Source organism: Crocodylus siamensis, chromosome 3 (assembly GCF_052110815.1).
Source record: "Crocodylus siamensis isolate JL-2025a chromosome 3, ASM5211081v1, whole genome shotgun sequence".
In the NCBI taxonomy this organism is placed as follows: Eukaryota; Metazoa; Chordata; order Crocodylia; family Crocodylidae; genus Crocodylus; species Crocodylus siamensis.
The window spans coordinates 20,420,851-20,670,846 of record NC_143397.1 but is presented as its reverse complement, the minus strand read 5'-3'; the positions used below and the strand labels follow the sequence as shown (position 1 = coordinate 20,670,846).

At 43.9% G+C, this 249,996-nt stretch overlaps 5 protein-coding genes across 19 annotated transcripts; 1 reads left to right on the top strand and 4 right to left on the bottom strand.

Annotated features, from left to right (window-relative positions):
• Nucleotides 1–6,145: 6,145 nt before the first annotated feature.
• Nucleotides 6,146–12,778, top strand: RAX (retina and anterior neural fold homeobox). Its single transcript, XM_090037889.1, has 3 exons — nucleotides 6,146–7,950; nucleotides 8,074–8,318; nucleotides 9,070–12,778. Exons 1-3 carry the CDS (start codon nucleotides 7,686–7,688, stop codon nucleotides 9,514–9,516), a joined length of 957 nt encoding a protein of 318 aa, XP_089894015.1. The 5' UTR covers nucleotides 6,146–7,685; the 3' UTR covers nucleotides 9,517–12,778.
• An 8,477-nt stretch (nucleotides 12,779–21,255) lies between these two features.
• On the bottom strand, nucleotides 21,256–32,134 carry GRP (gastrin releasing peptide). Its single transcript, XM_090037888.1, has 3 exons — nucleotides 31,833–32,134; nucleotides 28,994–29,244; nucleotides 21,256–24,677 (listed from the first exon to the last, which is right to left on the bottom strand). Exons 1-3 carry the CDS (start codon nucleotides 32,062–32,064, stop codon nucleotides 24,624–24,626), a joined length of 537 nt encoding a protein of 178 aa, XP_089894014.1. The 5' UTR covers nucleotides 32,065–32,134; the 3' UTR covers nucleotides 21,256–24,623.
• Nucleotides 32,135–50,749: 18,615 nt separating this feature from the next.
• Nucleotides 50,750–63,837, bottom strand: SEC11C (SEC11 homolog C, signal peptidase complex subunit). The gene is made up of 6 exons (XM_090037887.1): nucleotides 63,692–63,837; nucleotides 60,254–60,363; nucleotides 55,896–56,045; nucleotides 53,254–53,373; nucleotides 51,453–51,510; nucleotides 50,750–50,936 (listed from the first exon to the last, which is right to left on the bottom strand). The coding sequence occupies exons 1-6, from the start codon at nucleotides 63,731–63,733 to the stop codon at nucleotides 50,883–50,885; spliced, it is 534 nt and encodes a 177-aa protein (XP_089894013.1). The 5' UTR covers nucleotides 63,734–63,837; the 3' UTR covers nucleotides 50,750–50,882.
• Nucleotides 63,838–107,683: 43,846 nt separating this feature from the next.
• Nucleotides 107,684–157,817, bottom strand: LOC149868048 (O-acyltransferase like protein-like). The gene is made up of 17 exons (XM_090037885.1): nucleotides 157,740–157,817; nucleotides 155,336–155,598; nucleotides 153,516–153,655; nucleotides 150,971–151,049; nucleotides 147,754–147,892; nucleotides 147,425–147,663; nucleotides 144,784–144,963; nucleotides 143,528–143,630; nucleotides 141,366–141,467; nucleotides 139,237–139,402; nucleotides 136,512–136,591; nucleotides 124,650–124,763; nucleotides 118,148–118,277; nucleotides 115,922–116,108; nucleotides 110,382–110,524; nucleotides 109,727–109,869; nucleotides 107,684–108,214 (listed from the first exon to the last, which is right to left on the bottom strand). Exons 2-16 carry the CDS (start codon nucleotides 155,484–155,486, stop codon nucleotides 109,738–109,740), a joined length of 2,085 nt encoding a protein of 694 aa, XP_089894011.1. The 5' UTR covers nucleotides 155,487–155,598; nucleotides 157,740–157,817; the 3' UTR covers nucleotides 107,684–108,214; nucleotides 109,727–109,737.
• Nucleotides 157,818–161,051: 3,234 nt separating this feature from the next.
• On the bottom strand, nucleotides 161,052–249,533 carry ZNF532 (zinc finger protein 532). Of its 15 annotated transcripts, none has more exons than XM_090037878.1 (11): nucleotides 249,396–249,533; nucleotides 247,318–247,426; nucleotides 211,726–214,085; nucleotides 210,061–210,153; nucleotides 204,894–205,075; nucleotides 201,197–201,373; nucleotides 188,185–188,347; nucleotides 181,873–182,151; nucleotides 169,888–170,000; nucleotides 166,454–166,601; nucleotides 161,052–163,338 (listed from the first exon to the last, which is right to left on the bottom strand). In XM_090037878.1, exons 3-11 carry the CDS (start codon nucleotides 214,063–214,065, stop codon nucleotides 162,844–162,846), a joined length of 3,990 nt encoding a protein of 1,329 aa, XP_089894004.1. In that variant the 5' UTR covers nucleotides 214,066–214,085; nucleotides 247,318–247,426; nucleotides 249,396–249,533; the 3' UTR covers nucleotides 161,052–162,843. The 15 variants fall into 15 exon arrangements, 14 of the variants coding, with proteins under 14 accessions (XP_089894004.1, XP_089894007.1, XP_089893999.1 ...); XM_090037881.1 differs by lacking the exon at nucleotides 249,396–249,533 and adding an exon at nucleotides 248,580–248,717; XM_090037873.1 differs by lacking the exons at nucleotides 247,318–247,426; nucleotides 249,396–249,533 and adding exons at nucleotides 247,882–248,037; nucleotides 248,580–248,600.
• Nucleotides 249,534–249,996: the final 463 nt, after the last annotated feature.

Below are 249,996 nucleotides of genomic sequence, written 5' to 3'. Positions count from 1 at the left end.
TGGTTGGTTCTTGCCTTCCTTTGCATTTTTCCCCTCTGTAAGTCTACTAGATTTCTCCAAACTGTTATATTGCCTTACTGATCAAATTATCTTATCTAAAAATGCCCAAGTAAACAGGTCTAAAGCTTTTGACCTTTGAATTAAAATGTGACAGGAACATCTTGAAAATCTTATTGAAAGCATCTGGTGGTTTTAGGGAGCTAATTAAATTCGTCAGCACATATAGGATCAGCATTTTCACGGTTTAAAGGGTCAAAGGAGAAAGTACAATCAAAATCACCAAACAAGTGATTAATGAGATTCCATAAAAATTAAGCGTTGATTGACGGGAATAGCTATGGAATGGATTAATTATAGAAGTCACTATTGAAAAAGACCCTTCCCATTATGTTGTGCCCCATTATTAAATGCATCTATATTTGTTTTGGTTATAAATGTGTGATCCATGCAGTCCTTGCACTTGCTAAGATGAGAGTAGTGTGGCTAGTTATATAAGATAACTTCAAAGCAAGTGGGGGCTGTCACAAAGCTGGGCTGATATTAACAAAAGCAGAGTGAACTGAAACGCCTTTTGAAAGGGATCAGATTATTTTATCGTCCATGTTTAGAGACAAGGCAAAGACTTAAGAGAAAACCACACAGGCAAGAATGTGGAAGTTTGCATTATATCAGACACCTATCTGCATATTATGCATGTAAGTAAGCAGTCTGATTTTCAGTGAAGTCACTGTGATTGGTAGGTGTTCAATACCTCTGAAAACCAGGCTGCAAATCTCAACATTGTCCAGACAGGACTTTCCTGGATGAGGCAGGGTACTCTACATTAAAAACACCTGCTAAGGCTGTGGAGCTTGAATATGAGCACACACCACACTTTACAAGTGAAACAAACCTGAGCTCCTTAGTCTGTCTTATGTTTGCAAACACCTTGAAAACAAGCAGCACCCAGGAGAGAACGAAAGGCAAGGGGATCAAACAGTAAATCCTTCCTGTCATCTGACCAACTAGCTGTCACTAAAAAAAGATTACCCCTGGTCTGGCTTGTTAAAGCACTCTTCTTAGCAGAAATTATCTTCCTGCTTTCCTCTAAGGCTTGTGCAGATCTCAAACAGGAAAGAGGAATTTCTCTGTAACTGGCAGGGTTACTTTTAAAGCACTAGTTAAATAACGACAGACATTATTTGAACCTGAATCTTGCAAATGCTTAACTTCGGATGCTGGTCCCATTAAACTCAATGAGACTCCTTACCATGAATCAAATGAGACATATGTAGAAGTCTTTGTAACACTGGAGTTTCAAGAAAGGGTACCCAATAGTTCAGGTGATATTACTACTAAAAGTGAAACAATTCCGTTAACAATTCTCTTAAATAGCCTTTTCAGCCACCGATCTCAAAGGTGCTTTTTAAGACAGGTTAGTATCCTTATCCCCAGTTTTCAGATTGGAAGACTGTCACCAGGAGGTAAAGTAATTCATCCAAGGTCTCTCAGCATGCCACTGGCAGAGCCAAAAGGAAAATTCATTTAACATGAGCAAAAAGAGCTCAGATACAGCTCGGTTGGCATAAATGAGATGTGTAAACCACCTAGGCTTTTATTCTACTGGTGGCACAAATGGCCAAAAGCCTGGTAAACACCCATAGAGCTAGTCTTGAGGCCACATCATTTAAACACATTTGTGGTCAGTCTACACTAATGCTGCCATGACAGAGCTGTGTAAGTGCTAGAGTAAAGATATGAGAGAAGTGTTAACATAGACCTCTAAGTTCCTGCCATCAAACCTTGGATCTGCAAAAGGCCAAGTTTTACAGAGGTGACCACTTGTGTGTGGGACTCCTTTACTCGCACGGAAACAGGGCCTTTTTCAGAGTATTTTTAAAGCTGAAGTTCCTTCTGCTCAGTGCTGACTTTGAGCTGCTGCCATGCCACTGGTATGATCATATGGATGCAGCAGCAGCATTTTTTTTCTTGTCCCTCCTCACCCCAAGTCAGCACCTGGGGCACCTGCCCTAGTTTCCCTGCCCTAGTTATGCTATTGGCCAGGCTGGACTTCCTAGTCAGCGTGCTGTACATATTGTAAGGCAGGAAAGGTTCTTTGGGTAGATGTGATATCATTTATTAAACCAACTAAGTAGTTGGAAAGAAGTTCTTTGCAAGCTTTTGGGCACAAACACTCTTCTTCAGGCACTGGGAAACTGTACATATTGCAAATGTCAGTCCCTGTCCAATGAACTTTTAGTCTAAAAAGGGAAGTTTTTTATTCTTATTGGCATCTGTTAAATGTGGCAGTTTGCTTAGTGCCATGCAAGATACAAAGAGAGAGTCCATACTTCCAATAATTTATACCCTAATGTATTACCTTTTTAATGGTCTGTGGCATGTTTGCTATTTGTAGACTATTATATTTTAATTGTATTGTATTTTGATACTGTAATGTCAATCATCTGTCTCTTTCCAGGTAGCAGTGGGCATTTTAGAAATGTAGGCTGAAGTTTTCACATTTGTTTAAGGACTTGGGCCCATTTGTTCAAATTACTATTGCATTGATAATTATTATTACTTCTCTTTCTCAGTGGTGTTCCTGTTGCTTCACATTTCATAGAGACTTCCCTTTAAAGAGCTGAACCCTCTTCCCAAGTAGGAATGTATTATTAATATTTTTTAAAGCAGATACCATTCCCACATTGCAGGCATGGAGAAACTGAGATGTTAAATCGAACATTTTCATGAGTAACCACTCATTTTGAATACCTCTGCTGGTGTCTAGGGTGAGATCTGCTGAGATCAGTTTTTGAAGGTGCTGGTACTCTAGGCCCCACAGTCTTCACATGGAAATTTTGGTGCACGGTGCTTATAAAAATCACGTTTAGTTGGGCCCGCAGGAGTGCCCAAAACACCTCACAAGCAGTAGCCACTTTCGAAAGGACTCCCCTTAGTGACTTGCTGGAGATCATGACAAGAAACCCACTCCAGGGCCACTCCAGTGCAGATCTCTGATTTATGCATCTGTTACGTTAATTTTAGTAGTGAATAAATTAGGATCATTCTCAAGCTGTGTTCACTAACCAGGTTCCTTCCCAAGACAGGTTCCCATAACAGGACAGTGTGTGGCTGTATGCAGCTGTGTGTGTGTGTATGTGTGAGTGGGGGGGGGGGTCATGGGGAGAAGCAGCAGATTAACCAGGGTCTGTCACATGGGAGCCGCTGCCACTGAAGGGACTCTACCTGGGATTTGCATTCTTACAGCTAATAGGATCGCGAGAGCTCAGGGCCGTCATCCCATCAAGATAAACGTCTCGGGTGCCCACTTTTAAGCAATCTGAATTCAATTAGGCTAATTGGAAAACAAGTAAAGAAGGATTGCATTAATATAGCTTTGCTGCATGAAACTAGAAAACCCACCCTCTCAGGAGAAACCGGAGAGTGCTTTGGGCTCAGTTCTGTGATTCATGATGTCACACACGTGACTAATTCATCTAAGGGAGAAACGGTGCATCATTCTTTATTCTTTAACATGTATACTGTGGTACCCTCGGCAAGCTTTAGCCTGCTTGGGCCGAACTGTGCCAGGCTCTGAGCAAACAAACAGAAATGACATGCTATATTCATATTGTATTCATGGTTTATGCTACAGCAGGTACTGAAACTTCTCAGCTTTGTTGTTAATTTGGCATGTCTGTTTCAGCTACCTTCCGCTGAAGAAACAGGGGCAACATTGCAAGTGGATGTGAAATTAACAATATTTCAAGAATCAAAAGTTACCTAGAACTGCAAGGACTTAGCAATAAAGCAATGCAAACTAAGATATGTTAAGTTGGCTCTCAAATTGGTTCTTAAGGAGTAGAAATAATATAAACTTAAGGAGGACAAAAAATCAAGTTCATATAGATAGTCTGTTGCAGGAGAAAATACAGAGTATGGAAGTTACAATAGTTCATGTGCTAACGCTGTTTTGTTTCTTTTTCTCTCAGTTTAGACTTTGGTGTCCACCTAAACCAGGGCTTACCCTTTAGGAAGGCATTTCCAATCCACTACTGCATATGCCTATTGGTAAGTATCATACCATTTATACAATTATTTCTGTGTCTTTCTGGTTTAAATCTATTGGAGAAGACAGCATTCATTTGGTCAAGAAAAATACAAGACATGGGAAAGAGGAAGAAGACTCTGTTATTCAGTGTTTTATGGCTCTGATTTTGTCCTGTCACGTAAGGTATAGTTGAGGAGGTTTGCATGTATCTGAGTATGACTGTCAGGGACAAAGGTATTCACTTCTAGTCTGAATTATGTGTACTTGAGGAACTGATATACGAGAACACCAATCTTTACTGATTCTCTGACTTTTTTACTTACTCTTGTTAAGCAGAAGACAGGGCAAAGTTATACCTTATAGACTAGCTAAATCAGAGATGCATAAGCTTTTGAGAGTCCAGGATCACTTCATCAGATGCTGTGAAAGGATGTGCACAAAGCAGTCTTCAACTAGGGAGAGTGATTTGGGAGGGAGAAGAGAGGGGAAAGGAGGACCAGTACTTGGAAAGGCAAACAAGTAGAAAACTCACAGGGACAAAGGGGTCGCTAAGTTTTGTTATTTCCAAAAAGTAATTACAGCAGTAAGGGTCATAACAATAATTTATTTTGCTAATCAGAATAATAGGATACTAACAGGGATGCTCTCCGAGCATGTGGTTGTTTTATAGAATGTAGCTCATGGCTAGGTATCCAGGTGATAGCCGTATTGGTCTACAGGAAAAGGTGATCAGGACTCATGCATATGTATCAATGGTAGAGGTTCAGCCAGCCACCTTTCTTTCTTTTGATGAACTGAACTCTGCAAGCGTCGGTCTCTGCCTGAGGGATAAAGTATGTCAGTGCAGCAACCAGTCTTCCCTTTCTGAACTCTGTCTCTAGGGAAGAAGGGACTCAGACACTTTATGTTATACCTAATGTGTTTAGATACCTTTCCCAAGCAGAGTAAATGAGAAAAGAGTATTTAGGATATTGGCCTAGAACTTGGGAAAACCAGGTTCAAGTTCCTACTCTGCCATAGACTCTTTTTTTTACCTTGGTTGGGTCACTTATTCTTTGTGTGTCTCACTCCCCCAGTTGTAAAATGGCATTATTATTGTTTTTGGCTGTCAGATTGTTGTGGGGATGCGTAGATTAAAGACTGCAAGGGGTTCCAGTACTAATGTAATGGGAGTCAAATAAATATTTAAAATAGATTATGGGATTGCAAAAACGTTGGAGAGGAGAACCTTAGATTTTAGCTAGGTCTAGATTCTCCTGTGTTTTGCTTTTGCTCTCTGTGGCTTGGGAGCCTGGACATGTTGCTTTTCCAAGCCTAGACCACTAATCCAGCCCTGTGAACAACAGAGAAGATATCTCCCACAGTACTGCTCTTCTGATCAGGCAGGAACCCAGAAAGCAGCATGGCAAAAGTCTAACTCAGTGGGTCTCAAAATATTTTTAGACTTAAGGCTCCTTTCAGAAAATGTCAGTTCTTGATAGACTCAAGGCTCCCTTCAGAAAGTGTTAGCTTTTAGTTTTCACTTGATTTTTAACTATAGAAAAATAATAGAGGAAAGACCGCAGCAGGCAAAAATGTTTGTAGAACTACGGATTCTTATTTGAAATCCCTGGGTTTATCTTGTGAATCCTGTTTGCATACCTAGCAGTGCTAACATTGCTTGACACTCCCTGGCACCCCGAAAAGGTCTCAAGGCACTTGAGGGTGCTGCATCACCCTGGTTGAGAATCCTTGGTCTAACCAAATGCCCCTTGTTCCCTCTTCAGAAGCAGAGACTGCAGTTTCATCCTGTAGCTTTCAGCTTGTTGCTTTTCTGCTACATTGTGCAAAACAGGATTCATACATACATGCAGTGTTCTTGGAGGGACAGGCATATTTTGTGCCATAAAAATTCAGCTCCAAATTAGAAGAAATTAGGAACATTGCACAGTCCATTCACCTTCACTAATAGAGTTCTTGGGAAACACACATGTAGATTAAACCATGACAATGGCCCCCCGGCTGATTGCTTTGAGTACTCTCCAGTGCCCTCACAATGGTATTGACTTGCTTTTTATACTGTGCACAAAAGCCACCCTAACCTCTTCTCATTCCTTCTCGGCCTCTTCCCCCCCCTTGCCAGTGTCTACTAGGTCTTTTCTGCTTTCCCCCAATAAACAGTAAATAGAGGATAACATCAAGCTGGAGCTATTAGGGTGAGCTGGGCAGTTCTAAAAGGAATTAACTTTGGTAAACGAGACTATAAGCCCCTTAACAGCGTGTGGGCAAGAGCTTAGGAAAACACAACCAATCTTTGAGAAACTTTACTGATCACTTTAATATTGGGGAAGTTATCAGAAAATTTGCACATGCGGGAAAAGATAAATACTAAGGAAAATTAACAAAGTATATGCATTTTGGTCTTGATTCGGAGACTAAACAGCAACAAATTCTGTTAAGACATTTCTCAAACTGGGGTAGGAAATGAACTTCTCCAGACTATGTGAGGAGAAGAAATGGGAAAGGAAGGAAAAAGTTAAAAATGAATGACAGCTCTAGAACAGCCCCTGCCTTGTTGCAGCCCTTTCTGTGCCAGTGTAGGGACAAAGTGTGCCTTTTGCTTATCCATAAGGTAACGGTACATATCCGTATAACAAACTTAAAGGTGTATCTGACCCCAAACCTTTGCTTCAGGCACTATCCTGCCTCTTCTCAGGAAAGGTCACACCTTGGCCACATAGCTGACATCCACGACTGGTAACTGCTGTTTTCGCTTCAGTCCCAGGAAGCAAAGTCCTGTGAGTCAGTCATCTGGCCAGGGGTGGCCCTGACTTGCATGGGCTTCTTAGTTCACACCGATCATCTGCTAGGCCAGTAAAATCTTTTCTCTGCTGGGAGCTGGATGCCTCTCGTCCCCACTCCTCCGCCTGGTGGGAGGCAGGTTCCAGCCAGGGCGTGCAGAGAGGGGCAGATCCTGCCGGAGGTCCAGCATCCAGCTCTCCCCTGCTTCTTAAAAAAGCCACTGAGGATAAAAGCAATGGACTGTCCTCTCTCAACCTGTCTTCACAGGAAGTCTTTCAGCTGCTCTAGGGAAAGGTGAAAGGCTGCTGAAGAGGAACAAAGCCGTTACATTCCCCGTGGTGGCAGCTGAGGCGCTTTCAGAGGTGGCCGTCCCCTTCCCGGGGTGCTCCCTCCTGGCTCGCGGCTGTTTCTTGCAGGAGCGCGTCACCCTCTGGCATCGGGTGGAGCCCCACCCCGGCCTGGGAGGTCTGTCGGCACCTGCCGGTCCCTGGGCAGCCCCTGCCTGTCCGCGGGCAGCTCCCGGGCCGGCGGCCCCGCAGCTGGAGGAGGAGGCAGCGTCTCCCGTCCCCCGGGCTCCCGCGCCGGCTCCCTGTGCTCCGAGGCCCGCGCCAAGTCCCGCAGGGCGCTGCTCCGAATCGGCTCCGGATTGACGCCGCTCCTGCCCCCTCCCACCCCGCGCTAAGAGGCTTGCGGGCCCGGGGGCGGGGCGGGCGGGGCCGGGCTCCCAGGTGCAGGGGCGGCCCCGCCAGACCCCGCCGCCTGCCCGGGGCCGCGGGCCGCGCTTTAAAGCCGCCGGGCGGCGGCGGGCGCCGATCCGCGGCTGTCGGGGCGGGGAGGGCATGGGGGCGGGCTGCCTCCCGCCCTGAGCGCGCCCATGCACCTGCCCGCCTCCCCGCCCGGCATGGCCGAGGGCGGCTTCCCCCTGGGCAGGAGCCCCGGCGGGGCCCCGTCGCGCCTGCACAGCATCGAGGCCATCCTGGGCTTCGCCAAGGACGACGCGCTGCTCGGCTCCTTCCCGCCCGACGGCGGCGGCCGCAGCCTCAAGGAGCCGGGCCGGCGGCCCTGCGCCCACGGCATGCCCGCGCAGCCCCCGGCGCCGCCGGCCGCCGAGCGCGAGGGCCGGGCGGAGGAGTACCGAGGTGAGCGGGGCGGGCGGCGGGCTGGCCGCGGGGCAGGAGGCGAGGGGCGAAGCCGGGCGCGGCGCGGCGCGGGCAGGGGCAGGGGCAGGGGCGGCGCCCGACGTGTGCCGTGTGCTCCCGCAGAGCCCTTCTGCCCCAAGCGCGCCGAGGAGTGCGCCAGCCCCGAGCTGCCCCCGTGCAGCGGCAGCGACTCCAAGCTGTCGGACGACGAGCAGCAGCCCAAGAAGAAGCACCGGCGCAACCGCACCACCTTCACCACCTACCAGCTGCACGAGCTGGAGCGCGCCTTCGAGAAGTCGCACTACCCCGACGTGTACAGCCGCGAGGAGCTGGCCATGAAGGTCAACCTGCCCGAGGTGCGGGTGCAGGTGAGTCCCGCCGCCCCCGGCTCCTCCTTGTTTTCTTTTGAGCCTTCATTAAAGCCGACTGATCTTTAAGCCCCGGATCCTTCAGATGTTTGAAAAGCTTTACGTTTGCTAGTCATCGGGGGAAAATCTGGGAGCGCTTCCAAGCCGCGCCGGGGACGCGCCGCGCCTCTCGTGCCGTCCGGGAGCGGCGGCGCTGGGCCCGGTGGGCTGCAAGGATGGAGCCGAGCCGGGCCGGGCCGGGATCGGGCCCGGGCTCCCCGCGGGGAAGGCGGGCTGACCACTGCCTGGCCGGGGCGGGCTAAGGCGCCCTTCCCGGCTATTTTCTGCGCCGGATCTGCCCGGCGGAGCGCCCGCCGCACGGGTAGCAAGCCCGAGGGTGCCGGGAGGAGCGAGGCGCCAGGGTGGCACCGCGGGGCAGGCTCTCGAGGGAGCACTGCCGTGGCCGGGCCAGACCCTCGAGGGGACAAACGGGCCTGTGTGCCCCGGCAGAGACGGAGGGGCCCCCTCGCCCTTGCACCTCCAGCTCGGGTGCACGGAGCGGCCCCTGCCGAGCCCGCAGCTGGGGGAAGGAGCCGCTTCCTCGAGGGGCTGCGTGAAAGCAGCGGCCTCCTCGCACTTCTTGCCCGGTGAGAGGCGGTGGACGGGAGCCCCCAGGGCCCGGGCCTGCCATTGCGCAGCTCGCAAGCCCGCTCCCGCAGCATCCCCCCGGCCGGGCTGGCCCGCGCGCACTAACCCGGCGCGGCCCTTGCAGGTCTGGTTCCAGAACCGCCGCGCCAAGTGGAGGCGGCAGGAGAAGCTGGAGGTGACGTCCATGAAGCTGCAGGACTCGCCCATGCTGTCCTTCAGCCGCTCCCCGCCCGCCGCCGCCGGCCTCGGCCCCAGCCTGCCCCTGGAGCCGTGGCTCAGCCCGCCCCTGCCCGCCGGCGCCCCGCTGCAGCCGCTGCCCGGCTTCGTGGCCTCGCCGCCCAGCCTGCCCGGCAGCTACACGCCGCCGCCCTTCCTCGGCTCGCCCGCCGCGGGCCACGGCCTGCAGCCGCTGGGCGCCCTGGGGCCGCCGCCGCCCTACCAGTGCGGGCCCGGCTTCGTGGACAAGTTCCCGCTGGACGAGCCCGACCCGCGCAACAGCAGCATCGCGGCGCTGCGGCTCAAGGCCAAGGAGCACATCCAGTCCATCGGCAAGCCCTGGCAGGCCCTCTGAGCGTGCGGGCGCGAGGGCCCTGCCCGGGGCCGGGGCCGGGGCCGGGGCCGGGCTGAGCCGGGAGACTTCGCTTCCGTGCGGATGGAGCGGGCAGCCCCGCGGGGCCGAGCCCCCTCTCCCGGCCGGCCGGGCGCCAGGGCCAGGCAGGTTGCAGGAGCAGCAGCGGGCCCTGCGCCTAGGGTGCCGCCGGGGGAAGATCAGCTTTAGGAGCGGCTCTGCCTTGAGCGAAGGACTCTGCAGAGACCCCCGAGCAAGGAAGATTACCCCTTCCCCCGTCACTCCTGCCGGCTCAGGGGGTGGGGGCTTACAAAAGGTGGTTAAGAACTTGAAAATGGACAGGATCCTACTGACAGGAGGAGACCGAGCCCTGGACAGTCTGTCTGACACCGGAACAGAGGGTGTCTCGCTGGCTGACAGGAGCCTCGCTTCAAGAATCCCCGTCCCTTTGCTATCTTACACCCTTTGCTATTTGCCTCTCCCCAGTGAGGTCTTCCAGGTTGTTTGCTACTGAAACGCAAACTCCTCAGCCCTGTTTGATTCCTCCAGTTTAGTTTTCAAGCAGGGGAAACATGATGCAATTGTGTGAAATCCAAGTAGCATTGCCCTTCGCCACCATTTTCAGAAGCCCGGTATGTTTTTTTTCTTTCTTCCACCTTCTCTGTTTCTCCCTTCGTAGAATTGTTTCCTTGGGGGACCCCAAAGCCCTTTGAGTCACTGGAGAGACTCTGGCTGACCTGAGCTGGGCTACCTTCTCAGTGCAATTCCCTCCTGTAACTCTTTCAAAGTGGTCCAACACCTAATGTCACCACCGATACTTTGTCTGTAAGAGGGGAGCCTTCCTGCTTGGGTCTCCCTGGAATGTAGCAAGCAGTCTTGTAGGCCGTGTGTGGGAAAGGAAACCAGGCAACTCACCTAGATGCTATATTGCTGGTTCGCTCAGAAACTCCTTTTGTGACCTGACAGATTAATTCCTCAGAGACTGCATTTCACTGTAGTAAAATGGGGTAACTGTTGCTCCTCTACCTCTCAGAGGTGTATTGAGGATTAAGCAGTTGATAACACACTCTGAAGATGTAAAATGCAGTAAGTATTGCTAATATGTAGTTATCTCGTTGAGTGAATATCTAATGTTAGCTTCTCCTCTAGCGCCTGGTGCCGTTTTTAGCCTGGGACAAATACCTCTGAACACACGCACACGGTGATTGTCTACAGGCTGCCACTAACAGATTCCTGAGGATCCTTGGTTGGGAGTTATGGTTTACCTTGATCTACCTAGGAGTTAGAGCTGAAATGAGAGGAGATTTGGGAGGGCGGGCTGAGCTTTACTATCAAGGAAAACACATAGCATTCCTGGAACTACTTGTTACTGCAGTAGATTAAAAAAGGCTGTGACCCTAACAGCTCAGTGACTGTTTTAAACCAGTTTTCCAAGTGCTCCCTTCTTTTGGGTAAAAACCCCTATTTGATTGAGATCAGTGCCTTGCCCTCAGTTTACTAGCCTGAAGTTTCTGCAGTGAAGTAAAAGGAGATAACTAATCTCCAACCTATTTCTTTTTTTCAGTATCAGCAGACAGCAATCTGTAAATCCTTTTATCCCCTCTGGGAATAGGGGAATAATCATTATTTCCCTCTACCGGCACATGGCAGGAAAGTGTTAACTAGATGTCGAACTATATACCATGGGATGAAATCAATCTACCCATGTGCCAGGGAAAAAAGCAAGTGCATCAGAAATCCAAGTTAAAAAGAAACGCTAATGTAACGAACAGGACCAGCACCCTTTCTGGCTCGCTGGGAACAAATACCTAACGTTTAATGTTAAGACGCTGTTTCATTTGGTTTCATAAATCAAAAACCAAGTCTAACATCTCTCTCTCTGTCCCCCCCCCATACGTTTCCTGAGCTTTCTCCAGTCGCAGGCAGGCACTTTTGGGAGTGCTGACATTTTTCAGGGAGCAGCATGACGGCATTGGGAGCTCCAGGCTGCTGGCTGGGTAGAACTGGAGGCTTCGGGCGAGGGAATTGGCTGCAATTAAAATTACACATATGCACCGAGCCCCCTGCCATTGTCCGAACTGTAGAAATTAAAAACACAGCGTTTTTATTTTCCATTATCTCTGTTACCACGTTTAATGGGGCTGAGAACCTTTTAAATAAAACACCCCTTCTTTTTTCTGGGCACAGGGTGCTTTACACACTCTGGAAATTGTGGCAATTAACGTTTCTCATTAGGGGAAGGAGAAGGCCTCACAAGCCCCCTCATTGTGTCCTGGGGACAGTTCAATAAAGACTGGGAGACCTCTTCTTTCAACATTTCCCACTCATTGTGGCCAGACAAAGACTGGCTTCTAATTATATTTTCACAATCTGTGCCTATCTTTAAGGGTCCTGTCAGAAACAAGCATGTCAGCTTTGTTCAGCTTCACTTCAGGGAGCTTTTTAACCTTAGACAGCAGTTTCTAAACATCCCCAACCAACAGGCCTTCTCAACAACGTTTCCCATTTGCAGACTCAAGAGCTTCTTTTGCAGTTAATAATGGGAATCACTGTATTTTGAAAACAGCCCCTTCTCCTTTCTTTCCTCCCACCGGCCTCCTCCTTGTCCTTGTGACCAAACCTGGGATGCATCCTGCTTCGGGGGCATGGAAACAGGCTGAAGGAGTAGCATTCAGAAAGGGTTTGCTTCTCCAGATAGGCTCTGATCACTCTGGTGACTATGGGTTTGCAACGGACCATGCATCCTTCTCCTGATTTCAACAACATGTAGTTACTGCGGAGTCCAAACTTTTCTCTGACTTTAAAGGGCTTTGGATCAGACCCCGACGTGTTCCAGTCCTGGGAGATCAATTGTGCTTGCAATTGTGCTCGTGTAAAACTAGAGCAACTCCACAGCAGTGTAACTTTGGGCAGAATACACCCCCTTGTACTTCAGAAATAATAGAGCTTTGTTGGCTTTCCTAAGCAAACTATTTTGTCCATTCCTAATAAACCCCACAGAATTGAAGGATGCTAGGGAAAGGGACTCATTTTTTTGCAGTTGTACATTTTACAGTTGTACATTTTAAGAACCTGATTCTGCAAGCTCTGATTATTTTGACATGAGCAGATTTCACTTTCAGCACTAAGGGAACATGGATGACAAATGCATGGATCGCAGTAGTGTATGTGGTATCCTGTCCATTAGGGGAAAAGAAACCTTGTCTTGTTTGTAAAGCCCTCATCTAGCATATGTTAAATTCTAACAATAAAGGACAAAACATGACAAAAGTTTTAATAAAAGACTATGACCTCTCCTTCCTGCTATAGCAAGAATGATTCTTGTAATTGTTATCTGGCAGGATTCCAGCTAAGAGCCTCATTCTGAGAATATTTGCATACCTGAATAATTGTTTGCCTCAGGCTTTATATTTAATTGTTGTCCAGCTACTGTTAGGAATATTTTTTGCTAATAATTTATAAGTATGTGGCTGGCATTCCAGTGCTAAACAGCTACTTTTTTTTTATACAATTTTTGAAAACGAATTACATATTTTTTACTACCTCTAATCTGATCCAAAGCTTGTGAAGTCATTGGAAAGCTGCCTATTAGCTTTAATAAGTTTTGGACCAGGAGCTGGAGGTGTGCAGATAGCAGTTCTTAATCATCTATGTTGTCTTCTTTATGCTGTTGCTAGAGCTCTGGACATGAAGGTATGTCCTATGACTTCAGTGGGTTTTGGACTGGGATTACAGATAATGGCTCTGACATTATCTCTCTTTGCTTTTGTTGGGGCTTCTTAATAGTGGTAGAACCCTGGACACTGCTATGTACAAGCATTGTATATTGTGTGTACTTTTTATATATTATTTAGAAAATGGTATTTAGGGTGTTAACAATAAACTAGGCAAATGATGACTGAGAACTACTATCAGCACTTTTTAAGGCCGGATCCAAAACCTACTGAAGTTCAGCCTTCAGCCCAGTTAGTTACAAATGAGGTCCAGAAATTAATGGAAAAAACACAGCTTCTTTTTGTTTTTTTATCATGGACCTTTCTACCAGGGCCTTGTTGTATTAATCTTTATGTGTATCGGTATGATCGTATATTATCTTCATGCATGTGCATACATATGTATGTATAATGTATATAGACCCGTGATTCTCAGCCAGAGTGCTGCAGTGCCCTGGGGTGCCTTGAGACCCTTTCAAAGGAGCTGTGGTGTGCCACATAATATTATTACTATTAAGTACAAAAGCATGATTCACAAGATAAACCCAGAAATGTTAGATAGGCATCCCTAGTATCAAAAGTTCCAATCTCTTGTAGTCTTCCTGAATTCTTTGCAACAAAATAGTATCATAGAATCATAAAAAAATGAGGGTTGGAAGGAACCTCAGGAGGTCACATGTAGTCCAGCCCCCTGCTCAAAGCAGGTCCATCCCCAGCTAGATCATCCCAGCCAAGGATTTGTCTAGCCGGATCTTGAAAACCTGCAAGGATGAAGCTTCCACCACCTCTCTGGGTAACCTGTTCCAGTGTTTTACTACCCTCCCAGTCAGAAAATTCTTCCTAATATCTAACCTCAACTTCCCTTGCTGCAACTTGAGACCATTGCTTCTTATTGTGTTATTTGCCACCGCTAAGAACAGTCTAGCTCAGGGGTGGGCAAAATGCAGCTCACCAGGCCATTCTATCCAGCCCTCAGGGCCCCTAAAAAATTTAGAAAATTAATATTTATCTGCCCCTGGCTGCCTATTATGCGGCCTTCGATGGCTTGCCAAAACTCCGTAAGTGGCCCTCTGCCCAAAATAATTGCCCGCCCTGGTTGAGTTCCATCCTCTTTCAAACCCCGCTTCAAGTAGTTGAAGACTGCTATTAAATCCCCTCTCAGTCTCCCCTAAACTAAATAAGCTCAGTTCCAACAAGCTTTCCTCGTAAGTCATGTCCCGCAGCTCCCTCACTATTTTTGTGGCCTTCCACTGCACTCTCTCCATTTGTCCACATCTTTTCTGTAGTGGGGTGCCCAAAACTGAACACAGTACTCCACAAGTGGCCTCCCAGTGCTGAATAGAGGGGAATAATCACTTCCCTGGACCTGCTGGCAACACTCCACCCAATGCAGCCCAGTATGTTGTTAACCATTTTGGCAACAAGGGCACACTGCTGGCTCATATTGAGCTTATTGTCGTCTGTAACCCCCCCACAGCTGCCCAGAGTTTCTGCAGAGCTGCTTCCCAGCCAGTCAGCCCCCAACCTGTACTAATGCATGGGATTTTTCATCCTAAGCGCAGGACTTCGCACTTGCCCTTGTTGAATCTCATAAGATTCCTTTTGGCCCAGTCATCCACTATGTCTACATCACTCTGAATCCTAGCCCTACCTTTCAGCATATTTACTACTCCCTGCAGCTTGGTATCATCTGCACATTTGCTGAGGGTGCACTCTATGCCATCTTCCAGGTCATTGATCAAGACATTAAACAAAACCAGCCCTAGGACTGACCCCTGGGGCACTCCACTTGATACCAGCTGCCAACTAGCATCAAGCCATTGATTACTACCCTCTGTGCCTGATGCTCCAGCCAGTTTTCTATCCACCTTACAGTCCATTCATCCAGTCCATACTTCTTTAGCTTGCCTACAAAAATGTTGTGGGAGATTGTATCTAAAGCCCTGCTAAAATCAAGGTGTATCACATCCACCAGTCTCCCCACATCCACAGAACCAGTCATTTTATCACAGAAGGCAGTCAGGTTGGTCAGGCATGACTTGCCCTGGTGAATCCATGCCGACTGTTCCTAATCACCTTCTTCTCCAAGTGCCTGGAAATGGATTCCTTGAGGATCTGCTCCATGATTTTTTCAGGATTTGAGGCGAAGCTGACTGATCTGTAGTTCCCTGGATCCTCCTTTTTCCCTTTCTTAAATATGAGCACTATGTTGCCCTTCTCTAATCATCTGGGATCTCTCCCACTTGCCATGAGTTTTCAAAGATGATGGCCAGTGGCTCTGCAATCACATCAGCCAACTCCCCCAGCACCCTCAGGCGCATCCCATTCAGCACCATGGACTTGCACATGTCCAGCTTTTCTAAGTGGTCCCTACCCTGTTCTTTCACCGCTGAGGACTGCTCACCTCCTCCCCAGCCTGTGCTGTCTGGTGCAGTAGTCTGGGAGCTGGTCTTGCCTGTCAAGGCTGAGGTAAAAAAGGCATTGAGCACTTTATCCTTTTCTGCATCCTCTGTCACTAGGTTGCCTCCCCCATTCAGTAAGGGACCCAGACTTTCTCTGATCCTCCTCTTGCTACCATCATACTCGTAGAAACCCTTCTCCTTCCCCCTCGCATCCCTTGCTAGCTGCAGCTCCAATTGTGCTTTGGCCTTCCTGTCTCCATCCTTGCATGCCCAAGCAATGCGCTTATATTCTTTCCTACTTATTATTAAAGTTTCCACTTCTTATAGGCTTCCTTTTTGTGATTTAGTTTACTGAAGAGTTCACTGCTGAGCCAAGCTGGTTTTCTGTCATACTTGCTAGTCTTTCTGTGCATCGGGATGGTTTGTTTCTGCACACGCTCTCCTGAACTACTCTCCCCCTCAGACTGGCTTCCCAGGGGATCCTGTCCATGAGTTCCCTGGGCAAGCTGAAGTCTGCTTTTCTGAAGTCCAGGGTCCTTACTCTGCCAGTCTCCATCCTTGCTTTCCTCAGGATCCTAAATTCAATCATCTCGTGCTGCCCAAGTTGCCATGTACTACAAAATTCCCTGCCAATGCTTCCCTGTTTGTGAGCAGCAGGTCAAAATAACTGCTCTACTATTTTTCTGTAGTCAAAAAATGAATGAAAACTAAGATCTGGTATTTTCTTGTGGTGCCTTGAGTATAACGAGGGGTTCCTTGCTTATTACAAGAGGTTGAGAAGGATGAGGGGTTGAAACCACTGGTATAGATAGTGCAATTATGGCTCTTAAGGAAAACAATCTGTTACTCTATTTCTGAAAATAGTTATATTAAACAGATAATCTGGCAAATATCCTCCAACAGGAAAGAGACTTAAGGCTCTAGATGTGACAGATCTAGCCATGCTGCAGGGTGCAATTTCATCTGAGTTTTGTACTCTTTGTAGTTTTCTGTGTCCATACAGTTCCTCTCAAATTGTTCTGTTCCATTTTAGGAGCCCATTTGTTCAGTTTGTTGTAAATATATTCCCCTCCTTAATTGGGTGCTGAGTCTAATAATCCTGCCTCAGCTTGTTAACTGTACAATAGCAGTCAGAGTTAATGACCCATTAGTGATTAATTCCTTAACCAGCATCTAATTGCTCACTGTAAAACCTTTTCTTAAAACAGGATTAAATCATCTAGATCCTTAACCACTTCTTTACTATAACTTTGCTAAGGCTCTTACCCGGTCCTTCCTGAATTACCTATTTCTTTTTTTTTTTTTTTTTTTACTTAGACCAGTTTAAGGAGACAGTATTTTTAGAGTTTGCTTGGACTTCTTAAGAACACCATGAGTTATGAATGGATAAAAAAGATCTTCAGCAAAAACAGAAAAGCTCCTTTCCAATCCTACTCACTTTCTTGCAAATATTGCAATTTCTGCCCTAAGTACAATGCCTCATTGCAGGCTCTGCAGAGTTCTGGGAAAAGTGGGCTTACAAAGTGGGGCCAGTTGGGACTACACGTATGAGAAAGGGCTACTCAGAAAGGTCTGTGGGCGTCAGCCAGCAGAGCTGTAAATAACTGGTTGGGTTTGCTAAGGAACAGATTCTGAGCATGGAAGAGTGCATCAATATGCTGCTCCAGGAGTGGGGTGGTGGGAACGTGACTCCTCTCTCACTGCTGGAGAAGTAACCTGTACCGCCCTTTCGCTATGCTCAGATTCTTCCTACTTGTCTGCATACTCTACCAGCTCAGTTTTGCTGTTCCTTGCCCACGTCCCTCCCAGTGCTGTTCAGATGCTTTGATGATGAAGACTACCATAGGAAATCAGACAAGATCTCTTCTCTCCTCTTCTCTTCCAATTTCATTGGATATGCAGGGTAAAACATCTTATAATCTTGCTAACAACTGTGAATGTTTCTGGTGGATTTCCCCATAACACCTTTGCTGTTGCAAAGGTCACATTTCTAATACAACCAATCAGTGACTGATTTTTAAGTAAAATGTGTGAATGAAAATGACATAAATGTTATATTAAATTTGCTCAGTTGGCACTCAGCTTGACAGTGTTCTGGAAAAGTGAAGACCTCTAAGTAAAGCTCTTTCTCTGCCATCTATGTCAGATACGGTTAATCTTATACATTTTTTCATCAAGGTGCGAAACAGATGTGGGTAATTGGTAGATTCTTCATCTCTTGAAATCTTTCAGGGTGTCTTTTTTAGTATGCTCTGGCTTATCCAAAAGTTCTGTGTTTCCAAGAGCTGTCACTTGGTAAAATGCTGTGGTCAGTACTGCATGGGAGAAGAGAATAGGTCAGTCATTCTGAACCCGCAGCCCATGGGCCACATGCGGCCCAGTCAACACACTGCTCCTGCCCATGTGGCATCCTGTTGAAACATTTCTTAAATGGACACGCAGGAAGTAAGCTGTGTGGGTGCTGCCCACATAAGACATTGAGAGCTGCAAGTGTGGTCCCCTGTGGCAAATAGGTTGAAAACCACTGTACTAGATGATTATAGTGGTCCCTAGGGGGGGATAAGGTAAGTGAGAAGGAAAGGAAAGGAAAGGAAAGGGAATGAGAGGGTCATGGCAGCAAAGAAAGGAATAAAAAGGGGCAGGTAGGGGGTGAAGCTGAGATGAGACCAGGAGACAAGTTTGGAGCAAACAGCAAGTCAACACCGGGAAGGATCATCAGTAAGAGCTGTAAATAAATAAGTAAATAAAAAGTCCCTTTGTTTGGCTGAAGGTTACTGATTTGGCTGGATGTAGGAAGGGGCGGTTCTCTGAGTGTGCCTGGAAGATTTTTCCCCAAGGGTCCCAATCTGAGAGACGGTAAGAATGGCTTGTAGGAAGCTCTCCTGTCCATACTGATGAGGATCCTGCTCAAGTGCCTTGCCTGAATGCACCGTGGCACAGGGAAAGAGATGGATTTTCACACAGGCAAGACTCAAGCTACCCAGGACTCAGTAGGGTAAGCCTGCCTAGCTTCTGTATCCCACCGCTCATCATGATACCGGAGCACTTCCCAGTTTGTAATGTATGAACCCGCACAGCTCCCCACTGATGTAGGGAAGTGTCATTGTACACAGCAGGGAAACGAGACATGGGGAGATGTGACTTGCCCAAAGTCACACAGGAAGGAGCTCACCCAAGTCCCAGGCTGGTGCCCTAGCCACTGGGCCATCCTTCTTCTCCCTCTTCCTTTGTAACACATCTAATCACATGTATGAATGTAAAAGTTTCCAGCCAGCATTTTCTTGTGCCTCTTTTATTTATTATCATGCTTGAACACTACTCACCTCCTGTCAGATTGTTTCAGTGGATTCCACCCCCACATGGTTCATGGGGTGGTCTCACGCCACAAGTCTGATTCAAGTGCCAGTGGCAATACGTGGGTGTAGCCATGGCTGGGGATTGCAGCATGGAAACTGCTTCATCCTAAATGAGAGCTCCATGGTGATAACCACTAAAGACCCCCCCGTGAATCAGGGCTGCTCCTTCTTTGTTGAGGCCCTGAAGAATGGGGAATGTCACTACTTCCTCTGTCCTTTTGTTTAATAGGAAACCTCTGCCCACCATTGGCCTGACTCGTTCTGCCTGTTCTCATTCAGACCAGCCTTCCCCTCCTTTTCCCATGCAACTGTCACAGTCACCTTTTGGGGGTAGTAGCACAGAGAAGGTCAAACGCTGTATCTTGGGCCAAGCTAAACAACTGGATGGATGAGCACAGAGTTGTTTGGTCCAAGCCCCTGTGCCAACTCTTTCAGTTGGTCTTCCCTGGTTCTGGGGAGCACCGGCACCAAATAAGACAATTTTTTCTGTGAATCATGCTGAAACCCCACCAAGGCCGTGTTGAACAGGAGGAAGGGTTCGTTGGCTGTTTAACAATTCCCAGGTGTGGAGAGGGAAAGAGTTTCTGCAGCCAGTGTTGCACAAGGGAATGGCATGTCTAGCATCACATCTGCCTGCCTTCGACCCCCAATGACCAGCTATTCACAGCTGGGCTGATGGGAGGCAGTCTTCAATACAGTTGTGAAACAAGGGTCAAACACACTTTTTTGGCTTAGTACCTTCACCACTGTACCATCACAGCCTTTGCATTAACTTTGGTGCCAAATGCCTTTGGCCATGTCCTCCACTGACGGAGGCTGGAATTGCTCCAATAGTCAATAGAGCTATACTGGTTTAGACCATCTGGAGGTCTGGTCCGTGACACTTAGGAAGATAAAGCTAACTTTTAGCTGATATTAGTAAATGCATTCTCTGACTCTGGTGCCTATTCCTCCCAATAGGAGTTTTGCTTAAGGAAAAAAAAAAAAACCCAACCCTGCAGACTTTGTTGGGGAGTCCTGTAGACATGCTTTTGGACATGAGTTAGACTTTATCTTGGTTTAACACTGTCCTATGAAGAGATCAGCATAGCACTGCTTCAAAGGAAATTAAAAATGGAATTAGAATTGCATAACTTGTCATACATAAAAGATACTAGTCTGGGTGTTTTACGTATCAGTGACATATTTGCATTGGGATAATAGTTTGTCATCTAGTCCATGTGACCCACCATTTACTTGGCATGAAAAGATACAAATCACACATTTCAACAGCTACTAGTTGTATCATGCCTTAACCACTCTTTAGGGATATTTTTAACACAAATATTTTTTTTTCAGACCTAAAGAATACTGTTTTGTTTAGGCAGATTAGACGCAGATAATCATGCTCACTTGTGTAACCTTTACTTCATATGAGTAAAGTGAGTGGTATGTGACCAGTTAATTATACACTAGTCAGACAGCTAACACTTGTTAACTCTATCTGCAAATCACAGAATGAACATACAGTATAACAATACAAGAGCATAATAACAATTAACAATTAACAATTGTCAATAATACAATGTGATAATCATATTTGTTCTTTAAGGGGTTTTTCCTGAAGTTTTTTTTTCAGAAACATTTGGGCAGAATCTATAGTACTGTAATAGGTATTTTGAAAAGTCTTAAAACAGACTTCAAGTTGGGAAGATTGCCTCCCACAACTCTCTCTGTCAATGGGTAGTGGTAGAGAAGCATGATTTATTTAATGCCCCCACCCCCCCAAAGCCATTGGTAGCTTTAAGGTAGGGAAACAGAGAATCGCTGGATCTTTAGCTAGGATCTCCACATATCAAAATATAACATGTTTTCATTGTGTGTCAAAATCATTCATGTCTCAGTTAGAAAATATATATAACTGACTTGTTATCTTGGGGCACACGTTGATTCACAATTTATAGGTTGGAACTGGGTCTCCTAGCATTTTATAACTGTGGTTCAGTCCCAGCTGTGGTATTCCAGGAGACTCAGTCCTCTTCGTTTTGTCCAGGGGCTTCCATTCATCATCACCGTTATAAACATTTGCTCTTAGAAGTGAACGAGAGAAACACAAAGCCACAAAATCACCCAAATCCTGTTTCAATGATGCATTTTTTGGCAGGGTGCGCCATCTGCTGGAGTCTGGAAGATTTCATCAAAGCTGTTACTATTGCCATGGCTGAATTCCTGTGATAGGAAGATCGTAATGTTGTTATAGCCATGATATAGGTCCAGGGAAAATGAAGAAAGCACGCTTTTTTTGATGATATGATATCTTTTATTGAGCCAGCTTTATAGTTGAGAGAGATATTAGACAAACTTTCAAGCACAAAGTGCCCTTCCGTGTTCTGGGAAGGAAACAGAGCCGAAGCTGCAGACCGGTTAAAACAGCTACTGTTGTCAAACCACATCATAGTAATTACATTGATCGCTTAAAAGTAGCAGTGGGCAATAAACCTGTGGAACAGAAAAGAGTTCTTGGGAGTGCTTACAGACCACGTAAGGAATAGTTGCCATAGATAAACCTAATTATGAAAAAAGAGTATGCTCGTTCAAGGCAAGCGACACATAACCTTCAGATAACAAATAAGTTAAGAGGAGGAGCAGGTAAGTTATAATGAACCACAAAACTATTGTCCATGTTAAGAACATGGTTTCTGATGTCCAGTAAAGTATGAATTTTTAGCCCCAGGATTGTTTTATGAAGGTGCTGAGAAGATTTCCCTTGAGGACAAGGACTGGGAAGACAGAGATAGAGTGCTTTCGCTACAAAATGTGTTTTTCCAGTGGTGATGGGGTATTTCTGTCCTTTGTCATTTTTATGTGGGAGTCCTTTTTGGAGCACAGTGGCTGAACAGTTGTATTTTGTGCATTGGATGGCATATGCCACATTTTGTGATAAGCCCATGTAGAATGCCTGGATTCTGATGGTTTTGTTGTAAAGGATTTTGGTTGTGGTGATAGGGGAGATGTGCTGGCAGATTTTGCTTTTGTTTACAGGCAAGGTCTTGCTCTGATTGGTGTTTGTTGATCAGTACAGAGTTTGCTTCTGATGATGAGCTTGACACAGTTGGGTTGTTATTGGAAAGCCCAATATGGATGTAATATTACTTTCGATTAATGATGCTCTTAAATTATAGGTTTTAATAGTTTAAAGATCTTTTCATAGGTTCCAGCATGGAGTGGTATGTGACAACCAAGGTGAGCAGTTGGTGGATTTTTGAGGTGGATCTGACTAATTCATTCAAAGATACAATCTCTTTCTCTGGTGCAGTGTCATCGTTGGTGGTCATACATAGTCTACTCAGAGCACATGTGGCAGTATCAGAGGGCCTGGCTATCAATTGCAGCTTTCTTGGTATGGTTGAGATAGTTATTACTTTTTTTGAAGCAAGTGTGGGTGGGGAGGTGTACACACTACACAGTTGTTTGTAGGGTGTCATTCTAAATGTGGATGATGCTATCTAGAAAGTTGAAATATTCCAAAGAAAATGTGATGGAATTTCAAATGTTATTGAAATTGTAGTGAAAATCAGTAAGCAAATGTACAGTACATGCTGCTTCTAGTTGAGGAAGGTTCCAGCTCTGTATTCTGGGTATCAAATGGGTTAGATTATACATTTTTCTAAAAACTCATCTTCAAGGTGGCTCAGGAAGAAGTTGGCATATAAGGGTGCCCTTTTTATAAAACATTTGGCTAGCAAATGCTATAGCTGAACAAAGTTCAACATCCAATGAGGTTAATAATACAGGACTGTTTTGAAGATCAGTGGGTACATCTACATATGCGCTTTAATGCTTGTTAGCCTATTTTAATGCACATTACAGCATCACAAAAAAGTGCTCTTTAGCTAATGCACATTAAAATAGGCTAATACACATTTTTCTAGTACCTTACAATGGAGGTACTAAATTTAATGCACATTGCCAAAAGCACGTTAATGAATGTGTAGACATGCCCAGTTACAATTTGTGAAGTCCTTTGAAAATTCTGTGTTTTCAGTGTTACTGAAAACTGTTTATGAGACTGGGATTTATTAATAGCTTTAAATTGGCTTGCGAGTCCCAACAGAAGCTGCATCTGCATCAGAAGCCAGCCTGTAATCAATCAGTTCTTTGAATAAGATGGGGTTTCTGACTGGTTGAAGAAATTAAAACAATCCCAATTACAATTCAGCTTAGTGATGAAGTCTAAGGTGATAATAGGCATTCTACGATACTAGGTCCCTTTCTGCAGTAACCAAACTTCTGTACTCATGCACTTACTGCTTTTGGCCTCTGGACAATTTCTAAGGTTAGGTCCTAAAAATTACATTTCATTTAAGGTGATTGTGAGTGGTTAAAAATCCAAAATCCATTAGAATCCAGCCATGCACTCCTGCCTTGAGCCAGGTTTCAATGGGTGCTTAGCAGAAGAAGATATTTATTTCATTGACACTCTCTCTTTATAAAAGCATAAATAAGTGCTGGGAGAGAGAAGCTGGGGAATAGAAAATGTTGCTGTATTTCTATTTCAGAGAGAGCCTGCTTTTTAGTTACAGTTCATGCTACATGCAAGGTGAAACAATAGGTGTTTCATTTCTGAGAGTGGATGCAATTAAGTCCCCTTTAATGCCTGTCCGTTCTTTAGTATGGCATCATTTCTAGCTTTCACAAGGACTAACTCTGTAGTTATTCACGTTGTTCTGAGTGAGAAGTAGTGAACTGAAGAGTGAGTTTGCTTTGTGTATTTGGACTGATGTGCATTTTGCTGCATATAGAACTATAAGCAATGCAGCACCGTGCCCATCAGCTCACGTGCGTAGCAGACTCGATTAATTGAGTCTGCTCTGATACACTAGATTTCCAGCACTTTGCAGTGAGAAAAAATATGTGTATAAATGCCCATGGAGAAATGTGCTGTACAATGCCCAGCTGAACCCACCTTTGTGTGCGACTTGCCCACTTCCCTTCCATTTTCTGTTCTGAAGTTCCTTTGTGAATGTCACACCAGAGCCATCTCCGCAGGTTTCTCCTGGGCCTCCTTTTCATTGTGTTGGAGTCTTATACATCAGTGTAAGGAAGTCTTGGATGTGGCTCAGTTCAAGCATAATTCTTTATGTAAATGGAAGTAATGAGTCATATTCTGACACGTATCAATCTGCGTAGCATCCTGGGATTCAACGGCACCACACTGATTTACATCAGTTAATGACTGTCCATAACACGGAATGAAGCCCTGTTATTTGGTTGTTACAAAGTACAGTACAGTAACTCCCAGTTTGTAATTTTAATTAAAAGCATAAACTTGGCTTTTTTATTCTTATTTATTGGGAATGTTGAAATGTTATGTAGTTTTGACCTAAAAGATGACCTGAATAGACAGAGAAGTTATATAATTGGAAGACCCTTCCCGGACAGCAAAGCCTTTTAAACAAGAAAATGCAGCTTTGGAGGGAAAAAATAAAAAAGCAAGATTAGTGTTGGACCATACAATACAAGTGTTTGGGTATTTTACACAAAAGAAATCTTGTTTACACAAAGGAAACCTTGTTGTTTATCTGATACAATCAAGCGCTTGTGAAACATAGTCTCTTAAGGAAATTATTCTGTTCCTGTAAGATTGGGAGATCTTCACTTCAGCTTGGAGTGTTTTCCTTCATATTCTTAACTTGAAGCAGATATTCCATCATCTAATAAAAAAAAGAGTTAAATAATATTAGTAGAACAGTCCTGTCCAAAATCACCTGCTGATTCAATAAACTTAGCATATGGCTGTTGTCTGTATCCAAAGAGCAAATAAACTTCTAATAAACTTTTTTAATGGCCACATTTGTCTTGGTTAACTGATTCACTGACAACCAGAGTATTAGACAAATAATAATCCCTAATTATTTTCTCTGTTGTCCCATTTATATAACATCAAAATAATATTAAAAACCAAGTTTATAGAAAGAGTTTAAAGTTTGCTTTAAATTTCACTTGAGCAAAATTTTAGAACAGGCCGAGTGTTGTTTAGATTTCTATAGCCAATCCAAGTTTGTTGCAGTATGAATTCATTGTGTTTGAAGGACAGGAGATTTATCATTGATTTGCTTGAAATTAACTGAGGAAGAAGAACTTAACAATTAAAAAAAAAAAAACCCAGAACAACCTTGGAGGAACCATAAGTAAGGCTGAATTGTTAGGACATGACATTAAAGCTAATAAAAGTGAAGAATGGGCATTGTGGATTTCCTGATCAAAAAGGGACAAATATGTGGAGGAGGCAACAATAGAAACAGAAAAGGATGGTGACAAGGACACAATAGTGGCCATGAGAGATTTCAAGCAACATTGGTAGAAAATAAATAAATTAAGCAGTAGGGGCCTGAATGGGATGAAAGCAATCAGGGTTCATAGATGCTATTCTACAAACAATAGAAGAAACAGTCTGAGTTGTAAATATCTCATACCTGGGTGTCAAACATACAGCTTGCGGACTGAATCTGGCCCATAAAACCATGTTATCCAGCCACTGGGGCTCTCCTACTGAGGCTGGGAATTTGACAGCAGCGTGAGCAGGGCCAGGGCCTGCCACCAAATTTGTGGGTACAGAACCTTCTTGAGGACTCATGTTGAAGGCAGCAGAGTAAGCAATGACTGTCTTAGTTTCTGCAGCTCCCTGAGCTGAAGCTGCTCGCCCTGTTACTGGAGGTGGGTCTGTATCTCTCCTGCATGAGCCCAGGGAAGCTAATTTGAATCCCCACCGTTTTTATAGCATCAAGATAGAACCTAGGTCCTTTGTGCCTTTTAACTGTTTGTATGATGTGATGCTTTGACCACCCTGTGCCAGGCTTTTGGCTAGCAAGTTATTCAGGGTAGAGCCTGAATCTTTATGTTTGGAAAATGCTTACCACACTGTGGGAATCAATAGAAAATACCAGTATCATACCATTTTGTAGGAAAAAAACACTAAAACGATACTTGGTGATATTACTGCATGCCAAAAGTACACTCAGCAATAAGGTCCCATATACAGTTGCTATCTTCTATCCAACAGGAAACATACAGACTGTCTGTGCTGTTAGACTGGGGGCGGGGCTCAGCTATCAATGTGGAGAATTAGGAAACACAAATGTCTTCCCAACACGCCATGTCTTATTTGCATTCGGTAGATGGCAATCTATGGTCATGCACATTCAGAGTTGGACCTTGCAATGCTAACATTTCAATAAGTACATGTACAGTGTTCTGTAATTACAGACTTGTAATATGTTGACCATGGGATGATCACAGAACACATTCCTTCTGTCTGAGCATACAGCCTACAGTTCACCCTTCTTTATTCACATTTCAGGAGCTGAAGCCAGCAGCAAATATTAATCCACCATGACTGGGATTAAGTATCTTGCTTTTCTGAAGAATAGGTGCCTGTTTCAAACTCCAGTGCAGTAAGACTTGGCATTTTGTTCCACTTGTAGGCCCCGTCTTGTAGCCATGGGAGCCAACGGCAAATTTGCCTGAGCATGTCCTTACTGACTCTGGTGGCTATATTACGAAACAGTGTCTTGAAAACATGCCCCATCCTGTGAGCCCCACTCTGTGTATGCCAAATGCTGAAAAAATACACTGGAAGCGTTTACTGGCATGAGCTAAGGGTGCGCCCAGCCCACTCTCAGTCTCCCTCGCAGTTCCCAAGACTGCTCCAATGAGAGCTGCATTATGTTTGTGTTCTTTTTTTGGCAGTTGGCATCCAGCACAAGCAAGCGGGTGGAGGGTTTGTTTTTAACAGTAATGCCCCTAATATGGTTAGAGGTAGTATAGCTGTTCTCCATGACTATCTTCTATCTTGGTTTGGACATCCCACTGATTACTGTGCTATTTGAGCCCCTTCATTAAGCTACACAGTTTACAGCATCACATTCCAATATAGTGTTGGCTATAAAAAATCTGGGTAACTCAAACGGGAAAGTCTACAAACCCAAAGTCTGCCCTCAGAACGGTTTTGAAAAAGTCTGAAAATTACAACTCTTATGCTCCAAGCATCCTTGGCTTTCAAAGTAATATGCCAGTATCCTACTAGCTTCTTGTTCATAATAAGTTATTATTGTTTAATCATATCATAAATGATTGGCACATTTTAAAGGCCTTCTAAAAAGTGAAGCACATTAGACTCTTAGGGCTTCAATAGCCAAAAAAGCAGGTCTCAAAAAAGAAGTGCAGTTTGACTTTGAGCCCCGATCCATTATTTACTGAAGTTAATGGAGAAATTTCTGCTGACTTAAGTAAGTATTGGATCAACCCCTAACTGTTTCTGGCAGTTTCTTTGCACAGTGGCATAGTGAAATGCAGAGCATGAGCTTGCTTCATGGGGGTAAGGTATTCCAGGGCTCAGATAGAAAAATGACCATGTGGAACGGCTCACAGGTGGTGAGGCAAAACAGAGTAGCCTGGCTCCATGGATTTTAATCACATGGAAAAAAACCTTGTCATACAAATATTCAACATTCACTGGAGAATTTGAGGTGCATAAGCCAACAGCTGTCATTAATCCCTGGATAGGTTTTATCTGTGACCACAGAATAATAAGAATAATGTAGGTATAGTTCTTAATCTAGGATAAAAGTACATACATATATATGGATTTTCACTGAGGTAAAATTTAGCTCTTAATAATTGAATATGTATGATTTCATACAAACTACTATTATAAGTAAAGCTATTCTTCATTCTACTCAGCAGAGAGGAAACTGCATATGTTAAAACCGATGCAATATAAATTTTATTGCTAGGCTACATGCTGCAGAACCAAAAATAACATAAGTGAACCAAAATAAGTATTTTATTATTTATATTGTGTTAGTCATAGTTTCTATACTGTTGTATCAGAGTCTTTTTGGTTATGGATATAGAATGAGACATATGGGTGAAATTCATCCCCAGAGTTTCAAGGACTTGAGTCATTGGGTGACATCTTAGTGTCATTCAAGTAAATGATAAACTTTCCAGGGACCTCAGTAACTTAATAAGGGATGGGTGAGCAGGGCACCAGCTTTGGCTGGTGACTGAGGGGGCACAAGATTGAGGGTTGCTACTTGTGGCATAGCTACAATGCTGACCAGAGTGTAAAAAGTGCTCATTGGACCTCAGTGGACCAGAATTTCAGCGTAGTGGTACCAATTTCTTTATGCCATGCTTTCACAAAACGCTTAGAAAATTCACTAGGCGGCAGTAATCGTTGGATGTGGACCACATCATTGCTAAGTTCTCAGTGTTGTTCTAACTAGTCCATGTATTGGAAAGCGAATCCCACTTGGCTCTTCTATGGCACTGATCATCTGTAGATCTCCCAGCATTCAGGAATATGGCCACTATCATTACCCCCATTTTACGGGTGGGAAAACTTAGCGCAGAGAGAAAAAATGACTTGGTCTCCTCAGTGCCAGTCCAGTATTCTAGCCAGAAGACCACAGCAGAGAAAGCCAGTGCCTAACCACGGGCAGACTGGGCAGCAACTGGCAATAGCTAGCTTCATTTATTTACTTTTAAATACAAAGGAGTCAAGCTTTCTGAGCTCACATATGTAACTATGATGGGATTTTATTGTTATTACCTTTTATCCCCATCTTTCCTTGCTACTGTTTGCTACGCTGTTTTTAAATTCCTCTAGAAACTCCTGAGGGCAGAAATCAAGTCTGGGTCTGTGTTTGTATAGTGGTTGACAGTAACTGGGGCATATAGACACTAGGACCATACAACGCAGTAATAACTGAAAGAACACTCACAAAAAAGATGGTGCAAAATTTGAAGTTTGCAAAATGTTTGCTGAGTTCCTTTAAATAACAGACACATTCAGGAGGTTGGCAATTTGCTGACAATTTGTGATCAGGAATAAGAGCTGGATTCATAATGTTCACTGTTCACAGCCATGTACTCCACCAGTTCTACCAACAATCCCAGAGTTTGAAGAGATTAATTTGATTATGTTCAGTAAAGAAAATACTGTACCTGCTTATTTTAAACTTACATTTTTTGGGCTGCTATTGTCATCTGTCTCCCAGGTGTTCTTGGTGTACCATGGAAGCTCTTCTTTTAGGATCTGAGGGTTTCTGTTTTCATTCCCTTCTAACAGCCTTAGCAAGTACTTAAATGTTTCTTCCCATTGAAGGTAATCTTCTAGCTGCTTGGTATTTTCAGGTAATGCTGAAAATGAATTTTTGTTTCCTTCTTCATAAACATAAGGCAAATCTTCAGTGCTCTTTTTCCCCATTAAATGTCCTGTGAAAAACAATCAGAATATTGTGAAATTAACCAAAACTGAATGGATGCGATTGCTCAAAGCCACATTCTGAGTGACAGGTAGGTGATGTCATACTATGCCTAGGGGGGCAACGTGGGATTTTTGTCACAGACGTGCACAAAAAATAACCCATAGTCCTTGGGTTACATGGGTGAAAGAAATTATGATGAGTAGAAGGAGATAAGGTGCTGAGGCTGGAGATAGAAAGAGATGGTTGTGAGCAGGGATAAGTGTGAGGAGCTGAAACAGATCATGACAGTTTTAAATCTTGACTTTAGCATGAAGTGGCTTCCACACCATTTTTGCTTCAAAAAGCTAAATTGAAATAAATTATAAAATTCACTAAGAATAGTAATTTGAATAAAAAAAGCTAAAAGCAATATTCCACATGTTGATGTTCTGAAATGAAATAGGGCTCATGAGCAATCAGCAGGGGGACAAGATGTTTTCTTAAAACAGAAAAAAAGTAGGAATAAAACAAAGAACAACTACAGTCAAAAGAGTAGTGCATGGGCTGGAGGGGAAATATCCTTCAATTGTTTCCTGTCATTGTTTTTCTTAGGACCTGCGTTTCAGACCCCGAGGCTATACTACATCATCCCCTTCACAATACTAGTTTGGGCTGGGTTCTCTTATTAGCCATAGTTCAGCAATGGACTTGCGCTTGCGTTTTTTTAGGTGCTTGAGTTCTGTTGAATTTAACACTTAAGTACATCATCAAGTGCCAGCCTGGGAAAATGCTTAAATGCATTTTAAAGGGTTTAGACTCAAATGTTTAATTGCTTTCCTAAACAGAGAAGATCTTAAGAACATGCTAGTTTAAATGCTTTGCTGAATCAGGATGTTAATGAAATATTAACAGCAATGAAACATTCCAAGATTGTTTCTATTTCACTATTATTCACTATTTCAATAGTGAAATAGTATGCCACTGCATACGCTACACTAAATATACCAGGTTGTTTACCCACTGTTAAAAGAAAGTAAGACAAGTTATTTCTGTGTCAACAAATATTGATCAATCAAACCGTAATCCCCATAATCTACATAAATGACCAGATACAGCTGGTTTGCCAAAAGAGGTAATTTTTTAAACTGAATTCCAAAATTCAGATCATTTTGGCAATCTGGAAGATGAAGAAAGAGAAATTTCAGAACTTAATCTAGTGGCTGCTGCAAGTAGTCCCCACTGCTTTAATCAGCTTGTTAATATGAGCCGTCCAAAAGCAGGAAACTAAAACACCCGATCTAAGGTGGATTCCTTGCTGTGGTGGAGGAAGAGTAGTACTTAATGCATGGTGCAGTAAGCCTTTGAAAACAGATGTATCCTCTGGTTTTTGCACACTAGATAAAATTAGCCCAGTTCTTTCAGCATACATGAAACAAGCAAGCAGCCGTACTTCTTGTTGCATGGGATTTTAAAGACTAGCATAAGCTTTAGAAAACTACTTTTCCTATTTGCCCATGAACTTCAAAGGAAAGGATAAATAACAGAATCATAGAAAAAGAGGACTCGAAGGGACCTCAGGAAGTCATCCAGTCTAACTCTCTGCTCCAAGCAGGACCATCCCACTTAAATCATCTCAACCAAAGCGTTATCTCCCTGCAAACCTCTAAGGATGAACCTTACACAAATTCTCTGGGTAGCCTGTTCCAGCGCTTTACTACCTTCCCAGCAAGAAAGTTTGTCCTAATACCTAACCTCAACTTGCCTTGCAGCGGCTTGAGACCACTGCTGCTGCTTCTGTCACCTGCCATGTGGTTCTGTTATCTGTGTGCAGCTTTTAAAGCCATCATCTAAAACCCAGGACCGATCTCGGGGAGTCTTTTCTGTTTGTTTATTTCATCTTAAAACTAAGCAATAAATGAACCTGGCACCCCTGTGATTGTCTCACTCCAGATCTTTGCATTTTGCTAGCAAGTTTTACACTTCAGCTTTAGAAACAGGCTTCCCAGCCTCCAGGCAGGTGGAGGAGTGGTGCTTTGCCCCTTACACAGGTGAGGAGCGTGCGATGCCAAGCGGTCCTGCCATGTGGCTGCGGTCACAGTGATTCTTGTGATCCGGACAGCCCCGGGGGGAGGTGGTGACACTGGGCCAAGCCAAGGCAATCTCCCCAGAGCCAGACCAGCGAGGGGCGCAGCCTCTGCACCAGACCTTCCTAGACCCTAAATGTTGCAAACCAGGGTGTGAAGAGTGGCTGGGAGAAACCCTGGCAGACCCACTTTGCCCCCCTCTCTGCCACAGGGACACCGGCGACTGGGAGCCGTGGTCCGACCCGCAGCGGCAGCTCCGATGACCCGCTGTTTGGGAGCAGGGGCCCTTTGGCCTCTCGCTCGGGGCTTGTGTGGCCGCTCCGGGGCCGGGGCCGGGGCCGGGGGAGGCTCAGCGGACCGGGCGCGCCGCCCCCACCCCTGCGGCCCCCCCGCTGGGGGTCTCCCCCCGTAGCTTGGGCCCCGCTGGTCCAGGGGCCGCCCGGGGCGCCCAACCCGCGCCCGTCGAGTCCGGCCCGAGGGGACCCGCAGCAGGGGGCGGCGGGCCCGGCCCGGCCCGGCCGAGGACACTTACCCACGGCCCAGTGGCTGCCCCGCGGGTAGATCTTGGCCAGCGGCGCGGAGCCGCCGCCCGACGGCGCGGGAGCCGCGGCGCCGGCCGCCGCCAGCAGCAGCAGCAGCAGGGCGCGGAGCGGCAGCGGCGAGCGGCGCTTGCCGGGCAGCACCCCCTCGCAGCCCCCCATGCCGAGCGGCGCCCGCCTCCGGCTCCGGACGCTGCTGCCGCCGCCGCCACCGCTGCCCCGCATTTATAAGGCGCCGGGACGAGGTGACAGCCGGGTTCAAGCGTCTGACGCCTCCCCTGGAGGTGGCTCCGGCGAGGCGGGGGCTGCTCCGGGGCGGGCCCCCGGGATCCCCCATCCGCCCCCGCAGCCCGACACTCCCCGCCCGCGCCCGCCCTCCCATGCTGCCGCCTCTGGGGGCCCCGTCCAGCCCAGCCCCCGCCCCCCCGAGCCCCGCCCCGCTGCCCGGGCGCCGTCCCCCCCCTCGGCGCGGACAAAGCCCCCGGCCGCCCCCGCAGCCCCCTCCTCACGGCGCTTTGTTCCCGCCGCGGGTTGCCGGGCTCGATAAGCGCTTGGCTTCGCCCCCGTCAGCGCCTTCTTATCACCCTGCCACCCCCGGGGCCGGGGGCGCAGCCGAGGGCTGGGGGCGGCTTTATTGCGGCTGATAATGGCGCAGGCGGCCCTGATTGATGGCCGCGGCCCCGGCAGGCCCGTGTCGTGGCGGCTCGGGGCTCCAGGAGCGTCGAGGGAGCCCCCGGGGCCGCCCGCCCCGTCCTGCGGCCCGGGTCGGCTTCATGTCGGGGCGAGGAAGCCTTCCCGCCCCCCAAGACCCGGCGGGTACCGGCTTGCTGTGGCTCTGGCGGCTGCCAGGCTCTGAGGGGCCAGACAGTCACAGCGGGTGTTAACACCGTCTGCCCCCCACTCCACTTCCCCTGACACCTTGTTTCGCCATGGGCTTTATCCAGCGCCTGGTCCCTCTCTCCCTTCTGAAGGATGGCGGCCCCGCACTTCCCCGCCTCAGTGAACAAGCAAATGCCAAGCAGCCCCTGAGAGAAGCCTGCTTGAGGGCTGCTAGAAACCTGCAAAGCTTTTGCTGATACACCCACGACTAGTTCTAGGGATTTTTCCTGCTTTCTTTCCTGCCAGCCTGAAGAGAGAGCCTCCCGCTTACAACTCTGAGTTTGAACAGGGTCAAAGGTAGATTGGGTTTCTTTTGAGTCCAGATTTCAGCTCCGCTTCTGTCCGCACGTGGCCTGCTGCGTGACTCGTGCCTAGTTACTGTATGAACTTCTCTTATTTTTGTTCTACTTTATTACTGTTCGAAAAGTAGCTCCTCGAGCGTCTGACCAGGATTGAGGTCCCAGTGTATCCGGTACGCACAGAATGAAAGCAAGTCCCCCCCGCCTCCAGAGCTGGCAGCTAAAATGTAAGACAAGACACCAGTGGGTTTTGCAAACAATAGGAAGAAGGGGGAGGATTGGGTAACACCGATAAGCTTATTTGGTTATCAAAGCCTCAGCTAGTGCACAACAGGTACAGCTGATTTATGGTTTTGTGTTGGAGGCCAGGTGCATCAACGGAAGTTTGCCATTAAAATTAATCTCACTCTTATAGAGGAAATTGAAAACTGCTAGAATTATTGGGAGGGGGGGCACACGTACTGCTGAAAAATACAAAATGAAGTCACAGAGTTATACAAAAACTGGAGGAAATAGCCATTTAACCTCACATTTGGCAGCAGTATTTTTCTTGGAAATGAATTGAAAACCAGTTTTTGCCCTGGCCAGCTCACTGTGACACAGAAAGAATGAAGACAGCAACACAGTTTGAACATTCAGGGGCATGGCCTGGTCCAAAGGGTTTTCCTTTGATTTCTTCCTCTGTTATATTTTTGCCGTACCTGGGATTTCTTAGGTGGCATGATTTATGAGTCTATGAAATGGCTACAGTTTACTTGGCTCAGAGGTTCTGCAGGATCTCTCAAACTCTAAGATGCCCAGGACTAGCCACTCTGCTAAAAGTGAACAGATGAACCAATTTCAATACAGCTCGGAGAAGAAAGGCACAGTGAACGAGAATGGAGGAAGGAGTCAGTAAAGGCTGCGATCCAGCAGAGCATTTCAATGAGTACTTAGCTTAAGCGTATGAGTAGGCTAGTCCCAAAGAAGCCAAAGATAACTAACTGAGGTACCTGGACATAGGAATTTGGGGCGTGTCGCAATGATATGCTGCACTCAGTCTTCACATTACCTTGCAGACCAGAAGTAGCATATCCACCTCAGTGTAAAGGCTGTGTGCACATGCTCATTAGCTCTGAAACAGCTTAAACTGTTTTGGTTTTCCCCAGTTACAATGTGCTGTTTCAGACACCTTCCTTTGTCTCAGCTCCCATGCTTTAGTGTCATAAAGATTGCTTTGGAATTGTTCTCTTTCTCCTTGACCCATTGCTTTACCCCATCGACATCTCTCCTGCCCATAGTAACCCAGGCAGGCCATGCTCCCTTTCTGATCTTCATCTCTCTTGACATGCTGTCTCCATTCAGGTGGCAGAATTCCTGTGGTGGCTCCTGGGAATTGTATTTATTTGTCCTACCTTGATTCATTTTAAAATTCATGCTTCTGTTTCTCCTCCTAAATAAGGTATTGGAGAAAGCAGAGTGAGAAAGACAAGGAATGTAACTGAAGCATCAGAAGTCTACCCTTGTGGGTGGCACATATGTTTGGGCGGTGTACGCGTTTTACAAGTTCACTATGCTGCTGGACACGGTTTCTGAGTTATAGATAACTAAGAAAAGGGACGCTTTGTGTCACTATAATTATGCTTAACCTCCCCAAGAACACAGGAGATGCAGTATGAAGTGATGCTAATTTCTCGCAGCAGACATAGTTCTGCATATAACCCCCCCAGACTTTATTAATTTTTCAGCAGCAGCAACACTATAAATTCATATTTGGTTTATTATCCACAGTTGGCCCCAAGTCTCTTTTCTCACAAGAACTATGCAAATACTATACAGACACATAGCTGTCCTCCTATTTAGCATATATACATGCATCAACTAATGCCTTTAAGGTATTCAACTGTACTTCCTTACATTGAATCTCATCTCATTTCCCCTCAGGCAATTTTAATTTTACATTGTTTTATCTACACTTGTTTTGTGATATTATCTTGGTGCCATAGATTTAAGGGGAGTTTAATTTATTTGATCCTTTAGGTCATAAATGAGTAGACTGAATAATTTAGGTTCATAGAGCTGGTCAAAAAAGCTGGTTGATAAAAAGTTTTATTGAGGGTTTTTTTGTTTTTTTTTTAAATGAAAAAATGCCTTTACTACTAAATGGAATTTTTTTGTGTAAAGAATTCAAATGTTTTAAGCTTTGTATTAGCCTCCCCCGCACCCCAACTTTTTCAATTTTTATATGATAAAAATAAAAATCAGCTGGGGGGGAAAGGTCATTGTTTTAGATAATAACACAATTATTTATTTATTTATTTATTTATTTATTTTTACAGAATTCTCTTTTTCATCTTCACTAAAACTTTTCAAAGGCAAATCAGTCATTTTTCAAAAAACTCTCCAGGTTTACCTGTGCTTCTGGCTCTTTCTTCTGGAGTTTGAATATCAGTGTACATCATCCACCAGCAAAGCTTGCGCTGAACACCCATTACTATTTCTAGATATTTTTCCATCTTTCTTTCGTGCTAATCTAAATAGATAGCATCCCGGTTACAAATTTTAGTTTGAAAGTTGTCAAATTGAAATCTGACCCTGGAATTAAATTAAAAATTCCCATACACTGAACTGAAAACACACATTCGTAAAGTTTGAGGTCTTCAAAATTCGAATCAATAAGCAAGCTCAGAGACTCTAAACTGTGTCTGAAAAAAGGTAGACCTCAGGGTCAAAAGAACACAAAAGTGACCTGTGCCCCCTCTCTCCTCGCCATCATGGAGCATATCTCAGCCACAGCTGAGGATTCAGCCATATTTTTCTGTGGTTTTATATCCTGCTAGCGGTCCTACTTTATATGCCTAGAAGAAAAAGAATGCTAGCATAGTTACTGACTATAAATTTGCATTTTCCTGTTAAACTTTACAGAACATAATAATTGGATAATTTGCAGAAATAATGCACAGGAACCCCCACATTCAGGAAAGAACCAAGTATAACAAGTACATATAATTAATTTGTGAGTGAGTCACTATTATTCATTTGAGATAGTGTTTAAAGAAGAAAACCAGTAATGTTTGCATATGAACTTCAGGTAATAGTCCTCTTAATTTTAAGACATTTTTCTTATGTCCATCTACTGGCAAAATAAACCATAATGCAGCTTCAAGACAGGAAAACTTTAATAGCCTATAATTTCAGTAATCACATTATTACTATACTATTATTTAATTTGCTTCCTTTAAATTTCAGGCAAATATGATTGTTTACCCATTAAGGCAGATTTTAGGGAAATAACAAAAATGAAAAATTAAAAATGCTATATGTCTTTCACCATCTTGCTTATAGTCAGAACCTGAAACGTTAGGATATATGAAGAACATCAATGCTGGCTTGAATGCAAAAGCAATGATTATGAGTCATAATCAGTATGGAAAATTTTGTAAGCATCTAAAATGCCAAAGTTTCAGTTTTTAGAATCTGGGGACCCAAAGGTATTTCTTAAATAATCTGCAAATTGATTTTTTTGCTATAACTAAAGAATCGCCAGCCTTTTCAGAAGTGGTGAGAACAGAAGCACAATACGGTTTAGCTGTGGCTGAACAAGATGAAATTATAAATATTTATTTACCAGCATTTGGTCATGTATTTTATGAAGCACTAAATTTAGCTAGTTTAAGTCTAACAAAAGGGATTTCTTATTATACCTCTGCATATGTCATTGCTTATTTAGATGTGCCAGTTTTTTCCCCCACAGTATTTGGGAAGGAAGTGCTTGCCATCTGCAGACTGCAAGTAGGAAATGTTTATTTTCTAAAATGCTCAAGAACCATTATTGGTCTCCAGCCCCTCTGAAGTCAACAGGAGCTGATCAGACCCCTATTACTGCTGAGACAAAGTTAAAGACAAGACGGGACTCATGAACTTAGAAAGTACAGGCAGGTAGGAATCTGATAAGCTACTTTACACACTAATGGTGAAGCTAGACTGTGGACCAAATTGTTCTCCTAGGTACAAACCTCCTGGCACATGGAGAAAGTTCACATCCAGATCCAAGCTTCATGGTTAGCTTGCTTTCATAGAATAGACAAAGTTTGGTCAATGTTTGGAACTAGAGTTGTAAGCTCTTTTGGGCTGGACTCGTGTCTACCTCTGTGCTAAGCAAAATGGTGCACTGACCCTGATTTGTACATTAGGTTCAGTGTTAAACAGAATAAAGGGCCAGATTGTGCCTATGAGGTAGCAGCCCACATTCAGTGTGGTGGAGAATTGCCAGGAGCTCAAGAGGATTTGGCAGTCTCCACACAGAGGCAGACATCTAGAGTTATTTCTCTGTATGCCCAAAACTGAGCATGATGTATTCAGTCAATCACACTCACCTTACAGGATGCCCGAAGTTCTCCATTGTTCAAATGAACCATTTCTCTTCTGGTGATTCAGATATCATGAAGCGTAAAACATATCAATTTGTCTGCATATGTTCATGCGCATTCTGTTTCAAAGACATGATCTATGTGGGAGAGCCATTGGGTATAATGATTTTTCCATGTCTCTTACATTTCAGATTTTGAAGGATACACTACATAGCCATATTTTAAAAGGTCAGTTCAGAAGTAGTTTGTTGCCCTGTTTGTGTTTAACAGTAATATATCACATTCAAATCCCTCCCTTGAAACAGGACCTTCCAGGTCATTCTCAGTGGTAGAATGACCATGTGAGTGCATACAGATATTTCAAAATATTCATCTGCATCGGGATACAGCTTGATAAAAGTAGTGCTCTGGGCTCTGAAATGGCTACCTTTCTGAATCTCCAAGCACAGTTCAGGAGGTTCAGTATTAACTGTGAAGTATGAATTTAGGGTTCAACCATATGAAAAACATTTTCTCTTTTTGTTTCATAATTACATTCAGTACCTTTCTGGTAAGATGACGTTCTTAGGTGCTGGAACATGTCCTCCAGGAGAGCTTCAGACAGAACAGATCAATATGCAAAGTGTTAGTTTCATCAGCTTCTGAAGTGGTAAAACCTGACTTATAGAAGCCATTAGAACATGGAGTTCCTTTTGGCATTGGATTAGGTTTTCCCTACAACAGCTAAGGGCCCTGGGGTGGCAGGAAAGGGTCAGTGATTTTAATGAGTCATCCAGGTAGGTGACTCATCTGGTATTTGTAAATTTGCAGTTAAAACTAAGGCAAAAGTTGTCCAGGAAATACACATACAAATATGTTTGGTTTTCCAAATGCCAACTTTCTTCCACATATAGCTGCTGCTGAGTTCATAAACACCATATGTGTTTGAGAAAATAGAGCTGGGTAGACTGTGTGACAGAAGTTTTGATAGCGATGAGGCAAAAAGTAGGACAAGCGTAGGTGAGGCAGTAAGGGCAGAGGTAGAAAGGAGGTAGAAAACTGGAGGGTTTTCAGGTGGCTCAAACTCAAGTAAGTAGGATTAGAAAACCAAAGAATTTGGGAAAGCATCCAGTCTGATTGCTGTTGGAAGAAACAGCAGCAGTGGAATCAGCATTCATTTACAAGAGTGGTTTTCAAAAGGGAAGTGTCTCTTTCTAGATGTTTCAGTGCTTCCAACAACAAAGCAGTTCCCCAAAACCTTGGTAGATTGTTATCAACAGGTATCCTACACCTGGAGGGTCCAGTTCTGCTCTTGTGTCACTAGGAATTATTCCACTGAAATAAAAAAGGGGGAAAAAAGACTAACTGCAGTAGAAACAAAGGCAAGATGCGAATGGAAGTTATAATTGTGAAGAAATACCCTCCCCCTCTCTCTGCCCCTCACTTGGGTCAGCCCAGGTTACCCCTCTCTTTCCTTGTTTTCTTCTTGGTTCGGGCTGGTCATCAGGTGACCTGGCCCGATAAAATTCCTAGGAGGAAGTGGGAGCGCTCTCTTCCTTTTGGTAGGCATTTTGAAAGCTACAAGCAAATGGTGCCAGGCAATTCTCTCTAAGTAAAAACCTGGAAACCTGCCAGGAGTTAGGAATTATATCTAGGCCAGTCACATCTTAAAAGGACCACTGTGTCCAATCTCTATAAAGACTCGAGTGGCTTACGTTTGCTTGAAGTGTGTTCTGACTTGCTCATTCTACACCCTCTCCCCCAACACCCAATAAATAAACGTGTCGGGTTATAGCTTGTCTTGCTGTGCTACTATGGAGACAGAGAGAGGAGGCCTTTTGCTCCTAGTTTGGCCAGCAGAGTTTGTCTTTTTATTTTCCCTCAGTTCTACCCGATGCTATCTTGGGATGCTTTGGACTAAAAGAAGCACCCAGAAATATTACCGTGGGCAAAGCACCCCAACAGCTCGCAGGGTCTGTGTGCCCTAGGCTGCATAGAGCCCTACCAGAGACCAGTGCTCGGGTGGTGGCAGCATTACCCCAAGCTTCCGGGTGTTCTTCAGGAAGAAGAACAGCTGGCTGTAGGCTCCCCAAGAGAGACTCCCAAAATGAGGTTTTGGGTCTGGCACAGTGAGGTGGGTGGCTCTGCATAGTAGAGCCCCCTACTGTGCATGCCACAATAATGACTACTCCAAGGAATGTTGTAGGGGCTACCAGGCATACACGGAGATCCTGGACACCTGAACGTAGACTGAGCGATCACTATGGTAGTGCCTACACCCTTTAGCCACAAGAGTATAAGTTAGTTTTGAAACTGAGACCTGGGCTTCTAAGGCACTCAGGCACTTTAGAACTTGTTATTCTAGTTATTCCAGCAAACCGTTCTGGCCTGAAGAAAGTCTACTAACTAAAATATATATTATTGCTATATAACTAAAAATATATCTTTGCTCATCTGAAGAGATACTTTCTCTATTATAATGATGGCATCTATCTAATGAAGAAGGCCAGGGTGGCCAACTGCAGCACGTACACCACAAATGGCATGAGCAGTCTGTGTGTGTAGTTTGCAGCAGATCAGGGAGGCAGCAGGGGATTGGAGTGGTATTTGGGGACGGCGTGAAGATTAATTTGTGGGATACCTGCCAAAAGAGTAGGCCCCACTGATGTAGGCTGTAGCCTACGAAAGCTCCTATCTCCCTGAACAAATTAGCTATAAAGGTGCCACACTACCTTGCCACCTGTAGTACCTACAAGACCTAGCGATGGGCAAGAACCCTATTATGCTACGCACTGGAGGAATACAAGGCAGCACGAATTAACAGTATGTCCTGAATGGCACTTAAAAGTCACCAAGACATCTCCATTAGAGTCAGAATCTACACAGTCATCAGCAGGAATCTGGGTTTTCTGTTTGCCATGGAAAAATATGGATTTTTCTCTTTTCAAGGAAAAAAAATCATGGTGTTTCTCTTTTAATGGAGAAAAATGAGGGAAACTATGGGTTTCCCATTGCAGGCTGGCAGAGTTCCAGGCTGCAAGGGGCTACAGGGAGCAGGAGGAGGGAAGTCACAGGCAGGGGGTGCCACTTGCACGTGGCAGCCAGGCAGCATAGTGGAGAGTAGGTCTCCCCAAGTAAGTCTAGGTGTCGGAGGCCTTGCCACTCCACTCTGCCCTCCTGCACTGGGTCCTGCTCACTGGGCTGTGGAGGTGGCTCCAGTTCATGCCAGTTCAGCTAGGCTGCAGTCCCACACCCCACTGTGAGTGCACAAATCTGGGCGGGCATGTATCCCGCCATGACCCCGTGACACATTGTTCAGGCACCCCTCCCATGCCCACTACACACTCCTGCCCTGCCCCACACACTAGGGGACTGGGTCCTGGGGGCATGGGGTAGGGAGTGAGGAGCACCAGCATGGCTGCTGGGAGGGAGAGGTGGGCAGCAGGTCAGGAGTGAGGGGCACTGGCAGGGCTGGGGGATGTGACTTGGGACTGAGAGGCACCAGCATATTAGGGCTACTCAGTGCCCAAAGTCCTAGTAAGAGAAAGGGCCAGGGGGAGCTGTAGGATAAAATCCAAAAATCAAACACCAAACTATAAAGGTATTTAGAATGTATTTTATCATAACGAATGAGGCACTAGCAGGCTTCCAAATTGCTTTAAGATTGTAAATATATCAATATAACACTGTTTTCAACTGATACCTATATATATACACCTATATACACACACACACACACACCTATATATATATATATATATATACACACACACCTATATATACCTATATAGTGGCATTTCATTTTAATCGCAGAAAAATGCAGATTTTGGGAGTTTTAATCAGAGAGCATTGGATTTCTTTTAACAGAGAAAACCAGGATTCCTGGTCATCAGTATGGCCATGAGGATTGCTTGGGGAATGAAACCGCCAGTGGTGAATGGCAGACAGAAGGCATTTTCTTTGTTCCAAGAGGAAGAGGAAAGAAATTATATTAGCTGTTCCTGCTCCAGTCAAATATATTTCCAGTGCACCAGAAAGAGATGCTAAGGCTATTTTACTAAGCCCTACATTTTCATATCTTATAACTTAATCCTTCAAATGATGGATAAGATAAGTGATGAAAGGTGACTGGTTTTTCAAAAACTTGTCTTCCTCTTTTCTTGATGCTTTTTAATTTCATTTTATGGAAGTACCAGCAACAGAAGGATACAAGAGAAGGAAAACACTAAGTCTCCTGGATTTATTGTACATGGCTGTTTTGAGACAGCCAAGATGATTGTTTTCCTTTGCTGTGTGATTGGTGCGACTGCAGGCATGTATGGCCTTATTGCAGTCAGAGGGGCAACGATGAAGTGTCAAGCAGCAAAATGCCACTGACAAATATCACTCACAAACTGTCATGTGATCAGGCCAGGGTCCCAGCATGCCCTACAGTGCAGTCTAGTTTTGTCTACATTTCTGTGGTGAAGCAATCTTAAAATAGACAGGATTCTACATTACCAGTTTTCTGCATTAATTCTTTTATATTTGACTAAATTAAAAACCATGTAATATGGGAAAAGCCCCTGCCTTTCTGTCAAACTCACCTGTCCTTCCAGTGAGCCCTATGCAAGTCAACGTTCACAGCAACAATAGTTTTCTTAGCTCACGTTTGTCTTGGAAGCCACTTTGGCTCCAGCTAAACTACCCACACTTCCATAGTCATGAACGTCAAGATGTGAGACTACCTGGTACCTGTCGAGGTAATAAAGGCTTTGCACACACAGAGACACTCTTTGATTCATCCTGCAGGAGTGTAGCTACAAGCAAGGAGTAGGATTTTCAACTGATTCCAGGATAAAGTTCCTTCCTGTACTTGCAATGTTGTGGCCCCTCTCCAAAAACACCACCTGCTGGCTTTGCTGGAATGGAAGAAGTTGCATTAAACGGAGGGAGTTGGTTTAGTTCAGTTCTCAATGATCATAATGCACAACCATTCACAATTAGTTATTTAAATCAGGAATACCAAAGACACTTGGCACCCTAAGCTAGATCCACACTACAGTGGCAAGATCCAGACCCATCTCCAGTGGCATGATGAATGATAGTGGCGTTAACTGCTGCGGCTCCCTTGCTTGCTGTGTGGCGGAGCGGGGCAGCCCCCACTTGGCTTGCCCCTTTCAGGAGCTCCACAGGCTGGCTGGATAACATGGCTCCTGGACTGTATCGCTGACATCACTCATATAAACTAATACAATTGTATAAACCAATACAAATGTTCATACACTTATTCCAGCAGGGAGGTGTGCTTCTTTCCATTTAGTTTAAACCTGTTTCTAAGTGACAAACAGAAATAAAGCTGATATAAACCCAAACAAGGGATCCCTTTTATTCAATATTTATTACTGGGCAAGCTGCAGGGACTGAGTTGCAATGAAGCTACTGGATTCCTAAAGGCACCGAGCCCCACCACTCACATTAAGTGCAGGGGTTTCTGATTTGCCTGAAGAAATTGCACCCAGATGAAAAGCAGATGGTGCAAGATGCAAGTTGTATTAGTAGGAAGCAGAAAGCACTCTGAGGGAGGAAGCAGATATGACCTCATCCACCAGTATAGTTATTTCTCCTTTGACAGTTAACATCATTCATACTTTCCAAGTGCTCTGGGATTATTGCTACATTCACAGTGCCAGGAACCGCCCCTTACTTGCTTGCGCAAGGCCTGAGAAAATGGGATGCTATTCACAGACCATGAAATCTCCAGGGAGCACACTACAAGTACAAATTCAAGTTTTGGCTGGCCAAGACCGTGGGCACAGCTCAGTAAATGCAGCAAAGCATCTCTCTGGAGATTTTCACTCCAGGGCCTCACTCCTTGATGTCACGTTTCAAGTTGCTAATCACTAAACTTTCCAACTGACCAGGTCCAGACTGTCATGAAAGGAATCCCAAGATCTTCAGTAGACTCTGCCTGTAGTCAGAAAGAGCAATCTGTTTAAGATTGAAGAGGTCCACTCACCTCAACTTGGAGCCACAGGTCCCAGGTATTTTAACCATGCTGTTTGAACTGCAGTGAGAGGAGCATAAAAGTCCTGGCAGACGAGGGCTGTCCAGGTTCTAAAAATGGGCTGACAAGACCTTGGGAGGTGAGTGCCCAGCTGGGTGCTGATTTAGTTACACCTATGCAAACCTTGTTTGAGCATTTAATCCAGAGTCTTATTATTTCATTTTGCCTTGTTTCCTGAAGTGAACTCAAATGGAACATCCCTTCTCCACTTCTCCCCAACTCAAAAAAAACAAAGATATTTGCATCAAGCAAGTAGCTCTGGCAGCAAGATGCCATTTTTGCAAGGCCTGGGTGGCTCATGCTCACCTTGCAAATGGAGCTGGGAGCACAAAGTGCTGGGTAGTGCAGGTAGAGCATCCTGAGTTGCAATTTTTGTCCCATTTTGAGTATTTTGAAATCTTTGCATTCAGTTAACGGCATTGCCTGGCCATTTTCCTCATACATTAAAACGTTGCTCTGTCAGCTCTTCTACCATGTTCTTTGACTTTGCTGTTCCCCCCACCCTTTTTTTTTTTTTTTTTTTTAACAATTTGGAGGACAATTTGACTCACTTCAACAAAAAAACAGACATTGAATTTCTCCCGTGACCATCCCAGGCTCTGACACATCAAAACATGCACTGGACAACCATTTACAGATGCAGCTTGAATGGCAGTTAATTCAAATTACCCCAGGTTGTCCTGGGGGGAGAAAAAGTGTTCTGTTACTTCGTAGGTACTTAAAGTCAGACAATGGGCTTATACATCTGTAGGGATCTGGGATAGTTTCAGTTGTTAGGGGCCAATAGGGACCTTACAGATCATCGGGTCCAGCTCTCCCTGCATGTGGGCAGGAAAGACTGCTGGGATCGGATGACCCCAGCATGATGTGCATCAAGACATTTTTTGAAGATTGCCGGGGTGGATGACTGCACCGTTTCTGGGGGAAGCCTCTCCCAAACCCTCGGCTTGTAAAGTTTTTCCTTATGTCTAGCCTGAAGCGATCTTCAAACAGCTTGTGTCCATTATTTCTTGTCCTCCCCTAAGGGGCCTTGGTGAACAGATGCTCCCCTAAGCCCTGATGTACCCCCTGATATACTTATAGGCTGCAACCATGTCCCTCCTAAGTCTTCTCTTCTCCATGTTGAACAGCCCCAAATCCCTCAGTTTCTCCTCGTATGTCTTGGTCTCTAGGCCTTTAATCACGCATGGCTCTCCTCTGGACTCTCCCAAGCTTCTCCATGTACTTCTTGAAGTGCGGCACCCAGAACAGAGATAAAAGGCTTTGTTCAGGAAGAAACCCAACATCTGTCTTTAGCCTAAGGTGCCACCCTGCCCTGTCTTCTGCCTGACTTCAGCCTAACACTAACGTCTGTTTTTTCCAGACTTCAGTGAGGCTATTACTCCTAACATAAGACGTTTAATATTTGTGATGTAAATATGTGGTAAATGAGATTCATTGCTAGTGGCAGTCAGAAGACCCTGTAACATTCAGCTACAAAGAACTCCCAGGCCACTGTAAATATGACTAACGATGTTCCAAGCAGACATTAAATAATTCCAATGCAGAGTAATTTAGTCACAGCAGGAAGAAAACATTTTAACCAAGTTGCAAGATTATTTTGCCATCAAAGCTGGCTGACAGATTTACCTCCACTACCAAAGGGATGCAAAAAAAACCCAAACAACCCCCCACAAAAAAACAGCAAACCAAACAGATAAGGACTAAGTGTTCCTACACCTTGCTCTGGCTGAAAAAAAGTGTACACGAGACCAAATTTTCTAAGGTAATGTTCAAGGTTTTTGTCAAAAACCCTTTTGTGGATAGTGAAAAACCCACAACCTCCCCGCCACACAATATTCACATCCCTTTGTAGGTCATATTACCAGGATTTGAGAATTTAGGGCTTTATAGGATTATAGAACATAGGTCTGGAAGGGACCTTGGAAGGTCTAGTCCATTTTCCTTCCCTGAAGCAGGATTGACTATACTGTAGTTGTATACTCTGCTTATAACACCTCCTTGGCCCCCAAACTTCATGATGGAAATTCTACAGCTTGTTTCAGTGCTGATCTATCTTTATACTTAGAATGCACTGCCAAGATCTAACCAAAATCTTTCTTACTTCTTGTCCTATTTCCATTGGTCACAGATGACAGTTTATAAAACCTCCCCTTTGTAGTGAACTTTTAGAAGACTTATTGTTCACCTCAGCACTTTCTCTCCAGAAGGAACAAACTCATTTCTTTCCATCTTTCCTTGTAAGACATGCTTTTGAGTCTCTAATAATTTTTGTTGATTTCCTTTAGAAGCCTTGATTGGTCCATATCCTTCTTGCAGTATAGTACTCAAAATTGGATGCTACTCCAGATATGATCTTGCCATGGTTGAGCAAGTTGAAGGATTACACGAGTCTCTTACAATATTTCTGTTAATAATAATACACATATATTACACATACACACACACACAAAGTGGGCATGTCTAAACATGAAACTTCTGCAATGCAATGAACTCTGGTGCATGTTGCACTGGAGTTTATTGCTCCCAGGTGCAGCATTTATACATGCACCCACGACACCCAGCTCAACATGCCGTGCAGAGCAGCCTTGGCTGGTGGGGGACACAGTGGGGGTCAGCCTGCCAGACCAGGGCTGTTCCAACCCTGCTCATCTGGCAGAGGGGCTGGCTGGGACGCAAGGGTGCTCCAGTGTGCATGCGTGTGTGTGTGTGTGTGTGTGCGTGTGTGTGTACACACACACACGCACACACACACACACACACACACACACACACACACACACACACACACACACACACACACACACACACACAGAGGAGCGCCCTTATATATATATAAGAATGGCACCAGCAGACCTTGAATCCTTTTAAAATATCATATTCTAAATACCATCTAGAAACACCACGTACTTTGGTAACATCATGTTTCTGCACGTCAAATGTCTCCAAAACGTTTGATATTCCCTAACAAGTTACTCAGTATTAGCCAATCTGCTGTGTCAATACGAGAATGCACATAAGGATATTAAATAATCTGAACACATTAGCTGATCTTGATGAGTGTACAACATAGGGTATAAAGAGAAACACAATGTTGATTATGATGCAAGTATAACTGACAGGGGTTGCTAAACTGCTTTTATAACAAAAACAGTAAGAAAAATTTTTGTATAACTATACAAGACAATCGGTTATAAATTTCTTAAAGCCAAAAGGTGAGTACTTTCTGGGATATTAAGTGAACTGAATTTTAAGGCAAACTAGAGAGAATCTGTATGCGATTTCTCTTGTTGTCTCTCGTTCCATATTTTCCAGGGGAAGAACGACAAAAATAGAGACTGAAACAACATCAGCTCAAATTGAAATCAATAGAAAGTTTTGTTAGAACTGAAACATTTTGAAAAAAAATTTCACAAAATTGTTTCCATTTTCTCCAAAATGAAAATCCACCTCAGTTGTTTTCCTTCTTAACATATACAACAAGCTCACTCCGTAACATATACCTTTACAGACGCTAAGCTAATGTTTCTTTATTCACGGAACCCAGAATAAAATTGGCCCCTAGATCTAGGCCTAAATTCATATATGGAAAAAGGGACTGGAAGTGCATTTACATTTGAGAAGTGCTATATAGACATATAAAAAAGGTAACCCCACCGTCTCAAAAGAGACAATACGGCCGAGCGTATAGAAGCACAGCAACCTTTTCTTTGACTTTGACAAACAACCTTTTGTAATTACATCCATTCTGAATGTTGCTGCAAAGATCATTTTCCTAGCCTGGCACTATGAATACTCTGTCCATCTCTTTGCATACTCCCCACTGTCTCACTTTTCTCTATCACAACAAATGCAAGCTGCTTTTTTTCATTTTTGCCCTTCAGGACGTATTCCTCATGCTACCTTTCATCTTTCTCTTGCCACGAAGATATCAAATGTTGCCTCATCAGCCCATGAGGCCAGACTTCTTTGGATCTAGGCTGAAACATTAGAGGTTTGCTACAGAGAGAACAGTGGAATATTTCTTCATTGAAACACATGGAGAAGATGGTGGGAGCATCCCAAAGGATGACTCATGAATCCAAAATAACCAAAGACAAGATCAAACAAACAGTCAGGTTTATGAGACTTCTCCTTGACCTCTGGGGTGTGGCCTACACCATCCTTCCCTTTGAGAGCAGACAGCTCATTCAAGCTCACATCTACATTTCTGAAATTCTCTTCCCCTTTACTCCCAAACTTGGTGGTAAGCTCGTTGGGGTAAGAACCAGGTTTTTTTGGTCTGTGTTTGGACAGCACCTACCACCATGGATTCTGGTCTGAGAGCTAGGACACTTACAAGCAAAATCACAAACTTTATCCCTACGTTTGCTGTATTGCAAACAAACATATGTTTAGATAAAGTGGTGGATTTGACTGACAAAATCTTACTTTTTTGGATGAAGTTTGTGGATCTTCAGATACCTGGCTGGAACCAAGTCTGGTAAAATTGTACCTAAATAAAACCTGATTATTTGAAGAGTGCTGGATTTGTGAAGAGAACTTAAAACCAAGCATCCTTTACTGAGAGTCAACTAAATGGACACCTTCAAATTTACCTGAGCCCTTACCAGTCTAGCCTATTTAGCACATAGCTTCCCTACAGAAAACACATCATTCCTCCCAAAGCACAACCAAACAAACATCTCCACAAAACCAGAAATTAACTGTGATGGCATACACATAATTGTAGGGAGACAAAAATAACTTGTAATTATCGCCACTAGGAAAAAAGTGGCATCAAATCTCTCCTAGGTGAGAACAACCCTTCATTATCACCATTAACATTTGATATCAAATCTGTCAAGTCACATATCTGTTACCTTCAAAAGTTATTTAGAGTTTCCCTATCTTTGAAGGCACCCCACAAGGAAGATTGCATTAACTATCTAAATTATTCTGATGTGTTTTTATTATCTTCAAATTCATGTCTGCATTATTGTCATAAAAGGGCTTTTTTGTAATCCCATTTGTTGGGGAAACAGTTTACTAAGCGACAGAGAAAAATAATGCTTCTTGGAAGGATGAAGTGGTAGATTGCCTTTCAGCAATCCTCGTTTCAACAGAAGGGGGGCCATTATTGTATAATAGCAAACTTTCATAGAGGTAAGACATTAAAGTGGAAACAAAACTCCTTGTAAAAAGCTCATGCTGTTCTTTATCAAACTGCAAAAAGGATGCAAGGAAAATCACTTCCAATTTAGCAAAGACAACAATATCAACAACATTAAGAACCAAGGAAAGAAACAAATCCAGAAATTTCATGACAAGGTTAAATTAAAGGAAATTTCAGAATGGCTTTCAGAGTCCATATACCATGATGGGGAGAGAACAGTATAGTCAGGAGGGGAATTTGAAATATATTTCTTGCTGTTCTATTAGTAGTAACATCACTTAAGCACTCCCAGTGCTTTTCATTTAACAATTGTCAAGTATTAAGTAAACTTCACAAGACCTTTGTATTATCATATTTGCCCAAATCTAAAATGACTTGGGATTTAAGACAACCCCCCCAATAAACACTCTATGCATTATTATATTTTTTATAATTCTTCATGTATATTACCTAATCATTGGGGGGGCTGTCTTAAAACTGTCCCCTGCCACTACCACTGCAATAGGAAGCAGTAGAAGAGAGGGCAGGCAACCAAACCCCCATTCCTTGCCCCATTTCCCTTTCCTCCCTGGGCCACTTGCCCACCGTCTACTTGCCCCTAGCCTCTCTCCCCCGGGCCACTTAGCTTTTGAAGCAGCTCTGGTTCTGGCGCAGTCAGTGGCAGCCCAAACCCAGACAGGCATCAGGTCCAGGTCAGGGCTGGAGCTAGAGCAGAAAGTAAGTGTGGGAGGAGAGGGGGGGTAGAGGATGGGTGTGGGCAGGATTCATAATCTTCCTTACACTCTTCACAAGCCACACACTGTGAAGTCTCAACCTGGACTTACCCCACCCTGCAATCTCCTGTGCTCCCCTCACTGCACACCCCCTCCCCCACTAGCATGGGTCACCCTGCCTGGGTCAGGTAGTGGTTTGGCCTTGGCTTCATCCCAGGCCTGAAGCAGAGGCCACAGAAGCTGTCTGCTGTGGGCAGTACTCTAATCCAAGTCAAGGTTACTTCCCCCCGGTGCTAATTGTGGAGGATAAAAACCCTCATCTTAGATCTGAGTACAGATACAGTACCTCATTTTACAGACATGAATAATGAAGATGTTAATAATTTGATTTTCAGAGATATGAATGCTGTGTACTTCTGAAACTCAGACTACACGTTGCAGCCTCGGACAAGAAATTTGAATCAAGTTTACAGCTTAGGACCCAACTCCAAAGGTCCTCCTTCTCAGTCCTTTATTCAAAGCATGGATCACAAACAAGTCACTGGATGCATTTACACAAAAGGTTTACTGTGGGGTTGCCCAATTAGCACCACAGTAGTCTTAGCATCTACACATGTGGCTCTATTAGGCAGCAGGAAACTAACTAACTCTGATATTAGTACTTGTGAACACAAGTACTATCGTACAGTGGCATTTTTTAGTGTGCAATGCATGGGTAGATGCTGACGGGGCTGGCTGGGGCATGAGGGTGCTACAGTGTGGGGACTGCTTACCAGCTAGCCCCACACTGGAGCACCCTTGTGTCCTTGCCAGCCCCTCTGCCAGATGTTGAGCGGGTTGGAGCAGCCCCAGGCCAAGGCTGCTCTGACCCAGCTTAACATGCTGTGGTCCTGGGTGCATGTGTAAATGCTGCACCTGGGAGCAATGAACTCCAGGGCAAAATGAACCAGAGTTTACTGCATCACATTAGTTTCATGTGTAGACACACCCACTGTGAGGTAAGCTAGGGTGTAGACTATATCAACCACAGTCATTTCTGAGTGCATACTCTAATGCCAGAGTGACAGGTACCTTATCAGGTGGTAAATGCAGAATATAGTAGTGTACACAGAGTTGGTTACCACAGGATGTGAACTTGCAACCTGGCTTACCTCACAGAAACTTATTTGCACGATACTTCAGAATACTAGATTACATCTCTTTCATTTCCACAAACCAGAAATCTTAAAGATAATCAGCAGAGAGGTCATACAGTAAAATCTCTCCCCCTTTCAAAGTATCAGAACACAACTATATTAAATCATCATGTTAGGCATTCCTGGTCAAAGCCAATGCTATAAATAAAGTCTGTCATTTGGATAAATTCACCACCATGGCAATGCACTCTGGAAGTAACTGGCTTAACAGTATGCAAGCCAGTCACTTTGCTCACTTAAGAAAATAAAATGGGTAAAATTTAGAATGTAAAATGAGCAAGTAGACAACACATGTACTTCTTAATTTTACAATTTATTTGGGCAGACACAGTTTGCACAGTCTTATAAAGAAACTGGAACATCTGAAATATATTAGTTTTTCCAATATAATTAACTTCAATCTTGGGCAAGACATTTTCTTTCTTCTTTAGGATTCCCGTTTCAGTAATACATATGCTCCCATTACTGCCAAAAGAGCATACTGTGAAGAAAACAAAGAATGATTACACTAGTTCCATGTAAAAGCTCTAAAGGAGGTAACTGCTATGCAGAGAAAAAAATCTCTTTCCAACATTAAGCTTCCTGCACTAGCTGACAATTGTGGTGTTAGGACTACAGAGGGATTGAAAAGACATTTTGTATGACCATATTTATTGTAAACTATGTACAAAAAAGATGTAGTACATGCTGATTTAAGCATAAAAATATATTCATATAGGCGAGCTGATATCATATGCCAAAGGTATGTCTAGGCTGCCCATTACTGTAGTAAACACTGTTTATCTAATATTAATTGCTGCTGAGCAGACTGAAAACACAAGAAGTCTGCAAGAAAATATGCCATATGGCCAGTTTTTCCCATGGCAATCAAAATAGTGGATACAAATTAGCTAACTAGATATTTTATGTATGTGGAGTAATTGCTCCTTTACAGAGTTTAACTTGTCACAGCTTGTATAATTGTATAGTTTGAATATAGAAAATACTGCTTACATACCTTAAATTTGGGATAGTCATTCATTATTATGGTAACCATTCCAACATAAGGCAAAAACCTAATGGACAAAAGATAAACAGACCAATGTAAAATTCTTACAACCGCTGAGTGTCTGAGATGCCTAGATATGGTCTAAAATAAATAGGTTAGAGCAAGCTGTTTCATTGAAACAAAAGCGTTTATGAAGATACTGCAAGACTTAAATTATGCTGATGAGCATGTGTATTTGAAAACGCAGCAATGGGATAGTGGTGGGGGAGAGAGGTAACTCTATAGCTTCTTTCCTCCCATTAGAAAAAGCTTCATCCTGCTGCATGTTACTTAATATTTGGTCAGACAATATCTATATTATATGTACACAAGAATCGCAGTTAAGTACTTGTTATACAGCTATAAAAGTATCATCATTTAACATGGGTGAGTAGTTTAATTTAGTGTAAAAATAACCTTCTAAAAATAATTTTGAGTGCAAAGATAGGAACCCAAAATCCTTACAAATAGAAAAAGAGATGCTTTTGGGTCAGCATGAACATAGCAATAACAGCAATGAATTTCTGGGTGTCTACATAAAGACTGTCAATTCAAGAATAAACGTATAACACAAAAAAGCCTACAAGCCATCAAGAGTGGCTAGATGGCCCAATACAAAAATGTGACTCTTAGGCTGTCAAGGCAGGTCAGGCCTGATGTGAAGCTCATTGAAGATAAAAGGAAACAGCCCGAGGCATCAGAAGATTTTGGGCTATGTCTTTATGCAGCTTTAGAGCTTCAAACTGGAATAGTAAAAATTATTTTGGCACTAAATGCTTGGCTCAGGGTTGTGGATTATTTTAAAAGTGTTCTCTGGCAGTTAGTCTTATGGCAAACAGTCAATACGATCAGACTAAAACAGTGGTGCCCTACCTTTTTCCACAACAGGCCAGACGGGCAGTTTCCATCTGGCTCTGATCAGTGGCCCTGAGCCAGTGCTCAGGTGGGTGCCACAGGGCCCCATCTGGCCACATGGAGGAGAGCAGGGGACATGGGCTGACCCCAATCCTGCTGCCTGGGGGGAAGGAGGCTTGGGAATTTAGTAGTAGGGGAGCAGTATCCTTTAATACCACCACTCTCCCCTGCTGCAAGATTTTCTGACCTGGGGAGCCCTGTGGGCCAGAAGCAATAGCTCTTCAGGCCATATTTGGCCCACAGGCCAAAAGTTGAGTACCCATGGTCTAAAAGATAAATTAATCTTTAGGTGCATTTACACCCTTATGAGAAGAGGATAAAAATAAAACCAAATCTGATTTTTTCCTGTAATTCTACTAAGAGACAGGTAGGGAATGACTTTCCAATTCTAAGAGTTTGAAATTATTTTTTCCACCTTCCCGACCCCATTCAGGACGAAAATAAGTCTCAAAGATTTCATGTAACTAATTTTGACTTAATTTCAGACAGCATTACTCAAACATTTCATTTTGATTTTAAACCAAATTTAAAAATAAAGAATAATTCAAAATATGCAATAATTCCAAGCTGGGAAATAAAACTTTTTATTATAAACAATTGAAAGAAGACACCAACAATTTCTAAAAGTTTCTGAAAAATCTTTTCAAATTGGTAGCTTTATTGAAACTGATTTTTCCCTGCAAAGAGTTTTTGTTTTGAGCTGCCCTTTTCTGACAGGCATAGTTTGAAGTTTTCCAACTAGCTCTAGACTCTATTAGTACTAACTATAACAGAAAATCCTTTCTAGCATATATTTTTGTTTTCCTGGTGCCGGAAAAATATATAAAGGGAAAAAAGATAAAGATATTTTTCTTACCCTCTTGCTCTTCCCACAACATCTTTCTTTTCTAGCCAGTTCTGCCCTTTTTTGTACAGTCCTCTATCATCAACTTCATTATTGTCACCTTTAGTCAGAAATTTGATATTTCCATTCTCTCTGGAAGGCAACAAATGGCAGATTATTACTCAATACAAAATCCTATTAATTGACGTTTGCAAAAGACAACAAAGATGAAAAGTCCTGCCTACATACAAGGTACTTTAAGATTTTATATCAGTCTTTACACCCAGTTCTGCTTGTTCTGCCTGTTTAATAAATATCAAGGCACTCATTTTATGTTTTTTATTGACAGATTTGGTAATTCAATATAGAACTTGTTTTAAATCATTAATAGCTTAAAAGCAAGCACTTAAACACTCAACACTAGATCATATGCTTGCCACCAGCACCAGACACATGTAAATAAATTCCTATTAGGATCAACGGGAGGCATATATGTGCAGGTGTGGAGAACAGAGCTCTGTTACTAGTATTTTAGGATTCCTACTCTACTGCTAAATGCTAGCCTAGCAAGAACCATGAAATACTGGTTTAAAAATGTCTGAGGAAGTAGAAACAATTAGCAAATTATAGGGTATTTTCATTTTGGCACTATGAATTATAGGGTATTTTCATTTTGGCTTACAGACATAACCCCCCCAAAAGTGATACTTTACTTTAAAACTGTGGAGCTGGGTTGAACTAGCATGCTGCCTCTTCCAGTAAAATGTGTTTTTTTCTTTTTCCATGTCTGTCAGCAGCCAAGATTCCCAGAGCAGTATCACAATCATTGCATATGAAGGACTAACTAGATTAATCGGGTTTAAGGTATTTCAAGTTTAGCTACTGTTTCAGCAAAACCAAAGTACCAGAACGGGCCTGATAGCTGAAAATTAACTAATAGATTGGACTGATTCCTATATACTTGTTCAACTCACAGCAGTGAACAGTACTGATACACTATGCTTTTCGGAGGATAGGAACAGTAAGGCTTTTCTTGATTCAATGAACTTCTGGTATCCTTTTAAACTGGAGAAAGGATTACATCTATACCAGACTCGGCACTAAAACTGCACAAGACTGCACCACAAATGAGAAGCCACGTAAAACTCACTGTTCTGCAGTGCAATCACTTCTTTACAGCCAGAATCAGTTATGTGTTATTAATTTTGAGTAAAAAAATTACTAAATCATAATGGTCCATTTAGAGGAAATAATATGAGAAACTCTGGACATGTAAGGGGCTTTCATTAGAGACATGACTTGGATGCAAAACTTTTATGGTATCACAGAAGTTATACTGGTGATTTAACAGGCAGTGCTCTTCAGAAAGTCATAGTTCCTTACAGCTGTTAAAAAGCCCTCAGTTGTCCACACAGGTGCAGGGGTTTGAAGCCCAGTGTCTTGGCTAAATTCTATCCTCTTTCTGTTGCTTCACAATGAAAAAGTAGTCTTTGCTTTGTTCTGAATATTGCACAGCTTACTATGCCGTGTTAAAAAGCTGCCACTTTTCACTCCAGAAAGGGCTGCACTGGCAGCAGGTAAAGCGGTTCCCCACTCAGTCAGGGTGTAAGCTACTTTGAATGAGCATACCAATGGACACAAAATAACTCATTCTACTATATCCACAGTAATACTGCTGTCTGCTTCCATTTGATATTAGTATCAAAAAAGAAATAGAAAAAGGCACTGTTTTATCTGGGGATCGATCTTCCAGGGAGTTTTCTGGAGGACCACAGAGTTTCAAGTACTCACTTAAAATTAAGCATAGCGCAGAAACTTGCCTAACAAAATACTGAAGAATAGATCTTTCAGTTAGAACTATACATTTAATAGCTGGCACTTGCTGAAAGAACAAACAATATCTTCAGTTCACTAAGCTCAGAAAGAGGCAACTGGAACAAATTCTGAAGTCCCAGATTATACCATCACTCTTTAATGGCAAAAAAATTAACACGTATTCTTTTGGAAGGAGTTTTCCATCATGTGCAGCATATGGGTGTCTGTGTTGGATGCATCATTATTCAGTTATTTCTAATAAACATGTCAGATGTTTATGAAAGATAAAACAGATTTTTCACTAGCTCTTTTTGGAAAGAATAAATTGTCTGTGGGACTGTGACTAGTATTACTTCACACAAGGAAAGCAAAAAAGACTTTCTTCATTCATTTTGTGTCAAATCTCCTATTGCTTTTGGAAAGCTCCATTTATCGATGGCCTTGTATTTGACAGAATTCACTGCACAATTCTGAAAACCAGCATCCTTGTACTATCATTTTTGAAAATGTGTGTTGAGTCACTTCTTCCAGTAAAAAAAGGTCCCAAATCCACAACAGTCACTTTGGACTACTGCTCTGGCAGACACATGCTGACTTCAAGGACCAGAGTCTTTGTTACTAGGCTACTCTTTGGGTGTGCACACACAAGGTAAGTGGTGGCAGTTCACCCAGGCAAAGAGGTCTGCTAGTAAAATGACTATGCCAAGACTGGTTGTAAAAATAAAAAAGACAAAGTAATTTCTTTTATGATGCACTATGTCTGCCCATTTTCAGGAGACTGTATCAAATTAGAAGACAAATTAAAATACATAGAAGCGTTATCATATTTAGAAATAATGAGCATGCCAAAGTTTCATTACTTTTCATGAATTTTGATTACTCGGTGAACTATAGGGATATCTCTGCCTTCGACTTTAAAAACAACTATTTCACCAGCTCTGATTGGGTCATCTTGGAAGTTTGTTAAGAATAGTAAGTCTCCCCTGTGAAATGCTGGTTCCATACTGCCACTGCAAACAGAAAGAGAAAAAACAAGATTATACTGCAGTCATAAGGATGAATACAAGAACTCAAAAAGTAATACAAAAACTAGTAACTCTGGACAAATTTATTATTTTAACCAACCTCAAGTTTTGCCCTTTCATTAAACACCTCCTTAGGGAAAAAACCTCTAAAGAACCATGATCACAAAGCTATTTATCAAGAAATCCCGATATAAGTAATGGCCTGTGAAAACCTAATCCTGAGGTTCCAACAAACAAGTTAGAGTAAATAAGTTGCATTACTTGGATGAAACCGCAAAAGAAAATATAATATTTAGAGGTGCACCGATATATCAGTCTGATATTGGATCAGTACTAATATAAAGAAAGTTGGCTGCATCAGAAATCGGCCTGAAATGCCTGATAATTTGGCTGATAAAGGCCCATGCATGCGCACAGCTGCAGTGCAGCACACAGGCAGCGAAGAGCACAGCCTAGCAGCGTGGAGAGCCGTGTGCAACCGGTAAGTCTGTTGTGGTGGAAGGGATGTGGGGGAGGGGAGCAGATCAATGCCCCCTATGGTAAGGGAGGCAGGTACGGGGCAGGGGTAGGTGCTGCCCAGCCGGGGTGAGATGGGGTGTGGGACAGAGCCCTGGCTTGTTAGGGGGGAGAAGAGGGGTGGGGGAGGGAGCAGCTCCCACTGCTGCACCCATCCTAAGAAGGCATGAGGGGGGCATATGCCACCCGCATTTGCGCAGGGCGGCCTCTTCTCCATGGGGAATGGGCTTGGGGCAGGCAGCAGCAGTGCCTGGAGGGGGGCTATGGAGGAGGCTGCAGCCACCCCAAATTTCGCTGTAGCCCCCCCATAACCTGTTGCTAGAACCACCCTGGCCCACCTGGTACAGCCCTGGCCCAGCCCCCATGGAGAAGAGCGCGGCACAGCCTCGGCTCCAGCCTGCAGCTGCAGCCTGCCTGCCCCACCCTGCCCCCTGCAGATCTGGGGGCACACGCCCCATCCCCCCCATGCCCTTCCAGTGCATGCAGTGGCAGGAGCTGTCCTGCTTCCCCCCAAAACGAGCTGTGGCTCCATCCTGTACCCTGCCCCACCCCAGCTGGGCAGCACCAGTGCCTGCCCCCATCATCGCCATAGAGGGACACTGATCTGCAACCTCTCCCCACCCGACCCTGCATTCCCCCACCTCCCCTTCCCACCACAATAGACTTACCAGCTGCATACAGCTGTATCGGAAATCGGTTCAGTATCGGCCAATATGCCTCCTTAAATATCGGCTGTTGGTACTGGCCCCCAAAATCTCTGTTGGTGCACCCCTAATAATCTTATGCACAGAAAAGGGTTAACTCTTGCAGTCAGTCTCTCACTTACATCATGCAGACCTGATTAGCCTAAAATTGTATAGTTCTAGATAGTAACCATCGTAAGGGTTCAGTTCTCTTTTCAAAGCCAGTTGCAGAATTTGACTTAAAAGGCAGCAGCCTGGAAGAGACAGCCTGCAGATCCCATTCCCAGTCTCTTGCACAATCCAACTCCAGTGTCAGTCTAAAATGTACTACAAGAACCTTAATGGCTTCATATGGAAGTGCTTTGAATCACCACATTTTGACTGAAGTGTTACAAGGCAGGAGCCACCCCTGAATATTGTGGGTAAGGGAGCCATCCAACCTGTGGAGCTTCTGGAAAGACCAAGGAAAGAAGGGGTGAAGCCTGCTGCTGAATTCCAGAGTATGGAGCCCTGCTGGGAACGTGTTTCAGCAGTGGCAGCCTGAGCAATGTCAATGTTAACTCCCAATTGCTCTCTGGTGCCAATGCTCACCCTGCCACTGGAGGTGGGCCCTGATCTGGCCCGCTGGAAGCCCTAGTCTACACCGGCCTGGAGGGTCAAACAAGTTTGACTCCCTTGATTTATAGCATAGTTATCTCTTACAAATATCCAGACAAAGAAATCATTCAAGGATTTGCTAAAAGCCAGTACAGAAACTTGGCTGCACCTAAAACCAGACAAATGGACAGACATTTGCTATCAAAAATCCTACTGTTTATTACAACCTATCTTTCTTGACCTAATTTCAACACACTTGGGTTCCAACCCCATAAACACCGATATGCTTGACATAATATGTTAGCTTTGTATGTCTGTAGAGCCCTAATGGGTTTGCAGGATGGAGCATTTATTTGACAAAAGTATAAAATTACCTATAGCCATTACGAGATCTACACCAGGGGTTCCCAACCTTTTTATGCTAAGGACCAGCAAACCACAGACTGGAAGTGGCTGTGGACCAGCATCCTGCAGGCAGGCAGCCAACCCTTTTTTATACTCCGTAAAAAAGGGTTGGCTGCTGGTCTGCTGCATATCAGTCACTTCTAGGCCGCAGTTTGCAGGTCCACGGTCACTCCGGCCTCAGTAGCCAACCGCCTGCAGACCCCAAACCTTTGAGGCCCGGGGGCTGGGAACTCCTGATCTACACCACAGATATTTATAAATACCTCTCCACAGAAGTACTGCAACAGTTGCTGCCAGCTCTAACATCAATACAACAAGATTATAAAAACCAAGACCTTCAAGCAAGAGAAATATTATTTCTATAAAAGCCATTTAGATGATAAGCTGACAATACCAAGTACTTCTAGTTCATCACTCTAAGGTAGAAAAATTATTATAGCAACACAAAGGCTGAGCAAAAGATGTCCATATCCATTGTCATGCCACAAAGGCCCAAAATTTGTGGCTGTGGCAAAGGTGGTAATAGTTTCTGCTGCTTTATTGCAGCTGGCCACTCTCCAGCTGCCCCCTCTCCAGTTGCCCCAGGCAGAGGGTCCAATCCTGTGTGCCCTGGGAATTTCTGTGCAGGACTGGGCTTGTAAAGTCAGGGAAAAACCTGCCTGACTTTCCTCTCTTGCAGAGATACAACCTGGCCAACACTGGGACATCTCTGTATGCAGGGATCCCCGGTTTTTCCTGCTTAGAGATACCCTAGAGATGACCCAGGACATGGGGGAACACATTGCCCACTATCCTGCATGATGGCTGCCCCAATGTGGAACAACAGCTGGTGTACATTTTGCCCCATGGAAGAGGATCTGTAGCTGAACACCTCATCACAGCTGATATACTTTATTTGGTGACAGATGTTTAAACCAGGGGCAAGCAAAATACAGCCTGCAAAAGGATTTTATCTGGCTCGTGGCAGGTCCCTCAGTCCCACCTCGCTCAGGTGCAGGGAGCTGCAAGTGTTGCTGTTGCCGCCAGACTGGGCCCTGAGGCCCAGGCACCCCAGCCTGTCAACCACTGGGAGCACCAGATGGAGTCGTGGGACAGGGCCTCCATGGAGACTGGTCCAGGATCTGTGAGGATAAGGCACGCTCAGACGAGTGGATGAGATGGGGCTGTGGGCAGGCAGGGAGTGGCATCCAGTGCTGGGATCCTGGGGTGGTGACAGCATGGGGCCAGGTCCTGGGGCAGAGCCACAGTCTGCTGCCTGCCTGCCCCTACAATAGGCACCAGTTCCACAGGCCGGGAGTGGATAAAGGCCCTTGCCTTGCACTGTCACCGCCTTGCAATCCCAGCCCCAGCTACCCCTCCCACTTCCTGCCTGCCTGTGGCCCCCACCCACCTACCAGGCTGTGCATGTTTGGCCCACTTGGGTCCTGGGCCAGTCTCCATGGAGACCCTGGGATCGCCAGGCAGTGACAGCATGGGGCCAGGCCCTAGGAGAGAGCCGCTCAGTGAGTTTTGGTGAGCTGTTGATGGCTGGGGGTGAAGGAAGGGGGATTCTGTTTTTACCTCTCTGCTGGTCAACAGCAGGGCTGCCAGGGCCCCTTGGCCAATCAGTGGCAGGAGGCAAAAATGGCATATTTAAAATGACAGTTTTTGCATCCCTGCCAGTCAGAAGCAACCTGCAAGTGGGACCCCTCCACCAATCAGTGGGGGAGCAGGGGAGGGTGGGGGGAGGGACAAGGGCAGGTCAGGAAACCTGCAGGATTCAAGGAGCCACAGTGCACCCCACTTCTGCCATGAATTCAGTAGGGCCCTACTTATATAGGCATCCAAACATGAGTTGGGAGTTATATTTAAGGACCTCAGGAAGTGTTGGCTGGTGTACTTGTTTATCCATGCAATTAGATTTTACTATTAGATAAAAATATCACTTGAAGTATATCAACACCAAAAAGACACAGGTGCTTCCCTGCTAAAAAAAAAGGGACTTATGCATACCTGAGTACAACAACAATGGGGCTTTCACTTCCTGTGACGACGATCAGGCCTTTCCATATCATAAGTGCAGAAGACACAATCATGGCAAAATTTAGAACTTGGTAATATAACTGCAAAGACACAAACAAACAAAATGATCGGGGGAAAAAAAATCCAGTTAACATGGGCTGAGCAAAGAAGCAAGAGTAGAAATGCCTGCTACCAACTGGTTTTCATTGGTGTCATCACCACACCCATACTTTCAGATGAGCAGAGTAAGCCATTCCATTCTGCAAAACTAAACCGCTATTTAGTATATGAAACTTAAATGTTTTAACACACAGTGTAAATGCACAAGGTAATATTCAGTATTTGAAAGCAAATCATAAGCAAAAAATTAATATAAAAGAAAACAATACTGATGTGTGCAGCACTTTGTTAGATGCTCACAAATGGGATATAATTAAATTGGGCCAAATAGGTTAATACGGGAAGCTCTGCACCATTCTTGCGCCACTGAAGCCAATCAAAGTTCTTCTACCATTGACTTCTCCACAGGGTCTAGATTTCACCCAAAGGCAAGATCTTCACCTCTGCTCCAGCCCTTTACACAATATAGGATGTAGGGTAAGCCCTATAACTAGACATGAAGTCTGTCCTCAAAACTAGCTGGGCATGGAAGGTGTACTTTAGCAGAGTACTCCTGCATCTGTGCAGAGAGTTAAACCCAAAGACCTGTGAGGTCCCTTCCAATGCCATGATTCTCAAGGGCCCATATCAGAAAAGATGCAGTAGAGAGCCTAGATTTTAGTATCACAGCCTGGATGCTGCTGTAACTCAGAAACAACCCAGTATGGCTTTACCAGGCTCCAGAACCATGATTTAGCCCAGAAATGGCCAATCTGCAGCACGTGGCCACAAGCAGCATGGACAGCTTGCATGTGACACAGATTGGGGAAAGAGGAGATAGCAGTGGCAGAGGGTGTACAAAGCAGGCAGCAGATAAGAGAGAAAACTGGGCAGGAATCAGAAATCAGAGCAGCAGGGTGTGCAGGGAAAGGGGACTGGAGTAGCACTTTGGAGCGGCTGCAGGGTAATTTGTGGCGAATCTAACGAAAAGGGTTCTCCCCTACTGGCTTAGATGCAATGGTGACCCTACCTCCTCCTGGGCTGCAAGTTCTATGCTCATTCTATAGAGAATCTCAACCAGAGCACCTGAGGCTTCCAAAACTGTACTATGTCCCGCTACAAATGGACTTCACAGTGTAGACTTCACCCAGAGAGCCAGGCTGATACCAGTTGGCTGCTATACCTGCAGGGAGTCTCATATATCCAGAACTATCCTGCAGGATCAGATTCATGCTTCTCCATCTCTCTGCCAATACCCTCCACTTCTAGCCAAGGCTTTACCCTTCTCCTTAGCCAAGAAAAAAAAAAAAGACAAATAGAGAAAGAAAAAAAAAAACTTCGTGTTTCGCAAAGTGCTATCCTGTTCATGATTGACTGCACTTTCCTAACCCTTAGAGGTCCTACGTGTTCCTAAAGCATACGGAGGAGAAAAAAGGCCCCTTGTTGTGAACCTATCAGCAACAGTCACTGTAGTTTCAGTAGCTGGAGAGGAGGGCTGTATGACTCATCTTGTTCTCTCATGTATGCAGTTGACATGTGAAAAATATGTCATAAATAGGCATGATTTGTTTTTGCCAAAAATAGGATCAGGTTTTGTATTTTTGAGAGTCTGAGATGTATTCCCTTTTTTCAGACTTTAAAGGACAATTCTTACTTAAGAAAGTAGAAGTTTACAGAATCATCAAAAATTAGTCTGGGAGGGACCTCAGGAAGTCATTTAATCCAACCCCAAGACAAGGCAAGATCAACCCCCATCTAAAACATCCCTGCTAAGTGTTTGTGTAACCCAGTGTTTCCCAAATCTTGTGGATTTACACGCTACCACAATAAAGTCAGGCACTCTCATACCTTCCTACTTCAATTGCTGCTTCCCTCACTGATGGCAAATTGGCAAGAGCTGAAACAGGAGGGATTGCTTTACGCCCTCTCCCGTGGGGAGTCTGCCCCACAGTTGGGGAACATTGGTCTAACTTGTTCTTGAAAAGTCTTAACAGCAATTCCTTGCCCTCTCTACCTAATCTGTTCTAGAGCTTGTCCACTCTCATAATTAAGAGAGTTCTTCCTAGTACACAAATCACATCTCCCTGTAAATTAAGCACCCCCCCCCTTTTTTTCCTACCTGTCCACTATGACAGGGATCAGCATTCTCTTTAGGAAACCTTTTTCCTGTATGTGAAGATGTACTAAATCCCTCTCCATTTTTTCCATTCTAGACTACGTAATCTCAGCTCTTCCAGCCTTGAAGCATGTATATTCTAAACCCCTTAAAAAAAAATTATGCTTTCCCCTGGCCTCCAATCTGTCCAGGTGCACTGCTCAAAACAGGCCTCACCAGTGCCAAAATGAATTTTTGCAACGCACACACAGATGCCCTTGTTAATACACCCTAGGATGCTACTGGCTGTTTTGCAGCCAGATGATACCAACTCGCATTCTGCTTGCGATCAGCCATAACCCTCAGGTCCATCTGGACAGTCCTGTAGTCTAAGCCAGTCATTCCCTGCTTGTATGGGTGCATTTGTTTACTCTTTCCTAAATAAAATGCTCAGCACCTGCCTTCACAGGATTTTATTTCTTTTCAGACCATTACTCCAAAGCACTTGGCTCATTACAAATAACTTGTCCGCCTTGGCATCTCTGACTGATTTGGAAAACCCCCGGGGAGTCTAAAAGACTAGAAATAAAAGTGCTAAACTGGGAACTAACTTCACCTTTGCTGCCTTCTTCAACAAGCTGTCGTGCAAACGCATCTTTGGACAGTTGTAGCAGAGATCGAGCTTTCTCAGGTCTAGTTTCCAAGTCCCGACTGCTTTTCCCTCTAGACCTGGATAGCTGACAGGTGCTAGGATTTACACTCATGTCTACTTTGCATTTAGGCTTTGGGGCATTTTACGTCTTCGAGGTGAACCAGCTGTCCCCGATTGCCACGAAGGCAGACGTGACAACTCTTCTTTCCCCTGCACCCTGCACTAAATTAAAGCTGCTTTCCATTAAGACGCCAACCTGGCTTCACCTTAACGTCCGCTCCCACCCAGACTAATGCGGGGTCCCGCCGGGCAGTGACACGAGGACGAGCGGGGAAGCATCCAGGCAGAGGTAACTGCCTCACCCCAACGCCCTGGGTTTCAAAGCAAAATAAGCCACAGGGACAAGCACAGCAGGGTTTTTTTTTAATTTTATTTTTTTATTTTTAAGGAAAATGTGTGTCCCGGGTCAAACTAGCTCGATCGGACCCAACCCGTCCCAGACCCACACGCGGCCCCGCTGCCAGCAAGGTCCCCCACCCCAGACTGGGCAGCCTGCGGCTTCAGACACAGGGCCCGCCCCTACCTGGCGCTTATTCATGCGCCGCAGGTCCCCGAAGAGGTCCATGGCCGGGCGGGAACCGGGCTCAGCGCGCAGCGCGCGCCCGCCCAGGCTACGGCCACAGCAGGCCCAGCAACACCGGGGTGCCTCGCTCTCTGGGAATTGTAGTCCGGGCTGGCCCCGCCCTCCAGCCAAGTGGAGGGAGCGGGGGGCGGGGAAAAACTACAGCTCCCAGAATGCCAGCGAAGCAAGGGGGCCTGCTGGGGTGAAGCCCTCTGGGGTGTCCGCGCCCGCCTCCCCTTTGGTGGTCAGTCCCTGGAGCAGCGAGGGATAGGGCTGCTGCAGGCGCCGGGCCCGCTGTGGGGCTGGGCCGACGACGCTCATGGCGTTTCAAAGTGTCGCTGTTCGGAATAGGCAGCCGGTTGGGCAGCTCCGCAGCCAAGACTCTGCGCCGTGGACATAGCTCATTGGCTGGGCGGGAGAAGAGCGGGGAAGGGCTGGGGGCTGTGGGAAGAGCGTGGCTAGGAATTGGGGGCGGGGCTACTGTTAAGAGGGAGGGGATTGGCTGGGTGGTGCTAAGGGGCGGGACTTGCAGGTGGAGGCGCGGTGTCGCCACGTGTAGTATTGATTACGGTATTTATAAGATAATTTCAACCCCTCAGGCATAGTGAAAGTGTTCAGAACGTACCAGACCAGGTTCTCTGGGTGAATCTGGTATCTTTTATTAGACCAACTTAAATGTACCATGTATCCGGGTTGTAGTCGCAGTGGTCTAGAGAAAAAAGCAATCAGGAGTGGTAATAGAGATGATATCTTTTAATAAACCAACAAGATTTTTTGCAATTTTTTGCCAAAATCTTGGTGGTCTAATAAAAGATACCATCTCTAGCACCAGTCCAAAATGTACCATAATTTCTGAAGCAGCAAATTAATGCAGCATATGCCAAACCCATGTTGCAAAAAATTGCGGTCCGTTTCTTGGAGGCCACTAAAATCACAGACACACACTCATTTAGCAGCACAAAAGGTGTATTTGCAAATAGGGTCAGAGCATAGTCAAAAACTCAGATTATTCCGAACCCACCAAGAAATTTTTGCAGGCTGTATTTATCTTTTCCCTCCTAGGCACGTGTGCAGAAACAGGAACTCTTACAGCTCATTTCCGTTTCATACAAACATATATGTGGTTACATCACTACATCCATCGCATGTACATTATAATTAACTACTTAAGTATGCAGGGCGGAGAAGTAAATATGCATCAGCTAATTGTGCATGCTCTGAAAGTTCTATAGGTCACCAAGAGTTTAACCCCCCCTGCTTTCAAGGACACAGTCAGTTGAATTCCAGCTTTTGTAATCTGCATGAGAAAAGCTAGGGGGAGGCTGGGGGAGAGTCTGCGATTTAAGAAAAACTGTGGCAAGGCTGGCCAAGAAAAAAAAAAAAGGCCTTGGCAGTGTTTCTTTCTTATCAAGTGTGAGATGCAAACTGTGCATTTCTAACAATACTCCATTTCTAACACCCAGGCCACTCTTGATGAGTAGTAACCGACTTTTGGGTCTACCACCGGCCCTTTCCTACTACTGCTTGCCTTCCATTGGGCTACCAAATTTCCTGGGCCCCTGTGCATGACCTAAAGCTCCATTACCCTTCAGACTGGTATTGGGAGCACCACCATCCCAGCAAAGTCTCCGCTTCATAGAACAAACACATGCATCACATACATGTCACGCATCCCTCTTGCATCCACAGCTTTGAAATCAGCACAAAAACGGTGCCGGGGGTGGTACAGGCACTTTTGCTCAGTATGCTAGAGGTCAGGGTACTCCTTCAGGAAGGGTGATGGGTTCAATGTCCACCTCATCCTGAAGGGATTTGACAACAAGGCAGGTGAGAACAGAACAGTCATGGGGTCAGAAAGGGGTGGGGGTGGGAGGCAGGACTGTGTACCCTAGTGGTTTCATAGTTTCTAGGGTCGGAAGGGACCTGAGCAGATCATCCAGTCCGACCTCCTGCCATGGCAGGGAAGAGTACTGGGGTCAAACGACCCCAGCAAGGTATTCATCTAACCCCCTCTTAAACACCCCCAGGGTAGGAGCCAGCACCACTTCTCTTGGAAGTTGGTTCCAGATCCTAGCCGCCCTGACCGTGAAGTAGCATCTCCTGATATCTAGCCTAAATCTACCCTCTGCCAGCTTGTGACGGTTATTCCTGGTCACTCCTGGCGGTGCTCGGGGGAACAGGGACTCCCCCAGTGCCTGCTGATCCCCCCTGACTAGTTTATAACAGGCCACAAGATCCCCCCTCAGCCTTCTCTTTTGGAGGCTGAACAGGTTCAGGTCCCGTAGCCTCTCCTCATAGGGCCTGCCCTGCTGTCCCCTAATCATACGAGTGGCCCTCCTCTGGACCCTCTCCATGCTGTCGACATCCCTCTTGAAGTGTGGCGCCCAGAACTGGATGCAATACTCCAGCTGCAGCCTGACCAGTGCTGCATAGAGGGGGGAGGATCACCCCTTTGGACCTGCTCGAGATGCATCTGTGGATGCATGCCAAGGTGCGGGTAGCTTTCCTAACTGCCTCCCCACACTGCCGGCCCATGTTCATCTTGGAGTCAATGATGACCCCCAGATCCTTTTCCGCCTCCGTGCTGACAAGAGGGGAGTTCCCTAACGTGTAGGTATGGTGCCGGTTGTTCCTCTCAAGGTGCATCACCTTGCACTTGTCTGTGTTGAAACCATCCTATTCTCGTCCGCCCACCCTTGTAACCCTGTAACCTGGTTACAGCACTCCTGGAAAGAGAGACAGTTCTGGGTTCCAATCCATGATGTCAGGTTATTTCTTTCTTTTGTGATAGTCTTATAAAATGCATAAACAATGCTGGAGCAGGGGCCTGAATATCGAACTCCACCCTCCTCGCCAACTGCTTTAACAGCTTGGCTACAGAGGCAGGCTCCCTCTTCATGCTCCTTCATTTCTCTTCAGGCTCGTAAGTGGTTCATGGCCCTCAAACTCCAAGATGCACATTTCCATATTGTAATCCATCTGGTCCAGGTAGTATCTGTAATTCACTGGCAGGCCCAATCCTGCCCAGTAAGAAAATATCACTTCCCGGCACCGAAAATCTTCACAAAATACAGCTCATCCTAGGAACACCAGTATGAGTCCATCAGCAGCTACACCGGAGTGACTGCAGATAAGCATCAGACTAGCCGAGATAAAAATCCCCCTCACCCTTCCATCCCTGAGCCTGCTTCCTCCTTTGATGCCCTTTAACTGCTTGGAGAAGAAAATCTTTGTTAAAGTTGATCTACGGCATTACCCATATCTGAAGGGCCAGCATTAAGAATGGTTTGTGGAAGAGATCCAGGTCCTGACAGTTTGTAAGGGCAGTGTAACAAGGAACTGACTCAACAGGCATTTCAAAATGTCTAACTTTTATAGTTACTGAAAGATTATCCTTGGCTTCCTGCCTAGTAATATTTGCTTTTGACAACTGCCTTTTAGAGGATTAAATATGCCCCAGATGGATTTCACACTGATCTCTGCGCTCTCACAGGATTTCAAGCATCTCTCTAGAACCTAGACTGCAGATTACTCTTTCCTAACCACCTCGGAGTACACAGCAGGACAGCTGTGCCAGGTAGCAATTGGGAACAGCCTACCTCTCTCGTCCCTCCCCAAATAGCAGCTTTAATATTCCACTATAGTAATAAGCAAGAGAGACATGGAAGCAGACAAGGAAGATGTAGGAGGACAATGTCAAAGACATCTCTAAGATTTCTGGATTTGGGAAACATTGTTAAGGTCTGAATTAAGAAAAAGGTTCTGGAATGAATGAAGTTTCACTCTTCCAGAGGGACTCATCCTTCAAAAGGTTAACAGGAAGAGAAAAATCAAAATCTCTCTCACTTGCCTTGCAAGAATTGCCTGGGATTTAAGTGAAATAGGCTTCCTAATAATACCCAGGCTTCAAAGGAATTCTTTGCCCTTTTGTGTACAAAACCTATTATTAAATCAGTTTGAAGACATGACACAATAAAGGTTAGAAGAGTGTTTGGGGCAACTTGATCAGGGAAAATAATCAATAGAAGAGAAGCTGACAAATCATGGTGTCTCTGTGTTGAATGTGTTATCAAAACAGCTTGTAGCCTCAACTTGCTTTTCATACATCTTCCAAAACATGTTGAATCAGAAAAAGGAAATCAAGAAAAGATCCAAAGTAAAAAGCTGGCAAACATTTAATAAAAACCTAGGCACCTCTGTTAGATCTGCTCATATCACAACAATCTGACTTGCTCGTGTCATGAAAGGCTTCTTCTGAGTGATTCAGGTTTCTGTGTTTTCACCTATTAGCGTGTAAGCTGCTGCCTTCCGATTCTCATTTTGCAGAAAATCTGTTAAAAGACCCTGTAATTCCTCATCTGTTCTTCTGTTTCCAAAAATCTCTTCATGAGTCAGTTTTCAATGACTACCTAATTGAATGGCTGTTGGACTCGCACAGCAAGATTGATTTAGAGCCCTGGTTGGTTTATAAGCCTGTAAATCCTTTCTGCAGAACTTTTCAGTGCTGGGAAACTGATAATTGCTAAATCCCATTTTTGGATGGAAGCTGTCTCTCAGAAACATTTCCCCATATGCCTGATATTTATATAACTGGAAGAGGAGGGTGACACAACCTTTAACTAAAATAAAACAAAAGAGGCAATCATATTTCCCAGTTACATTTCTCCATTTTAAAGCTGCTGTTTTAAAACTTACATTGGGCCAAATTCTGTTCTCTTTTATACGAGTGTAAATCTAGAATAATTCTAAGCTGCTGATTTACACTGGTATAACAGAGCAACATTTGGGGTAGGGACTCTAGAGCATTTTTACACAAATTAATTGGTGGTTAAAACTCTGTGAAATTCATATTACTATTTGCAAAACGTCTTCCGCCACTCCATCTCTTGGGTTTTAGATTTGTTTTGCAACACTGATATAACAAATTCTTGTGTGCGTTTAATGCAGAAACCCATTAAAAGGGGCATGTTTTTGCTCTGGTATCTAATGTATTACAGCCAGATTCTCTTCCAATAAGACTATTTCTGAGTCTATAATTAAATGCCAATCACTTTGAATTCACATTTAAGTATAAAAATTAGCACATATGAACCATGTCTGTACCACGTCCCTCCTGAATCCAGTACTGCCAAGAGAAAACTGCGCCTCTATTCATTTCTTTGTCATCCAAGTCTAGAAATAAGGCAGGAAGACAGTATGAAGGGATCCAAAGCACTTGTCTCAGTCTTGCTCACAGGCTGTCCCGGGACAGAAAGCCTGAGAACAGCACTGAGGCGCAGGGCCCCTCTGAATAAGCTGCCTCGCTCAGGCAGAACAGGTGTGAATAAATGGTGAGGTTTTATTGTCCTTGGCAGTCCTTGGCTCAGCTTGGCCTTCTGTTTTTCAATGTTGTCAAACACTCGTGTTTTTTCTGCTATTCTGTGATTAGATCTTTATATACAATATGAGATTTTCAACCCGTCTAAGAGTTTTGGATATATATCTTCCATTGAAGTCAACCACTAGCCTAACCTGGCTTTTCAGTGGGTTTAACTGTTTTAAGAAGGGTTGGTACTAGGAAGCATAACTATATAAATACAGGGACTTTTTCACAGCCCCAAACTGCTCCAATAACAGGGGGGAAAGTTATAGATCAGCGACTCTCAACCAAGGTGCCATGGCACCCTGGGATGCCCCGAGATTCTTTGAAGGTAACCACCCAATGCTAGGATTTACAAATGCAATTCACAAGATAAACCCCAAGATTTCAAATAAAAAACACATAGCTGTGCTCTGAGTTTTTTACAACAGAAAAACTGCTCTATTATTTTTTCTGTAGGCAAAAAGGGAGTTAAAACTAAGAGCTGGCACTTTCCAAAGGGTGCTTGCATCTAAAAAGTTTGAGAACCACTGAACAGAGGAAGGCATAGAGAGGATGACCCTCTGCTAGTTGACAGCTAGCTGTGTTTTTCTTGGAGCCCAGAATAAATTAAAGTTTGCTCGACTCAGCAATGGGAAACCCTCTCTGTACAGCTCAGCTGCAGAGTTGAGGTGATACAAAGCAAGGGCACAGTTTTAGACACCATTGTGTGCTCAGTCTGACTTGCAGACTCTTGCTCTGTGCCAGTTTTGCTGAAGTTGAGGAGTTGCAACTAGTCTGACCTCAGTAGTGTGTTCATATGAGAAAGGTTAAAGGTCCTCCCAAAGCTAGCAGCCCATAGGCAGTGACATGGTTAGCATCATCTCCAGCTCTCCAACCCAAATGACCAGCGATTCATTTACAGCTGGTTCAAACATGAGCATGAGGTGTAAGTGGCTGTAACAGCAGGTTGATACTACTGGGTATTATTATTCCTATGTAATCCTTCACAAAGAACTCCGAGCATATAAAGATGTTATTTGTGAAAGATGTGGCTATCCACTCCTGCTTCTTGCTCAGAGATGGGTTAAAAGGAAGAGAAAAATCAAAATCTCTCTCACTTGCCTTGCAAGAATTGCCTGGGAATTTAGTGAGATAGGCTTCAAAGGAATTCTTTGCCCTTTTGTATACAAAATCTATTGTTAATCAGTTTGAAGACCTGATAGGCTGGAGCTTGGTCCAACACAAAAATCTAAGGGAAGAAGCCACAGTAACTTAGAGAGAGGATGCAATAGTATAGCAGCATAAGTAAAGAGAAGCTCCTTGTAGAAATTCCTAAGCAGGCTGAACTACTGGGTAGTGAGCTGGGATGAAAAGTGTGTAGAGAATTTGGAAAAAATTAGGAGTGTAACTTGGAACAGTCAAAGAAGGATTACAATTCAGTTGCTTCATTTCTCCTCATACAAGTGCTGGATCCATCTATATGAAGTACAGAAGTCACACCTAAATATGAAACCAGGTTTGAGGCAGTGTCACTGCCAAATTGTCTGCTTATAATTAGTTTTCCCAAGTAGACTTCAGAAAATATTTCTGATTTCACGTTGTTCTTAGTGAATCAAGGGGATCATGTTAGAAAAGTTTTCCTTCTTCCTTCTTACCAAGATGCTACGACGCTTCCACGCTTTCATCTGTGGCTTTGTTTGTTATTTTACTCACAAGAGGCTCATGGTTTTGGATTACTGAAGGTTACACATTCTGTAGTTATTTGACTTCAATATTTGCAGAGTAGAACTTTCTGAACTCCACAGCTAGCAAATCATTCTTTTTTTTTTTTAATATACCCAACTATATAGCTTCTTCCATTCTGTCTGCCTTGTTACATAGTGGCCTTTGCAAACATCCAAGCATTATTGCTACCTATACATCAAATACTTCAATATTTGGACTCCCAAGTATTTGCTTGCAAGAAAGGTGTTCAAGTTCTATTAGCCAGTAGCTTGCATCTGAACTGAAAAATGTAGGTTAATAGGGAAAGCTATACAAACCCCATTTACAGCCTCACGGCTGCAAGCAAAAGAAAACAACCTTCATAATTGCTGATTTCTCCACTAAGCATCTTTTCAAAAGCATTTCAAACAATTCTGCTTTAATGCTGAAGTCACCAACAGATGATAATATATACAGCACAGTCCAAAGCAACAGGAAATAGCTTGTACCAATAACACATGGTGATTTTCATCCTCCAGTCCCTGGCATGTATGGTTTCAAATGTGAATGCATTTTACACCTGTATGCCAAAAAAAGTTGAGCACTAATGCTTAATCCTTTCACTGTGAGTGGAAGTAAACTGTTCCTGTTATTTTAGAAGAATGGAGCTAAAAGAGGTGAATGCATCTATTTTAGAAGATAAGGTTTTAAGTGTGCAGCATGCAAACTGAAGCACGCATTTACCACGTCTTCTAATCCTTGCTCCTACTGCTATCAGTGGGAGGAACTGGGTGATATTGCAGCAATGTATCATTAATGCAAGATCAGGTCCCTTGTAATTCCTGTCCAGTTCATTGCTTTATGAACTGGGCAGGAACTTTGGCATCACAAGAGAGAGACTGTACTTTTGAAAGAGCTACCTGGATACCATGCAAAGATTTGCTGCAGTAAAAAAGAAAATCCCCACAAATCGCACACCATTAGATATGGCATTATCACCCTTCCCTAGAGCCTATTCGCAAAATGCTCAAACAACTGTAACCCATACTAGAAAACGACCCAGCTCTTAAGGAGATCTTTCCAGAACCACTCATACTACCCTTTAAACAAGCACCAAACCTTGCTAACCTCATCAGAAGCAAGCTCCCTATGACCCAAGCCACACCTAATGGATCCAGACCATGCCAGGACAAGAAATGCAAAACCTGCCAGCACATTTCCACCACTCCCACAATTCCTACACCCTGTAACAGAACCAACACCATTCTTGGATCTTACACCTGCACCTCCAGAAATGTTATATATCTCATCCAGTGCACCAAATGCCCTGATAGAAAATACATAGGAGACACCAATCAACATCTGTGCACCAGAATAAACACACACCAAAAATCCAAAGACAAAAATATCCAATTACCTGTGGGGGCACATTTCTCAGAAGACAATCCCTCTGGCTAGGAATAGACATTACGCATAAACCAGTTGAAGTGATTAGAAACTGGTTTAAACCAGTAACAGACCAGATGGTCAGTGTACATAAACCAGTTTGAAAATGGATGAAACTGGTCTGAGATAAACCTGGTTGAATATAGTATCAGACTTAACCGGTCAAACCGGTTTATGCAATGTCTGTCCCAGACCCCTTCCTGGTTTAAGCTAAATCAGAGTCCCCCAGCGCCCCAGCATGCTCTCTGGACTAGGCGGGGCTTTCTGCTCCAAAACAGAGCTGGCCCCTCCCTCTGTTCCCTGGCTGCAGCTCTGGCAAAGACCGCAGGCACAGCAGCATCTGCCTGGCTTTCTCTTGCTACCCCCTCTCCTCCCTTACCATTCCCTGCTGAAGCAGGGATTTCCCTACTCTGCCTTATACAGGCACCTCTCAGCATTAGCTAGCAGACCACATTCAGGCTAGGGGTGGTGGTGTGGGAGACAGGATAAAGGCAGACAGCACAGTGGCAGCTTTGGTCTCTGGAGCTAATCAACAGGTAGCTGGTAATACCCCTCTGTTCCTTCCTTGGAAACAGCTGTTTAAGTAGAGCTTGACCTAATGAGAAAGGCTTTTGTTTTCTGATGGAATAATAAATGGTCACTGTCTAACTCCCTGCTGGCTCCCTCACTGACCAGCGAGGGTGGGGAACCCCACCCTAATCAGAGCATTCTGCCTGGGCCTGGCCACCCCTGCCCCCCAGCTCAGAACTGTGGAAGGGAAGGGAGGGCTGTTCTAGTGCCCCTCACCCACGGCTTCTAGCCTGAGCCACTGCAGGCATGTGCCAGCATTTCTGGAATGAAAAAGGAATGTCTATCTACCTCCAAATTGGTTTAAGCTTTGCAGGTTAGACTAACCTGCAAAAATTGAATAAATTCAGGCTCAGGCTTTTTGAATGTCTGTCCCTAGTCTCCATCTCCGAGCTCTCATTTCTAATCCTCAAAGGGAACTTACAAAACACCTTTCATAGATGAGCTTACAAACTTCACTTCATATATCTACTGGATACAAAAAATCATGGACTCAGTATAGACATTGGATTTATAACACATTACAACCTGACTGACATCTGATTTACCAGGTCCCTGCCTGACCTTACCATTTATACCCCCCACCTCCTTTTCTACCCTTTGTCTTCCTAATTTCCAGCTATTTACTTTTTCACAGATTGCCTCTTTTCTACCTTGGAGAACTCAACTATAGTGGAGTCTCCCTTACTTATCTATGGCATTATTTCCCTCTCCTTTTCTCCTTCTCCCTTCCTTCTCTACCCTTTGTTTTCCTATTTACTTTCCCACTGACCTCCTGTCACAATTTTAGCTTCTTTCACTCCTTAGAGATCTCAGCACAGCAGAGATTCCCTATGCCTGAAGAAGGGTAGTTGTACCCAAAAGCTTACAAGTGATGTTTTCCAACTACTTAAGTTGGTCTAATAAAAGATATCACATCTACCCAAAGAAGCTTGTCTTGGCATCACAGGATACTTCTATCTGGCTCAGAAGACATAAATGAATACACAGAGAGTCAGTTTTAATAGTTATATGCTGTCAAAACAATTTCACCTACCTCCTAATTTAAAACACGTTCAACTTCTGTCCACCACTACCGTACTACAGTGCATAAAGCTGAATTAAGGACTGGGGAGGATTTACTTGATGATTGTTTGGGATGTAGCCCGGACTCAATTAAGCTGATATCAGATTATGTGCATTGAGGAGTAGGGAAATATTAAGGGGTTTCCTTTTCTGCCTCAGGCTGCAGAGGCAGAGTCTAGTTTGTTCTTTTTAATGTCAGTGACTGGTTTAGATTACTTTCCTTTCTCACTGACTTGACAGCTGTATTTTATCCACATTTCACATGCAGAACATTTGCAGACATCAGGATAACATCTATAGGCAGATCTATGGCCCTAACAGTGGTTCTATAAAAGCATCTACACATTTTGGTTGCCTCTGTTTTTGGGTGCCTACCTGGAAGCGCTTAGAAGTATTATGATTGTTGTGATAATTCCTTTGCCCAGCAGAAGTGGTCTATTAGCATGTCTGCTGATATCTATTGCCCCCAAAAACTCTCCCTCCTGTAAGCAAGTAAAGATTATTATCCAGTCTGAAGCAATGAATGATTGTCTTATTTTATCCCATGAGCTACGAAAGTTCAGCTGCACTAAGCTGAAAAACTGCTTCTTTAAATATGTCCCTCGGGTCAAGCAATGATTTAAATAAATCTGAGTTGAATGTTAGTAGAGGACCCCCAAAACAGCAAGGAGGAGGAAGAAAAAGAAAGGTTGAAGCAAAAACCAACCAAAACAGACTAAATGCTAAATTACAAAAAAAGAAAAAGAAAAGGGAGCTGAGCACCCAGTCCCTCTAGTCCCCAGTTACAGTCCCCATGGAGTCGCTTCCTAGCAAGAATGGCTACGTGACAACTGCATACCCATCCTAGACCTGGTTTTGCAGGCTGTTTCTCTTAGAAGAAGCTAAAGATGCAGTCAGGCTTCTTTGGGCTTTTTCATGCAGTTCTGTTCCTCTACAGGAAATGTACAGAAAGGCCTACTTCTCTCTGTCTCTTTTTTTAAACTTTATGTCTCAGGCAAAATCAGCCAAATCAGTTCTGAATTCTATTGCCCGAGCAGAGCTCAATCATTCAAGTCTGTATGGTGCTACAGGCTATGCCTGCCATACACTCTCAAACCTATGGCAGGCGTCCTACATGCAAGTCCCAGAGTTCAGATGCCCCTAGCCAAAAGGCCAAAGCAGCAAGCTAGAGGGAAAGCCCAAGTGCAATTCTGCATAAATTGTGTAGCTAGGATCCTTGCATTTGGTAGACTGCAAAGGTACTGGTAGACTCTTGCAGGGGTGCATGCTCACAGTGCAGCGAGTAGGTCTCCACCCTTTAACTATACCAAGTAATTCAAGGCCAAGAAGAATGGCATCTCCCCTTCCAAGCAAGTAAAACCACCTGGGCTGAAAACTACCCTCATAGTGGTATCTTCTCTGCCAGGTCCTATTTCTCCAAGGCCAGTGGGATTCAAATGACAGCAGACCATTCCTTCACTCATAGGTGTAAGCCTCTTTTGAACCAGCATTCTACCCAGGGAGCCTTCCTGCTTTCTAGGTTCACTCTCAGGGCTTTTCTAGCTATCTCCTCTTCTTTTTGCTACTTCCAGCTGCCTGTCTTTATACAGATTCCCCTCCTTCTCCAAACAAACTTTCATCTGAACAGCATACACTATCCAGCCTTCTGTGTTTTCATTCAGTTCCTAGCAAAATGCCTCTCTTCCTCAGTTTAGCCTTTGCATACAGCCATGTTCTGCAAAGGAGCCCAATGCACTTCTTTCATTCAGCCTGACAGAAGGATGTCTGTCATGCCCACCAGCTTAAGCAAAATGTTACCCACCCTCATTGCAATATTTCTATTTTGTCAATAAGCTAATTTTTCCTGTAATAATATTTTAATTTCCCTAGGGAGGAAAAAAACAGATACACTTTTCATTATTATCCAGTTTTAATTAGGAAATATTATTCTAAAGTTTTAATTAAAAATACTTTATTTTCATATGTCTTTATCGTGTCTCTATTGCCTGCATCAACTCACAGCCTCGGTGGCTTGCGTATAAATGTGCCTTTTAACTGATCACTGCTTTAAATCAAGACGTATTGCTTGCTGCTTTGGCAAAGCAGATAATCCCTCTAGAATTATGCAGAGACGAGAAAGGCATCTCTGGTTATCTACCACATACTTCATTCAAAACATTGCCTGACATGCAGTGTAATCAGCTCCTTAACTTAATTGCTCTTGGTCTCCACTAATTGTCATTTACATTTGTTTATGTCAGATCCTGCCTTAGCTTGTCCTTTCTGCTAACAGTTCTTGCAGATTGCATCCTTCTCTACACCTTCAGTTTCTCCATCTCGTTTTTAACTTAATACCTCTTAATACAGCATTGATATTCTTTGTATCTCTCTCCTATCAGCCTGAGGAAGACTGAGCTGACGTGCTGAGACAAGTTCACTTGTACAGTTTTGATTGGAAAAAACCCAGACGATTAAAACTTTCTTACCGACCAAGACAAAAACCAACCAAATGAACAAAAAACCCTACTCACCGTCTACTCTGACTGCACTACTTGCAAGGCCATCCAGACTGCTTCCATTTTTACATTATTTTCAAATAAAACCAAATAAATCCCTTACACACTCTTCTGTTTTTTCGTTTCTACAAGAGCCAGGTCCTTAACAGAGCCCAAAATGATTTCTCGTTTAATGTGCCTCCTACAACTGGTGTCAAAGTGAGTAGTAGGACACATGCGAGTAGTAAAACACACACACACACACACACACACACACACACACACACACACACACACACCCTTAGCACGAGCAAAGAAGATTTGCTGTGTCCATAGCAATGGCACTTTCCTTTAGGGGGGCCCTGTCCCTTGGACAATACTGGTTACAATGAATACACAGTCCTAAACAGTAGCGTAACCGAGGAGCAAACGAAAGTCACATGTTAGTTTCAAGGACTATGTCATCTTGTGCCAGGCTGATTATATTTCAGGGGCACCTAGATAAAAATATATTATTATTATTATTATGCTTTCACCTTTGGAGAGGCTCAACATATTTCACAAATACCAAGGAACCCAATGGCAGAGGTAGTTAACTGAAGCTATATCTCCTGGCTTGTTCAGTCCTATGCCTTAACTAAAAAACTATCCATTCTTCTCAGTGGCTCGCATTCTGATATTAACAACAGCAATAATGCTCCTGCATCTACTTCACTGGAATGCAACCTTTGCTTGCAACAGACAGTCTGCACTGGTTGATATAAATACTAGAAAATACCTCTATGGGGCTCTATTTTCAGGCAGCTCCCTGCATCTTATCACCACCCACACACACTCTATCTGATATGGATAACCTCTGGCACCATCGTGGTTCTCAGATCTCAGAATAAGAATATTATATACGGCCACATTTTCCAAAATCAGCTTATTAGCTTCCGAAGTTTTGCACATGAAAATAGCCACTTTCCACACCTGCGAACTGGTTAGTTCATTAGCTACCCAGATTATATGCATGCAAGTTCATGCTTCAATATGCAAAAAACACGCTATTTCCTAAATTCACTGGAATGGGCTCCATGGACTTGACAGTGCCTCTAAGTTTAAAAAAGAATCCATGCCAGGGGCGGGCAATTAGTTCAGGCAGAGGGCCACTTACTGAGTTTTGGCAAGCCATCGAGGGCCACATGACAGGCAGCCAGGGGCAGATGTATATTAAATTTTCTAAATTTTTTAGGGGACCTGCGAGTCAGATAGAATGGCCTGGCGCGCCGCATTTTGCCTACCCTGGTCTATGCGCTCTGCTAAGTTGCGCACACAGAGCGTCAGAGGGAATTCTGCTTCCTACTGAAACCTGTACGTTTTGTTTCACAGCAATTCATCACGTCCCAGAGGATTCAGTTTATGTTCTGCATGTTTAATATTAGAAATTAAAGCAGTTTTCTGGCAACTAAGTGGTCCAGGGTTTTGTGATACCGTAGCATAAGCAGGAGGCCATGCAGTTAAAGTAATTAGTGAGGGAAAGGTGCTGAGAGGGCTTGTCCTGGATAAAGTCTCTGCCTCAGTGCTTACAGAAAGAGCTGGTATATTTTCCACATTTACTAATCGCCATAAGAATGTGACTTTCTGTGAAGTAGCTATTCTTCCTTTCTTTAATCCACTTGCTTCCTTTGGAAGCTCATCTAAAGTTCACTGGAGTTTAGGGAAAACACTCATTGATTTCATCGGGTATTTTACGGGGGGTGATGGGAGGGGGTGGAAATCTTGTGGCTGTATACAAGTTCACCCAGAGGAAAGGTGGGAGGGGGGCAGCAGGAAATAGGAGATGCTGTTTACCAGAGCACCCCTTGGAATAAGCAGGAACAACAGCCACAAGCTGATGGAGAGTAGGTTTAAGCTGGACATTAGAAATAACTTCTTCACAGCAAGGGCTGCCAGAATCTGGAACGGGCTTCCAAGGGAGGTGGTGCTCTCCCCTACCTTGGGGGTCTTCAAGAGGAGGCTGGACAAGCACCTAGCTGGGGTCACATGACCCAAGCACTTTTTCCTGCCTTGGGCAGGGGGTTGGACTCGATGATCTGTTGAGGTCCCTTCTGACTCTAGCCCACTGAAATTTGTCACTATTCTTTGCCTGCTCCATTATGGTATGTGAGCAATGGTTCTCAGTAATGGATCTATTACAGATCCCTTTAAGGTTAAGATGGGGTAAGGCAAGGCTGAGTCATTGCTCAAATACTCTTCTTGATGCTCCTTACAGTGATGCTACACCTGACCACAAACAAGCCACCAGTCAGAGTGGAGCTAAACTCCCAAATGGATGGTAAGCTGTTTAAATCTGAGCTGGCTTTGTGCCAAAACCAAGACCTCCCCAACTTCAAATCATCAAGCTCCGGTACACTGATGATGCCATAGTCTGTGCTCGCTTGGAAGTAGACCTTCAGGCAATTGTCAACATCTTTACCAAGACATAACATAAAATGGGACTGATGCTTAACATTCAGAAGGCTAAGATCCTCCATCAAACAAACTCTTAATGAGCGGTCCCAGGCTTCAGTAATTCAGATTCATGGTGAGACTGGGAAACGTTGAGTATTTTCTGTACCTCTGAAAACCCCTCTCTCAGAAGGCTGACAATTCATGAAGAAATCCAACATAGCCTCAAATATGCCAGTACAGCCTTTGGACGCCTGAAGAAATGGGTGTTAAAATATTGCGATGTCAGATCCAAAACCAAGCTCGTGGTTTATCAAGCAGTCATGATCCCCATCTTACTGTATGGACCCAAGGTGTGGACAGAGTATAGGAGACACTTCAAGTAATTGGAGAAGTACCATCAACGTTGCCCGTGGAAAATCCTTCAGATCCAGTGGGAAGATAGACACACCAATGTCAGTGTCCTCTCACAAGCAAACACCATGAGCATTGAGACAACGATCATCCGACATCAACTTTGCTAGGCTGGCCAAGTCATCTAGATTTGACTCCAGACTCCTGAAACAAATTTTATTCTTCAGCTCAATCAAGGTATATGCTCAAAAGGGCAAAGAAAAGACTTCAAGGATGTCCTCGAGGCCAACTTGAAAAAAATGCAACATTGACATCAAACTCATAGGAGACTATCACCAAGGACTGCCCCAAATGGAGGAAGAGAGTCTGCTGCAAGGGTCTCAGTACCCTGAAACCTCACGACAACAGGAGATGGAGAAGTGGAAGAGGCAGAATCAGTGCGTCACAGACCGAGTCAAGAATCTGAAGCCACCCACCCCACATGGAAACACATGCCTGAGTTGCCACAGAATCTGCCAGCTGAGCCTCGTGAACCATCTTCAGATGCACAGATAAGACAGTTGTGGAAAACAATTGTCTTCAACTGTGAGGGATTAATGAATAAGACTTCCAATTAGTCCCCTTAGGCTACTTATTCCATTGCTATGGGTCTTGTTCATCATCCAGGTAACTTCCTCCCATGGGACTGCTTTTCTTTACATGTCAGTTATAGATCATGGAATAACCTATCAGCAATTTACCTCTTCTTGAGCTACTTCAGCAAATCCAGTTACTAGCTTTATCAACAGCATGGCGGGGGATGTCAAAAAACTTCCACAATTATCTGAGGGAACAGACCACACAATTCCATTATCACCCTCTGACTGACCCTTCATTAAAATTTCTAAGGGAAATAAGGGCTACTCTTTTTACCACTAGGTTAGTTCCAGTGGGCATGAAAGAAGGGGGAGGGGGGGAAAAGGTATTGGCAGTTTCTGGGGTTTTAAGTTCCCTTTCATCCTGATAAGATGTCTTGAACTATTCCAGTGCTCCCAGTGTTGCAATAGTCACCGGTGGCAAGATTTACGATGAAGTGTTAAAGGCTGATGCAGCACAGCTCTTCCTTTAGTGGAACAGGAGAAGGCAAAGAGGAATTTGTAGATACAGGTAAAGCCTAGTGAGAATGTTCTACTGACCTCAGTCAGTTCTGGATCAGGCCCAAAAAACACCTACACAATGAAGGCAGTATTGAAGAATGGAAGTTCAGTAATCAAGTAGTTTGTCCATAGCATGGGCTAGACCCTGCATGCTATGTAAGAGAGAGCTCAAATAGGCATGCAGGCCTCTGGAATAAGGCAAACCTTGCCCCTCCCCCTGCAGACTTATACTGAAGACAGGTATCTTGCTATAGATGGGCAAGATCAGAGTTAAAGGTGGCTAGACATGATAGAATTTGCTCTGCCATCAGATGACTCTATATATTGTTGGCTATTAAAAACAAAATTGTCTTAACCATGTTGGCCTGATAGGCATTTAGGCTGGGATGTGATTTTGTTATTTGCTTAATTCATTTTGAAGAACTTGGGCCAAATTACTTATTGACCTAAAACAAGGTTAAAATAATTTTCCACAGTGACACTTGAAAGTCTTCACTAAAACCCCATTGTGCCAAGGGTTGTAAAAAAAAAAAACAACAAACCCACCCATGAGAAACAATGGTCCCTGTGTGCTAATGCCAACAGAGTTACTCCAGAGAGGACTTTGACCTCTAGTTTTTGGTTTTAGTCTTTTGATGCTGCTTATTCCCCAACTTTTATGCACATATGCAAATCCCCAACCATTACTAGAGTGGATATGGTCTCTCTGCATGACATGGAGGGAAACAGATTGGCCTGATGTAAAATGTCAGCAATACTTCTGGAATTGCTTGATGAAGGACTGTTGCTTTGCATACAAAGAAGGGCATTGTTCATTCCCTAACAGCAATGAGATGGAAATGTGGCGCTATCAAGCAATATTTTGAGAAATTAACTCCTCAATTACAGCTGAATTGCATTTATCTGGAGCTACTCTGCATTTTAACTTTGAGAAAGTGACAGTCACTTAATACAGAAAATATTGTTGCTCTTGGCCTAGAATATTACTCTGCCCTGTAGTGCAATGATAGTGTTAGCCAATGACCAAGCAGATCTCTGCTTATAAATGTAGCACTTCTCTGTCACCATAAAAATATTTGAATCAGTGCATACAAATTACTTGGACTGAAGAACATGAAATAAGCAAACTGGATAAAGCCTTCTGGAAAATCACATTAAGAGAGACATCTCTGGATACAAAGTACAGTTTATTTTTTCCAAATAATCACATTATTACTCAAATTTTCTTTTTGCCCCCCTCCTCCCTCCTTCTAAGTAGGAATCAGAAGGTTGGATAAGGAAGATGAAAAGACAGGAGCAAGGCCCATTATCCATGCCTGGCCTTATCACCTCTCAGAGTTTCCTGGTAAAATTGAAAAGCAAATTAGGGTGTATTTATCAGATTGGTGCTCTCTAGTGGGCTCACCTTCTCCTGGACCTTGCTCTCAGAGGGGCTTACAGTCACTGAGCTTGTCTGTCTTTGCCAGTGTTCAGAGTTATGGACCTGAATCCCAGGCCCAGGAGAAAGAGACACTTAGGTGCTTTCTGCAGCGCCATGGGGCAGAGATGCCCTGCTCTAGGTGTCCTATGGACATAATCCTCCCCCTGCATCCTAGGGAGCTCAGAGAAGGTTTGTGAAAGTCTGCAAGGGAATAAATATGGCTTCCTTTGGGGTGATTTCTTCCTTCAGAGGTGCAAGAAGGACAAAGTCCCTGTGCCCCACGAACACAAGGATTGCTGTTGTGTCACCAGTCCTATGTATAGGGTGAGTCTTTTTGCACCATCTCTTTGCTTCCCTGCTCAGACCCATGTAAGGAATAATTTAGCTTTGAGTAGAGGCATTAGGATTTAGCCTTTAACCAGCATCTCTTACTACGTGGTCAATGATGACACTTCGGGAAGGCTGGGTTATGATTTCCAGTCAATTTTCTATACTCCTCTAGGGTTCTTTCCCACATGGCAGAAGTGTCCCTGCAGAAAAAGGGGCAATATCCCAGAACGGGAGAAGTTTAATAAGTGTTTAACAGCTCTAGAAAAGGGCCTTGAAGAAGGTAGTAAGAGTCCCTGTTCCTCTTCCCATTTTCCTGTAAAGCTTTCTAGTCATTCATTCTGCTGTGGTTGGGCGAAGGAGAGAAGGTTCGGTTCCTCACCTGCCTCCCTCAACCTAGTGCTTTCCAAGGCACAGACACACGAGATTAAAATCCAGAGTAAATCTTGACATTAGTACTTGACTAAATTTATTCTGTAGTAAAGAGTGGGCACACAACCCACGCTGCCAAGCTGTTAGTTGTGCCCATTGCAGACAGGTAGCATGGAGCAGATGGCTCCCCAGGATGCACGTGACCAGCAGAGTGGACTGATGGACCTTACACCACTGCATCGTTATTCATCACTGTCCAGAGGATAACTTCATTGCCATGTGAAGAGACTTACACTTGTTTAGGGCTGCATATTGTATATCTTCTCCCCTTCATCCCAGAGTAAAGTCAGGTTAGTCTGAAGTAAAAAAAGTCTTGGATTTTCACAACCTCAGAATTAACTTACTAACCTGGATGGGAACAGGGCAGCATTTCCACCCCCCTACCCCCCCAGTGGGTCTTACTCTCTGCTAGTGTTTTAGAAGCCTCTAGAGTTCTGTCAGAGCAATGGGCTTGCACTAATTTCTTTTCTACTGGCAAACCAAAATTCAAACAAACAATCTGAAGAATTGGGAACTGCTTGTAAAAGCAGGTAGGGTCTGAAGAAGAGGCAAAGTTCTTTTTAATTTGGGAAGAGTTTTGGGGCACAAAATGCATATACTCCCATTCTCCCAACCCTTCTCCCCTCTTGGTATATTTTCGTGCATGCTAATTCTGTCTCTCTTCATGTGCGGTGAAATTCACCTTTGGGCAGAGGGTCTGTAGAAAGAGCAGGCACCACATTCAGTTTTAGTCAAGTCCATATAGTACAATGCAAGTGGGACTGGAGTGGTGCACAAACCCTCTGCAGAGAGAAATTTCATCCTAATAGCATAATTCGGGCCCATATTCTTTTGCTTGGCTTTACCTCCTGTTTTTTAGGGGATCCAGAAGACAGACTGAGACCTGACCTTAGTTACTATTGGAGAAACAAGAACAACGAAAGGCTGGTTTTTGTATGAAATATGGTGGAAGGCAGTAATATTTGAGGAAATTAAGCTTTTCAAGTTCCTCCTCACTTCCCCTAACCTGTACATAGTGCTTGTATTAGAAACCTAAGAATGTAGGTCGCTTTTGGCATACAATTTGCTTGCCATAATATAATGTTGTTTCTCTTTCTGCTCCATTATCCCCACCATTTCTTGTGGAAGGATAGACAGATAACCTTTTAATAATAATCTGAAATTCAAATAGAGAAAACCTCACTCTTAAGAACTGCCCTAATATTTGAGAAAGGTTTTAAAATAAAGTAGGTTTTTAAGAGATCCAGTACTGGGCCTGGCATCTACATGTGTGCTCTAGGTGTTCTGAGGAAAGTAATATTAACAGAATGAAAAGGTCAGAGTTATATAAAAATCCTTTTTAAACTAAATATGCCTGACATACGAATCCCCCAAAGATACACTGCAGGCCTTTAAGAACTGATAACATTTGGACTTTTTGGCAAGTCAAGTTCTGCATCTGCAAAAGCCCTTAAAAAAAAAAAAGCATCTCAAAGTATAATGCTCATTAGGTGCTGGGCTGATGCTACGCTAAACTATGACTAATTCTACAAAAGTGTCAAACCCAAGTGTCAGAATCTGGCCATTTTGCCACATGAGGAGCGAGTCAGCAAAGAGGGGCTGTTAGCCTGTCCTTACAGAAGTTTCTATAACATTTTGAAGTATCCCGAGGTCTCTCTTATTTTTGCTCTTAAAAATAAAGCCCATCCTTGCTTCACAACTGGCCACCATGACACTACCTCACTTGGAGGTGTACAGTCAGCTGCCAATGCCAGTCCATAGGATAGTCAGCAAAAGGATCACAATAGTGGGCTGGCTTTGAGCTCTGCTGGCTGAAAAAAAACAAAACCAAAAACAAAAAAACCCCACAGTTCAGCAGTCTGTCTAGACTCAGGACATGTCCTCACTGCCTCTGCTCTGCACCCAGGAGCCATACCTTGAAGCATACCCCACTCACACATTCCCACTTCACACGTGCCAGCTCCTAAAGGGAGGCCAGGTAGCCACTTTGAGCTCCCCGAGAGGGACACCAGTGAGTACACCTCAGACCTGAGACTTATCCGTGCACATGTTCAGGACCACTCTAAGGCGACTCCACTGTCTTACTTCTCGGCAGGAGCATACAACTGGAATGTGCTTCCTGACTCTGCTGTTAGGCACGATATGGAGGAGGGTAGACATGTCCTCAGTACCCAGTGGCCAAAGCCCCAAGCTCCCCAGTTGTATTCTTGATCAGACTCCCAGGATGACATTCTCAAAGGACCATAAAAGATTTTTGGTACCCTAATTGCATGAATTTTTCAATAGGATTTGGATATTTTGGCTCCTTTGAAACTACCAGCTTTAGCCTGCAGGTATAATGGTGTTCTGTCAGTGAGGATCCTGACAATGCAGTTTGTTAAGGCATTTTTCTTTTAAAATATTACACCTAAACATCATAAATATATACAGGAACATGAGCATACTGTGCAAGTAGCTTGCAAATGAATAATTAATTGGCTTATAAAATGTATCTTTGCAAACATTACCAAAGCTTCACATTTAACACCCATGTGGTCTTTTTTCAACAATACACTGCTGGGACTAAATTCTGCAAGTAACTGTTTCATAGATTGCAAGGGGCTGGAAGGGACCTCACAAGATCATCGAGTCCAGCCCCCTGCACTAGGCAGGAAAGACAACTAGGGTCAGGCGACCTCAGCAAGGTGACCATCTAGTCTCTTCTTGAAGATTTCCAGGGTAGGTGATTGCACCACCTCTGGAGGCAGCTTATTCCACAGTCTGGACACCCTGCCTGTCAAGAAGTTTTTCATAGAGTTAAGCCTGAAATGGTCTTTCAGGAGTTTGTGGCCATTACTCCTGGGTTTCCCCAAGTGTGCCCTGGTGAACAGTTGTTCATCAAGCCCCTGCTGTACTCCTCTGATGTAGCAGTAAGCTGCTACCAAGTTCAAGTCCCCTTTCAGCCTTCTCTTTTTCAGGCTGAAGAGGCCCAAGTCCCTCAGCTTTTCCTCATATGGCTTGCTTTGCAAGTCTCTGATCATACGGGTGGCTCATCTCTGGACTCTCTCAAGCTTGTCCACATCCTTGTTGAAGCGCAATGACCAGAACTGGATGCAGTAGTCCAGCTGCAGTCTCACCAATAATGAGTAAAGTGGAAGAAACGCCTCCTTGGTTTTGCTCGAGATGCATCGATTGATGCACACCAGTGTACTGTTTGCCCTGCTGGCTACAGTGTCGCATTGGCGGCTCATGTTCATACTATGGTCCATTATTACACCTAGGTCCCTTTCAGTCGTGGTGCTAGTCAGTCTGGTGCTACTGAGCCTGTAAGTAGGTTGGGGATTGGTCATCCCTAGATGGAGAACTTTACACTTCTCCATGTTGAACTTTGTCTGGTTCGGATCTACCCAACTTGCTAGCCCATTTAGGTCCACCTGCATCTGTAGCTTATCTTCAAGTGTGACCACACTCTCTCATAAACTTGGTGTAATTCGTGAACTTGGCTGGCCAGTGAGCTCTTCAACCCCACATCCGAATCATTGATAAAGATGTTGAAAAGCACTGGGCCAAGCATGGACCCCTGTGGCACACCACTGGCCACTTCTCACCAGGACAACACAGATCCATTCATTAGAACTCTCTGGGTCCTAGCCCGCAGCCAGCTTCCACCCACTGAACTGTTGAGCAGTTAAGCCTGCAGTCCTCCAATTTCCTGTAAAAACAGTCATGGGATACCAGGTCAAAGGCCTTTTGGAAGGCTAGGTATATAATGTCAACCTCCTCTCTCTTATCCAGGTGGCAAGATACCCGGTCATATAAGCAGATGAGATTGGTAAGACAAGACCCGCCTGTGATGAAGCCGTGCTGGCTGTCGTTCAGAATCCTACCTTCTGCAAGCGTACCACACAGACTCCTTGATGAATTTTTCCAGAATTTTCCCTGGGATAGAAGTTAGGTTAACTGGCTTATAGTTGCCCGGGTCCTCTCTCCTCCCTTTCTTGATGATGGGCACAACACTGGCCTTCTTCCAGTCTCCAGGGACCTCCCCCAAGTGCCACGAGTTTTGGAAGAGTTTCACCAGAGGTCCTTTGACCAGCACCTTCAGCACTCTTAGATGAAGTTCATCTGGTCCTGCTGATTTATAAGTGTCTAACTGATCACACATCAGCTCAGCATCAAACAGTAGGAAGGCGGTCATTCCCACCATGCCCATTCTGAACCTTACCTAGCATGACCTTCCCCTTGTTTCAGTATTTCACCGAACTAAAGTAGTCGTTCAGGAGTTCGGTTTTCTTCCGAGTGTTGGTAACCAGCTGTCCCGAGTTGTTAAGCAATGGTCCCATGCTTCCATATGGTTTTTTCCTGTTCCCTACATACCTAAAGAAAGACTTTTTATTGCCCTTGAATCCTGGTGCTAGCTTAAATTCAATCGCTGCCTTTGCCTTTCTAATCTTTTCCCTACAAATGCAGGCCACTGTTATATAGTCCTCCTTAGGAACTGTTCCAAGTTTTCATTGTCTATATGCCTCTTTCTTCTTTTTCAAGAGGACCACGATATCCCTATTAAGCCGAGTGGGCTTATCAGCCCCTTCTGGTACCTTTCCTCTGCATGGCAAAGATTTTCTTTTGTGCTTCAAGGATTGTGTCCTTAAGGAATGATCACTTTTCATGCACTCCTTTTACCTTTGGCCCCTAGTCCTGCAGTGCTTCCCCTTCTATTGCTTCGAGCCTGTTGAAATTCACTTTTTTGAAGTCCAAAACTTCAATTCTGGTAGCTGATGCCTGCCTTGTGACAGACAGTAAAAATGATGATCTCGTGGTTGCTGTCACCCAGGCTACTCTCCATGTTCAAGTCACTCAGACTGTCTCCTTTGGCCAAGACCAAGTCTAGGAGAGCATTACTTCTGGTTGGCCTGCGCAGTTCCTGAGCCAAGTAGAGTTCTTCGATACAGGTGAGGAAGCTACACGACCAATCCAACTTAGCCAAGTGTTTCTCCCAAGCAATGTCTGGGTAATTGAAGTTGTCCATGATGACTATGTCCCATGTGCACACGGTCTCTGCCTGTTCTTGAGAGAACTCCAGATCGAGCTCCTCCCCCTGGTTTAGTGGTCCGTAGTATACACCTGCAGTTAGGTCTCTCCCACTGCCCCCTTCTTCCTTCCCCCACCCAGTTTGACCCAGAGGGTTGAGCTGCTCTTCTTTGCAGTTGATGTTTGCCTCCAAGGAGGTGTACTGCTTCCTCACATGGAGCTACACCTCCACCTTTCTTTCCTTCTTGGTTTCTTCTGTGCAGGGTGTAGCCATCTAGGGCTACGTTCCAATCAGTGGTAATGTTTAGGAGGTGCATGGGGGTGCACATGCACGCCCTGAGAGCACTGGTGCACCCTGGCAGCCAGCATTGCTGGGCAGGAAGGCCAGGCAAGAGCACTGGTGCCCCTCCTGAGAATGCCAGCTGGGGAGTGGGGGTGTCAAGAGAAGCAATCCCTGCCATCCCCCCCATGGCCAATCATGCTCACCCAGAAGTGTCAGTAGTGCGCCCAGCAGTGCAAGCGGGATCAGCTGGGGGACTCCCCCCAGTCACTGACTGGTCACTGGTGGGGCAAGTGCCCCCCTGACTCAGGAGGCACCAGTTGCCCATAGTTCCAATCATGTGAAGAGTCCCACCAGGTCTCTGTGATCCCTACTAGATCATAAATGCCCATTGAAGAGTAGGAGGGATAGCTCCTCCTGCTTGTTCCCCATGCTCCTGGCATTAGAGTACAAGCATCTGAGTCCTCCAGTTGAGACCCTCAGTTTCCTGTCACACTGAGGGAGAACAATCCCTCAGCTCTTGCAAGAGTAGTTATTCTAGTGTCCTCAACTTTGGAGCTTTCTTGTGCACCAGTCCCTAGGCGTGATCTAGTCAGTGCTTCCCTGTCCCCCAGCAATCTTAAAGCCCTATGTAGAAGATTGGCCATCCTGGCTGAGAACAGGAACCTCTCTGTGTGAGGTAGATGCTGTCCCTTCCTAGGAGTCCTCTCTCCCTGAACTGTGCGCTGTGGTCAAATAAACCAAAGTCCTCTCAGTAGCACCACAGGCCGGAGTTGTCAGTTTACTTCTTCAGCATGTCCTTCCCTCCTAGGTCCATAGCTTGTAACTGGGAGCACAGATGAAAAGGCTACCTGCACCGCCAACCCCTTGAGCCCAGCTCCCAGAGCCCTGTAGTCACTCATGACCTGGTCCGGATTACTCCTGGCCATGTCATTCATGCCCATGTGGATGAGTAGCATGGGGTAAAAAGTTTCTCTGCATTTCATGCCAGCACAGTTTCCATTATCCACTGTTCAGTCTGAACTACATCCTGAGAAGCGCTGTGTCTCTGCAGTTCTTTCTGATTTCAGATCACCACTAGAATGAAAAAAAATATTCTAAAGATATTAATGCCTTGTTGTTACTAACACCACACTGCTTCTGTTTCATCTTTCATTTTCCTATCCTCTCATTGCCAATTTAAAAATATGCATTAAATTGAATAAGAGTAGCTTAAGAAGTGAGGTTTAGCCAGAGAACCCTAAACCCATATCTAGGAGTTCACCAGGGAATTGGCTGAGGCCGCATCCTCTCGGTGTATGGTTGCCATGGGAGACTTTAACTACACAGACAGACATCTCGTGGGAGGAGCACTCGGCCAAATCCAAGTGGTCGCAAAGCTCTCTCTCATGTGTGGATGACCTCTGATGCAGGAAGTCTATGGGCCAACAAGAGCTAAAGCGCTGCTTTACCTCGTCCTGGCAACCAGGAACAACCTAATGATCAAAGGGAAGCTGGGTGACAGTGACCATCAGCTGATCACCTTCACCATCTGCCGTAAAGCTGGCAAGTCAGTCAACAACACGGAAGTCCTTGGCTTCAGGAAAGCTGACTTTGAGAAGGTAAGGAGCCTTGTCAGAGAGGCCCTAAAAAGGCCACAACCCAATGGAGAGGGGAGTTCAGGACAAGTGGTTGCTCCTCAAGGGTGCAAAGTCCATCCCATCTCAAAGGAAAGGCAGCAAAAGGGCACAGCAGCCACCTTGGCTCTCCAGGGAATTGGAAGACCTCCTGCATCTTAAGGAAGACCTACAAAGGATGGAGGACTGGAACCACCACCAAGGAGAAATATTCTGCTCTGGTCCGGACCTGCAGAGAGCAAGCCAGGAAAGCAAAGGCTGCGATGAAACTCCAGCTAGCTACAAATATCAAGGACAATAAAAAGTCCTTTTTTAAATATGTGGGGAGCCAGAGGAAAAGCAAGGCCAACACTGGACCCCTGCTAAACCAGATGGGGCAACTGATGCCCAGGAAAAAGTGAACTTGCTAAATGGGTACTTTGCATCAGTTTTTCCACCAGTCCCATGGGACACCCCTGCCCATTGTGGGTCAGGAAGGCCCAGGTGAGAGAGATTCCTTGCCCACCGTTGAAGCTGACCTAGTGAAGGAACACCTTGACAGGCTGGATACCTTCAAGTCAGCCGGCCCTGATGGTTTTCACCCAAGGGTAGTCAGGGAGCTGGCGAGTATCATAGCTCAGCCCCTGGCACAGATCTTTGAGAGCTCCTGGTGCTCTGGTGAAGTGCCCAAAGATGGGAAGAGGGCAAAATGTCATGCCTATCTTCAAGAAAGGGAGGAAAGTAGATCTGGCAAACTACAGGCCCATCAACCTGACCTCTATCCTGGGGAAGGTCTTGGAAAAGATTATCAAAGAAGCCATCCTGAACAGACCAGCTGAAGGCAATATCCTGAGGGATACCCAGCATGGGTTTGTTGCGGGTAGGGCTTGCTTGACCAATCTCATTTCCTTTTACAACCAGGTGACCTATCCCTCCCTGGACAAGGGGGAAGAGATTGACGCTGTATATCTTAATTTTAAAAAAGCCTTTGATGTGGTATCCCATAATCACCTGTTGGCTAAACTGGCTAACTGCGGCCTCGACCTCACCACGATCCACTAGCTGGGAAACTGGCTCCGTGGTAGGACCCAGAGGGTGGTGGTCAATGGGAGCCAATCATCTTGGTGCACAGTCACCAGTGGGGTCCCTCAAGCCTCTGTCCTAGGGCCTATACTATTTAACATCTTCATCAATGATGTGGACATTGGAGTCAGAAGCGGACTGGCCAAGTTTGCCGATGGCACCAAACTCTGAGGTAAAGTATCCACATCTGAGGACAGAAGGGTGATCCAGGCGAATCTGAACAGACTCATGAAATGGGCGGACAAGAACCTGATGGTGTTCAGCACTGAAAAATGCAAGGTTCTCCACCTTGGGAGGAAAAACCTGCAGCACGTTTATAGGCTTGGCAGTGCTACGCTGGTCAGCACTACAAATGAAAGGAACTTGGGGATCATCATTGACCACAAGATGAGCATGAGCCTTCAGTGTGATGCTGCGGCTAGTAAAGCAAGCAAAACACTCGACTGCATCCATAGATGCTTCTCAAGCAAATCCCGGGACGACGTTCTCCCCTTGTACTCAGCCTTGGTGAGGCCGCAGCTGGAGTACTGCGTCCAGTTTTGGGCTCCACAATGCAAAAAGGATGTGGAGAAACTTGAGAGGGTGCAGAGGAGAGCCATGCACATGATCAGAGGTCAGGAAAACAGACCTTATGATGAGGTGCTGAGAGCCATGGGTCTCTTCAGCTTGGAAAAGCACAGGCTCAGGGGTGATCTGGTGGCCACCTATAAGTTTATCAGGGGTGACCACCAGGATCTGGGGGAACATCTGTTCACCAGAGCACCCCAAGGGGTGACAAGATCGAACGGTCACAAACTCCACCGTGACCAATTCAGGCTGGACATAAGAAAGAACTTCTTCACTGTCCGAGCCCCCAAGGTTTATAGATTCATAGATGCTAGGGTCGGAAGGGACCTCAATAGATCATCGAGTCCGACCCCCTGCATAAGCAGGAAAGAGTGCTGGGCCTCCATTACCCCAGCTAGATACGCATCCAACCTTCTCTTGAAAACCCCCAGGGTAGGGGAGAGCACCACCTCCCTTGGGAGCCCGTTCCAGACCTTGGCCACTCGAACTGTGAAGAAGTTCCTCCTAATATCCAATCTAAATCTGCTCTCTTCTAGCTTGTGGCCATTATTTCTTGTAACCCCCGGGGGCGCCTTGGCGAATAAATACTCACCAATTCCCTTCTGTGCCCCTCTGACGAACTTATAGGCAGCCACCAGGTCGCCTTTCAACCTTCTCTTGCAGAGGCTGAAAAGGTCCAGTTTCTCTAATCTCTCCTCGTAGGGCTTGGCCTGCAGGCCCTTAACCATACGAGTGGCCCTTCTCTGGACCCTCTCCAGGTTATCCGCATCCTTCTTGAAGTGCGGCGCCCAGAATTGCACGCAGTACTCCAGCTGCGGTCTGACCAGCGCCCGATAGAGGGGAAGTATCACCTCCCCGGACCTATTTGTCATGCATCTGCTGATGCATTGGAACAGACTGCTGCCAAAGGCGGCTTAAGCACCCACTTTGAACACCTTCAAGAGACATTTGGATGCTTATCTTGCTGGGATCCTATGATCCCTGCTGACTTTCTGCCCCTGGGGCAGGGGGCTAGACTTGATGATCCTCTGGGGTCTCTTCCAGCTCAAATGTCTATGAAATCTAGGCATCCTCAGAGTTAAGCAGCTACCTCTGTCCCCCTCCTTCCTTCCTAGATGAAATGAATGCAACAAGAGAAGGATGGTCATGTATTGGAACTGGCTACCTAGAGAAGTCCCAGAATCTCCATCCTGGAAATTTTCAAGAGAGTTGGATAGATGCTTGGCTGGAACAGTTTAGTCGGGGATGCTGTTGCCTTGACCAGGGGTTGGACTAGATGACCTCATTAAGTCCCATTCAGCCCTATTTTCCTATGATTGATGGAGTAGGCTATTTGCTGAGTTTGACCTAACCTGTACTCTATACTGCCACATGCCTTGATGATATTGCCATGCTACAGCACTCTGTAAGCTCCCAGAATACAGATATCTATCAGTCCAGGGCTGACCAATATTCTAAGAGTTAATCAGCAAAATAGCTTCAATCTCCTCCTGAGTCTTTATTTCCCCTCACAGTAAAAAACAGCATAGGTAAGAGTTACTTAAGATCACCTGCCTGCTTTCTTTAACATCCCTGTAAACAGCATATAAGCACATGCTTAATTTTAAGTTTGTTGTCCCATGAAGGTCAAGACTATGCAATGTTGACACCTCATATGCTGTTTATTGTGAAGGGAACCAAAAAGGCACAGCAATGAACCTATATCTTGGAGTGGATATATAATTTCACTAAATTTTAGAACTGAAGTCAGAGTCCAATGTGATTGAAACCCAGATATACACTTCAACTGCCAGATGTTGAATTGATGCCTCTTATTACCAACTGCAGTGTGAGGTTAACTTTAATCCTGAACAAAGATGTAATCATGGTTATTAGAGACCTCCAAATTTTGTTAGAGTGAAAACACGAGACTACGAGTCATTAAAAAAAAAAAAAAAAAAAAAAAAAAAAATCACTGAGCACAAATTGAACATAGTGATTGCCAATTTAGAACTTAATGCAGGAAAATAAGCCAATTATTGCTGTCATCTGTATTCAACAGAGCAACAACAAGAGACAGTCCCAGTGGATCTGCTTAGACCCACAAAATTTCACTATCCAGAGATCTGAGACTCATTCACATTACATCCACCCCCAGCCATTTCCACCGCTTATTTCTAGTTTACCCTGATGCATGGGAGATGGGTAGCATGGTTGAGAGGATCCTCATGCTTCACCTTTATCCTTCAGAAGGCACGGTTACCTTGGCGAGTGCCTACGCTCCAACACAGCGCTCTTCTGCTGAGGTTAAAGACAAGCTTTACAAAGAACTGGCAAGTGTTATTGGCAAGATTCCTAATACTGAGAACTTACCTTATCTTCAGAGGGAGGTCAGTGCCACAGCTGGTGCTGACAGTGACTCCTGGCCAACTTGCCCTGGCTCACATAAAACAGGAAGCATGAATGATAATGGACAAAGGCTGTTGGAGTTCTGCTCTGATCATGAACTTGTTCTTTCACACAAAGGTATCACGGAGACACCCCAGATCCAGCCACTGGCACCAGTTGAACCTCATTATCACTAGGCAGTCCAATTTCAATAACACTCTCCTTACTCCCAGCTGCCATAGTGCGGATTGCAACACTGATCACTCACTCGTGGTCACTAGAATCAAATAGAAACTAAAGAAAATCTTCTGCCCTAAGTATCAGCACTTGCCATGCATTAATATCACCAATACTTTCGATCATCAGAAAAACCTTGCCATTTACTGAGGCTCAGGAGGAGGCTGCTTCAGAGCTGCCTTTGTGCGAGACACAAGAAGTGGGGAAGCTTAAGAAACAACAAGACAAGCAAACAAACAAAATGAAACAAGGTCACTCTTGACTATATTCAGCAAACAGGTCCAAAGAAACCAGGATTGGTTTGAGACATTTATATGAATTGATTTAATTTAAACAGAATCCAACGAACTGCAATGTTACAAATCACACGGCAGAGGCCTCGGATGGAACTGAGAGGGAACTTAGGAAAGCAAGGAGTGCTGTACAACACATTTGAAGATGCTGCCCTCCAGCATATGTACTGTTCCCCTCCCAGCTTGGCGTCATCTGCAGACTTGCTGAGGGTGCACCCTATGCCATCTTCCAGGTCATTGATGAAGACATTGAACAAAACCAGCCCTAGGACTGACCCCTGGGGCACTCCACTTGATACCAGCTGCCAACTACATGTTGAGCCATTGATTACTACCCTGTGAGCCCAATGCTCCAGCCAGTTTTCTATCCATTTTACAGTTCATTCATCCAGCCCATACTTCTTTAGCTTGCCTATGAAAATGCTGTGGGAGACTGTATCTAAAGTCCTGCTAAAATTAAGGTATATCACATTCACTGGTCTCCGTACATCCACAGAGCCAGTCATCTCATCACAGAAGGCAGTCAGGTTGGTCAGGCATGACTTGCCCTTGGTGAATCCATGTTGACGGCTCCTAATCACCTTCTTCTCCTCCAAGTGCTTGGCAAGGGATTCCTTGGGGATCTGCTCCATGATTTTCCAGGGTCTGAGGTGAGGCTGACTGGTCTGTAGTTCCCTGGATCCTCCTTTTTCAAATATGGGCACTATGTTGCCCTTTTCTAATCATCTGGGATTTCTCCCACTTGCCATGAGTTTTCAAAGATGATGGCCAGTGCCTTCGCAATCACATCAGCCAAATGCCTCTGCACCCTTGGGTGCATCCTGTCTAGCCCAATGGACTTGTATATGTACAGCTTTTCCAAATGGTCCCTAACCTGTTCTTTTGCCCCTGTTGGCTGCTAACCTCCTCCACAAACAAACAGTGTTGTCAGGTGCAGTAGTCTGGGAGCTGACCTTGCCTGTGAAGACTTAGGTGAAAAAGGCATTGAGCACTTTAGCTCTTTCCTTACCCTTTGTCACTATGTTGCCTCCCCCATTCAGTACAGGAACCACACTTTCCCTGCCCCTCCTTTTGCTACCAATATACTTTGTAGAAACCTCTCCGATTACCCTTCACATCCCTTGCTAGCTGCAACTCTAATTGTGTTTTGGCCTTCTTGACTTAATCCATGCATGCCCAAGCAATACTCCTATATTCCTCCCTAATGTTTGTCCAAGTTTCCACTTCTTACAAGCTTTCTTTTTGTGATTTAGTTTCCTGAAGAGTTCCCTGCTAAGCCAAGCTGGTCTTCTGTCATACTTGCTAGTCTTCCTGAGCATTGGGATGGTTTGTTCCTACATTCTCAGTAAGGCTTCTTTAAAAGTACAGTCAGCTCTCCTGGGCTCCTCTCCCTCTCATACTGGCTTCCCAGAGGACCCTGCCCATGAATTCCCTGAGGAAATTGAAGTTTGCTTTTCTGAAGTCCAGAGTCCTTACTCTGCAGCTCTCCATCCTTCCTTTCCTCAGGATCCGGAACTGGATCATTTCATAGTCACTGCTGCCCAAGTTGCCATCTCCTGGTACATTCCCCACCAATTTTTCCTTGTTTGTGAGCATCAGGTCAAGAAGAGCAATCACAAGAGGTAAAATGTATTGGATGTTATAATTAAATTTATGTACCTTATGTACCTTAGAGCATCCATTCTCTAAGTCAGCATTGACTTTGATGGTTTGGCCATACGTGGAGAATGGATGATGGCTATTTACCAAAGGATCTCTTGTATGAAGAGCTCATTACAGGAAGACAACCACAAGGACATCCTTATCTCCATTTCGAAAGTTTGCAAGAGAGATATGAAGGCAATGAATGTGGAGCCAAATGATTAGGAGAAGATCGCTGAGGATTATGGGAAGTGGTCTATCAAGCATGGAAAGAAGGATTTTGAGGAAAGAAGAAATCTCAGGAAGACCCTTGCCCCACATTCAGGGCTTTTGCAAACTTCATCTTTGATATGTGTGGAAAGGACTGTCATCCAGCTACACTTGCAGATGCTCAATGAGCTGATGCCTCACTTGGCACAAATCTATTGTTAGGGACCTAACTTTGTGATTTTGCAGAAACCACAAAATTCACAATTGTCTGCAAAATCAACTTAAAAAACAAACCATCTTAATAAAAGTAGCATGCTGGCTCCCCAGTCAGTCATCTTTGCTGCTTGCAGCCCGCCCAGCATGAAGGGCAGCAGCCAAGATAGGGGCTGCCCCTCATCTCTGCTCCCCTCCTCCCTGGGATCTCTTTGCCAGTAAGTGGCAAGGGGTGGGACCACACGAAGGGCAGCCAGCAGCCAAGACGGCAGCAACTCCTTGTCCCTCCTCCCCCAGTCAGTAGTGAGGAGCAGGGCCACTGGGAAATGCCCCTGAAATCATCTCTTTGTACCAGGACCAAACCATGAAAATTCCTTTGACTGGCTGTGAATTAAGTTGGTCCCTATCTATTGTCTTGCAAGACAGACGGTTGTCTGTCTATTCTTATGGAAGACAGAATCAGACCCACAGCATCAATCTAGTTTATAGGAAGAAAAGACTATTATAGTATCAGAGAAGTAAAGGAATAGAAGCACTCTTATTTTCGATACTACAATCCACTATAATAATTTGCTTCGTTTGGGTCTTTGTCATTCTATCAGTCATGTTCAAAAAGCCATATTTGTGCTCACTTCTCTGGACTTTTAGTGATTATTTTCAATTAGGTATGGTATATACTTAGTATCCAAGCATAAATTGGCCCTTAACACCCTTACTTGAACCCATAACACCTTTACCAAGGTGAAGCAGAGAATAGACAGCAATAGAATGCAGAAAGAATGGCAAGAGTGAGACGAAACAAAACAGATGAGCAAAGAAGGCTTGTAGAAGAGATGCAACGGAAAGGCAAAGGGTTTGCAAAGGCAATAGAAGACAGGCTGAAAGAGTAGACAACAATAGATTCACTGAAGATGAGACTGAGGAACAGAGTTGCGGATTGATGAATGTGGCGTTCCAATTTTTAACTCTAAGATTTCCAAGCTGAAAGACCATCACACAGCCAATTCCAGAGTTGTTATCATAAGGGAAAAGGAATTCTGCCTCCAAGAAGACCGTTTCCAGAGTCTTTGCGGGATTTGATGACAAAATCAGAACAACGAACATTACCAGAACTTCAAAACAAACCTTTGATTATACAACCATGCATTGCCTGCTGAGCAAAGACCATTATGACTAGATGTATGATTCACGGACCTTGTGGAGGATTGAATCCAAATGCACCGTGCACAGAAGATCATCAATGCCAGAAGTAATATCCAAAGGCGTTTAGAGAGAAGACACTTGGAAAAGTTGATGGATGCCTGTTGTATAGAAGACGACCAAGCAGAACAGCTCAAGTTGAAAATGACTCAGTGGATAACAGAAATGTGGTACCCTATAACAAGTAGCCTATTTTTGCCTGTCTTTTTTTTTTTTTTTTTAAAAACAGGCTTTTATGCTAGTGAAATAACAGAACACATGGCAATGCAGTACTACCAAAGGAGGTTATTTAAGACAGCAAAGCAGTATCAGCTTAAATGGAGAAGAAATGACCAATGTGCAGCATCTGAGGTTCCTCCAAGGTCACCATGTTTAAAGGCTTTTTATTCATTACCACGAACATGTAGAAGTGCAACAGACCAAACATACTTGAGTAAATAGGTGCATTCCTTGCATTTAATGAAAATAAAGAAATAACAGAAAACATAAGAATAACATGAATAACATGGGTGAAATACTAAACTTTCTGAATGTTTTGTGTCTGGGTTTGCTGGCTGTTAGGTCGCTTAACCTTTAACAAAGGGTTAAAACAGCCTTAGATTTGCTCTGCAGGAACCCAGACAATGACTGTAGGAAGCTCCTCATCCTGAATTCTCAACCTGTAGCCCCACAATATTATTTTGAGATTGGCATTTTGTGTGTTGCAACATTCACCCAAACAGGGCCAAACCGTTGCCTTATATAAAGGCAATGTATTACTCACCAGACCATTACCATCCTAATATATTGCTAGCTGGTTTCTGACTGCTGCCACGCTGGGTCTTCCTGAAAAGACACAGTGAACCACATCCTGCCTTCACCAGAACAAAAGAATATACTAGAGAGTGTTGTGCTAGCAGTATTATCATTATGGTGGAAAAGGTCTCTCTCACTTAAAACTTTCTATGTACTTTCCCCTGGTCACCCAAGAGCCCTTTTTTTTTTTTTTTTTTTTTTTTTTTACTGCCTCCCTCCTGCAGTTCCCTTTACCTTTCTGCTCCCTTGAAACAAAAAAAGGTGTTTGTATTCCACCTACTGACTTACATTTTAACGCCTCAGGACCCCAGTGCACCTTTCTCTATCATCCAAGATCAGTACTGTCCCAGTTCCTGCTTACTTTCATTCATACTGGTAAACAGTCATGAGTTCAGTATTTGATCTGGTTCTTATTTTTCCCCAAAACTAGGTCAACCCACACAGAACAAAATGTGACTCTAGAATGGCAATGGATCAAATCAGTGTTACCCAAATGATCATAAAACTAGACACTAAAGACCAAGAGCTGCCAACAAAGGAGTAGCACCATATGGGACAGTGTGCTGGATGATTGCTGCATGGCAAGACATGAGTGAGGATGGTTTTTTTGAAGGAATCTGTGGCTCCTCTGCTTTGTCAGATTTTAATATCTAATAATTACACTTTCTGTCCACTCAGTAGGAGGAGCACCGGAGCCTTAAGTGCCTCTCCCAGTCAGAACACCTGTTACTGGATTTGTTTTCTCTCTTTGCAGAGGTTTGCTTCCTAGAGGGCTAAATGGTTGATTGAATTAAACAAGTTGACTCTAGACACACTAGTGTCCCACTTCTTTTCTTTCGCTGCCCCTTCCTGCAGTTCCTGGTGCTTTCCTTAGGGGCACTTTCGTTATCTGTAAATTGAACATTGTGGAAAGTGTCTTAATAGGTCTCTCTGCAAAGCAGAAGTGGTTGTTTTTCTTTCTGTGCTATTCCAATTCCAGACACTCATTTCACATCATCTTGCATGTGCTCTCTCACTAGTCCATGCGTCTCCCTATCAACATTTGTGTACCCCACGTGCTGCAGAAGCTTCTTTGCTAGTCTTCCTGTACATCTTGTGCTTGTTTTTACATGCAGAGCCTCCTCTCTGAGCCTCTTGTTTCTGTATGCTCTGATGAGCCATCTGTACTTACATGAGATATTCAGAATAGCACACAAAATGCAAATAGCCTCCTTACAGGAGGCCATTTGTCTTATTCAGGGTGACATAGTAGGCCCACATATCAATGCAGAACCAAGTACTGTATTTTCTTGCACATCTTATTTAGGACATGTTGTATGCACCTTGATTTGGAAGGCAGAATATAGGAAAAAAAGATTTTCTACAGTCATGGCCTGGTAAGTCTCCTGTCCCCCTCATCCTCTCTACACTCCTGACACCTTCTGCCCTGTTCCCCTGTCCTCCCACTCTTACCAGCAGGGTTTGCCCAGGTTGCAAACTCTGCTAGTTATTCATTTGCTTCCATCTGCAGGCTCCAATTGCTCAGCTCTTAGGGAAGATGATCAGGTGCAACATGCTACAATGAAAACTTGTACAGCTTCAGCAACAGCTACTGTGCACATCCTACAATTTTGTACCCTACATCTAAGCCATTACCAAGCACATGCAAACCTCTATTTTTCAAAAGTTTCTACTAGTTTGGGTTCCCTTCCTGGAGCTCAGTGTCCCTCAAGGTTTAGGTACAGGCACATACTGTCAACAATAAGCTCCATCAGGTACATCCCACCTCAGCAGTACATACTGCACTCTCTGAGTCAAGTATTAACCCCCTCTTAAATCCTCCCTTCCCAATTCATCAGTTGTTTTGTTACCTCCCAACTTCATGCTGCTCCTTGCTCACCTTTGCATAGAGACTCCCTGACCAGGCATTGTTCCAGCGGTGGTGGCAGATGGGTTGTCTTATTGCTTCTGGCTCAGGAGTAGTTGGTCAGCTGGAGAAGAGATCTTTTTCTGGAGTGGGCTTGAAAATGGATTCTAGTTGGTGCTTAAGGTTGAAGGATCTTCCCTGATTGCTGGTGGGAAAAAGGGTCTGCCTTGCCTCCTCAGTGTTGAGGAAATGGGAGGAACTACAGGCTCCTTCTTGGTACCTGAGCTTCCAGGCAAGCAGTCTGCAGTGTCTATTAAGTATCTCAACAGCTGGGTCCCACCTCATCCCTTCATGCAGTGCTGGAAGAGACACAAGATGTGTCCCTGTTATGCATTCCTCACAGACATAAGGGGTTTATTGGAGAATGTAGCACAGCAGTTTCTAAAATTAGCGGTGGCAATGTCTGTCCCAGCCTCAGAAAGAGCTGAAACAGATTTGGCCTGGAGATTTTCAAGCCGGCCTCTGAAACAATTTCCCTTTCCCCATCTCTCTAATGGCTCTTTCCGATACAGTTCCAGTAGACCTAACTTATTTTTGTACACTTAAGTATGTGATTTAGGCAGAGGGGAATCTTCAAGATCTACAATTCTGAGCCTCTGTCAACACAGCTGGAGCACAACTGGTCTTCTTATCAACTCTTGTGATCAGGCTACATCAAGGCCATCTAAGCAACATCTTTCCCTTCACTTACAGTGAATTAAATGCACCTGCTAGCTCAGGCAGGGAGCCATAGAGAGAGATTACCAACATCAGCTGGAAAAGAAGCAAGCTCAAACTGGAAGTGAAAAAGGTGTGTGTAAAAGGACTAAGGAATTGGTATTCTAGGTCCAGTGCTCCCTGTGTAAAAAGACAAAACTCTTGGTGTAGAAGTAATATCTTTTATTTGACCAACTTAATAGTAGCAAAAAAATTTCTCCTATGCTTTTAGACCAGCAAGGCTAAAACCCAATATCTCTGAAACACAAAAGATATTGTAATTAGCTGTTTTGAAATGAAAGCTTCACAGCTGAGCAAGATAGAAGCAAAATTCAACACCCTGCCTGCAATTGGACACCCTCAGGTAACAAGATTGCTTCAGCCTGTTGTCTGTCCCTACTTTGCATACTCACAGAGCAACCTTTTTTAAAACTGGACCAGGTGAGCCCTACCATTTTTTACCTCCTCTGTGTGAAATGAAGTTTCATTTTTACCTAGGAGAACTTTTACAATCTTTGAATTCTCCTGTGCCTGAGGAAGGGTGTTTGGCCCCGAAAGCTTGCCATGAAAGATTTTTTTTTTTGCTACTATTTAGTTGGTCTAATAAAAGATACCACCTGTGCCCCAAGAGTTTGTCTGCCTATGCTTTTAGACCAACACAGCTACAACGAATATCCCTGTGTAAAAAAGATTTCTTTAGTCTTTAGCTGTGTCATCTAGGTCACAAGTTTTTTAGCCTTTGGCTGGGAATTAAATTCTGGCAGCATGGGGCCCCAGGATTAGGACACTGAGACACCCCATTAAATATTTTATGGAGTATTACTTCTTTGTTAGTGCTAAGAAGAAATAATTAGGCAGCAAGGAAGTATCCAGCCTCATCATGACAGGCGCTGCATTGTACTGAGAAATTTAGCTCTTGCTGATTGCTCGGCTTGAAAATAGATCTACTTGACTAAGCAGAGGCATCAGTTCTCCCCTCTGTGGGGCTTCCCACAGGTGATTCCCATTAGCCCACACAGAAGCTGCCATCAAAACTCTGCCAATCTCAAGAGGACCCGTCTTAGTTAAAAGTTTTGTTTTCCAGGTGCAAATCCAGCCGCCAGAGGGCAGCCAGAGAACTTCATGTATTTTATAGCAGCTAGGCCAGAAAATAAAAGCAAGAGTGAACATTTTGTCCAAGGGCTTGTTTTAAATTGCTCCTACCAGGCTCTGAGATGCATGATGTCATCTTCATTCCTCCTGGTTCCTGCTGCTTTCTTAAGAGAGAGGGTGACATACAAAAATAAAATATGATGCCCCAACTTGACACTTCTCCAGCTATAACACCCCACTTAGTAGGAGTTTTAGACTGGGCTAGGTTAGTGGAATAGCACAGAGGCCCAAATCTTGGGTCCTGCACATAGCTTGCATGTACCCCCTGGATCAGGTCTCTCTTTCCAGGATTGCAGGCATCAGCGCACAGCTGGTATTGCAGCTTCCAAGAGGAAGACCTCCCAAGAGATGCAAGGATAGGTAAAGGGGGAACAAGCAATTAGGGATTAACTCTCCATATCTTTGTCTCATTTCCTTCTCCCTAGTGCAGCTTCCTCCTCTCCATAAAATCACATCGTTTGTCCAGCTTGCTGGGACACAGGCAGGGTCTGTGCTATAATAAATACACATAGAACTGCTGTTGTGTGTGTCCTGGATTCCTATACATTTTGGTTTAGTAAAAGCAGAAAAAGCAATGGTGTTGTTTTGTGTGGGGAATTATTTTTAAGGCTTTGGATTAAGAAGTAATGTAAACGCAAGTCCTTGTGTCCCTCATAGTATGCTCACTTGAGTTTCACTGAATTTGTTTTATTTGTAGGAGTTGGAAGTATACATGGTGTTTAAATAAGAAGGCAGTAGTGCCTCTCCCCCACAAGTGTTTGTAATCACTGAGTGGCCACATAGTTATGTTTTATGTTTAAATAATACTCATATATTGATATGGGACTATATGTGTGGCGTACACATACCACTGACTTAAGCCTATCGATATTTCCAATGTGGACATGAAAAAGCAAATTAAGAGAACACTTGTAGGTATGGTCCAAACACTGAGCTTTCAGTAAGGACCATGATGATAAATGCAAGATGTGGAAGGGACAAAAGCAAGCAGGGACAAAGGCAAATAATGGAAATGACTATTACTACAGCTGAGGTGCAGGTGAAGCACAAAGAGCTCAAACTGCTTAAATCAGGAAGACTAGATACCCTCCACCCCAGACTTCTGAAAAAACAGACATAATTCCAGCTCCAAGAGCAAGGACTTTTAATATAAACCCATCCTGTTGGTGGTGGTACCGTGTGACCAGAGAATAACAGATGTAGTACCTATATTTAAGGAGGGAAAAATCAAGTGATCTAAGCTGGTGCTAGTTTGATGTTAATAATATTCAAAGTTTAACACAAATTTAGGAATGACAGAAATACAGAGAGAAATGGAAAATGAGATAACATACAACATGGATTTACCAAGATAGATGGTATCAGATTTATCTGATTCCTTTCTTTGACAAGCTAAGTGGTTTTCAAGAGAAAGGAAATGTTGTACATCAAATCTAGCCAGACTTTTGTAACTTATCTGGTATTAAAATGGAGAAAAAAGAACTAACGTAAGAATTCTGAAGTAGGTAAGATTGTTACTTCACAAAAGATGGCAGTGGGTAGTGTTGAGAGGGAAGCAGCAGGCTATAGCAAAATGACTAATGGACCAGCCTAAGAAATGATTCTTTTGAATATTTACATTAATGATGTTGGTGCAAAACACAAGAACCACCTAATGATATGGCACAAGGTTGGGGGGTATTACCAGTGCAAGGATGGATCAGAATATCCTGGATGACCTCTGGGACTAAAGTATTAAACATGGGATGAAATTCAATACAACAAAATACAAGGTTATCCATTCAGAGATCAATTACAAGAACTTTTGCTATTGGTAGGAAAGAGGAATTAAAAAAGACCTGGGCATTTTAGTTGACCAAAGGATGGCTGTGAGCCACTGATGTGATGTAGCAGTGAAAAAGACGACTATGAGCCCAGGATATATTGCAAAGTGGTTTTGGTAGATATGGAAGGGGCAGTTCTATAATGTAAGGTACTGTGAGACCTCATGTGTAATACTGGACACATCTACATGAGACACTTACTATGGATTAGACTAATTAGCTCTGCAATAAACATCTTGGCATCTACACATGTAGGGCTATTAGGCTGAGTAAACTAATAAACTTTGCTGCGGGATGGTACTTGCAAATACAAGTACTATCTTGCTGTGGAGTTTTTTTATCTGTAGCAAACATGTGTAGATGCTGATCTGGCTGGGTACTTCATTGTGGCGGGGTGCCTGCCTGCTACCCCTGCGCTGGAGCACCCTTGTGCCCCAGACGTCTCCTATGCAGCACGTGGAGTTGGGTCAGAGCAGCCCTGGGTCTCTGCCAACCGACGCTGCTCTGACTTGGCTCGCTGTGCTGCAGTCCTAGGCGCATGTGTACACATGGCGCCCAGGAGTAATAAACTCCAGTACAATAAGCACTGGAGTTCATTGCATTGCATTTACATGCACATGTAGATGTGCCCACTGTGTCCAGTTTTTGTCATCCACACTCAGTAAAGATTAATTCAAATGGGAACAGGCACAGAAAGGGCTACCAGCATGATCAGGGGACTGGAAGGCCTTATGGGAACTGAAAAGCTTAATTTATTCAGCCTAGTAAAACAAAACCACAAAAACTAAGGACACAATTGTTCTACGTGCATATATCAGGGTGTAAACTCCAGGGAGAGAGAAGAGAAAGGTAAGGAACAATGTTGGTACAAAAACAAATGGGAATAAACTGACTGTGAGTAAATTTAGGATGGAAATTAGAAAGTTTGTAAGCATCAGAGGAATGAGGTTGTAGAATTGCTTTCACTTTTGGGGAGGACAAGAAAAAAACGATAACTCATTTTATAATGGAATTTGATCAGGTTCTGAAAGGGGTTACATGGTGTGGTTGCCTGTGATAGCAAGGAATGGGCGCAGTGCCCCAGGAAATCTTTTCAAATCCTATGGTCTGATTTCTTATGTCATTTACAGAAAGTCTATTTGCAATTGTCAAGTAGGGTATGAGATCCATTCCAGTGCCTGGGAATACTGATTGCACGGTCCCTGACAGTCTTGTCTTCCACTAGCAGAGCATGATTTTCAAGGACTTCATTAGCTGCCAGCACAGAGCCTTTGAAAGTCTTCCGAGATGAATAAAGTACAATGTTGACTCTCAGCACTGAAACAGTTTTAATTGACATATTTTGGTAGATAAAATTTGATCAACTATTGTAAGATGAGTTCTTGTAATTATCTTCTTCCACAGTGAAAAGCATGACCTCACACCCTCCAGAAATGATACATTTTCAAGCATGGTGTTTTATTTACTGGCTTTTGGAGGGAGATTTGGTGTCAAAATATATTTGATGCTGATTTTTTAAATATATAGGGAAATGAATTTGTTTGGCCAGTTACAATTTGGGGTTATTAAGGGCAAAATTATCCAATATCAAAGAGGAAAGTTAAGTGACAGTTAAGATTAGCTGGCAAGCCCCAAATGAAAAAGTTCCCCCATGTGCTTTCAGCAAAGTAATGATGCATCTTAATAGAGCATCCAAAAGTGTGAGGAGAGTCTGACCCATAGTTCCACCTGGTTTCTATCTCAGTTTTGCTCTCGTAAGAGGCCAGGAGAGGTAGAACCGCAGTTCAGACGGGATGAAATTTGGAGAAGCAGCTGAGAGCTACATGGAAACAACAAGTCATCCAAGAGACTGCTAATTACAGATGAGAGAAAATTGCAGCTCTGAACTCGAGACCCTCTGCCCATGTTTAGAACCGAATCACATTTTTTTGGTTTTCCCTTTCTGTGGCCGCCTGTATTTCACTGGCATTTTGTAGCCATCAGTGGAGCAGAGTGTGCTGAAAATCTCAAGAGAAAGATTTTTCCATGTGATTTCCTGCTCAGTTTTGTGGACTCAGGCAATTCAAATCAACAGCACCAGCAAAATTCAGGTGCTGCAATAAATGAATAAATACAATACATGAACTAGCTCTATAGCAACTCTGTGCTACTACCTGACACAACTCCAGCTTTGAAGGTATGTTAAAGGAAAGAGCAGGGCCCTGGCAATAGTCAGCTGCTGGGATGGGGGTTACTGTCATGCAGCATAAAGCATGGGGTAAGTTGTGCAAAGGGACAGTCTCTGACACTTCCAAGGTCTGTCATATACATACATTTATTTGAGGCCAGCTATCCAAACAATAGGGCCTGATTCACTTCTTCATAATACCTGATCTTTTTTAATTGAACAGACTCAGATAGATTCCTTTTCACCGGGGATTTAGGGCAGAAAAAAGCCAGATGAAAGACAAGATCAGCACGTTAGATCTGCTATGACTGCTTTCTATTGCAAATGCATTGGAGTAAGGTCGATATGATGCAGTTGTAGCAACTCTATGCTGGGCACTTCTACATGAGATGCTTACTGCGCATTAGCCTAATAACACTGAGCAGTAGCATGGCGGTTAAAAACTGTTTCCATAGCCTACTGTGCAGTGTTATTAGGCTAATGCACAGTAAACATCACAAAGTAACTATGCACCAACACTATGGCGCAGTAACTCTAATTACTGCACATTTAGTTAGAACTTCATTAAGTAAGTATTAAACTAAATGCACAATAACTAAGGCACATGAGTGAACATCTACATAAGCCCACTGTTACCCAAAATTACCCTAGTTTACGAGGTATGTTAAAGGAAAGGGAGCAGAGGTCTCATGATGCTTAGCTGCTGGAATGGTCCTGTGTGGCTATTATCGCACAACATAAAGGACTCTAACTTTTTCAGGGGCTCAGATCAGTTCCCCATCTGGTGCCAGACCCACCTTGACTCCAGTTCTGCAGTAAACCCAGCTTAGGCAGACTGAAGGGTCTAGACAGGGGCAGATCCAGGGTGCCAGGGTGGGGAGGTTCAGGGTTTCAGACTCCACAGGGGACAGCAATGGCAGTGGGCAGATTTCTCTTCCTATACCTGCTCCAACCTGCCACCCCTATGCCCATCCTTTGTTCCCTGCTGGCCAGGAGTAGGGGCTCGAAGGAGGAATCTGCCTACCGCTGTTGCTGTCTCCAGCTGATGCATGCATGAGAGACAGCCCCAGAGCAAATCCTGCCCCGCTCCAGACATGGGCTGCAAGGAGAACCTGCATGGACAGTTGGGCTTGGGCGGGAAAAGCAGTGGCCACATGCAGGTTCCTCCTTCTAGCACCTACTTCTGCCCAGCAGGGGACATCTGTTGAGGATGAATGGGCAGGGAGTGGGTACTGGAAGAAGGAACATGTGCACCCCATCATTGTCCCTGGCTGCGTATGGTACCCACATAGCTCCCCCCACAGCCCCCAACTGGAGTGGAGTAGGAGTAGCTCTAGGACTACTCCCATGCTTGGGTTAGCTGAGGACAGCAATGTGTTGGGGGGAGTCTCTATCTTCATGTGCCTATTCCCCGCCAGATCCCAGTATCCCCCACCAGCTTGGGAGCTCCAGCCACACCTTGCCCTCATTCTCTCATGGTCTGAGGAGCTGTGTGCTATGCTCCCCCTTTAGTAAATCCTGGGTCAGTCCATGGGTCTAGACCATAATTTGGACCCTTCCTCAGTGGACAAAAAATAACAAAAAGGTAGCAACTAGAAGGGATCAAGAATGGGCATTCAGTGGCACGTCAATTCTGCTGTCAAGGCTGGGACATGCAATGTGGTACAGCACAGTCACAAAATATGGCCTGACTCAATCACGGACTGTTAATCAATACTGCATTGCAAAAACAACAACAGAGCTTCAGTCACTGCAGTGTCTTTCAAGATATTGGTCTGGTGGTTTGGATAGGTGAAAATATAAGTTTTTGACTTGTAAAGAACCCATGGATACAGGTTACCAGTGGGGCTTCCAAAATCCTTAATAGAAAAGCTTTTGAGGTTTGATGAAGTAGTGCTTCTGTATTTATCTAAACACCGGTTTGTTTGTTCTTTAACATGCTGCAATGTATTGTTAATATCCCAGGGAAAATAAATCAGCAGCTGTATAAATCAAACAAGTCAATAATGTGCACATAACAGCTCAAAGGAGCACTTTAATACGCCTGCTCAAACCCTCCTAATACACAGTTTACAACATATACAAAGTTGGAGCATATTTACAGGAAGCGTATCCTTGTACCTGCTGAAATTCAGCTGAAATATCAGAGCAAGAATTTGCAACGCCAAGCACTCATGGAGCTACTTATATTTGAAATGTGTTTTGTTGCTTCCAGATTTCCATAGGGACAATGTCACAGAAGAAGTAGGAAAATGGACTTATGGTGACACTTCCCCTGAACCATGATGGCTCCCCTAGAAACCATCATCAGCTCACGGGGCCAGAGTTTGACTATTGCTCCTCTTAACTATTGGGGATGGCAGAGAACTGAAGAAAAGAGTAGTTCAGTTCTGCCCTCTCGGGGCACTGTCAGGTTCCCAGACTCTGTTTTTGGCTGTCTCTTCTTTTGAGGTGCTGGACAGGAGGCTTCTTTACCCCTCTAGTTATTCACGGGGGGTCTTCTACTTGGTCTTCCTTGTGCCTACTGGGAAATTAAGGGCTTTCCCTGCTTTCCTGGGCAGAGTCAGAGAGAAGAGGTGGAGAGACCATATGATAAATTATGGAAACATGGAAAGGAATTAGTCATGCACTTCTGACCACCTCACTTGCCCTCTGCCTGTTAATCTATTATGTAGCCTATTCTACTATTCCCAGGCCTGAACAACTTCAAGCATCTCCCATGAAAAATAAACCAACCCAACAGGAAAATGTTTCATCCTCTTCTCAGTTGTGGAAAGCCCCTGCTTACTCAATTCATTCTTAATGATGGAGAGTCAGTCCTGGGAAACTGACAGGTGTTCTCTACCTTAAAGTTCGATACATCATGAGCTCAAGGATTAAAGTGGGAACTTTATGTCCCTGAAGAGCAATGCCAGCAAATCCTCAAAGCAGAAATTCACCATGCACACCTCAGAAAGTCATTACATGTTCCTAGGAAGATCATCTAAAGTCAAAAAATGCCACTAGACAATTAACCACACACACAACTGATCCTGGATCCTTAATAACTAAATTTTGTCATTAGGAACAAAGTAGCTAAATCTACTGAAAAGTCACCAAGTTGGTAACACTGTTTGCTGGAGACGGAAGATTTCCCTCCTCCCAAAGGAGCACAGAACTCACTTCTGGGCCTGGAATAACACAGACTAAGGTTGTGGAACAATAATGGAGGAGTAGCAATTCTAACTCCAAAGGCCATTCACCTTTATTCTTATTTGTCACTATATAATAACCACATCAGGACCTGCTGTGTGAGTTGCTGAGCTGACATGCCAACCAGGCAGAGGCTGTCCCACAGAGGTGATGAGCTTTAGCTAAAGGTGGGTGCATCTCTAGTGATGAGCAGTGGTGATGTTGCTCATTGCTATGGTGATGCAGCACCAGCAGGTGCTAACAGTGATGCCGCCACTACTGCGCAGTCGCTCATTGCCACTGCGCAGTAGGGTAAAAAAATGACCTGTGTGCTGCCAGAACTGTGCAGTACCAGTGGGTACTGCGTAGTCATTTAGGACTCACTAAATTTAGTACTTAGTACTAAATGACTGTGCAATACCAACTGCGTAGTTAGGGGCATGTGTAGATGCACCTGGCAAGATGCAAGAAATGGAAGAAGCAAACAATTGGTTTTTGGGGAAGAATAATATGGATTTGTTTTTGCACAGGCTGAGTGGGCACACAGATTGCAGGAGGTGTTCCGAAAAGCAACAGGAATTTTGAAATAAAACCATTTTGTTGGCAGTGAATGGGAAACTACACAGCAGCAGGGAACACTGATGGTAGCACCGTTGAATACACCCATCATTTACAACTACATAGAGAAGCGATGTGGCCCTATAAGCGATCACTGCCCACAACATAGTTTTATTTTGAAGTTGCTGTTCCTTTCTGAAACACCCCTGTCAGAACAGGAGTCCACTAGTTGCTTGGTTTGCTAAGGGAGATCAGTATCACTGGTCACAACTTGCCACAGATACAAGTGAGTCTTAAGGAGGGATCTGAAGAAGGGTGGATGGCAGCTTCACAGACCTGTTTCCCTTTTACAGCCAGACTGTTCTTTGCAGTTTGCAAGCAAGAGACTGCTTTAGGTTTTCAAATGGCTTCTCAACCAGCACAGTCAGCACCAAACCAGTGATGAACGTTGTCAGGCAGTGTCCCAGAAACAGATAGAACTACACAGGGAAAAGCAGAGGATTAGTCAGAAGTATGTGCGTGTGGGTTCACAACTGAATCTTTATCTCTCTATCTTTTTATGAGGATTATCAGTTTATGAGGCAGAGGAGGTGTCAAACCAGTGACAAAACATCAGTGGTCCCCTAGTTACTAAAAATCTAAGAATAAAATGGCTATATCAATACAAAAACCACATTGGACTTGGTTCTTCTCCTACACCTTTGTAATACACATGTAACTATTCACACGTGACATTAGTGCTATTAAACTGGCTATGGGAGAAAACCTAGCCTTATCTGTTAAACAAGTTAGGGTAGCTTTCAGCCTATAGACCACACTGTCATGATTAGCACTAAAAATTTATAATCCTCTTGTTGGTGATGTAATATTCAGTGAAAGCACAAAGTCTTAATCAAAACACAAATGATAGCAATAAATGTTGCATGATCATGTTTCATGACAGAAAAAACTGGATTGTTATATCTCCAGAAAAGCATATAAACCCACTCACCATGTTTATGTCTGAGTAGTGCATAAGAGTTTCTTGAAGTCCATTATAAAGTATGATTAACATGGGATGCACCAAATAGCAAGCGTAACTAATTTTAGCTGGTAGTGCCCAAACGTCCAATGAAAGTACCCAGTTAACTAAACCTGTTGGCAATAAACCAAATATCTGTTTCACTCAATACCTTCTGGGACATTCTTTAAAAATATGCATCTGTTTTATTATTTCTTTGAGCCTTGAAATTAAAACATCTGTAGGAGCTAGACCAAAGCTGCATATATTAATATGGTGAGGATAAAGCAGATGTTAATTTTCAAGGTAATGAAGAGATAGGATGAATGAAACTTAACCAACAAAACAACATGAAGGTAACACATATTTTCATTTCAGCATTATGCTCTCTGTAGGTTGTTTCAAATGTTACTGCGGATCTCATTTTCAATATACTTTAATACACATTTCTGAAAGTTGGGTTAAGGCATTTGTGGTCTAAATTCTACAGATGTACAGCCCAGCAAACTGTCTAAAGTCAGTGGGGGTTCACGGATGAAATGCAGCAACAAATCTGGCTATATTTTTTATTTCATATGTTTTTTCTCTATGTTCCATGAGTCCCCATCATAACATTGATAAAAAGCAATATAAAATATAATTCAAAACCAGCAAAGCCCTTAAACATATGCTTGACTTTGAGCACGTTCTGAAAACTGGATGACTACACTGGGACTTCAGCAGGCACTTGCATGCTTTGCTGGGTAGAAATTAGGCCTGTGTGAAGTGGCTAGTATTTGCTTCAGATTCAGATTTGGCCAATTCGGGGTACAGTGATTTGATTTGGTGATTTGAATCACTGTCCCGAATCAATCCAGCCGAATCTGATTCGGTGATTCATGTGTTGTTGAATCGGCCGAATCTCCAAATCAGACCCAGGCCCATCCCTCACCACTTTCCCAGCCCTGGCAATGGCTGCCCTGCCCGCCCCAGCTCCCAGCTGATTTAACAACAACAACAAAAAAAGCCCCAGCAGCTCCTGCCCAATTTCCACTGCCCCCCACTGGCCCACGCTGCATGGGGGGCTCTGCCATGAGCCTCCAGAAACCCTGATAGCCACTGCAGCAGCTGATGAGTGGGGGCTTTTTGGGTTTTTTTTAAAGAACCAGGAGCTGGGGCCAGGTGGGGCAACCATGTGTAGAGGCTAGGAGAGCAAGCGTGAGATGGGGGCTTGTGGTAGAGCACCCCACACAGCATGGGGCAGTGAGGGGCAGAAGGGATTGTCCCCCACCCTCCATCTGGCAGCAGCTGATGAGTGGGGGCTTTTTTTTTTAAAGAGCAAGGAACTGGAGCTGGGCGGGGCAGCCATGGGGGGTGGGGGCTGGGAGAGCAGGCGGGGGTCGGGGGCACTTGGGGGCACTGGGGGAGCAGGAAGGGGATGGGGCATGGCAGGGGATGGAGCATGGCAGGACGCCATGATCCTCTTCCCCCTCCGCCAGCCCTTGCCCCCTGCCTCCTACTTACCAACAAAGAGTCCAGATCCAGCTCCCTGCAACAGCAAGCGGGGACTGAATCGATCTGGAGAGTCTCGAATTGATTCAGACCTTTCTTTTGGCCTCTTGATTCGATTCGGATTTGGAGATTTGGCCGCTGAATCAGGCCAAATTTCCTCCAAACTGAATCAGCACCTGAAGCGTCACACAGCCCTAGTAGAAATGGAGTAAAGCAAAAGCTGAAGTGCTTTGCTGAACTGGGGCCTAGAAATGAATAGAACTGATCCATAGCACAAACCAAAGCATCATCCAAATGCCACTTAAAATCTCTGATCGCTCTGTTTGTTTAGACACAGCTACAATAGAAACAGCTAAAACCCGAGCCTTGAACTAGACCTGGTACCTACTGAAGGTGGATGTCTTAGCTAGGTTTGCAGGTGGGCCCAAAATATTTACCAGAGTTTGTAAAGCTCTGTTTTCTTGTGTCATTACTTGCATATTCTCCAAGTTTGGCCTGAGTGAAGAGCTAGGCTGGGATAAGGTCTCCAGCTAGGGAAGTCTGTATGCAGGGGATGAAATACACCACAAACTGCTTCAAAAGGATTCACCAGGGAAAGAAGAGTAACATGGGTGTGAAAGGAATCGAGGACCCTACCATTTTAATGTATTTGTTTTCCTATACTTATTACATTCTGCAAATTCTACTTTTTTTTAAAGACACCTCTCTTTTTCCATTGCTCTGAAATGTATGCCTTTGGCACATACAGTTGTTTCACTGTGGGTTCCCTAAACTCTTTTGTGGCCTATGCTCAGATGCCATTTGTTAATGTTAGCATTTTACACCACTCAAGTTGCAGTAGTGTTGGTGTTTTGCAACCAATCACCTCATATCCCTTGCAGAAGCAATATGCTTCTGCAAAACATAGTTCATAAACTTTTGCACTAGATTTACTGTTCTTCTCTAATTCTGCTGCTACATCCAGATTCCTGCTTACAATGACAGGAACAGCTCCTGTACGCCTGCACTCCAGTTGTAAGAATACAAAATGATTTGAAGCAAACACATTGGGACAAATCTTCAGCTGGTCTAAATACAACTAAGCTAACCACAGAATTGTAGGATGGGAAGGACCTCACAAGGTCATCTAGTCTAACCTATCACTTAAGGCAGGATTATCCCCATCTATCCCATCCCAGACAAATGTTAGTCTAACTTAAACACTTTAAATGGCAGATTCCCCCGATGTTTCTAAGTAATCTGCCCCACTGTTTAGCCATGCTTGTATCTAGAAAAAAATCCTAATATTCTCATTGCAATTTAAACCCATGAGTCACTTAAACTAATAGACAATCTGACCCACACTGTCTTCCACTCTCTTCTATACACACCCCTTTCTATCACTCCGGCCCTACTGCCACTCTTACTCTCTCTTTTTTACCCCATTATCTGTCATAACCAAGGATCGGGGTTTTCTGCTTCCCATGGAAAAAAGGGAAGAATATGGAAAAACATAATTTTTCTCCTTTAAAGGACACAAACCTGGATTTTCTCCTTTGAAATGGGAAATGGGGGGGGGGGGTTCCCTTTGCAGGCTGGCAGAGTTCTAGCCTGCAAGGAGCTGCTTGGAGCTGGGGTGAGTGGGGAGAGGGCAACTGGAGGCAGGGGGTGCCACATGTATGTGCACATGCATGCACACATGGCCTCAATACAGCCAGGCAGAATGGTGGGAGCAGCCCTGGCAGCTGGACACAGGTAAGTCTATGGGACGTGTGGTTGAGGGGTGAGGCGAGGGTCCGTGGTTTGGAGGGCTAGGGCTTGGGAACCATCCGGGCATGGTCCTGGTATGCCCATCACCAATTTCTGTGCTGAAAGCAGGGCATTGGACATGGGGCTGCAGCCTGGCTGGACTGGCGCTGGGCAGGAGCTGCCTCTGCCTCCCAGTGGGCAGGAGCTGGCACAGGATGGCAGAGAAGGGCTGAGAAACTCAGTGCTGCTGCCACTGCTCCTGGGAGCTCCACACCAGCCATGCCATCATGACCACCAAGGTGAGGCGCCAACTGCCTGCCCGGCAGTAGTGGCAGCAGTGGTGGCGCAGGACTCGCAGAGGCAGTAGCAACAGTGGCGGTGGTGCAGGGCCCCTGGTGGTAGTGGGAGAAGACCAGCACCAAGCAGGAGCTGCCTCCATGGCCCACCAGGCAGGACCAAGTGCAGGAGGGCAGAGTGGGGCAGGGACACTCACCACCGGGAGCCCTGAGCCAGCTATGCTGCCATAGCTGCCAAGGTGAGGTGTCTCCTGCCCACACGGCAGAAGAGTGGGTAATGGGAGTGGTGGTGCAAGGATCCCGGTGCCAGCAGCACTGAGTCTGCCAGTATGGCCAGGCTAAAGCCCCATGCTCTGCACCCCACAAAAATCTGGAGGGGCACATGTCCCTCCCATTCCCTCCTGATGCATGGCCAATAGGCATGTCCGACAGTGTAGGGCCAGTTCAGGGTCACCAGAGCTTGGCCCCTGATGGTTTAGACCAGCACTCATGCCATTCCCCGCCCTCCCTCTGATGGCACAGGGGTGGTCTGGGCACACTAGAACTTGGTGTTTGGTCTTGATGGCATGGGGCCAGTCTGGGCCACCAGGAGCTAAGCTCTGGTGATATTGGACAAGCCCTGCACCATCAGGATAGGGGATCAAGCTCCAGAAAACTCCACACCCGCCCTGCCCCATACCTCCCTGCCCCACATACCCACACACTGCTCCACACACCAGGGGACTGGAACCTGGGGCCCCCTCTGGCAGGGCTGGGGGACTATGCGTTGGAATAAGGGCATCCTCAGCTTGCTGCCTCCTCTTCTACCCCTTCATGAGATGAGGCACGACAATGCCCTAGGGTGCCATGGCTCCTCCCCACCACGCGGATGCCATGGGCAGTTGCCCTTGCTGCCCATGCCTAAGGCCTAAGGCGTGCCTGCAGGTCATGGTGGCAGAGCTGGTGGTGGCAGGGCAGGGGGGTATAGTTCATGCTAGCAGGGTTTGGGGGGCTGTAGTTTGGGAGTGAGGCGCACCAGCATATCAGGGCTGCTCAGCACCACAAAGCAGTGCAGGGGGACACCTGCAGCTGGACCCATGTCCTAGAGAGCAAAGGAGACAGGGGGAGCTCTGATTTTCCATGATAAAAAAACCTAAAATCAAATGCCAAAATATACAGGTATTTAGAATTTATTTTATTATAAAGGTAGAGGCACTGGTAGGCTTCCAAATTACTTTAAAATGATAATATATCAATAAAACATTGTGTTCTACTGATACCTATATATATATAGTGGCGCTTCAACTTAATCATGGAAAAATACAGATTTTGGGTTTTTTAATCAGAGAATTTTGGATTTTTTTTTATCAGAGAAAACCAGGATCTCTGAAACATACCCCAACAGCAGCTGAGCCAGATAGTTTCCTACTGATTTTGGCAAGGGGTGTGTGTACTTATGCTCCTTGATGGGCATAAGTCACTGGATCTTGGTGAGATGCTGCTGCTGCTCCAGAAGATAATGTATTGGAATTTCACTTGGGAATGCCCAGAGCTGGTTCCCAATCTCTTGGTAGTGTTAGGATGGTTGGGACTATGCAAAAATATATATATTTATATAATTATAGAATCATAAGACCAAAACTTGTGCCATGTCAGAAGCACAGAAGTCATGTCAAGCTGAGTCAGGCAAACCACATAACTACCATCCACTTTCCTTCCCTCAGCCTAGGATGCAGAAGAGGCTGTGAGCTGGCGTATAACAAGGCTTGGAGCACACTGCTCCAGACTGAGTTTGCTAATCTTATGTTGGTCTATGTCTTCCCTTCCAGATGTGCCAAGTTTGGGACAGACCCAGACTGTTGCTTCCTCTTATTCCTCATCCTAAATTTTGCTAGGTGCCCCCAATCTCCCACTGAGGTTCTGGCCATGTAATGCAGTCACAAAACACATTAGTAACTGCAACATAGGTGTCTGCAGGTCAGTCAATTTTAAAATAATGGGATTTACAAATGAATCTATTCAGTAGCTGTGAGGTACCTCCATAACCTTCTTGACATGCAAAAATGATCCAACCGACTGCCACAGCCCACACTGTTCGGTGAAGCGCTTGATAAATTGCAGCAGCAGGAGAGTACGAGTTAAAGGAGTCTTCTAGAGCATATGCCAGAGAAACTACTGCTAGCATGACAAGCATTGCACAAAGCCACCCAAGAGAGGCATGCACCTGTAGAGATGGAGAACAGCATGATTTGAACAAGCAGTCTTAATGGATTCTCTTGGTAACTCTGGGCTGACTCTTCCTCCCCATCTAAGCACTCCACACTAACTCAGTTCAGTGCTTTCTGCCTTTGGTTTTGTCTTGTTAATCCTGCTACCTTTCTTTCCATTGGCTACAAGTCTCATCTTTGTCCCGGTGCCCACTATCATATCATTTGATCCTTTGCTCACTCTCTCTTGCTCTCTCTCTCCTCCCCCACCCCTTTTGCTTTCCTAGTTAACAGTTGACTTCATCTTTTCCTTTAAGATTAATTAGCTTACAGAAGCAGGTGTCAGCCTCCTTGTCAGGTGAAGGCTGCTGCCGCTCTAGAAACTCAAGAGGGAACACTTCAAAGTGAAGTTTCATTCAAGCACAGCCAATGGCATTGTACATGCTGTTCTGAAATTGAGAATATTTAAAATTACAGGGAATTGCTCAAGTCCCCTGTGTGTGAAGCCCTCCTTGGCACACAAGTACCTAAGACATATGGCAGGAAGACATGCTTCGTCATTAATTCATCCCAATAGAATTATTTATTAAAGCAATTTCCTGCTCAGTCTTGCTTATTACATTGTCTTCTTCCTTTCTTCATAGACTATTGTCTGATTCATTCCATCCTTGTTTCATTATCCGGCTCTGTCCTTATGGTAGAACGTCTAATCCTTTGCCACCTGATGGAAATGCAGTTCATTTTTTGGTATGCATGATGATTACTCATGGTTTTCCCACATGTTTGGACAAAACCTTCACGTTTTAGTGGGACTTTTGCCAGAGTATGTCTGGAGCGAGCAGTTCAGTCTATCTAGCAGCTCATCCATGTAATATTAAGTGGTAAGTTCAGCTCTTGTATGAAAATGGCACTAATTTACCTCACATGGGATGGCAGCAGGATATTTATAACCACTTTACTTCAAAAAGGATACAGCAAATTTGTCCCACTGCTTAATCTGATCACTGATTTTAAAATGATCAGAGCCAAAACAGCTTATGAGAGTTATGAGAGTTAGGTTTTTAGGAAAGTGTAGTTGTGAATATCTGTGAAAAGGCAACTGAGTTGTTGTTCCTTTGAGACAGGTAACAACAACTAGTTTGATCTGAAGAAATGTCTGGTGATGCACCTTGGCATGCCTTGGCAATATAAAAAGAGTGGAAATCAAGTACCTGACTCTTTTAAAAGGTCTGCTTTGTATTTGGTTATTTGTACTACAAAATCAAACAGATTCCAGGTCCACCCAAGTCTAGACAGCTGACTGGGGCCAAATCTGGCCCAGGCAGCCAGTGCTGCTGCTTTTCACTATTCTCGTCCCTTCCCACTGAATTCAGCCACAGGAGAAAAGAGGGGCATGAGTGGCAGTGACAGCACTGAGCCCCTTGCTTCTGGAGCTGTGCGAAAGCAGGGGCTCTGGCCAGGCTCTGCGCTAATGTGCAGCACACGTCCAAAGGCAGACTGCAGCTGTGCCACCCACCCACTTTGGATCTCCCCTAACTTCAAAGTAAATAAAATTAATATTCACAAAGGCTGATACTTTAAGAATCTGTTGAAATCAATGAGAGTTAAACACCTACAAAGTTTTAAAGATCTGGTCCCAAGTTACTTCGTACGAGGTATTGGTATCATTATCGTATAGGGGCTGAAATTTGCCCCTTACTGTTATTTGGCTGAGCTGCCAAACACGGTGCTCCTCACTCTAGACATATTCTGGCCTACGAGTGGCTGGATCCAGCAAGTCTACAATTCTCTCTCCAGAGAGAATCCACACGGATTGCAGAACACAACCACCTATTTAGGAGGTGATTTAGCATGTCTAACGAGAAATATTACTGAAGTAGAACATTAGACATGTTTAAGCTTCTTCCTGAACCAGTGCCTGAATTAGCATTCCCCTTTGCATTCAGCTAATTACCTCTGTGCTCCAGAAATGTCATACCAGTTCTTGGAAACATTAGAGGAAACCCCCATATCAACATCAGGTTTTATCTTCTGTTCAGAGATAGCACCGGCGTACCTTGCTTTTTAGGATCTGTGCCTGCTGGCGATACATGAAAAGGCCCAGAAGGATACCAACTAGAAATGGACCATATCGACAGTAAGGCTTTGTATAGTATTCTGTAAAATACATCATGGTGGCCTTTTCCCTAAAAGAAAGGACAAAACGATCATGCTCGAGTTCTGAGTGAACGGTAATGGGTGCATGGGTACATGACCAGGGCAATTCTCATGCATGTATCCTTACGTCAGCTTTCTACTCCAAGCGTGACTACAAACAATGCCATCCTCCCACTCACCAGTGCGTGCTCAGAGTGCTGTTTGCTTGCTTTAGAAACCAAAAGCAAATGTTTTCAACCTGTTGCTCTTCTCAGCAAGAGAGACAACACAGCTCTGCAAAGGTCTCCTAGATACTTTTCTTATTTCCTATTTTTCACTCCCACAATTGCATTTTCTCATTAGAAAACACCATCATGAACAAAATATAGCAGTGACCTCAACACTGATGCTAGTGAGTAGTTGAGCATAGAATTGGGCAAGTTTAAAAAATAAATAATAATAGGTTTTCCTCCCAAATTGAGAATGTTAATTTTTAAAAAGATTTTTTGGTCCCCCCCACCAGAAATTAGAAAATGAAAAATACATTCATCTTATACAAATACTGTTTTACTTCTTTTTCCCTTTGCCTCTTGTCATACTTTTATATCCTTCTTCTTTTCCCAGTGACATTTTATCATGAATTTTATGATATTTGGTGTTGTAAATTCCCCACCATTAGGAGACATGCAATTGGGTAAGAATCTTAGCTTTTCTAAATAAAAAAGTGAGTTTCTAGTCCTCATAGCTGGAAATATAACCAAGTGATTTTAAAAACTCAAATGGTGGAGGGCATAATGAAAGTAACCCTTTTTTTTAAATAACTCATGATTTTTAAGCCAATTATATCCCTTCCTTGGGGGCGCTCATCTGTGAGTTTGAGTGTATACGACTGCCAGTACAGTTCTCTTATTCGAGTTTGCATGTCATAAACATATCTTCCACAATGAAATCACATACAAAATGATTTTCCTTTTATAAAATATGCATTTTTTAGAAAAAAACAGCTTATTAAAGAAGATCAGTGGGTTCAAGCCTGAGTACCCCTTGGCTTAGACTGCTTTGGGTAATTACTACTTTTATTAAGTTCATCCATTCATTCAGATTTAAACTGTAACTAAAAAGATGCATCTCCATGGCTCACCTAAGGAGTGAGAGACCCAGGTTCAGTTGCCACCTCTCTTAGGCAGGACCTGAATTCACTTCTCGGGAGAAGGTAAGCTATAGGGTACTATGGATGCTTTTGTATAAAAGAATTAAGCATCCAGTGGCTGTCACAGAATCATAGAATCAGTGAGTCAGAAGGGACCTTGACAGATCATCGAGTCCAACCCCCTGCCGTGGGAGGAAGGAGCACTGGGGGTGGCAGGGGTCATAAGACCTCAGCCAGGTGCCTATCCAGTCTCCTCTTGAAGATCTCCAGGGAAGATGAGAGCACCACCTCTCTGGGAAGCCTATTCCAGGCTCTGGCCACCCTTACAGTGAAGCAGTTCTTCCTAATATCCAACCTAAACCTCTCCTCCCTCAGCTTGTGGCCATTGTTCCTGGTGACTCCAAGGGGGGCCCTGGTGAACAGACTTTCCCTGAATCCCTGCTGCTGGCCCCTGATTAGGTTGTAGGCAGCCACAAGATCCCCCCTCAGTCTCCTCTTGCGGAGACTGAAGAGATTCAGGTCCCTCAGCCTCTCTGCATAGGGCTGGCCACGGAGTCCCCCAACCATACGAGTGGCCTCCTCTGGACCCTCTCCAGGTCCTCCACGTCCTTCTCGAAGTGCGGCGCCCTGAACTGGACACAGTACTCCAGCTGTGGCCTGACCAGCGCCGCATAGAGGGCGAGCAAGACCTCTCTGGACCTGTTAGTGAGGCCCCTGGTGATGCAGGACAGGGTGCGGTTGGTTCTGCCTATTGCTTTGTTGTATTGGCGACTCATGTTCATCCTGGAGTCAATCCTGACTCCAAGATCCCTCTCTGCCTCTGTGCTGCCAAGAGGGTCAGCCCCTAACCTGTAACCATAATGCTGGTTCCCTCTCCCCAGGTGCAGCACCCTGCACTTGTCCTAGCTGAACCGCATCCTGTTCAGATCCACCCACTTCTCTAACCTATCCGGGTCTGCCTGGATGCGGTCCCTGCCTGCCGGTGTATTCACTTTACCCCACAGCTTGGTGTCATCAGTGAACTTGAACAGGGTGGTCTCCAACCCCTCGTCCAGGTCGCTAATGAGGATATTGAACAGCACCGGCCCCAGGACCGAACCCTGGGGGACTCCACTGCCCACACCCTCCCACGTCGACATCAGCCCGTCCACCACCACCCTCCAGGTTCACCCCTGGAGCCAGTTTGTCACCCGTGTGACTGCATTTGTCAGTGCTGCAGTCCCTCAGCTTGCCCACCAGAATTGGGTGGGACACTGTGTCGAAGGCCTTCTGGAAGTCCAAGAAGATGACATCGACTTCCTCCTTCCCATCTAAGCTCTTTGTTTCCTGGTCATAGAAAGAGACCAGGTCAGTCAGGCAGGATCGGCCTGGCACGAACCCACGTTAGTTACCCCTCAACATCACTTCACCTGCAGGGCTCTCACAAATGTGGCCCTTGATAATTTTCTCAAAGACCTTCCCCAGGATAGACGTGAGGCTGACTGGCCTGCAGTTGCCGGGCTCTTCCTTCCTCCCCTTCTTGAATATAGGGACCACATTGGCCTTTTTCCAGTCCTCAGGGACTTGGCCCGAGCACCAGGAGTCCTCAAACAGCTGTGCCAATGGCTCCACAATGACACCAGCCAATTCCCTCAGCACCCGCGGATGAAGGTCATCCGGGCCCGCCGACTTGGACACATCTAAGCCCTCCAGGTAATCCTTAACTAGGTCTGAAATAACAGTCGGGGGACTCGCATCCTTCCTGGGCCTCTCTACACTGTCACCCGAGAGCACCCCATTGTCAGCAGACAGGAACAAGAAGGCAAAGAGCTTGTTGAAGAGTTCTGCCTTCTCTCACACGTCCGTCACCAACTGCCCTGCTCTGCCTTGTAGGGGTCCAGTGTTACCCCGAGACTTCTTCTTGCTACCTATATACTTGAAGAAGGACTTTTGTTATCCTTAATCCCAGAAGCTAATCTAAGCTCCAGTGCTGCTTTAGCCTCCCTCACCAAATCCCTACAAGCTCGGGTCAGGGAGGTGTACTCCTCCTTTGTCCCTGCCCCCTGCTTCCACTGCCAGTATGCTTTTTTCTTTGCCCTCAGGCCAGCCTGGATATCTACACTCAGCCATGAAGCTGAGCCCTTTTCCTGCCTTCTTGGACCCTTTTCCTGCCTTCCTGCGCAGAGAAATTGCGTCCTGCTGCGCCCCAAGGATAGCCTCCTTGAGGAAGGACCACCTTTCCTGGACCCCCATACTAGCTACCCCCTGGGCTCCGAGTGCCTCCCTGGCTACTGCCCTGAGCACATTGAAGTTGGGTTTCCTAAAGTCAAGCATTTGCACTGTGCTCGTTACCCTCCCCACCTTCCTCTGAATAGCAAACTGGATCATTTCATGATCACTGTCCCCTAGCCTCCCTTGTACTAGCACATCCCCGACCAGGTCATACCCAGAGGCTAACACCAGATCCAGTATGGAGTTTTCCCTAGTGGGGACGAGTATCTCCTGCATGAGGTGTAGGTCCTGTACGTACGTCAGGAACCTTCGTGAGTGGCTAGACCTGGCCGACTGCTCCTCCCAGTTGATGTCAAGGTAACTCGTATCCCCCATGACCACAACATCCTTTTGCATGCACAGCCTCCCCAAGCTGCCTGGATATAGGACCAGAACTGAGGCCTCCTCCCTCCCCAGGAGCATCATAATGGTGGGGGAGGAGGATGACTTGTACACCAGCTCCATAAGCCTGTTTGTGAGTAGGGTGGCCATTATAGAGGACAGTCCAGTTTTCTGCTACTCTGTCCTCTGTCCTTTATTGATATTTTTCTTGAAGAAAAATAGAGGACATAAAGGTGTTCAGTTTCTTATCAATAGAGGGCAGAGGCAACCGGACTGTCATCTATGATGGCCACTCTATTTGTGAGGGGTGTAAAAATAGCTGTCACCACAGCTGTCAGCTGGCCAAGCCACTGCTGACGGCAGCTCATGTCCTGTAGCTGCCCCAGACATTGAGCTGCCTTGCGTGTTGCTCAGGTGAATTCCACCACATACAGGCTATAGATCCACATACACCCATTCGTGCACTCTCTGTTTCTCCCAGTACTTCTGCATTTCATGATAAATGTAAGAGCTTCACAGGAGAGACTGAGACCTCCACACCAGAATATCATATAGGCTGGTCCTGGTACTTAGGCCACGCTCTTGAGACGTAGTTCAGGTCTCTGCAGGTAAAGGAGAGATTTGAACCTGGGTTTTCCACATCCCATGGAAGCTCTTCTGGGTAGGAGAGCAGGAACATTACTACTTCTTCCTTCTGACTACCTCTTGTATGACACGTCCCAAGCCTGCTAGACTGAACACAGCAGCAGACATTAGGATGGGAATTCAACACTGAGAACAGGATGGGATTCAACACTGACAAATGCAAGGTGCTGCACCTGTGGAGGAAGAACCAGCAGCATACCTACAGGCTGGGGATCTCCCTTCTTGTCAGTACAGAGGCAGAAAAAGATCTTGGAGTCATCATTGATGCCAAGATGAACATGGGCCGGCAGTGTGGGGATGCGGTCAGGAAGGACAACTGCACCTTGTCATGCATCCACAGATGCATCTCAAGCAGGTCCAAGGAGGATATCCTCCCCCTCTATGCGGCACTGGACAGACCGCAGCTGGAGTACTGCGTCCAGTTCTGGGCGCCGCACTTCAGGAGGGATAGGGACAGCATGGAGAGGGTCCAGAGGAGGGCCATTCACCTGATCAGGGGGCAGCAGGGCAGGCCCTATGAGGAGAGACTATGGGACCTGACCCTGTTCAGCCTCCACAAGAGAAGGCTGAGGGGGGATCTAGTGGCCTGTTACAAACTAGTCAGAGGGGACCAGCAAGCATTGTGGGAGTCCCTGTTCCCCCAAGCACCGCCAGGAGTGACTAGAAATAATGGTCACAAGCTGGCAGAGGGTAGATTCAGACTAGACATCAGGAGGCGCTACTTCACGGTCAGGGCAGCTAGAATCTGGAACCAACTTCCAAGAGAAGTGGTGCTGGCTCCTACCCTGGGGGTCTTTAAGACAAGGCTAGATGATCACCTTGCTGGGGTCGTTTGACCCCAGTACTCTTTCCTGCCATGGCAGGGGGTCGGACTCAATGATCCGCTCAGGTCCCTTACGACCCTACTAACTATGAAACTATGAAACTATTAAAATGTCCTACTGACCAAAACTTAGGTGCCCACAAAATGAGGCAGCAGCTAAGTAGAGCTCTTGAAGATCTACAAGCTGGACATAAGCACCAAATATTGCAGTTAAATACCTGACTTTTTGTGGATCAAGCCCTCAGGGTGCAAATGTACCACTGACAATATAAACAGCTAAACTGTTAGAGACTTACAATAATCTGAATGACTACATGATAATGAAAAATAATGCATATGTGACCTTAGACATCTTATGTATGTTGTGCTATATATTCCCCTATAGCTTTACAAAAATCTAGCATGCATATATTCAGGCTATCTGTAACGCCACCAAAATGGTAGGTCCACCACAAAAAAAAATCCTGTTTCAAACAGACTTTTTCTATCTTGTTACATGGGGTAGCAACACAAGTAATGTGGGCAGTTTGTGTATCACTGCAGGGAATCTCTCGGTCCCCAAGCATCCTACAGCACTCCTCTGAAGGAAGGAAAGTGAAGTCTGCAGGGAGCAGAGCTTCGGCCCTGCTCGTTGCAGTAGCTTTCACAGAGAGGATACTGCCCTGGAGCTGGAGCTGTTCTACTGGGGGACACCGCTGCCACCAGCGTGGTGGCAGGCACCAGTGCTTGCTGCCTTCATGGTGCTGGTGTAGAGAGGTACAGCTGCCGTTCGCATGGCTGTGGCCCAACACACACTGCCAGCTGACAGGCTCCCCTGGGCATGGTGGGAGCAAAGGGACAGTCCTTGTTGCCCCCTGACTGCAATATGTGCCTTAGCAGTGATTTTGTAATGCTCCAGCCTGGGGGCTCTGAATGTAGGTGCACCCTCATAGCGCTATTTTTGTAGTGCTGCAGATTGCTTCAGCACATGCGTCCAAAGCCAGTGATTGCTCTTCTGTGTTAGGAGAAGAGCAAGGCAAAGAGAACAGGAGCATCTGTTGCGTTGGCCATGCTCATCTTCAAATACATATCTGAAAAAAAAAGCATTAACCTAAAACTGGAGACTTGAATAACCTAGGAATTTCCCTCTATCCTCTCTTTTACCTGAACAGCTAGTTTAAGTCTAAGGCTTATTTCTATATCAACAAAGCAGTCAGAGATGAAGACCCTTACCTCATATCAGAAGGAGATGTGACAGGAAGTCTGAAAAATGCTGACAACAGGCCTGTCACAGTGGAGGTTGCCAGGAGAAGAATGATTCCTAATAGAATCAACCCACGTTTGCTTCTGCAAAGGAAATGGAAGGGGAAAACCTTTTTTTTTAACATCCGTTTTTTTGCGCTCTCTTTTTTCTGGTAAACGGAGGAAAATTACCTGTCAACACCATTTCCTTGAGCTGTCACACAGTTCTTTTGAAGATTCAGGGTAAGATCTTTTATATCACATAATACATATGTAACATCTATGGAGCTTACTTTTGTCGCTTTGAGTAAAATGCAATTATAAATAAACATCGTACAATTTTACTGTAAACGTTGTGAGGTCTGAATACACGCTTACAGATAGGTACTTACAAGGCTGATCTAAGACAATACATACCCACCAGCTTTCAAAGGACACACTTCAGGTCCTCATTGATTTTGGGCCTTGCTGTTTGTCACTGTTCACTTTGTTACTTTCTGTAAAATATCTCCAGAGCATGACATCAGTGATGAAAACATTTTGTATAAAACAGGCAGCCACTTTCTGGTTCCCAATATAAGGCTGCAACTCAACAGACAGGCTAGTAAGAGGGAAACTGGGGGTAGAATAGACATCACCTGATGGCATTTGTGTGCCCTAAACATTTTTATGGCATCCCTAACCTTTGTTATGTCATGTCAGTGGCCATGACAAATGGTAGTGTAAAATAATGCTGCTTTATTGCAGCAGGCATCTATTTGCTCTGTGGCAAGAAAGTGCAGGCAACCCAGAGCATCTCCACTCACCCTGGGCAGGTGCTCCAGGGGCTTGAGGAGCCTGACCCTGCTCACTCTTGGATTTCCTATTAGGGCTGTGTGAAGCTTCAGTCCCCGATTCGATCTGGCAGAGATTCAGCCCGATTCGGTGGCTAAATCTCTGAATCTGAATCGAATCAGAGGACCCTGTAATCTCTCCGAATCGATTTGGAGAGATACGGACAGATTCAGCGATTTGGACACAGACACAGCTTTAAGTATTTTTTCTATATACCTCTAGATAGCAGGGGCTCTGAATGCTGTGGTGCTGGGGCAGATGCAATGTCCCACAGGAGCTTTGGGAGGCTCCCCAGAATGCTCAGCAGCAGACTTGGAAGTGGACCAGAAGCACATCCGGTCCACTTCCTGGTCCACCGGGAAGTGCATGGGAGGCCCCTGCCTGCACCCCCCCAGATTGGCGACTTGGTGCCTCCTGGGTCTGGAGGAGAGCTCAGGGTCCCCCTGTGGCTGATCGCCAAGCCAGATGGGCATAGGGGGCCTCTCCCCCAGTGCACTCCCTGGCAGACCCAGAAGTAGACCAGAAGTACTTCTGGCCCACTTCCGGGTTTGCTGCCGAGCACGCTGGAGAGCCCCCCGTGCTCCTGTGGGATGCTCCATGTGCCCCAGGACCACAGACTGCTACCTCAAGCTGTGCCTGCTACCTCGAGGTATGTAGAGCTGTGCCTGTGTCCAAATCGCTGATTTGCCGAATGAGCATCGAACCTTCAGATTTGGATTCAGACAAATTATGCTGAGGGGAAACCAGCATGGGTTCGTGGCAGGCAGATCGTGCTTGACCAATCTAGTCTCTTTTTATGACCAGGTCACAAAACGCCTTGACGCAGGAGGAGGGGTGGATGTCGTATACTTGGACTTCAGGAAGGCCTTTGATACAGTATCCCACCCCATACTGGTGAACAAGTTAAGGGGCTGTGACTTGGATGACTTCACAGTCCGGTGGGTGGAGAATTGGCTGGAGGGTCGCACCCAGAGAGTCGTGGTGGATGGGTGTGGGCAGTGGGGTCCCGCAGGGCTCGGTCCTTGGACCAATACTCTTTAATGTCTTCATCAGCGACTTGGACGAGGGAGTGAAATGTACTCTGTCCAAGTTTGCAGATGACACTAAGCTATGGGGCGAAGTGGACACGCCGGAGGGCAGGGAGCAGCTGCAAGCAGACCTGGACAGGTTAGACAAGTGGGCAGAAAACAACAGAATGCAGTTCAACAAGGAGAAATGCAAAGTGCTGCATCTAGGGAGGAAAAATGTCCAGCACACCTACAGCCTAGGAAATGACCTGCTGGGTGGCACGGAAGTGGAAAGGGATCTTGGAGTCCTAGTGGACTCCAAGATGAACATGAGTCAGCAGTGTGACGAAACCATCAGAAAAGCCAATGGCACTTTATCATGCATCAGCAGATGCATGACAAATAGGTCCAAGGAGGTGATACTTCCCCTCTATCGGGCGCTGGTCAGACCGCAGCTGGACTACTGCGTGCAATTCTGGGCGCCGCACTTCACGAAGGATGCGGATAACCTGGAGAGGGTCCAGAGAAGGGCCACTCGTATGGTTAAGGGCCTGCAGGCCAAGCCCTACGAGGAGAGACTAGAGAAACTGGACCTTTTCAGCCTCCGCAAAGAGAAGGTTGAGAGGCGACCTGGTGGCTGCCTATAAGTTCATCAGGGGGGCACAGAAGGGAATTGGTGAGTATTTATTCACCAAGGCCCCCCCGGGGGTTACAAGAAATAATGGCCACAAGCTAGAAGAGAGCAGATTTAGATTGGATATTAGGAGGAACTTCTTCACAGTTCGAGTGGCCAAGGTCTGGAACGGGCTCCCAAGGGAGGTGGTGCTCTCCCCTACCCTGGGGGTATTCAAGAGAAGGTTGGATGTGTATCTAGCTGGGGTAATGTAGGCCCAGCACTCTTTCCTGCTTATGCAGGGGGTCGGACTCGATGATCTATTGAGGTCCCTTCCGACCCTAGCATCTATGAATCTATGAATCTATGAATAGGGGACAGTGATCTGAATCAATGAATCAAATCACTGTCCCCAATTCAGGCTGAATCTGAATCGAATAGGGTCCATTTTGCACAGCCCTAATTCCCACACAGGAGCGGGCCCCAGGAGTACCTGCCTGGCTTTCTCTACTTACAGAGACAAGCCCAGAGTACCTCTCAGGGTACCTCTTTGTAACTGGGGAAAGTTGGGGGGGGTTTTGCTTATGGAGCCCTACACCAGCATCTCCAGGGGAGTGTCTCTGTGAGCAGGGAAAACCCAGGTGGATCCTGGCATGGAGGCACAGGACCTGGGGAGTCTCCAGCAACCCAAAGCTCTATGCCAGGACACTTGCAACTCTGTGCTTCCACACTGGGAAATTTTATGAGAGGCACAAATGCTGGTATGTTTGGAGTTAGGACATTGGATCTCAGTCATTTATTCTTCAAAATAAAAGAGGGGGGGTACTTTTGAGTACAAAAAATTAACAAATAAAAATGAATTACTGGCCCATTCAATTTAATGGGGAATTTCATGCTGATTTCAGTGAGAGCAGGATTTCACTCTAATTTTACATGTGTTTGTGTGTCCATAAAGATAAATGTGATTATAAACATGTATGGGGGACAGGGAGATATTTATTTATGCCATGATACACAAACAAGAGGTCAGATTCAGGTAAATGCAGCCTGGAGCGAGATACTAGTGACTCCTATGGAAGTATATCATAAAATATTGTAAATTACATTGATTTGGAAAGAGTAGATTCAAAACATAAACTGTATTTACTCACATACTACACATACTTTTCCATCCCAAAATCAGCCCTCCAAAGTTGGTATGTGTGTCTTAAGTAGAGAAGTTTATTTTTCTTCACTGGAATAGGAGCATGGAGGAATGGAAGTATGGAGATGCTGTGCTGGATGACGGCAAGTGAGTTGCTGCATGCAGTTTGTAGTGTCTTGATAAGGCTTGTGGTGTGGAAGCGTATAGTAGGGGCAGCCAGCTCCTAAAGAAGGGGCAGCTCAGGGCATTCTGCTATGAACCTTCAGGTAACAAGGGAGCAGCCTGCTGGGAGTATAAAAACCTCAGAGGAAAGGGCTGCGTTAAGACTGTGAAGGGACAGCTTGAGAAGAAGGAGTAAGCGGTAGGCCTGTGTGAAGCAGGTAGTATTCATTTTGGCTTCAGATTTGGCTGATTCCGGGGACAGTGATTCGATTCGGTGATTCAAATCACTGTCCCAAATTAAATTGGCCGAAACTCTGAATTGAACAGGCCCCATCCCCTGCCCGCTCTCCCAATCCCATCAATGGCTGCCTCGCCTGGCCCCAGCATCCCGGCTTTTAAAAAAAAAAAAAAAGCCCCACACTCACCGGCTTCTGCTAGGCGAGGTTACAGGGGTGGGCTAATAAAAACAGGATGCGTTTCAATACTGACAAGTGCAGGATGCTGCACTTAGGCAGTAGAAACCAGCAGCACACCTATAGAATGGGAAACTCCCTTCTTGAGAACATGGAGGCAGAAAAGGATCTTGGAGTCATTATTGACTCCAAGATGAACATGGGCCGACAATGCAAGCTCACAGTTGGCAGGGCTAACCGCACCTTGTCGTGCATCCACAGGTGCATCTCAAGTAGGGCCAAGGAGGTGATTCTCCCCCTCTATGCGACACTGGTCAGGCCACAGCTGGAGTACTGTGTCCAGTTCTGTGCGCCCCACTTTGGGAAGGATGTGGACAACATTGAGAGGGTGCAGAGGAGGGCCACCCGAATGACCCGGGGACTACAGGGCAGACCCTACAATGAGAGACTGTGGGACCTGAACCTGTTCAGGCTTCACAAGAGAAGGCTGAGGGGGGACCTGGTGACTGTCTATAAACTCACTGGGGGGGACCAGAAGGGTTTGGGAGAGACGCTGTTTCCCCTAGCGCCCCCTGGCATAACAAGGAATAACGGCCACAAGTTGTTGGAGAGGAGGTTTAGATTAGACATCCGTAAGAACTACTTCACAGTCAGGGCGGCTAGGATCTGGAACCAACTTCCAAGGGAAATGGTGCTGGCTTCTACCCTGGGGGTCTTTAAGGAGAGGCTTGACGCCTACCTGGCTGGAGTCATTTGAGCCCAGTTTTTTCTCCTGCCCAGGCAGGGGGTCGGACTTGAAGATCTACAAGGTCCCTTTGACCCGACTTCTATGATTCTATGATAGATACATAGATGTTAGGATCAGAAGGGACCTCAATAGATCATCGAGTCCGACTCCCTGCATAGGCAGGAAAGTGTGCTGGGTTCAGATGACCCCAGTCAGATGCCCATCCAACCTCCTCTTGAAGACCCCCAGGGTCGCCAGAGAGAACACCACCTCCCTTGGGAGCCCATTCCAGACCTTGGCCACTCTAACTGTGAAGAAGTTCCTCCTAATGTCCAGTTTAAATCTGCTCTCTGCTAGCTTATGGCCATTACTTCTTGTGACCCCCCAGAGGTGCCTTGGTGAGTAGAGCCTCACCAATTCCCTTTTGCGCCCCCCATGATGAATTTATAAGCAGCCACAAGGTCACCTCTCAACCTTCTCTTGCGGAGGCTGAAGAGGTCCAGGCATCTTAGTTTCTCCTTGTAGGGCTTGGCCTGCAGGCCCTTAACCATACGAGTGGCCCTTCTCTGGACCCTCTCCAGGTTATCCACATCCCTCTTAAAGTGTGGTGCCCAAAATTGGACACAGTACTCCAACTGTGGTCTGACTAGTGCCCGATAGAGGGGAAGTATCACCTCCTTGGTTCTGTTTGTCATGTATCTGCTGAGGCACAATAAAGTGCAGTTAGCTTTGCTGATGACTTCATCACACTGCCGACTCATGTTCATCTTGGAGTCCACTAGGACTCCGAGATCCCTTTCCACTTCCGTGCTACTGAGCAGATCATTTCCTGGGCAGTAGGTGTGCTGGACATTTTTCCTCCCTAGGTGCAGCACTTTGCATTTCTCCTTGTTAAATCTCATTCTGTTGTTTTCTGCCCATTTGTCCAACCTGTCCAGGTCTGCCTGTAGTTGTTCCCTGCCCTCTGGTGTGTCCACTTCTCCCCACGGTTTTGTGTCATCCGCAAACTTGGACAGAGCACACTTCACTCCCTCGTCCAAGTCACTGATGAAACAGCGAAGAGTACTGGTCTTGCTGCTGCCCTTGCAAGTGTCTTGTTGCTGTCCTGCTACACCAGGAAGTGCCTGCTGCCTCATCCAGACTGTCTCCTGGGATGCCATTCTTCCTGCACACTCTGGCTGCAAACAGATGTCAGCTTTATGTCTTCATACATTTTTTATGGTAGGACAAAAGCCAAGTGAATAGGTGTCTAAGCCCCTTGGTGCCCCACAAATGCTTACATTTTGTGGCAGCAGTGACCCTAGTAATAATTTGTCCTGCCTTTTTGAAGCTGATATCTGTTAGTGTTCACTTACGCAGGCAGCCTGTGGTTGCCTATACTCTCCCCAGGGAGGAACTCCTGTAGCTTCAAGGGCCCGATCCTATGAAACACAGACTCTGGGTGTCTCATACTGACATATGATCCTAGTCTACAGCATGCAGATATGCCCCCAAGTTGAGGTACAGAGGAATTCCTGCTGCTTTTCTTTACCTGCTGCTCACAAACAGGGAAGGATTGGTAGGGAGTATAATAGTGGACGGCAACTTGGGCAGTAGTGACCACACGATGATTGAGTTCAGGATCCTGAGGAAAGGAAGGATGAGTAAGAAGTAGCGGAGTAAGGATCCTGGACTTCAGAACTTCAGAAAAGCAGACTTCGACTGGCTCAGGGAATTCATGGGGAGGATCCCCTGGGAAGTCAGTCTGACATTCAGGAGAGCTGGCTGTATTTTAAAGAAACCTTACTGAAAGTGCAGGAACAAACCATCCCGATTCACAAGAAGACTAGCAAATATGGCAGAACACCAGCTTGGCTTCGTAGGAAATTCTTTAGTAAACTAAAGCACAAAAGGAACTTATAAGAACTAGAAACTCGGAAAAACAACTAGGAAAGAATATAAGAGCATTGCCAAAGCTATAAGAAGGCCAAAGCGCAATTGGAGTTGCAGCTAGCAAGGGATGTGAAGGATAACAAAAAGGGTTTCTACAAGTATGTCAGTAGAAAGAGAAGGATCAGGGAAATTGTGGGTCCCTTACTGAATGGGGAAGGCAACCTAGTGACAGAGAATGCAGAAAGGGCTGAAGTGCTCAATGTTGTTTTCACCTCAGTCTTCACAGGCAAGGCCAGCTCCCAGACTACTGCACTGGGCAGCACAGTCTGGGGAGGAGGTGAGCAGTCCCCAGCGGTGAAAGAACAGGGTAGGGACTACTTAGAAAAGCTGGACATGTGCAAGTCCATGGCGCTGGATGGGATGCATCTGAGGGTGCTGAAGGAGTTGGCTGATGTGATTGCAGAGCCACTGGCCATCATCTTCAGGAAATCATGGCGATCAGGAGAGGGCCTGGATGATTGGAAAAAGGCAAAACATAGTGCCCATATTTAAGAAAGCAAAAAGGAGGATCCAGGGAACTACTGACCAGTCAGCTTCATCTCAGTCCCTGGAAAAATCATGGACCAGATCCTCAAGGAATCCCTTTCTAAGCACTTGGAGAAGAAGGTGATTAGGAACAGTCAGCATGGATTCACCAGGGCAAGTCATGTCTGACCAACCTGACTGCCTTCTATGATGAGGTGACTGCCTCTGTGGATGCAGGGAGACCAGTGGATGTGGTGTACTTGATTATAGCAAGGCTTTTGATGCGGTCTCCCAGAACATTCTGCCAGGCAAGATAAGGAATTATTGGCTGGATGAGTGGACTGCAGGGTGGATAGAAAACTGTCTGGAGCATCAGGTTCAGAGGGTACTAATCAATGGCTTGATGTTTACTTGGCAGCTGGTATCAAGTGTAGTGTGCCAGGGGTTGGTCCTGGGGCTTGTTTTTTGTTCAATGTCTTCATCAATGACCTGGAAGATGGCATAGAGTGCACCATCAGCAAGTTTGCAGATGACACCAAGCTGAGGGGAGCAATAGATAGGCTGGATGGTTGGGCTAGGATTCAGATTAACCTATAGTAATTGGAAGATTGGGCCAAAAGGAATCTCATGAGGTTCAACAAAGACAACTGCAAAGTCCTGCACTTAGGACGGAAAATCCCATGCACAAGTATAGGTTGGGGGCTAAACGGCTGGGTAGAAGCTCTGCAGAAAAGGACCTGGGGGTTACAGTGGACAATAAGCTGAATATGAGCCAACACTGTGTCCCTGTTATCAAGAAGGCTAACAGCATACTGGGTTACATTGGTAGGAGAGTTGCCAGTAGTTCAAGGACCGTGATTATTCCCCTCTATTCAGCACTTGTGAGGCCACTTCTGGAGTACTGTGGTTCAGTTTTGGGCCCTCCACTGCAGAAAGAATATGGACAAATTGGAAAGAGTCCAGTGGAGGACAGCAAAAATGGTGAGGGGGCACATGACTTATGAGGAAAGACTGAGGGAACTGGGTTTATTTAATTTAGAGAAGAGGAGACTGAGAGGAGACTTAATAGCAGCCTTCAACTACCTGAAGGGGGGTTCAAAAGAGGATGGAGATAGAATGTTCTCAATGGTGGCAGATGACAGAACAAGGAGCAATGGTCTCAAGCTGCAACAAGGGAAGTTTAGGAAGAATTTTCTCGCTAGGAGGGTAGTAAAACACTGGAACAGGTCACCCAGAGAGGTGGTGGAAGCTCCACCTTGGAAGTTTTCAAAACCTGGCTAGATAAGCTTTGGCTGGGATGATCTAGTTGGGGATGGTCCTACTTTGATCTGGGGGTTGGACTAGATGACCTCCTGAGGTCCTTTCCTGGGGCATAGCAGCACAATAAGCACACTGAACTCCAGCGCTTTTCTCATTGCTGTATCCCAGGTTGCAGCACTGTCTGCAAGCACAGAGGGGAAACTCTCGTAGTGGTTCCCTGCTCCATTTGCATGCCTTGCCCAAAGTTGGTGGACAGCACCCAGGGCCCGTATTCCACAGGACTGGACCCTTGACACCTCAGGAGGTCAGTGAAGTGGATCAAGCTGTGCTGTGATATATTGCAGCACAGCTGATCACACCCCAAAGAGGATGTCTGTTTGCAGCTGCTGTGTTTCCAGGAGGACTCACTCTGTCATAGAGTTGATTATGGCCCTGGAAAAATAATTTTTTCTGCATTCTGTCTTCCAAAAGCAAGGTGCATGTGGTATGTAGGAAAACAGGCTGCAAATTATACGTTGAAGAGACACAGGAGGATCGCACAAAAACAAAAATCGCTAGGAAATTTGAAAGGGAAAGTAGCCCCTTCTTGCTATTTTACGTTAAACCCTAGCTTTTTGCATCACCCCCCACACTGTATATGTGAGAATATATTGCCCTTGTTTTGGATCTTAAATCTAGCATGTAATTAACAGTACTCATTTATATGACCTCTGGATTTGACTCTGTGGGCACCCCAGTCACAGAATATGCTCTTTAGTGAATGTGGCTAGAGGTTTTCTTAAAGCTGCACAGAGTCAATACTCAGAGAAACCAGATCAGCATCTCTGGGATTGAACCTTCGCCAGTCAGATGATGTTAGAACTCCCCTACCTGATTCTGAAAATCAACCTTTTCCCACATCTGCTCCCTTCTCCAGCCTGCAGCAGAGACATTAACTCCTTTTCTTATGTTTCATAGGGAAAGGAACACCAGGAAATCAACTGTACAGGGATTTCCAAATCCTCATGAACGACAGCGCCAAATGGCAAGAACAAAAAGGACAGTCCTGGGAGTTCACCAGCTAGGGAGGACTGTACCTTGGGCAGAGATTGATTAGTCTGTGAGCTGGCACCTAGCAGCACCTTAACCTAAAGTTATGCTGAAGCAAATGCCCTGGCTCCCAGGCAAGAAACATATTGGGGAATGAACTCTAACCTGCAGCAAAGCAGTATTATCATGGGAACAGGCAGACAGATGTCTGCAAGCTCTTCTCCTCATTCCTACATTCCCTACTTCTCAATCGCATGCCTCATTTAGAAGACCAAACGTCAAACCCCATCACACATTCTGTGCCTTGGAGCAGTACTGTCTTCCACCAAAGAGACCAGCAAGGAGTAGTAACAATTTATACCAGCCCTTGGCTCATTTTTGCAGTCTGCCACAGTTTACTGTCATTGCTTTTAAACAGGAGGTGGAAGGAAAATAAATATGCAGAGCTTTTGCCCTTGCAGATTTTTACTCTCTCTCTCTCTCTCTCTCTATCTCTCTATGTATATATATATATACACAGTATGAGCCCGACATTTCTTCTTAATTTTTTACCCTTTTTTCATTAGAATTTCAGATCTTGTCTAGCCTATAACAGTATGATGACTGAAGAATATTATCTTTCAGAAAGTCTTTCTAAAGCCTAGAGAGCGAAATCAAAGATTTTGAGTCAAACTGTTCAAAGCTCTTGATTTCCCAATGTTCCTTCATATCTCTAATATCTGCTCATGGCCAGTGACTAATGGAAATGTTGGAGAAAGAACCTCTTTGTTAAAATGTCAGTGTCCTTCTGCCTTCCAATTAACACATGAAAGTAAATAAGATGCATCTCCCACCAAAATCACATAATAGTGCTGGCATATCTGGTATTAATAAGGAAAAAAAGAATGAACTGCATTTGAAAACTTGTCTAAGTCTATCCCAACCATACACTTGATCCAATCAAGACATCACCCACAAAAATCCTTGCCTAGAAACTGGAAACATATTTTAAATGCTGTTCAGGCCTTTTTATACAACTCAAAAGCAGCCAAAAAGGACAAAAGCCAAATTTATAATCCTTTATAAATCATCTTTAAGGACCTAGACTCTGTCATTAATACCGTCATTAACATAGAACACTTACTCAAGTCACATTTTTTGCATGATTTGGCCCCTGAAAGCACTCCATAGCCATGATGTAACACACATGCACACCTGCAGAGTGCTTTTAAAATGGCCAATTGCACAAAAAATTAACCCGCGTCCAATGAGTTAGATGAAGTTGCTCTAAACAGAGCACCTTAGGGAACTTTAGTTCTCTTGAGGGTTAATTTTTCACTTGAGGGTGGGGCTTGGCTGGTGCTCGCACTGCGAGGGGATGCTGTTCCATACCCCACCCCCCACCTTCCAGCTCTGGCCAGGCCAAGCTCAGGTGGCAGCTACTGCTGCTCCCTCCCCGTCTCTCACCCCTCCCACACTAATACCCTAGAACTGGAGGGGTGGGGAGGGCAGGGCTGGGGAGAAGGCTGCTGAAGTGCTCCCGCCTGCTGGATAGGGCCAGTGCAGGCAAACTTGAGCCCCCCACAACCCAACTGGTGAAAATCTGTTGGTTTGGCAGGGGGTGGGGACGCTCTAACTCATGGCACTTTGTGTAAGGCTCCATGAGTTAGAATAGGGCCTGTGAGTATCTATATAGAAGATCTGCAGAAAATACATGGCCAGTAACAGTTAACTTTTCATTTCCTAACAGTAGTAGTGGCACATTCTGCAATGTATGTCCTAGTATTGCACTTGTTAGCATACAATCTGACTGATGTGTCCCATTTAACTCAGTGAAATAGCTACACAATGTCGATGTCCAGCTGTGCATTCTCAATGGAAGGGTTAAGGCTTATATAAGATGTTTTTAATTTGGAGGAATTGCTTCTGTGATGAGAAGAGTATCGATCTATTATGCAACTTAAAAGTATTATCATTATTTTAATTTTAATAATAATATTCACAGGGTCTGTTTCAAATCTTTTTACTTATTATATTCAGTTCCAACTTTGCATTTCCAGTTCTCTTAACTCATGGTTTACCTCATTTAAAAAAAAAAACAACTTGCATACTATTCGCCACATAAGCAATATGCAGTCTGTTAAAGAAAAAAAACCCATCTAACTTTACCCTATATACAATACATGTAAAGGTCCTTTCAATAAACTGAAGTTTTCCACTGGGAAAAATATGTTATATCTAATGTGCCACTTTTACATCAAACAATCTCACTTGCAAAAGATACTCACCTAGTGTATAAGAAGATCACCAGAGGTGTTGTGAGATAGAACTGGAAATCATTAGCAAGATACCATGTCCATCCGTTGCACTGAAATAGAAATACTTAAGCTTTTATCACACTCCAGGTTTTTACAAAACTGTTTTCCCTCCAAGTAACTTTCCAACCTAGATTTTTCAGAGTATTCTTCAGTGGTTTGAGTGATTTAGCCCATCTTTTTATTGTCACTACATAATGGGGATACATCATTCCAGAGAAGCATAGCTTTGTTTAGTCCTACAAGGGCAATCTACTTGGAAAAGGGATAATTTATGCGTGTATTTGGCATAACTAATAGCACCAAAAACATGTCAAAATAATGTGCTGCCCCTTCCCTCAGACCCATATTCACATCAATACCTGTCCAAAGTTCAGATACAAATATTCAAGGCCTTCTACTTCTGCAATCGCCACTATGACAGCTACAATCAAGGGCCAGATCTGAAAATGTCTTTAGGTGTCTAACTTCTATTTTAGGCCTCTAAACTGTCACTGAAATCAATATAACTTTAAGTACCTATATACCTTTCTTGGTCTTTAATGCTTATGGTGAAACTTTAGAGAAAAGTCAAAATATTCTAGATACATGGCCCTAGATACTGGAACACCCTTTCGGAAGGGATCCAAATATACCATGCACTCTTCAAAATGTGGTGCAGAACTCACAGGTATAAAACAATGACAGACACCGAAGATGAAGAGAGAAAGGAAAAAGAGTAAGTGATAGTGTAACTTGTATCATTTTCATAAGGCATGTATTTACCTGAATCCAAGATGGCTATGAATTTAAGATGACCCCCCAAAATTAGATTCTATACATGGAAAATGTATACATTTGTTAGAATTTTCCTTGTATAGAATTTAATTTTTAGAGGCATGTCCTAAATTCATCCCTCCCTCCCGCCCCACTGCTACAGTAGGGAAAACAGTGACAGGGAGGCAGGCAGTGGGGAAAGCACCTGCCCCTTGCCCCCACACACCTTGTTCCCTGCTGCCTGTCCTCCCCACCACTTTTTCCCCCTGCTGCCTGCCCCTCCATGCCTGCCTCTCCAGCAACTGCCCCTGCCACCTCTGCCTCCCTTTCTTCCCTGTATCTGCTCCCAACCTGTCCCTTCTCCATAACCTCTGCCCCCCTGCCTGCCTTCCCTTCCCAGCCTCTTACTCTCACTCTGGCTCCAGCATGGCTCTGGCCCCAATCCAGCCTGGAGCAGAGAGCATGTGTTTGCTCTGATCCCAGTGGCAGTAGCTCTGCCCTGGTTCTGGGGTCTGGCCAGAGCTATTGCTATCACATTGGCTGTTACCTGGCTGGGCTGGGGCTTGAACAAACATGTGCTCCGTGCCCCAGGCTGGAGTGGGGCTGGAGCTGTGCTGGAGCTGGTGCAAGAATAAGTGGGAGGGTGGGGAGGAGGAGAAAGTGGGAGAAGAGTCTGCAGGAGGCAAGGGCAATGAGAGGGCAGGCAGCAGCTAAAACTGTGATTCCAAGTCTGACCCTGGGTCAGGGCCAGGACCTTAGCAGACACTTGCCCCCAAACCCTTGTACTGAAATCCAAGACAAGAGGCTTCCTCCTATGTCAAATGGAGTGGGAAAACCTCATCTTGGATTTAAGTAATATATATGAATTCTGTAGCTCTTCCTGACTGGCGATTTTTTAGTAGCATCACCAGTGGATTACAGACAAATGAGACATTACAGACAAATGAGAACATAAGGTCTCCAATGCTTAATCTCTATGGTGTGCAGGTAACAGGTAACATGTTGACAATGAACCACAAGGAGAAGGAAGAGGGGAAAGACAACAGCAAATAGTGCAGAGTAACTAAGATTGATACTAATGATGGTTTTCCAAGGAATGGGCATTGTATATAATTCTGTGGGTCAAGGGCTGCCTTTTTAGTCAGTGCCTAGAACAATGGGGCTCTGGTCCTTGACAGATACTCCTCAGGTTGACTGCAACAATGACAACAATTTGTCTTGCTCTGTTTCATGTTTGCTAGCATTTTAAACAAATTATTTCTGTGTATCTGTAATGTGGTTCTGTGTCATAGAACAGAAATGTCCTTGAACCCATGAGACAAAGGAAGGCAAGACATTTGGAGAGAAATCAATCTTAAGAGCTTGCTGGACTTAGATGTGTATAAGCACTGGAAAGACATCCAAACATTAGTTGCCTATCTGAACTGAAATCAAATTCCAAGCCTTTTCTCATCCATGACCAATTGACTGTGCTCTTATACTAAGTAGCATTCACTAATAGAAAACAGTGAGCCAAATCTTGAAACCTTTACTTGGTTTTTTCTCTTTGACCAAGAAAAATTCCCTTTGATGTTTTAATCCATAATGACGTCAATGAGGTTTTTGTCTCGGAAAGGATGCCAGGATTTAAAATTAAGGGATTTGCTATAGGAAACCAGATTGTTACTTGACTGAAGTTGGTATTCCTTCATGAAGTTGAATATTCAATGCTTCACACTGTGGAATAAAAACAAATCCACAATGCTGCTTGCCTATCATAATATGGAGTTATTTCTTCTCTACCACACAACAATCATTTTATAGACCAAAAAAAGACCATAACCTTTGCATGCATGACTTCAAATACTACCACCCATCATAACATTATCTAGCTTTCAACCTCCTATGATGCTGAATTAATCAGGCCAACAACAGTGAAAAAAATACTTCTGTAGAGACTTACTGATTCTGTTACAGAAATAAAGTTGTTTAGCAGCAGAAGATTGGACCACCACAGCTGTCTGCAATTATCCACTTGGAATTTGGAGATCTCCCATAGAGATCCCCAAGGTGCAATAGAGTAGAGCCCAACTAAAAGACATATAGAGTACATATGGAGAGGTTGGATCCTGAAAAAACAACAAAAAAAGCACTGACAAGGTTTTATAAGGCTTATTTTATCCATGACTTGGATAGGAGCTTTCACAATTTTTGTGATTGCAAGATACTCAAGAAAAAAAAACATTAAAATTGTACACAGTAAGTTACATTGTTTGGATTAGCCCTGCTAATGGAAAGACCCCTACTGACTTCACTGAGAGTTGAGCAAAACCCTAAATTCAGATTTACTAGGCTTGCAAACAGGAAGGCATTTCAGTTAGGAATGTACAGGGACCAACATACTATATTGACTCTACCAAGATATTTGGGATAAAAAGGTAAGAAGGGTATTTCCCTAGGCTCACTATCATTGTGTAGGCCCATGAGAAAAGTTACAAATAGATTTAGCTAGCATCTTGAAAGAACAGCATCTTGGCAGCAAGAATTTTGAACCATGTTAAAAGGGATGCTTGGGAGTGTACATCAGCTGTTCCAATTTAACTATTTCAACTGTCCATTCCTAGGCAGATATGCCATATTTTCTTGCCTACATGACACACACCTTGTTTTTGGAAGGCAAATTGAAGGAAAAAGATCTTATAGCAAGTAGCAGAAGCTAGGGGGTTGAGGCTGCTAATTGTTCTGCTCCCTGTGTTTCACGTGCAGACTTTACTCTCACTTTCACCTGGAAGAAGCTTACGTGGCAGAAACTGCTGTCACTTTGTTTCTTCACTTACAATGCTCACTCCAATTTCTAGTGGCTTGTTTCTGGGAAAAAGACATTACAGCAACATATCTCTTATTAGGCTCTAATTATAGCCTGCCTTTGGAGATATCAAAGTGGCAGTTCTGTGGCTTTTAGGCATAGGCGGTGAAGGGCGGGGCTAATAGGGCTCAGTCCCCCCAGATGCAGGGCAGTGAGTAGGGCCGCAAGGCAGCCTGGTTGTGGGCTGCAGGTGGCTGGAGCAGGGGTGGGAAGGGGTGTGCACGCAGCCAGGATCACAGCCTGGCGTGTGTATCACTGGCTGCCCAGCACGACAGACAAGTATCAATTTATTCTGTGAAGGGAAAGGGGAAGGGAATTGGGGTGGGAGGGCAGATCGAGGCCCCTGCGGTGAGGCAGGGAGTGGGGCACAGGTAGGAGAGTGGGGTGAGTGGGGCCCTGGCTGGGCTGGGTGGTGGGACAGTTGGAGCCCGGGAGGCTTCTGCCACTGCGCACACCCTGCAGGAGGCCCGGGGGCTCGTCCAGGGGTGCAGGAGCCCAGCTGGGGCCCCACCACCCGGCCCTGCTGCGGCCCCACTCACCCCACTCCCCTGCCTGTGCCCCACTCCCTGTTGCTCCAGGTTTGCCCTGTGATGAGTGCTTTCTTCTTCTTCTATTGGAGGGAGGGTTGGCTGGTCACTGTGTAGCCTCTACCATCTTTCTGCCTCTGCCACAGAAGAATTTATATTTCCTAATTTCTGACCAGTTTAAGGCCAATTTCAACAAAATGGCCATAGTAGATTGGAGAGTTCAACCCAGGGTGTTCAGCCCACACAATCACTGGTGCTCAATCCTATAAAATCCCTGCATCCCGTAAACACACTGAGTTTGATTTTCATTTACATTTGACACTACTTTGGCAAAATAAAGGGGGCTAAAAATGGATACAATGCCTACTTACTTCCAGTTCAGGCTTATATATCCTTCATACTATGAAAGTGGTAAAAAGGGGCAAACAATATCAGGTCCACTGACTTAATGAAGGATTATGGGAACTAATTATGATGCATGGGAAGCTTCTGACACTCATTCACACTGTGAAATAGCTTACTGCATCATGAAATCCTTGACTAACAAAAAGTCTAAAAGCTAAAGAATAGGAAACTAAATGTCCTTCAGGTAAGATACTACAATGATCTGGGTTTTATTTTACTTTAATTTTCTCTCTTTTAATTTTGAATCTGGAACCTTAAAAATGAATTTTAAGAGAAACTCTTGTTTAAACATACCTGATGAGGCGATAGCAAAAATATTTCAGTGTGACTTTTAGAGTAATTCCTTTTTCTGAGCGCTGAAGCATGTTTAAAAGTGACCTGGAACTCAACCACCCGCTGAAAACAAATTAATAGTATTTTGAATATTTTCTCAGATGAGAGGCCTTCCTGATCAATATGCTCCTTGGGAAAATGCCAGGTTGAGAATACTGGAGCTGAAAGTTTTTTGTCCAGGGGACAAGAACAGCATATATAGCAAGAGGTCAGGGTTTGTCTTACAGTCCCATCAATGCAACATAGAAATGACCTACTTCCTACATCCAAAAGGACTTCTGCCTGACCCTTTTTTCAAGTAGTGTCAGGTGAGGTAACAGCTTTGAACATGGCAGATTTGGATACCTGCCCAACAGAAGACAGACCGCAGATGCCATCAAACTTCCAATTTTAAAAACCAAAATATAAGTATTGCTTCCTTGAAGATATAGATTATGACTGAATTACTGGCTACAGCTGCAGGTTCAGTGTGATTTGCACTTAGAGCTGAGCCAGCCTTTATGTTCTGTTTGAAAAGCATGGTAAATGCTCTCTAGCATGATTATATTATTTTGGCGGGCTACGTCTACCCTGCAACTGCAAAATGATTGCTGTGCAGTGTAGATGGTTTAGTGCAGTGATTCTCAACAGGGCTTCCTATTTCAAATAGAAATCTGGAGTGTCAAAAACACTCTGCCCTGTTGTAGTCTGACTTCTCTGCAGTAGAAGAATTGCTCTATTATTTTTCTATAGTCAAAAACGGTAACTAAAAGCTGGCATTTTCCGACAGGGGCCTTGAAACTATTAAGGGGTTTCTTGAGCCAATCTCTGGCTGCCTTGAGTCCAAAAAGGTTGAGAACCACTAGGTTAGTGACACCTGATAAATTTGCTGGCTTATGCTGGTAGCAGTTTAGCCCATGCAGCAGAGAGCTCAATGAAAGCCAAGAAACAACAGCAGTAGATGTACCCCGTGAGTGTAGAACGGATGCTTGGAGAATCTATAATTTCTTCATTAACACATGAGCTATAACTAACAGTGTCTTAAATGACCGTAACAATGGAATAACTTAGATCCCTCTACATCTCAGAAGCATACAGCAATAGTACGCTCAGCTACTGAAGACTCTCCATTGACTTTGCCTGCCTGTGGGTCACAGGCTTATACTACTAATTTGGATTTCATCCTGTAAAGGGGAGTAAAGCACAGATGCACTAGACCAGATCTGTCCAGCTGGGAGCCTGTGAGTGGCTGGCATGCAGCCCTGGGCCCGTGTAGACATCTTTCCCACTGTCATACAGCAGGGGAGAGTCCGGGGCAGACACAAACCTTGATGCTGCCCACACATCGCGGCAGGATGCAGGGGGTAAGCGCATTGCCAGTCCAAGAGGGCTTTTGGGGATACCTGCCCCACATGCAGCTTGCCAGGTGGGAGTGGGGAATATATGCTACTAGTACTGCTTGTGCAGGGAGGGGAGGGGGTTGTTGTGGTGTCCTGGGGGGCTGTACTGCCTGCATAATGGGGGGATCCCAGGACCCCAACCCCCACAGTACATGGCCTGTGCAGCATGCATCCAGAGAGCTGCACACTGATGCTGCACATGGCCTGTGGCTGCACCGAACTTGCCCTGCGCTACACAATTCGGTCTTATACTAAAGCAGGTGATATGGAGGCACAGACTCTGATTCTCCCTTGATTTGTGCAGAGTGGATATGAATAATTACAATTCATCAGAATTCTTCTGCCCCTTATGTGAGTGATAGCGATGGTGCTCACCTTGCATGGAAGTAATGACTACATGAAGTGCAAGGCAGAGGAGAAACAAGCCCACCATTTTCACACAGCAGAAAACAATGCCTGCTCACAGTATAAATGCTACAGCAACTTTTAGCAACATGCTAGGCTGGGTTGGGCAATTATTTTGGGCGGAGGGCCACTTACTGAGTTTTGGCAAGCCATCAAGGGCTGCATGACAGGCAGTCAGGGGCAGATAAATATTAATTTTCTAATTTCTTTAGGGGCCCCGTTGGCCAGATAGAATGGCCTGGTGGGCTGCATCAGGCCCTGCACTAGGCCTCAAGCATCTGCATCAAGCAGAAGAGTTGGAGATTTAAAATAAAAGGAATCATAATTTTATCCTATTACCTGATCAAGAAAAATGTATCAACACTTAAGTAGAAAGGTCCACTTCGAGAGTAAACATAGATGGGCTTTCTCAGCACTCTCGCTTTCCATTCGAGCACGTTGTCTGCAGTGACATGTAAAATGCATCATAAGAAACAATGAAGAAATATATGAACATGAGCTTTAATTACAGATAACAAGACACAGGGGAGGAAATGTGGGCTAGCAGAGAGAGACAGCCTGAAGCTGGAAGTCAGGATTCCTGGGTTTTATTCTGGCTTACTGACGTGCTCTGTGATCTTGGACAAGAAATCATCCTATCGTTCAGTTCTCTCTATATCTGAAATACAATTTTACCATTCTCTGTAAAGCACTTAAGAGTTTTATGGATGAGAAGCACTAGATAAAAGCTAAGTCTCATTGTTGCACATCCATCACTGTACTGTATACATGCCAAATTACTTAGTAGGAATGAGTATTTATTTCCCTTTGGAATTCTTGGTTTAATACCATCCAGGCATACAGAACAGATTTCAATTACATTTTCTTAATCGCTCCAGCATTTTTTTCTTTCCTTTTCTTTCTGCCTCCCTTTTTGGATAAGTTTATCTGTGACAGCTCTTCCCCTGAGCTAGAAGAATTTCCCCATCAACCCCTGTCATGGACACCAATGTAGGAAAAAAAGCATACTTTCTATGTGGACTCCTTATTCTTTTTGAGAGACCCCTTTAGCCTTCTGCTGTAAAACAGGGGTGCTCAACTCCCAGCCCACAGGTCAGATCGAGCCCAAAGAGTCATGTCATCTGGCCCCCAAATGTCCAGAAGTTTGGTGCTAGAGCAGTGGCACCATCAATTGCTGGTCCCTTGCTGCCAAATTTTCAGACCCATGGGGAGCCCTGCAGGCTGGATAATGTAGCCCTGTTTGGCACATGATGCCAGAGCATGGCCAGACCCAGACAGGCAGGGTTGGGCGGGCAGGCTGCCAGATCTGGATGTATGGGATTGGACTATCAGGCTGGATCAAACCCATGCACTGATCCCATGACTGACCCCATGGGGAATGCATAGCCTCATCAGTCACTCTTGCTAACATGGCTGTCCAATAATTTTTATGACCTCCGTAATATAAATAGCTATGACCACCAAAGTTCACAAACTACTTATCTGACTTACAAGTACGTTGTAAGAGAGCAGTTTGCCTGTGAGCATGCAAAGAAAACAATGGACTTCCTCTATGTAAAAGAAGAATGCACGTTTCATGGCACTATCCCCCATACCGAAATTCTGCCAGGCTGTCATCTGACTGGTGTGTCCAGAAATGATCCATAGGAGGCTCAAAACTCGGATGCCATTCAGTACAGAGCAGACTCCTTTAGTGGATTTTAAAGTCCATATGACTGGAAGATTCTTTTGCAAGGAAAAGCACTTTAGAGTATTGTCCAAGGCACCTAAAAAAGCTTGACAACAAAGACAAATCCACACTGAGTTTCTCACCCAGTGCATTCTGTGCTGTTAACGTAAGAATAGAGATACTACCTGGCATTTTACAACACCTTCATCTTACTTGCATGGAACCAATGAGAGCTCTGCTATTGTCTTTGCTTGTGAACCAACCCCTTTAAAGTCTGCTGATATTGACTGTTACGGCTTTTGGATCAGGTCCTTTAATAAGTGATCAGATCCAAGACCTGGAGCAGAGGTGACATTTAAGAATAACATTTGTCATAGATTTGCAGTCTATTAAAATAGAAACAATTTAATGCGCCATTTTACAATCCAATGGGTGGTGGGGGAAGGGGCCAGGGGGAGGGGACCAAAGACATCTAAGAAGCAATATATGAAACATGAACCTGTTTTGCAAATTCTAGAAGAAAATATGGACAGCATTTGACTTAACAACAGTCCTGGTTCAAAATATTCTAGAGTACAATGTCAACCAAACATTTTCAATATTGCCAATCAAATCTTGTTCCATTCTCAATTTATACAGCTCATACTGGTTTTCATACATTTTTGGAAGATGGAACTGTAATTTAGATAATTTTGGGATTATTGAAAGGTTATGTTGAACAGGAATGAAGCTCCCTTATTCTGGAGCATGGGTGTCCAGATAAAGGGTTGCACTTGTATTCATACTTCACCTTAATTCAAATTACATTTCAAATGTAGACAAGCCCTTTTTGTCAAGGCTGGTCCTGGGGTTACTATACTGTTTTGCAAATTACAAAATGAGATCATCATCATCAAGCACATAAGCAGTAATAGTTATGAAATGACCAATCAATTTATATACATATTCCACCATATAGATAGCACATACTTTTTGGAAACCACTGTATTTCACATGTAAAAATTTTGTCAGACATATCATGCACATTTATTTACTCTGGTATTTATAGCAAATGGCCATATACATTCCACAACATATGTATAGTATATTCTGGTTTCTCAGATGTAGATACTAGGGGTGTGCGAAATAGGCCCTGTTTGATTTGGATTCAGCCTGAATCAGGGACAGTAATTTGATTAGCTGATTCAGATCACTGTCCCCGATTTGATTTGGGCAAATCCGGATCTGAAGATTCAGCAATTTGGCCATAGACACAACTTTAAACATTTTTTCTACATAACTTGAGGTACCAGGCGTGGCTCGTGAACGCTCCAATGGTGGGGCAGATGGAGCATCCTACAGGAGTTGAGCGGGGGGAGGGGGCACGTGCTTGACGGTGAAACTGGAAGTGGACTGGAAGTATTTCCAGTCCATTTCTGGGTCTGCCAGGGAGCGTGTCGGGGTTCCCCTCCAAGTCCCCTTGGCTCAGTGATCGGCCACAGGGAGACCATGGGTGCCCTCCCCCCAGACCAAAGAGGCACCAGTCGCAGAGGCAGGGTGGTATGGGGGGATGCCCCTATGTGCTCTCTTGCAGACCTGGAGTGGACCAGAAGCACTAATCAAAAAAGACACTTACAGGCCTGCTGTCAAGCACACTGGGGACCCCCTGCACTCCTGTGGGGTGCTCCATCTGCCCCAGCACTGCAGCATTCATGAGCCGCCTGCTATGTAGAGGTACATAGAAAAAACATTTAAAGCTGTGCCTATGTCCGAATCGCTGAATCTTCCCGAATCTAATCGAAACGATTCAGAGGGTTCCAATTCAATTTGGAGAGATTAAAGGGTACTCTGATTTGATTTGGATTCAGAGATTCAGCCACACAATTGGGCCAAATCTCTTCTGAATCAAATCAGGGATCAAAGCTTCGCACAGCCCTAGTAGATACATGTCTGCTGGGAACAAGACTTAGACTATACAATTCAGTCTGACCTGCAGCCATTATTTACTAATTACATTTTTCCTGAATTAATTCCCTCAGTCACCTAAGCAAATCTATTGACTCCAGTGAGACAACTCATGTGACCAGGAATTAATCATGTGAGCTGAACTTTTAGGCTTGGGTTCTTCTTGATTGTAGGCCTGTTTCAACGCTCGCTGGAAAGATATTTTTGAGCTAACTGATGAGCATTGTATTTTACTTACAAACACACACAAGCCCCTTTGTCCTACAAAATGCTGAAACATGTCATTTGTTGATAGCAATAAAGTAACAAATATATGGAGAATAATAGTGTCTAAAGATCAACTCCAACAGGATGTCTTTTGGTTCTATGTCCAAAACTATACACAGGATCGTTTTAAACCAAAGCCTTTTCTTGCTTTGTAAAATATGGAAACCAATATTGCAGCATTGCTATCTCTGTCAAACATGTTTGATGAGCTCTTTAAAAGAGGTATCTCTGAAAGATATCTCAAATCAATTCTATATTTCATTAAAATGGAACATTTCCTTCATTATTTCCCAAATGTGCACTATGTAAAGTAAGGCTTGGCATATATGTGGCTTTTGTATAAAGAAAACACTTACTTTTCCTTGTGCCACAGACATCATCAGAAACAACTGGCAGCACTGAATTAGTGCTATAATGATTTTGCCAGATACCTTCCTTGGATTCACTGCTATCTTTCTCATTTGAAGCCATGCTGCCATAATTTGCAGAAGGTAAACTATCTGATTGTGATTCATCAGATTTTGTTTCCCACCTCTGAGTAGCAGCATAAACTGTTCCAGTGATTTGTAAGGCGATAAACAAAATGCTAACCAACCTGCGGGAAATACAGTTCATTACTACAGAGTGACAATCACTTCTTAGGACACATTTTTAAAACAGATGTACCCAGCCCTCCTGTACTTACAAACAAATAGCAGCAAACACATCAATAGAAAAAAGACCCTTAGCACATCTGGCCCCATTCACAGCCAAGGTTGTAGTGTTCAGAGTGAAGAGGGATGGGAAAGGTGATACAAAGGAGATAGCCTTGAATGTAAATATATCTGTTAATAAAGAATAAATCAAAATTATATTCCAAGATAAAACAGCATTTGCCATGACAGATCTCAGCAGCTTGTTCAAGAAAGATTTTTCCTTGAGTCCCAGACTGTATTTCTGTTTCGTACAAACAGTTTTGTTAAACAAATGTTCTCCTCTGGATCCAAGCTGCAAATGAATTTTCTCTTCCAAGAATATTAGGCTTTCAAGTAATTTTTTATTGTGACGCCTCATAGAGAGGAGCTTCATGGGCCTATCCCTTCCTGAGGTCTACTCAGAAGGGGGGGAAAAATTAGAAAGGGATAACCTCCCTTTATTTATTAGTGCTGACTCTTTTGTAGGTACATGGCCATGGATATCTGCTCAGCCTACATTTTGGGTTGTAAAACGCATTCAGACCCTTAGCTTGGCTGTTTTTTACATTGCTCAGTATGACAAAATCTTGTGATATACATGTTTATAGGCCTATGTTGCATTTTGAACACTGTCATTTTCCCTCTGCTGACAGGATGTGTTCAGTCAAAACTGATTTTGCTGAAATTAACAACAAACACAATAACCAACAATTTCCTTCTAGCACTAGATACAGCAATAATTTTGCCTGGAAGGAAACTGGAGAGAGTTCAACACCCAAATCCCAGTGAAATTCAGTATAATCTGGATGCTTGATTCCCTGAAGATGCCTAGGAAATCTTAGCCTTGAGTTCTGCAAGTGCAAGTTTGGTCCTATTGACCCTGAAGGCAGAACTGCCATTTGCTTCACTAGGAACAAGAGCATAAGAGATCATATACTTATGAAAATAAAATATGATCTAAGAAACCCTTTCTTCCTGCCATGTGATTTATTTCTCCTGGACTACAGTACAGATGGAAGAATTAATTAATGGATGAGCTTTCATCAAGCTGAAGGAACACTAGGGGTTATACTTGTAGTGGAAAACTACATTTAACCTCAGAGTGACTACTACTGGCCCCAATTCAGGATATACAGCTCAGGGGGAGATAGCTCATCCATTTCTTTAATGTGTAGTCACTTCCCACAGCTGTTTAGTCATTTTAGGAGAGCCAAACTGCAATATGCTCAGACCATTAGGAATCTCTTCTCCCAACACAGCTGTACCAAATCTCTGCCTCCAGAGCACCCCATCCACCAGGGGTACCTCCTGGGACCTGGATAAGAAGGTTTTGCAGATGAACAACTGAGAAGCATAAAGAGAGAAAGAGAGAGAGAGAGAGAAGAGGAAAATAACTCATATTTTTCAAGACTGAATTTGTTTTTTCCCCCCAAAATTGCAATCACATTTTTTTCTATGCTGGAAAGTTTCAGTTAGCCATACTGTGAAGGGAGTATGATGGAAGCCAGAGGCAGACCTCTGTTTCTAAAACTTTGTTCCTCTAAGTAATTTTAATTATCAGGCTAGGATGTGCCCGTGGCCCATGTAGTCCAGTTTTGTGTTCCACATAGAAATGGGGTAACACACCCAGGGAAAAATCCCTTCCAACCCTACTAGCTAGTGGCTGAATTATGTCAATATGATTTTCGCTCCTAGCAAAGCTCTGTGTTCTAGGATCTGGTGGCATAACCCTGGACATTCTGATTAGATGAGCTCTTGTTCAGAAAAACATAGGCGCCTCTGATTCACTTAGTCTATAAGACTACTGAATAGACTACTTTCTACTCTGTATTCTACATTCTGCCTGAGTTCGGACTAACACAACTAATTTTTGCTCTTCCTTCCTGGATAGTCTTGTTATCCACAAAAAAATCTGGTTATTTAATGTTAAAACGTTTACAGTGGATTTCAGTTATATTTCCTAGTGAAAGAAAAAAAGCTCAAAGGCTATAAAGCGCTCATGAATGTAGACATTTCATAACTAACAACAAAACTATAAAATTGGCTATGAGATGGGCCTGTGAGATTTCTTAATTCATCCTCTTCTACCAAAATTGGAATAAGTGATCTGGTTGGCCTGAAATGCATTGATTACAGGTGTTATGTGCAGTATATCTAGATGCCAAGAGTTTATTTTTAACCATGTTAACTGTATTGCACAGCAGCTAACACAAGAACTGGCATGTCAGCAAAGTCCATTGACTTCAATTAAATTATGTCAATAGATACGAGTTAAGGACTGACTCATTTTTTTCTGGGCGTAGAGTAAGTTTATTGTGTTCTAATGTTACTGGCAACTGAGAATAGACAGCTTGAATAGAAAACAGAATTTCATAGTATTTGTTGTTAATTATTAGTTAGGTGCAGTGGCAATCAGGTAAGTCATTGTGTTACTTATACAAATGCCTATGTGTGACTCTCACTCCAGATGCATGCTGAGACCTCCCCAGATTGAACCATTTGGGGGCAATCCTGCAGGCTGGGAAGGCAAAGATGGCTGGAAATGTCACCAGTGGCATCACATGGCTTTGTGTGCTGTTGGCAAGGGAAACTGGCCTAGTTTAATCAGGCTAGCCAATGTGGTATCTAAACTTGGGATGGATGTTATTAATAATTCAAACAATGGCAGTATCTTGAGGGTTCAATTAGTATTGAGATCCTATTGCTTTAAGCACTGTTCAAACACATGACACAAAGCTGGTTTCAAATGGTTACAACCTAAATATGTGGCAACTGGCAAGGGTCAACAGGCGAATATAACAAACCAATGGGGGAGCACAAAGTAGGAACAATACAACCCCGATTAAATAGCAAGCGATGGCTACAACAAACTACGTTCCATAGTTCTGCAGGCAATCTGGAAGATGTGGAGTAAAACCAAATGGAGGAGACAATCTCCTAATCACCTCTTATTTTAGCTGTTCTGTATAGTAAAGGTACAGATTTTAGGAGTGGGCTACAGGTGAGGTGACCAGTTACAATTCAGCTAGGGTTATATTAAGTGAAGAGTAATTAATGCAATCTGGGTGTCTATATTTCTTAGGTAGATTTGAAATGTTTTACTTAAAATGTTGTATGGTGTTTTTTTATTTTGCAAAGGAAGAACAATATTTTTCTTGACTCCACCAAAACCACCTCTCAACCCCACCTCACTGCCTCGTGAAAGTCAGTAAAGAACACCGCTCTTACCTAATGTTGCTAATGTTGCAAAGTCTTCCTCACTGCAGGAGTCAGGAACACAGACCCCGATACTGTAATCAAACCCTTCCTGAAAGACAGAAGTCTCCTTAGAACCTGGCCCAAATGATTTACGAATGCTTCAACTAGAAGTGCATCAAACCCAGTGGGGTGTGAGTGCATCAAACCCAGTGGGGTGTGAGTGCTCCTTTGAAAATCCCAGCCCTACTTAATTTTTATCAGCTCTGAGGAAGGTGTGGTATTGGCTCTAAAAAAGTATGGCCTGGTTATGTGCAGGCCTTGCAAGAGTTTGCAAATGGAAAGGGTACAAATTGCTTTGAGGAATCAGCATTTTGTCCCACCACCAAGACGACCTGCTGTTCTTGCAGCATCAAAAGAATCAAGGGAAAGGCTTATGCCTAGCCTTGTCCCTGCTTTGGCATTGGTTCTGGGGACGGATAGCCATGAAAGGGAATGAATGTAGTACTGTGTGAAAGGGTTGCAAAGTGGTTGTGTTGCTCTGAGCACTGAGAAGCTGCAGGATGAGTTAGTGTAGCTGCCTAAGAGGAAAGGATGAGGTGACTCCATAGCTCTGTGAAGAGCAAAAGGGCTTGAGTGGGACTGTTTGTAGTGAGAAGTTCTTGCATGAGAAAAAGGAAATGAAGATGAGGGAAAAAGCCATCTCAGATTTCCACCGGGCCTTTGGTACTGGGCAACAGATAACGGGAAGGGGCTGATTAAGCAATTTTTTCCCTTCCCAAGGCCAGGGTACAGGTAAAGTTTTGGAGTGTCCCAGAGCCTGGAACAGTGTGAGTCAGCCGACCGCTCCTCTGGTCTCCTACAGATGTGGCCTGGTGTTCAGATTGGCTAAGACCTGAGCCCACCTCTGGTTATCTGCCATTTCAGTTCACACAGAAATATTTGTCACTGGCTTACCGTTAACCCCTTGCCTGCCTAAATTTTCCCTGATGGCTCAAGTTGTATTTCCTCTTCTAAACTGCCACTGAATGTTGATATCTAAGGTCTTCTACCAAAAGGGTGGCTGCATTTCAGTGGTGGATGGGTAAAATTATTCCCTTGCCAACCACACAGGGGTTTTTATATAGTTTAAATCAGTAATGTCGTCTCCTCAGAGGAAAAGTACTATATAAAAGCAGAGTATTTACTTGATCATTGTAATTCACTGCCTGCTTCATACTGGTAAAATTAAAAGTAAACAATGTAAATGTCAACCACAGAGCCAAACGTATTCAAATATTTTTAATCATTTATGACAATGAGAAGAAATAACTTGAGAACATCCCAATTGAGGAATATTTCTATTAATCATGGAGTTTAGTTAGTACCTGCTCCTGACGTTTTATATTCATTCTGTTATCTGATTCATCAGCTATGAATTGGGCATATGTGGTTATTAAAAAATATAATTCACTGGATCTCCACCATGAGTAGAGGCTTTGATGATAAACTTGCTGTCTCCTGAATTTAATATTTATTAATTTTTTATAATCATTTTTGAACTTGCAAAATACAAAACACAGAATTCTCTTTGTTACTGAGCTTTGTATTTTGTTCAGAAAAAAAGTATGTTGTGTTTTTTCCTTCGTTCTTTTGTCTTCCATAAATGATCGTACTGAGAGAACGTGCTGCTCAGTTATATCCATGAGCAAGCAACACAGTGAAAGGTGACCTCCTAGCACTCTACAGATGTAATTGCAATGGGTAAAGATGATATCTCAGTGCCTCCCATGCAAAAACTTCCCAAAATAGGGCCAGATCTTCAGAGAACTCTGATTATGACCCATGAGATTTTGAGTTCATCCACCCAAGTATCTCTGTCTCTGTTTTGTATACCTGTCTGACTCCTATATTGTTGACTCTTTGAAGCAAGGACAGTCCATTATAAGTATTTGATTGCGCCTGCTCTCTACTGTAATGTAAAATAAAAAATGGCAAACACAACCTTCAATGCATCACATTGCATGATCTTTCACATTTCAGGGAGGTTAAAAACTAACCCAATTTTCTCAAGTCTTTTTGTACAGTCCATTTTACCAAACCTACCTAGAAAACTAGCAATAATTAGCAGTACAGCAGTAGAGATAAATTATTTCCTGAAATTCAATTGATTTCTTCAGTTTAGTATGTCCAAAGTCAAAGGTCTGGAAAGCAGTGGCATAAGAAATTGTTGGAATCATCTGTATTCTCAGAAATCTGATTACCAATACAGAGATTTAAGGTTTTCATAGTAAGTTATTTGGCAAATAGCCTGGTTTTTTATGCTGTTATGTGCATGGAACTTAGCACAATGAGGCCCCTGTCCATGCCTGGAGCTCCCACTTGCTAATAAAATAATCATTTCCTGAAAGTCAATACCAGTCTGTATTTTTGTCCACTGGAAGGCCAGGTCCTACATTTTATACATACCCTGGGAGTTGGTATTTTAGGTTCATAGCTGATTGCAGAATTGGACCTGAAGAGCTGTGTAGCTTTGAGTCAAGTGTAGTATAGCAATATAAAATGAAACAAATGAGCATAGATGCTGAAAATGGCATACCTGCTGCACTTGAAGTTTGCAGTACTGTCCTTGAAATTTACCTAGAGGCTCCCTGGCCGACAGACATTCAGTATAGGATCCCAGCCTGTCTGTATTTCCACTAAGGACGTTGCTACTGAGTTTTCCTAGGGAATCATACACTGTAATTTCAAAACAAATATACCAAGTAAATAAAGGCTCCTTTATGAAATTGGGAAGCTCAGATCAGTTTAAGAGGTACATCAATTGTCATTCACCCCAGGGGAAATTAATATTTCTCTTATATAAATGTCCAGCTGTTCTGTCAGTAAATTCTTTGGTAACACAAAATAATGCACCAATGTGGCCACTGTGTTGGAATTTAACCACAATGTGGTCTGGACTCAGTTATATTAGAAAAGAATTTTTTTGTCAACCAGAACTGTGCTTTTTAAAAAATGTTATCAAGGAAAAATAGTAGATTTCAATCAGTTTCCATTCCAAAGCAGGATTGCCCACTTACACTAGCCTACTTAGTTCAATTATCTAAAAAGTTTGGGTTGTTCCTTCATAATCTCAGGACTAGGCACTAGCCATGGACTCACTAGGTGCATCTACATGTGCACATTTACTGTGCAGTAACCAAAATTACTGTGCAGTATGGGTGTGCATGTGCATGCCTGTACCGCACAGTAAATATGGTGACTTACACTGACTTGAGTGTAAATTTGATATCTGCATCATGCAGGAATCAAATTTATGTCCAGTTAGTTACTGCACAGTAACACATATGTAGACATGTTACTGAGCAGTAACCCTCCCTCCTGGGTCTGCCCAGCCGCTAGGGGGCTGGCCTGAGTCCAGCCCCAGGGCTCCTGGCTGGCCACCTCTCCTGGCTTCAACTTGGGGCTAAAGTTAGACCCAAGGGCTGGCAGCCATGTGCCCAGAGGCTGGAGCTCTCCCTGGTGGCCACAGGCACACATAGAAGGCTGCTTTGACCTGGGACTAAGTTTAGTCCCCGGTTGTCTGCATGTGTAGGCCAGCCTACTCCCGCTTACTGCATGCTAATTTACTATGCAGTAAATTTAAGCTGGCATAAATGCACATGTAGACACACTGACTCAGGATATCTGGGTTGAATTTCCTACTCTGTTAAAGACTTCTTGTGTGACCTTGTGCATATCAGTTAGTACATCTGTATTTCTGCTTCACATTTATAAAACAAGAAAAATCTTTGAGAAAACAAAAACTATTTTCCTACCCACCTGGTGTGTTGTAGGATGAATAGCTGAAACAATACTATTAGGGGAATATGTACAGTGGGAACAAAAAGAGATTAAATTGATCAGAGTTAAACCATTGTAGAAAGGTAGGGCTGGAATGGACTTCAGGAGGTCACCGAATTCAGACCCTGCTCAAGGAAGAATAATCCCTGACTAAACCAGACAAGTGTTTACCTAACTTCCTATTAAAAACCTCCAAGGATGGAGATTCTACCACCTTCCTGGGTAGCCTGTTCCAATGCTTAGCCATCCTCACAGTGAGAAAGCTTTTCCTAACGTCCAACCTAAATTTCCTTTGCTTCAATTTAAGACTGTTGTTCCATTTCCTGTCTCCTGCAGCAAAAATTGCAAAAATATTTTTTATTTTCCCATATAATTCCTAACTCCTGGGTTACCTATCCCTCACCCATACACTTTTGGGAAAAAAAACTACATCTGTGGCCTCTTAGAAATACACATGCATCTATCTCTGTTGGTTCTTTTCCCTTTTATTTCTCAGTTACTAGGAGTTCCTCCAAAAAACTCGTGACTCCTAATTTAAACCTTGAAGACATACCCAAGGCAAGACAATACACTTACTCATGACTGCATATGGTTTTGGCTGCGCAGCATTCAGATCAGAAAGGAACTGATTGGTGTCTTCCAAGCATCTCAGAGAAGCATTTCTCACAGGAAAAGCCGCCTGAAGTAGTTCAGGCATCAATGCGAGAAGTAGCGAGGACAGCAACATTTCCCCACCTCTCTCTTCTTCAGAGCTCTTCCTTCAAGTCCTATGGTATATGTAAGGGGTACTTAGATATGGGGCTCTAATACACGTAGACTAGAGGTGCTGTCCAAAGCAGCTGCAAAGCGACAAAAACATACAAAGCGTGACAAATTATTTATACACCTAGTTTCTGGTGACCAGCCAGCTCTCCCATTTCCTGTGCCCTTTACTCCACCTGCCACAGATTAGTAATGCAGATCAAACCTGACATTCAGCTTGGAGACAGCTTTTGCTCTTCAACTTTCTACACTGATGTATTTTTAACAATGCACACTTATTGTTTATTCAAAGTGCTGAACTAACCTGAAGACTCCCTTTCAAGCCCTACATGGGTCCCATCACCACAGTGTCTGAATCTCTACTGTACTTTGCTTATAGCATCCCTCTGAGGTGGGGAAGTGTCCCCAGATTGACAAATAGGGGAACTAAGGCCCAGAGAGGCTGAGTGACTTGCTCAAGGTTCAAAAGAAAGTATCTGGAAAAACCAGGTAGTGAATCCATGTGTCCCACATTTTCAGGTGCTGCTCCTTCCACAGGACCAGCCTTCCTCTGAATACAGCTGTGATTTTTCTAAAGATGAGCTACAGGGTGTGTGGTGACAGTATAAGCTACCAACACCACCTGCACAATGTGCTCTGACTTGCTAGGACTATTGTTAAGAGTGAAGGGTCTGTTCTGTCTTCCTGTGTTTTCATCATTTGGCCTCTCTGTGGCTGAAGCAAGGACTTGTTAGTGCAATGCTAGTTTCTAGTTGTGGTTTGGGGAACTTAACACATTGACAGTTGGGCTACGACCAGAAAACACATTTTACCGAATGCATCAATGCAACATCTTTGACTTGAGTCCAATTTAAGCTAATGAAAAGCTCCATATCCCATGATCAGTCACGACCATAACAAGATCTCATTCACTTTTATCTTTCTTTATAGACTGTGCATACTGAGCAGTCATGGGTTTTGTAATAGTTATATTAGTAGTAGTCAAACTTTTTGGCTGGCATGCCACAAGGTGAAGCCCTGACCCACCACAAGTGCCAGCTGCTCCTCACCCCCCTGAGGTGCACCTGAGAGTTTGTGCTTGAGTTGCAGTAACGAAGGCACCAAGAGCTTGGGTGGTGCACACAGTAGCTTCCCTTGCCTCTTGCACATTTAGAGTGTGCTCAAGTGACAACAATAAAACAAACAGAAAAGGTAAACTAAAATAGAAAAAAATTAAATTAAAGGGAAGGGAAAGAGTTCCTCAAGGAGCCATTATGGATTTTATGTTTCATGAAGAAGCACATTGGAATTCATTATAGCTGTCAGTGTTGTGTTTTTTTATTGTGGTCATTACATAGAGGCTTTAACACCTTAGGGAACAATATGTTTTGAAAGGAGGATGCCCATTAGCTGTTACACTTATTTATACACAGTGGATACTTGTAATACCTGTAATAAAACAATGTGTAGATATTAGAACTGCTCTTGGGCAATCTTTGTCCAGGGCCAATATCCTACTTGGATAATCCTTTCATCTTTCCTCAGGGGCCACGTGTAGGTCACCTAAGACTGGGAAAACCACAGAGAGCCAAGGACTCCTTAATTCAGTTTCTGCCTCGCTTTCTAGCCTCATTCAAATCACTTCCTCACTGTGTGAACTTAAGTTCCCCACCTGTGAAAAGGGGCTGCTATTACTTGCCGATCACAACAGGCATGCTGTAATAATTAACTAATATTTGGAAGTGTTAAATATCATCAGAATACACACCAAACACCCTTGAGTCTAAGATGGCCCTCAGGCCCTCTGGATCATTTACAAAACTGCAGGTTGGCAGCCCCTGAATGATAACCCTTCTGCAGGAGTGAGTAATCACAAATGGGTAACAATAACAAGTTAATTCAGCCATCCGGCAACAATAACACTTCACATGCATGTAACAGGGCTTTACGTATTTGCCTTTTTGCATAAGGCCCTGTGTAGATAGGCAGGTGTGTTCATTAGAAGCAGAACCTCACTCAGAACTGTTAGCACTGCCAAAACTGATCTGGCCAATGCCTTTAGCACTGTTAGTCTATTCTGAAACTGCTGATGTGAACCTGACCCTCTACAACAATTTGGCCATGGTGATTTCAGTTAATTAGTCACGGCTTTTTGATCAGGAAATGGGAACATTACATGTTGGCCATTGCTCACGTAAGCTATTAAAACCACGCCATATAAATGGGAAATATTACTGACCTGGCAACTGTGTCAGAGATCTCCTCCTTCACTTGCCATGCAAAGGGAACTGATAGATTTACAGGTCTACCATGGAGCCTGCAAGAGGGGAAAATATGTCAGAATAAAAAACCTAATTCACTTACATGCTTCTCAGTTAAGAAACCAAAAAAATGAAGCTGTGGCATACATTTATTCTTCCCCAAAGGAAATGTCCAGAGCCCACAGTGGAGATACACGGAGGTACAGTGACCCCACAGGGGTTCTTGGAATCATTAAGTCCTAGGGAATGCACCTAGTGAGCTGCCCTTTTAGATGACAAATGAGATGCTCTTTTTTCAGCCTGGCTGGCTCTACAAGACATGATCGGAGGAATATAGGCTTAGGACCCTCTGAGGATGGCTCCATAGTAACTGTTCATATGTTCACAGAAGCATAAATACTGTGACTCTGCCTAGACCCTCTGTATTAGTTCACTGAGTAGGCAAAGGGATTCTTACGTCTTCTTCCTTAGGCCATCTTCATTGGGCCCATCCAGCTTCATCCTAAACGGTTTGCTATGCACTATGCTGGCTAGGCTGCAGCACTGCAGAGAAGGACTTGGGGGCTACAGTGGGCCATAAATTGAATGTGAACCAACAGTGTGCTTGTGTTGCCAAAATAAATAAATACATAAATAAAAAGCCAAAGCATCCTGGGTTGTATTAAGAGGAGTGTCTTGACAATCAGGAGAAGTGATTCTGCTCTATTCAGCACTGGTGAGGTCTTACCTGGAGTACTGTGTTGTTTTGGGCACCGTACTTACAGGAGGACAAGAGTCCAGTGCAGGGCAACAAAAATGATCAGGGACCTGGGAAACCATATTTGCGAGGAAAGGCTAAAAGAACTAGGGTTATTAGCGAAGAGAAGAGGAGACTGAAGGGGGATTTGATAACAGTCTTCAAGTACCTGAGGGGTGATTATAGAGAAGATGGAGATTGGCTTTTCTCTGTGGAAGTAGGGCACAGGACTAGGAGCAATGTCCTCAAGCTTCAGCAAGAAAAAATTATGGTGGAGATTAGGAGGAACTTTCTGACTATGAGGGTGGTCAGGCATTGCAACAGGCTACCTAGAGAAGTTGTGGAATCTCCATTTTTGGAAAACTTACAAGAGCAGGTTGGACAGACACTTGGCTGGAATGGTTTAGTCCGGGATGATCCTGCAGGGGGCGGGACTAAGGGCGTGTCTACATGTTGCCATATGGCGATGTTGCTATGGCGCTGTGCTTTAGCACTTTCTTTCGAAGTACTAAAACACCACGCAGTAACTGCCTGTACTGTGCCATGCGTGCCGCACAGATTTTGCTGCTATATTGCCATAGTGGCGCACTATATCGGGGGGCGGGGGGGAGGGAACACCGCTATGGCAGCGTAGCTGCCAATCACATGTAGACCCATGTGATCACTACATTGCCATAGTGTGCTGTAGTGCATTGCTACATCACCGTAGGGCGATGTGTAGATGTGCCCTTAATGATCTAATGAGGCCCCTTCCAGCCCTGCTTGTCTATGATGCTGTATCTGTAGTTTTTTCTATTTTGTTTACCCCTGTAACATTTTAAGAAACGTGGGGCTGATTCTCCATAGGGCATAACAAATAACATGTGAACGTGGTTTAACACCAGTCACTTCTGTTTCAATACATCAAGGTCAGACAGGAGGCAGGTAAAGAAATAGGTTGGCTAATGTTTGGAAATCTTTACTAATAGGGAGATGCACCAGCCAGCTGAAAAGTAAAGAGCTTGAGGCAACAGAAGCACCACTGCTCGACTCATTGGAAGCAGCATAGGATAAAGCAAAATACCCAGTTTCCCCTGGAAGGACAGACAATATGTCTTTTTCTATTTTGAATGCTTAAGATGCTTCCCAAAATTCAGAAGGAAGACCCCAAAATTATAGATACCAGGGCTACAAGTGGGCTAGTGCTCTTTCTAACAATTCTGGTCATTGGACAAAGGAAGCAGAAACACTTGAAATACCTTGTCCATGCCCAGATGAATAAATCTGTGTCTGCTACTAGAAACAAAAGGACAAACCACCAAGCTATTTGCCTAGATGCAAATCAGTTCACATCCAAAGGCACCCAAAGATTGTAAACACTGTGCAAAGTGAGATAGTTCAGGCCTTGTTTTCCTGATATCTCTGTAGTTAAACTAATCTGCCTTGGAGCTGTGCTCGCTCAAAAAATATGCAGCATTGAAGAGATTAGTCGAGGTTCTGACCCACTGCATTGCCTCCAAAGCCAGCAGGCTTCATGACAACTAGCAAAAGTCACTGCTGCCTGCTTGTCTGAATGGGCCAAGACATGCCCATAAAGAGAGGCTTTACTCCCCAGAACTGCAGCTTGAATACCCCTGAGGCCCAATAGGTATGTAATGCAAAATGTTCACCCTGAAGATGCTATATACCAGATCAGAATCATCCACAACAGTGCAGATTGTCCTTCAAAATAGAAAACAACACCTTTAACAGTTCTGTACTGGCCATTACAAGGAAGGAAAAAATATCTGCTAGATTAAACTAGACAATGCTATATTATCAGACTTAAAAATGGCTGGACTCAATGGTACATGGAGAAGAAAATTCCCCTGCTGCCCCATGAAACAGCTGAGTGGCATTTAGGGAATAGCACTTAAGGTGTGTATGCGGGTGTGGGTGCACGTGCACGCTTGAAGCTTATGCTGGATTCAGACAACAGGTATACAATATACAGTGGCAGTCATATTTGCTTATGCTGTCCCACCAACGCAAATAAGCCTTGACCTGCTGAAGCAAACACCTCCAGGAGGTTCAAGCCTTACACACAGGAAACCTTACATGAGATCACTGACACACAATACCAATTCCACTGTTTTGACATCACCAAGTATCTGCGCTCCACCCACTCAATTAGACAGGCAATGTGAAATTGCAAGTGGACAATTAGCACCAAAGCAGCAGTTTTAGCTTTCCTGTCTTCTGACACTAAGCCTCGCTTAGCACTCTTAATTGGTTTCTGTAAAACAGAGCGTTACGTGAAACGAGCATTAAGTGAAACCGAAAGTATTTGACAGCCCAAGACAGCGACCGCAATTGTTTTTAATGACCCAAGATGGCAACTGTGAGCATTATAATGAAACTTGCTGAGCACAACGTGAAATCTGGTATCAATTTTAAACGAGAGTTAAAGCAAAATAACGCCAAGTGAAACAGCGTTAAGTGGGGGTAGCCCGTATAGCTTTAGATCACTGCCTATTTCCTTTGCAGGTGCAGGATAATGGAAAGGGAACATACAAGAAAAAAATATCAATGCCTGTGAAAATTTAACTTTTATTATCTGTTCACTGTATACAAAACACCATTCTGCATAGTGATAACTTATTTGTTGTACAGTCAACAGTGCACAGCAACAAACAAGTGTCCAGAGGTATACACTTAATGAAAGGGCAATGGTAGTCAGTGTGCATAACTGACAAAACCATACTGTGAACTTGCAAATTCAGCTAGAGGTTTTAGCAGTGACAAGTACTACAGTAACAAAAACAGTACTGAGTAACAGAAACAGGATAACAAGCATCTGCTTATAAATCAAACTAAGACTGCGGGTGGAGAGAGAGAGAATGTATCTGATATACAATATCTAGAGCAGTTAGAAAAATTTTTACAGAAGAGGAGGATCAGTTTTCCCCAAATCCTTAGGTTTCTACAGTCATTTAAATTTAATGATAAATAACAGAATCTCACAAATCTTTAGGGGCTAAAATGCTCCACATTTATTTACATATGAAATGTGTTTAATACAGTTATAATGGACATAGTGTATAATAACATCTGACAGCAGCAAGACTTTTAAAGAACCGAACAATTACTACAGCTTATCATGCAGATATCTATATATACACAAAAAAAAATTTAAAAAAGTACAAAATTTGTTTAGGGATACATACAAGGTATAAAATGCAAAACAAACCGAAAAAATATAACTCTCACAGAGAACTATATATGAAAGGGACAGTATGGTATCTTTTCTGTATTTCATGAAAGTGATACGAGTGATATTAGATACACTTTTTGAAATGACTGAACTAATGTCATGTGGTCTGTGCTAAAGTTGAAAGGCCCAATTATACTTAAATAGGCTGGTGTATTAGCTTCTTGACGCTTGTAGGGTGTATGTAACACTGAGCACCAGAACGTTTGGCATTAGCGTACAGAGCTGGAAGATAGACACCAACTCCCGCAGCCAGGGGTTAACTATTTTCTTTCAAGACTCAGAAGAAAATGAAAATACATAATGCTGTGTACTTGCTTCTATATAATGTTTAATAAATTACATGACAAAAACACCATAATTAAAAACCTAGTTATCTGTCTAATTACATCATATTTGTTTAATCCAGAGCAGCCCAGCACTTTTGTAACAGTTTTAGCTTGGTTTGACCTCCAACACCTTGAGGCAGCGCCTAAAAAATTATGTAGTGATGCACAGTTGTGCAATGACATTTTTCAAAGGTGCGATGGCTTTCAAAGGCATAGGCACCTGGAATAGTGAACACATGAAATTTCTGGTGTTGCTGTCAAAGACCAGCTTGACATTCACTACATATGTAGTGATTATTTTTAGGGGAAGAGTTTTATAACCTCCCACTGACTTCAAAGTTTCCCTTTATATTTTTAAGCACTGCCTTTGAGTGCCATTTCATTAGCTAACATTTCTTTCAGAAGCATTTCATTTATGAAACAGTTTAACAGAACTGAAGGAACTGCCCCAGTAGTAAGAACTCTGTTTTAAAGAAACTTACTACAAAAAACAGAAACCAAAACAAAAAAAAATAACCCAAACAGATTTTCCACTAGATACCAATACAAACACGTAACAAAGAGTATAAAAGTTATTAGTTTAAATATATACAAACTCTGTTCAACTCAAATACTGCTTTGATGCTTATGGAGGGTATAGACAATGAGGTGAAAAGGACATATTTATGCAGAATATATTGCAACAGCCTGAACAGTACTGTTAACACTATTATACTGTGAACTTTCTGTAACAAAAATGTCATTTATATTCCAATGTGGAGAAGAGTTTTTGCTTCTCAAAGACCTAATCACTTTTCAGTAGAGCTCATTCTTTTAGATTTAATGAAGGCCATGCCATGTGTTCTCATATGAGTGTTTAAGGCAGCTTCTGTTTCAAACGTCTTTGCACACACTTTGCATTTTCTGTCTGACACCATGTTGTCAGATGATTCATCCTCATGATTGGGTTTGTTTTCTTGTTGATTATCCTCCCCAGACCCATTTTGTTTCGATACTGGCTGAGGCTCCTTCAGCTTATGTACAATGAAGAGATGTCTGGAGAGAGAGACATGAGACGTGTAGCAGAGGCCACATTCCCTGCACTGGTAGGAAGACCCATCAGATTTATGCTGAGGAATATGTTCATGAAACTGAAGGAGATTTTCTGTCGTAAAGCCACACACAGCACATTTGTGAACTTTAAAAACGTTTATCTTCAGTTTCTTCAGGGGTTGAGTGATTGCTCCTCTCGGAGGCCTGAACTCCAGTACAGGCTCTTCTAATTTTCTCTTCGGACTGGGGACCTAAAAACAAGGGAAGTGCATTTTATGCAGTTATACATAAAGCCCTTCTTATGAATGTTCACTCCTTGGAGACTTCAGAATCCTAGCAAGGTATATTTCAATAAAAACCTGCTAAATCCCATGCCTGAAATAATCCAAGGAACCATATTATTAGAAACAAATTCCCAATTACGTAGTAGAAGAGACTGACTCTGACAGTACTGCCAATGGGTGCACTCTAGAAACATTAGTAAATACTTTTCCAGTTCATCTATATTACATTTGAAGAGACCACGATAGAAAAATGGTATGTGTATTGTTGAATATCAGCCAGTGAGTGCTTCAGCCCTTACTTTTAGCAATTCAGCTTTAATTATATTTAATTTGATTCTATGTGTGGTGGATGAGGAGGATGATTGTAGATTTATGGATCCAGTATTTATGGATGGACTGAGATGCTAGAATAAGATGAATTACTGACTGCATCTGCTGATCATGAATTAGACCACCAGTCTACGCTTTCAGGTTATTTCTCAAGGAGACGCATTTTCCAAGAACCTTCCATCTCTTTTTTTTTGGCCCCAAAATTTCATGTGCTTTACCGTGTGAAATGGTGCGTTACTTTGACCCAGCTCTGTGGCTTTTGCATAGATCAGGTGCTTCAGTGGTACTTTTTGGCACTCTTATCTAAATATGATTCAATCCACTATTAGATAAAAGCACCTAAAAAGCCTCACTAAAATACCTGATATATACAGATTTTGGATGAGCTGAGTTCAACTAACGTGATGCCTTTTCTGTGTATGTGCTGGGCTCGGTGCTGGGGAATGCCAACCTTAAAGTAAAATGTTGTTTGCTTCTTTTTTTTTTTTTTAACATCTGCAAGCAGCCACAGTGTTATCATACTGCAGTGCACTTCCTCAAAAGTGCACAGCCTTAGGAGTAAAGAAGGACCAGGGCCTCACTCAGAGTATTTCAAAGGGAACATAAGCAAGTCTCAGTACATACGCAGAGCTGTCAGTGCTGTGGGAACAGTAACTCCAGAGCTACCAAACCCTGCCATTTTCAAGACTAAGAGCATCCCTCCAACTGATTATTAGGAGTCTGAAAAACTGGGGGAAGGCAAGCATCCAATGGCTCTTCTGCACCTCCGATTTCACATTCATTAGATTATCAAATATCCATTCATAAAATGGATAAAGCAGCTGTAGAAAATCTGTGCCACTGGAGGCAGAAGTTGAGGCAGGGAGCAGGATATGGGGAACCCCTACTTTCCAGGGCAGTATCCTTCATACTGAACCACATTCTCTCCCTAGCTTGCTTTCCTCCAGGTTTCTCCTATATTCCCCTACTGGCTCAGTGGGCCAGCTTCATCTGGAAATGCATCAAGGGTTTTGGACAATGCCCAGCTCACCACCATGTTCTGGTTAGAGCACTTTGCTGGGAAGTGGAAGACAAAGGTTCAAACCTGCTCTGGGTGAGGGGCGCTTAGTACCTGCATTTTGCACTCACTGTGTCATCCCTGATCACTCAGCTACTGGGCTAAAAGGTAGAAGGGCTGTCCTCTTCTTCCTCACAATCACTAGTTGCCATTTTTTTCCAACCTCGAAATCAGGAACTTGTATTCAGTACAGTGCCTACCTGGGTGATCTTATTCCACCATGAATTATATGAAGACGTAGCAAGCATATTCAGGAGGGAAAGACAGGGTGAGCATAACTACACAGATGGAAACAGGATCTAAACTATAAGCAAACATTAAAAATGGTACTTGCACAGCTGGAGTTAAATGCAAAAATTGTACCTAGTTATGTAAAAATTAAATGGTCCGAAATCTAAGGTCATTTTACTTTTTGTTTCACTCTTAGCTCTTTTCATCACACTGGGCACATCTACATGAGAAGTTTACTGTGGAGTAGACTAATCAGCTCTGTAGTAAACTTCTCAGCATCTACACGTGCAGCCCTATTAAGCCGCAGGAAATGAATACACTCCGAAGCAGGTTAGTTTTTACAACTACTATTCTTCTCTGGAGTTTTTTCATATGCAGCAATGCATGTATAGACACTGACCTGGCTGGCTAAGGCATGAGGGTGCTTCAGTGTGGGGGCTACCTGCTGGCTAGCCCCACACTGAAGTACCCTCATGCCCCAGACAGCCCCTCCACAGCACATTGAGTGGGTTGGAGCAGTCCTGGGCTGGCATGCTGACCCCACTGCGCCTCCTGCCAGCTGGGGCTGCTCTGACCCAGCTCACGTGCTGCAGCCTTGCATGCACATATAAACATGGTGCCTGGGAGCAATAAGCTCCAGCATGACACACGCTGGAGTTTATTGCTGTGCACTAATATGCACATGAAGGTGAGACCACTGAATGCTAATTCCACCATACCATTCGTTTTTGGTAAACACAAAGCAAATCTTATCAAGTATGGAAATACGAAAACACACACACACACACAAACTCAAAACTTTACAACTTTTTAATGAAAAACAGAGTATTCTGGGTGTCTTGAAAAAAATGTCCTAGCAGTATATGAAAAGCCAGAACTGTCCTAGTAAAACTGAGTGACCAAGGTCACTTGGATGTACTGTATAAACCATAAAGATGTGACATTTGGGGCAGCATTCTTCTGCCCAAGGAGGTCTGTTCAGTGCTAGTCAACAGCACTCCAGCATCAACCACTGCACAGTGGGTTATAGAACCACTTTAAATTGAGCCCATATGCCCACATGATAAGACTCCCCAATCATCATTCTCATACACCATGCATGGAATAAAATTAAGTAGCTGGTAATGAGCTGGTACCACTGTTAACAGCCATATCAGGAAGTATTAAATGGACCCAAGCAGACTGAACATACAGACATTCTCCTTCCAGCACAGAAACAAGGCTATTCAGTACAAAGGGGACCAGAAGCCTTGAATGGCTTGCTAATTCAACCAAAAAATAGAGACTTGATGCATAAATTAAAATAATGAAATTCTTTTTTCCTGTATGACACAAGTTAGATAGGATAATCATTATGGTTTCCTCTGACTTTAAATTAGTGGTACTTACTAAATAGGTCAACATTTATCCCCCCAAAAAAGAGGGGGGAGGGGAGAGGAAAGATGCTGTTCGTTAAGTGTTTACCTTTGTGTCTTCTTTCACTTCACTTTCTTCTACATTGGCTGATTCTGTCATTTCTTTCACATCAGGGTCCTTAATGCCATGCATTAGCTGAATATGTTTTTCCAACATCAACCGTTTGGTAAACGTACGTCTTGAATCAGGGCAATGACTGTATATAAATGCAAAGCAGACACATGGTAAATATTTGCCCTCTTTTAAAAAACAATGTAGGTGTCAATAGTAGAGTATATCCAGGCTACAATGTAATTTGTTAGACTCCAGTATTTTAAAAAGCTGAGGGAAAATGACCAAATATATTATGAGTTAAAAACAGCCTCTCTCTTGCAGGGGCATCTGTGAAGTGATACCCCAGAAGCCATCTTATTATGAGATGCAGTGAAAACTGAAGATTATAAGCAATCTTTCTCTCTTTTCGTCTGTCCATGTGACTGGTGTGTCTGCGTTGCAGTTTCTCTCCCCAGTTCAAGCCCCTCTTGGCTGAAAACTTCCCCTCCTTGGTGCCTGGACTTGGATTCCAAATATCACCTCAGTCTGCCCTCAGCACTGGATTCTGATAAGCGTCTGGCCTAAAAATCCCTTCACAGCTCCCTTTTGTCCTCCCTTGTTCCCGATGTTCTTGGCCAGCATTCAGAGTTAATCAAACAGAGCAGAATGAGGGTATGGACATACGAACAATTTACTTAGGAGCAAACAAGGTGGGTGTAACAGGGCACAGGGATGTGCCCGCTCTTTTAAGGGAGCAAAAGACTGGGAGGCTGCTTGCAGGTGGCAAAGGGGGGCTAATGAGAGACTCGCCTGACTGCAATAGGGCTCTGGCTTGAGCTATATAAGCCAGAGCCTGCACCTCGAGCAGTTAGTCTCCCCCTGGCAGCCACAAAGTGAGGAGCTCCTGGCAGCAGAGCAGCAGGGCTTCTGAAGGTCCTGGATTTACCTCGACAACTATGAAAGCCTGGGAACAGAGGCAAGTTCCTGCGCAGACAAAGACTGGATTTTACAGGCAAGTGGCCTTTGTTTTATGTTAAAGCCCTAGAGGGTTTGATGCGTCTGCCAGCAGGCTGCAACGCTTCTTGTTCATTTAAGCTGTATGGGTAGTTTGCCTTTTGCCCTGCCATGACAGGCTCAAGGCCTATTTAGAAAAGCAGTAACCCAGGAGCCCTCAGACTGAGACTGGGGCCCAGTACAGGTCCAGGAGCCTAGGAAAAGGCTGAGCCCTGAACCAATGGGTCCACGTGTGCAGGAAAGAGCTGACCCGGGCTAGAGGGTCCATGAGCCCAAAGCGGGCTCAGTCAGATTAGAGGGTCTTAGAGCCCAGAGGAGGGGCTGCGTGCAGGACCAAGGGTCCGAGAGCCCGGAGGAGGGGCTGCGTGCGGGACCAAGGGTCCAAGTGCCCGGAGGAGGGGCTGCGTGCGGGACCAAGGGTCCCAGAATTCAAAGGGAGACTGCATAAGGGACCAGGGGGTCCGAGGCCCCAAGGGTGCCAAGCGTAAAAATAATTAACATCAAAGAGCGAGAACATCTGCGAGGGTTGGGGCATGGTGTAGGGAAGGAAATGGAGCCATGCACAGAGCCCTTAAAGCTATAGGTGTCCTGGAGGGCACAGATATGCATGTAGCCCTCAAAGTTACAAGGGCCCCGCAAGGGCACAGGTGAGCTGAGAGGGCCCAGTGAGCTTAAGGTTCAAGTCAAGGTTGCTGGGGGGCCAGGAGAAACCCAGTGGTACTGCAAAATGGACTAAGGCTCACTGAAGCCAGTGGGCAGCCTCCCTTATTCAACCTCTAGTAAGAACAAGGCATGGCAGGTGAGCAATTAAGGAACAGCTGTAATAGAGACCGCGTCAAACAGGAGTTACTCAGCCACCACGGAGGTGTCATGGGCACCCCTAGGGCATGAACCTGTCACATTGAACTTTACCATGCATGAGTTTCTCTGTGCTAACTGCCTGTGTGCATGCTCCTACCCTGTGATAAATGGGAGCTGATCTGAGGGACAGCTACATGAGCTATTATGGTTTAACTTCCACTTACTGTAAGGTAAGCCCATGCACACAAACAGTTACTATGGAGCAGCTGACACATAGCAAAGCCCTAACTTTTTCTTACTTCTCAGTAAATTGTTCATATGTTCATCCCTTATTCTTCTTGTCTGGTTTGTTTTCTGGCAAGGATTAGGGAGCTTGACAAACTCCTAAGGTGACTTTGGATATAATACGAGCCCAAGTGATGTTTGAGCTGGGGACATGGTTGTCTTAGAATGGTTTCTGGAAGGGGCTGGCTAGAAGATGACAAGATCTACCCCAATATTTTCTTTCAGAATATATCATTCTTCACACACTAATTTTTTGTATGTATTGTTAATTTAAGAAAAACAATGCCATGGGTTTCCACAGTAAACTGAGATGATTGTGAAATTAGAATAAAATGTACGCAGTTAGTTTTCCTTTAAAGGAAGATGTATGAATATAACAAATAGGAGCTACATCACATGATGAATGGAATAAGTGGACAGCAGACTGCCTGATTACACAGGGATTAGTGCAACTCAACAGCACTTAAGAGATCAGTTAACTTCATGCTGAAATGAACTCTGAATGCAATACAGGTGAAGCTTGCCTGGGAGGAGTGAAGTAATACTATACCATGCTAGAATATCACAGAGTGGCTGGCACATAGCAGTGTTACAAAATTACTAGCTACTGAGTCTTGTGGTTTTTATGGTGAAGCAGATGGTGCTGAGGCCCAAGGCCTGATTAGCATCTACCAAAAGGAATGGAAACCTCCAAGTTCCACTTTTTATGCTATTCACTCACCTCTTGGGACTTGGTTTGATAGTATTCAAAGAAAGGTGGAATAAAGAACAAGCAGAAGTCACAGAAAGTCTGAGTGCTTTTATCACGTACCTTTTATTGACATTATTATTTCTACCAAATCCCATATCAAAACACCCCTCAGCCGCAACTAGAGACTTATTTAAACCAATCTATTTTTAGACATTTCATATCCCTCTTATGATTTAGAAAAAGTTTCCAGGTCCATTTGCGGACTAAGTCAGTGGCTTTTCTTAGATCATGTAAGCATGTACTTCCTTGAGAGACACCTACTAACCAAATCCACAACCATAACTTCACTATGTATAAAATTCCCAGCTTGATTAAATATATATTTTGCTTGTCTAACAGCCAAAAATCTGGTAAGCTCCACCCTGTGATCAATTAGCTGCACTGCATACATGGACAATTAGTTGCATTGCATACAGGAGCAGAATATATGACTGCCATTCAAATTCAAAGATGAACTGTGCTTCTGTCTCATAAAATAAACTGATCTAAATTAATTTGATACTTGGCTCAGTATGATCGAGAAGCAGAATTCAACTGACAATAGGTCTCTCTACCTTTGTTTCCATTTACGTTAAAGAATATTAGAAGCAGAACTTACGAGCAGCTATAAACTTTCCTAATGCCTTTGTGTTTGATACGATTGTGGCGACACAGACTATGGGATGAACTGAACGATTTGTCACACTGTCGACATGGATGTTTTTTCATTTGCTTTAGAGAGAGAAAAAGAAGAAATTATCAATTCAAACAGTAAGCAAAAGCTATATGCATTGTCAAACTTATAATAGTAGGAAAGGAAAGTTACTTACCGAGATCTGGTATCCTCCATGTACACTGCCTCAATACAACATTAGGGCCCTTGGTACACATAACACTTCTAGCACAATACATGTGTTAACTGCACCATAAATAGCAACATGCCTTACATTCATTACATTTATGGCACCACAAAATGGCAAACCAGCCACAAAAATATTTCACAAAAAATGGATAACATCTTTATTGCTAGTTTGTACGACACCATAAATTGAATCTGTGGCATGTCCCATCTTCCCAGTGCTAATGATCAGCTGACTATCAGCACTGGGACCTGGGCATCCTGTGGTGTGGAATCTAGCAGGGGGTTGCCCTGGTCCCAGTGCTGATAATAGGTGATTGATAGAATCAGGATGTGGGCTCACCTTGCCCTGCAGCCCCATTCTTAAAGCTCTTTAAGGTTCCGGGTCCTGGTGAGTCTCAGGGCATTGGGTAGCTCCAGGGTCTGGGACACAGCAGAGGACTGGACAGGGGACAGCGCTGAATCTAAACTGGGACTGCCCAGTGCTGAATCCCAACACCTAACTGAGCATCAAGATCCAGCACTGGGCAACCCTGGGGTCCAAGACAGTTGGCTCCTGCTCAACTGGCAGGAGCGAGCAGAAGGCAGGTCTGGGTCCCAAACCTGGCTGCCCCCTGCTCTCAGCCTTGGAGGCAGCTCCACATTTTCGGTTCAGGATACCAGGTGCCTCTTTAAAAGCTGGTGCAGAGCTAGGGATAGGGGGACTCTGCACCTGCTTTCCTTAGCTGCATCCTTAACTGCATGTGTTGGTTTAAAGAGGCACCCAACAAAAGCAGAGGGATGAGGGAGTTCCCTCATTCCTGCATGTGCCCTTTTAAAAAACAGCCTGGAGCAAGCAGTTGAGGATGAGGGAGCTCCAACATCCCCTGCTTGTTCCAGGTACCTCTTTACTCTGGTGTATGCAGTAGGGGATGGCTCCATCCCCAGTTCACTGTGGAGGGCACTGTGAGCCTCTTTCTGAAGACAAGCTTACAGCACCCAGGGAACTTAAAAAGCAGGTGGGCATTCAGTCCAAGCTCCTAACATCATGGTGGCTTTTGAAAGGTTCCAGGCAGCAGGGAAAGGGTGACCCTGCAGTGGGCTGGGGAAGAGGCCATCCCCCACTGCCCTCCCACAAGTTGGGAGTCCCAGCTGCATGCCCACTTAGTTATGTTCCTAGGTGCCTGTGGAAATGGCACATGTGGAATAGGGAGCTCCTGGATCCGTAGCTGCTGCTTCTGTGTGCATGGCATGTGCAGCTGGAGCTTTCTGCCACCAAGCTGCAGGATGTCTGATTCCCCTAACTGGCAGCCCCACAACTGGGGTCTGAGGAATTTTATGCCCTGTTATCAGAACTGCACAACCTGCCATGTCACACCCCACTGGCATGACTGCTTCAACATCTGCCAGCAGCTGAGCAGGTCACAGGCCCCCAAAACACTTACAAAACCAGTGTGACCATATAGAGGCATATGTACACCTACCACAGAGCTAGCAACATGAACTGTGGTTAAAAAAGAAAACCCTTCTTTGATTCTTCTCTGGCATCAAAGCAGCAAGGAAGAAAGGAAGATCAGTTTGGATGTGCAAAGAAAATATATGCAGGGATCTATTAACCAAATTGTTTCTGCAGCTGGGGTCAAGCAGTAGACAACTGAAAGAAGGAGATATGAGAGGAGAACTGAAAGAGGAGAACTGAGAGTCAACCAAAGCACTGTTCTCCCAAATCTGATGGGTGGTGACTTGGTCCCACAATAATGACTTGTTGGTGGGACACAGGAAAAGGCAAGAGGAAAGATGGAGCAAGGTATGAAATTCAACTGTAGAGTATATCCCTTCATAATTTGGAGGATCTGATGGTTTTATATGATAAACTACCATATGTGCAGCAGGCCCTGTGGAAGGAAGTGGGCAAAACAATTCTGCTGAGAAAAGTAAAGAAGAGAACCCAATTCATGTCAGCTCATTATGAGCACTTAGGATTTTTTTTCTTTCTGAACTAATGCTTGCTGGAAGTAATGGCAGCTGTAGTGCTAAAGAAGCCAGCACAGATACCCTGTGTGTACCAGTGACTCCTAAAAGAGAAAGATGAATAGAACAGTCCTTAGTGATGCTACCCATAAACTTGGCCGTAAGGACTTTATAAAAATACTATGTGTGGAATGGAAAAGCTCCAGGAAGAAGCTGATGCCATAATGCCCTTTAATTTATTTAGCATGTCATCAGTCCAAGAACACAGGACTGTGAAATGGCAGGCCTATCAACTTGAGCCATAGTAGGGGTATTGTAGGACTTTGGCCCCACACTCAGAAGGCAAGAAGGGTTATCCTTGGAAGGTTATTTTCTCAGCTATATTTAACTGAAATAACAATTTAAACACCGAAGAAACTGACAGGTTAAGATCCTCAGGGTTACCCAGGAAAACTTTCTGCTCATCATAGTCTAGTAAAATTTTCAAGTCCTTGTCTATATCTTTCTGCTAACTGTTGAGACAAAAACCAACATGGAACAGAGGTAAAATAAAAGTCAACATGGAGATATGCCACATTAATGTAGATCGCCGTGATTCCGAAAATCCGTCAACTGACCCGGTCAGACCCAGACTCCTAGTTTAGTTCCCTGAAACTTTCCTCTCCTAACTAGGAGATGGTTGTCTAGCCTGCAAATGCAATAGATCTGACAGAATTAGCTTGGACCTCATACCTACGTTTTAAGCCCATGGAAGGAAATCCAGGTCACTCACATGCTGATCTAAAGTGGTGTGATCTGCGGGGTTACCCAGAAGGTTGTCATGAAGGCTCAAGGAAAAGGATATTCTGATCCAGAGTCTGGGTGGTACCTAAAAGAAGTCATGTCTTTTTTCTTATCTCACATCTGCTGCTTTTCCAACGCTGACACCACTTCTTCAGAGCAGTTCACAGACTTCTTCCCCTTTTTCCTGTGGCCAGTATCGTAATCTTTCAATATTCCACTGGAGACCCCTGATGAAAGGACTTCAGTCAGTGCTTGAGATCTGGAGTCCAGGGATGGGGCCATATATTCCTATCCACCACACTCAGTGGATTGAGCAGAAAAAGCTTTTTCCAGAAGGATGACATGCAGTTTTTTGCTTTATCCTTTCTTAGCCCCTAGGGCATAAGCCAAAATATCTCCTACATAAATTCCAGCTCCATTATACGATAAATATCTATACTGAGCCGAGAGGAGCTTTCTAATATCACAAGAATTACATGTTTTGAATGCAGAACAGTTCTTTTAGAGCTGCCTATTCTAACCTGAAATAATACAAAGCTAACTCTAAATCCTAAGTGTGACACACAAATGGGAATGTTTCCAGATTGATTTATATATATATATATGAATGACAGGAACTGAAGCAGGATTGGAAGAACAATGATCTTATATTTGTCTGTGGTTTTGAATGCCAGATCTTTAGTCAGTGTGTGCATCCTTCCTAGTGGTTACACTGCTTGGAAACAGTTCTAGGGCCTGTAAAATCCAGGACACATTTCTTTAAGTAGAGATTTTGCAGATGTAATTTCACTACTGTGAACTATTACTGCAGGCAAAGTCTGAGGTGACTGATGAATAGCGCGTACAAGACCAAGGATGCCCTGAATGAATTAATCAGTACATCTGAGTAAGAACTGTTACAGGTAGATCAGGAGAATCTCATTACCAACCTGAGAAGATTACATTTTTGAGAGGGAGAAGAAACGGTTCTCAAAATCCTTTCATGGGCCAGTAAATTATGCTGTTTTTTAGGAAATACAGCACAGTAAACTTCTTTATATGAGAAATTAGTGCGTCCAAGCACTGCATTTATTTCAGACAGATGCTGAGTTAAAATATACCAAACATAATGTGAAGTTTTTAGAGGCAGAATCCTGTCCAACCCCAACTACCACCGTGTATTTAATCACCAAATTAACAACTTCCTTGACCGGTTGAAACAGTTTATAGCAAAACAAGGAGAGAAATCAAACATCATTTGGAGGAAAGAAATCAACAAATTTCTCTCATTTATGTGCCTAAATGTGGAAAGCTGATTGTGTTCCTTAAACAGCTAAAGCATTCCACCAATGCATTTTGCAACACAGCAGTCAACATGAAACCCACAACTTCACTGGGCTTCATTGAGCATCTGTGGATGATTAAGAAATACTGTGTAAACATTTCATGATTTTCAAAAGGAAATGGCAAATAGAGAAAGATTCAAAATATCTGAAGATGAATGAACTTAAGGAAATGTTTCAGGTTATTCAGGAAGTCACTGTTAAAAATGGGCTTTCCTTTCATGTCAGTAGGATAGAAGGGGGAATTAATTATCAGCTCACAAGAGTGCTAGAAGGACTGTGCCTCAATGGGCAAAATTTCTGCAAGCTCCAGAAAGTGTCTGGAAATTGCATCATCAAACACTAGGTCCTAAATTAACTATATACCAACTCTGGATAAAGAACTACACATCACTCCAGACAGCTCAGGTTCTGTTTATTGTTGAATAGCAGTCAAAAAAGCAAACAAAATGTTAGGATGTATAAGAAATTAAATGAAAATAATATATAACATAATTATAAAGAGCAAAGGTACATCCTCACTTGAAACACCGTGTTAATTTGTAATCATGCTATGTAAACATGGATATAGCAGGAATAAAATGGTTTCAGTGATGGGTTATACAAATGATTAGGGGCATGAAAAAATGGACATGAAGAGGGATTGAAAATAGTGGGACAGCTTACTGCAGACAGATGAAAAGAGAAGATTTACCAAATAATGACTCATATGGCATAGCCAAGTTGGGACCTTCTCCCTGCCTCATAATATGAAAAGGTGACATTCAAAGAAATTGTAAAACAGCAAACTTAAAATGGAAATCAAAGAAATACCTTTCCATACATGGCATAATTAAGCTAGTGTATAGACCTCACTGGCACAATAAACCACCAAAGTCAAGAGGCTCACAAGAAATTCCAAACAGGACAGGACATTATGTGGCTAGTGAGAGAATAAGTGTCACTTAAAAAAAAAAAAAAAGCTAAATATATTTGGAAGGGTTCTAAACTCTCACGCTTTGGGCTGGTTTTGCCACGTTTCTGAAGGAGTTAGGTGTTTAACTTCCTATTGGAATTCAATGGGATGTCAGCATCTAGTTCTTTTAAGCTCCTTCACCACAAGCAAACTTCTAAATGACAGACTTTGGGATGTACTTTTTCTCTGGGGTAAATTATTCTGTAACAGTCTACAACAGGGTTTGTTCCACCTTCCTCTGTAGCATCCTGTACTGGCTACTGGTTTAAAATATTATGATAACTCCCATGTTCCTATTAAGTTTTCAACTAGCACCATTTTGTACAGGCCATTTTACCATGTTGAAAATATGTATTATAATATAATTTTTCAGTTGATCCCATACTTTATTGGAATTATATCGCCCACTTCATAATCTATAGCTGATGCTAATTTCTAATTGCTCTACAAATATCAAATAGCCAAATGACTGCCTTAAAGGAGAGGGAGAATATCTGTCCTCACTTGCTGCAGAGGGAAAGACATGAAGTAATGGCTTTAAATTAATTAAAGTGGATTTAAATTAGAGATCAGGAAAACGTCCTTACTGATAGAAGAGTAAGGCAGTGGAATAGACTGTCCCCAGAAAGTATGGCATCTCTTTCTGGATGTATTGGAAAGGGGATGGTTTCAGAGTAGCATTCCTACATTTGAACCAAGGGGTGGACCCGATGATTCTTGAGGTCCCCTTCTAAGCCTATGACTCTACAATGAAAGTATGCATTTAATTTTAAAACTTTGTTAAACTAATCAATATTGACATTTTAAAACCAATTATGGAGAGATCCAAGAGCAACCAAAGCAGATGCTCTTTATTTTCCACCTCTGAAAGACAGGGAATATTTAATGTTTATTAATTGCTGCACACAAGCCCTATGCTTTTTTCAAAGGGCATATTTCACAAAACTAAAAAATGTAAGTCAAGACATATAAGCAATGAACTAAAGCTTTCAGATCATCATTTTAAAGCACAAAAATAGAATTTCATAATAAAACAGGGTCACTACTGAGATAGGAATGCACTGTTTTTCATTAAATACCAGCAGTAAAAAAATAGCTTTAAAATTAATCTTAGAAAAGCATTATCTGTGTGTAGCTGATGCAAAGCATCAATGTACTAACCTTAATTTGTGTGTCTTTTACCCCTTGGAACCGGATTTGATTAGACTGGATTTGATTCTACATTTGATTGTGAAGTGACAAAATCATCCTGCTTTTAAGAACTGTAGAAGGGTAAAATGAAAGTCCATCTGATTTTAAACCTATTTCTCAGAGGCAATAATAAAAGCATTTACAAACTAGCAAACAGGAAAGGACAAAACAGTGGAGATCAATATATTTTACTTTCTGGGATGGGATTTGACAAAAATAAAGCTATAGTTGTACTGGGGCACATTTATGTCATAAAAGCTCCTGGGTGTTACAGGAATCGAAATACTGCATCTGCTTGACAGGATTACCACATTGAATGGGTTCTATACCACATTTGATTGAGTTTATCTATGTGCAATATCCATCAATCGTGTCAGGAATCAATTTACAAAACTTAATTCTGAGCCAGTTAGAATCCCTGGGTGTTTTGCTCTGGACTTCAATGAGATATCAAAAGTAGCCTTTGGAGATGGAGATCACATGAGCTTTCTCGCTTGTCTGATCGTCCTGCCCTCAAACCACTGGATTAAAAAAAAAATCATCCCCAGGGGTCACAATCAGCAGCTGTGTTTGTGTATTCAGTTCTAGACTGAAATGTGTGAGTGGTTGGAGCATATAGTCGTCTAAATCAGAGAGTTCTTTACAGAACTGGAACCATGCTTCAGAAATGCAGTTAAAGTTAGAAAGGGGACTCTACCAAAAATAGAAAGGGACTCAGTTCTCTTTCATACCATACTGGATCCTTTTGGTGCAGTTGTCAGAAAAAAGTAGGGACACCAGTATTCTGATGCATGCAGTCTTTTTATGAATCATCAGAAATGGAGTGAAATGATATCATTTGCATGACAATCATGGGTTGTGGACAAAAGCAGTGTAAACAGATAGGACACTGGCAATAACTTTTTGGCATTTACTGCCATTTATAATGTTGTATTAGGATCCTGAAAATGATCTTTGCTACTTGGCCAAAATGACTTCCTCTTCCCACTCATTTCTGTTTCTTACGAAGTGCAGCGTGGTAGATTGTTTAATTCCCTGTTTATAAAAAGAGACATGGATCGTGCCTTTACTTGTTCACTGTTCTCTACTTATTAACTTCAGAAACACCTTTATATTCATTAAGATGGTATAAAATTGGTAAAGCATTTTGACAAAAATCTGCTGAAAATCCCTCTCTAGAATCAGCAGGACTTCAGGAGTTTTACAGAGTCAGTAGGGTTTCTCACAGAGTGTTTTGGCAGAAGTTTTCCTATTCCTCTCTTTTAACCCCAGATACAATAAAGTGAGTCATATTAAAATAGCAGGTTAGGTGACCACTTCCTGCTACAGCAGTTTTTGTAAAAATTCAACAGATGGCAATCAGAAGTCTTATCACACACATCGCTATCTCCATAATTAAAAGGATAATTAATATCCCTGTCTCAGGGATTTAAGGAAAAGAAGTGAGGTAGGGACAGCAAGGATCAAGGCCTGTCTCAAGTTAAGCTGTCTCCCTCAACCTTCCTCCAGCTGGTGGAGAGAGAGAGAAAGTAATGGACTCTTAACAGGTTCATGTCTCTGATATAATACTGAAGAGCTCAGGAGAAATCCAGAGCATGCCGCTTCTTCCCACCATGCTTGGAACAAGGCTCTGAGAAGTTAATTGGTTTAAGTGGACTGTAGTTCATTTGGAATGAGGACCACCTTGTCTTTATGGTCCAAGTTATGAAGGAGTCCTAGGGCTTGCTCATTTTTTGGCTGTGGTGATGGCCATCAAAATGACCATCATGAGAGTAAAACTGTGGATGGAGCATTCTAAAAGGGGCTCACAGGAGAGTTTCTAAGTTCAGAAGGCTGATGTTAGGGTCCCACAGTACAGTACATTTTCTGACTGGTAGGTAACTACATATTAGGCCCTTGCAAAATGTGAATACTGCTGAGCGAGAGATGAAAAAGCAACTATGCCAGATGGACCTTTACAGAGCTCTGACAAAACACAGGATATTTTAATTACAGTAAAAATGTCCAGAATCTGTGATAGTGAAGCCTACACTGGGTCTGGACTGTACTGAATTGACCAAATTAAATACTGGATAGATTTGAAAGCCTTTTAGGCTGCTTACAGATGTATTAAAGAAAAAATGGCACTTTAAACTCAGTGCAACCCTGCGCCCAGAAGAGACACTGCGCACTAGGTGGGCTTGGCTTGCCCAACATCTGTATACATCAGGTGCTGAAGCAGGGCTTTTTGGCACTTTTATCTAATAGCTGATTCAATCAGCTACTAGATTCAATCAATTGCTCGTTGCATAGAGCAGGAAGTTATCCACTAAGGGTGTTGACAGACACGGGGAAAAAAACTCCAGCACCTTAGACACTGAGGAGCCGAGTCGAACTAAGGTGCTGGAGTTTTTTTCCCCATGTCTGTCAACACTGGTCTGGACAATCTGTAAATGCTTCCAACAGCTGTAGGTTTTCTGTCAGCCAAAGTTGTCTCAGACAGAAGAAAACTATGAGGATGAGTTTGATCTGCTCTCATTTGGCTTGGCAATAATTCTTGGAATTAACCAAATCATTAGGAAGCATGGAGTGGCTTCAGTTCCACTGCAGGAGTCATCCTGGCCTTGAGATTCCTTGAACAGTAGTTCAGACACTTGGCACTGTAATTGGTGGCAAACAGGGCTACCAGTGGAGTCTCCCACTGATGGAATAACACCTTGGTGAAGGATTTTGGCAGCGTTATTCATGGCTGGTGACTGCCTGCTTAGGAAGTATGATAAACTGCTGCTGACTCTTGTGGTACAAAGATGTTGGGTTTATGCCAGTAGGGAACACCACTTCCATAATCTTCTCTGCTTGTTTATGTAATATAAAGCAAATGGATGGGGGTTACCTGCAATATTATATGTTGTAGGGAGGAAGGCAGGCCACACTCAGCAGTGTGATGGCTTTGAGTGCTAAGAGGTTTATTAGCAATACTGTGCCTTCTGCAAACATTGTTCCAGTAGATGGGCCAGGTGGGTTGCTCAACCTGTCCGTGTACTGCTAGGCTGTGTCACGATCTCTGTGCTGGGTGAAACAAGCCTTCATAAATCTGGAGGGCAATTTTTTATGACATTGATGATCTAACAATGTTGAGCAACTTGTGGGTGTTTTTTTGGGGGGTGCTCATTTCAACAACCAGCCAAGGTTTCAGTAACCTTAATATAAGCAGCATGCCCGATTTATGTAGGGCATGCCCAAAAGATGGCAGGGAGAAATGCCTCTTCAAGAATGGTGGAGGACCTGTCCTAATGCCAAGGCAAGAAGTGACTGTGATTCCTTGAAAGAAAGAGTATTTCTGTCTCCTGGGGTTGCTGTTGAGAACAGAGTGGCTCTTACGGTTGAAGTGGGCTGTAGCACTACATTTTCTCATGCCCTCTTTGAAGTTTTCACCTCAGTGTAGATGAGGTATTTTGGTGATTTGTCTTTGAAGGGAGATTCCTTTTTCTGGAATAATAAACTTGTTGCACCCTTTGAACTGCTCTTGTGCTTGGTCTGGGTCTGTTGCCCTGCATCTCAAAAAAGCTGGTGATCTGGATGACAGGTCTGGAGTCAGCACTCAACAGAGAGGCATCAAGGTGGTTGGAATTTGTGCTACCATTTTCTGCTACACTTGGCACAAATAGCCTCCTAGGTTCAGGCTTCCTGGATCTCTCTCTTCCCCATGGTTTAGTGCAACTTTCATGGATTGCTCAAGGAAATGTAGTGTGAACTTTGTCTCTCTAGATATTCAGATAGGGGACAGGAAAGAACAGCAGATCCAGCACCTCTTGGGGATGTGCCCTTCCCCAAAAACGAAAGATATATGTGTTTACTATTACAGATAGAAAGATTTATCACATAAAGGATGTGGTATAAACCTGTAGATTTAGCATAACAGTTGATAAGAGGGGAACTCAAGGATGGCCCTGGACACTCTGCCTTTTTATGCCCTCACAGTAGTGCAGGATACATAAATGGCTCTGACAGACCCTGCTCCTCAAAAGATTTCAAGCTTGTGTGGATGAGGTGTGTGCTCATGTGTCTGTGTATGTGCACCTACAGTTGGATCCACACTGACATGCACTTGAAGAACAGCTATAATTCTGTTTTGTGAGAAAATGCTGAGATGTCAACAATTGCTTTCATTCTGATGCAATGATGCAAAACAAAACTGGGGCCTTTTGAAGATTTTCAAGAAAAAGAAGAGAAAGGCCTGCCCCAGAATATCTAACAATTAGTGGGTTAGGGGGGGCTATCTGGGATGTAGAAGATGTATATTCAAGTCAATCTGGTGCTTGATTTGCTGGTACTTCAGGTGAATGTCTAACCACTGGGCTATGAAGTCTCTACCCACTCACTCAGTGTCTCTTATTGAAATTTTTGATTGTTTGGAACCTGTCTGCAAAAATAACTAAATATTAATTGGGCCAGAGTTAGTGAGAGGTTGACTCCCCCAGTTAAGGCAAAAGCAAACAGAGGAGGGTCTTGAACCCAGGTCTCCTGAGTCCCAGGTGATTATCCTAATTGCATGACTATCTTTAGCTGGCCTGTGCTGTCTCTCTTTTTTCAGTTTCAATAATTTGACATGTCTCCTGAGAAACATTTCACCAAAAACGTCCAAGCAACTTGAAGGAGAGGCTTCTTTCTCTTTCTCCCTCTTGTGCTACCTAGCAGTATCATTCTGCAATGAGTGAAACGTGGGTACCATGCTCCAAGCATCTGCCTTCTATTAGTTTTTTTCTCCATATTGATACTCCTTTTGAAAATTGGTTTTTGGCTCCTTTTCCTATAGAGGTAATTCAGCCACCGAGGAACTTCAGTGTTCTAAACAGTTGTACTGTTACCTACTTACCAGTCTTTTAATTTCGTATCTTTTGAAAGGCTTTGAGCAACAGCCAGAACATTGGACCTGGCGGTCTGCAGACTTAAGAAAATAGCATTGCATTGTTTACGCTCAGTTCATGCTTGAAAAGTTATATTTACAACTAAGTGACTTCATTAGGTGTTTCAGGTGTTCAGCTTACTGATTCCTAGGGCCTCTAGCTTTAACAACTGGTATGATGGATCAACGCTTGCAAGGTGTTGCAATGTGCCTCACTGTCTCATTATTAAATTCTAAGGGGCGCTCATCAGGCCGCTAAAACAAGCTTCTGTTCTCTAGAGCCAAACCGTTTAAAGATTTTTCAAGAGGAGGAAGAGGGGAAAGGGAAGTGGATAAGAAATCAGATCAGATTAGGTGATTAAAAATGTGGCAACATTTTTCAGTCATGCCATCTGCCTCAAAGAAACTGCAGAACTGTCTGAAAAAATCTATAATTAACAGAGGGCTAGGAGAAAGAGTCAGTAGCAGAAAATGTTGTGAATGTACAAATACTAAGTAGTATAAAAGGCAAAGATGAAATGGGCATGAGAATAAAGAAAACTGAAATGACCCATAAAATGAATAATCAGGAACAACTGAAGAAGGTGTTAATGAGTTTGGAAGAAGATAAATGCTTTTTAACCATAAATTAATGTTATCTGTTAGCAACAGTAATTTACCTTTCCATGCTCTTTCCTCATGTGGGATATATAAACATCTCTCTGTGTGAAGAGTCGATCACATTCCCAGCAGGTCCACCCAGGGTTGCTTATTTTTTTGGGCTCTGCTTTCTTTACAGGAGAGGGAGATTTCTTCTCTAGCTTTTCTGTTCCGTTGATGGATTTTGTGTCATCTTTATTGTGACTGGCTGAATTCTGAGTCGTGGGTTTAGTGCTCAAAGGCAAATTTATACCCAGGTTTGGGGGCCCTTCCACACTTTTCAAGGTTCCATGCATAGACTAAAAATATAAAAAAGAAAATGTCATAAAGGAAGCATGCTATTAGCTAGGATGTAACATAACATGACCAAAGGATTTAGTTAATTCCACCCATATAATATAAATCAAGGAGATAACTTGCTGAAATAAAGTCAAACAATGTTTACATAGAAGCAAAGTTGAAATATACCCAAACACCAGTAAAAATGCATACCTGAAATGTGGTTGTCCACACTGCTTCTCTATAGGGCAGTGGTAGTGGTAGAAAGAATAGGAGGAACGATATAAAAAAAGGCCTTCTTTATTTTGCTTAGTCTAGTATCTCCCCCCTGTGTGCACAATGGAGTGGATCACTCTGTGTCCTGATGTGGACCTGATGCGATAGACAAAGGCATGTTTGCCTTGCCGCAGTTTAGGCAGTAGCACTGAGCAATGAAACAAGTAAAGACAACTCAAAAGATCAGGTTACTTAGCTGATTCAGTTAACAATCTGTCCTAGAAGGAATTTGCCAATCAAGAGACTACACTCACAAAAGGAAGTTTTGCTCTTTAATTGACAGTCTCTTCCACTGTCTATTACCTTTGTCCTCCTGACCCGTGTTTGTCAGGAGTATGATCAAATGTAGGTGGTCTGGGCTTGACCCCAGAAGGTCACAACCTAAGAGGAGCAGGAGGAGACAATACCAGGGCAGCAAAAGTCCCAATTAGAGTCAGGGACCAGGAGCGCACAGGTCAGGAGGCTGAGGTCTACAGGGGACTGGAACGTAAGAAGTTATGCTTGGCACAACCATGAACTGGGAAGTCAGTCAGGAAGAAGAGGCAGGGACCACACCAGAGTCACTACCCAGGGACTCCACAACAGGTGTCTATAGCTGCAGGACTTGGGCATGGGTGATGCTAAGCTAAGTCCCAAACCAGGAATCAGATGTCAGAGGACATAGGTGTGGAATGGAGTCGGGATGCACAAGGGTTCAAGGACCCATCAAAGCAGTCTAGAAGCACAGGGAGCTGGGCTGGAGCTTGGAAAAAGGAGTCAGCAAGCAGGCATATGGCTGAAGCCAAGAAACCAGCAAGCAGAACCCAGGAAACTAGACACAATTAAGCAGTACCTCGAACACCCGGAACAAACAGGCATAACCCAGAAACTGTGAAACAAGGTATCGAAAGTAGGAATTAGAAATAAGGAGACAGAAGAACAAGGCTCAACAGGGGGGCATCTATCCTCTTGATAAATAGCCTGCTTTGCACTGAAGGAGATGCTGCTTATAAGCAGGAAGCCACACAGGAAAGCAGTTGAGGCCAGATGGCCTAGAAGGCCACAGGCAAACAGACTGCACTTGATAACCAGAGCTAGTTAGCTTGCTTGCTGCCCTGACTCGTGACAATGTGTCTGGACACTCCAACTATACGTACTCTGTCTTATAGCTGGGCTAGGCAAGTGGCCTCCAATGGTCAAAACTGTTTGGTATACTACTGATTCAGAGGAAACCAACACATGGTCTGACACTCAAACTCCCTTGATATCAGGCCCTGCTTTATCACATAGCCAATGGTTCCCAAGAGTAATTTGGTGCTTTCCCAATATCACACTCAGCTGCACACTGGGACAGGGTCACCCTCCTGTTTAAGTAGTGCTTGTCAAGTCTAACAACATTTATCTCCAAAATCAAAATATTTCATTAAAAAACCTGGTACTAAAAAAAAAAAAATGGTTCTTCCACTGTCCCTTTGACATTGAAAAAGAAGATTAATTATGGTTCTTGCTGTGGCAAATGAACAAATAGCAAATGAGGGAGAATAATGAAACCCATTCCCACAAATTTGACCTATAAAGTCTATGAAAACAGAGACAGAGAGAGAGAGGGAGAGAGAGGGAGAGAGAGGGGGTAGATACTGTCTTGGATGGAGAGGAAAAGTAAAAAAACTAATAGCTCATTCAGAAAAACAATTATCTTTAAATCTTGTAAAAAAAGTTTTAGGGTGCTTCAGAAAGGAAAAGCAATTTTGAAATAAAATTATTGTCTGTGCAATAAATGGGAAACTACACAGCAGCGGGCAAGACTAGTGATGGCACTATCAAACTCATCCATCATTTATGGCTATATAGCAACACTACAAAAGCAATGAAAGAAAATGTATATACAACATTTTTAATTCCCATTGAGCTCACTGAAGAGGCTGTGCATCTCACAGATGGAGATATTTTCAATAAATATCTGAATTATTGGATGGTGGATGAGTAAGGCAGGGAGCTAGAATAGAGGTGCCCACACTTCTTTCCCTCCTGCCCTGCACTCTATAACTTCCCTGCATGGGCTCCAGCAATCTAGGCAGAGGAGCAGCTGCGTGATTGGTACTTGCAAGAGCCTTGCTTCCAGGGAAAGCTTCAGGTGGAGGTACTGGGGTGGCCAAAAAACAGAGGCTTAATCCTCTGTTATACACTTTGGCTGCATTAACTCCCACAGAAGCTGCTTCCCCTACAAACTCTATTAGTTACACCTCTGATAAGGCTCCTTGCTTGGTGCCTGGTTGAGAAGATGAAGCAAAATCTAGCCAAAACAAGAAGAAAATAGCAAACTTCACAAAGCAATGAGAAAAATGAGATGAGCCATGAAAACACCATTAAGAAAATATGGAGATACTGCCACTAGGGTTGTGCAAAGCTTTGGTTGCTGATTCAATTCGGAGAAGATTTGGCCTGATTTGGAGGCCAAATCATTGAATCTGAATCAAATCAGGAGACAAAAGACCCCCTCTGAATCAATTTGGAGCCTCCGAATCGATTCAGAAAAAGATTCAGCGATTCCAAAGGCAGTCTTGCAGGGAAACAGAGACTAAGAAGAGGGAGGGGGAGCAGGGGGGGTGGAAATGACACCTATAACTGGCCAGTGACTGTGATCTTTTCCTGAGTCCCCTTCCAAACCCAGTGCTCTGGGGGAGGGACATAGCAACAGCACATAAGCTTCTGTCTGCAGCCTTTCTGTCCCTTTTGTGAGCTGTTTTTGCCAAGCACTGGGAAGGCCCCCTGAACAGGCTACCATCCCTCCTGTTTTCATCCCACTGTGCCTTAACACACACACAGTCACACATATCACAAGGTTTGCTTTGAACAGTTTGAGGTGCAGTTTCCCAGAAACCACTGCACCTATCTCCTTGAAACTCAGCAGGCTTCATGCCCTCAGAAGAGGCTACAATCTCTGCTGTATTCATCCATATTTGACAAAAAATGACAAAGTTATAGGTATTTGAAGGATTCCACATTATAGTCTATGGTCGAATCACTGAATCTCTCCAAATCAGCATCAAATCTTCTGAAGCTGATTGGGCTGAATTGATTCAGGGCAGAGATCCAAATCTCCAAATTGAATCACTGTCCTCCGAATTGGCCAAATCTGAATCAAATACTTCCCTATTCGCACAGGTGTAATTGCTACATAAGTGCCTCATCTGGCCCTAGTACTGAGTAAACTAACAGGAGCCATTTATAGAAGATTAACAGAAAATGGGCCCTCTTGCATCAAGTTATGTACACCCCACCAAACTGTAGACTATGTTAAAAGGTATTTTGTATAAATACAAGAAGAGCAGGAAATAAATGTCCAAGGAAATGTGCCATAAGTCTTGCAACAGGAATAGCACTAATTCAGAAAAATGGAAAATATCCTGCCTTATATCTCAAAGCATCTTTTGTCATCTAACACTTCTTCCCTGAGCTAACAAAGAGGTGTAAGTTAGCTGAGTGCAGCACAAAAAGGCGTTAACAACAAATAGGATGATGACAACAAGTTTTAATAATTACATAGTCATTCTTGATTATATGGAATTATTGATCATACTTAAAATATAGATCTGTGTATCTTTATTTGTTTTCAGTGTTTGATAGAGTCACCCTCCACCAAGAGCAGCTGCAAATCATCAAAAAAGACAGGCTATGAACAATTATTAAGGGGTAACCAAGACCTCGGAGGACCCATCTAGCAGACAATACCTGAAGCAACTGGGAGTGTTCCCAGAGGAAAAGTTGCCATATTACAATCAAATGGTCTATAGCAATTGTCAGCAACCTGTGGCCTGGCAGGCTGGATTTGTCCCACAAAAATTTTATGTAACCTGCCAAGCATGGCTTATTAATTGCAAGTTTTGCATAAGAATGCATATCTAGTGGTGGCATACCTACCAACTCCTGTCTCTGGCCCAGCTTACAACTGAGCTGCACTGCCTCCGGCTCACTGTTTATGAAAGGTTCCCAACCCCTAGTTTATAGTCATATTTGCAAGAGAAATGCGCTTTTTTGGTTTTATCTCACATATGAATGGAGACTCCAAGAAGTTTGAGAGTTTTCTGGGTATGTTTTAAAAACACCTGCTTTCTCAGAACTTCCGATTTTGCTTTCAGTCCACTCTTCAGTTGCTTTCCAATAAGAAAAGCCACTGGTCAAGATGAAAATCAAAGTGCTAGTTTCAGTAAAAACTAGGGATCTGTTTCTCCATTCCCTTGTGCTTTTTCCAATCATTTATGTTAGTGGAAAAAGAATGCAAAATGTCACTATTCTGGTTTCTACTCTGCAATGGGTAACTAGTTACACAAGGTGCAAAGCAACAGTAAACCACGTCACCAAGGTTTAAGAAATATAAAGATGGCTAAGATTTCCAGTGTTTTAAAAACAAGCTAAAACAATGTTTAAAATACATAGCTAAAAAGATGAAACCTATGTGGGTGGTATCTGTTAGACTCCATCTACATGTTACATTTAAGGCATGATTAACTAGTTAATGACATCTTAAGTGGTCACCTGGACACATGCTCAATCAATGAATGGTGTGATAAAAAGAAGAATAAGCTACAAAGTTATTCCACAAAATATGTGTAATAACTCTGTAGCTGCTTCCTATTATGCCATTAATTGAACATGTGGCCAGAGGCCCTTGTCACTGGGAACCTCATCAGCTGATTGAAGCATGTGTACTACCTGAGTCTGGGAGCTCCCAGCTGATGCTGGCTCTGAGCTGTGAGAACACATGTCCCCACAGCTGGGAGTCCCACCAACTGACAGGGTTCCCAGCCCTCGGGTCACCCCATGCATGTGTCTTTGTGGCTGGGAGACCGCAGCTGATGCAGTGTCTCAGCCATGGGGGCACTCCAGGCACCCCTGCAATGGGGAGACCACAACTGACACGGTGTCCCAGCTTCAGGGGCACGCAGGCACATCCATGCCTGGGAGGCCATGTCAGCTGTGGTCTCTCTGCCATGGGGACCCCTGGGGTACCCTTGTGACTGGGAGCTGAGGTGAGCTGATAGGGCTCCTAGCCACAGCAGCTCTGCATCAGCAATAAGGTGTAGTGGGATCTGGTTTATGATCCCACAAACATGCCTCCTGTCACACACATGTGGCATGGCAGGAGACATGACTGTGGATCATGCATCAAATCCCATCATGCCTTTACCTGCACATCTAGAGGAGCCCTCAGTTATATGATCTGGAAGGATGAGAACACAAGTTCTCTATTAAATCAGCTTATTGTGTAAATATTATTATATGATCCTCCTCGCTTTATCTTTCTAAAGCTATCTGAAGGTATTTTCTACATCTACATAATTACGACACTCAATCCCCAGTAAAGAGTTGGGAGCATATAAAATTTGATTCCTTAATCATCATCAGTTACTAACTGACTTCAATGGGAGTGATGATACCTCACACAATTTAGGAGAGACTCAGCATTCAGGAGGATTACTAAATTCAGGAATCTCACTGCTCCCAATATTATATTTAGAAGTTACCATATTGATTGCAAGGCAAATAGGCATTGCTACTACATTGAAACCTAATGTTGACATAGAGAAATCTCACTGGCAATTACCTGTAAGATGCACTGATAACTGTACAATATACCAACTGCCTAGAAATAGTAATTGCAAGTTTCTCTTTAGGAGGTATTAAGATCAATTTTTTTCTTTCTTGTTAATTTGTACCTTCTGCAATGATTTCCTGTAAAGTCAGTAAACACGATAGGTGTTATGTAAGAATGCGAATGACAGGAAATGTCTACAAACCTTGATATGATCCATCATAAGCTGCTTCTGTGCATATAGAAGAGAACAGTCTGGACACTTGAAAACAGACACCTTCTGGTTTTCAATGTGTTGATCAAAGTGGCGATACAGCAATGGTTGCAGGGTAAACACAGTGTCACACATAGAACATTTATATATTATTCTAAAAACAGAAGAAGTTCAGTAAGTAAGGTCAGTAAATAAGGTCAGTTATTTATCATTTATTAGCAGGAGTCACTAAATTAACTTGATTCTCATCAACATCCACCCTGCGTAAAAAAAACCATTAAATATTAAACTACAATTAATTCAAGAATAATGAAAAGTAAAGCTACACTTAAAAAAAAAAATCAGATGATCATAGAATAACAGAAGAACTGCCATTTACTGGGTCAGACAATAAGTCCATCTTGCCCAGTACCCTGTCTCACAGTGGCAGAGAGTAGATGCTGAAAGGGAGAGTGAACTGGGTATGACCAGGGTTTTTTCCATTGTTCTTCTCATACTTGCAGCCTCCAGTAACTTACTTACAAAAACAAATGCTTTTACAAGTTTTTCCAAATGAATAATATCTTTAGTTAATTCATATTATAATTAAAGGGCTACCTGCCCTTAGGAGTTAAAAGCTACAGCATTTTGATGGGGGCTGCTGAACTGACCAGAATTGCACACATACTTTAAACAGGGTTTAGTTTTGGCACTAATATAGTTTCTTGACCTATTAGTCCGACTCCCCCACCTCTCAAAATTTAGAATTCCAGAGAAAGATGTTGTATTTTGCTACTTAAAACGTGTACGAACTCTACCAGGTTCTCTGCAACAGACTGAGAAACAAATAGAGGCACAAAATAATTCTACTGTTGGAAACACTAAAAAAAATGTCTTCTTAATGGCAGCTAGATCAACTTCCATGCTGGAAAAGAATAAAGACTAACTACCAACAAAAGCATGGTATGAAGAATCAGCTGATGATTAAGAAATATATATATATTACTAGCAAATTGCCTGTCAAGAATGACGGTGGGGGGTAGGGGCAGGTGGGGACAGAACGCCATGCGCCACCACCCCGCACCACCACTACCTCCCAGGAGCTGGGGCGAGGGGAGGAAGCTTGCACGTGGTGCCTGCCGCTGCCAGCCACTGGGCTGTCCTGCCGCTGCTCTGTGTCCGGCTGCGTGCCAACTCCCCCTCCCCACCGCTCCACTTCTGGCCCCACAACACCCCCCTCCAGCCCTGCATCCAGCCATCTGTCTGTATGGAATACTCTGACTGGTTGTTTCAGTAAGCACTGTGATTGGACAGACACACAGACAGATAGATTAAGCCTGTTATATTTATTTATTTTTTATATATATATAAATATATATATATAGAGAGAGAGAGAGAATAAACACCTATATTTGTATTTACACACACCCATACACACACACATATATCTATATATATTAATCCAGATATAAAAATGGTGATGAAGATGGTAAATAACAAAAGGCAAAATGACTAAGAGTAGCAAAAGACTGTCATAGCATAGTTACTAAAAATGAGGCAAAATGAGGACAAAATATATCTCAAGATTAAAAAAGAGTTATTATTTAACTTGAACATATGTATAGTTTTAGCACAGTTTGGTCTTTCTCAAGCCCCTGACTAATAACTTGCAGAAAGTGGTCAGTGGTGTCCCTCAGGGGTCCATGCTTGGACCGGTGCTTTCAACATTTTTACCAATGATTTGGATGGGGGAGTAAAAAGCTCGCTGGCCAAGTTCGCGGGCGACACCAAGTTATGGGGCAGTGTGGTCATGTCAGAAGAGCTCTGCTCCCGTTCTGCCCCATTTGTTACTCTGCATTCAGCTCCCTACTCGGTGGTCCCTGCCTGACCTCCTGCTCTGTCTTCTGATTGCTGCTGGACCTGCTGGCTGTCCTCTCCTAAGCCAGCTTGTGGCACTTGTTGCACTCATGTTGCAAGCCAGCCACCCCGAATTAGATATTGCTTTAGGAGCAATATTTTTCAGAGAAGCATTGGGCATAGGCTGCGTATTTTGAAAGGAGTGTGATGATCCTTCTGCTAGGACTTCAAACACCCAGAAGTTCCTTCCACTCCTATGGCCACAATTGAACGCCCCTGTGGCCTGTGGGCTGCCAGTTGGATAGTTCTGGATTAGAAAACACTTCTATAGGATGGCTGAGATAGGGAAGATCCTGCCTAGACCAATGGATTGGATTAAATGACCTCCTGAGGTCCATCCCAACCCTACTTTTCTAGGATTCTATCGTTATGCCCTCAAGCACCGTTTGCTTTTGGAAAAATCCTGTTTGTTAAAATGCTGAATATTCTCATTACCCATCTTTCTGTATCTCACTCTTTTGTATCAACCCTCTGCAGTTTTTTATTTGTACTTTACACAACCCTTTCTGATATCCCACTAAGCAAACATCTCCTATAAAAATATTATGGCAAAGAGTTCCACAGGCCATCTGCATGCTCAGACAGTAGATGACAAAGGGAAGTAGGGAATTATTTTAGCATCCATTGGATTATAACGAGTGTGCAAAAATATGAGAGATGTTGACATTTAAGGGGAACTGGTGCATTATTTTTTGGTATCTCAGAATTTCCCCAAATATGGCCATGACCAGTATCCTCCTTTTCTGTTTCCAGTTATACACTGAGGGGCACTGATCTATCACCAGGAAGAACTCCTTTTGTAATTTCCAGGATGACTCTACAGGAAACAAACTAACTTCATGTAACACCGAGTGTCAGGATTTCAGATCAAAACTCCCAAGAGCTTTGCTTAGTAAAAATTTCATAAAGACATTCAAAACAAAGCAACAGCCTCTCTCCTGATGTCATCATTGTTCTGTGCTCTTTTTTCACTGAGTCCTGCATGATGTAGTGAGTATTTGCCAGAAAGTAGCTGGAGTTCCCTGGCATTATTCAATCTCAAACCCTTCTAACATTTCTTTTTTAATTTTAATCACAACTATCCAATGTTTATAAATATTCAGTTAAATCTTACTGGCACTTAACGATTGTATTTTGTTTCTTAGCTATTGGAAGAACGAGCTTGAAAGGCAAATTCCACTCAGAGCAGCTGAACTGAGTACAGGAGAGACATCCAAGGAAGAGGCATCTTCCCCTGGCCAAAGTACTACTTTGGATGTGACTCATGAGTATTATCTAGGTCCTGAGGATGCAACAACTTCTATCACTATAATGCATCCAGAAGGGAAGGGAGAATCAAAGAATTCACTCCTGCCCTCTGACACATAGGAACTGCCAGCTAACTCTGTGCTGGCCACAATCCCAACTCAACAGAACTGGAACAGCTAAAAGTAATTTAAAAGGGTATTATTTTACTCACAGCATTCTGCATCTTAGTGTGAGAAAATGCTGTGTTACTCACTTGAATTTATTTGTGCACATAAAAAGTTTAATTTTTTTTATAGCTTTATATCTGTATAAATAACAAGAACAGAGATGGCCCAAACTCAGTTGTATCTTCTGCCTTGATTCTGTCTCTGACTATACTGTTTTCTACTAGTACAGGGTTTTTTTTTAAATATACAAAGACCTGAAAATGTTTTACAAAGATAATCAGCATTGGCAATCCCTCCCTCAATTTGAGGATGATTTCTACTATGGCTCACTGATAGATCAAAGCTGATATGATAACTGTAACTGGGAAAAGAGGCATAGGAAAAAGATACACATCGGCTGCATCCACAAAATGCTTTCCTCTAATTAGATTACTCTAATGCGGCAGTAAAGCACCACTCCTTACCCGTGAGCAACATAGATGGTTCTCAACTCCTAATACCCATCTCTAGTCACCAGATTACACAGCTAGCAACAAAGGAGAAAAGTATAAAGTGACATCATTCTAACTCAGTAAATTTTGAGTCAGAAAGTAGCAGAAGTGGTAAACACTCAAAGCTAATTTGATTGTATGGATGTACTTTTTCAGATCACAGCTATAATTTTGCATATAAAAATCATACATAACAGAATGTAGAAAAACCGCTTTGTTGCCTAGGGTAGCAAGGCTTTTTTGTGATATATTTTATTGGCCTGGCTTCATAGTAGGGAGAACTGTTTGACAAGCTTCTGGGCATCAGGTACCTTTCTTCAGGTGTATGCCCAAAAGCTTGTTCAATTGCTTTTTCATCTGTACCAATGAAAGATACCACAAAAAATCCTTCCCTCTTAGGCATTTACTGGATCATCACAGCTTTGACAACAGCCCAACAGCATCTAAGTCTGTGACTCGACAGTCGATGTTGGTAAGAGGTGTTTAAGGCTCCCAGTCTGTAACCTGACCATGGCAGGACTGTTTAAATTATCAAATGAATAATGTTAGTAGCAATAGTCTAAAATTTGCTTTGGCTTCTATTCTTTTGTATTGAATTTAAAGAAAATTAATCCTTAAGTAACCATCTTTGATGGAGCAGCTCAATTCTCATTAGTGATAAGAGCTGGTATTGATAAGAGAAATTAATCTGCTAGAGAAAATTTACAGACCATGTCAGAGTACCATGTTACTGATTAAAATCTGTTTCAAATGTCAATTTCTAAATATTTGTATCATCTAAATAAACTTTGAAATTATTGGTTATTCTGTGTTCATAGACATGCATAAACTTCCTAATATAAATCCAAATTCTTAAGATGTCTATTTTCAGACTAGGGTATATTCATTTAAATCAATACAGGCATTCTTTACTGTATACTGTACCTCCAACTGTATCCAATACATTATGAAGTATTTTCTTCAGGCCTAGATTGACAATAATAGAAATGTAACACTGAACAAGTTTGCATGGGAATCATTCAACTGATGCGTGTTAATCTTGGAGGTCTCAAGCTCCAAATCACATATATGCTTGTGGTAGGTTCAGTCAGGAGCTAAATGTCTGTAGCCCCAATTCAGCAAGACACATGAATAGTTCAGCTAAAGACAGTGAATCAGGATCTTCATACCCGGGAATATTTTACCACATATATTATGTGCTAATGAATACACACATGTGCACACACATAATCCAATAGCTAATTATCCACACTTCTTTCCATCTATAACAATCTGGTCAATAGAAATGCTAAGATTTTTCTTAGAACAAATGAAAACAAAGGGAGATACCTACACATTATGTTAACAGAAAATCAGTATCTTAGAGGCACTACCACTAAGATGTGTTTTCCCCCTTCCTAGAATTTAAACTTTTGAAGTAAATGATACATGTGAGATAATCCATTATCCTGCGTACTAATAGTATAAAGTTATTAATAACTTGAGTGTAGAAACATGAATTTCTTTAAGTTCTAAAAGGAGATTAGCAATTAGAAACCTAATTGCTGTTTCTCAGATCTCTCACTGCTTACTAGAAAGAAATCACACAGGAGCTTCTTTACCACATAAAACAAACTGAGCTATCCCTGATGAGAGAAGTGAAAAACACTTAAAGTGAGAAAGCCCTCCTCTCTTCATTAAAATAATCTCCTGTGTACCCATCAGTAGACATTATTCTTCATTTAGTTTTTATAAAACAGGTTAAAAAGAAATATAAAAATAATTTCTTATTTACCATATCTATTTTGAGCAACAGACATTAGTAATACAAATATAGATCATGCAGTTCTGATCAATGCCAAGGCTACATAGCAGTTTACCCACTGCTACCCACTGACCGAGCTACACTTGGTCTTGGAAAGCAGATAGCCTGCGTCAACAGCGACTTCTCCTCATGTTCTAAAGAACAATTCATATACCCTAGGTAGGGTCAAAACTTCTCTCCATATTGAAGTTTGATTTTGGTAAGAAACAAAAACAAAACCCCAATGCACCTGAAAATCCTTTTCAGAACTTGTGCCCACGCCGGCTGTTCCTATGGTTGCTGCCTTAGCTCATCCGACCCTCTCATCAAGCTTGCTATTTCACATCCCTATGAGATCAAAACCCTATAAGGACAACCCTGACCTGAAGCCTGTTTAACCTCCTTTTCCCATTTTCTTCAGCAAGACAAGAGTCCTCAACCAATTCCTGGGGGTATGTGGCTTTAGCACCTTTGTTCAGGATAAGCTGCGAACTATTTCAGGGCAGTCTACACACAGCTTTCTTTTCTGAGGTCCTGCTGGGCATTTCATGAATTCCAGAGGAGATGCAAGATCTCCACATCTCTAAACAGCCAACAAAATAGAACAACCCAAATGCCTTAATCTGTGAACTCTCTAAAACATGTATTTTCAAACAATTTATCCAGTTCCTAGAGACCTTCTGGCTTCCTCCCAAGGAAGGCAATAAACTGTAAATCACAAAAGCCGTATTAATGATGGCAGTAGCAGTAGAGGAGGTTTCTCATCTTTTAACCCAATATCCTAGTGCTTAGGTCCCTGAGCGGGAAGACCCAGGCTCTAGGCTCAGCACCTGGAAGGAGTTAGGACCTACATCTCCTAACCTACAGCAAAGTGCCATGGGGTGGGTAGGGGCAAAAACACCTTCCAACCCTACCCCTCCCTGCTAGCCCAAAGGGAAGCCAAAAAGGGAAGATGTGTGAGGCCAAGAAGAGTATAAAGTACACCAGATGGATTTTATCTTAAGGAGACAGGCCCTGCTCTGGATGAGAAGGTGCCTTTGGTTCTAGCCCCTGATTTTGTCCCTTTAGGTGTCTCTCCATTTTATAAATATACTCACTGGATAAAATGTGAGAGAGCTCTCACTCCACTCAGTGCAGGGTGCTAATCATGGCTCTTCTTGCAAATAACACTTCAGGGACATGCCATTTTTACTTGAATCCAAGATGCAGTTTTTTCCCTATTTAACATGGGGGAAAAAAGCCTCTCAGCTTGGACTTGAGTGGAGGGTGGGGAGGGATGGCAGCAGGTGGCTGACCTGGGACCTCCAAAGGAGGCAGGTGGCAGTGGGAACAAGTGCCAGAGGGTGCAAGTACTGCGATGGGAAGCAAGCAACAGGTAAGAGGGATGGGGGGAGGAGGGCTAGGCAGCGGGTGGCAAGGTGCAGGAGAGGCAGGGGTCAGACTGTTTGACTCTCCCTCCCGCTTCACCCTGGTTTCCACATCACAGGCATGGCGGGGATGAATTTAAGGTGAACTTCCAATAATTACATTCTATACTTGGAAAATTATAACACATTTATAAATATTCCATGTGTAGAATCTATCTACTGGGGGTTTGTTTGAAATTCAAAGCCATTTTGGATTTGGGTAAATACAGTATATGCTTTACTGGTTAGATTAGTATCACAACAGAACAGATGTTGCCAGAACAGATCCTACTCAGAAAGGTGAGACATGAGGCAAAGGGGTATTAGGACCTAAAATACATATAAATGCATATAAATGGCTATAAATATCACTTATGCTACTAACTTTATCCATGTATGTACCATGTGCCTGCCTAAAGGGAGGCAGAATTTGGGCCCAAGTGACTACGCAGCAAATGAATTTTACGCACTGAGCGTTCAATTAAACTGCCATTCAAGTGAAGAGGGAAACCCATTGACATAAATGATGTAGGATCATCCAAAGCCAACTGAATGGTCAGTCAGCTTATCAGACTTACACTGTAATGGGAACAAATCTGCCTGGGAAATTTCTATATCTGTGCTGAGTCACACTGAAGTCAGCAGGTCTATGAAAGAGAATAATGATCCATGAAGGCTGATTCAACGGCAGGATTTCAGACTTGATCTGCTCCAGATAGAACTTGTTAAGCAAAGGCAAAAGGCCTCCCCTATTCCAGTGGCGATGATGGGAATGTTTATTTGGGTGCTTTAAATATGGATTATGGGATAACATTTTTCAGAGGGTCTAAGGGATTCAGCAACCTCAGTGCAATTTTTAAACTGACTCAGGCACCAAGGGCCTGATTTTTATTTTAAAGGTGTTTAGATACTTACAGAGAGGCAGACAGGTATCCAGTGCGATTTTTAAAAGCATCTTGGGGCCAAACTTCTTACAGCCTTTGAAAAACTCACCAGGCATCATTAACCACCTAAATAAGTAATTTAGTGTCAGGGATGACAAATTTGTTTCTCCTCTACTTTGGTATCAACGTAAATTAACCCAAAGAAAAGCATTATGCTTTAAAATACTAAATGGGACAGGATCAAAGCTTTAAAATATACATGAAGGTGTGTAATGCACTAATCCTCTATTATGCCTTCTTGGGGGTTTTTGAGCCCGTCAAGTGGCTGTATCAACATGTGCGCTTTACTGCAGAGTAGACTAATTAGCTACACAGTAAAGCATCACCATCTATGCATGCACTGGTATTAGGGTGCAATAAAGTAATTAACTCTGTTGTAAGATAGTACTGCTGGGGACAGTACCATCTTAAATTGAATAAATTAACTACACTGAGGGCATGTCTACATGTGCGGATTTAATCCAGGTAGCCTAATTTAAGGTGCATTTAGGATATGTGTCTACACATGTGCCCTTAATGTGCCTTAAAAATGGCAATTTAAGGCTATTCAAGCCTAAATCTGATACCTGCATAAAGCAGGTATCAAATTTATGCAGGAACAGCTAAATCATTTTAGCAAACATGCAGATATGCTAATGTGCATTAATGCTGTATTTGTCCACTGATTTGGGACTAACTTTAGTTGGTCCGTGCACCCACGTTAACGTGTATTCGTGCATGCATGTGTAGACACATGCTTAAATCACCTTAATACACATTCAGCCAATGCACATTAAGTTTAGGCATGTGTAAAAGCACATGTAGACATGCCCTGAAATGCACGTGTAGACGCTGACTAGGGGTGTAAATTGTATCTGGTCACCCACGCAGCTAGAGGCCTGCTCTGCCCTGACTCAAATTACTGCTGTCCTGTGCCCATGTGTAGATGCTGGAATAGGAGAAGGGTTCTGTGGTACAAGTAAGGCTGGAGTGATGTTGTACCCATAATAATCCAGAAAGTATACGAGAGGCAAAACATTTTTTGATGATATCTTTCAAAAGCATTTTGGTGTCAAACTTCTTACAGCCTTTGAAAAACCCACTAGGCATCATTAACCACCTAAATAAGTAGCTTAATTTTGGAGGTGGGAAGAGATGTTAGACAAGCTTTCAGGTACAAACTGCCCTTTTTTGTGGTAAAAAGCATTTTTCTGGGATTGACAAGATTTGTTGCCCTAGTCTTCATGTACTGAGAGCATGCAGCTTCCAGTAACTTTCCTTCAGAATTGCATTTAACATTTCTCAATAAAACAGGACCTTAGAACTCAGTTTCTATCTCTGTCACACTTTTTAAATACCCTTAGTAAAGACCCCTAACTTCTCCTGCTGTTAAATGGAAACTGTTCTGTTATTTCACAAAGGAGCTGTTATGCATCAGAAAATGGCACATGCAAATATAAATTAGGGCTGCATACACAGATTCAGACAATCTGTGAGAATTCTACCAGGTTTGTTCTCGTGGCAGAAAAACTTACAGAGAGCCAAATGTACAGACCTTTGAGTACTGAGCCCTGAAGAGTAGAGAGTTTGCAGTGCTTATACTGTGCAGCTTGGGGGGCAAAGGGTATTGTGCACACATCTCAGTGTGCTCTGCAGGCTCCTTTAGTCTGCTTGGCAACAGATGACAGCACTACATAGGGCAGCCCCAACTCGCTAAACCAGATGGCCCATGGTCAGCCAATGTTATCATCTTGTACAAACATTTGTTCTCCCAGGAGAAGCTCTCTTAGAAGTGATATAATTCTGGTTGTGCCCAGGTTATTTTTCTCTTGGAGTGATCATTTTTATTTTGGGAGAAAATGCCTGAACACCTGTACACTCATAATTTCTCCTGGTAGACCAGCAACTCCCCTAGGAGAAACTGAATGTCTGTACAAGGCTGTGCTTCTGCCTTGACCTTAAGTGGCAGGTTTAGAAAAGATTCAACTCATGCAACTGCAGCTGGAATTTTCTTCTTGCTGCTGGCTTGAATATCCTGTGAGGGTGCAAACTGAGCTCAGCTTTCCCAGAAGTTCTGGTTACCAGTGACAATAAACTAGGTAGAAAAGAGAGAGGGAAGACATCATGCCCATGGGAAAAAACTAAAACAAAATACATCCTATCAAATTTGTGCCTACCTAGTTAGGACAGCTTTTGGGTCACAGCAATTCTTCCCTGACGGAGTAGCACAAGATGAATGAATTGGGGACAGATAGAATTTGTGAGACTACAACTGCCACAAGAGACTTTCAAAAGCCCTGTGACCAAGAGAGACCATAAGAGCAATGCCTCTGGAGTCCTCTAACCTAGTGCAAGTTAAAGCACTTAGTAGATATTGTATGGGTTTTGAGGGAGCTGGCAGGAGTCATCTCGGAGCCCTTGGCCTGGCTGTATGAGCATTTGTGGTCATCTGGCTAGATGCCGGGGGATTGGAAACTGGCTAATGTGGTCCCAGTTTTCAAGAAAGGGAGGATGGAGGACCCAGGTAACTATAGGCCTGTAAGCCTCACCTCAGTGCTCGGGAAGATCTTGGAGAGAATCATTAAGGAGCACATCTGTGGGGGGCCAGCAGGGGAGATCATGCTCAGGGGCAATCGGCATGGGTTCACCAAAGGCAGGTCCTGCCTGACCAACCTGGTTGCCTTTTATGACCAGGTGACTAAATCCTTGGATGATGGTGTCGCCGTGGACGTAGTCTTTCTAGGCTTTAAGTAGGCCTTTGACACTGTCTCTCAGACCAATCTCATCAATAAATTAAGCGACTGTGGCATTGATGGGTAAAAAACTGGCTGATGGGATGCACCCAGAGAGTAGTGATGGATGGGTTGTACTCAATCTGGCGAGATGTGAGCAGTGGAGTACCCCGGGGCTCAGTCCTCAGGCCCGCACTGTTTAACATCTTCATCATCAACTTGGATGAGGGGGTAGAAAGCACACTGTCCAAGTTTGCTGATGACACTAAGATGTGGGGTGAGGTGGACACACTTGAAGGGAGAGAGAGGCTGCAAATAGATTTAGACAGACTACAAAAGTGGGCAGATGAGAATAGGATGGGGTTCAATGTAGATAAATGCAGGGTGCTGCACCTTGAGAAGGAATCCACAGCAGACATACAGGCTGGGGAGTTCCCCTCTTGAAAGCACAGTCATTATTGACTGCAAGATAAACATGAGCTGCTAATGCCAGACCGCAGCCAGCAAGGCCAGCCATACCTTGTAATGCATCAAAGATGCATCTCAAGCTGGTCCAGAGAGGTGATACTCCCCCCTCTATGCAACTTTCGTCAGGCCGCAGTTGGAGTACTGCATCCAGTACTGGGTGCCGCACTTCAAAAGGGATGTGGCCAGCCTGGAGAGGGTTCAGAGGAGGGCCACCCACTTGGTGAGAGGGCAGCAGGGCAGGCCCTACGAGGAGAGACTGAGGGACCTGAACCTGTTCAGCCTCAGCAAGAGGAGGCTGAGGGGGGACCTAGTGGCTGCCTACAAACTCATCAGGGGAGATCAACAGCAAATAGGTAGAGCCCTTTTCTCCCCAGCACCACCTGGGGTGATGAGGAACAATGGTAATAAGCTGATGGAGAATAGGTTTAGGTTAAAGATCAGAAGGCAATTTTTTACAGTTAGGGTGGCCAAAATCTAGAACCATCTTCCCAGGGAAGAGGTCCTCGCCCCTACCTTGGGCAAATTCAAGAGGAGGTTTGATGATCACCTGTCTGGGGTCTTGTGAACCTAGCTTTAATTCCTCCTTTGGCAGAGTTGTCAGGCTAGATGATCTGTTCAGGTCCCTCCTGACCCTAGCAACTATGAAACTATGAAACTATTATTACCATTTCAAGTTTCTCAGTCAAGCATTAGAAAAAAGAAATGCACAAAGTAACTGTTGAAGAACATTAATTATTATCTTCATTATCATTATTCTTAATGATAATAGCAATAATAATAAGCAACATTATTAAATGGAAGAACTAGATAAATTAGATTATATTTGAGAAAAGTACAAGGCCTCCTTGTTTATAACTTCAAGGCACTGTAATACGTGAAAACTTTGGAGAAATGAACTCAGGGACTGGAAGCATGACAAAAATGACTGTAACTTCACTAGCACCTCTGAATGTCAGTGGAAGTGGGTGGCAATGGAATAAATGTGGCTGCCACTTGACAGAATGAGAGAGACATTGTACTAAGTTTCCACTTTCTTAGAAGACTTCTGGTATTTATATCCTTTTATACTGAGAAGTCCAATCATTGCACAATGCAAAAATGTTGAATATATGCACTGTATAAATCAAAGAACATTACATGGCTATCCAGCAGAACCAGTAAAATGTAGACAGTTTGTCATTGTATGCAAAGTACTTCCTGATTTCAACTGTACCTTCCACACTAAGTTTTAAATCAGGATCAAGTCAACCATTGAAGACCGCATATCAGTTTGCCAATATTACAACCCTGTAAATATTATGAAAATACCTTCAATTATACCACAGTACTGCACCTATGTTACAAACTAATGAATAATGAATGATATGTGGGGAAAAAAAATCTCAGTGATTATCAGATTTTTATCAGGTTGTACATTTATCCCTATAAGCTGAATATTCAATTGAAAGAATATTTTATTAGGTAAATAAATATCCACGCAAATATATTAATATATTTTGCTTCAAAACCAGCAAATATATTAATACTTTAAACTTTTCCTGATGATACTTCAGCTCAAAGTAAAATATGCATCTGAATTAGAAGTCAAATAGCTCAAGAAAGAAAAAAAACTCAGTGAGTAAGATTGGCTATGATTAGCTTATGTTGGATACAGTTATATCAATGATTTTGTCCTACAACATTCAAATAAATGTAATTGGAAATCTAATCTTTACCAAAGAAATTCATGAAAAATATGAAACCTATTCTACACATTACTATGAAGATGACAAATTGCTGGTTATGAAGTATGTAACTTGTAACATTATAAATACAGCAGAGAATGCAGTTTCACTGGTTATTAAAATGCACTGAAGTACACTAACAACAAAAAGATTAATATTTCTTACTTTGGTTCACCTATCTTGATACCCGGGTGTTGTGTATAGGCATGGGAATGTGTGCTGGGAGCTGATTTAAATGCCATGGGACAGATAGGACACTTGTAGAAGACTTCACAGTGAGAACCTTGAATGTGGGACTTGAGGGCAGCCACATCAGAGTACACCACATTGCAGTGTACACAGCTGTAAGAGAAGAGAAAGAGAATCAATCTGACATAATACAAAAATATTCTAACAATAAGTGTAATGAAAATTGGTTTTGAGGAGACATGAAAGAAGGAATATCCTACCTGAAAAAATCTTATTATTTTTATCCATTTAAATTCATAAAGTTCAAACCACAAGTTCAGAGATAACAGAAATAACAACATGTTTATAGACTGATAAAAGCGGCGGGGGGAGATGATATGCACTTAGTGTATAGAAATCCAAGTTACCTAAAGAGGATACAATTGTCTAATGGCATCATCCAATAAAATATATTTCATCAATCAAATTATAAATAAAACCTCTTGAGAGCCCCAATTGGCTTAGAGTGAAGCTCCAAAATAAATGTTTAAGTAATAAGGAACTGCACGACGAACTATATTGCAGTGTAAATACTACTAACAAAGACAACTTTAAAAACAGCTTTCCTGTATTTTCAGTTTTAATTATAACAAAAACACTCCATTAACTGAATTAGTAGTCAAATCAATGTTTGGACGGAAAAGAATGAACTTAAATTCAGGTTGACTAAACTATTGATTTACAATAATTTCTATTCATTAAGCTGTAATCCTGGGTGCATTTTTCTAATATAGACTCTTCTAGTGTTAATATCTTTTCACAATCCATTTGAACTTAAAACAAATGAACAAAAATTGAGTTAATATAAGAAGATAGGAACTTCCATACTGGATCCTGCTAACAGGCACTTTTAGCTCAGCATCCCTTGTCCAGCACTGGTCTGCTATAGATCCTTTTAGAAGCTCCAAAAATGCACTTTTTGTGTAGGCAATTATTGAGTAACCTACTTCTATAGGAAAGTTCTTATTTATAAACATAAAGGCTTACACCCCCTCAAAATTGTAATCTGATTTAATATAAATGTAGAGGTTTTTTATTATGCATATAAAGGTCCAATTATTTTTGACACCTGGTATCTCAAACTCACTGTCCTCATCACAAGCCAATTATTACATTGCATGAAAAATTTTAAAAATCCCACTACGGATTGTAAATGTACTGCCTTTACATTTCTCTGCATGACACTTCCTTTTTGATACCATTTATTATTTTGTATGCCTCTGTCATGTTTCCACCTATTCATACCTTCTTTCCTCTCTTTACACAATCCTTACCCTTTTCACCTCTTCTTATACGGATTTTTCTATGCTTCTTTTGTCACCCATTTCTGAACTTATTCTCTGTCTTTATAGCCATTTAAAGATATGGTAATCTTATGGTAGACAGATAGCACAATATCATTAGAAAAGTATGCCTTTTTAATATCAAGTCAAAAGAATTAAGAAACTTTGAAAAGTGAAAGTATCTCATTTTTAGCACTTATATCTCAGAAACACTGTCTGAAGTGCCTCAACTTTTCCAGAAAATGTCTTCTGTAGCATAATAATATGCACATGACATTTCAAGTGATTTGAAGTCAGAGTGGGTTGCAATGAAACTTATGAAGAAAGTTAACTTTTTTCATACTTACAGAAAAACTATTTTCCCTTCGTAACAATACTTTCTGAATATGTCTCTTTTTATAACCCAGTTTCACATTAGTTCTACTACTGATGTGCTATTCGTATCATATTCAAGAAAGGTTTTCTCCCTTCTAGATTTTTTTTCCTCATACGAAATAAAGAATCCTCAAATATGGGCATCCAATAAAGCTAAGGACTGAGTCTATCAGGATACGGAGACATCCCAACTCTTGAAAAACAGCAGCCTTTTCCTCTTAGACTGAGAGGAGCCAACTAAAGTGAAGATGAAAAGCTTCAACTAAATTAGTTCAATCAACTAATCTAAATTGCTGGCAACAGGTATTTTGGAAAGGCAAAGGAAATAAATGTCCTTTCTCAAGAGAAGGCTTGATGTTGATGAGGAAATTCTGACATTTCTAATGAGGAAGAAGGTAGCTTCTTGATATTCTTGGGTAGGCTTACAGCACAAAGACAAGAAAAGGAGCTTTGATGAAGGCTGTGGTGAGGAATTCATGAGTTTGGCAAGGGTCCTGAAAGAGGAACCCTGGAAAATTTAGCAACACGCTTGAGTCGTGGCATAGAAATTCTGAGGACTCTTTTGGTTGCTGCAGCTTTCAGGGTAGAAGTCAAGAGTCTCTGAGTCAAAGAGGTAAGAGTCAAACAGGTACATAATTCAGCTTTCAGAGACAGCAGAGCAGGGAGGCCAGACACATCAGAAACCTAAAAGGTAATGATGACAACAAGATTAAAAAGTTCAAGGTTGCTTGGGAGAAGGGGAAGGACAGAGAACATAATTTTTTTTCCTGTGAGAGTTGAAACCTTGGCCTAGGCTGAAATGTCTGTTGTACAGATACTTCCACTCCACCCCAACTCAGAGCAACCTTAGATGAATTCTGGGTGTCCTTGCAAATGAGCTTCATTTCTTTCAGGGCAAAAGGAGCATGGACAGCTAATAGGATTCTCAGTCACTCTGTAGCTTCTGCATGAAGCCAAATAAAATATCCTGGAAGGCTGAAAAGCCCTTACAACAGTCGTTTTTAGCTTTATTTGTTTGCAGACCCCTAAAAAAAATCTGAATGGTAGTGCAGACCCCCTTGAATTGGAAGTGTGGTTATTCACATACTTTTGATTGATCAGTCATCATTCATGGACCCCTTAGACACAGTCCGCAGACCCCTGGTTGAAAATCATTGCCTTCAAGTCAGTGATCGGATCTGGGAAATGGAAGAATCTTGTCTTGGTGTTGGACCCAGTTCTGATGAAAATCTAAACCAGGGCAGGATTGCAAGGCTGCTAGGTACTTCTCTGTTAAATCCCAGATAATTCTCTAATTCCTGTTATCTTACAAAGAGGGCAGCTTCCCAGCTAGAAAATTTTGGAATAAGGCTGAAATTAAGAGTTAAGAGAAAGAGCATTTCCATCAGACAGTAACAATGAACTTGTTTATAGTGCAATGGTACATTCAGCAATACAGGTACATTTGAACTTCCCACAGTGGGGAAGGAGAGAAAAACAGACACTTCCATAGACTGGTCTGCAGTGTGCTCACAGGCAGGTAGAGTATACCCATGTGTATATAAAAGTTATCAGCTCTCAGTTAATAAAGGAAATAATTATTTTACCAGACACTGAGTCTGTCCAAGACGCAGCTTATAAGAATTTTAATGAATCTAAATTAGTAAAATATGGATGAATTCTGTAGCTTGGAGACTGTGTGTGCCCTAACTGTGACTCTTACAGCTGAAACAGTGAAAGGTGAAATTAAAAATATTCTGATTTAGTAGCATACATGAACAAACACATACCCCAGAGCAAAGCTGAATTCCAACAAGGCCTTCTGTTGTACTACTGTTATCATACTCATGATGACTTTAAAAAAATGAAGGAATATACTATAAGAAACTTTCACAAAACACCCTTTTCAGTCGGGGTTTTATAAAACATAGAAGAAAACTATTTACATATAAATTTGCATCATATTTTATTTACACATATGTAAACATGATACTAACCGAAAGCCAACCCTCCGTGTGTAATGCAGGCAGTTCTTAGTGACATGAGTCTGGAAGTGGACAGATCTGCAGATTGCTCCACATTCAGGGCACGTGTATGGAGATTTATGCTGATGAATTCTCTGGTGTGATGCAAAACTGCACTGGTTAGGAAGCAGCATCTGGCAGATATTGCATGTCTTCTAAATGATAAGCCAAAACAGATAAAACAAATGGTTTGGTTCAACTGTATAGGATTTCTTCTGTCAAGTACCATAAATATATGAAATGAAAGTTTTGATACTATGGCTGCGACACACTCACAAGGGCAGGAAAATTCGAGCATAAGTTCTAAACCCAAATCTTTTGTAGGACAAAAGTCTTAAACTGTACATTCTGGGCCTGATTCTCAGATACAGTGAAACCCTTTTATACATCACTCTGACAGTGGTGAGTAGCCATATGATCTGGTGTTGCCTTCAAAAACCTGTCAAATCCTACTACATGGTTCAAATGAGTAGACAGCAGCTATTCAGTGAGTATAAATTTAGTGTAGACTTTATTCATCCTATCAGCCAGGTGATCAGACTGGCTGAAAGCAGGGATAGTGCAGGGTTAAACACAAACTCAAAAATGTATCTCTATTCTACTCTTTTTATACATTAAAGTGCTTACATCAAGCATCCAGCATTGTATATTACTACATACTTTCTTCATGATCACATTTGGTGTCATACATCTTTTACAATTTACTGATTAATAAACTTGTTCAGCTACAGTATCCTCTACGCATGTGTTGTCTCAGGTTGTATTGTATCATTCTATGTGCTTTCATCTACTATTGTAGTTTGTACTGATTCCATCCATCTCAGGATGTTCTTGAACAGATCCCAGCTGTTCCGATAAACTCTGCTGCCTTTCACAGACCATATGACCTCCAAGCTTTTAAGTCTTCCCGGCCTGTCTTACAGCCAGTGTGGTCCATGTAAATTGCATTTACACCCACCTTAAAGGAGCCATTGTATAACTGAGAATCAAATTGCTGTTAATTCAAGGTACCCTAAAAAAATCTCTCTCACCAAAATACAATTTAACCAAGGAATCTTTAATATCTCTTTTTGTTTGATTTAAATTATAACATCCATTATGCTACCTAATTCTGTATATTTGTTAAAATAAAGGTCTTTAAAAAGAAAAGTAAAAAGATTATAGACAGCTTTAAAATATTTATGAGAATAAATGTAAATAAGCATTGCATATGTAAATAACTATAATTATGCATAATATTTATAAAGCAGGCATTGCTTTCCCAATCTTAACAAATTATTTGTTTTTCAAAACATTTAAAAATAATAAAATGAAGGCATGCCTACATGTTCAATTAATGCAACTGAATAATCTCCAGCACAATTTGAGCTGGAGAAAATTAATCTCAACATCACTGTCTACACGTGAATTTAAGCACAGTAATTTACTCCGCCGTCAGATAATACCTGTGTTTGGCAGGACTATCCAATGGCACTGAAAATTAGTCTACACTGGCCCAATTGCCATGCATATGTAGACAGCAACGCTTTACTGTGCACAATGTGCAGTACAGTAGTCTACTGCTCAGTAAAGCGCATACCCTTTTAGTACTTATTTAGGACTGGCCAAATCAAAATGTTCTTTGGTCTGAAATGTAAATTTGCATAAATGTTCCTTGAGTTTCAGTGGGACGTATTCATATTTGAAAATAAAACTAAGATTATTTAATAACACTTTAAAAAACGAGACTTGCATGCCTTTGGAAGTGTTGACCGTAATGGGTTTTAACAATGTTAAGTATGATTTAGTGAATATGAAATAAAAATAATTCTGCATCAATGTGTAACACAATCTTGGTGGTCTACCAGTTAAAAACAACCTATTGCAATTAAGAAATTACTGTGTCTTATTTCTTGCTATAAGAATATACCCTCCATAAACTTGGGCATCATATGATAATGACCCCTTCTTCAGTCTGCATCTCTGACCTTTGAATAAATGGATTTTGAAGAAAGATATCCAAAGCGCTACCCTAGGATCCACTGCATGGTCATAACAATAGAATCAAAACTCCAGCTAAAAACACAACAGTAAAATGCTACAAACAGCTGTCATATAGTAGATTCATGTCTCCTGCCAATTGTGTCTGTGCATTCATGCAAAATTAGGGCCTGAATCTACTTCAACTTAAAGAGTTTGATACTTCAATGGTAGAAGGAACAGACCATTAATGGTTACTATAAAAGGCAAGAATTTTTTAGTAATATATTTTATTGGACCAACTGTATATTTGGGAGGGCTACAGAGAAGCTTTTGGGTACCAGGTACCCTTCCTCAGGTCTCCTTAAGTTGCTTAAGGAAGGGTACTTGGTACCTGAAAGCTTGTCTCTCACTCTTTCATCCATAAAGAAGGTCCACTAAAAGATATCACCCACAAACATTTTTGCCTCTTGCATATTTCTTGGACTATCACAGTTACAGCATCACTCCAACACTATAAAGATAGCATAAAGGGGATGGATGGTTTGCTTTTAAATGGAATATTAGTAAAAGGTATGTACTAAAACAACAAGTGAAGCCGTTTGAGAAGCAAGCAGCATATTTTATATCAGATTCCTGCACACTATTTTATTCCTTTTCAAACATAGTATCTCAGTCTAAATGGTTTTCATGGGGCCACCTGCAAGCCCAGGAAAATTTATTTCAAGTAGAGCTATTTCAGGGAAGAACATTAATAGGAAATATCTTGAACTATACCACAATGAATACAGGAATTCATTTTTATGTAGTTCATTTTGAAGGTTTATTTTGTGATCATCATGGCCCTGTGTGTTTGATCACAGCCTCTTGCTAAAGCACATGACTCAAAAGTTCTCATTATGGCAAGATAGTAAAATTCAAAATTGATCAAAACAAATGTAAAGCAAAGAAATTGAAATTGTTCCAATTTGTGTCTGATATCAGCACAATGCCCAGCCTAAAAGATAAGCAGACAGTCAGGCTATCCATTGTCACATGGAAGACTTAAGAAAAACAGCCTGTGGGGATCTTGAAGTGCTGCCTTGGTAAGGACATTTTCTATATATTCCCAGAGCGAATCTGTGTTCAGACACACCAGAAAGTTCAGTTTAAAAAGCCAAATATTTGTTTGAAACTTTCATTATTAAAAGAATTACTTTGGGGTTTTAACTTGTGTTCAACTCAGGCTTAAGGGCAAAAGCCTGACTAACCATAACTCTACTTAAAATGTTCTTACCACTTTTTTTGAGCTTCAGTACCATTGCCACAATTTATCTTTTGCCATCTATGTATTAATAAGCAGTAATACAATAGTGGAGAATCTGGAGTTTTCTTTGATAATTTAAGAAAATGGCAAAACAAAACTTCTTATTCCAATAAGAGAAACATATGGATTTTTCATATTCCTTCCAAAGCATCTTTGCTTGCAGCACTACAAAAGAAAACCTGGATGTTATGCCACAGAAAAGCCATACACCAAACCCACCCCACTAAGTATATCTGGTTTGGGTGAGAGCAAGCAATCTGCATAATTAGTCTACAATCCTTTAGCAAACCAGGGTGTCACAAAACACCAGTGCTGCTGTTTGTCAAAGCAGCTGCTTTGCTCCTTTAACAAGCATAGAAAAGATGTGTAATTGCAGCTGCTTACAGGATAACAGGAAGAGGAAACAGCTATGGATTCAACAAGCCAGCACTTCCTTATTACTTCATGCTGGGCTTAAAGTGGGCATTAACTTTCAGTTCATTCATTCCAATCCACACAAAATAAAGCACGATTAATTTTTCATTGCAATAAACATTTTGCATGTTTGTATGCAGTCTGGGAGCAAGGTGGAAGAGACTTAGAAGGAGAATAGTGTTGAGGACAATAAAAATCCATAGGATCTGAGAGTCCTAAGGGGCATGACTACATACCTGCCATAAGAGCTATCCAGTTCTCTTTCTAAACCAGCCTGACATAAACATTTGATAGCCTGATCTACTGTTTTTTTTCTATGCAGTCAGTTTAGTTTGACCCCACAGACAGTTACACATCCGAGGGGTCCTAGTGAGTGTAATGGCACTGTTTACATGAGAACAGTCATTTGTGTGTCTACCTGCAGCACTGCATGCTGAATTAGCCAGGTATCAAGGCTGTTTACGTGTTGTCTTCTCATAAAGGAACAATAGTTATTGTACCCTAATGTAGGCCATCTTTCAGGTTCAAGTTGTTAGTCTGTTCGTTTGCTTGGTTCACTATAATGGGAAACTTACCACTAACAAGATATTGGTAAAAAGTAGAACAGCTACTTTTTAGTTATCCAACTAAAACATAGTATTTTATGTTGCAAACAAAACAGACACTGAAGATCACTGGGCTCCCATTAAGACTTATGGTGGCTTTATTTGTTTCCAAAATCCAAGTCATTCTGTGTCCACAATTGTTCCCTTCCCCCAAACCCCCATTTTAAGCCTCAGTGATTTTTTCCCAATATCCTTTCCCCACCCCCAGAAAACAGTGCTGACAACTCATATCATTGAGCAGCCTCACAATAGTGAACGCCAGGCACAAGGAAGGAGAGCAAATTCAGTAAAGAAATACAATTTCTCTTTCAGGTTTCCAAAGGAAAAAAAATGTTAAACTATTAATAAGTACTTAGATAGTGTCCTACTTTAATTAACATTATTCCCTTAGCAGGGCTTATACGGATTGATGATGGGACAGAAAGAGATCCTGGTAGGAATATATGATGTATTGCTGTTACTAAAGCAGTCATGTTCATTTAAAGCAGCTACCATGTTGGGTATTCAGTTGCAGATGTAACACTACAGTACATAATAAAACCAACATAAAAAACTGGATATGGAAAAGGGCATTGATTGGGTAAACACTTTCAAATTTTTGAAGAGGGTCTTGCAAACAACACATATAATACCTATGTTTATTAACAGTGTCCCCTGTAAAATGAAACAAATTGATATCTGCTTCTGTCCTTTCACTGACAGAAATAAGGGAAGGTGATGCAGAGAAGACCATTATTTTTTTAATCTGAAAATATAATGTTATGTAACCAGATAATATGCCCCTTGTCCACCCTTCAAATTTGTTCTCAGGTTATAAGCAGTATGGTACCCTCCTTAAGATTTTCTGCCTTCATACCTGCATTGTATGCCAGTACTTGTCACTCTGCCTAATCATGTTTGCATTAGTGCATTCTGGGAAAATCAGGGGCACTGTCCCATAGTGTCTCCCCTGGAGAGGAAAATGTACACAGAGCACATGAGAAAAGGTATTAGGGATTAGCTTACTGCAGAGAGAGCAGGGAGGGAAAAGCACAAAACAAACTGATTGTACAGACATGGTTAGCCTACCTGGCCCATGCTACAAATAAAATTTAACCCCCGCCCAAACCTCAGCATGCTTTTCTGCTCACCGCTCCATTTTAGTCTTATCTTGTCCTCCCACCCCATCCCCACTTGATTAGTTTATTTTGTCCACCTGCTGTGCTCCTCTCTGAACGGTGCACTATAAGCTCCAGGAGGCAAGGACGGTTACAAGACAAAGCAATTGCTGCCAAGTCATATAATTCACACAGCCCTGGATTCACTTTTCTACACCCTTTACATGCACCCTTATTGGAGATGGTATGAACTAAGGGGCTGTTTCACCCTCATCCCTGCAGCTCAGCCCCCAAGGCGTTTTTACGTATAATGCAGAGATCTGACACAAGCCATCTGCGACTGTACTACCTGTGAATTTCACACGAAATGCAGAACTAGAGCACCTCTACCCTTAGCCATGAACTTTAATATGAAAATTATTGTCCCAGGGCACTCCTGACTCTGAACTTGCTTATTGGCTCTCAGCCTCCCACACTATAGGAAGCTGCAACACCAAGTCCAGATAAATGCTTTGAAATACAGTAGAATACTTTTTAATTGGCACACCCCAGTGGAAATCCAGCTATACCAATTAAGTAATTGTCTCAATTATCACAGGTTAATAGAATACATTGTGCACTGGTTTACATTTACTTTTATTTAATATGTTTCTCTTAAATTATGCAACATACAAAACACTTCTAAACTCTTATTAAGGTAATTTAACTCATTTTAGCAATCACAAGAGAGAAAGGAAACCATAACAAGAAAACAAATGGTCACACAGCAGGATATACATGCCAGCAAACACCACTTTTCACTTCTATTTTAAAAAGACCTGCAAAGCACAGCATGCATGTCCTTTAAATGGAATTAGTGTGTGCCATTTCATCATTGCCTACGGTCACCAAAGCACCAAGATAAGTGACTAGATCACTTATGGTGTTACATCACAGAAAAAAAAATTGAAACCAACTCAAGAATGAATCGATCTTAAAACAATAATCCCCATAAGATGAATGTGCTATTAATGAGGGTGCCAATTAAGTAGATTCCATTGTATATTTAAATTCCAAAGCATAGGAAAAATCACTAAAAGGTTTCAGTGAAGGGTATTACCAAATTCAGTATCATAACCTGACGTTTTAAGGAACTTAAATATTATTTTCAAAAGATATCACTATAGACTTCAGATTTTGGGGTCTGAATGGTATAAAACCTTCCTAAAATTTTTTTGAAAACACTGACATCCACTACTTCAGTGTTTTGTTTTGTTTTGCGGGGGGTGGGAGCTTCCTTCTATTTCTCAAATTTTATTTCAAGCTTGTATACTTTTTCCTCAAATGAGGTTCAGACAAGAATTGTCTAAGGTGAACAAATAACCACATCCAAGTCTCCTAGTCTTATTGATGGAACACTGGAATTTAAACAGAAGATACTCTACTTGTCCACTTGTATCTGCAGCCTGCTGGAAATGGGTAGCAAGGGAGGTCTCATCCTGGAAAACTTCATTACACTCCAAACACTTTAGGCTATGTCTACAGAGTTTTGATGGGTCTTCGTCTAGAGGCATAGCTGGAATAATAGGTGTACTTGCTGGGGCTGAGATTACTGTCCCAGTTATGCCAGACTGTATTTTAGTTACAGTGTGTGTGCCAACTCCCACTGGGCTTTGAAGAGAAGATGCCACAGTATTGCTTGAAGGAGATGCTATCATTTGATCTGCAGGGACTGGTTTTAAAATCAAATGGGAGCACTGCATTACAACTCCTTTCTCCTTATGTCCACGAGCATGGGAAAGAAGGCTGCATTTATTGTAGAAAACTAAATTTTTTGTACAGTGGTTACATGTGACTTCAATCCGCACACTCCTTCTGTCGTAATGCTGCGTTAGGCTCTTTTCAAGAGCAAACGAGTCCCCACATTCCAGACACTTATAGCCACGTGTTGGTAATGTTATCCCTGCATTAGCAGGAGGGCTGAGGTTTGGGATGTAAACTGGGACAGGATTGACACTACTCAGCACTTTATTGAACGCTTCCACTACAGAACTCTGTAGAGATGACACCACCTGGACTCGAGACACTTTTTTAGAAGGCTGGGAAGCAGCTGCAGAAATTATTGCCTGCTTTATTTGTTGCTGAGGTTTTGTTAGCACTTGGCGTAGTTCAGAGGTGGTTTGAGCACCTTGAGGCAGAAGATTAAGGTTGGCAAGATGGACAGTCTTTGGCACAAGTTTAGCACTAGCAAGGCTCGATGCTGGCACCACCACAGTTTGCTGCTGTATGGCATTGGCAGCTTTTATAATGGCACTACTAGCACTCTGCACAGAAGCAGCAGATATTACTGTGGCTTTCACTGTTGTGTTGTTAGCGAGCTTCAAGTTAATAACTTGTGACCCTGCTGTTTTCACTGCTGACACTGGAAGGAAGGCAGTAGCCACAGGTTTAATAGTGACCTGTTTTGGTGTAAGTTCTGCAGAGGCAACTGCATTGGTGACAACAGCTGACTGGAGAGGTGCTCTAGGAGGAGAAGAAAGAACAGCAGCAGAAGTTGGCGAAGAGAGGAGAGATGTCATGGAAGTTACCATCGCAGCAGTTTGCTCTGGCTTCTTACCAGAGTCCAGATCAATTTCTGGCAACACCCTGGTAACTGTTCTCTTGATCTCCCCAGAGGAAGTCTTGATGGTTTTTATGCGAACTTTAGGAATTGCTGGTGTTGACCCTGCAGGAGAGGATGGAGACCCTTTGCTACTGTTTTCACTTGATACGCTCCTGGGACTATCAGGTTGTTTTATAGATGTTTTTTTAGCACCATCAATGAGACTCTGAGATTCAGGTGATTTCTCAATAGACCGGGGACTTTCATTCATATCTTTTGGTAACGGAGAAGATTCTCCTGAATTAGACTGTAATTCCTTATTGGTGTCTGTAGCTGCCTTTTTTGCACTCAGTGCTGCAATTGCAGCAATACATGAAGAAAGCTTTGCTGAGGACTTCGCTTTGGACTGTGAAATGCTGGGAAGATTTGTTTCCCCTCTTTCAGTAACAAGTTTTCCATCATGTACCCTGTTTTCAAGAAGCTTTTCAGAACTGTCTTTCAGCATCTTATCCTCTACCTTTCGAGCTTTGAAAGGCTCATAGACACTTAAATTCAAAGAGTTTGTTTCCATATCTCTTTTGACAACTTTGTTTTTATCCATACTACTTGAAGCTGGAATTCCAGCTTTAATCAAGTTTTCTCCTCCAAGTGACTTTAGCTTGTCATATTCCTGCTGAGAAACCGATCCAGTTAGCACGTTTGCTCTGAAGTTTGCACGCATCTCTTCTTTATCTGGAGGATCATCCACCTCAATTTTTTCATCATCATCAAATTCTTCAGCACTTGAGATAGGGCTAAATTGGTTGAAAGCTGAGTCCTTCAGAGTCACTTCAGAGGCTGAACCATCATCTTTAAGAGACTTCCCATCATCTTTGTTGTAACTGTCAAGGGCTGACACTGTTAGAAACCCATTATGTAAGCCGTTGCCTGTGGAATGGTGGCCGTCCTTATCTACTCCTTCAGAAGAATCTATGTTACGTACATTTTTCACAATGACGCTCACACCAACATCAGATGATGATGGTGCATGCGAATCTTCATCTGTATGAGCATTCTGTTTAATGTGGCTCTCGTGATCATCATGTGCAGACTCAAGAGCTGCTTTCGGATCGACCATGTCTGGTATGTCAAAGGCTGCAAGGAGGTCGTCAAAGTCTGGGGTCTTCATATCCCCCATGGTCATGTATTTGTTTGGGAGCAAATCTATAAAACAAGCAGAAAATCTATATCAGTACCTTCAAGACCATGTTATACACAACTTGTACATATCAATATAATTACTGACCATTTATAGTGCTTGCAAATAGGTTTGTGAAATTCTAATTCACCAATGAATTTATAGATATGTTATAACAGATCAAGAATCATGGAATAGTTCATCATGACTACACTGTGAGACCACTACATCTAAATAATTTGGGGGTTTTAAAGTTTTCATTTAATTCTGGGCTTTTTGCTTTTGAAACACTGTTCTTACAGAGTACAGTATGTAACATGAACAGAGGCATACATAGTAGGGTTGTGCAAAGCTTCATTAGCCAATTCAATTCAGAGGATAGTCAGCTTGATTCAGCAGCCAATCTCCGAATCCAGATTGAATCAGGAGACCCATTAATCTCTCTGACTTGAATCGGAAGCCTCCAAATCAATTCAGAGAGATTCAGAGATTCAGCCATAGACTGCACAGCCAGGCACCAGGCAGTGCCAGCGGGAGCAGCTGGGGGAGCAGCCAGATGAGCCCCAGCTTGAGCTGGCAGCCCCGGGAGAAGCTGTGGAGGCTGGGGGGAATGATTGGGGAGCTAGGGGAATGATTGAGAGCTGGGGGAAATGATCGGGGAGCTGGGGAATCAAACCAGGAGCTGTGGGGAATGATCAGGGAGCTGGGGGAAATGACTGGGGAGCTGGGGAATTGAACCGGGAGCTGGGGAATCGAACCAGGAGCTGGGGGAATGATTGGGGGTTGAGCAAATAAACAGGGGCCTTCCCCCCAGCTCCCGGTTCGATTCCCCAGCTCCCCAATCATTCCCCCCAAGCCCCAATCATGGTGTGGTGAGGCTGCTTGTGGTGGGGTGGTCCCCAGAAAATGCCACACCAGTGCCTCCCTAGTGAAAGGTGAGTTTGGGGCACCTTATAGCCTCCACTCCCACAATCTGGTGGGTAACCCAGTTGCAGGGCCAGGCAGGGGGCCAGGCATGTCTACGGACACCTCAGCCCCATGGGTTGTAAGGCCCCAGGGCCCCAGTGAACGGAAGTCTGAAGAGTGGTCCCATTAAAGGGGTGGAGGCCCCAGTGAGGGGACATAAAGCTAGGCCATGCAGAGTAGGGTCATAGGGGTGAGGTGAAGGGCTGTGTATTTAAGTGCAGAGTAGGGTTGCAAGGGTGACCTGAAGGTTTGCATACAGGCCAGCCCCAAAAGTAGTTCAGAGAGTAAGTCCAAATGAGGGGTGTGAGTTTGGGCCTGAGTGAGAAGGTGAAGGAGTAGCCCCACTGAGAGGGTGGAGGAGTAGGACCCTCAGATGTTTTGAGGCCAAGTGTGGGTTAGAGGTTAAGAACTTTGGATGCCATCTGCAAGGCATGGGACACGGTATAGGGAAAGTCGGAGCTGTGTATAACACTTCAGGCATTGGGGCACTTAATGGGCAGCCTCCCACGTTATTTCATCAGTCATTGATACATCAAGGCATGGCAGGAAAATTTGGCCTGCCCAACTGTCTAAGTCAGTCTGCCCACACTACAACTGGCCTCATGAGGACCCCCTGTCGCATACAGCTTGACCAGAGTGAAACAGACTGTTGGGCACCTAAAAGTTAATAGGATCTTCTCAACACCACAATAAAACCTATTTCCAGGAGAGCCCTAAATGGTCCTGGTCTCCTCCTGAAGATGGGCTACTAGCCACATCTTCAGATTAGGCTTACAGAAATATGACTCAACAAAACATCAGTAAGATTATTTCTTTTTTGCTGAATAATTTAAGTTACCATTTTAACATTGCAAAAGTATTTACTATTCCAGTGTTCTTGGGGGCAGTGAAGCAGAGAAAGTGACGGAGGCAATAGGATAGGACATAATGTATGCACATTTTAACAAACACTTTGCATACCAGAATTATGACTTCCTACTAGTGCGACAAATCAGTAAACTGCCTGCTCACTGGTGCTTCTATCTGTAGCAACCATTGATCCTCCCAAATCATGGTGTATGCATGAGAGCCACCCAGACCTTCAATGCACATGCCTGGGCAGGAATTTTTGGAGTGGAGGCTGCCTAGACCTTCCATCCTCCCTTTAGGCCACTGGGACAGAATCCAAAGACCAGACTGAGTCCAGGTGTTTGGTGCCTCCATAGCTGTAGTTGTATAAGCACCTGGGAATCAAACCCAGGTCTCCTGTGTAGTAGAGAAGTGTGGTCCCACTGAACCAGATGGGACTTCTTGCTTCTATGTGTACTGAAATGTCTAAGCTATTGTTTCACTTTTTCATGCTCAATGCATCCGTGTCCAAATAAGTTTCCGATCTTTTGAAGCCAGCAAACTCCTGAATCAGCCATGACTTACTTTGAAATGTTCTTGTATGAATGTATCAGAATTTCAACTGGAGCAAACGAGTATCACTTCATTTAAGTCAACCCTACATTATGTTGCTCAAACTCATCATGTCAGCAAGCTGATTTACATGTATAGCAGCAACAATAAATATCAAAGCTGGAAAAACAGCAGTACCATTATACGAGGAAATGGTGAGTCCTCATCAGTGATACTGTGTACAACTCTGATCATCTGTTTTCAAGAAAGATTAAATCAAACAGGAACAACTACAAAGAAGGGCCATGAGGATGACCAGAGAAATGGAGAGCCTATGATCAGAGGAAAGTAAAAGAGCTTGGCTTATTTAGCCTAAGAAAACAAAGTGAGGGATAGGATTGCTCACACGAAGAAAGTTAGGTTGGAATTACAAGGTTACTAAAAATCAGACATATGAGATGCTGTAATAACATTCAAATAGGTATAATGGGGTTAAAAACCCTAACTGGTTTTAAAATGGAGCTTCTTCACACATATGGAAGGTAGTATTTACAACATGGTTGCCTGTGATAGCAAAGATCAAGAATGGCTCAAGAGATCCCTTTCCTTCCCTCTTGTTTCTAAAAAAGTAAAGCAACCTAGACAGGTATTTAAAAGTTTAAGAGGCAGGCCTCAGACTTTCTCTCTGAATTCCAGTATACTGAAATGCCACCATGACACTCAGATTTCTTCCGATTGTTAGCTTCAAAAGTTAGGACTTTTGGTTTTAACCAAACTGAGCTAAACTGGGTGCATCTACATGTTCATTAATGGGTCATAATTACAGTGCATTAATTTTAGTACCTGTAATGACAGGTACTAACTTAATGCACAGTAATTGGTGCTACCGAGCATTAGTGCAGATGAACACTTTTTATAAGAGGTACACCAATATATTAGTCACATATCAGATTGGCACTGATAAAAGGAAAATTAACATTATTGGCAATAAGCTTTTTTTGGCCAGTGTAGGTGAAACTGTCACCAATAAATGCTGCATGCATGTGCGCAGCCACATACATGGCAGGAATGCATCCCAGCAGCTTGGAGAGCAGCATCTGGCCAGTACACCTGTTGGCTGAAAGAGGCAGGAGGGAAGAGGTGTGGAGGGGTAAATCGAGGCCCCCATGGTGAAGGAAGGAAAGGGGCAGGGGCAGGCACTGGGAGCAGGATGGAGCCATGGGTAGTTCATCTGGGGGGTGTGGAAGGGGGTAGGAAGGGAGCACAGCTCCTTCCCACTGTACCTCCCACCTGGGAGAGGCCTGGGGGCTTGTGCCCCCCAGATCTGTCCATGGTGCAAGGGCAGCTGCCCACTGTAGGCTTAGGGCCAGGGGCTGCACCATCCTGTTTCCAGTAGGGGCTGAGCCGGGACTGTGCATGAGGGAGACGGAGGTGGGGTAGGTGGCGGGGGGGCTACAGGGTGGGCTGCAGCTACCCCAAAGTTCCCTGTAGCCACCCCTCCCAGTGCCACCAGAACCTGCCCCAGCCCAGCCCAGCCCCCCTGCTGGGAAGAGGCTGGCACAGCCCCTGGCACTGAGTCTGCAGCAGGCAGCCTGCCCTCACCCTGCACACAAATCTGGGGGCAAGCATGACCACCTTGCCTCCTCTGGGGGTGCGTGCAGCAGTGGGGATTCATGCCCTCCTAACCCTCCTCCCATGCCTCCTGGATGAGCTACCCATGTGATGGCATTCACCACCCTGGTTGGGCAGTGCCTACCCCTGTCCCAATCCCTCCCTCACTGTGGGGGCCTCGATCTGCTCCTCCCCATACGCTCTGCCCCTTTCCCCCAACCACAGGCTTACTCTCCAAGCTGCAAGGCTGCAATACTGTAAATCAACTAATGGATTGGTATTGGCCAATATGACTGGTTAATAATTGCCATTGATATCAGCCAAGAAAATCTTTATCAGTGCACCCCTACTTTTTATGAAATGCTAATGCACAGTAGACTAAATCTACTGTGAATTAGTGCAATAGCACAGTTTTTGCCAGCCGCGCTAATGCACCGTAGAATTAGTCTTCTGCGCATTAAGCGTGTTGTGTAGATGGACCCACTGATGCTTAGCTCAAAATCTGCTTTGGAAACAGATTTAGAAAAAGAGTCAGAACACTTGGATGCTGACCCAACCTACACTAGGCTCCCAATTAAGTTTAAAAATCTGTTTAAGCTTCAATCATTTTAAAACCAATATGAGAATTAGAAACTTCCATTGGTGCAGAATAATCCATGATTCTTGAGAGTGAGCTATATCTGGAAGCAATAATGGCTACCTGAAAAACTTCAGTTGTTTCACCAGTATCTACAAGGAACCATCTAAATGTGCTCCACATAACTTATTTAAAGAAAAGGCACAGGGCATTGAATTGGTTTAATAACAATGCACATGCATCATTTATGCTAGGGCTGTCCAGCTGGTAGCCCATGGGGGATAAATGGTGGCCCTCAGGTTCCCACTCAGCCGCCACTGCCTGTCATCACTCCAGCTGAAAAAGCCCCTCTCCCTGGCTTCTCCTTTACCACACAAGGAGATAGGGTAGTGAACTGCGGCACAGTCTGAAGTGTTGGGAGAGCCTGAGGCCCAGGACACCTGAGAGGTACAGTGCAGCAGAGTAGCTTGTGGCTGGAGAGCCGAGTGAGGCACCCAAGTGAGGCCCTGGGTGCATAGGGCATCTGTTTGTAACGGTGACATTCTTCTGCCTGTGCCACTCAGGATAGAAGCCATAACATAAATAGGGAAGGGAACGGAGGACATAAATAATTGTACGTAAAGTTTTCAAAGGCCATGTAAAGGTGCCAAATTTCCACCCAGAGAAACTATACTCTCCTGTAAGTAATTGCCAGGATACAGGCATTCAATCAGTTTCTCCTGGAGAAATGCGCTCCATGCATGCGAAAGACCTTCTAGTTAGACACCTGGAAGATTTCCCCTGCAAGAGCTGCACTAGAATGAACATCTATATACTTGACTCTTCCAAGATCAGAAGTCAAGCAGCAGCTTCCTCTGTGCACTCCACAGACCAGGCAGGACTCGTTCTGTGGAAGATGGGGGAACATTTCTTTCATAGACACTGGGGTGGAAGGAACCTCATGAGATCACTGGGCCCAGCCCCCTGCCCAAGGGGCAGGAAGTCAGCTGGGGTCAGATGACCCCAGCAAGATAAGCAACAAAACACCACTCAAATGTGTCTAGAGTAGGTGCCTGCACTACTTCTGGGGGGGGGGGGAGGTCTGTTCCAGACTCTGGAGACTTGGGCAATAAGGAAGTTTTTCTTTATGTCCAGTCTAAAATGGTCTTCTAGTAGTTTGCGACTGTTGGACCTAGTCTTCCCTAGGGAAGCCCTGGTGAACAGATGTTCTCCCAGGTCCTGATGTACACTCCTGATGTACTTATAGACTGCCACCAAGTCCCCTCTGAACCGACGCTTTTCCAAGCTGAAGAGTCCCATGTCTCTCAACCTGTCCTCATAAGGCCTGCTCTCCTGACCTCTGATCACGCATGTGGCTCTCCTCTGGACTCTCTTGAGCTTCTCCATGTCCTTTTTGAAGTGTGGAGCCCAGAATTGGATGCAGTACTCCACCTGTGGCCTCACCAAGGCTGAGTAAAGCAGGAGAATGACATCTTGGGTCTTGTTTGAGATGCACTGGTAGATGCAAACCAGGGTTTTATTTGCATAGGCAGCTGTGGCATCACATTGGTGGTTCATGTTCATCTTGTGGTCAGTCATGACCCCCAAAACTTTTTGGACGTTGTGCTAAAGAGTGAAGCACTGCCGAGCCTTTAGGCATGGTGTGGGCTCTTTCTCCTGAGGTGGAGCACCTTGCAATTCTCTATGTTGAAGGTCATTAGGTTTTCATCCACCCACTTTGCGAGCTTAAGTCGGCTTGAATCCTCAGCCTATCCTCCAGTGTAACTGCGCTTCCCCACAGTTTGGTTTGCTTTGCAAATTTAGCCAGTCTGCTTCTGACACGAAAATCCAGATCATTAATAAATATATTAAAGAGTACTGGTCCAAGTACTGAACTCTGAGGGATGCCATTGGTCACCATGCACCACGCTGACTTGGTTCCATCAACTATCACTCTCTGTGCTGACCACAGAGCCAGTTCCTCAGCCATTGGACTGTGAGGTTGTCAAGGCCACAGTTCTCCAGTTTTGTCATAAGACATCGTGGCAGACAAAGTCAAAGGCTTTTTTAAAATCTAAGTATATGATGTTGACGTCAACCTCGCCCCTCCCTCCCCCGTCCAGGTGACGCATCACCTGGTCGTAGAAAGAGATGAGGTTGGTCAGGCATGACCTACCCGTAATGAAGCCATGCTGGCTGTCTTTCAGGATGGCACCTTCTGTCAGCCTGTTATTGATAGATTCTTTGATAATATTCTCAAAGATCTTTCCAGGGATTGAGGTAAAACTGATTGGCCTGTAGTTCCCTGGATCTTCCTTCATTCCTTTCTTGAAGATAGGCATCACATTGGCCCTCTTCCAGTCTTTAGGAACCTCACCCAAGTGCCACAACTTTTTGAATATCCACGCCAATGGCCGAGCTGCGATGTCAGCCAACTTAGCACACTTGGGTGCATTTCATCAGGGCCTGCTGACTATGGATGTCCGGTCTCTCAAGGTGCTCCCTCACAATGTCTTCACCAAATGTAGGCGTATGGTGACCTGTAGCGTATGGTCAACCGGATAGTCAAACGCAGGCATATTTCTCCGCAGCTCAACTCCTCCTGATCAGAGTCAAGCTGCCACTGCCCCTCCTCTCTTCCGCTGATCCTTCATGAGACCAGGGGAAAATTGCTATCCTGCTCCCTTCCCTCTCAAAGACCAGGAAGGGAGGGAAGGAGCATCTGCTGCCGCTCACACATCCCCAGACCAGGATACTCCAGTCTAGGGGGCACATGAAGAGACTCTCCCTGCCTTTCCACTTCCCTCTGGGAACTGGGAGGAGTGCAGCAGCCACCATTTCCCACAGCTACCCAGATGATCCCAGACTGGGGAAGAGGAGAAAGGAGGCAACTTTGGGCAGAAACAATTGTATGTTCCTCTCCCAGAAAGAATTCCACTGCTGGAAGTTTCCCAGATAAGGTGTGTCAAGACTGGATTTTTTTCAAAGCTGAACTGACCATCCTGCTATGACATGGGCTACAGGCTCATTGCAGAAAATATAAACACGCATCCAGTGACAAATAACGTGTTTTATAACTGTATTCGTGGGGATGGTCATACATTTCATTGTTGGCAAGACAGTTCCATTTTAAAGCATCTGTCCTATATTTTTGGACAAATTAATCCTTCTGTCCTATTTTCAGTGGCATATTAAGTATAAGTGTTTAAAATGGGACCAATGTGAGAACACAGGATTGTTTCAACACTTTGATCCTTTCCCCTCTCCTTCTCTTCCTCCACATACATGCACACTACTTCTGGCATACTCAGCTGAGATCAGGGCTTGGAAACAGCTGAGCATGAGGGGGGAAGAAGTGGAATGCCCCATTTTGAGGCTAAGAAAATATGGTCACTTTATGTACTTGGTTCCTAGATGGTTTTATGATGGACACTGTCAAAATGCTGAGGCAGATGCATAATACAAAAATCCAAAGAGGGAGCATATTTCTTCCTTGTTTGACAATTTTAGGAGGGAAAGGGGGTTAACATGAGGACTTCTACTTCACATCCTCCTGCATTCCCCCCATGCCCAACCATTAGTCACTGCATTGCAACATCTGACTATAGTTTGTAAGGATGGAATTGTTGCTCAGCAGAAAGATCAGAGAGTCTGGAAACTTGCAGGAGGGTTTAAAAGTCAGTTTAAATATCTATTAACATATGCATGCTAAATGTTGTAATTGCTGAATCTTAGCAGTACTCTTAGCTATACTCTGAGCGAAAGTTGGTTTTTTTTCAGGGAAACAACAATGAAATTATTCCCAGCTGTTGTCTAGCTGAGGCCACTAATATTCAGTAGTCTACCATCTTATATCAGGTTTCCTGCTAGGGATTTTGAAAATACTGTTAAAAAGAAAAATATTTTTTTCACTTCCATCACATGAACTCAAAAACCCTTTGTGTCATAATGGAAAAGGCTCCAGATATATTAGAACCAGAAGTTAGAGAAGTGAAGGTACCTACAACTTTGAAGGCCTGCCTTAATCACAAGTCCCATAATCCATGTTGCAGTAGTCATAACAAGGCTTTAAGTTAGACAGGCAGAACAGTATCAAATACCATCATCGGGCGTGTCCAGATGAGCATGCATGTGCCTGTTGCCTCGCCTCAAACCCCTTTGAGGCGGGGCAACAGGCATGTGCAGGAATGAAAAATTTTAGGAGGGAGAAATTTTAGGGGAGAAAATTAGACCCCTGGATATCCAGGGGTCCAAAAAAACCCCACTCCATAACAGAGTGGAGCAAGGCACAGTTCAAGACTGTGCCCAGAGCCAGTCCTCCAAAAGAGATGCTCTGGTTTTGGCCAGAGCGTCTCTTTTGTGTTCCTGCTGCCCCTGGTGCTGTCCAAGGTAAGTTGGGGGAGGAGGGGGTTCATGGGTGTGGCAAGGGGTGGCAAAGGGATATGGGGGGAGTTGGAGAGTAGCGGGGGGGGTGTTCCTGGGTCTGCAGGGAGGGGGTGAGGACCTGGCCCAGATCCCTGAGGCTCACTAGTCTGGCTTTGCACTGGAGCGTGTAGCGCTGCTCTGGGAGGCGCGCACAGGAGCCATGCCTCCTGGAGCACTGACTCACTCCAGTGCAAGGCCGGACTAGCGAGCCACATGGGGCTGGGCCAGGTCCTCACCTCCCTGCAGGCACAGGGGGCAGAGGCGGGAGCCGGCCCTGGGGCCCAGCCCATGATGACAGGAGCCGGCATGGCATGTGGTTCCCACGTCCTGCGCCAGGTCCTGCCACAGCTGGGCCCCTCCAGCTGCAGGACCTGGCCAGGAGTGCGGCGACCACATGGAGCCGAGCTGGGTCCTGCTGGCCCTGGGGCTGCTTGTGTCGCCTGGCAGTCAGGCAGCACGAGCAGCCCTAAGGCCAGCAGGACCCAGCTCAGCTCCATACGGTCTCTGCATGCCAGGCCAGGCCTGGGAACAGAGCTGCCTGGGGCCAGGCCTGGGAACAGAGCTGCCTGGGGCCAGCAGTTCGCAGCTCAGCTCCACTGCCAGGGACCATGCAGCTTGTGTTCCCAGCCCCAGCCTGGCGTGTGGGGACTGTGCAGAATCCGGCTGTGTCCTGCCAGCCCCAGGTGGCTCATGTTCCCTGGCCTGGCCTGGCGTGCAGAAACCGCATGGAGCTGAGTTGGGTCCTGCTGGCCTTGGGGATGCTCATGCTGCCTGGCTGCCAGGCGGCACAAGCAGCCCCAAGGTCAGCAGGACCCGGCTCAGCTCCATGCAGTCACCGCACGCCAGGCCAGGTCTGACAGCTATAGGAAGGGCCCAGCTGCAGTGGGAACCGCATGCCACGCTGGATCCCGTCAGCATGGGCCGAGCCCCAGGGCTGGCTCCCGCCTCTGCCCCCTGTGCCTGCGGGGTGGTGAGGACCTGGCCCAGCCCCATGTGGCTTGCTAGTCCAGACTAGCGAGTCTCAGGGATCTGGGCCCAGCCTGGCTGGGCTGCAAAGGGGTCCCAGGACCCGGCTGGGCCTGGCACATGGTCCCCACATGCCACACTGGGTCCTGTCAACATGGGCCCAGCCTGGCTGAGCTGTAGAGGGGTCCCAGGACCCAGCTGGGCCTGGCATGGAGTCTCCGTGTGCCACAATGGGTCCTGCTGCCACAAGACCAGCCTGGCTGGGCAGCAAGAGAAGCCCCAGGGCTGGCAGAACTAGGCTGGGCTTGGCGCATGGTCCCCCCGCTGCTGCTGTTAAAGGTTAGTTATGGGCCTTGGGCAGGGGGGCTGGGGTCCTGTGGGGAATAGGGGCTGTGGCCCTCCAGGGGAGAACTGGGACCCTGGGTGGCGGGGCCTCCAGGGTGCCTGGGATCCTGGGCAGGGGGGCTGAGGCCCTGTGGGGGATAGGGGCTGTGGCCCTCCAGGGGGGAGCTGGGAACCTGGGCGGGGGGGGCATTCCATGTGCTGTGTGGGAGAGGCTGCACCCTATGCAGGCCAGGGGACCCACCCCTCCTGAGCAGCCCTCACACAAGGTCCCCCACATCCATAGTGCCCCCAGCAATTGCCCCACTCCTACCCACAGACCAACCCACATCCCTCCACATCTACCCACCTGCCTTCCCCTACACCCCTTATCACCTCCTTTCTACAAACACCACATCCCCTCATCACACGCTGATCATGTATGAAGAAAACCAGAAGCACAGATCAACACATAGGTATTTAGAATTTATTTTTTCATAATGATAGAGACACTGGTAGGCTTCCAAATTGCTTTAACATTGTAAATATACCAGTAAAGCTTTACCCAAGTTATCACTGTCTCTCTCTCTCGTGTGTGTGTGTGTGTGTGTGTGTGTGTGTGTGTGTGTGTGTGTGTAGAGTGGTTTTTTGGTTTTTTGTTTTAAATGTAGATGAACATGGATTTTGGGGTATTTTAAAAAATGGATTTGGGATGCTGCTGCAGCAGTCCAGCTGGCACAAGGGCTAGTGTCCCCAGGTATCAATTGGCTAGGCCCCAGAAGCTCCAGAGAGTGAGTAGCCCCAAGCTGCTTGCCAGGGCAGTTTTTTGTATGGATGGGGCCAGGATAGGGCAGGTTTTTATACTGCTGGGGACAGCACAGGTGCTGCCCCAGGCTCTAACTCCCCCTGGCTGCAGATCTTGGAGGAGCCAGGCAGCATTATTTTGCCCCAAGTGGCACAATTTGCTCCACACCAAAGTACATGTCCAAGCACGTGCACTGAGGCAAAAAGCCCCAGCTCAAATTTGCACCGCTTCTATTTCAGCTGCTGCAAGTGCATGTGCTTGCATGTGTGCCCATCGTGTTCAAGGCATATGGGAAAATACTGCACTGAAATCCAAGGAGAAAATAGTCTAGAAAAACAAATTCGGAAGAGTGGAGACGTTGACCAACTACCAACGGAACAAAGTTTCAGTGCAATGGAAGAATCCAGAAACATTAAAATGGATCACAGATGCTGTGGAAAGTGAAATCACTGAAGAGAGACGATTATTATATCCTGTACTTTTTCTGAGAAACATTAACTTGCAAAACATTATGGGAATATGGGAACCAGAAAAGATTTCTTGGTGGCTGAAACTATCAGAATGAACTGTGTCTTCAAAAAGTAGTGTTAGTGACAAACATCATGATAAAAAACTATAGGCTGGAAGAAGGAGATGAAGGTACGTGAAGGGGGAAGAGAAAACAGAAAGTTGAATGCACAAGTGACAGCACCAGGGGGTAACAGAGTTTCCAAAAATAAATGAAAGTAGGAAAAGCACTTCTATTATGAAATAAGACCTGCTTAAACCTAGGATGTCTGAATAAAGACTCTGAACTCAGGTTTTAACAGCTTCCTTTAGTGATATGAAAAGAATTTTGGACAATTAGGAAAAAATGGAGTTGTAAAAACAAAAACAAATAAAAAGTAACAACATGGTTATTTGAAAAACTGTACCTCTTATTTCACTTAACTAATATGCATATTTTTCTCATCTGTACACTATTTCTTAACGCATCTTTTCTTTAATAAGTAAAATATAGCTAAGTATTATAGTGAGTACTCATTATTAAGAGCTCATTCCTTTTACAAAACATACTAGTTCACTATAAATAAAAACAAGACTTGTGTAAAATTGTCTTGTAAGTCAGGATATTTGTTTGTTCACTTAATCACAAATTTACAAAATGTGTTTTCTCAAATGAAAACTTTCAGCCACTAGAGCTAATTAGTGAATTCTACTGTATTCAAATCTGGTGATCCAGCTAAGATGCATTTAGAGCATTAAGGAAACCTGACAAATAATTCACCAAACCCCTCACAATTTGTTTTGAAAAGTCAGAGAATTGGAGGTCAGGGAACACACCAGGCTCTGGACAAAACACAGCAGCTGCTATACACCTTTTCAAAATAGCAGGGAAGGGAAGGATGGACAAATGAATGCAAAGAAGTGGTGGTGATTTCATCTTCTTATACCAAGACCCTGTGGTTAGAGAGTCACACCCCTAATTATATCTAGAAATTGTCTTCCTACTACAGAAGCCATTTTTAAGGTGACGTCAAGCATTCTGCAATTTTTCAATTGCCTACTTTAAAAGACCACTTCTTAATTACAACCAGGAACTGTTCAGAATTGGTCTTAGATACAGAAGTACCTTCTCTTGTGGGTGCTATTATTTGGAAACTTAAGCATACTATATACATATGGGCCTTGATTCTACAGGCCATTCCACTGGTTTGATAACCCACTGATCTATACAGGGCTTGATATGGTCACTGAGGTTTGCCTGTAGAAAAGAGTTGCAGATTCAGGATCACCACTGATCTGCAGCAGTCTGAACACTACCTAGGCATGTTAATATATTCACAGATGTTAGAGACTGGATGGGACCTCTCAAGATCATCGGGTCCAGCCCCGCTGTCCTTTGGCAGGAAAGACTGCTGGGGTCAGATGACCCCAGCAAGGTGAGAGCCTACATGTTTTTTGAAGATATCCAGAGTAGGTGATTGTACCACCTCTGGGAGGAGTCTATTCCAGACCCTGGACACTTGAGTTGTAAAGAAGTTTTTCCTTATGTCTAATCTAAAACAGTCTTCTAGCAATTTACGATCATTAGACCTAGTTTTCCCATGGGAAGCCCTGATGAACAGGTCCCTGTTTTGAGCCCCTTATAAACTTATAAGCTACCACCTAATCCCCTCTGAGTCTTCTCTTCTCCAGGCTGAACAGACCCAAGTCTCTCAGCCTTTCATCGTATGGCCTGCTCTCCATACCTCCATACTTTGCCATACTCTCCATACCTGTGTTTTATTTGTATATATTATTTGCATTACCAGAATACCTCATGCTCAAAAATAAGGGAGTAAACAACATACTAATGAACTCAATAGATAATATTAAATAATCCAGATGAGTAACTAAGACAAATAAAGAAAGTAAAATAGTAACAGCAGACCTAGAGAGATTGGTTCCTACTGCTGACATTGAGCTGGTGCATGATCAGTGACAAAAGTTAGACATTTATAAGTCAGCAGAACCAGATGAACTTCATCTGAGTCCTGAAGGAGCTGGCTGAAGTCATTGCAGGACCTCTGACGGAACTTGACCAAAACTCGTGGCACTTGGGGGAGGTCCCAGAAGACTGAAGAGGGCTAATGTTGGGACCATCTTCAAGAAGGGGAGACCCAGGCAACTACAGGCCAATTAGCCTACTATCCCAGGGAAAATCCTGGAAAAATTAATCAAGGAGTCTTGCAGAAGGTAGGAATCTAAATGACAGCCAACACGGCTTTGTCTCAGGCAGGTCTTGTCTTGCCAATCTCATCTCCTTTTATGACCAGGTAGCTTGCCACCTGGATAAGAGAGAGGAGGTCAACACTGTATACCCAGAATTCCAAAAGGCCTTTGATCTGGTATCAGATGATGTTGTCATGGGAAAACTGGAGGATTACGGGCTTAACTGCTCAACAGTCAGGTGGGTGGGAAGCTGGCTGTGGGGTAGGACTCAGAAAGTCTAATGAACGGATGGATATATGTTGTCCTGGCAAGAAGTGGCCAGTGGTGTCTCTCAGGGCTCCATGCTTGGTCCAGTGCTTTTCAACATCTATATCAATGATTTGGATGTGGGCTTGAAGAGCTCACTGGCCAAGTTTGCAGATGACATTAAGTTATGGGGAAGTGTGATCACACTTGAAAATAGGCTGCAGATACAGGCAGACCTAGACAGGCTGGCAAACTGGGCGGATCAGAACCCGCTGAAGTTCAACATTAAGAAGTGCAAAGTGCTCCATCTGGGAATTAACAACCCCCAAAATATTTACATACTCAGTGCCGCCAAACTGACTAGCACCACGGCTGAAAGGGACCTGGGGGTAATAACAGACCATAGTGTGAACATGAGAAGTCAGTGCAATGCTGTAGCCAGCAGGGCAAACAATACTCTCGCATGCATCAACCATTGCATCTGAAGTAAAACCAATAAAGTGATTCTTCCACTTTACTCAGCATTGGTGAGACTGCAGCTGGAGTACTGCATCCGGTTTTGGGCGCTGCGCTTCAACAAGGACATGGAAAACTTGAGAGAGTTTAGAGAAGAGCCACCCATATGATCAGAAACTTGCAAGGCAAGGCATTATGAGTAAAGGCTGAGAGATCTGGGTCTCTTCAACCTAAAAAAGAGAAGGCTGAGAGGGGACTTGGTAGCAGCTTATTACTACATCAGGGGAATACATCAAGGGCTTGGTGAACAACTGTTCACGAGGGCACCCTTGGGGAAATCAGGAGTAACAGCCTCAACCTCCTGGAAGACTGTTTCAGGCTTAACACTAGGAAAAACTTCTTCCCAGCCAGAGTGTCCAGACTGTGGAATAAGCTCCCTCCAGAGGCGGTGCAATCACCTACCCTGGAAATCTTCAAGAGGAGACTGGATGGTCACCTTGCTGAGGTCACCTGACCCCAGCTGTCTTTCCTGCCTAGTGCAGGGCGGCTGGACCTCATGATCTTGTGAGGTCCCTTCCAGCCCCTTGCAATCTATGAATCTAAGGAAAACCAATATAGCAACACTAAATTTAGATATGTTAGCTTGATTAAAAAAAAAAACCAATACAGTGGAGTTATGTAATAGGAGAAAAATTGTGGAAACCAACCAATGATCAAGGAAACCTAGATTTTTGAACAGCAAAATCATCTTGGATTTTCCATGGGATATAGCAGCAATAGGACCAACCAATGCAACTTTAGGATGTACACTGTAGCAGTTTCATACAAAAAGCAGGAAGGTGACTAGCCTCAGTTTGATACAGACTCCGTCTGATAGTCACACTAGAAGTATTAGTTTATTTCTTGGACCTGCATTACAAGAAAAAAGAATTTTCATATCTGAGGAAGTTCACAGAGCAACAAAAATGATGACAGGCAGAAAGAACAAAAGCTCTGCAAAAATCATAATGTGATTGCAGGCAAGAATGCAGAGTGAGAGGAATGCAAGATGGCCAGCAATCAAGGATACTATAAATATATTTTCTGTGATCAGCTTTGTGTCGCTTCTATTCTTTGTCTGTCAGTTCTATTTGAGGATATGATAAATGTTCCGGAGTTTCCTACGCAGGATAGATGACGTAAACTTTGGCTGTTTTTTTCAGCTTTGTGATTTTGAGGGTCACATCTTTGAAATGTTTTAATTTAAAAAGATGCATACTTTTAGCTTCGTAAATCCTCCATTTACAAACTCAAATGGTGTTTTGAGGCCAAATTATTTGCAGGTTCACCAGGGTCTCGTAATGCTTTACCTATTAATACTGATAGGGTACTTCAAACCCCTCAGATGTAAAATTCTGTAAAAATGCAAGGTATTTATTATTTATATATGAACTGTCAACATAAAATATAAAATAAACAGATAAGTGGCTACCCACATCTTTAAACATTGAATGCTTACCATTTCCTTCCGCTTGGATTTCTAGGATCTAGGCAGGACACAAGACTGCAGTACCATCTTTTATAGGTTTGAGTGTATTTTGTAAAGTGATAGAGGCCAGATGTTTTTAAAGCTACCCTTTCTTAAAAGGTAATCATATGTAGTGCTCTGTTTACCTCCACCAAATTATGTTCAACACTATGGCCCCAAAATTGGTTTCCTTTAAAGCAAATGGCTGCATTGCTTGAAAGTATTCATTACTTTCTTTGGGGGAAACCCAATAAACAATTTACTAAAACTACTGTGTTTTGAGGACTCATGTACTTAGGTTTCCATTTCTTCCCTCTCCAATTTATGCTACCAGTTATGCTCTTATTTTGAATTCTCAATACTGTAAAGGAAGGAAATGCAAGTTTGGGTTGAATTCTCATTTACCTGTTCATCTGTCTCCACTGGCTCAACAGAATAAATTATTAAATTACTTTAGCTTAGATAAGGGCTAGTTGACTACAATTTAATCCTGACCATACTAAAATAATGAGAAATCCAATGAGAAAAAAATGGTGATGTATAAGCATGTCTGCATTTTGAAAGTCTTTGCTAGATCGTAGGCTATTCAAATGGCAGCTGTATCCGTAAGTTTCCAATCATTATGAAAAGATGACCGACTTCTTTCTGTTCAGGTTCTTGTTACACCTATATGAGTCTTTGCCATCTCAGGATCAGATTATGGTAGCAAATGGCATGGATGAGCATCATGAGTATCTGGAAACTGAAGCTGGTGCAGAATATGCATTTATTGATCTATTTCTCAGCAAGAACAATGACACCCCTTCTGCATTGTGGGTATCCATTAGATTGAGAGGAGGGTGGTGTGCTTTTTTCTTTAAAGTCTTAAATCATTTGAGAATTGTCTGAGACTACTTCTAGCCTGGGGATATAACTGCACTTTAGACCAATGGAACTGCTCAAGGAAGTCCACTTGGCTTAAAAAAAATGGAGCGAGGGATTCTGATGGGTCATTTATGTCCAAGACATCCAGACAACAGAATTTGCTTCATGTTGGGATCAGCACCCCAAACTGCTGACCGTCCAGGACTGCTAAAAATCCATCTCTCTCAGGGATTTGGATACGCAGTTGGTTGCGATATAAAATGCAGACACCCTGTGTGTGTAAATTATAGGTTTCCAATTTCATATATTGTGCCATGTATTTTAACTTGTGTATGTTGACTCAAGTGAACTATAAGATATAAAAATAATCTAAAAAATTCATCCAAATCACAAAGGATACTTCCATTTTTCAGTCGGCTTCTCTTTTATTGACCATTAAGAATGAGAGGAGACAGGTGCTGGGGATCTGCAGTACTGCAATTCCTCTTTTGAGTCAAAGGAAGCTATTAAAGAGTGGACAGCAGATTAGAAAGATTAGAAATAAGGAAATAAGGGAAGGGCAGGAAAGGAACACACCCTGCCTTTTAAAGAAACATGTTTTTTCTCAAAGAGAAGTGGCAGACTTGATACAAATGCCACTGGGCCAAGTTTTTTGGTGCCTTGTCACACAGGAGACAAGATTAATTGAGTATTATGGCACCTTCTGTCATTAAAATCTATTAAGATATCTATGCCAGCCTAATAAATCCAAATTAACACCTGAAACATCCATAGCTGAAAAGAACTGTAAGAATTGTCACTTACTTCACATTACTGAGGACTGAGGCAAAAAGGAAACAAGCTACAGTCTGAGTATCTGCTGCTTTTACTTAGGGCTAAGCAGAATGCTTTTTTCCTTCCCTCATTATTTACAAAGGAGACAGAAAAGCTACTGAGGATGCATCTATAGTCCATAGTCCCAGCAAGATGTATTAACTTGAGCTGAAATCAATGTTGCTGCAAGTAGACTCTTCATGGTACCTGTGCTAGTTAGTTTAAAAGCTATTTCAGGTGTTTCTAAGTCACACTGTGATGTAGACACACCCTAACACATTTTTACAGATGAAAAGATAAAGAATATACAGGCATACCTCGTTTTATTGCGCTTGGCTTTATTGCGCTTCGCAGATATTGCGCTTTTACAAATTGAAGGTTTGTGGCAACCCTGCATCGAGCAAGTCTATTGGCGACATTTTTCCATCGGCACCATTCGGCTCAGATGATGGTTAGCATTTTTTAGCAATAAAGTATTTTTTAAGTAAGGTATGTACATTGTTTTTTAGATATAATGCTATTGCACACTTAATAGACTACAGTATAGCGTAAACATAACTGTTATATGCACTGGGAAACCAAAAAATGCATGTGACTTGCTTTATTGCGATATTCGCTTTGTTACGGTGGTCTGGAACCGAACCCGCAATATCTCCAAGGTATGCCTGTACTGAAACAAAACTGGAAGAGCTCACAAACACTTTGGAAAAGAGGATTCCAATTCAAAGGGATTCTGATAAAATTCGAGAACTGGGCTATAACAGCAAAATGGAATTTGACAAAGACAAATCCTAAGGTGCTACATATAGTAAAGAAAAAACATATGCACAAATACAGAATGAAGGATAAGTGGCTTGGTAACAGCACTGCTGAATAAGATCTAGGGATTATGGTGGATCACAAGCTCAGCTTGAGTCATAGCAATACTGTAAAGGAAGGAAATGCAAGTTTGGGTTGCATGAACAGAAGTATGGCAGGGAAGATATAGGACATAGTAATACTGCTTTACTTAGCACTGGTTTGGCTTCAACTGCAGTGCTATGTGCCATTTGGGCCAACATATTGTAGGAAGGATGTAGAGAAACTGGAGAGAACCCAAAGGTGAGCAACCAAGATGATAACGGCGTTGGAAAGCAAGCTGGAAACAAGTGCAGCTCCCGGGTAACTCAGAATGCAGCAGAGAATGATTTCTGCAAAGTGTTCTGAGTTACATCCTTCCCCCACACCAAACAGAAGTCATGCTGGTTCCAGGGGGAGGGGAATCCAGCTGGGACTGGGAGCCTGCAGCCAGGTTCTCATAGCAATGGCCATGTGCTTGCTGTTTTCAGAATGGGAGGGGGAAAGGCAGGGAGGGAGCTTGCTCTGGGGGCTCCCCCAGATGGTGCTGAAGGACAGGGTGGGTGAATTGGAGTTCCCCCACCTCAAGGGGGCTCCAATACACCCACCCCACCCTCAAGCGGGGGCTGAAAATCCCCCAGACTGAACTCCCTCCGCTTCTTTTCTACCCTCCCAATCTGAAAACAGTGACAGGTCGGGAGCTCCACAGACACAGGTTACAGAAGAGGCTATAGTTTGAAACATCTTTATCTAATACCCCAGGATCCAGGTTTTCTACTTCCCATGGAAAAACAGAAAAAAGGAAAAAACTGTGTGTTGCTGTGAGATGTGGCAATGGGGCTGAGTGCTCCATGGGAGGAGTGAACCCCACCCCAAGTGGCCTCAGCCTGTAGGGGAGACTAGCTCAGGAAGGCCACCTGGGATGCCAGAAGAACCAGGTGGTTGAGCCAGATAGAAGCAGCCAGGAGAGCCTCCTATATCCACCATGCCAGCGGACCTGGGCAGCTGAGCTGGGCAGAGGCAGCCAAGAGAGAGCTCTCTGGCCCTGGCAGAACTGACAGCTCAGGACGCAGGGAGAAGATGCTGCAACCCACAAGCAGAGAACTCAGAAAGGTTCCCCTCCTTCAAGCATGTGGCCACGAAGGGCACAGAGAACGGCAGGACCTCACACCCGAATGGAGCAATTGCAGGGGACACGTGACCATGAAACCCTGATCAGCACTGGACAGAGGGTGCTGCAGGGGCAATGTTTTTAATTTGATTTCTGTTTCTTCTTGCCAAGGGGAAAAATCCTCTTGAAGCCTGGGTAGCTGGATCATCTGTACGAGCATTCAGCAGGGATTAATAAAGGGCATTTATTTCAGTATAGCTCCAGCAAAGGAGCTAAGTAAGTTTTGAGTTCCATTGTCTTATGAATCTGCAAAAAGAGTGGCCTTAGATTTGATATTAACACCTTCACTGAGAAATTATTGGGATGGACTCTGCCTATTCAAAGTGAGAATTTAGGACCATGGTCCATTTCATAATTCTTTTGAAAGTACACTTTAAGTTCTGTGCTTGAGAGTTATTCATATCTAAACCAACCTAAGCCCATGCCCAGCTGGGTCATAAAGCACTATTTCAATATCCTGGTTGGCTGGTAGATGGGGTGTAGGGGAGGTGGAGCCCCATGAAACATATCTAGGGTCTCCCTGAGGAAAGGGTACCCTCCCAATATTGAAGTGTCCTTCTCTTTAGTTTTCTTTACTCAATCAAGTCATGGCGGGCAAGTAGAGAGGGATTTCCCTCACAGGGAATGCTCCTGAGACCCAGAAAAGGGTAAACATTGGATATTACAAGTATGCTAAGTGGCTTTACAGTCACATTATCCTCCTCACTGCCCTGACTGGATACACTGCAATTTTTCTCTTTTAACCAAGAAAAATATGGATTTTTCATTTTAATGAAGAAACACTCAGCTTTTCCACTTTGCAAAGAGCCCTCTGCTGGCTGTCGAAGTTCTAGCCTGCAAGGGGCTGGCTGGGGGGAGCAGGAAAAGGGCGATCAGGCAGGAGGAACCTGGGCAAGGCTGGGACTGGGGCTGCTGCCCAGCTGGGGAGGGGTGCACACCTGAACCCCCCAGCCCTCCCAGAGGGGGCCCCCCAGCTGCCAGGGCTAGGGGGCCAGGGACTTGAGTCCACAGGCTCCTGCCCCTCTCATCAGTGCCCAAGCCCCTGCTGCCACCCACGGGAGGCAGCGGCTGCTGCAGTGAAGTGGAGCGCAGAGCCCAGCTCTGCCTCACCTATGGGTGGCACAGCCAGAGTGAAGCCCATGGTGGAGGTGGGGGCAAGTATGGACTGCCTGCTGCAGGCTCAGCCTCCCAGCCCTGCTGACCTCCTTTTGGGCCCCTGCAACCCAGTGGATGGAACACAGTGCAGCAGGGCTGAGCAGGGCTGGGTGAGGAGGCTCCTCATGGCTGCAAGTCCTGTGCCATCCTGGCAAAGCACCTCCTGCCTGCTCAGCAGCAGTAAGGGTGGCCCTCATTGCTGCTGAGCAGGGAGGGGCACCTCGTCAGGGTGGTACAGAGCTTGCAGCAGCAAGGAGCTTTCCCACCTGGCTCCGCCCTGCTGTCCCCTCCCCCTCATGGGCTCCACTCTGGCCATGCCACCCATGGGGGAAGTGGACCCAGGCTATGTGCTCTGCTCCCTCTCAGTAGCCTCTGCCTCTCATAGATGGCAGCCAGGGCTTGGGCACTGCTGAGAGGGGAAGGGGACTGTGGATGCGAGTCCCTGGCCCTGTAGCCCTGGCAGCTGGGGCTTCCTTCAGCAGGGCTGGGAGGGATTCAGGGGCTGCGTGTGGGGAGTGAGGGGTACCAGCAGGGGCTGTGGCTTGGGAGAGGCCTGAACCTGGGGCCTAGTACATGAAAAGGGGAGAGGGAGCTTTGATTTTTCATGATAAAGAACCTAGAGTCAAATACCAAAATGTAAAAATACTTAGAATCGATTTTATTATAGTGATTGAGGCACTGGTAGGCGTCCAAACTTCTTTAAAATCGTAAATATATCAACAAAACATTATTTTCAATTGATACCTATATATATATTGTGGCATTTCATTCTAATTATTTATTTTGGGGGTTTAATCAGAGAATTTGCAATTTTTAAACAGAAAAACCAGGATCCCTGCTGATATCTCATTCAATGAGGGGTCAGATTTTCACCTGATTGGCCATTTTTAAAGCTGCCTTCAGCCATGCACTTGTGTTTTGTCACAGCTATAAACTGCTTTTTAAATGGCTAGATTGGGCAAAAATTGTCACTGCTGTCTGCACCCGATGTACCTAGTTGTAGAAATTAGGTATATTTAGTTTATAGTAAAGAAGACTGGGGGAGAGGGGATGCAACAGAAGATTTCCAATATTTTAAAAGGTGACATAAGGAAAAGGTGACATTATTCTGCCTTGTCATACAGAGGAAATGTGGCAACAGCTTTAAAATATAGCAAAGCACATTACAGCAAGGATTTCTTAAGGTGATAGTTTTACTGAACCAAATGTGCAGATGGGATAGAGTTAGACAACCTTCGATGCAAGACGTTCTTCATCATTCCTAATGATACAACCTGTAGGTCAACTAAACAAGCTGCTTAGGAAACTATGGAACGCCCTTCATTGGATGTTTTCAAGAAGATGCATAGGAATCTGTTTGTAAGGATTAAGAACTGAAAATTTGTCATCAGTGCAGGGGGCTGGACTAGCGGGCTGGACTAGCTAACCATTGAATCTTTTCCAACTGTATGATTTAACGAAGCATCTGTAGTGGATCCTTAAGACAGAGGACATTTCTGCTATGTGCATCTACCAAACGTGAGAGTCCTTTAATGGAAAATTTACACTCAATACATGGCTAGAGAAGAGATGCCATGCTGTTTAGGCCTGTTAAGTTTGTGCTGTGCATTACCAGCCACTTAAGAACTTGTCTTGCAAGGAAGGCTTTGCCAAGGATTTTTCCATGAAGGGTGCCTGTTCCAGATGGGTAAAGGTAGGGAAATTTTTATGGCAGCACAAACGCCAAGCAAATAGACTTTTTGATACCCTTGTTGTGCCACATAAAAGTAAAATCAGCGGTGCAACAAAAGGTGGGTATAGACTTTGCTGCTTTCTTGCAGTTACCTCTGTAGTGGTTTCCCTGCTCAGTCAGACTTGTGCCCTGGGTCTGGCTAAGCAGGGAAAGTGGGAAGATCACATCTCCCCTTGTCTTGCACCACCCAGGGCAGGACAAGGGGCAGTGTGCATTTCAGTGAAGCCAATCAGCTATGTCATCATGACACATTGTAGCACAGCTGAACTTCTTCATTAAATGACATATATTTCTAGCCTGAGAAATATTCAGTCACCTGTGCAAATAGGGATACATCCCTCAGTTTAATAGAAGAGAAAAATACATCCTTTAAACAAATGGTTTCTAGAGTAAAGTTGAAAGTCTAGAATAGGAATCTTCTTAGATAGCTGTTGAGAAATTGAAGGTTCAAAACTACTTGTTTCTACTCCATCACAAAAATGAAACCTCTCTCTGAATGGAGGATGATTGCCCCCAAAGGCAGAGTGTAAAACCATGTGAAGGACATTTTTGGGTACAGTAGCAGTGTATGTAAAAACCCCTGCATTTGGGGTAGTGACATAAATCTAAATAGAATCCATTCCTAATTATTTGAAGAACCCTGTGGCAGGGCACTTGCAGTGCCTGCCACTTTAATGTTTTTAGTTGGCAGTGGAACAGCCGGCAGGTGGATGCTAGCCTCATCAAGGCTAGCACATGACCCTAGGAGGACCCTGGGATTGGTTGAGGGGGAGAAGCAGACTCCATTTTAACCCAGGCCCTCAGAGAGAGAAGCAGCAGTCTTTGTAGAGTAGGCCAGGAAGCAACATCAGGCTGAGCTGCTCCTGGAACATCTTGGCGGTAAGGGTAGGAGCTATGGGACTAGTTTGGAGGCTCCTGGTCCTGGGCATGACTTGAAACTGCACCCTGCTGGGGAAGGGTGGCCTAGTTAGGACTCCCCATGGCAGGGGAGTCCTCAGAAAATTCCAGGCCAGTTATCTTCTCCCCTGCCCCGAAAGGTGAGAAGGGGTGCCTGAAAACCCCAGGCCGGGCCTACAGAAGGGTTACCAACAAGGGAAGGGGCATGCTCCAGGCAAGCCCAGAGTGGGACACCTGAGCCCAGTGTGGTGGGGCCAGGAATGGTGTCAGCCACCTGAGCTCCACCGGGTGAGAGACCCCAGTGCAGGAGGCCAGGCACAGCGCAAGCCACCTGAGCCCCAAGGGGTGAAAAACCCCAAGCAGCCCAGAGGGTCTGAGTGAGTGAAGTAGCCCACAGGGGGGCTGAGTGTGGCCCTAGGGAGGGAGCGCAAGCCCCAGTGAGGGGCTGAGTGTGTAGTGGCCCAGTGAGGTGGCTGAAATGTAAGTGGCCCAGTGGAGGGTGATGAGTGGCCCCAGTGAGGAGCAAAATACTGAAATAGGACTACAGGAATACTGGATGTGTCAATATGGAAGTACTGAACATGCCAATATAGAATACTGGATAAGGGATGGAAGGCCTGGTGTGTGCCACCCAACTGGAGGCCAGGTGCTAAGCCGCATACATGAAGGCCTGGTGTATGCCCCAGATTGGAGGCCGAGTGGTAGGCCAAGAAATAGCTGCGAGACATGGGACATGTAAGGGGAGGTCAGAGTGTGTACTTAGGCCCTTCTTATTAAGAGTCTGAACAACGGGCAGCCTCCTGCCTTTGTAAATAACATTCATATTATTTACATGAAGCTATGGCAGGCAAGAGAGGCAGGGGTTTGGTCCAGAACAGAGAGCTGGCGAGCACTGAGACCTGGCCCTGAAAGACCAGCCTGTTACAAAATCCATTGTCCAGAGTGATAAAGTGAGACCAAGGAAATTCTCACTTCAGCAAGTATGATGCAGAACTGCAGACCTGTCCCATGTCTCTTTTTGTACTAGCTTTCCCCCATAAACTTTTCAAAGCATACAGGAGTCATTTTCAAGCAACTGGAGAAAAAAAATCTTTGGAGAAAGAGCTATTATAAACTGGACTAGCTAGAAAATGGATGCATGGTGCTGCACCAAGCTCTGCACTTTTGTGATATTATAATAGGACCTCAGCCAGGAAGCTTGTCCATCCAGAGATCACAAGCAAAGAAGGCCAGAGATGAAGAAGCCTTAAGGATACAATTCACAAATCCTCTTCAAGAAGATTCTACTCAATTTTTTCTGTAAAGGTTTTCTGGTAGAAAGCAAGTCCCCTCCATGAGTAACCATACCTTTAACCAAAATGTAATCTTCAGCATTAATGTCTGAAAGAAAAATGAAGTCTGTTTTTGCTTCTGTGTTCACAGTACATGTTCCCAACTGCTTACATCTTTGTTTCTTTGGATATTGCTGCCCTAAAATAATTGCTTCCAGAGGCTCTCAATTTGAATTGAAGGAAAAAAATAGCCTTGTTGTTTCATTCTCTTCTTGCCGTCTTCCTGTTTATCATTCTACTTCAGTTCATCATACAAGCTCCAGTCAAGCTATTGTTTTGGATGAATGTAGTGTCAAAACAGGATGGCAAATCCCAACGAGCTACCTAGGAAAGCTGGAACTGGAAACCAGGGATAAGTGTTAATGGCTTTGTCTACTGAAAACAGTCTAGTCCTTTACATCCTACGGCCTGGCTCCTGAAGGTGAAAAGGAAAAAAGAGTATGTGCTCCAATGTGAGAAAAGGTGAACTTGTGGCAAACTGGGAAGAAAGCTACTGCAGCAAGAAAGCCATGACTAGGATACTCTGCCACTACTGCTCTGGTTTCCAGAAGCCCTTGCTAAATGCAACTTTCTCACAGCAGCCATGCACTTGGAAACACAGAAGGTACAGATAAGCCACAGTCTATAGTAAAAATGAATTAAACGCCATTAAGTGGCTTAGTACTGGTAGCTGCTTCCAGTACTCCAGGCACTGTTTAAAGAGTTAACGAAGGCATTTTGGTTGTACTCAAGGGATTCTTTGTCCCTCCCCCTCAAGCTCTGGGGCTGCACTGGTCTGAGGTAGAGGGACTAGCTCTAAGAGCAAAACAAAACTATCCTTTCATATCCTCCATCAAGGGAAAGGAACAAGTAAAGCCCTGCTTTGTCTTGGCCTTTTCATTTGATTCCTCTTAGCACTGGGGCTGCAGTGCCTGCAACAAGAGACCGGAGTAGGGGGCATCTGGTAAATGAGATCAAGCTGCTGTGAATTACTGCTAAAATTTACAAGATTTTTTTTGTTTGTTTGGTTGGTTGGTTTTTTGCTTCACTTTTTCTCTTTGCCAATCAAGCAAATCTATATAAAACATCCTGACCCTCAGCAGATCATCTGGCCCACTGCAGACAGGGAAATAACATTAGCTGTCTGTATAATGGGAGCTCAAAGGCATGGTTCTGCCGCCTCAGACAAGCAGATGTGGACTCCACTTTCAGATGTATAGCCATGGCTATACTAAATAATCCTCTCCTTTGCATGGTCTTCTGTTCTTCTTAATATTCAGAAAACCCTAGAGCCTCCTCACAACTATTTCTGCACCACATCTTGGGCCTTACATACTCCATCTTTATTCTTCCTTCCCTTCCACCCTTCTTTGTAGTACAGCTGATAACCAATTTGCTATTTCAACATCCAGATCCTTCCTTTAGCATTTGCAACATTGTTATTTATTTAGTTCTCCTACTCACTGCAGCTTTTTTTTCCCAGTGTCTGCTCCTCCTTCCAATTAGCGAGACCTAGCACAGGTCCTGGCTTCTTCCCTTTCTCTCTGTAAATTGTATAGCTGAGCAACATTACTTACTCACCCAGTTTCAACTATCACTTCTATGAGGGTGTATTGCAAATTTATTCTCTCTGCATCCTGTTTCTAGTGTTGAATTATAGGCTGCCTTACCAGTTTCTCTTTCAAGGTATTTCCCTACCAACTTTATGCTTAACATGATGAAAAATAAGCTTATCTTCATCAACCTACCACATTTCCCAGCACCGTCACCACCTTCATTTCCCACTCTATGTCAAGTGCTAACATCACTTCTATTTCCTGGTTAGCTTCCATTTCTGCTAATGCAACTTCCTGCCCTCCAGTATACCTCATTTGCATCATCTCCTTTCTCACTCCTCACAGCTGCTAAAACCGCATTGTTCTTCCATGAATCTGAACTTCTTAACTGCCTTATGGCCCCCTTCTTTTCTATATTCTGCCTCTACTTTATCCCAGCCCACCCCTCCACTGCCCTACCCATCTCTTCTTTTTGAATGTTTCTTTAAACTGAACTTCTTTAAGGAATCCCACAAGTGCATGTATAACTATTTTAAGGGGTTGAGGAGTCAGCCACTATATGAATATACCAAACTCAACCCCTTCAAACCAAAACAAACAAACAAAAACAAGTTTTGTAACCAGCTCCTCCATCCTCTCACCCCTACACCCTTTGCTACCCCAATTCATGTTACAGAGAGAAATAAATTGTTTATTCTTTAGCATACATCTTTCATCTGAGAAACTAAGCACACATTAGAGCACGTAAAATTAGTAAGTGCCAAGACTGGACTTTTTTATGTCTCATGTGAAGTCTCTTTCATCTGTACAAAGAAATGACCTATTTATAGCTATACCAATATCAGTCCCTACTTGGACACGCTATTCTAGAACAAAAAATCCTCTAATGTGGGATAATCAGTCTGCTCCCGAACAAGTCACTTTTTAATTTTGGAATAGAACATTCATACAGTAAGTTATGCCAACCTCACAACACCAACATCCCAGTACAGCTATGCCAGGGAATTTTCCCTTACAGACAAACCCCAAAAGTTGCATACCATAATAATGAACACTTGTAATGATCCTTAACAGTATGTGATTATTTGTTGTATAAAGCTGACTACTACAAGGCAACAGAAACAGTGTCTTAGTTGCATAAGATATCTAATACCTTCAAGATTCAAGAAATAAGAAACACAATTCAAATGATGACTCCGCAGAGTTTGAAACACCCAGTAGGTTATATATGAGGCCCCTTTAACCACAATTTGTAGTACCTGTCATCCTTGTGCGACATACACACCCCTCCTGGCTTATCAAAGATTCCACAATTTGTTACCGTCGGAGAGTCCAAAAGATCTCCACTTCAGAAATGTAACAGACTCTTTGCTCTTTAAGACCAAAACTCTTTTTTACCCATGGCATTACAAAGTCGAAGCACAGCATGTCCCAGCCAGGATGACCACAAACACCAACTGGCCATTCACTCCCACATGCACACCTCAAACTTGGCAGTACAGTTGTAAAGTGGCTCCAGAGTCATTCCAGGAGGCAGCTTAGATAATGGTCTCCAATGCGTTTGAGAGCAGCCAAGTTGTTTGAGAACAACTTCAGAGCATCTTCACGGATGTATTTTTGAATGAAGAGAAGCCTGTCTATCTATTCCCACAGGCAAAGCTCAGATCAAACCCCACCAGAGTATTCTGCCACCAAATTAAACAGATGCCTTTAGTTTCCCCTATCATTTTTTGCTGAAGTGCTGGTGTGTCTCAGAGCTTCTGACAAATTTGCACCAAAACAGACCCTAGTACTTTCAGCTTAATTCAGATATTCGCAAAGAATGTTCTACTGATTTTTCTCAGGAAGGCAAACATCTCCATAAGAAGACTACTAGCAATTATTTTTCAATAGTAAAACTTTCAAATGAACACTCGTGGCAAAAAAATCATGAATTATGTTTATGAACTGTAACGATCCTACCTGTGACCACTGGCTAAGAAACAGTTTAAAGCTCTACTCCACAGTCTACTAAGAACTTCAAAGGATTTCAGCTTTATTTCCTGTAACACAACCACTAAAGACTAAGGAAATCATTAGAGCTTGAATGTTAATTTTCCTTATCTCGGGTCATATGCTCTACCACCCAAGCACCAAGACACCCAAATACATTCAAAATAAACTTCCTAGTGCTTTTAAAATGCAGCAACCCTGACTATAAATCTGCTTTCTTGGTATTTTCAAATGTACATTAACTTTGTCCACAACAGAACTAAGCTGTATGGCATAAGACACAATATAAATTTACAGTAAACGTTATTTCCACCTTTAAAAAGTGATGATGTAAGAGTTATAAAAACCCAGGTATATTTTTGTGCACAAGGTCAGTGTGAATGAATCGGGGTAGTTTTTCACCTGGCGAGATAAGAGTTTAAAACCGAGTTAGGTCTCAGATGAAAACTACGTTGGAGATCTTCCATAGCTTGTTTGTTCCTATCCACAAAAGCAGAGCGCAGTTGGAGGTCTATGCTCAAGCAAGGTCCAGGAGTAGTTAGGAGAGTCATGTCTGAAGGACCCAAGGAGGCTCATCCAAACCAACCCGAGTCAGCCTCATTTTGTTTCTTAAAAGAAGGACTACATTCCAGACTTCTTAAAAATAGAAGATCTACATACAGACCACTTCTCAGGTTTATATTTAGTCATTTCATTAAAAGAAGATTCTGGAATGAAAGGGAAGAGAAATGAATGATCCGGCTTCTTTGAATAGCACATTTCCATGACAGCAGTGGTTCATTTTTGTTTATAAAACTGTTTTTTATGTTAGATGCTGGAAGAAAATCAGAATGACTATGGAAGGAAAAATACACTTTCTAACATTATCACCTATTAATACAGTGTATTATTGTTTGGCATTGCAATGAAGCCAATGCCAAAAACAAATATTTCTGAAGGGATAACAATTCCTTTAATAAAATAATAGTCCAACTGATTGCTCCTGTACTTGCCCATTTTTAGAACAGAACAGGACCTTGCTAATCCATATCAGTGACTGAGAGATTGAATATTAATTACTGAAGGTTTGTGAATTAGCAAATGCTTCAAAGCAAACAAGTAATAAACAAAGACAACACATGACTACACGTGCAAGTGATTTTGATGGCTGTAGTCCAGTTTTTATGACTTTCAATACTTCATATTGTTTGTTTTGCAAAAATAATGAGTTTCTGAGCTCAAGTAATGTGCTATTTTAAGAAATTACTTAAGGAAAGTGCTCTGTTTGGGATTGTGCAGGATGAAGCCAGGGAAACCCCACAGGGATAAAGATCTGCATGCCTAAGAGAAGGGATTCATAGTATAGTTCTGTAATTTGGCATAGAGGTTGGCTGAGGATGTAAGTCTATGAGCAATGCCCTTTTCCCTGGTAAACAAGAGAATTTGGGGTCCTCAGGAAACATTGAGAAACATGTTCATTCCTCCACACAGATCAACAGCAGCTGCAGCCAGGCTGAGCAAACTGGAAACCACCATCTTATTTCCCCACCTTCCTATAAACCCTACAGCCAAACTGCTATAACCAAAGCTTGCTTCTGGGATCATGTTTTGAGTCTCGGGAATACAGGACCTGGGTACAGAGCGCTGCTTGAATATCTTTACTGTAAAGTATGGCAAAGGCACCCACGTTGTATTTATAGTTCAGCTTTTACAAATTATGGATTATGGGGCAGTCATATCAGCCACAGTCTTTTCTTGTAATAGATTTTTATCTATAAAAGAAACTTCAGTAGTTTGCTGGTTGCCAACAGGTTACCACAGGCTTACCTATACTTACAATTGGAAATAACAGCTGGTAATTTGCCATTTTGTTTTGTTTTGATTTCAGTTGATGGCCGCTATTATCTTGGATCATTTTAATGTTTGATTTGTTGAGAAGTTAGTCTTTGTTTTCACAGTCATTACTGTTAAGATAAGAAAGCCCTCCCATTTAAAAAACAAAAAAGCACCAAGTCGCGTTGAGATTTTCCACAATTTAAATAAAATCATACCCAGTTTATGACGACTCTTTTGACACTTGAATCAGAAATCTGTTTCCTTTTTGCATTTTTAACTACTGACAGCAAAGTGTGTGGCTAATTTAGAGATAATTTCATTGGGAAGAAGAAATAGGAAGGAGAAAGATAGAGAGAGGGTAGTACTCTGAAATCCACCCATTTTCCTTTTATCAGGTTGTCCCTCCCACCCAAAGACCTTCTTGTCTCATTCTTTTAGGTCAGAGAGAACCAAGCAGGGCTTTTCAAAGTGTATTATTACTAGTTCTGGCTTTGCATCCAGACGGAGTATTTTCCAAAGTGGACTAACTAAGCTTCCTTTCCTACAACTTCTGATGCTGAAATCACCTTTACAGCTGGCTGATACAAAATTCCCCATATTTTGCCAATAAATTTGTTTAAATAATGTATGCCATGTTTAAGGTCTATCAGCCTCCCTTGCTTCTCTTTAAATTGAAGCCAATCTCAAAAAACAAAACAAGCAACACCCCCCTGCACGTGCACACACCTATAATCCCCAAACTTCTCTTTTTCTATGCATTACTCCTCAAACCCAGTATTTTTTGTACATAAAATTAGCTAGAACATATCAACAGAAGGATTTCTAATGGTAACCAACAGGCTCTTGAGATCACAAATGTAATGGAAACAAGGCTAATGTTCTGACAAGACCCTTTTTTTCCAGTTTATTTCCTCCACTCAGGCTAGCACAACCTTCTGCATAGGGAATGGCAATTCTTGCTCCAAAGCAGCATGAAGCAGCTATAGGCAATCTCAGAGAGAGCGCTCCAAGTCAGGCGGGGCCTGCCTCTAATACCAGCACAGAACAGGCCTTGAAAATATTACGGTCAATATTTTCTATTCCCAGGAATCAGAATATGGTATACATATTCATGCTCTACCATACAGTCATACTTCCAAGAAAAACAAACCCAATTGTTTCATTCAAAGGAGACTTGAAACCCGCTAAAGCATTTTTCCTCTGCTCAAGATCAAATACCAGAGACAAGCTTCAATGCAAGATGAGCTCATGATTACAGACAGAGGACCAACCCTCCAACATGAAGTAGCATTTTCCACTGAAAAGGCTGGCCTACATGCAAAATCAAAATTTCTGGGTGAACAGCATTTATGAATATATTAAACTATAAGAAAAATAAAATCCCACAGCATGAGTACTGTATAAACCATCATCTATTCAGGTTTCTCAGGCTACCGTATACAATTCCTCACAAATGTAAAACATCCTTTGCTAAAAAAAAAAAAAATGCATAATGCAGATCTAGTTTCAAAATCCAGGTACAACAAATACACTGAGTTTTGTGACAATTCAAGTACTTACAACTTTAAAACAGCTTATTGTTCTGGTAGTAAAAAAGGGAAACTAAAGGTGCTCTCATGTAACCATATGAATTTTAGCTGACACTTGGAAAAGAGCATGCATCAGCAGCAGCAATAAATACTATTCCTAGCATGCAACATGAATTCATGTTTGCAACCATAATTCTGCTACAGATGTCTATAGTCAAATATAGAACCTCTGCACTCAAATTATGTAAAACATGAGAAGAAATTATAGCATAGTGATTTGTTAGGCATTTTGCTCTACCATGCAAGCTATTTTCTACCCTAATCTGAGAAACAATACATTAAAAAGTATACAAAGTATTTTCAGGCTAAACATTAGCATGCTACTTCCACTGTACTACAATGCACTTCTAAATACCTTATGTAATCTACTGCAGTCAGAAAGAGCAAGGTTCCTTTATATTTGTCACTCTTTGATGCAGATACCCTGCCTATCATCAGCCACCATAAAACTTACCCAATCCAAAAATTCTCAAGGCATTTAAGACTGTCTACTTAATCTGCTGAAGGCAAGAGGAAAAAAACCCTCAATATCACACTAGAATCAAACACATTTTCAATGATTTCCTCCATATTTTTCTTGATTGGAGACTTACAAGACCAACTATGAGCCAGGGCTGGTTAGAATTGTTAAAATCATAGTGGATAAGACTCTAGAGTTGCTGATTTCCTGTTTTAGGAAGTAACAGTTCTAGCAAAAGAATCCCCAAGGCAAAATGTTTAGTGTTCCAATGTGTAAGCTCTAACAGCCTTTGTTCTTCCCTTTGCTATATTCATTACTGCTTTCTTCTCTCTCCCCCTCTCCCTGAAGCCTCCAGCTTTCAGTATAAGATGCAAATGCCAGCTCAAATCTAAGTACACATTTATTTTTTGTATGAGGCAAAAAAAATCCTATCCATTATCCATTGCTGTGAAGCGCTGAGTTAAAAGTAGTCACCCCTTAGCAGCTGATGCACTGCCCATCCGGTTTCCTATTCTTATTTCATTACTGCACAATATTGTAATTTATGCCACTAATAATCCACTGGAGCTCCATCAAACCTCTAAGATATATCCTTCCACTTGACTGCAAAATTCTCTCAGGGTAATACAGTTTAAGAAACACCATCAACTCAATATATTGTATATATTTTTATTCACAAAATACATTAAATGCCTCTTTAAACAGTAAAGTCTCAATGTGGGAAATAAGCACAAGGCTACCTGGATCTGGCCAGGCAATCAAACCTTTAAAGTAATTAGATGGAAAATTCTCAATGTGTAATACAGTAGTGCAATGCAGAACACTTCACAGCCATGTGGTCCACAATTTATGATTGTCACTCAGAGGCCTATTCTTCATGACTGAATAGTGAAAATGTCCATCTATTAAATATAAAAAGGAAGATACTGCATTTAGCTTAGATATCCAAGTCTTCACAAACAATAGCTGTAATACCATTAAGCCTGGATGAGGTTAACTGCATTTCTTCACCTACACTTAAACCATTGTTCCTTCACCAGTGTGCCAAGTGTACAATCAGGAATCAGATTTAGTTTTCGCATACACGGACCTTCATGCTATTGTTATATTCATATTCAAAATACCATATCTCACCTTGTGAACCTTGACCTTTGAAAGATTTTTTAGCCAATGCTCAGTTACTGTCACAGATGCATTACCTCTGCAAATATGAAAGGGTTAAAGGCAGCCCCAATCAATAGGCCTACAAGAAAAAAAAAAAGAGTATGCCTTACAGCATCTTTGCAATGCTTTTATGCGCAATTCTACAACAATATTGTTTCCTTTTGGCCTTTCAGAGACAGCACCCCCCCCTTAACGTCTTCTAAAGAAGAAAACCACAAGACAGCACCCTGTAAATAAAACAGCATGCAAAGCAGCATTCTTCAGTCACAAGCATAGCTACAATTACAAATCATTCAATCAATTTTATGTAGTTTAGTTTAAAATAGACTGCATAACCAGTGTCCCTCCATTGCAAAACAAAAATATTTAATAAGGGTCATAAATCTCAGCTCTTGCCCATTCCTTAAGCATAAAAAGGCATGAAAAGCCAAAGTAATCTCAGTTACTGCAAATATGTACATTTATATACAGAATCCTTTATGACTACATTAGCCACATACCAGTGCAGTGTGTCTAAAGTGTGCATTCACATACTGTTTTGGGATGGTATCTTTCTGCAAGCTCCTCTGCTTTTGGCTGCCATGAAGGGAGGAAGCTATCCCACTGTAGTAGCTCAGTGACTGCATTGTGTTCAGGAGCTGATCTGCCTCAAACCAGTTTCAGCCGGTTCTGGTCACCCTACATAAAAAGCTATGGCAACCCTCGCTGAGTTGCCAACAAGTCCCTGAAAATCGCAGGGGGTTCTTTCTTCTCTGGGTGTAGGGGCGATTTCAACCGTGTCCCCCGATCTCAGTCGACCCCAACCACACCCCAACGCCCTCTGACACCCCAATTCCACCCCACGCACGTCCCCTTCCTCTCCTCCCCCACTTACCTCCCACAACCTGGCTGAAAGCTGAGAGTGTGTGTGTGTGTGTGTGTGTCTGTAGCTAACAAAGAGACCGCAATAAAAATCCTCATAGGATCTCGCTTGCTGCACGAGGCAGACTTGGCCGCAGCGCTGAGGAGACTGCTACCCATGGGCTCCTCTGCCTCTGCTCCCCATAGCGCAAGGGTGGCTGCGGAGCCACGTCAGATCTGCCCCCTCGTGCCCGCAGCAGCCAGGCGGCTGCTAACAGGCGTCTCCTGCCCGCCCAGCTCCTCGCCGGACTTGGGGTGGCTCTGACAACACGGCTCCCTCCCTCCCACGCAGCTACTGGGAGCTTCTCGCCTCCCCCTGAAAGCAGACCCACCTCGACGGCAGCCCTTGGCCCCCTCGCGCGTCCCAGCGCCAGGAGCAATTCTTCGCCTCTCGACCCGCCTCGTGGCGCCAGGGCTGGGCGCTGTTGGGCAGCCCCCGCCTGCTCTGCCCCCGGCCCTGCGGGGGACACGGGTGGGGGGCCGGGAGGCCGGGCTGCTCTTCTCTTGGCTGCGCCTCTTGACCCCCATCCAGGTTCTCCTGCTTCACGGTGCCCACGTCTCCGAGGGGCCTGGCAGGCGAGGGCTGGCGTGGCTCCTGCCGAGGCCTTCCGGGCACCCACCCCTCTCGGGCCTGGGGGAGCGCCTCGCCGAGCTCCCCTCAGCGCCCGCTCTTCATCCATGTGGCCCCTCTCGCCCTCGCCCTCTGGGTGCTGTCCAGGAGCCCTCCCTGGCCTGCCCTGAGCCACCCCCCACCCGGGGGCATCTCCGCACCTCCTCTGTGCCCTTGACCCGCACCTGGGGCAGCTCCCAGCCCTCCTCTGCTCCCGACCCCCGCAGGAGCAGGGCCGGGGGTGGCTGCTGGCCCCCGGCGGGGCTGGGGCCGGGGCCCCGGGGGCGATGCAACCGCCGCGGCGCCCGCTGGCCCCGCTCGCTGCCCGCGGCGGCCCCCGCCCGGCGCCGGGCACCCGGCACCCCCTTCCCGCGGCCGGCAGCGCGGCGCGGCGCGGCGCCAGGCCCGGCCCGGGGAGCGGCAGCGGCTGCTGCAGCCAGCCAGGCCGGGCGCACGCGAGGGCCTAGCTGTGAGCCAGGCCGGCGGGGGAGCCAGCGCCCCCCGGCATGCACACGCCCGCACCCCCATGCAAACAGACCTGCTGCGGACCCGCAGCCGGGGGCTGCTCCGGCCGGGGGGGGCTTCAGGCAGGCATGGCCAAGGTCTCTGGCGCTGCCACAGCAGCCTGCAGAGAGGCCTGGTTTAAAAGATGGTTGAACATAATGGCAGAGAGAGAGAGAGGCTCTTGCTGGGACTGGAGGAAAAGGTGGGGGTGGGGGGGTGCTTCTCGGGCTGGTAAAGAGGGGGGAGAGCTCTCCCGGGCGAGCCCGCCGCAAACTTCTCCCTCGAGTGCGGGGAAGGCGGGGGGCGCGTTTCCAGGGGCGAGCGCAGCGTTTTCCCCGAGACACCCGGGAGCCCGGCGAGGGGTGGGGGAAGGAGGCAGCCGGCGAGAGGGCGAAGGAGTTAAAAGCCAGCCCTACATGTTGGAATCGCGGATCAGGAGAGCTGCAATTCCTGCAGGGCTTTTTTTTTTTTTTTCCTTTCCCTTCCCTTCCCCTTCATTTTGTGCTGTAGCAGGCCCCGGCGCCGGGGCTTGCGGCTCTGCACCAGCGGCTGCGAGCCGGGCATTTTATAAGTGGAGGATGAAAACGGTGCTAGCTGCAAGAGCAGGGCTCAGGCCAGGCATTTTAGAACCAGCA

Coding starts and splice junctions, on each gene's coding strand:
- RAX (XM_090037889.1), top strand. CDS start 7,686: ATGCACCTGCCCGCCTCCCCGCCCGGCATGGCCGAGGGCGGCTTCCCC. Junction 7,951..8,073: donor CCGGGCGGAGGAGTACCGAG/GTGAGCGGGGCG, acceptor GTGCTCCCGCAG/AGCCCTTCTGCCCCAAGCGC. Junction 8,319..9,069: donor TGCCCGAGGTGCGGGTGCAG/GTGAGTCCCGCC, acceptor CGGCCCTTGCAG/GTCTGGTTCCAGAACCGCCG.
- GRP (XM_090037888.1), bottom strand. CDS start 32,064: ATGCGGGGCAGCGGTGGCGGCGGCGGCAGCAGCGTCCGGAGCCGGAGG. Junction 29,245..31,832: donor GGGCAGCCACTGGGCCGTGG/GTAAGTGTCCTC, acceptor TGTTTTTCACAG/GACATTTAATGGGGAAAAAG. Junction 24,678..28,993: donor ACAATAGCAGCCCAAAAAAT/GTAAGTTTAAAA, acceptor TTTTTTTATTAG/ATGATGGAATATCTGCTTCA.
- SEC11C (XM_090037887.1), bottom strand. CDS start 63,733: ATGGACCTCTTCGGGGACCTGCGGCGCATGAATAAGCGCCAG. Junction 60,364..63,691: donor GGCGCATGAATAAGCGCCAG/GTAGGGGCGGGC, acceptor GTGTCTTTGCAG/TTATATTACCAAGTTCTAAA. Junction 50,937..51,452: donor ATGACTATCCCAAATTTAAG/GTATGTAAGCAG, acceptor TTTTCTTCACAG/TATGCTCTTTTGGCAGTAAT.
- LOC149868048 (XM_090037885.1), bottom strand. CDS start 155,486: ATGTTGCTGTCCTCGCTACTTCTCGCATTGATGCCTGAACTACTTCAG. Junction 153,656..155,335: donor AAAACCATATGCAGTCATGA/GTAAGTGTATTG, acceptor TTGAAATTACAG/TGTATGATTCCCTAGGAAAA. Junction 118,278..124,649: donor ACATCTCCTTCTGATATGAG/GTAAGGGTCTTC, acceptor CCTTTCTTTTAG/GGAAAAGGCCACCATGATGT.
- ZNF532 (XM_090037870.1), bottom strand. CDS start 248,775: ATGGGGGTCAAGAGGCGCAGCCAAGAGAAGAGCAGCCCGGCCTCCCGG. Junction 214,086..248,579: donor GGCCAAGGGCTGCCGTCGAG/GTGGGTCTGCTT, acceptor CTTGTTTTATAG/ATTTGCTCCCAAACAAATAC. Junction 201,374..204,893: donor ACACGGAGGGTTGGCTTTCG/GTTAGTATCATG, acceptor CTTCTCTTACAG/CTGTGTACACTGCAATGTGG.